General features: G+C 38.5%; 1 long non-coding RNA gene across 1 annotated transcript; it reads right to left on the bottom strand.

Annotated features, from left to right (window-relative positions):
- Positions 1-17,015: 17,015 nt before the first annotated feature.
- Positions 17,016-148,475, bottom strand: LOC140657750 (uncharacterized). Its single transcript, XR_012044474.1, has 4 exons — positions 148,418-148,475; positions 20,812-20,864; positions 20,086-20,143; positions 17,016-17,275 (listed from the first exon to the last, which is right to left on the bottom strand). It is a non-coding gene; the product is annotated as an uncharacterized lncRNA (long non-coding RNA).
- Between the last annotated feature and the right edge of the window lie 112,043 nt (positions 148,476-260,518).

Genomic DNA, 260,518 nt, shown 5'->3' with positions numbered 1-260,518 from the left:
ATTAATAATCTTTGTGCAAGTGTGTGTGTCTGTATTTAGAATCATCTATATTTGCATAAAATGGAAGAGGCCAGTACCCAGAATAAACACAAAAAAGAATTTGAACCTTAGCAGTCTGAGAATTCAGCTATGAAATTGTTAGGCTCATTAAAGAACTTGGACTAATTCATGAGAGGTTTCGTCTATGAAACTTCCTGGCTAGCTGCATTTGCTTATACAAGTCCAGCAAATCAGTTAACAAACCAGAATTCTCCAACAATCTTTCCATTTTTTGATGCAGTTTTCCAAACAATCTGATATATTGAGATGTTCTGCATTAGAATTGAATGCTGTTCTTTATAACTATTATGCTGAGCACATATATATATGTGTAGTGCACTTTAGAAATACAAGGTAGCACTATCTAAGTGCAATGTATTTATCCACTGTTGTAAATATTCATAGTGCTTTTTATGTCAATAGAAAATAACAAATTATATTGTGCTCTTGGTTACGGCGATACGGATCTTCGATTATTCCACTGACTACATAGTGGTGCTCTAGACTTTAATAAGTGTAACTAATACAGGGATATGGCCTATGTAGGAAAGATTGAATTAAAAAACCAGAAAGCATTGAAGTACAAGGCTTTTCAGGCTCTGTGTTCATCTCAGAGATCTGACCTAGAGTTAGATGACAGGCATTTTGTAGTCAGACTTGAAACTTAAGCTTGAAGTGTCTGCCTTGGGAGAAACTGCAGGCATGTAGAAAACCTTTGTGGATGTTGTTAGTAATTTTTAAGTACCTGGCCAAGGCTGTTAAAAAGTAATTGCTGTTTGCTAATTTGAGCTCTAAACTTTCAGATAATTACTGTGCTAATGGATACTGACTGAATTAAAATGGTTAATGTCAATATGAGAAAAGATGGAAGAGGAGAAAGGAGGGAAATGAGCAAACTTTTGTCCAAACTCTCCAGACTGTCCAAACTTAAGTTAGTTAAGGGATACATTGCCTTTGTCATTTGCATAGCTGCAGGTGAGCACATTTGCCCTTTTTCAGTATCCCTTGCATTTAATCTAGAACTCTGCAGAGGCTTCATATTTTAGGTACTGGAGCAGTCATCTGGTACATTAGGAAGTGGCAGATGAATAATGGTGAGTCTGAGTCTCAGTGCAAACGTATATAGCTGGAAAGCAAAGGTTTGCAGTAAAAGCACTCTGTAATAACTGTGACTTAGGGTTTTTGAAATCAAATAACCTGGCTATAGCTTTAACAGTAAAGGGTGCAGATCTCACGATACCCAGGGGTTTAGGTAGAAGCTGGAAGAGCTGAGTCTGGACACACACCACTGACATCTGTTCTGGGGTATCTTTGGAGCAGGGTAAGATGAAGTTACCTCTTGTTGTCCTCCTTTTCTTTGGAGAACAATTTTAAAAAGATGAGATTAACAGAGAAAAAGATTATATATTTTGGTTCCTTCATTTTGAACGCTGAGATGATACTCCACCTACATCTTCAAGAAAATCAAGAAAAATCACTAAATGAGATTTTAGTGCCTAGTTCTTAGATGGATATCCTAACCTTCACCAATGTACATTATTGGTGCTGGCTCTTACTTCTTTGTTATCAAAACTTGTAAAACACTGTAGTTTCTTGATTCTGAAAAAATGAAAAGCTGAAACTTTAAGAAATAGTCTACAAATCATGAGATTTGTAATAACCCTGTAAATGAGCAACACCATTAGGTTCTAATGTAAATTTATGTTACCTGTGCAATGAGTTCACATTAAATTGTGCTCTCATTTCTTCATAGGCTATCTGTTTTTTTTTCTTCTCTGAAACTCAGATGTATTTTTTTTTCTTTTATGAAATAGGATTGATATACTGAAGAGGCAGACCAAGGGTAGAAATTTCACAGATGTTTTACAAGTAGTTTATGGACTAATGAAAAATCAAAGGTAATGCTTCACCTGTTTGTAGCCGTTTATAAGCTGACCTGCTGCAGTAAAAGTAATGTCATAGATCTCTCCACTGAGTGCAGCCTGTGAAGAAATCTAAGGCTATCTATCTCAGACACCTGTTCCTTTCATCTTCAAATCTTATCTTAAATATTAACAATATCATGTTCCAGTTCCTTCATATCAGATCGTAAGAAGAGGCACATGAATTATGGATTTCCTTCTCAAAGGCTTTTTCTTCTGGTCATGAGAAGAGGTCATGGTCATGAGACACACTGGACTGGTCAGTTTCAGAGCAGTGTCCTGTATTTGTTAGGAAGACATATAAAGGCTTCCGTGCTTCACTGCCTGCTGCCTCTCAACTGGTGAAACACCTTCAGGAAGCAAATACATGAGCTGGTCTATGTGTCCTCTTAGGCTTCTTGACCAATGGGGTACCTGTGCATGCTAAACTTGATGGCGGTTTCAGCGATATGGATCCAGAGATCTCAGCATTTCCAACTCCTTATGTCCCCATTTCTTAAAACATAGTCAGAGGCTTAGAAAAATAAAAGATGGGTCTGGTTGTTGGGACCAGTCCCCCAAGTATTCCTCTGCACCTCTTTGGGAAATTAATGATCCCAAGGACAATAAACTGCAGTTTAATTTCACCTTGGTTTAGGCAATTTGAGCTGCCTAAGGGTAATATTGTCTGGTCATAGTTATAGAGTCCAGCATGGGGTGGGTAAGCAGAACTGCCAGGGCCGGAGGGGCTTGTAAAAATAAAGGGAGATCCCCTGCATTCACTGGCTGTTCTGCTCACCACCATATTTCTCCTTCTTCATGGCATTATGTTTATACCGGCTAATTCTGTAAGCAGCATTTTTATCTTGCCCTCAATATCTCGTGGCAGTGAGCCCCAGAGCGTGCTCTGTGGAGCAGTAATTCATCCTCTGCATTTTACATCTGGACAGAATAATTTCTTTGTTCTGGGAGAGTAAATAAGAATGTCAGATTTACCTTCCTCAGGTCATGTCTCTCTATATTGTGATTTTTCTAACTCTGCTCCTCTCTAAACTAAACAATATTAAGCTATTTCAATTTCTTCTATCATTATCCATAATGGACTTTCAGAGCTAAGAGAGGTGAGAATAAATATGAGAAGAGATCATTGGTTTTTTCACAGAAAGCTGATCACATAACTTTTGTTTTACACAGCTCTCAACTGTTTACTTATTTACTGATTTAGCAGAGGAGTAGGAGCAGATAGTACTGATGGAGACAGCTATAGTGAGAGGGTAGCGTAGCTAAATGAGTTTGCAGAAAAGATTGGAAAGGAGGAAGTGAAATCACTGAGCAAACAGCACAAGGAAGACTGCAGAGCCTGATTAGCCTGGGGAAAAAAGCATGACAAAGGTAAAAGAAGGGTATAATGGGGCTGAACTCAACCACCTACAGGTGGTAGCACTAGCTGAAATATTTAATTGACACGTTGCTGGAGAGTTTTTTGCTTCTTGTCATCCAAAGGTAAAAGGAAAATATAGACCATGTCAAAACCATATAACAAATCCTATTAATTATTAATATTAAAAATGCTTAAATATTTTTCCATTGGAATATACATGTTATTTCACTAAAAAAAAGTCATTTTGTCCACTGAAAAATCAGAACACAAAAATTTTTTAAAATAATTGTGAACCGATTACACCATATGTTTTTAATAGCTGAAATGATGCATTAAAATAGTGGAGACACAAATAGTCAGACATGAATATCAGGCACGAAGAGGTGCAGAAGGAAGTGAAACCTAAACATGCAGATTCCCTATGTTTTCCTCTAATGACTTATCACTTCTTTATTAAATCTGTTAGAGTTTTACTTCTTTATTCTTTGTGTCAGTCTGGATTATTTATTTTTACAGTCTACCATGAAGAGTGCTGGGGAATTCTGGAGTTCCCTGTGCTTTGGTAAACTGTATATTTTATAATCACTAGAGAAGAAGCTGATGTTCTGTAATATCAACTTTATAATCTCTATATTGCAGTATTTCTGCATCAAAGCTGTCAGGACAATTTCCCCATAGGAGCCCCTGCAGCAATTCCACAACAAATATGAATGTAGAGAATATCCTATGTAGTTCTTTGTTTTAATGAACTAGTTTAAACAGAAGGGCTTTAGGAACTGCCTGACAATTTTGCTGAGAATGAACAAAGCAGATGAAGACTCAGTTTCTGCTCCTCTATGCTGAACAGTGTTGGTTACATGGAATTAAAAACTGTAGTAAAAGGCAAAAAGCTGTTGCCAGCTCCCTGCCAGCCAGCAGAACAAGTAACATTTTGGCTGGTCAGATAGAAGCAGTGAATGATTTGGGGTTTCAAGCTTAATGGAGTTAATAGGGCACTTGGAAGAAGATGAAACCACAATGAGCCTCCTACTTTACCTTGACGTTACAGTTTTTGAGAGAGGGCTTTTTAGCATCACTTTTGCAACTCTTCTGGAAGAATTGTGCACAAAGGGCTGCTTATTACTGTCATTTAATCTAGATCCTATTAAAATCAAGGGAACATTCAGACATTTAAGTGTATATTTTCAATTTTTACATATGTTACATAATCATAAGAAACAGAGCTGGAAGTAACATACAGCGGAACAAGTGTCAGTCACGTTGGAAGTAAAATTGGAGATAATTTCATGGATTTGAAGGATGGTTTAAAAATCTGGGAGGAAGACCTCTCAAAAATCAGACCTTTTTGTCTAGGCTTAAATGAGTATTTTAGGAGAAATTACAGTATCATCTGAGGTAGACTATGAAACAGGATTTCTGTACCTTATACCTGGTTCTCTTATTCCTCTGCTATACACACTCAGTGACTTTATCTGTCCGTGTTTTCTTCTCCTGTCACCTATCTGTGCAGCTAAGCTCTTTCTTAAGGGATTTATTTGCACAGTGTTGAGCATATGGAGCCTGACTGCAGTAACTGTTGCTGCTATATTATTTTTTAACAACAGTGCTCATGAAGACACAGTGATGTTTTATGATGCAATTGTCTTATGACCCTTGGAAAAAAAAGTCAACAAAAATGTTTTCAAATGTCCCCTCCTTCCCCACTATGATGCCAGGAAAAACTGGAGCATAAACTGGATACGTCACCATAAATTAAAAATTTAAATATCTAGGACAGAGTTTCAGGGGTTTTTTTTAGAAAACATGACAGATCATTTCTCTAGATGTAAGAATGGAGTAATTCCACTTAAAATGTCACAGCCACTGGTTTGCATCTATATGAAGGACAGTGCAGTCCCTCATTCAGATAAGCCAAGATGAGTAGTAAAACCTCAAAACATAAAAAAAAACAATGAGAAGGATCTAAAGAAACTTGCAGTTCAAGCTCTGAATAACATCACTGATATCTATTTGTTTCCATGGAGCATGTCATAACACTCTGAAGAGCTGGAGAGGGAGTGGATACCACGAGTTCCAGCCTCTATACCCATCCCAATCAAAACAATGTTTCAGGTATAGGAATAAACCAAAAAACTAGGTCAGTATCAGATGATAGGATGGCATCCAGCATATTCTGAACCCACTCTGGCAAGGAGCTTTGTGCAATCTATATGCCCTGGAATTATATATCTGAAATTATATATTATATGATCCTATATATCTGGAATTACTGACTCTCACTTAAGAGTTTCTTAGGTGGTGAACACACAAACTACCAGCAGCCCCATCAAAGCATCTTTGTGCTCTGAAGATGGAGAGCTACTGATACTGCTTCCAAAAAATCTCTGCTGAGGCCATTGCTTAATTAAAGGCAGAGGAGCCTCTGAAAGAAGCTGCCACATAGCAAAGCAGATCACGTGTGATATTCCTGCATGACAATATACTAGGGACCAGGCTGCATGTCTGTGATTTTTCTTGTGCTCATCTTGCTGTTTTGGGTCAAAGCCTAAATTAAAAACAGAGATTAGATGGAAGCATGGAGACTGAACTCATCAGCTGCTATTAAACACGGTGGTCTGAATGCAACCTGTTGCTAAAATGTCTTTGAAGTGTTGATTGATGAAGGCTGAAAGGACAAAGGCAAGGAAAGAATAACTTCAGGTTTTCTGTTTCTTTTACTTTTTGTCAAGTATTCACACCTGGAGACAGAAACAGGAGACTGAGCTACCACACTACTTAGCTTAAACAACCATTTGTACAACAGGCCTTTCATATGAATCTGTTATTCCTTTAATTTATGTGAACCAGAAGAGTCTCCTTTGAAGGCAATTGTCCTGAGTCACCTTGCATTTTAAGTTTGAAACTGAGTTGCCTCAGCATGAAATTTGTGTAAAAGAAGACATGGTTAACACCACTGAGCTAAGGCAGTGTGGGAAGGACAAATCTCCATGGACTCAGAAGCTCTCTTCGCATAACCTTTCACACACCTATTAGTTTCAATGGACATATGTGGACTAGGACTTGGAACCTACTACATCTGCATAATCTGGGAAAATACTTTACATGGAAAGGGCTCATTATTTTTGCAAGCAAGCAGAGAGAACAAGTGCCAACCAAATATTGTGTGGCTGTTCTCAAGCAAACAGAAAAGGTCTGTGGCATTTTCCTCTTCACATACCTAGGGAAATTCTGCAGCAGCTTAATCTGTTTGTTTAGGGACTTGTAGGAGAGGTCGTGAATCCATGCAGAACTCTACTGATGATAATAATGTGAACAACTTTCTCAAGAGCAGACAGGCTAAGGCAAGGAAGAACATGGTAATGAACTGACAAAAGAAGACCTGTCAGTAGATTCACACTGCACCACAGTTTTATTAACATTTTGCTACCAGGGCATTTGATGATGGAGGGGAATGCCCAGATCTTTGGATCTGGTGAAGTTCTGATTCTGTTGTCTTCTCCTCAGGTTGCTGTTCTGGCATTGTCACCGTAGTAGATCAATGCTGTCCACTAGCGGAAGGGTGTCAAGCAGGTAATTTTTCACTTGCAGCTTCTGTTCAGGGAATATGATCAGGAATGTTTTTATATAAGGACAACAGGATGCACTGTCTATTGAAAAAGGTACAATTAAAGGAGTCTGAGCAAGAAGAAAAGTAGAGGTGAAGTCCTGTTGGTAACTCCAGGTGCTGCTGACCCCAGAACATGACTTTGAGCAAGTTCCCTAGAACTTCATTGTTTCTTCCACGACTTTTAGTTTCTCATTCCAGTTAGCATGTGAAACCCTGATGAGCTTTTCTGTGTTCCCACATATGCTGTGGGCGATGTCCCATATATTTGCTCTGCCCCCAATACCTATCGCTTAAAGAAATCCTCCCTTCCACAGCAGTGAATGACTAGGAGTTTTCCTGGCTAGGTGCACTCTTAGAGGAAATCTGGTGAAATTGGCTCATCTGGTGCATTAGCTAGATCTTCTTAGAATACCCCCTCCACACTGACAATCTTGTTAAGACACTGCCAGTCTCTCATCTGGTCTCTCACCTCAGTTACAGGCTTCTGAAAATCTGGTGGCTAGCCATCCACTCTTTGTCACAGGCATCATTTTACCAAAGAAAAACTTAATATCGCAAGAACTCTATTAGTCTCACTTAACATTTGCCATCGAAAACAGAGGTGTCCAGGCCAATCTAGCTTTCTAGTCTTCCCCTATACTGAATGCAGAGAAGAAGGAGCAATTCAGAAGGTTTTGCTGTACCTACTTTATAATCAGTGTATGCACCAGTGTCTGGATCGGATCACTGAGTGATTAGTCTGTGCTCTTCATTGGCTACAGAGGGAGCTGAGACAAGATGCTGAAGCATTACAGGGCTGAAGTTAGGATACATCTTCTATCCCATGCGTACTGCATCATTCAAAATCACCACTGAAGGTCTGTCAGGAACAGGAACACAGCAAGCTCCTCTATCCTGCTTCTTTCTTCACTCTTCCCTTTTTTCTTCAGGAATATGAAAGACTAATTATGTGGATCTAAATTCAAAGTGCTTGTTATAACTTTTAGATTTTGAATGGGATAAAACAAGGTTTCCTTCCTCCAAAATAATAATAAAAAAAGAAGATATTACATTTGGACAATCTAAGTGTCTGGCCTGAGCAATCTAAGATTCATTCTTCCTGTGAACAGAGGCAAACTCACCTACTTTCTTCACCACAATAACAATATTTTGATTTATTCTTCTCAGTTTTTCCACAATTACATGAAAGAATAAAACACCTTCCCAGAGCTGTAGTAATCAACTACTCAACTATTTTTTCCCTGCTCTTTAAAAGGCATCAGACAACCTAGTGTTGCAGCTGTTTCCAAAGCTTGTTGATTCAAAGGCAGGTTCACACCTTCAACAGACAGCACTGATATACTGTGGTGACAGCCCATGTATGTCAAGGATTAAGAAATGTAGGAGGCAACAGAGATGCTTCAGCTGGTCTTTGGTATAAATGAAATCTGATTTACTGCAATGAGATTTGGTCAGACTCTTAGTTTATCTACTTTTCTACTGCCTGTTCACTGCAGAACATCATTACTTAATGGGGCTCAGTGCTGCCCTTAATTGAGCTTAGAGAATAATAGATACTGGAAAATTAATGGTGAGGAGGACTGAAGGGATGTTAGGGCCTATACTACCAATGAATCACTGGATTTTTGCCCACTGCCACCAGAATGGACAAAACATCGATGGACTTGTTTGTAGAAGTCGATGGTGATAATCAAGGGATATTTTAGAACTTCCTCCAGTTTAAGAGATGCTCTGGAGCCCTGGAAGCAACATAAGGTTCCTCTCTTCCTGCTGGTCAAACATTCAGATAAATAACCTCCATTTAAAACTGAAACATAGGCTATTTCCTTTTTGTCTGAGAAGTGAATGATTTTGAATCCATTGAAATGCTTTCTTTTCATTTTAGTAAAAGTATTGTCAATTTGCTTTCCCTCCTCAGAGCCTCAAATTCTGTTACGAAGCATCCAGATTTTGGTAAGATTTTGTATGCAGGTTTTGGTGAAGAAAAAGAAAGTCAATAAAAAGGCATTTTTGCATGTGGGAAAATCCAATTTTATTATGGTTGAAAATACTTCATAAAAAACAGCTTTTAAGTGAAAATTATTTTCCAATTAGAATAATACAAACAAAACACTATCATTCATTCTTTCATTCTTTTTTTTTTTTAAAACAAAATTTATTGTAGGACTCCCTGAAAGAAATAATGCAGTCTTTAATCAATGATCAAATCCCATCTCGAAATGTATCAGGCCTTGCTGGCTGAATTATACTGAATTTGGGAATTTTGCTTTGATGTAATGCTGCCTGATGTGTGACTTGCTGTTCACAGAATCACAGAATCACAGAATCACAGAATCGTATAGGTTGGAAAAGACCTTTAAGATCATCAAGTCCAACCGTAAACCTAACACTACCAAGACCACCACGACACCATGTCCCTAAGCACCTCATGCAAAGATCTTTTAAATACCTCCAGAGATGGGAACTCAACCACTTCCCTGGGCAGCCTGTTCCAATGCTGGACAACCCTTTCAGTGAAGTAAAATTTCCTAATATCCAGTCTAAACCTCCCCTGGCACAACTTGAGGCCATTTCCTCTCGACCTATCACTTGTTACTTGGGAGAAGAGACCGACCCCCACCTCTCTACAACCTCCTTTCAGGTAGTTGTAGAGAGCGATAAGGTCTCCCCTCAGCCTCCTTTTCTCCAGGCTAAACAACCCCAGTTCCCTCAGCTGCTCCTCATCAGACTTGTGCTCTAGAGCCTTCCCCAGCTTCGTTGCCCTTCTCTGGACACGCTCCAGCCCCTCCATGTCTCTCTTGTAGTGAGGGGCCCAACACTGAACACAGCATTCGAGGTGTGGCCTCACCAGTGCCGAATACAGGGGCACGATCACTTCCTTAGTCCTGCTGGCCATGCTATTTTTGATGCAAGCCAGGAGGCCATTGGCTTTCTTGGCCACGTGGGCACACTGCTGGCTCATATTCAGACGGCTGTCAACCAACACCCCCAGGTCCTTCTCTGCTGGGCAGCTTCCCAGCCACTCTTCCCCAAGCCTGTAGCGTTGCATGGGGTTGCTGTGGCCCAAGTGCAGGACCCAGCACTTGGCCTTGTTAAACCTCATACAGTTGACCTCGGCCCATCGATCCAGCCTGTCCAGGTCCCTCTGCAGAGCCTTCCTACCCTCAAGCAGATCAACACTCCTGCACAACTTGGTGTCATCTGCAAACTTACTGAGGGTGCACTTGATCCCTTCATCCAATATCATTTATAAAGATATTAAACAGGACTGGCCCCAACACAGAGCCCTGGGGAACACCGCTTGTGACCGGCCGCCAACTGGATTTAACTCCATTCACCACCACTCTTTGGGCCCGGCCATCCAGCCAGTTCTTTACGCAGCGAAGAGTACACCCGTCCAAGCCATGAGCAGCCAGTTTCTCCAGGAAAATGCTGTGGGAAACCGTGTCAAAGGCTTTACTGAAGTCTAGATAGACAACATCCACAGCCTTTCCCTCATGCACTAAGTGGGTCACCTTGTCATAGAAGGAAATCAGGTTGGTCAAGTAGGACCTGCCTTTCCTGAACCCATGCTGGCTGGGCTTGATCCCTTGGTTATCCTCTACATGCCGTGTGATGGCACTCAGGATGATCTGCTCCATCAGCTTCCCTGGTACCGAGGTCAAGCTGACAGGCCTGTAGTTCCCCGGGTCCTCCTCCCGGCCCTTCTTGTAGATGGGTGTCACATTTGCTAATCTCCAGTCAACTGGGACCTCCCCAGTTAGCCAGGACTGCTGGTAAATGATGGAAAGGGGCTTGGTGAGCACTTCTGCCAGTTCCTTCCGTACTCTCGGGTGGATCTCATCAGGCCCCATAGACTTGTGAGTGTCTAAGTGGTGCAGCAGGTCACTAACCATTTCCCCCTGGATCATGGGGGCTCCATTCTGGTCCCCATCCCTATCTTCCAACTCCGGGGGCTGGGTACCCAGAGAACAATTGGCCCTGCTATTAAAGACTGAGGCAAAGAAGGCATTAAGTACCTCAGCCTTTTCCTCATCCTTGGTCACTGTGTTCCCTCCCCCATCTACTGGGGCTGGAGATTCTCCATAGCTCTCCTTTTGCTGCTAATGTATATGGTTGTATGGTTGTATATAATGTATATGCTGCTAATTCAATATGGTTGTTAGAAGGACTTATCTGCAAAGCAATTGCTTCATATCATACCTGTAGGACAAGAGGGTATTTTTTTAAACTTTTCATTTTCAAAGGAAATCTACTTTGTTTTCCTCATTTCAAAAGGCAATGCAAGGTTCTCCAAGTGTATGTAAAACTCTCCTGGCACCTAATGTATGCATAAAGACTAGCTTCAATTTAGCTTGTTGCATCCCTCATTTCAAGCTACTGGAGACCATTAACTCCAAAGTAAAGCTTTCTTATAGAAAGCTAGTTACCTTGCTTTCTCTCCCAGCAGTCTAATCATAATTTATTTAGTACTTGGTGTTACATGGTACTTTGATCCTGTAGGATACAACGCTGTTACTGGATACAGTTTCAACTGACCTTTATATGGTCCAGGAAAGGCTGCATCAAATACAGATGTTTGAACACACAAGCTGACTTTTCAAACTACTGTTTTCATGCTGAACCCATTACTGCTCAGAATCTGACTGGATACCAAGTCACCCCTTCAATGCGCATGAGCTTCATGTGGAAACCAGCTGCAATTGCAGGGGTAGTACAGAAACGGTAAAAGCTTATTCAACAAAATATTGCCCTTGACTTTGGCTCAGTATAGGCCAGTTTGTCTCCTTTATAGTCTGGCCAGGGAAAAGGACAGTGTGCAGTGCTCCTTCCCAAGGACAGGTTATATTATCCTTGGCAAACTGCTGTGCTAATCTCCTTTCTGTCTACTACATTGAGCATTAGCTAAGGCATTTCTATGCTGTGCTTCCTAAGTCGCAACCACCTTCACGTTCAATAGGTGTTTCTCTTGAGCAAGAGAAAAATATTTAATCCTTTTTCACGTACTGCTGTTCTACACATACTTCAGGACGTGTTTGGGTGGAGAAACTCCCACTCCCATTGTACAGCATCAGATGAGCAATCCCCCCTGCACCAGACAGGGGGCTAACAGTTCCTGGCTTCCTAGCATAAGGACCACATCCTATTTGAATGGAAAAACTGAGTCTCTGAAGTGAATGTGTAAAAGCTTAAAAAAATCAATTTTAAGAAGCTGGGGTACTTGTTCATGTGTCACCACGTATTTTGGCTGAAAACATTCTTAGCAAGAAGAAAGGCAATGCTGAGGAGAAATCATTTTCCCTCTGTGAGTGGCAGCATTATTAATCTGTGTGATTAATTCTGTGACTATTAAAGAAACTGCAAGGCACTCTCCATTTAGTTAATATCACTAACAAATACACATCTGTCACTCAAAATGCTGTGTACTCAGCAATGTTGTTCTTACGATATTAAATATTTACTATTTATTATGATTGTTACTTTTGTTATTTATTGGCTTGCAGCAGCCAAAAACATGCCAGGCAGCCTGGGGAGGAACTAGAAAAACATTTTCAAACCAGGCTGCTTTAAAGTGAGGCGCTTAAATACAACATCAGATATTTTGGCCTTGATTCACAGAAGTCCTTCTCACCATATGTCTGAATCCTACAGGGTGGGTGTTAAGCACACGCTGCATTTATTTGCTGGGGAAGGAAGGAATTAAGAGGAGTTTTGCTGGATCAGGGCTGTGGCCCATGGCTAGAAGCATCCTCCTGCCTGAACAATGGCTTTTCCTCTTAGGTAGCGCTGAAAATGGGAGCAAAATTTGATGGAGATTCACAGATTGTTTTCCTATGAGGACATTTCCAGCAGATGGATCCTGATATTTTTTTTACACATATTTACTTCTGTTCTCAGCCTGAGTAGTTAGAAATGCCTGATTGATACAAAACTTCCTCTGTCTGAGCAGCACCAATGGTCTGCAATCCATTCACAGAAGGCTCCACCAATCCATTAATGCATTTTTAAGACTTCACAGCCCTCGTATCTCTTTGGACCTATGATTCCGATAGCAGAAATTTAGTGGTTAAGAAGGAAGCAGCAAACATCTTATAATAATAGTAACTTATAAGAATGCCTCTGATGTAACACATTAATTTCTGTCCAAAATACATGCATTGATTTTGAGGTAGCTTTTATGAAACTGCTATTAAATTGTGGATGAGTACAACTATAGCAAATATTGCTTCTTATCATGTCATTATCTTCCTTTTCTTATGATTCCTAAGGAGCTGAATGAAGCTATGATAATAATTGCAGTGATGTTCAATTTCCATGCCTCAAAAAACAGCTGAGTTTTGACAGGAGAGATATTTCCCTTCATGATGTAAAATCGTTTAATTTTTCAGGTTCTTCACCTTGTCTGTAACTTCTTACTCAGGTGGCATTAAGTATAGATTTTAGAGGAAAAACCAGACTAGATAGACCTAAATGAACATCCATTCAAGTACTTACTATAAGTAAGGAGTTTGCAAATTGTTAATGAAGTTGGGAAAGAAATTTCAAGTGAAGGAAAAACATGTTTTCTATGTATTGTATTCTGTTGTTTTCTGCCTGATGTGACTTTATTTTTCTGTTGTATTTGTATTGCATGTTTTTTTATACCTTGTAAAATGAAGTCAAATTCTGTTCTCAAAGCATTTCTTTCTCAGGTTTTGATAAATGACTATATTTCCATAGACTTCACTGAATTGCCTTTAATTGAGATCATTTGTTATGAGATGATATCGGAGCTCAAGACCAATGGCTGGGTTTTCTCTCCACAATGTTGCTCCCAGCAAACAATCAGATAGGAGACTCTTCAGAAACGTAGAGCCTTTTTAACTATCAGTATAACTCACTAGCAAATATAGAAGGTTATAACATCTTAAAATAATTTATGGTACTGTCAGGCCTGAAGAAGAAAAGACTTCTCTTGGGAAGCAGTTTCAGCAGGAACTTCAAAAATTGTATGTTTGATAAATAGCACCACGACTAACAATGTTCAAAGTGCGAGGATCAAGGGAACTTTAAATTAGGAATTTAGACTCTCAGGTCCACATGAAACTATTATGGAGAAAGACGCTATGACCAAGCAAAAGACAAACATTTAATGTGTCAATGGAATCAACAAGAGAAACATATCTACTGATCTTTTGGGATCTGAGTTTTGACCTGTCTGTATACCAGGTTGCTACTGATAAAAAGTGTGAATTTTTATCCTAAAAGAATAAGATTTTCCACCCATATAAAATTTTTGAGATTCTTAAACATTTTTCTATCTCATATTCAGGCCCAGCATTCAACATGTCAAAAAAAAAAAAAAAAAAAAGTAGTAAACCAATAATAATTATAGCTGAGAAAAATGAAGTATTACTGTTATATGATTTTGCAATGCTTATTATTTTTATCTTTCTGAGCTGCATTTTAGCTGATGTTTTAAAACAATAAGTTGCTTCATATGGAAATGGTTTCACAATGAAATGCTTTAGTTTGAAAATCTTGATTTTTTTCTTTTAAAAAAAATTGCACCAAGAGGTCCACTGAAGCAGAAACTCATGAAAAGTACTGCTTCCTACTAACTGGCATTTTCAATGAAAAACATTTTATTGGCAGATTCCTGACAAGTTCTATCCCTTGTTATAGGCTGTGGCTTTTGGAATAAATGCGTTATTGAGGACCAGGAGTCACTTGCCTTAAAAGAATGGTCTGCTTACCCATAGGTTATCTAAGGATGGATGGATAGATGTGCTTTAAAATTAGTTCCTCTTGACAATACAAAGGTACATAAAATGTTAAGCTTTGTTAAGGCTCCCTTCAGCTCCTGTGAACATAACCACTCAGCATCCTGAATTTAGAGGATATCTGCATTCTGCTACTGTTATCTTGGTTCCTTTGCTAGGACCTTATGCTTTGACAGAGATAAGAAAGAGAGGATTTGCTGGTTGTGAATACTCATTATAACTGTAATGAATAAGATAACACTGATTAACAAAGAAATTAAGAGTTCTGTTCTTTGGGGAACAAGGTACCCCATTCCATCAATCCATTTAAGTACTCAACATTAAACAGGTGAGTCGTTCTACTGATCCAAATTTCTTATAAACACCTGTTTTAGTGTTTTATTAACACACGGACTTTGCAACGATTCCATTTTTAATCAAAAACTTATTTTAAAAATAAAGCTAATCAGAAACAGGAAAAATATGTTTTGACAGATTGAACTATCTGTCCATACCTTGATGTGTCTAAACAGTTGCATAAAATATTTTCTGTATGTCCACATCTCTGTATATTTGTGCAATACCTTCTTTTTCAAGGTAATGCTCCCCTTTGAAACATTTTTTACATTATGGTGTTTAGTCCAAACTTCCTAATTTCCTATTTAAATTACTGTTTGAGTCTTGGTACTGATTTCAGGATATTTCTGATAAGGAATCACTGTCTTTTGACACAGAAGAAAGAATACAGACATAGCATCCTTGAGCTACAGATACCTAGAATACAGAGAAGAGAATAGCAGTATCTTTCATCTCTAAAGAGGTTTCAGGCCTCATTAACATTTCAGGGAGGAGCCCAAACCTGGGCCACAAGAATAGCTTCATACTGGAATAACCTAAAAATCACACAAAAATATAGAATAGAAAATATTGCTCCAAAAAAATACCACTGACCTGCTAATCCAAAGCTTTGGGATTCAACTAGTTCCCTGTGTAAACACGCAGAGACTCACACAAACATACTCCCCTCCATACACCTATGCCTCTCACTTCTTTTTCTGTAGTGAGTCCTACAGAGGTGGAAAGAATTGTCTTGCACCTGACTTGCGTAGTAACCAATCTCATTGGGACTGCTGTACTGATTGTAACACAAAAACCTTTGAATTTGTCTTTCAGCCTCACTCTTGAAAGTGGGCCCAGCAACACATCTGTCTATCTGTCTGTCTCCTGGTATTTCTACTGAATTGATCACTGAAGACAGTTTTCCGAGATGTGCAAAGGCAAATTACAGCGATGGGAAGTCTGTGTGTTGAGAAGGGAGACCACAGAGTGGGAATAAGAGTAGTACTTAGGAGAGAGGTTGCTTAATATGCTCTGCAAAGTTGTTCCTTAGCAGCAACAAATATGTTGCCCATGACCTGACTTTCCAAAGTCTTTTCTTTATCATCACAACTTCCAAGGTGGGGGGAGAGAACCAAAAAGACAAAAACTACAAAAAAAAATACATGTCTTCAGAAATTGATTTAACCAAGAAAAGCTTTCGAGAGGGGCTGGGACAACCGCTTGTCCGACACAGGGCTCTTTTTTTCATTAAGTTGTTACCTTCCCAGTGTCTCTCTTTAACTGTCTTGCTCTCTCAACAGTTGAAAACTGCCACAGGTGTTTAAAATGCATGCCAAGTCCCACTCTATTACATGTGTACAAAGCAGCCATGCAATGCTCAAAAGGCAGCCTGGCCTCTTCGCTGTTGCTGCTTGCCAATTATGGGACAATGGATCTTATTTATACCCTAAGTTGGACTGTCTTTAAATTCCTTTCTCATATTGGCAGTTTTAGGAGAAGTTAACTGCACTGGGTAAGCTGTGATCCAAAGTGCAATGTCAGGGAGCTGTTCCACCAAAACTACAAGAGCAACCTCATTTTAGTATGTTACCCTTATGCGCTCCCTCCGGGAACCAGGCAGGCTTCAGCTGAGAGTCACATTCAGGAGTTTTGCTGATGTGATCCTTTGCCAGCTAGATAATCACCTCTTAAAACCAGGCAGGCAGGCAGGCATCTTTGTCAAACGAGCGCATTTCATGATCGTAAAGTGCCATCTTCAGAGTACTTCCAGACCCCACACTGTGATTGCAGGCTGCCTGCCCCCCCCCCCCCCCTTTAATTAAGAAGCCCTCTCATGCTCATGCTGGGACTGTTGCACACATTGAACCTTGGCATTTCCAGATCCATTTCTCTTCTTTAAAGCCCTATTGCTTCTACACAATCTGTAGAGACTGTTGCATTTTAAATGGATCTTTAATGCATTCATTTGTACATAACTTTGCCCCAGAAAAAGTCACAACAGGAATATCAAGCTGCTGTCAGCTTGATGTACACGAGTATCAGACTTAGTCAGACTCCAAGTAAGTTGCCATCACCTTCAGAGAGATTCAACAAAGAGATGGCAAAAAAGAGAAAACTGTCTGCATATTTATGGTACCCACTTCCCATCTGTGATGTTCACCGTAGGTCCATCAGGCCAGGTATGGGGGAGGCTGTGCCACATTGCACTTAGTGGTATAATATTTCTACAATATTGCAGTCGTTGAACTAGGGATGAGACACAAATCTAAAATGAGATGGAAGAGGAGAAATAGAGTCAATCTCAACAGCAAGCTTAGCCCTATAAGACTCTTCTCCCCCTACTTGCCCCCTCCCATGGCAGGAAGGTCATCCCACCTCCTCTTTTGAAGTGGTTAAATTCACTTCTACTGATAAGAGAACTGAGTGCCTGGAAGATTTTGAATCCAAAGAAAGTCAAAGTCAATCTCAAATAATCTTAATGTAAATTTTCTACTCTTGTGGTAAGATTACCTCATTACTCAGGGATTTCAAGACATGTCTACAGGTCTTTCAAACTGGAACAGCTTGACTTGTCTCAGGCTAGCCTATTCAGCTGTCCATGGCCTTAGAAATCAAGACCATAAATCACATTTTTTTATAAAGATCAAAATAAGCTATGAATGTACATATTTGTGGTCAGATTTTGTCACAGTAGGCATTTTTTTTCTTTATGTCATTCTCCAGCAGTTGAATATGTAAAAGGAAATGATGTATATATCTTTTTTTTTTCTCCTGATGCCATTTAATATAGGGCTAAAGCTCAGCTAAAAAAGGTTTATTTTCTTTGGTTTTTTGGTTTTTTTTTAAACAGTCAAATATCAGCTGTAGTGGCTCCTACAAAACAAGATACAACCTTAATAATTTGTGCAGCCTTTGAGAAAAGAAGGGATTAGTGTGGTGTATCCTGCACCTAGAAATTACTATTGTTCAGAAAGAATAATAATAATGAAAAAAAGATTAAGCGTCCCTATCCAGGCTAGAATTGCTATTGTAAATGAGGCTGTAGACTGAGGAATTGACCTTTTTAGACAGAACAGCTGAATCTTTCTGTGAATTATGGGACACCCCTACAAGTTAGCATCTATCTACAGCTTGCGATGCTTCATACTAGCTAGAGAAATGATGTGCTGTGATGTGGACCTTGCCGCATATGTAATGTAGAGTGTGAAATGAATACTGCTCTTATAAGTAGCTGAAATGTCCCTGACAAACAGTAGCCCCAAGAGAATAATTTTGAAATCCCAGCACTCTGAATCTACACTTTCCTTCATCTTGGGGAATCAGAGAGGAAGCCCCACTGCCACATTCAGCCTATCGCCCTGTCATGGTGGGATGTTTTCTGCTTTGCTTTGACTTTTAATGATGGAAAATCATTGTTCCCAGATTTTCTCTAGGAAGTCTGAGTTTTTGGGAAATCAGGGAATCTGTATGATGCCTGCCTCCAGGAAGCTTTTTGTTATAATGCCAGGCTAAGTCTGCTAGAGTCTGTGCCTGTAATTCTGGCACAGAAACACATATGCAGGGAAATGACATTTCTGTAGAAATATTGTAAGGCACAGTCCTTGCTTGCTTTGGACAAGCCTGCAAAGCAGGAGTGAGGAAACACTTGCTTTTCTATCCGTTATGCAACAGCATTCAGTGAAGTATTCCCAGGTGGCAGGGTGGTGACTTGGGCTGTGGAAGACTCAGGTTCAGCTCCCTGGTTCACTGCAAAGGCAGCAGAAAGGAATAATATGTGCCCACATTTCATCTGCTCTAGTTCGCAGCCACGTATGAGGACAAAGGCACCTTCCTTGCTTAGCCCAGCAGACAAAAGTGGTTAGTTTTAACACAGATCAGTTACCACACCATTGCTTATAGCCTGGCTTGCAAAGTTAGGTGCCCTTTCAGAGGCTTGTGAGTGTTATGACCTAAACAGAAAAGCAAAGGATGAGCAAAATTTATTCCCACTGAGCTTGCTTAGGTGGTGATGTCTGCATTATTAAGCACTGCATAAGTCTCTTCACCCTTTGATTTCTTATTGTGTCTTCAGACCTGTCTGTAAAGCACTGAACACAATTTTAACTCTAGATAAATCATGGGAAAGAATAATAGTTTTTGATCGTTTACACTATATGATTTTTTTTCTAACCTTCCCTTTCTGACAGCTCTCCATAGATTCCAGCCATGGGCTTGCATGCTCTTTTCAAATTTATGCACTTTTGACCGCAGTCTAGCTGTCTCCCACACAGCTAAACAATTATTCGAATATTGGTTCTTTGATGTTAATACCCACTTTTTATTGCTTCATCAATACTGAGCACAGGGTGAAATGGAGCAAGCTGCAACTTTTTAAGGCTTAGAGATCATGGTCATGAAGATGACAGAATCAAATTCACCTTGTCTACAGTTCATGATTTTTGTGCTATTCCTCACAGCACTGACATTTTTCTGGCCACAAAAGTGAAATAGTAAATTAACTAAATGCACCTAAGGAGATATGCTGCGAGTCCTCCTGATGACTAAACATCAAGTGGCCTCAAAGGAGTTACAACGCAATGAAATTAGATGTGTAGATTTCCTATTTTGTGAAGGAAAAAAACCCCTAAGCCTTTCCAGCACACATTCAGTTTAATTTTTCTCCTTAGCAGATTAACTCTCTTCTTTGTATATCAAATTTTGCAATATTTTTTGCCAGATTCTCAGCTGGGAAATTTTCAGCCCCAAGTAAATGAGATGTTGAAATGTTAACAAGGAAAGCAATTTGGTCCAGTGTCAGTAACTGTGCATGTGTTTCCTTATCTGGAGATTTAGTTGTCATCTTTTAAAAACAAACAAACTCTGAAGAATAACTTTGTTCCTTTAGGACTATCTGGGGTTGTAGTTAACTAAAACCTGTTTGTGTGCTTATGTCCTATGTGTTGCTTAAATGAGATATTAATTAATGAGAGCATAAGAGATCATCATTACATGGTAATGCATGAAGCCAAAAATCAAGTACAGCAAAATTCTGTGGTACAAATCATGGTCTAACCTGTTTTAAATGAATATAGTTACCTGGCAATTCTTGGGGTATAGCTGTGTCAGGTCAGCTGAGAACCCAGAAAAAGGAGGCCTAAAAGTGGTGAATAAAAGAAAAAGAGTTTGCAAATTTGCCTAGATCAAGCACTGCTCATTTTTCATCCTGTTACTGCAAAACCATTTACACAGAATAGTTGGGGAAATTGTCTGAACAGACCAAGGCTTTCCCCTCAGAAAAGGTAGAAAAATCACAGAATCGTTTAGGTTGGAAAGGACCTCTTGAAATCCTCAGGTTTGATTGTCTTGGCTGGTTAGACAGGGAGTAGTCACACTCCCACAGTCTTTAATAAAGTCTGTCAGTCAAATGAGAGAATATGGTACAGAGAGCATAAAACAAACAGGGTAGGGTAGATGAGAAAACACTGAAAACTAATTATGATTCCTGGTAAACATTTTCTGTTGAAAATTTTTGATGGATAATGGATTTTGATTAAAACTAATATTTTTGCTGGTAGTATTTGCTTTCTGCATTTCTTTTAGCTTTTTTAAGAGCACCAACCACTCTGAAAGGCTTTCTTTTTACTCTGAAAAATTATATTTCTAAAAGAAATATATAATTAAATTTATATATATATAATTAAAATTTTATAAAATACATACATATATTTATTTATTTATGTTATTTAAATATTTATATATATAAAAAATAGAAAATAATTTCCAAGTAACTCTATAATTAAGGATTGACCTAGACCTACTTACAATTTTCTACGCACGGATTCTTGTTGCTCATGTGTCCCAAATACAGTTGTCTTCTGGAAATACAAAAGTCCTCAGTCACCATAAGAGTTTCAGCAAAACTCAGGGTGTGTGTAACCCAGCAGCATGACGACTCCTTTTTTTGGGGCACTGTGTCAGCAGCACAGCTTCCCATAGTGAAGACATATGGCAAGGGCAAAGGCAGCCAAATCATGCATCCTAATCACTTAGCAATATTGCTGAATATGAGAAAACAGAAACTCCTGAAAATAACAATTTATAATGCTATCATAGCTTGGGAAAGCCTGTAGAGGATTAAATGGTCTTTTCCCACAATAAACAGAGATAGTCAGTTCAAACATACCATTAAAGGCAGTCATGAATGCCATGTCCCCGTCCTTATCTATAAAAGGATTCCTCTCAACAGGTTTTGATGAGCAAAAATGAAGGAGTAGTTTATTTTCTCTCAGACGTTTCTCACTAATATGAGACGTTTCACTGGTCTGTCTCCTGATGAGTGGCTCCAGACACAAACATAACAGAGCGCTGTCTCAGCTGGCCATACTTCCTACCCACACACAGTATCTATCTGCCTTGAAGGACAGCACTGCAGCAAGAGACAGAAGCACTACATGGTTAAGGAAGCAACAGCTGAACCATGGAGAATTAGTTTCAAGGTAGAAGAAACTTAGCAACATAATCATCTGTCTTTTTACAATGTTTACAATGCCAGGGGTTTGTTGATTTGTTCCTGTGCTTATTTTTGTGATAGTAAATTTGATTAGAATGAACCTTCCCTCTGGGTGCATTGGCAAACCATAAAGTAGAGATACACTGAAGCCTATTATAAAGTCAAAATCTATAAATAAATTTAGAGTTACACAAAACAATGCTAGGCATACTGAGCATTTTATTATTCAATATGTCTTTTTGCTAGTGGCATATCTACTTAATTCTGAGAGATCTGTGTTTTACTAAGCCCAGCAAGCATTTAATAACTAGCACTTTACAGCAACTTTTGTATAAACAAATATTCAAAGGTGCTTTTCAAAGATCCTAGCTCTTTCCTCAGTAAACAAATGGAAATGTAAAGCTCTTTGGAATGTTATGGACATTTTCTAGCTCATGATTAAAAAAGAAACTTGGATCGGAACAGTTCAAACTGAAACCTATGACTGCTTCTGGTAGAGCAGAGTGTTTTTATACAGACAGATCTATAAACTTACATGCAGTTTTGATACCTAGATTAGATGTTTGTGCTCCCTACCTGAACAACAGAGCTTTCAGTTTACTATAACTAGGGGTTTTCTCTATTTCTGGTATAAATTAGCTCAGTCCTAATTGAAACCCTTAATTTAGATGCCTAAGGCTGGAGGATGTGAATATCATACATGTCTGAATTGATTTTGTCTAGCATGGCATGTGGGTCCCAGGATTCCCCAAATCAGTGGCATTCAAACCTTGCCATGCAATCTTTGTGTGAAGAGAAGCTGTCCACTGAGACCTATTCTCTAGCTAAATCCACAGATTTGAAGGAGTGTCTGCCTGTGTTTCAAACCCACAGCTATCTGAATGCTGGCAATTTCAGTTCACAACCATTTCCCCAGTTTAAACAATGTCTTCTTGATTCACATCAATACCAAACTACCATAATGAAATGCATCCATTTATACTTTCTGCATACTCAAAGTTAAATAACTAATATTGGAAGGGGTCCAGTGTAATATAAGACTTCCTCTATCACCATAATTTTTGAGCTATTGAAAGGACAGACACTTTAAGTACAAAATTGAAAGGAAGACACTTTATGTGATCTCAGAGTTCAAAGATGTTAAAATCAGTTGCAGAAATAAAATGAGGCATCAAAGGTTTAATTTCAAAGATCATTATTTTCACAACTGAGCATCCTTAGTTAGGGCCTGCTGTTCAACTGGACTGACAACAAACAAATGATCCTGAAACAATGGGGTGGGACAAATGCTCAGTACTTCTGAGCACCTTGGCATTTTCTTTAGATCAGATACAGAGTCCCAAGTGAAACAACCAATAAGTTCTCTCCTCATTGCTCTTATGGGGATGACACTGCCATTTGACTGCAGATCACCAGGAATCAAATGTAATCCTCCATGTGTCTTTAAAACATAACTGAGTTGAGCAGGAAATCTCTGCCCATTTTGTGGGTGGATAACCCAGTTCTTGGTAATTCCATGAGAAAAGGAGACTCCTGTCTCCAGCTGTGGGAAACCCAAGGACCGGTGTCAGGCTGTGTCAGCCGAGGTTCTGCCCTGTGGATTTCCCCCCACATTTTTATAAGTGCTGAGTAGGGGCAGAAATTATCTCAGTCCTTAAGCAGAATTTCATCTGAAGTCAAACAAAATTCACTCCACATCAGTTTGGTAGGAAATTTTTTTAACATTGTAGTTACAGTTAACAGAAGCTATAATAACTGTATGTTAACATACTAATTTCAAAGCCGTACTAAATGCCAGGGGAAAATCAAATAGAAGTCTTTGTTAGGTTTGAAACAAGATGAACAAATGGTTTTCCAGGTAGAAGAGCAGTTGAATGTCTGAATGATGCTTGTGTTAATAGAATTCCCAGTTGAAACTGTCTTGAGCTCAGTAAGTTTCACTTTGTGAGCACTTCTAGACCCAAATGTCTGAGCCCTAAAGCTAAATATATAGTTGATCCATAGGTCATGCTAAACACTAGTCTTGCAATTCTTAATTAACTCATTTTGATAATACAGAGCAAGTAGCATTATCAGCAGACCATCAGCTTCCACAGAGAGTTGTAAATGCCATTGCTCTGCATATTCAACACTTAATAAATTAAAATGTATTTAAATTTCAAAAAATATATTTTATTTTTAATAATTCTGTTGATTGTATTTTCTTTCTCTTTATACTTTTTAAACTGTCTCTCATCTCTTTTGTTGTATCCTGGGTTTCAGAACTTCCAACTTGTAAATAAATTACTACAGCCCTTTTTACTCATTACACTAACTTAGTTTCTTAATAAACACTACTCTCTCTTCTCAGAATGCTACCACATTTCATGAGGATATGGTGCATTCATTGTGTTTTCTGTATTTAGTGATGCATATTAATTTCTAAATCAAATACTCCAAGCCAAATGCCATTAACATACATTCTAGACTCCAGTTCTGTTTCAAAAACTTCACATACCCCATGGTTTTGAAAACATCAGCCCAGAGGTTAGGCATAGTCTGCTGCATGAAGACTGGAAGAGGCTATTAAAACAAACACTGATAACTGCATCTTGATATCTTCTTTTGTCCTGAACTGTTGTAAATCAAAATCCCTTGTGAAAGAAGACAGGAAGGAAAGAGAATTCCCTTATAGCAAAGATGCAATCTATAAAATCAGATAATATCTACCATCCATTGTATTTTTTTGCTACTCTTTGGCTTTCTGGCATCCCAAAAGTCAAAACTGCAACAGCTTTGGTTGCTGCAGTAATTTATATTGATTTACCAAGCTGCAGTTTAATTGTCATTGCCATCATTGTGTCTGGTTTTGCTGAAAGAAATTAAAAAGTCTCAAGAGACAATTAGATTGTACCAGAGAGGTAAGTTGGTAGACTAGAGATTTGAGTTTTCTGCTTCAGTAAGGGTCATTTCATTTTTATGTGTTTAGGAATATCTAAAGGCTAGTTTTGCAGCACAAAGCAGACAGATAGAAGTAGCTATGGTCCTTGCTCCTTACCAAAGTAATTTGAAAAGAGTTTTCCAACCTACAGAAAGGACTGATGAATTAAGAATCTGTCCTTTCCCTGAGAAAATAGCAACATTTAAATGGGCAGTTTCCAATCTGAGATTGTCCTTGTGATAATACTTGAAATCAAATGTACTTGACTGTGCTTGTGCCAGGGCTGAAGTTGCCTCAGTATTTTTTTTTTCCCTGAGCCTTGTGATCAGTAGACCGGATTAACAAAAGGAACTGCCCAGCTATGCTGACAAGTAAAGACAGCTACAAGTTCATGAGAGAAAGAAAAAGAAACTCATATGCTGATCCTAAGAGGATTCCTCCTTGGAGTAGAGTGGGATCCGCACCAAGAAAAGTTTGTACTTTATTTTGTATATTTATGTTTGCTGTAATTTAGGTTTTTTAAAATATAGGAAGAAACTGAGCAATTTTGCCAATACTGTCATTGTCAGTGAGACAAACTTTGCAGCCACATGAACAGGCTGAGCAGCTTATGCAGCCTGTCCCTTCAGAGTGATGCGCTATTGATAATTGACATTCACATTTATTTAAAGACATCTGAATTCTGTTTTCTGTTCCTCAGGCATCAATGAATTAGCAAATTTGCTCTGTTGCAAATCATGAGTGAAAAGTCTCATACACGTTGTGCCTGAAGCCAGCAAACTTGCTGTACAAAGTGTGCGACAACTTGTTCAACGCAAAGGTTATCTAGTGATTCTCCACCTCGGTCAAAAGTCCTAGATCACTTGTTTTTCACCACAAGAGTTATGAAGGACTGGAGCTTCCCCTGACATGTGACAGGCTCCATTGCAAAGGTTCACATGTGCCCATTATTCCTGGAAAGGGAAAATGGTCCCCATCCTGTTCACAATCCCAGTGACTGTTACCTGCATTGCTGCATGGTTAGGCTGAGATCAACTCTCTTTCTCCACCATCTAATGATTTTGCAGTCAATAGTGACAAAGTATTCTCTCAGTATCCAGTGGGAATCTTGCCATGGACTTGCAATGGAGCCAAGGTTTTAAATGAAGTTGTCAGATGGTGAGGAAAGGAGGTATCACTTTGGGGCTCTCTGAAAATGAGGCAGAGCGAATGTGATCCTGCCTTGTGCTGTAACCCCGATATGGCCCTACATGGCATGAAGTGGCTTCAGAGATGCTCATATATGTGCAGGAGAAAAATTGGAAGTCATGGCAAGGAACTGTTTTGTCTGAAGACCAGGTTGTAAGCTCTTAGAGGCTGAGTGCACAGGAGGGCATGGCAGTAAGTGAGAACATTCTGAGGAGGGGCCCTCCCAGGCATCAACCTAACTCCCTGCCCTGTCTGGGGACAGGACAATGTGACTTACACAGACCCTCAGGACTGCCTGAGCTGTACGCAAAGGCTCTCCCACCCAGAGAGCCCGGGCTATGGTCCAGCCTTCCCTCTCCCTCCTCCGGGAGGTCTGCTCTGCACCTCTACAGATGCTATGCAAAGTTACACCCAAAGACAGTAAATGATTTGTGTACACCTGATGGCCTATGTGGTTGACACATTTGCTGTCATGGACTCGGTGATGTAGAATGATGGTCTCAGATGGGGCAGAAGGTCACTGGTTTCTGAGTGTTTATGCTATTTTTCCTGAAGTAGCCAAAATTCATCCTATTACAGCATTTACCCGATCAGAACACAGTGTTCTTTGGCTTATTTAAATGTAAATGACATGATATTTTTATCTCTAGACTTCTGTGTTCTTTACCTAGATTTCCTTTTTGGGGTTTGGGGTTTGTTTTGTTTATTTTTTTTTACTTTTGACTGATGTTTAGTACATTTGATAGTTTGATTTAATTTAATTTCTAATAGAAGTGTGGCTGATAATCTAATGCTTGACAAATAACTCCAAATTGCTATGTATTATTAAAAAAATAAGGATTTAAAGTCATGGCAACATGAAATGGTAATATGAGGAGAAAAATATTCCTGTTTCATGCCTTTGAAGAATCAGGCCTTGTCATCTCAGTATCTGTTTTATCATTCTTCAACATTTTTACTTTGTACATCTCATTTTATTTTTTTTTAAGAATGTAAAAAATGAGGCCTAAAGGAAGTGCATAGTGTCCTATTAAGTCAAATCCTTATATTAAATTCTACAGCTTAGGTTTTGTCCTGGAAAAAAACATTTAATGAGTTTTTGTGTAATGTTAGATATTATTCATACAGGTACAATAGGAGAAATGGTTTCTTACATAGCTTATAAGGAAAGAAGTTCACTTGTAGGCATGTAATTTCTGAGGAAAACACATTTATTATTCACTTAGTGGAAACCTGAAGGAAAATAGAAAGGAAAAAAAAGATAGACTAGAGCTTTTGGGAAATGTTGCTCTCATCCTCTTCTCAGAGGAAAATTAAATTAAATTAGAGCTAGCATATTTTCATACAGCATTTGTGAGCATGTCGATTTTGGGGAAAAATGATGACCTCTTTCAACTAATTATCAAAAAACACTTTTATTTTTACAACTATTTGCAAAATTCAAGGCACCCACAGTCAGAAGTACCTCTGGGTAAGCGCTCTCCCCCAGTCCAATGACTCCACACCATTGCTCTGCATGCCACTGCTTACTGAGGCAACTAATCACTTTTTTTGGACCACGTTAATCTTTGACCAGATCAGCTTCTGGAAAATACTCCAGTGCTAATGCAAGCAGGAAGGGCAGAAAACAGCAGCTTAGATTTAAATTGGCCAAGTCGGCCCCTTACCCAGAGCAAAGCCATAAAGTCCGGTGAGCTGGCCACATGCCTCCTGAGGGCTAGAGGAGCTGGGCAGCCCCTGGAGGCAGGGAAGGCAGTCCACTATTAGTATAAAGACAGGGAAGAGGAGCAGACCGGCACAGTGTAATGGAAGAGCCAAAAATGGAAAAATTATATTGATTTACAGACTGTAGTATATAAAGTTTCCATTTTGGAGAAGAGATTTAAAATATCAAAGGATGCAGAAATGTTGAAACTGAGGCTCTATCCAAACAGTGACCACAACCGGTGGAAGTATGCCCTGATTGCTGCAAGCCTTGGATCCATCACAGAGCCTTAGATTCCACCACAGAATACACATTTCTTTGTTCTCAGTAATCTTTTATTCTTTTTTCCTAAGCTTTAAATCCTATGCCTGAGCTGGTTGGAAGTTTTTCTCACCTTGGTAACTCTCAGTCTTCCTAAAGTCACACCTCTTTAAAGAGGCCAGTGGGCCCCCACTTTAACAGAATTATTGAAAAGAACAAAAATCCCCTGCAACAACTGCAAAAGGGAAAGATATATGCACCGTTGCATTGCACTTCTTTCATTACTTCATTTTATATAAAGATATATAAGCAAGTTGCAGCTAGTTCTCAATAACTACATTCTCCTATTCGCAATACATGAAGTTAGCTCATTTCTCAAGAAGAGGGAATCATGAAGTTTCTATGGAAACTTCATAATTAATAGCTCACAGTGTTAAGCCTTTTTCATTAGCAGATTTCCAAGTATTTTCCAGTGGAACTGCAGGCTCCTGTACAACAAATGCAAGCCTAATGGCCACAGTCTGGCCTTTCCTAGCTACAGACCACTTGGAAATATTACATGGAAAAAACACTGACCCACTTCCCTCATGTCCTTGATTCCAACTCATATAGGCTTTAGTTCAGTAAATGGCTTAGGTCCCATGGAATAAATATGCTATGTCCCATTAAATAAACATACTCAATGACTTTGGTTTCAAATATAACTCCTTATGTTAAATGTCAGCACATACTGATATGTGGCTGTGGATTAGGGCCTCAGCTATTAAATCCTTTAAGGCATAACTGCTGTATTTGTACCACTTTCATACCACAGTCTGCTGACACAACAGAAAAAAGAACAAAAATGGTATTGGGCATTTCTAACTTTTCTATTTATAACTGGAGTATACTTGGATGCATGAACATCTCAGATTTCTACTTCAATAAATTAAGGAGAGAATATTTATACTAAACATCACTGGAAAATTAATTACCTTTAGAGGTCCAATTAATGTCTAAATTATTCCTGCTTGTCTGTGATATCAATGATCTTCATTTTGGTAGTAAGTTTAATTTGTAATATTTAAAACCATTGTGCTAGCATTTTTTTAAATGAAATGGCTAAATGCAGAAAAAATTATAGGTGCCCTGAAAAATATGCTCATTTATAAAACTGAGCTTATTAACCTTGATTAGATCCATTGCTTACATGGTATGTCCATTGTCTCATACTGAGTTCTTACAAGATTTGTGAGAAAAAGTGAGTATGCAGGGGAGAACTTATGAATAGCTCCTGTGAGAAAGATGCCAATCTGTGAGTCTAAACCACATTGGACCCCAAAGAACCCCCGCTTACAGAGGACCATCCTCATGACAGACATCAGTAGGAATGCTTTCTTAGTAGCCCCTTATTCAGGACTACTTATTTTTAATTTCAGAAACATGGACATAACTGCATGAATGATTTATTTGTTTTTATTCTTCTTCTCATGAAGCACCTAATGATAGATATAGGAGAATTCAATCTTATTTTGCAGCGTTTAGTGGAAGGTTTTAGGTTTCTTTGTTTTTCCCTGCATCCAATTAAAAAGTAGATGATAGGACGCTGAATAATTGAGGAAGAGAGAAGCATTATGATGAAAAAGTGTTGGGCACTTCCAACAGTGGAGTACAGAAAATAGCAGATTTTTCTGTCCTTAAATTCTTCTTGCCATGGCAGTTTAAGTAGGGACTACAGTTTCTGTTTAAGAAAATAAACTAAAAAGGTTTCAAATCCTTTGAACCATCATTGAAATGCCAGAAGATGGCCTATAATACAAATGTGAAGACATTTATTCAAGGGATCCCCAATTCACAGCCAGATCACTTCCACAAAGAGCTGTACATGATTTCTTTTTACCTTAGTAGTTGCTTTTATATATAGATTTCAATTATTTTTAACTTTAATGATTCATTACCGTAATGGGAGAGTGTTTAATCAGAAGAATATTCTCCAAGTCAAATGCAGATTGCAAACCCACACTCACCAAAACTGGAGGGGTTTTCAAGGACCTCACATTCTGTCAGGCTCACCCACTTAGTTTAATCATGCAAGTAACTAATGGGGTTAGTGTAAGAGGAAAATTCAGGCTGAGTATCCAGAAGGGAAAAACAATAATCTGGACAGTGGAGATGCACTGAGCCATGAAATTAGCCTCCCTGAGGGATGTGGAAGAAACAAGAAAATTCTAAAATACCAGAAAGCTGCTGTGAGGCAGGGAGCTAGATAGAGGGATCTGAGATCTCAGACAGGCACCCTCTGTCTGACTCCTGGAGTGATTTAACACGTTATTGTGCTTTCTCTCCTGCCCGATAGGATCACCTTCCAGAGCAGAATCAGAAGGCAAATGAGAGGTTTATCAACTTCAATACCCAGCCTTACTTCCTAGGTTGAACAGCTGATAAAATGGGGTTAAGCTCATAGGTCAGGCTGTCAGTCAGTGAATGTGACGTGTAGGCTCCTTCTGGATTATGTCAAGCCTTCCTTATAGTGTGGGGGAGGAGAGACAGGGGCAAGCTTAGGAAAAATAGCATTTTAAACCTCCCTGGAAAGATTTGTCAGAGGACACCTGTCAGACCCCTGACAGTTTTCAGGTTTTTCTTCCATTTTTGACTACCACAATAGCTTAAAACTACAAAAAGAATAACGAGGAAAAAAATAGGCTGACACACATGTCTCCCAAGATAGAGAAATAAAAATAGATTTAAATAAGCCAGGGTAAATAAAATTGTTAAAGGCAAATTCACAGAAATTATCTTCCACCCACTTCTGAGTTGGTCCCCCATATTTAAAGACTTCCTCTACCCCAAGTGCTCTGGTGATGGCTGGAACTATTCTTGGCTCTATTTCCTTCCTTCACACACTTTATTGGGTAAGAAAAGATGCCAAAAAGTGGGAGTTTTATGAAAGCAATCATAAAATGTTATGGGTAATGCTAAACAAATTATGTGTTACTCTACAAAAATGGCCCTTTCTTTGGGTAAAAAACAATAGCTGCCTGAGAGAGATCAGGTTACCTCTCTCAAAGCAATAATAAACCTACTACCAAGGGCTATAGCTGGCAATAGTGGAGGCTGTGGAAAGTCAACATTGTTGAAGCTGCTTTCCTGACAGTAATTTCTGTAAAGCTAATAGTGATTTGATATCTTGATGTCCCACCCTGCCAAATGTCTTTCCACACATAAATGAAGTCCAGTGTCCTACCCTGGGATTCAGGAGACCTCAGTTCATTTCTTCTTTTTGTCCCGTACCTGCAGGGACCTGTACTAACACATTTTCCTCTTGGTCTTTCGAATTTATTACTGCTTTACCAAGCAGGAACTACCCCTGCTCTCCCCTCTGTATACCGTCTAGCATGATGGGACCAATTAATCAGGACCACTACACAGTTACTATGAAAGATGCTTTAAACAATATTTGGGCTGCTGGGCGTTATGGCTTTTTTTCCCCTGTTTTTGTTGTTGTTGTTGTTTTGTTTTGTGTATGTTATTCAGGTATATTGCAGGCAGTTTATAAAGCTATGGAAAGTAGTTCAATAAAATCCAGCTCTGACAGTCAGCATAAGCCCTTTCTATATCCAGCCTACTATTCTCTTAGACCACTATAACACTACTATGGACAGTTCTGTAGTATCATTCCTCTGAACACAATGGAATTTTAAGTGAGACTTCTGCAGTATTTAAAGTACCTGGGTGCACAATCTTAAAAACTTCCATTTAGCTGGCACCAAAATTTGGAGGTAAAGTGCTTTGGTTGTCTCAAGTTCTGTTTCTCCATATGTTAAGCTAAAAAATGCTTCCGGTCTGACTCACACAAGGAGTATCTAGTTCCTCAGCCCTCTGTGGTCCATGCATTAGGCATTTCTCCAAGTATCACATAGAAACACCCAATTCAGCAAATGTGTTTGGTGCTCATCTACCACACAGCAGTATACACAACATGCACCCATCTAAAGTATTCTCCAGTTACACCATGCAGCTGAAAAGGAGGGGACAGGGATTTAACTCTTCTTTTTGAGATGCAAATCCACTCTTCTTGAGAGTGCAATAACTACTTATCAACTGGCTAATGTGAGTTGGCATTTTCAATTTCTCCTGTAAAAACCTATTCCACATTGCACAAAAGACTGGAGGAAATGGGAGAGAGTGCAGCAGAGCCTGACTCCATGTTCTTGTGATAGGCACTCACCTGGAAACAGAGAAATGTGGGTCTCTAACTTCTCTAAAAGTACTGTTTATGCATTTCATTCCATGACTGTTTAATGCAAAAGATATAAAATTAGGAGTCCATGAAGCATTAATTAATTTATAACCATTGTTCACTGGGTTTCCTCCTCTGAGAGTAGAACATTTTGTGCTATGGAATATGAATGACAAGTGCTGCTTCCCTACCCTCTCTCTGTTTCCTCTGCTTCCAGTTTCACCAGGTCACAAGTTCCTTTACCTACACTTAACATTTCTTAGACTTTCACAGTGCTTCAGTGCCAGCTTGTTTCAGGTTACCCTGTAAAAGCCAAGTGTGGAGAGCAAAGAGTGCAATAGCATGGCAGATAAATAAAGGGAGTTTCCAAGGGCAATGCTTCTGGCAAGTGACTTTTTAGAAGCACCATAAAAAATTCACAGTTCATCTTAGCAAATTTAGTATCTACCTGTGAAGCTATTAAGCTGTGTCGTGGTTTAACCCGGCAGGCAGCTAAACACCACACAGCCATTTGCTCACTCCCCCCGCAGTGGGATGGCAGAGAGAATTGGAAAAAAAGTAAAACTCGTGGGTTGAGATAAAGACAATTTAATAGGACAGAAAAGGAAGGGAAAATAATAATGATAAAAGAATACACAAAACAAGTGATGCACAATGCAATTTCTCACCACCCGCTGACCAAGGCCCACCCAGCTCCCGAGCAGCTTCTGTGCCCCCCCCAGCCAACTCCCCCCAGGTTTTTTTGTTCAGCATGACACCATATGGTCTGGAATAGCCCTTTGGCCAGTTGGGGTCAGCTGTTCTGGCTGTGTCCCCTCCCAGCTTCTTGTGCACCTCCAGCCTCCTCGCTGGCAGGGCAGTATGAGAAGCTGAAAGGTCCTTGACTTAGTGTAAGCACTGTTCAGCCACAACTAAAACATCAGTCTGTTATCAACATTATTCTCATCCTAAATCCAAAACACAGCACTATGCCAGCTACTAGGAAGAAAATTAACTCTATCCCAGCTGAAACTGGGACAAGCTGTAACAAGGAACATCTCTGTGGGCATTCCTTCCCTTCAGGGTAATCCCTGCCATTGTTGCAAATTCTAAATTATTTAAATGATAAACATTCACAAATTCTGAAAAGCAGGATTCACCATGAAATTCCAGAGCAACGTTATGCTTTATTGGCATGATGTAAAGTGCAGAAATACACATGGTTGTCAGGATAAAAGAACAGCTCAATTTTCCAAGCCTTTTTGCCTTGCACTGATGCAGCCCCATCTATTCAGTGTAATAGTCTGTCCTCGTTTTCTTGTAATTTGTTCTGGCCTCTTATAAGAAATGAAGATAATTTTATTCTCTTTGCTCACTAGTTTGTGTGTGTTCCTTCATCATTAAGAGGGGGTTAGGAGTGTTACCCTCATGAAAGTCATACTTTAAGACACAGACCATGACCTTAATCCCACTGAGTAACTGTTGAGAGTGAGCTATACTTCTGCCACTAAAAGTAGATGAAGGTGTGGTGCAAGGGCTATGCAAGGGACATGAATCCTTTAGTTTGCAGATATGAATATGATTTTGCTTTTACTGGTATAATCAAACCTTTAGCTTTTGCTGTCCATACAAGGAGTGGAAGAAGCAGTAAATGAATTAAACCATTTGAAGTGTAGGAGCGAGGAAAAGTAAGGAATCATGGTATTTGCTTATAACATTCATATAGCTTCTATTTTACGGAATCACTCCTGTGGTGATTTTTTCTGTTTTCTAACTATGTAGCATAAAGCAGGAGATGCTTTAGGTTCTATCTGTATCTTAACTCTGGAAAAATTTTGAAATGTTTCTTTTCCTAATGTTATAGGGAAGAGATATTTAATTCTTATTATTGCCTGCTTCATTTCTGTTTCAAATTATTTGTTCTAATATGTTAGTAATTCAATGGGAGCCTATTTTGTGATGTTAAACTTGTTGTGAAAAAGGAAGACCTCAGTCCCATGAAAAGTTTGAGTGGTGAGAAAAAAACTTTTGGCAACTGGAGGGAAAAGTTCTTTCCTTAGTTGACATACTGCAGTGCTTGAGCCCTAGTCTCAGCCAAGAAGGAAAACCTCCCTTGGTCTTCATAAAAAGATTGGGATTTATTTTTTTACTGCAAAGATTCATTTTTCACCCTTTCTTTGTGGATAGTATAATTAAAAACACATGTATGCTCACTAATAATTTGCACACACTGGAAGAGCAGCTATATTAGTCAGTGAGCAGTTAGTTACTGGTAGGTATTCAGCTGCACTCATTAGTATGTGCAATGCAATGAATCTGCAGTACCTTATATTGGTACAGACAATTTATATCGCTATTGTTTCTTTCATGGATTAACTAACCTTTACCAAACTTGTGAAGCCATCCTGGGTAAGCAGCTAATTCTTTATCATCAATGACAGACAGAGGAAGAGAAAGTTAAGACAGAAAAATAGCTATAAATTAGCAAGCATGTGAGGTATACTAGGGAACACTGAGGCAGACATCACCTAAACAACACTCTGTTGAAGACAACTGATCTACACTGATTTTGTCAGCTACAGGGTTGTGCTGCTTGACCCTAATGCAAACATACCAAATTTGTCACCTGTTGCAGGAAGCAATTTATTATTTTAAACCACTACATTTCTTCAAAACAAGAGCTGGGATGAGTCATTAAAGATTTCTTGCAATGAGATATAAAACTCAGGTCTGCAAGTCCATTTTTTCTACCCACATAAATCAAGCTTATAAAGTAAAGATCAGAGAGAAGCTTGTATAGACATATTATTCTTGGACAAACTGGACTTAAAACCAGAAGCAATAAATACAGTCCATGGAAATCAGCATTGTCTAGAAGTCTGCATATTTACCTAGGATCCTGGGTACTTTTTACAGCCCAGGCTGAATGCCACACTCTTTCAGCTATGCTGTTATTAATATTGTGCTAACATGTGGAAAACTGTCTCAAATACAACTTAACAAGCAGTCCTACATTCCTCAGAAGCAACATTAGTGAGCAGGGATTTGCGATAGTTTTCTTCTCAGAAATAGTTCTGAAATCTGATTAATACAGCCAGCCAGCCAGTTCTTCCTCCCACATACACATTTTGGGTAGACTGAAGTGCTTTGCTTGATCTGAAGGAAAACTTTCCTGTTCTGAACATCCATTTATTTAAAAACTGCAGTTGCAGGAATTTCTAAATAGGATGTCATTTCAGAGAAACAAAACCATTTGACTTACTTAGAAAACATTACACAAATTTGAAAAAAACTACAAAGTTTTAAAAATGATAAAGAGAAATGTTTGTCCTTCTCCAACTTTTTCAGTTTCTTTTTCATGGGTAGAAATAAGTCAGCCCAATGCCTCAAGGTTAGCAACATTTACATTCACCCACATTCATGCATATAATCCATAATGACAAAGGACTGTAGCTGAAACTGTCTCTGTTAAGAGGAATTTAAAACACCACAACCATATCCACCTAATAATTGTGATTAGTATTTTAGATATTCTAAAGAGACTGTGAACCTGTTACTCATTTACACTGAGTTGGATAAACCCCTCTAGCCAGCTCTGCCAGTGAAATCAGAAGTTGGAAGCCTAAATCCCTTTGAGAGTCCTGGGCAAAGTTTCCTAATGTTGGAGAAAATCAGATTCAGTTTCTTAAAATGTAATGATTTTAATAATTCAATAAATGTCATAATTTATTTTCTTTTAGGATAACAAATATTAAGCAAGAGATATACTGCTCTTCCAGGACTCATACAGTTGTGCTGGTTTTGGCTGGGATAGAGTTAATTTTCTTCACAGTAGCTACTATAGGGCTGTATTTTGGATTTCTGCTAAAACCAGTGTTGATAACACAGGGATGTTTTCGTTACTGCTGAGCAGTGCTTACACAGAGTCAAGGCCTTTTCTGCTCCTCACCCCACCCCACCAGCCAGTAGGCTGGGGGTGCACAAGAAGCTGGGAGGGGACACGGCTGGGACAGCTGACCCCAACTGGCCAAAGCGCTATTCCATACCATATGGCGTCATGCTCAGTATATAAAGCTGGGGAAGAAGAAGGAAGGGGAGGACGTTTGGAGTGATGGCGTTTGTCTTCCCAAGTAACTGTTACACGTGATGGAGCCCTGCTTTCCTGGAGATGGCTGAGCACCTGCCTGCCCATGGGAAGTAGTGAATGAGTTCCTTGTTTTGCTTTGCTTGCATGCACGGCTTTTGCTTTCCCTATTAAACTGTCTTTATCTCAACCCACAAGTTTTCTCACTTTTACTCCTCTGATTCTCTCCCCCATCCCATTGTGGGTGGAGTGAGCGAGTGGCTGTGTGGTGCTTAGTTGCTGGCTGGGGTTAAACCACAACAACAATAATGAGTAAAAGAACTCAGAATGACACTACTCTAACCCATATATCATAAATTCCAAAATAGGAATAAAAAAATTACCCCAAATGCCTAAAAAATACTTCATACACAAACAAAGCCATAATATTGCTAGCAATATGAGACAAGAGGTGCATATAAAGATTTCCTACAGTGAGACTGAAATGATCTGTTAAATATTTTACTCTAATGTCTTTTTTAACATTATTTTTTTCAAGTTTTTGCACATTCGTCAGGGCTGAATTTGTTGCCTTTTAAGAGAGCCTGCAAACAACAGCAACTGTGCTTATTCTCTTTGTTCAGTCTTGGCTCTGGTAAAAAGAAAATCTACTCCCCACTTTCCCCTCTATTAATTTCTCAGCTGCTATGAGCAAACTTTCAATACTTTCACGATGTATAGTTTACTTCCAGAATTAGTCAAACTTTCTGGGTGGGAATGGGAGTATTAATGAAGCTTTGTGGCTGTTTCTGCAGACAGTCATAATTTGGAACAATGCATTATTTTGTTCCTGAATAATGAAGGAAATGGCTCATAATGCAGCACATATATTTCCATACGTGTATGGGTGTGTGTGTTTGTGTGAGCATATAAAACTTGTGGTATTAGAAGCTAATAACTGATAACAGAACCAAATTCCAATCCAGACAGTAATGTTCTGTCTACCTGATATCCCCTGCATTTTGAATTTGAATGCTATTCTCCACTCACTGTCCATACACAATCATGTAATTTGGATATGTTCTTTTAAATGGGTGGTATTTCAGTTGAAGTTAAAAGGTCATGGATATTTATTTTCAAAAAACTTTTGTGTAGATAATCAATCAGTTTATTTCCTTTCCATCATGACTCATAAGACAGGTGTGGTTTAACTTTCTGAGGTCTGAAAACACTTGCATTTCTTAGGAAAAAAATTTCCATTCAGCTCAGTGGAGGTAAGGAAGTTTTAAGGTAAAAGTCTTCTTTGACCATTGAAAAGAAAGTCTGCAAATGGAGAAAATGCTAGTGTAGCCATTCAAAAACCCCACAATGCACTGTACACTGAGAAAGACCACCTAAGCACTTTCCAGAATACTGAATTGTGGGTCCCAACCTCAGAGATTCATTGCAGCCATTTTGTGGACAAAGTTACAAGAACAAATCTTAAGATAATTTAGGGTTCTAACACTCTTGTGTCTTCCACCTCCCTACTTTTTCCAGCATGTTGGAATCAGATGCTTCAGGTGAGATCTCAGCTGAGAATATAATCAAGAGAGACATTCCCAGATTTGATTAACCTATGGCCCAAATGGGATATTGACAGAAGGATTTGGGTCAGTTGTCTCAGTTTATATAGAAAATCAGAGTAAAAGCTGGAAATTAAAGTCAGTTTAAGTCCAAACCAGTTTATAACCATTGGACAGTGCAGCTTCCCACGTGACCTAATTGACAGCAGTGCAAGAGAGGAAATTGTGACGCTCAGTCTTCAAGCTGATACTATGCCAGAGAGTTTAGTATTTGTTCATTTCAACGTGCTGCTTCTTTTATTGCCTTTTCGCCTTGTTACTTGTCACAGAGACGAAGGCATATGGCCATATGTGTGCCTTTTGAGATAGTCCCTTCAGATGACACCAGTTGCACATTAAGACAAAAGCAAACAGCCTGTGGAAACAACTTGCACCACTGTGTTGCTTACAATGATGAGCAAAGACCTTCGATCCCAAATGTACCTGAGCACTGCACTTAGGTGATGCCAGTTCTGAGGATACTGACCATAAATAATGAGGCTGAGGCCAGTTATTTATTCCACTTATCAAGTTTGCATTGATCGGAAGGTAAAGATTTTGAGCTCCTACCTTTCCTTACAGTGGTGTTTTAAGGAATGATCCCTGAGCTAACTATACTGATGTTTCTCAACTGCTGGGTCAAAAACGATGATCAGAGTCATAAGGCATTGGAAATATTATGAATCTATAGCAGAAAGAAAAATTAATTCCCAAAGTATTCATATCCTTCAGGTCCAAGTGCTCTCTGTAACCTCTCATAAATAGCGTTAGCATTGTTACCATGCACACTTTCTATTCTCCCCTTAATAAGAAATAAGTAAATCTGGAAGCAAGTAGAAACAGAATTACATAATGCTCTTTTGCTCTGTTCTTTCTGTTGTGTTTTTTTTTATTCATTGCCAGCATTTCTATGTGAAACATGAAATACTCTCATTCCCACCTTTTCCCATCAAATATAAATGAATGCTAGTTAAAAAGGGGAAGTATATTAACTCAGTGTCAGTAGTTTAGTGAAAGAAAAATCTCTTACCCATGTTGAACAACTCTTCTAAAATCTCTATATGCAACAGGTTAGAAGACCAAAGACCAAAGCAAGAAGAAAAGAATCCTGAGGTTGCAAATTCGTCATCTGTGATGGCAAAAGCCAGGCTAGCCAGGCAAAAAATCATGTTTGCTACATAAAAGCAACTTATTCATTTATAATGAAGAAGAGGAAACAACCACAGGAACAAACAACAACAAAACCAATAAACATGCAAATTCCTAACTCTGCCTTCAAAATATATTCAATTTTAAAACCTGTTTATCCTTCAGACCAGCTGAAGAAACACGAGAGAGAAAGAAAAAAAAAAAGTAATCTCTAGCTTTAAGAAATTGCTTATGGAAAATGCTCAAGCTGATGAGACTATTGAGTGAATAAGATGAGTTCATAATACAATTTGTGCCTGTTTGGTAATGACACTAAAGATGTAGAATAAAAACCAAGAACAATCATTCAGCAATTCAAGCATAGTCAAGGCTTATTTATTTATCTTTTTAATGCTTTTTTGCTGGTGCCAGACTTTCTCCAGAAATTAGGTGGATTGAATGAAGCTGGACAGCGCAGAGTTTTAGTCTAAGAAACATATACCACTTACATCCTCTTCCCGTGGGTGCTCAATTATTATTGAAGTTTGGAGGAAAAATTTTCTGAGGTGTTTTCAAAAGAAAGCAGTGAACCAGGCTACAGACTGCTTTGCACCTAGGAGCTATGAAGGCACCTTGGCTGCTGCATGAAATACTAAGCAGAAGGTGAGAAAGTGAATATGACCTTTAAGTAGGTATTGAAATAACAAAGATAGATCCAAATTGTACTTCTTCTAGGCTACAGAGAAAATCGAGAGTCAAAGCTTTCTTTTGGCTGTTGAATGGGGTGGATCTGCTTTATGATATAGACATCTCCAAAGGGTAGAGAGAGTCAGTTTAAGCACTTTTTGTTGGTTACTTTTTTTTGCAAATTCTGAAGTCTTTTGTGGTATGGCAAATGTTTCAGTAGGAATTCACCCCATCTAAATGCAATTGCTTAATAGGCAGCCACTTTCTGCTGATTGATTAGAGTGAGCTGAGACATGGTTGGAGAGTCTTTTCACTTGATGGTAGACACCTAGTTTAAGATGTCATGGTTCATTTTCTGTAATGCCTTTCTCTCCCCACTGACTACAACAGGAGACTGTTTGACAGGCTCTGACTGGACAGCTTTCAGGCAGACAAGATGAATCCCCCCACTCTTTGGCTCAGGCTGGATGTGATTCATCATGTCCAGCTGTAGCCAGACCTCACTTTGCTTCTCCTTTACTTGTGCCTGCTGACTTGCACCTGCCAGGGAAAGCTTGCTGGGTGAAGATGAAGCCCAGATGAAGAGAGCTGAGGGAAGGATGAGTCCAGGTTTTATCACATTGCAATGGTTTGGTGTTCATGCACTGGCTGTGTAAGTGAAAGCTTCCCTGTGCTACTTGCATCCCTCCTCACCTTCAGTGGCTTCACAGTGATTTTCAGGAGGGAAACTCATACCCTCATGGACGTGGTTGATGACTCCAAGGATTGATGCAGAAGAGTGATTGTTATTGCTACGGTCTCAGGGAAGCCCCAGGAGCACAGATATAGGGTACTTTATATGTCTGTCACACTGAGGCAGAATCACAAAACTTGTCTAGACTTTCTTGGGTCTAGTAGCAGGTGACTTCTGTGTGAAACAAGCCGATACTGGACGTAAATAAAATAACACGCTGGTTATCAATAGAGGCGTTCAAGTGATGCCATTTAGAATCCTGAGTAAGGAAAACTGCAGCTAAGAAAAGTTGTGAGACCAATCCTTAACTATTAAGCACCAATACAGATAATACGGGGGCAGATTATTTCTGATCTTTTTTGGTTATTCCCTGAGGCCAGTGTTCCAAATTAAACTGTTTGCACTCCACAGAATATGTAGACCTGAATCATTTGAAAGGATAGCTAGAGCAACTATCTACTTCAATATTTTATAATAGCTTTTCTATTAAAAGATAAGTAGAGAGGTCTGTGAGAAAGAATACAAAAGTAGAAATCATGCAGTCCTGGTTTTTAGACCTCATTCTTCCACTGACTTTTTTTTTCTTTGGTTTTGGGCAAATCACTTCAATTGCATCTTTTAGTATCCCTAATTATAAACTCTAAAACTCACAAAAATAAGTGTTTTTGCTTATTGAAAACCAGCTTTCCTTGTTTCAAATATCAGTTACTGACTGTACAGTGCATTGAACTTAAAATGTTAACTATTATCTTGTCATAAATACCAGCTCTTAATATTGATTCACTGAAATGGTTACTTTACAGCTGTTATAAAAGTTAGTTTTATTAGCTGACTTTATCTCTCTGCTTTTTGCTTTTGTGTATTCTCTTTCAACACCTGAGGTTCATTCAGTTACATTTAAATTACTTCATTTCTGTGTCTGAAAGCAGTTATTCAAAAGGTAGATTATCTTTGAGTTTACTGAATAAATATGCTTATATATTGCTGACAAGGCTTGACTCTTAAATTCTGTTTTTTAAGTTTTACATCTTACTGCAGAATTGTAGTCCTTGTGACAATCCAGCAAATACAGATTTCTGGGTTTGTTTTGCCAGACAATGTACTTTAAAAGGGGGTTATACTTAAATCTGCTATTCAGACTACAAACAGCTTAATGGATTGTTGACAGAGAATATAGAACTCAAGCAGGATGTGATAATAACAGGTGTTTTCTCACTTTTATAAAGTTTATATAACTTTTATTTTCATTGCATTCCTGACTGTCACTTAGCACAGTGCACAACAATGACCTTCATAGTAAAGACTAGAATTAGCAGAGGAAAAAGGAGAAAGAAATTGTAGAAACAGAACACCCATTGGAGATATCGATGCGCTTCTTGTGGCCAAAGGAGGTTAGATGTCTGTGACCAATTGCAATATGAAGGAAGTTCAGATGATGGCTTATACTCCTTTCAGTCCTCAGGCCTGCAAACAGTCTTTTTTATGCCTACAGTTAAGAATCAACTTTGGTTTAATAACCGCAGTCATTGAGTTCGAAGTTTACCTTGTGAAATTTCAGAAGATGCTCTTTACAGAAGGAACAGTTGTATGGCTGGGCTAGAGAGGGACACTCACAGAGAGGTAGACTGATTTCTTGACATAAGTCTGCCAGAGTTGTCTTGCTTTTTGTTTTGCCCTTTTGGTTTTGTGTCACTATTGCTTCAGTAGATCACTTCGGAGAAAAATTCCTAAGCCTGCAGAGCCATCATTAAACAGGAAAGGTTTATTTTGAGGATGGCTGCATCTGCATATACATCTGCATATTGCATGCCGCCACATTCCAACACATTTGGTTCCTGTTCCCTCCAAAGACCCCCTGCAAAGATATGGTGGCTGAAATGCAAAGCTATCCATCTACTCCTAGATTCATGCAGACTGTCCCCTCAGATGATGCCCGAGGAAAAGGCCTGTAAATTATCTGAAGAAATTCCTCACAATTTTTTTTTTTTTCTCTGAATAAGACAGAAGGCGAGACAAAGGAATAGAGACAATCTGCCTGTCCACCTTTCTATGACATTTGCTCTCAACAATGATTTTTAAACTTTGTGGTCATTTCTCCATGCATTTTCCAGGTTTGTTCATACTAAATCATAATTACTTGAAATTGCCACAAGAGACACTCTAATACCACTAGAAAAATTATCATCTTACCCAGCAAGAGAAAAGTAGAGTACTGCAGCAGTAGTACAGAAACAGTTTTTCTTCGCTTGCTTATTTGATTTCGGGTACAGATGAGGGAGCATTTTTAGGAATTGATTGTTGATAGGCTTTAAAGGTGGGTGAATTTTTATTTTTATATATATATATATATATATATTTAGTGGCCATTTTGTGTTTATTTACCTCAGGTAACAAACACCTGAGAGCATATCTTGTACTCATTTTCTGTGTTTTCTGTTTCTTTGGAAAGCCAAACTAACAGCTTACAGCCTGTGCAATCAAACCAATGCCTGTTAAAAAGGGAACTGCACTATCTATACACTGCCTCTGGCATCAACAAAATGCATCCAATCTCACAGAGAATCAAAGACATCTTTGTCAAAATATTTATCATGACACTGGGAATTAATGTAATAACAAAAGTTATCAGTCACAGAAAGCTGCAAACCCACAGCTGGAAACGAGAGTTTGGTTTAAGAGAAAGAAGTTAGCTAGTTACTAAGAATGGAGCTTCTCAGTCCTGGCCCCTCTTGCTTTATCTTTTTGTTCAAGTGTATTGAGATTCCAGAATGTGGGTTCTACTAAAAACCAAGTCAAGAAGACACCACACGGGGCAGGTTTGCAGCCAGTCCAGTTGCAGAAAGGCCCTATTTATCTATCAGTTACAAAAATGCACTGAAATCCTGAGTCTTTGTGCTAAAATTAGTCCACTGCATCCAAAGTGGTCTTGAATTGACATCCAGGCCCAAATTCACAAATGCCTACAGCCATGAGCAGAGTCCCTAAATTCATCATACCTTAGGGTCACTTTGGTGGATGGGGGTCCTCTAGTGACACCAAGTCAATACAAGGGATAGTGCTGGCTGCACTGTATAGCTTATATTTAGGACTCCTCATTAGCTTGGTCATTCTGATTTCTACATTGGTCTGTTGGGTTCAGTTGCAGCTGGTATGATATTGACCATTTTAACACTAGCTGGCGCTGAGAGGATGTTGAGAATTCAAGCCCACGCACATGGGTTTGTAAGTATCTTTGCAGTCACAGACTGTACTGTGTAGACATCAAGTTTTTTCTATTATCACTTTTCTCACTAAGGTTCAACTAAAGCCAGCTTCTATTAATAGCCCTGCAAGCAAGCAGCACTATCCAGATATATCACTGGTAAATATGGGTGAAGATTTCACACAGTGGGGAGGTAAATTACAGGCAGCTATTTTTTTTTTAAATCCTGCTAGGAGATCTGTGAGAAATTACATTTTCATTCTTGGATCTTTAGGTTATTGCAAAGACACCTGCAAAAAGAGTGGAAAGAGGCATCTATAAATTACCTGGTTTTAGGGCAGAGTCCTTGCAGCCTGGAAGCAAGACGAAGACAAGGAAAGAAGGAATTTCAACCTTGCGGATGATTTGGAAGACAGATCAACTTGCTGACTTCATGTCAGCAGAAAACGATGCAAGACAAATGACAAATCTCTTCTTTGCTGGTAAATTCCTCATTTATTATCACTGTCTTAGCCAGTGGGAACCTCTGTCTGGGAAAGCACTTCAGTGGTGATTACTTGTATCTATATATATGCAGAAATGTACCTTTCCTGTGCTCCATACAGATGTTCTGAAGCAACTTATAGTGAAAGACAATGTTCCCAGAATTTCCAGCTAATATTTATGCTCACTTCTACACCTCAAATGGAGTTAGATAATTGAGATGCAAATGATATTATTCAAACATAGGTGGAATACAATAAAGGTCATGAAATCTCATATTTTGGAGATTTCAGGTACGCAACCTGTGTTGTCAGAAAGCAACTGTCTTCCTAATGTAAAATCAGCCAAAGTGCTTATGACTATATTTTCCTGGATTTCTTGATATGTTATCAAGTGCTGCCGAGTTTCCTTTTGTTTGCCTTCATCCGGGTGCAAGGCTCTCAGAGGCCTCAGGGAGCAGATGTGGTATTTGCAATTTTGTTCTGAACAATCTGGCTGTTTTGAAAATATTCACAGGAAAACACCAGCCACAACACCAGATGTGAATGTAGCAAAGCAGCATCTTGTGTTTACATTTTAATTTCTCCAGCTAGGAAGGCTGGGGTGCTTGTGCACTGGGAACGCAGAATACAGGCTGCATGCTCTAATAATCTATTACATTTATATGGTGCCATTCGCCTCACAGTACTCTGCAAGCTTTCTGTGTAGAGGACCCACCCACTCCAAAACTGTGTCCCCCACAGGTCTGTGATACAGCAGCTGTATATTAATTCTAAATAGTAATAACCTTAGTGTAGGAGTAAAGGGTAAATGAGAGCTGCATCTAACAGCAGCTGCTGGGAGGGCTTTAAGTTGGCAGGTCTCTAGGTGCTTGTGTGTGTGTGTGTGTGATTTTTACAGCTTTTGAACATCTGCAAGATTCGCTGACTTTATAGTGCTGCTGCAAACACCTTTAAATAATCAGGTCCCAGGCATCTAAATTCAAGGCACACAGAGTGGAAATCCCAGCTCATCTTTTGCTCTGGAAGTGGTATTTTTCTGTTCTGTATGTTTGAGGGAGCCAAGTAATACCAAAGCAAGAAACAAACCCATCTGGCATTGTGGCAGCCCATTTAACTCTCTGCAGGCAGTAGCCAGGTACAGGATTTGACTCTGAAATTCATGCAGGTTTGAAGTGTGGCAAAGGCACTGCTCTCTCTGACAGAAGGAAGGGATGACATTGCACAGAGCTCAAATCCCTGTATTTCCTAACAGTGGTTTCAGATAGTGTTTAATGTCTTCAGCATGCACAAATCTAGGAAGTAAAACCAGAAAACTCAAGTTGCTGTTAATGGGGTGTGGTGAAGGCAGAGATATGTGCTAATGGACAAAGGAGCCAGGAAACAAGACTATATGCCCTGCCAGGAGGTCTCAGCAGGTCGCCGCATTTGTCCTTTTATGTTTGTGCAATTAGATGGGAGAGGATTCAGCTTTGGGGCCTTACAATCAGTGTGTGGCTTGTAAAGCCAACGGCACTACAGTCAAAGATACAGAATACCTATTTATTCCTAAAAACCTTCTGGTACCATCAGGCTGGGAGAGGAGTGCAGCCCTCAGCAGAAGAAAGACCTATGGGAAAGAACAGAGATGTAACTGCAAAGGCAATATCCCTGCAAAGCCAATCTCTTAAATGCTGAGTAGGCCACCAACATCCTCGTTTCATCCCGCTTTGCTCCACCTCAGTTTTGAGACCAAATTTTTCCCTTTTAGTGAAGACCTCTAATGACAAGGAGGAGTAAATTGAAAACCCTTCCTCCTGATTAAATCAATGAATTCTCACTGTGGCTGTTAGAATAAATGTTCAAGGAGCCATAGAACACTACGTCATTGAAAATAGGCTGAGTTTACATGGAATTGATTTGAGCCTGGTATTTTATGACTCCCGTATGAACTTGATGTGGCCAAATTGGCTCTCTCTTAGGACACTTTATCAGGGAGTTATATCTTCTGTCTAATTAACGGGACTCAGAACTAAAAGACATGACTGTATAAAGGATTTAACGTGCAGGCTGCAGTGGCAAAGGCACACTTTACAATGTACTGCTACTCGAGTGAGAGGCAGTGGTGGTTTTAAGAAAACCTCTCTGGGAAAAAAAGAAAAAAAATCTTATCCTGTTTTTCCCGATATCATATCTATGTTTGGTAACTTCCTCCCTAAATCTTTAATGAAGGCAGAATGGGGTTTGAAAAACAGCTGGAGGACATTGATCTACACATTCCAATTTGTTTATGTATAAAACATGCATAAAGGATTAAATGCTGCTTAACAGTTTGTCTGCTTTCAGCTGCTTTCATACCTCTGCTTTGCTATAGCACCAATCCATGTCAGAAGATACCCTGGGGGGCTTTTAAATAATAAATAGGTTCCTTTGGAGGATGTCTTTTTTTTAATCTAATATTAATTGGCACACAAAATGGTAATTATACCTACTCTAGCAATACGCTGTGCCACTCATTCTTCCCTGGTCAATGGCATTTGCCCTGTCTCACAGTAGCTGTAGGAGCATGGGAAACAGAGAGTGACATCAGACTACATTAAGTGCTCATGCATTTATGTATCAGCATGAAGCGATGCAAATGCATTTATAAGGTATGAATGATTTATCAGGAAGTCGTTTTGATGCCTTTCTGTTGCATGTGGCTAATATGGTGAACAAGTCAGTTCATTGATTCCAGTTCAGGATCCTGGTTCGTCTGTCATTACGAAGGGCTGTTTCAAAAGCCTGAATTTTAAGTACTTTTCTTTTTATTTTTTTTTTTAGCCCACAGAGGTTGGTTCACCTCTATCAATCTGAATGATTTGTTAAGCAAGAAATATGACTGGCTCTGCTTACAAGCTAAATGGTGAAAATGGTCTCTCCAAAATAATACATTGCATTTCCCACTCACCTAATCCTATTTTACACAGAGGCACACAAAATAGATTGGAGAGACTGGTAATTTTAAAAGATAGGCAGCTGTCCATGCTATGGGAGGTCACAAGCACAAGCTGTGTAGAAAGAACCAAATAAGTCACCCGTCACTCAGCTCAGCAGTGGCAAAATTCTATTTTGTGATGGCCTAAAATCCAAAACTTCAGCTTTTCTGCAGATATGCCACTGATAACTGACAGCTCTGTAGCATAGCATGGGGATAAGTTTGTAGATAAGATCAAAACAGTTCTAGCAGAGATGTGAGCTTCAGTCTTGTGTTGGATATGCAAGATTTCTTATCTCCCAATGATATATCTGTCTCCAGCATTCTTGGTTCACAAAGTGAGCCATGCCAAGTTTCACAATTGCATTCTATAACATAGAAAAGCACCATATGGTCACATTCTTTATTCTTATCCCAACTGTCATCATGACTCCAGGGTCTTTTAGGATCCAGTATCAGGCAGTAAGATCAGCAAAGTTAAAACTGAGCACTCTAATATCTCTAATGGGATATGTCCTGGCAACACAGGTAGTCCGGGCTCTTATCATAATGATCCACCATAACTCACACCAGCACACTCCTAGAGAAAATTCCAAGGAGTCAAGAGCATAAAGAGTTAAAAATCCATTCATTTAGCATTCTCTGTTACCTTTTTATCGAGGACAGACAAATGCTCTTTTAGTTTATGCTGCTGCTAGAAAAAGTCACAGAATACTTTAGGAGAAAGAAACCAGGTCTTCTGGGAGATATTCCCCCAGGTATAAATATAAGAGTGGAAAACCAGTGAAAACCATGGACTGCAAGAAAGAATTGCTAATGAAATCCCCAGAAAATCCCAGCACAGGCCAGACTTCACTTAACTCAAGGCTAAACTAACTCAACTGATCAGATGTGCTGTCAAGCATTCAAGTTACCCACACAATGGAAGCAAATGCTTACCACTGATCAAGTGACTGCGGCTTACAGTACAAATCTTGCCTCTTCAACTCTTTTTCTTATTTCCAGTTTAATGTTATTCCTGACCAGTTTAAGCCAAAATTGTCTTTGTTTTCATTAATTAGCAGAAGAAATGCACATACATCCTGACAAACTCTGTGACCAGAAAGTAGATTTAAGGGACATAAGGGATGAGAAAGGAAATCTAAAACTCCAAAGGGACAAGAATGTTGGGTCATTCACTTGGTAAATATAAATTGGCATATTGACTTCACTAGAATTACAGGGGCATATGCAAGAAAGATGGTTCAATTTATGCATCTTTTAAAAGCCTTATTGTGCCTTTCTCCTACCTCTACCAAATGTCACCTAACAAACTAGGCATAGAGAAGTGAAATTATTTATCCAATGTCAACAGAAAGTTTGCAGAGGGACTTGGGGCTCAGGTCTTCCCAGTCCATCACCTAGTTACATAAAGGCTTTGCCTATCCAGAAAATAGCTCACAGTATTATGTCTGGGTTAGAAAAGCAGCTCAATATTTTGGTTTTCATTTTCTACAAAATGATTAATTAAAAATGAGTGCTAGTTCCTTTCCCATGGAAAGGAGATGACAGGTGTCATTGCTTTCTCATGTATATGATGAGATAATAGCTGCCTTAATCTTAGTCAAGATGCATTCATAACTAAGCTACAAAGAGATATTTTGGTGACCAGGGTGCATGCTTCCTCACCCTTCCAACCCTCTGTACCCAACTCTTTTAAGATACAAGCCGCATGGCCATCCCTGCCTGAGGATCTTTCAACCCCATAGTCTTCTGGCCTCCATCCATTCACATTTCTCGCACCTCACCCGCATAGTGTCTGAATTCAGTGCTGTTGCACACAACCTAATATAGCTATGCCTCGGCTCCAGCCCTCACTACTCCTGGGCATAGTTCCCATAGGTCTTTTGTTGTACCTGCCAACCTTCAGCAGATGCTCAGGTCACCGAGGCTCATATGTTTAGGAACCTGAATCCATCCTAAGAAAGAAATTCTTAAAGGAACTTAGGATTGTTTCATCAATATTATCTTTTGAGGAACACCAGGTGCTTACACAAAAAGAATTGCAAATCTCACCCTGAGGTCTGTCCCAGCCCAAGTTTTCTACTCTGGTAGGCCTTGGATCTTGTCCTAAGTTCATTTGAAAAAGAAAACAAAATCATTATCTTTTTTGTCTTCTTTTCAGTGTACTAAATATAGATGTATAAACAAAATCCTCAGCTAGATAAAGATAGCAGCACACAGATGGTGTAAAAAAACAAAGCACTTAGCAAGCTCTGAGATGGGCTGTACCCATATATACTTTGTATTACAGCTTGTTGCCAGCTAATATATTTCCAAAACAGTTAAAATCTCACTCAACCTTTTAAATTGTCTCACTTTATTAGTGAATAAATATTACAAATAGGTGTCTCTGACTCTTCTATGAAATCTGAGTGGTTTTTTGTCCTAAAATATTTACATTTTGTTTTGTGGGCAAGTGGTTTCCTGCTTTCAAAATACTTCACTGGATGCCTCCCCTTCCTGACGCATGCAATCATCCAGTATGTACACTTGTTAAACCCGAGAATGTGGGGACTAGGGTTGCTGAGGCAGCAGATGTTTTCCAGTCTGACTCTCTCCTGCCAGACAAATATCGTTACCCAGAGTACATTTGGGATTAGATGAGAGAGAGAGCACTCCTTCTAGGCTTTCCAGAGCTGCTGAGCTAAATTCTCCTATTCACCAACTAAACTAGCTATGCTTTTCTTTGTGCAAGGCAGATAAAAATGGTGTTCAGAGAAAGGTCTAGTTCTCTAAGTCTGTATTAAAAAAAAAATCTTGACATTTTAATGCCAATTTTTTAATTAAAAAATTATATTCACATTGTGAATGTTTAATATTTTAACTTTCCAGATTTTAATTAATGGAAGTTAAAATCAGAACCCTCAAGTTCTTTATAATGAAAAATAAACACGTATAAGATCTTTTTTTTTAATATACATGTTACATGTTTTGCTATTTTCTGCTTATTCTCTTCCCAGCCCATTCTCTATTGGGAAGAGAATCCCAATTCTAAATTGGGAAACATTTAAGTAAAAGAGGAAGGAAAAAAGCAGGAAAGGGGCAAGGAGAACTGAAAGCCAAAAAGGGAAGAACTGGAAAACTGGAAATATACTGTGTATTTGATATACAAAAATATTAAGATTTCTTTTTAAAAAGTTACAGAAAAAACTGAGAACATGTGAAACATCTATACTCTTTTAAACATGTCTTCTTTTCTCAGGAAGCTCCAGGAGCTTAGAAAAAGCTGGTAGGATGCCATTATTTAAAAAATGTAAATGGGATTACTTGCATAATTACAGGTCTGCCAGGTTCATATTGATCCTGGGAAAAATACCAGAACAGTGGTATAAGACTCAATAAAGAATTAACAAAAGTTGAAATAATTAATGCCAATGAACAGTTTTATGAAAAATAGATATGATACCCTTCTATGATATTATGAGTTCCATTAATAAATGTAGCAGGTTTGCGTAAGGCATTTTACTTGGTACTGTGCAACCACTTAGTTAAGAACAATGTACAATCAATACAGTATGTGTTCAGTGGATATACAATGCTAATTTATATTTCTGAATGATTATAAGCATTCATCATTAAATGGTGTAAAATAACATAACAAAAGATTGGGAACACTGGGTCAGCCCAGCAGTCCATATAGCCCAGTGTCTTCTTCCCAGCAGTGGTCAGGAGCAAACAGTCCAGCTTCTCCTGGGTCTGCATGACTCTGCAGGACTCATTTTTGGATCAGTACTAATGACATTATTTAAACAGTGACTTGTGAGAAAACATAAATCTATCACTGACACAGTGCAGATAATGCAAAGATTGGGGGACTGGTGAATTATTCAGTGGACACATTTTTAATACATGAAGTTTAGAAAAGGAGTACAACAAATTCTGTGTTTCATACGGCCAGATCTGAAATCACACATCTAGGAACAAAGGTATTCCTGTGCATGGGATTGCAATCTTTGTCTCAGAAAAATAGTTTCTGGGACAGGCTTTGAGTTTTTGGTGGCAATGAAATGAACATGAGGTTATCAATGAAATGCCATGGCCAAAAGGTATAGCAAGACCTGAAGCTAAAGACAAAACATGAGTTGAGAAAGAGTAGGATATCCATACTATGCTTTAACTGGAATCCTATGACAAATTTGGATTTGAAATTCAAGGAGGATATTGAAAAATTGAAGAATGAGTTCACTGGAAGATGAGCCTTATGGTGAAAGATGCAAAGAACTCAGCAGTATATTTAAGAGCAGATTGAGGGCATTTGTAATGGATTCACCATCACTGGTAATTCTAAAGTCCAGACTGGATTTTTTTTCCACTGAAAGTTGCATTCTCCTACGGATAAGAGTTAAATCTGGGTGGCTTGTCAATGCTAAGGCAAGATAAACTCAGTACATCATGAGTATGTTTTATGAAATGGATATCGGCATTTAGAAACCAAGTCTACACTTTTTATATTCTGTTACATTTCTTCACTCTGTTCTGATAATTAGCTGATACCCTGCAGCAGAAAGGACAGGAGTGAAAAAGAAAAGTAATGGAGGTGATGTAAGATGGGAAGTGGCCCAGAAGGGAAGAGAAAGGGAAGAAACTTAGCTTTTTTTCCCCGAATCTTACCTAAACTGTACAATTGTATACTTTTTTTTTTTTGACATGTAAAGGCCATTTACCTTCTCCCCCTTCTTACACAGACCTAACTTCCCCAAACGCAAGCATTCACTGCCTTCTTCAGGACTAAAGTGCTTCTCATTAATCTCTAGCTTTTTTGAGGTTATAATTTTATCTTTTTCTTGCTTATCTTCATTCTGGAACTCAATTATAATGACCACATTGGCATGCCATGAATCACGCAGGCAGAACACAAATCAATGTAACTGGTACACTTAGTTATAGTGGATGTTACAGAGAATATAGCTAGTGAAAATCCATGAACAATTTCCATAAAGGGGGTGGGGAGAAGAGAGAGAGTGTCACATTTTCCTTCTAGAGACCCCTTTCCCAGCACGGGAAATTGCTGTAATAACCTTTTCTCAGGCTTGAGATTAAGCTATAGTCCTTTACAGTGCATTGCCTAGGGAAGGTTTTTGATGCAAAATAGTTAATAATAATAATAATAATAATAATAATAATAATAATAATAAAAAATTATTGGATGGGATTGATTCCAGATGAGATAGGAGGATTCAAGTCCCAAATCAAAAATGTCCTTGAAGTGCTGCTCAAGAGTAAGTACACCTATAGTCCCGCTGGATAGCATTGGTGCTACACAGATTATTTAAGTTACAAAAGCATTTCAGGATCGATTACTACTGGATGAGAGATGAACTCAAAGAGCTACTTAACATTAAGATCAGACTTTGTCCCTTCACTGGAATGGTTCTGAACAGCCTCAGTGAAGTCGATAATATAATCCTCCAGCATAAGACCATGCTTTATTACTTTGCTGAGTGAGTTGCTGACAATATTAGTGGAACACAAGTATGGTTTTCAGAAGGAAAGCTCAATTGATAAAATAGATAAATTATTTTCCTTCTTATTCTCTCACCTGCTGGAACAGTGGGAGAATTTTTGAACTAAAATTGTTGCAATTTTTACTTTTATAAAGTGAATTTTAAATATTTTTATTTGGATGGTAAAAAAAAAATCCCTCTGTGCACTCAGAAATCCAGCCTAACTTTTCCAAGAATCAGTCAGACACTTTTATTACGTTCCTCAAGTCTCCTTTAAAATAATTGATTAGACAATAAACATAAAAAGTACATTAATTATAATGTGAGAAAAATTCTACCTCAACCTCCAACTTGACACATTTTTCTTCCACAAAAGCTGCTAAATTGATATGAAACAATTTGATACTGCTTGTAATAAATTTCTAAACCTAAGCTGTGTAGATATAAAATGACAAATTTAACTGCATTTATATTAAAGCAATTTTCTGCCCATCAGAGAAATGAGAAAATTAATATGTAAACCATTAACTTATAGTCAGAAACACTGTGCACTGCAACTGAAATAAGGTTTTTTTTGATGTTATCACTTACATTTTATTGCTTTCTCAAAAGGAAAATGCTTACCAAAAATTACAATCACTGCATTTAAAGGAGGCTCATTAGGAGAATATATACTTTGAGGAAAATCATCCATGAATTACAGGGCAGTCACTGTTTACAAACCCTTAATCTTTTGTTGTTGTTGTTGTTGTTTCAGTAGCCTGTAAGCAGGTCAGTGCATTTCTAGTGCAGCAGTCAGCAAACACTGGTACACAGGATAGTGTTAATGCTTTGTCGTGACCCTTGCTGTTGACCAAAATAAAGCTGACTTGGAGAAATTATTTTAGAAGCCTGGTGTGTTCATCTTTTCTGCATAAAAAGCAGGTTTGTTCCTTCTCTGTGTCAACCCTCCCTCAGCCTTCCTCCCTTCTCCATGCTATGGCATTCTCGTTGGCGTTAGCTTTCTCTTGTCTCATGCATGCAGCATCACCTTCCTTAGGAGCTTGACATGACTCCTAATGAATCAGAAACCCCTTGCCCTGAGCATCTGCCAGCCTAGCTTAGGTTCCAGGGCTGCAACTGTAGATCATTATGGCTTTCTCACCCCGTTTCAGTCATAAGGAAGGATCCAGCCTTTCCTGGCCTTACTCACTACGCACCTGCCCTCCTTATTCCAGTTTTTGTTGCCACTTCAGCGTGGTGGCGGTGAAGCTGGCACCCATCTGGGAGGTAGGCAGGGTACTCCATTGTTCCCAGGAACCAATTTTAAACTGGTCCCATGTGTATTAAAGCTGCCCCTAGGTTTACTGCAACCTAATCTAATCAGAAGTCTAGAGCCAGAATGACATCCCTGAACTCTGGTTATCTTCTCTGTGAAGATAACATCTCATCCTCATGTCCTCTCACCCTGCTGCCCACTCTGTCAGTGGCAACTCATTTCTCTCCCTTGTGGAAAATCCATCTCACCGTGCTCAACTGCTGTCTTATCTGTCCAAACCAGAAAGGAAAATAATGTTTTAAAATCTTTGGGATCACAGTTACTGCTCTGCTATAAAGTATGTTTGCAGCTAGTCAGCGTTAATCCGTCTTCATTGTCAAGTGTTTTCCTTCTCCACCTCTACTTTGTTTATTCCAGATACTACTCCCTGCCTTTTAACTACAAACCCTCTAAGACAGAAGCAGTCACCAACTACAGAATAGATGGCATCTTACAATACTAAGGGACAGTATGTCACAGAATAGCTTCAAAGGTATGAGAAAAAGTTGCCACCTTTCCTTCTCAGTTCCCCCCAGGAGGATGTTGATTCTTTGTGGAGGAGGTTATTTTTCCTCAATACAGCGCCCAGATGTTCTGCACAGCAGGTGAATCATAGAATAATGGAATGATTTGAGTTGGAAGGGACCTTTAAAGATCAGCTAGTCCAACCCCTCTGCAATAGGCAGGGACATCTTTCACTAGATCAGGTTGCTCAAAGCCCCATCCAACCTGACTTTGAACAATTCCAAGGATGAGGCATCCACAGCTTCTCTGGGCAACCTGTTCCAGTGTCTCACCACCCTCATAAAAAATTTCTTCCTTATATCTAATCTAAATCTACCCTCTTTCAGTTTAAAACCATTTCCCCTTGTCCTGTCACTGCAGACCCTGGTAAAAAGTCTTTCTCCATCTTTCTTATAAGCCCCTTTTATATATCGAAAGGCTGCAATAAGGCCTTCAAGGAGCAGGAGGTCCTCACAGCTAATCTCTCTGTAACTGATGGCCACAGAGAATAGACAGCAAGAAGATATAATCCTCTCCTCTCCTCCCCCATGGCTGAGATTTAAGATCCGTCTGTACAGGTAAACCTGTTCACATGAAACAACAAGACAAGGCTTGAAAAAGGTGGTTAGGTGGAAATCTAGGCACTATCATGGAATAACAACTCATTTGCTTTTAAGTCATTTCTTGTCTCACATCTGGGTATTTTTGCCTTTCTTACAATAATGCATAACTTCTATCTCAGCCTGGGAAATCAGACTAAGGAATAGTATTGTAAAGTAAAGAAAAGTTGTGTACTATTCCTTAATCTTATACCATTTACATAGCGTTTTCTTAGCTAGTAAAATATGCAAAATACACCACTTATTTTAACAGCAAGCCTTAGTTCTAAAACATACAGCCATAGGCTGAGTCTCACCTTCTCGTTGTTTGCAACCTGATTAATGAACTCCAGGTTTTCCATTTACAGATTATAAAGCCACTGCACTGTCCAAGTGTGTGCATTCTTTATTGAAGCGTTTAATGGAAAAAACCCAACATGATATATTTGGATCTTTCACAAAGGCCACTTTGACCTACTCACTTTCTCATGAAAATACCCCTTGGCACAAAGGTAAATTAACAAGCCCAGAAATACTTGTGGGAAATGTTTCTTACACTGATCAGCTGGGGCATTGATCTACCTTGGGGTGAGGGGAATGGGAATTCCAGCAGGATTAAGTGATGCATTACTTTTTTTCTGGAAGGACTGGGCAGAATAAGATGAATAGAAAAGGATTTATAAATGTGCATTGTGCTGTTCCTCAAGACTTTGAAATATGACAGCTGTGTCCAAATCTAAGTAAGTTCTCTTCTGTTGTAACACATGGACACTGAAAAGTACAAACCAGAAAGGTCGTCTTTTTTTCTGGTGCTTGGGGGTACATAGACTAGGACTAGCCCTCAGAAAGATGGAAATCTGCTGGGATGTATATGTTTTTCCTGTCCTTGGGCTATTTTCTTGGATCCATTGTTTTCAGGTACACAACATTACCCATGCCTTTGAGGTTCTCTTGAGTCTCTTTCAACATGCTTAAAGTAAAAGCAATGGGCTTTTCTCTTATATCATTGCTATTGCTGTACCTGAGATGAGTAAAGGGTTGTATTCTCATTGACGAAATTGAATAGACAATCACAGAAGTGTAAAATGAGAAAACACTAACAGAAGTGATTTCATATCAGTCAAACGACATTGCTTGAGTTGGATTACAACTTGCTGATCTGATGACCCTGGCTCTCTTCCCTCAATTGCCAGCTTCAGCCATCCTGGAAGGTGTTTCTCTGACTTTCCCATCAGATTCCACTGTTAACACAGCAGTTCTCTGCAAGTCACAAGTTTTTGGTAATTTCTATATTTTTTTTTAGTTTAAGGCTGTTTTCAACTGAAAAAAATTCACAGCATTTGTTGCAAATGCATTAACTAAAATCATATATCACAAATTACTTTAGTTCTTCATAAAGAAGGCCTGTGTTGTGTCCCAAACATGTTTTGTCAATGCTGAGGTCCTGTCCACAAATGTGCAAATATCCTCTTTTATCTGCTGGGCAGTCTTAACTCCTAGAGCCACTGCTGTCATGGCCTTATCAATGTTACCTCAATATAAGACTTTGTAGTATTGGCAGAGAGCAAGAAATTACAGTAGCTGGTGGAATAAATCGTCACTACAGGGTAAACACACCCCTCCCCCCCCCAATATCACCCTTTCTTACACCGGTTGGATGTGGGATGCCTGAATGGGAGAGAGAAGAAAGGACCAGTCCCTTAGCAGACCCCTGCCAACAGCATGTCCTTTACTCCCTACAAACTTAATCAGGTCCTGTGGCAATACTTTACCTACCTGCAAACATGATCCCCACAAGAGGATATTCAGTGTGTGTGGTAGCTGCAAACTATCCCACTATTTACATCGAATTGCAGAACCGCGAAGCAGAGCAGAGGAGCTTGACACAGGAGATAGATGAGTTATACGAATATGATTTCTCCCCCCCAAAAATGAAGGCAGCAAATTCAGCAGCAATATGCGGCATCAGGATATTTATTGCTTGCAGGTGTTCATGAAAATATATGAGAATCCCATGAGGTTCACAGATTTTAGAAGGAATTATAGTGAACCTGGAAATTTGTCCTGCAAAGTGTGGTATTTGTTTCCTGTTGTTATTTGCTGTCCGTTCTTTTCTAGTCACCATGCATTATTCATGGTTGTACTTGTAGGAGAGCCAAATTCTACACATACTCTTCATCAACAAGAGGGAACAATTCAGACAGAAAATCCTCCTTGGGAAAGGATGACTTGTTTGTTTAAGAGATCCAGTACAGAGTGAATTTACCTTCTTGAGTTTTTCTTTTAAAGCTAAATTTCCGTAACCTACCTCCAGCCAAAAAAAGGAAGGAAAGCAAAGCCAGTAACTTTAATATCTTTGCCATGTGTAACATAAAGCTGCCTTTGTACTAGGGCTATTGTGCTAAGCCAACCCTTTTTATAAAGATTTCAGGAAGCTGTGTACAATTCCCTTTGCTTGGAAGTTTCTGAGAAAAATACAAACTCTTTTATGCAAAGTGTGTGCTTTCCTCTCTCTGCTGAGGAAGTAGAAACAGGGGAGAACATGTCCAGGTGAGCCCTTCCTCACAAATCAAGGATCCCAACAATTCACAAACACCACGCAGGCCAGTTCTGTTAGCATAACACACTGTGGGGTAGGTCACAGGGCTTATAATAAGACATTTAAATGCCAAAAGCTATGGTAAAAAATGTGACACAATATACAGATGGTCCCCCTGACATGACTTTTAGTCAGATGAAAGGATTCACCACAGATCCTCAGTAGTGTGCAAGAGGCGCAACCATTCGTGTAGTCAGAGGGACACCTATCACATGCCTGCATTTTGGCTGAGGGATAAACATATTATTTGGACAATTAATTCAGCGTGCATCAACTCACTTCAGCCTTAGGAAAAGAGGTGACAATGCTCCTGTAGTTGCTTGGCCAGCCAGAATGGAAGCAATTTTGCAAATATTTAAAAATCAAAAATCCTTTCCTAAAAGCAAGACAAATGAAAAAATTATCTGCAAATAGGAGGAAAAAAAAAAATCAGATACTATCCTATACATTGCAGAGCTGGTTGACATCATCAAAATACTGAGACTGACACAATTTTTGTCAAGTTGCATTTTCAGAGAAAAAAGTTTAAACCTCAAAATATTAATAAAACATTTCATGTTTTTCCTTTTTGTTTTTCAATACTATCCTGTACTGAAATATCAGCTTTTAAAATGTAATAAAAAATTGAAAATTGTGTGAAATAATGTGCATTTTCTTAGTGTTTCTGTAAAATGTATTGCTGCTCTCTTCAATCATATCTAATAGTTCATTGTTAATAAATCAGTCAACTGTCTAGAGTCATGGCTAAAATTGGACTATAGAAGACTGAGAAAATACTGTATTTCTAACAAAACATTTCTTTTTTAGCATAATAGTAAAATGATTATAATTACCAAATAATAGAGCTCTTTCACCCTCTTACAGCACAAGAGGAACAAGACAGCTTGACATAATGGAGGCAAATTATTAATGATGGAATATAAAGAACTTTTTGCATGCTGGCCTGTCCTAGTGAACGGCGGGGAGTCAAACACAAAACCAAGTAGCATTGCATCAGAGGAGCCAAGGTCCTCTGTTTAGCTTCTGTGTTCTCATTCAATTTTATATACCATACCATTTTCTTTGAAACACTGTGTTGTTAACTGTGCAAGCTTGATCTGAATAAATCCATAAAGGAGATGATCAGAAACCCTGTCAACTTGTATACAACAATTCTGCAAGGCTCAGCCTGCCCTTCTGTTTCTCTTCCCATCGTTTCCATCTCAGGTGTAAAATCTCCTTCCATTTCCCTTTTGGATTAGAGGGGCTGAGTGTGCAACGGTCTCACCCATCTTCTCCTGGATGGGGGAGAACATTTCCATCCACTGGAATTCAACTCCCATTTTCACACACTAGTTTTTCAAGTCTTATCTCCTCTCCAGTTTCATAACTCATGAGAAAAATAATTGCTCCATGACAATGTTTCTGTCACTAGCACAGCAAAATGGGTTGGAGGCCTGTTCACAGTTTGTTTTTCAGTCTGTTTGGGAGGGAAAGTTAAGACTGCCCCTATCAGAACACGTGGCAAAGTGACAGCTTTAATTTTAAATGCTTTACACCTCTAGCAGAAGTGCCTTAGCAGTTCTCAGAAAATAATTTAGTGGATGTTTCTTTTTAAAATTTATGTTAGAAAACATCCTTTAATACCAGCCCCCAAATTTTCCTCTCGGAATTCCTGCTCCCTGCTAAACAACCATCAGGCACTATAAAAAAATCTCTGCTTCTCTCTGCTGTTATTCTTAGTATTTAGACAGGGTGATAACAGTCTCTCTAGATAGCTTTGCTCTCCTGTCTGGAGAAACAAGGCCAGGCCTCCATACTCTGAAACAAATAATGTTTGGACTGAGGCAGCCTTGAAACACACTAGAGGAATTAGATTAATTAGGAAATCAACAGCCTTTGAAAAGCTTGCAGTATAAACCTTTGCCTCCACCCCCATCCCAAGACAAAACCCATAATACACCTAGAAGCTTTGCTGCATTTGAATGTATAATTATTAGTAGCAATAGAGTATTTCCTTAGCATGCAAATTGAAATTAGGACTCTACTGTGGTAGGCGTAAATATATATGCAACAGAAACAGATTGTGCTGAAGATTTTCTAATTTAAATAGACAAGATAAAGGGTGAAAAATAAACCAGAACTCAGAGGCACAGAGACTCACTTAGAACACAGGTCAGGAACAGAGCTAGAAACAACCTCAGATATTTTGGGTCCCACTCCAGTTATTCTGCTGAATCCTTATTTCTCCTTTAATCTTTTAGACAGATAATGATAATAATAGTTTTCTTACTCATTGGGGAAAAAAAAATGCCACAACCCCACATAATTTTTCATTCTATTTGCTTACATGACTGGCCTGATATTTGCATAGCTAAAAACCTCTCCCTCATAAACACTTTTTATTTCACATGCCTAACTAAGAATTATTTTGTGATAAAATTGTCTAAACTTCCTCATCATTAACTTCTTTAAATTATACTGTCTGAAGATGTTTATGGATTAGCTAAGTAATCTACTGCGGAGCACAAACTGCAAACCAAAGTGAAATTGAGTTCCCAACTGACTGAGAAGGTAATTAATGATTTAACTGCACAACTGTTAGCAGATCTATAATGCAACTTAAAAGCTAATTGAGAACTGTACAGCCAAAGGAAAGAGGAAAGCATAGAGCAGCCACAATATTCCTTTGAGTAGTATTTGGTCAGCCTGCTGTCAGAGAAAGTGGAAAAATAGCTATCCCTACCTCATATAAAAATAAAGACACTATACAAAAATATGTGCTAGCTTTGGGGATTTGGCATTTTATGATCACCTCATTAAGAGGGCAAGTTTCTAGCAGAGCACTGAATTCCACAACTTCCCCTTCTCCCTGGCTGGTAGCATTAACATGCTCCATTTCTCTCCCCACTCACAATGCATCAAAACCCACCCCAGCAAACCAGCTACCCAGAAGAGCCAGGAAATGCTTTCCACTGCCATTTTATAGCCTGGTTATCTTAATTAGTCCCAGCTGACTGAGGAAGCCCAGAAATAAGGCAATAGATTGGGTTGTGCTTTTACCTGGAGGAACTTTTCCAGATTCGTGGCAGCTGTTACAGAATTTTTAAGGACCAACAGCTCTTTTGCCACCTTATGTCTGAGCAAGTGTTAATCTTTTCACAGTACATGTGAGTATTTAGCATCCTACCACAGCCAAGGAAGTGAATAATGATTTAAGCTCTACAAGGATTTGCTCCACTCCAGCAATGTACAATCTCAAAGGAAAGCCAGAGATTAGATTTACCAGAGAAAGTGCATGCCTAAATCTCACTGTGATAGCCCTCAAGCCCTATAACGTACACAGCATCCACAGATCCTGAATTTTTAGAGTAATAATTATTAGTAAAGGTGCCAAGGCTAAACAGTGTAAAACTTGGCAGTACCAAAGCCCTGCGTATTTTTCAGTGTGAGGCTCTCCTTTCAGCAGCAAGTCAGGCTAGTACACGTTTTCCACGCCTATTTAGTAGTTTGGACACCACTACCCAAGGTATTTCAGAAGGTCATGTCAATGTTCCCTTTTGTCATGCAGTTGTGTAGTTAAAGGGTCACCCAGATGTGATAGAGATCTGCGGTCACTCCAGTTCTCTCTCTGAAAGGACTGCATCATGAGGTATTGCCAAGGCAGCTGCCATAACCTGTACCTCACAAGTTGTTCTAAGAGTTAATCTGGGAAAGTGAGAAAAAAAGCATATGAGAGTCTCAGGAGAGACTCTCAGGACATACCCTCCTCAGCATCTCCCCTTGGCTACTTTTGGTGCCTCCCCATGTCCTGTGCTGGCGCTGACAGAAATGTCCCTTAAGAGAGACGGCTCCCACAGGTTTATAGATAACATTGATTAAGGCTCTGTATTCTATTAAGCAACCAAGCTTCTAAGGGTGCGGCCCCTCAGCAATTGTGGATTTACCTGTAGGGGTTTTTTTACTGTTACCAGTATGTTGTTAACCTGACTTGTATGACTTAGCCTGGCTTGAAAATCCCATTATAAACTCCTATGAAAGTCTTACATGTGTCAGCAGAGGGACAGGAGCAGCAGACAGGTAAGATCCAAGGCCAGATCTTCAGTAAATATCCTGCTACCAATTTGTTAGTGTGAAGTACAGAAGAGACCGTCATGTCTTTTAGATATGACAAATATGTAGCTTTCCTCAAATCTATCTTAATTTGACATAAAAATCTTGGCTTAAGTACTTCCAAATGAAAGTCCAGTAGAACGAAATGAGTGTGAAAGAGATTAGATGCTACAGGGAATTAATAGTCTTTTATAACCACAATGTCAGTGAGAACTGGAACTGACTGCACCTTAGGTATTTGTATTACCCCTTAATCTCCTTTAAGGTCCCCCAACATCCTTTAAATATTTTGCTAAACAAATGGCAGGGGTTCTGTATCTGATCTGATCTGCATTTGATCCCAGATCATACACATTCAAGTGCTGCCTCTATATAGTTGTACACAGTGTCCAGTGTATACTTGCTTACTGGGTTCTTCTTCTTGAAATGGATAAGGGACTGAACTGGCTTTCTGCAATTAGGAGCAGTATTTAAATATTTGTCCCTGGCCAGGTGACAACTTCTGTGAAGTTGTAGGAGAGAGAACTGCCTGCCTGACATATTTGGTTGAAATTCATCAATAAGTTCAAAAGGTATTGGGGGCTATGATTCATTTAAAAAAAAAACAACCCACAACAAAACCATATGAATAGAGAACACAGCTTTTGAATATCTAAACTAAAACACTGACTGAAACCCATGCTGGATTGAAATCTTGGCCTTGCTGAAGTCAAAGGTGATTATATTTCGGTCCTGACAGTGTTTCACCTTACATGTTCTACAAGCCAACCTACAGAATTGTATATCGCAAAGACAGCTGTTTGTTTTGGTAATAAAATAAAAAGAAGATGCTAGTAAATCCATCAGTATTCTTCCCCTACCTGATGAATATATTCTCCACAGTCCCTGCCTCTGAAAGGTTAGCTGTCTCCTAAAGGCAGGAGCAATGAAATTGCAGCATTAGGCTTCCTGCCTTTCTATTTCACCTAAAACTGTTTTATTTGGAGGAAAAGGATCCTACATTTCCTAAAATCAGCACTTAGTTGTGTACTTGAGCCCCACAGTTATAAGGTAACCACAACAGGTCTTTGATTAGACCCTAAAGTTTTCAAGCACTGTCTTTTTTGTTGTATGTCAATACAGTGCCTGACACAACGAAGCCAAAGGCTTTCCATGCTCTAACCCTGTGTATAAATAAACAAATAATATTAATAAAATGTCCCAAGCAGAACAATTTGAAGAATCAGAGCAATAGTGGTTTTCTTTTTTCCTTGTTTCAGTCTATTTTGCAAGCCAGAATTACATTGCTGAACAGAATGCAGAGAGAACCAGTGAACAGATTGGCTAAAGGTAAAGGTTGTTAATCCTCTAGAAATGGCCTGTTATCACAGTTAAATCCCTCTCTTCAGGAAAACAGAGAAAGAGAACGAGAGAGCAACTCCTGTGCTTATGTTAGTGTTAATTTATTGTTTAATTGTCATCTTGCAATACAAGTAATGCTTTCTACCCAGGACATTCACAGGAGATAAAAAAGGCTCTTCACCTCCCCCTGGTCCCTTATGATCTCTCTGTGTCCTGACCAGAGCTGCTGAAATGTAACAGGTTTTTAAATAAATCAGTTTTAATTTTAATGCAGCTTGTTCAAAGCTTAGAAATGCTGTTGCTGCTGCACAGGTGGAAGGAGAGCTAAGGAAGATACAATCTAGTCAGAAATATTCCCTTTTGTACTTTCTCTGTTGGTAGTGTGATTTTTAGATAAAAGAAGAAATCTTGCTTGCTCTCTTTGGAGCAAAGCCATTGAAGAGAAGTAGAAATGTTCTGCAGATCCCTGTCAAGAGAATAAGAAACAGTTTCATCATCTGCTGACTTCTGAGTCCCTCTAAACAATAGAGGTGAGGGTTTGCAGTAGCAATATACTATCAAGGCATGCTATAGGTATCTTAGAGCTATTAGCACATATAGATAAATGTAACAATCCCTGTAGAAAATACTGGAGGTACCTATTTAGGATAGTAGTTATGGGAAAGCTACTGATGTGTCAGAACGTTCATTAACTGTGTAGTAAAATGTCTATTCTGAATTTAAGATTTCACTAACTACTTACAACCTTCTCCTTAATGTGAAGTGTGGAGGGATAGTATGCATAAATGGCATCTGTACAGTGACTATGTTTAATAACAGAATTGAGATGATGTTCACAGTGAGTTGGGATCTCGATGTATGAGATACTCAACCTTATGGATGTCTTACACATACTTTAGATCACAGTTCAGCAACCGAAATCATCTTCCCCATCCTGACAAGTCCTGGCTCTTATTATAATCTTTCATGTACCCAAATATCAACACAGTGGTGTTGTATTTACTCTAGGAAAGCTGTGTGTAGCACTTGGTCATGCTGGGTCAGAGAATGTTATTAAACAATCAGAAGCAAAACACTGGCAAAAGAAAATCAACTTTCTGATGTGCTGCTTATGCCTCAGCTCAGAGGAAAACCAGTTAAAATGTCCATTTCCATTAAATCAGGTATGTACATAATTACTTTGCTAAAGGGGAATAAACACACGCACATGCCTTGGCACTTTGCTGAATCCAGGCCTGATATAGCATTTCTCCTTTTAAACAGGCATTGGGAACAATATGTTCTTATGATATTAATATAACCCATCTGCCAGTTGCATAAAGGCTGGCAAATTACCTCATCGTTTTTCATCCTACATTACAAGGAAAATGTGAAAAAGAAACCCACCCCCAGTATTACTGGGATGCTGCAAAGCTGTGGAGGAAAAACTTGATGGTTTCAAAGCAACCCTTGCCATGCTCTGAGCACAGACCTGCACTTCTAATTAAATGTATAAATAATCCCAGAATATCAAAAAGTCAGGCCAAGCAAATCTGTGCAGGCATCAATGGTGACAGTCACAACCGTACTCTTGCTGTGCTGGGCTGTACTCTTGGAAACTAGAGCAGAGATTCCTCTTGGCCCTGACAGTGACCTGCAGTTTACATTGTCCAAGGAGTGAGGTATTCCCACAACTACGATAGCCACAGCAAATCATACCTTCTTCCTAGGCAGATTTTTCTAGATCCCAGTATGAAGGCTACTTTACCCTACTCAGCCCTCCGTAAAGGCACTATTGGTAGAGCTGTGCTGATAAATGGGGATAGGTAAAAAGCAAGCTCAACTTTTGTAATCCTGGGACTAAAAGTGTAAGAATAGTCCATTCAAATACACGTACAGAACAACTATATCACTCAGGGCTAATTAGGTCAGGTGCAGCACTGTACTAGTATGCTGGGTTTAGATTCAAACAGGTAATTTCATATGAACTGACTTAGATGCTCTGCTGTGATAAATCTCTCTAAATCATGCTCCACTTCGACCTTGGTCAGGAAAGCCAGTTTTTTTCCTTTTGATGTCAGGTTTTCTTGGGGAGAACAATCCTATTCATCTTCTGCATTGCTGTGCCCCAGGGACAGAGAACAACTCTGTTGTGCTTGCAGTTGTAAACAAATCTCAAATGGTACCCAAATTTTGTTCTGCTTCAATAAACATGCAATGGCTGAAGCAATGCTTTGAAATTTGATTCTCCAAAACTGAGTGAAGCTAGCAAGGAAAGGACTGTTTCATATTATTCCCCACATGGGTTTACATATTATACTGCTATTGATCTAAATAATCTTGGAAAAGCAATGCTGAAATACAACAGAAAATTCTATTTTAATTATATGCATATATTCCATTGATGACAAAGATTTGATGTAAGAACATTAGCTGGTATCAAACATAAACTCATCAGTTTTCAAGGTGAAAAGATATCATAAATGTTAATCTTGACTGACCGCCTGCAGAGTACAAGCCAAAGGCCCTTACACATTTGCAACTAGACCCATAGTTTTTGACTGAGCTAGATGTTAAGAAAATATATTTGAATAAGATACCTAGTCCTGATGAAAAGATACACAAATAAAAATCTTCCAAATGCAATACTGGGTCATTCCAATGCTTAATTTTCCTGATGTAAAAATAATGACTTAAAAATATTAATTTCAGTAGAGCTATAACAAATAATACCAGGTGTGCTTTTGGCTCTTGACTTAGGTTTGCTTTGTATTTGATAGGACTAGTTCTGTTTATTTGTACCAGTTTCACCGTTGCTTTCATTACAAGGGCACGAATCCAGTGCAACAATTCTAGAGACAGAACCTCAATATAGATGACTACTTGGAAAAACAGATAATAAACTTCTTTCATAAAACGTACACAAACCTGCAATAAAACAAGCCGTAACAATGTTTATGGATATTTTTATTAGCTTTTGTTTTATTTTCTTCCAGGAATTGTTTTAAATTTGAATCACAATCATTTGTACCATGGCTCAAAAAGGAACGATATCATGTTGACTGAGAACTGGCTAAAGGATCATAAACAGGAGGTAAGAATAAATAGTCATGCATTAAGATGAGACGCTATATTCAGCAGGAAGAAAGGGACTGGTGTTAGGCCTACTTTTACTTAACAGCATTATTAATGGTCTTGAAGGAGAAACAAACAGCACATTAATTAAAGTCTGTGGATCCAACTGAATTGAGATGTTTTGCAAACAGCATTGAGAAAGGGAAAATTATACGAAGGGAAAGACAGGTTAGAAAAATGAGCAGGGATCAGCACAGGCTCCACCTTGACCGAATGCAGGTAATGAGATGAGGGAAAGCAAATTTGCACATACATATTCAGTGGATGGAAATTCCCAGAAAGAAAATATCAACATAGACATGATAGATAAAGTGAAATAGAAACAAAAATATATTGCAACAGGACAATAAGAAACAAAACAACAAGACAATCTGAAAAAGGATGTGGCAGTAAGGCCCTGACTCAGGAAAATATCCAACCTTAGCCACAGCTATAGGCAGAGGGAAAAATTCTGGCTTGGATCCACAGTTCTTTGGTTTGCATGAACAAGGGCTTCATGTGACAGACCAAAGTAACACACCTGAGACCGACTCTGGACCGACTACTTTCAGATGCTAGAGATATACTGAGTAAACAACCAGAAGGGTATTTGTTGGAAAATACAAAATGAGTCCCTAGCTGTCATTTTTAAAAGAGGTTAAATCATAGAGCTGTCAGTGCTTATTCTCAATCTCACATCAGTGAGATTAAAGGTACAGCATAGGTACAGCACACTCCTTTAGATATTGTATCAACTTGATTGGCTTATCATTACAGCTAATAGTTCCTACTAGTATCTGATAGACATATAGCCTCCATGCCAATCACACAGAAACTAGACTAATTCCTCACCTCTTACTGCAAAGAGGAAATACCTACAAAACATGGGAAGATTTAGAAACAGAAAAATTCCAAGATCTTGCAACAATTAAAAGGAGTTAATTGCAAAGTACAAAAGACATTAGAGCCCCAAAGCAAGTAGGTAACTATTGTAATTTCGACTTTGCTAGTGAATCCCTGTGAGGTTTTGATTAACCCTTATTGAGCAACTCACTGACTCAGCTCAGAGATCCGTCTCAGAGCTATGGCCCCATGAGGTTAAGCATTAAATATCCAAGAACGAATGTTTGCATATGAGCAGTGCAAAATCTGTGGAACACTGAAAGGCAATTTTTAATGAACCCCTTAGCTGATCTACCACTAAAACCAAACCAGGCCTTTCCTATAGGCCTGCACTCCCTTTTCCATGTTCACTGCAGGCTCGACTTGCTTCTATCCCTAGGATAAATTGGCTGATGTAAATATTCATAGGTCCATTGCTATTTCTTAAGTTACGCCATTTTACACCAAGTGAAAAAGATTGTGTAGACAGTGAGGCACAGCTGGTCTATGGTATGCTCTACAATCTCTGTCATAAAAGGGACAGAGATCCTTGATCCTGCACTGTCAAAACAGGATGAATGAACTTGGATAAGCTGCAGATGTGTTGCACACCTACAGCTGAATTAGTAGATGAGAACCTGCATTTTTATGCACCTTTGGTAAGTCAGAATATGTCTATGAGGTTCAAGAATAATTAATGGTTGGTTACTTGGCACGACTGAAAGCCAGACCACATCCTAGTTAATAAAGTTGAAATTACATTCACTGTGGTGTCCAGGTATCCACATAAAAGTTAGGAATGGAATTAATGGAATTAGGTACAGAAAAGGAGCATTTAAGGTGAGTAAAGAGAAAAGTCATAGGTGGCAAATCCATTAGACTGGAGAGCAGTCTCCATTCTGCAAGGAATAGAAGGAACCTTCATCACATGGGTCATTTAAAACTACTCTCAACAAAGTATAGGGAAATATACATGAAGGAGCAATCAATATTTAGTTGGAGACATTATGGCAGTGCAACAAGTGATCTAACTGGTTTCTTCTTTCTACAGTTTTTAGGATTGACTGATTTCTCTAGATTATTTTAGTACCTGATTTTTAAAATCCTATCAGGTCGGTACATTTGTTAATCACCATACAACACAAAATCAATACATACAGAAGGCAAAAACCCCCAAGAATTAGGAGAATTGCTTAAAAAGGTTAAAAGCACTGAATAAAACCTGAAGGATTTTATTTTCTGCCATTACGTGTGAACACCTTTACTTTCATAAATCATAATCAGCAACTAGTTTAACAGCAAAAAACCTATTGTGACTGACCATAAATGTGCTGGTAAGAGCAACACATGAATATACAGAAAGTAAATATGTATCAGATACCTCTGTTTAGCGGCTAGTAACTCCAAGTGGCATGAAAATCATTGTGGGAGATTGAATCACATTCTTTCTATGCCCTCCTGATGTAAATCTGGAATAACTCCATGCAATTCACTGTGAAACCTCTGTATGTAGTGTGGTACAAGTGTTGAATTTGTAAAACTCTGCTGTGAATGGCTGAAGTTTTCCACTTTCTCAACTGAGCACAGAAAAAAACTGTATTCATTTAACTGCAGGTCATGATAGATTTACAGCTGGAGGAAATGAGAATTAGCTTTGAGAGTAATGCAAAGCAGAAAAAAAATCCAAAGGTAAATTTAAAACAAGAGTACAGCCTTGTTGTGTTTTACTCTCCTTGCCAGGAAACAATGACTTGCCTGAGATCTTGTGATTGATAAAGTGTTCTTGGGTTGGTTTGATGCTTCTGCCCTGAGAAAAAAAGGAAAATTAATATAACACTAGCACTGGGTGCAAAGGAAAGGATGTCACTGGTAGCATTTTGCAGAGGTCTGTTCCGTTAAATACATCCATCAATGATTTGGGAAAGAGAGGGATCCATGAGGTGATAAAAGTTTGCTGATCATTCAGGAATTTTAAGGATAGGAAAGATGAGGGCTGATGGTGAAAAATGGAGAAGGACCTAATGAGACTGGATGATTAAGAAATAAAATGGCAGATGTAATTCAGTGTAGATAAATGTAAAGTGATGCACTTAGGGGCATAAATCTTACCTTTACATATAAAAAGATGTCTCTGAGCTGACCATTACTACTCAGAATTGAGATCCTGGTGTTGTAACAGATATATGAAAATATCACCTCAGTGCTCAGTAGTGATCAAAAAGCAAATATTGGCAAAAGAATAAAGAACAGAACATAGTATCATGATAACATTTTAAAAATCTCAGTTATAACAGGAAGGTTTGGTCTGCCATCTCTGAAAGAATATAGCAGCACTATGAAGACATAGAAAGATGATGCAAGAATGGTCAAAACTGTGGAACAGCCACCAAATAAGGAACAGCTACATCCACCTGTCAGCCTAAAAAAGAGCTAATTAAGGAGAGAACTGATAGAGGGCTACAAAATTACAACTGGAGAGGGCAAATAGAAATACATTTTCAATGTTTCTGCCAGTAAAGAACTAAAGGATGTCAAATGAAGTCGGGGTACTGTGTTCAAAACAAACAAACAAACCCCAGGTGGTTCTTTATTCAGTGCATAGATAAGCTGTGATCCTCCTTACACAGGATATTTTGGATGACAAACATTTTTTACAGGAGTTTAAGAGGTGATTGAACACCTTCATGGATCTGAAATCTATTGAGGGGTATCAAACACAGCTAAGCTGAACATTCTTGGGGAGCAGGAGAATATTCTGAGAAATGTTTGCTCTAGTATTTTGTGTCTTCATAGGTTTCACTTTTACCAGTCACAGATGGATCTTTTGTCTGAGCAAATACTTCTGTTCTTATGCTCTAAGGTCATATAAAAATGGTTTTATCTGTAGAGGAAAGCTGAATGATGAAAATCACTGTCTTTTTTCTGGTGTTGTGGCATGTGGTAATTTTATTTATTTAATGTCTGACAGAGCATTCTGTATCATTGCCCAGCAAAGCATTTAAGCACACACTAATTTAAGCCACAGGAACAGGATCTTCTGAGTTTTTATTCAGAAAAATATGGATGTAACGGAGATTACATACAGGTTAAAATTTTGGACAAGAATGCTTGAAGAACATCTCTTTACAACGGAGTTCAACTACAGCTCTACAGCTCTCAGAAAAAAAGGGAATGGAGGATGGCAGAGGTTCTTTTTCATATGTGAAGGCAACTAAAACCTGTAAGGACCTGATCAACCCCCCTCCCCCCAAGATGTTAGAAAGCACCTTCATTATCTTTAACAGCCACAGGATCAGATAGATTTGGATAATACATTTGTTGATGACTTTTGCTCTGAATAATACCAGGTTAAAGGTCTCCCAGGAGCTCAAGTAGTCTGCTGGGCTATGATGGTAGAAGCAAGCCAATTTCTTTTGTGGGTTGGTCCTACGCAAGAGGTCAGATCACCCCATTAGACTCAATATTAACCACTTCCCTGAGTCAGGGGATCAGATTCTCATTTAAAACATTGCCAGCTGGAGGAAGCTCTCCACATAAGTTCAAGTGGGCTGAAACTCAAATATCTAGGTTTGTAACAAGGTACCTTAATCATTTTGTTACCAACTTTTTGTCTGCCTGGGGCTTTAGAAGAAAAGAATAAATATAACATTTTAAGGAGATCGTAAAATGCACCAAGGTGTGTACCTGTTACAAGATAATTACATACTCTAGGGGTATAATGAGGGCCATGTACCTTGAAGATATAAGAAATGTGGGTACTTCAGCTGAGTATATTCCCTGGAGTATATAATTCTATGCTGAATATGGTATAATGGACTCTTAAGTGTACAAAACCAGAAAGGCTAAGTGGTTTTGAGCTAAGTATTGTCCCATCATCACACAGACTGGGTTCTTAATTAGTCAGTTAAATTACTTTCTCTCTCCTTTTCATTGGCTTCTGTTAGATGTTGTTTCATCTGCAAGCACAATTTTCATTTTGCTAAGGTTGATCATAACCACAGAAGACTACAAGAACTCACAGTAGTCTAATGTAACCCCCTAATTACCTGAGCACATTAACAAAAGGAATAAAATGTTACTTTTGAATCAACATCACTAAAGTAATAAAAGCAACATCACACACACACAAAAAAAAGAGAAACCAAAGATGAAATAGACATTATCTGTAACATCAAAGTCATTTATCCATGGTAATAAAACAAAAACTTCTACAATGATCCCAAATATCAGATACATAATTATTCTCTCTAGGTGGGACATCCTATTTAACAGTTCTTTTAATCCTCTTCATGATTCTACAACAGTCAAATTCTGATCTCACTTGTGCCAGTACAATATACACTATGGCACCCATAGTCTTACACCAGCAGAAAGCAGAAGTAAAACAGAGAATACAACTGCTGTTGCTTCTCCTGCCACCAGCTGTCTCCTATTATCCATTCCCTCATTCTGTAAAGGCTTTTGAAAAAGGCCTCTCAGATCTTCATAGTAGTCTGGAGATTAAGATACTAAATTTACTTGGATGGTTTATTCATCCCTTCAAGCACTCTGGCATCTAGGTTTTTAGTCTCATATTGTTCCTACAGTCTGATTAACTTTGACCAAATATTTGATAAAAAGATTCCTATTGATGGGGGCATATGCTTTTTATTCTACATTTTGTTAACACCGAAATATATGCACAACCCAAATTTACCATGCTGCATCAGATTCCCAAGATGCAGAGCCATGTATTATACAAATTACATGTGCAAAACTCATTGTAAATACTGTTACTAACACCACTAATTTTTATGATGGTGTAAATGCCATGTCCAGGTCAAAACCCAAAACTTTGCGACATCAGATCTCGCATAAAAACAAATGCTCTCTGCTCCTGTGATTTAACAATATATAAATAAGAGAGATCTTCTTGGAGCCTTTGGTGGGACCTATTCACCTAATTTCACATTCCTGCTAGAGCTTTATACCATTTGGTGTGCTCAGCCAATGGATTCAACACATCTAATGCATATCAGTTTGGGGAATATATGTCTGGTTTGTGCCTCTCTATTGAGTGATTGAAGAAGGATCCTAGACAACCAGCTCAACCAAACTAAACGTCTAGTTGGTATGTAACTAGAAGTTAGTGACTTATCTCGTGATCAAATCCATATGTTATTATTTGACAAACACCATCAGCTGCTTGGGCCTTTCCAACCATTAAGCTTCAATGAAAATGCTCAACTCTGCAACTGCATGTATTCTCACATACTTAGAGACCAAACTGAGCTCACAGTGCCAGTGTGCACTCCAAACTGAATGGACAGAGAAAGCAATATTCCCAAATTGTACTAGGTTGTAACTTTTTTTTTTATAATTAGACACAAATCAGTATATTTTCTAACAGGACTCCTGGAACAGTCTTCTAAGCTTGGCCATGTCAATAACATGACCTAAGATGGATGAAGTGCTTAAGTGTAATAACATAAAGAAACCCTTTTTCTTTGTTCAAAGATGTAAAAAGAAGATTTGCTTTTGTATTTTTGTGCCTAGTTCTGTGTTTATTTCTGTACCACGTTACATATAAGATGCACTTTATCAGGAGGGAAAATAAGACCTCTTGATATCTAGACATGATTTCCTATCAGTCTGGAGAAAGAGAGGATAATATCTGATGTGTTCCATTGCCCAGGGGGGAAATATTAATTTGACTCATAAGGAAGTAATAATACATGCTATACATTTTTAATGCATAATTGGCACATTTGGACAAATGAAATGGTGAAATCACGATCCTGTTCCTACTGGAACTATCTATTAAGGAGCACATCTGCACCTTCAGACCCAAAGGAGTTTCCTTAGATCTCAAATTTTAATTTTGTCTCTCTCTTTTCCACAAATTCTCTCCAGCCCACTGAGTCATCAAGTAAACATTCTTGAAGTATACAGATCTGAAGCATTCAGGGAACACTCAAAAGCTTGGCTTGGCTCTCTTTTCATCTCTACTGCTTCATAGGTAGTCCAAACTCTCTTTCTGAAAAGGGAAGATTTGTTCCATTCTCAACAGAATAAATTCATAAATAACAGTGGCTCGCATTGTTTTATTAAATAAGTATAGAAAAATCCCTCATAACAATACAATTATTTTCCTTTTCTCAGAAGAAAAGGTCCATACAACTCTCACAACACAGGAACAGATGTTTAGGTAGCTCCAATGAAGTTGCTCTGATACCTGCTAGGAAAGTGGCCTCCAAACAATTTCTGATTGGTGTTAAGAAAAAAAATTTTGCATTCCAGGAAAAAAAAAAAGCATTTCAATCCAGGATGATTAAAAAATAAGGTATTTCCTATCTAGTGGCTGAATAAACACGACATATTTATACAGTAATAAATTTAATTGTGTCTCTCTCTTTCCTCCTGATCCAAGGAAGTAGAAATTGTAATATCTTATAATATGATTAATATTGTTCTTACTGTTCTAATCACAGAAGGCTTATCTGCTACAATATTGCACTTGTGTCTACAGATAATTGCCTTCCTTCAGAGAGTGGTCTGAATAATAAGCTGGAGTAATTAAAATAAACTGGCATAATTTCAGAGTGTATTGCTACTGTACAAAAGTAACCAGCAGGCACATTTTGGGGAAGTAAACTTCAGTATGACTTATTCACTCACAGATGGCAATGGCATTTTATGGCATCATAGTTTAATTCCTGGCAGTTGAGAATTCTGCAAAAATTTGCCTGGATATGTAGAGTTTAAAGAATGTGAATGAGGAATGTGAGTTGTTAAGTATGTGGCTGCACAGATGCATACAGAAAGTTCCCCCCTCTCCAACACAGAATCATCTGGACATTAACGTGTCAAAAAGCTGTGGAGCCATGTGAAAGGCATCTTTTTCTTTAGCTAACATGCCCAGGCTCTCAGCCAGGGTTACAACTGCATGCAGAATTAATACAGATCCATGATTCCTCAACCAGTTTTGGCATAAATCCAGCATAAATGATAGGCTTTCTCATACTCAAGAGAAGGACTACAGGTGCAATTCCTTCTATTTAATTTTAGCCTTCTAAAACTTAAGCATCTAGTTACCCAGGCTCTCTGTGACACATGGAGCATGGAGTATACAAAGAGCGTGACGCAAGCCTAACCTAAAATGTTGTATCAGATAGATGGATGAGTCACCTTCAAAAGGTGCCAATATCTTCCCATTGTCTATGGGAGAGAACCTAAAGAAATAGCATAAGCCCAGACTTCAGATTTTTACAGGGTTAATATTAAGAAAAGCAAGTTGCTGCATCCAGTCCCAATATCCAAGGTACATTTTTCCTTACACCTTCCAGTTAGCATCCTGTCTCTCTATACATTCATTCCCATTGATGCTGGGCATCCTTTGTAGAAAGCGTGTACTCTGAACCAGATGCTAACTTGAGGTCCACAAAGCTCTTTCATTGTAAGACATTTTCCCTTTTCTCTGTAAAATTTTGTTATTTCCTGCATCTACTCCAGTTTTGTAACAACCTACTAAAAATATGACCAGAAGTAGACAGTTTTAATTTATCAGTCTTTTGGTATGATATATAAACCTAAAAATCACCTCCTTATAGCTACTGCTTCCCAGTTTATAAATCATATTGTACTTGTATTTTTGGCTCAGCATCATGTCAGTAATGGAAGGAGAGTTTTTTGCTTACAGATTTTTTTTCAGTTATCTTTCCACACACTCTATAGAGTGGCTTCCAGTTATGGCAATAAGGTGTGAAACTGAATTTGTGTTTATTAAACTGTATTTTATCTACTCCATCTTTGCCATCACTCGTGATTCTACCACCCTTCATCTCAGCTCCCAGTGTTAGCAGCAGCAATATTACACACAACTTACTGACAAAATCACCGAATAACATCGGGCCTACTGCTACTTCCAGCAGTGAGACAATCAATTAGCCAATTCTTAATCAATTCAACATGTGCCCTTTTAACATTATATAGTGCTAATTTTTTTTCATGCTATTTTGCAGTACTTAATCAAATGTCTCAGAAAAGTTTTAAGAGTAGTTCAAATGTCTCAGAAAAGTTTAAGAGTAGTTCATCTTTTCTATTACTCCTCAAACTTCTAAAGTCATCAGAGAAAGGAAGTTGTTTGAGATTTATTTTCCATAAAATAACTTTGGTATTGATTACATTCCTAGGCCTTAATTGTTTTTTAATTGAATACGGTATCAGTTTTCCATTATTTTACATAGGATTGCTGGTAGACTAACGGTCCACAGCAACTCACATCAGTTACATTCCCTTCCAGGCTTTTGGCTTTTCTCCAGGGATCAAAGTTAATGGCTAGCCAAAGATTTTCTCAACAAAACCTCCTGGGATTCTCGAGTGAATTCATCTGAGCTTGCTCTTTTAAAATATATTTTCCTTGCAGAGAATGTTTGCTTTGTTTTAAAGTTCTTAATTACTAGTGGACTGGGAGTTGTTTTATTATTTTCACCTGCTAAAAGTACATCCTTTTTCCTCCCAGATACTGAACACAAATATTTATTGAACACTTTTCCTTTTAATGTATTAATAATAGCTACTTCATTAGCTGCAGGTGTAATAGTCTTACTCAAGGTTTAATATTTTTCCCCAATATGCTAAATAAATCCTCTCTTTGTGTAGCTAGTTCGACCAGCTCAAAACTATTTTCCTGGTATCTTTATCTTCCCTTATTAATGCCTTTAATTGCTCTGCCAGTTCAAGTAGATCATTTCCTCTTCCTTATCCTCTCTGGTCCAAATTAAAGTGTTCTTTTACATGGTTAGCCAAGACTCCTTTCTGAGGTTATCTGCCACTGAAACCCTTCTCATTCATCTTCCTAATATTTGATTTGGGATACGAAGTTAAAAGGATCTCCCAGATAATATTTCCATTTAAAATTATCACATTTTTACAGTATTTACAGGAGTAAAATCAGCCATGATCCTAACAGGCAGTGAAGAGGGCATTAGAGCCATGTGGACACTGCTGTAGGCCTCAGAACGGAGAACACAGGATACCAGTTGGAACTGATAAGGCTGGCAAATGAGCAAAACTCCCTTAGCTTTGCCAGCTCCTTACTAAAAAAATATGCCTGATTCAACACAGGATGAAAACCTGAACACACTAACTACATTCAGTGGATAATTTTTAATTAGTATCAGGTTTTCCTCCTGAATATGACATATCATGTCAAATTTCCGGGTCATATTCCCTAGCATATTACTGTTATATTTCCAAGCTGTAAACCTCACAGATGGTCTGTAAATTTTCATCAGTTCCTTGCTCAAATGGTTTTTTTCATCTTCCCGTCTTCTCCTCTTGTATCACATTGGGCAAAACCTGTACCTTATAATTCCAAGAAAACTTCAGTTTGCAGAAGTCAAACTTTTTGTTGCTTTAGTTGTTTTTGTCAGATAGTTTTGAACAGTTTCTGTGTATAATCTCACAAATCTCTGTGTAATTTAAATGGGTTTATTTCTCTCTGCCTGGAATGGATTTCTTCTTCAAGATGCTCCTCCAGCTGCTCATAGTTCACCTTCCATGTTTCAAACATTGCTTTTAATCTCTTTTTATGGACTACGAAGGTTCTTCGCATTTGTTTTGAGATGCATCCAAAAAAGCTTTCATATGATCTTTTAATTCCTTTTAGTAGTGGTCTCTAACCTGGCATTCATAGATGACAAATTGCCAGTGAGGATTCTTTGCTATTGCTCTCTCATAAGAATTTTGAAACCTACAACTGAAGCCAACAGAAAGAGCACAATCCAATACCGTCACTGTACGTTACTTGTTCAGCATTGTTGAAAGCTGGGATCACTGCTTATAGAAAGCTTCCAAATACTCTTTTCATTGGTGATGACCAATTCTACCTTCTTCCAGCTACTTAAGCTATATTATCCATCTCTTTTCTCTGGGAATTTTGTCTTTGGCCATAGCAAATAAGGAAGGATTTTATTTTTGCATAGCTCACAAAGTATGCTGTTTTCATTGCTTTTTAAGATAACATATTCTGATCTATTTGCTCTCTGATGTGGGAACCCTAATCTGTTTACTTAAATCTAGAACAAACTCTGTGATTGCAGGTTGTGAATTACCGTTTATATTATGCGTACATCTGTAAAATGCTCATGATGATTCAAATTTGCCTGAATCCATATGCAGACAAAAATGAAAACAACCCAAGGAGCAACAATATATTGTGAGGTCAATCAAGTCCTTTTGGTAAATTATGTTTAAGCTACAATATACAGATACTCTCAAAAGAGAAAGACAAAACAAACCCACTTCTTTCTAATCTTTATGTTAGGTACAGATGAAATAAAATCTTTCGTGAGCTTAGCTAACTCTTGCCTTCAGGTAGCAAACTTGGAAGGAAAAGAAAAGTGATAGAAACACCAGATGTTCCTAAAATAAATTGCATCTTTGGAAAATCTAAACTACTAAACTGCTCATTGTTATTGCAAATGGTCTGACATCCCTTTTCTGTTTCACAAACAATTGACTCTGTCCACTAAAGTCAGTCTTCCTTTAAATCTGGGGGCAGTAGAAACACAGAATTATTTGATAAATATTAATGCTCATTGCATCTGCTAATGAATTAGAAAGAAGGGGAAAGCTTGAGTCTTCATTTTGTTCCTCCAACTTTGCAATGTAGTTGAATGATGTAAGCAATGGTGTAACAATGAATTAATCTCAATAAAGCAAGCCAGAAAGGAAAACACTCAGTTTCTGAGGGTTTTGTTATTCTTATTATAATTACTATTTAACTTAGTTTTGAATAAAGATAAACAAATTTGAAAATACTTATTCAGGAAACAGGCATATATGTACTGCAAGATCTGCAGCTGCTCGGTGGAATTAATGCTTTTCTCAGGATCAGTCTGGTTTGACCCAGGTTTCCAGGGCTTCCTAAATCCTGACTTCATATGCAAGAGCCCATATCTGGCTGCTTGCTCCAAGATGCACTGCATTCTTGGGTTTCAAGCAGATCCACAGGAAACCTGTCTCAGGTTTGGCAAGACACCTGAAAGGCAAGGATGACTGAACGAATTCTCATGTTTTTACTTTTGCTAGAAAACATCTCATTAACTGCTCTGGTGAATGAGATCAATAACTTGCATTTAAGCTTCAAATTAGATTCACTTCAGTCTTAAGGAAAAAATATTTTAAAATACAATTGCTGATAAATGTATATGTAATGTACAAAACACACAGATGAGAATTACACAAAAATAGCATGAATTTTTGTGGGAAATGTCAGCAGGAACAATTTTTTAAACCACTTCTTAATCTTTCTGCAGAACTTTTTCAGTTTCTGCACACCCACACAAAATAAGCAAATTAAATATAATATGAATGCATAGATAATTCATTGAATTAAATCAGGAAATACAAAGCAGAACCAACATTTTCTATGGAGAATTAACTATATAAAAATGCATTTTTAAATTTAAAAAAACCCATTCATTCCAGAACTCATACTAGCTCTAACTCAGGTGATCTTCATCATCTTTTTATTTTTGAAAGTAATACCCACTATGGGATAGGTTCTTAGCAGTGTCAAATTCAGAGAAAAGAAAGATGCCTGTGAGTCACTTCTCCATTCCCATGATCTAGGCTTTAGAAAGTGAAATGTTGCCAGCGTTTCTTGTAGAGGTTCTCAGAGGAACCACCCAGTTGTAGAGGGGACCAGCTGAATTACAGTGTGCACTGACTCCATTTTCAGCAATGAGGAAAAGGAAGCCCCAATGTAGGTACAGTAATTCTGTCTTATTCCTTCGTTATCATTTTTGAAACAGCTTTAAATACTGCTAAGTGATTGGGCAGGACTACAGCAGCACTTCTCCCTCTTTGGCTCACAAATCCATGCATGCTTGTGTTGCCAGGAGATCTATCACTGCAGTGAGTCTTTCAGGGACAGCAAGAGGCAAAGCTAAACTAATTCATGGGCTTTCCTCTGGAAGTCAGGTCTTCTGACCGAAGCCAGTGAAGGTACCAAAGAAGAACTCTTGTAATTCAGCCATTGCAAGCTCCACAGCTTTTACTATGGCTTTTGAAAGCCTCATCTGTAGTTTTCATTTTAGCTGGAGCAAGGGTAGTATTCAAATTCGGAGCATCATCTAGGGCACCTGACAGTCTCCCCTCTGGCCATCCTCTGCCTCCAGAGCATATAAGTACGACCAAAGCTCAGTGGTGAAGTGTCAAATGCTGCCTCCCTGTCAGATGAGTGCAGAACTTGGAACGAGGTGGCCTAAGAGCAGAGGCTTGAAGGTTAATCTTGTGGATCATGGATGAATCCAGTCTTGAAAGTAAGTCCACTTCCAGGCTTACAGAGCATGAAAGAGTCCCGGAGGGGTCTGCACCTCAACACAGCTGGCTGCAGAGAACCAGATGTGATCTCAATGGGACAGACTGGGAAAATCCTGGCATGTTTCAACACTGTGCCTCTGAGTTACTTTAAGAGAAGGACAGGAAATGGGAACTTTTTATACATGATCCCTTGCTCAGGGCTGCGCCTGGGGTTGCAATCTAGCTCTTAGAGCAGCAGCTACAAAATGTAGTGATGACTCCTGCCAGGATAATTACATAGCTCCAGTATCACATCTTTCAACAAGCAAGTAATACAGAGGAACTGGGAACCTTAATGTGCAATATCATGTCATTGCTTCTTTAGGAAGAGGAGGCGGGGGATAAATGGGGGGAGATTCTATTTCAGACATACGGTATGTGCACAAAGGCTACTAGGTCCTGCAGGGAATCCTAAAAACAATTTTATTCTGTCTGAAAAGCTCAGGGGTCTGGTTAGACCTCAATGACATTTTCGTTTTCCTGGTGGGAAAATAAAATGTCCCCAGCAGCGTAAACTCACACTCTTAATACGTAACAGGCTTTTTAAAGCACAATGTTATACGATGACATTTTATGCAGAGATCTAACTCATAAACTCAGACAGTAAAGAAGAATAAAGAAAATGACAAGCTAGATACAGCACACATTAATATATGGCAGTGCAGTAAAAATCACAAAGGATGGATTGGCCCCTTACACACAGGGGTAAACATGGAAAAACTCTGTTTGACCAATATGGGTATGCCAGTTTCGTGCTGGTGGGAAATGAGATCTGAATCAAGCCTTAATAGCTCAAAACTTACTTGTCCATAAACTCTACCATTTAATACAATTGCAAGAAACTATCAATGTCTGAACAGTTGTAAACACATGTTATTCAGCTGCTATGATCAATGCAGTCATTAGCAACTTAAGAAGCTCTTGCTCTCAGTGTAAAATCATTTCTCCTTGCTATATATCTATCAGCTGGAGATCTAAAAGAGAGCTGGGTGAAGGCAGGTAGCAAGCATTAAAAAAAAATTTAAAGGAAAAGTCCCTGTAAACATTTTAAATAAGAAAGCACTAGATTGCAGTCCTCAGCTTAGCTCTATTTCTCTTCAGGCTAATACAGCTATGTGTTATACTCAAAATCAGTATGAATGTGTGTAATGAAGACCTTAGCTGTGTAGTGAATAGCACATTTATGTATCATCCCCTTGTACTGCTTTGAATTGCAAGATTCTGGTTCAATTTGGGGAATGGGTGTTTTCACATAGCTAAAACCCTAATACATATATAGAGAGGTGTGTGTTTATATGTATGATATGTATCACACACATATGTATATTTCAAACAAAATGTATCTCTAAGTAAACTCATTTAACTTCGAATCTAACATTTGAGGTCATCTCAACACACCCCACTTTGATTAAAGCAGGACCAGCTTCGCAGCTTCCTACCAAATTCATTTAGTGGATCTATGATCCATATATAGATATATAAATATATATAATTTCATGTATGTATATTTGTATGTATGTACAATATGTATGTATGTACAATATGTAAATACAATGTACTGCCTTTAAAGGACAGGTCTGGCCTGGATCCAGGAAATGCAGCATTGAGACAGAGGACCAAAATGTGTAACAGGTCTCTGGAAAGACTCTGGAGGAAGAACCACATGTCAGCACAGCAATGGTGGGACACTGCTTCCATCCACTGGTAAGAAGTAAAAGAAAACTATCAATTGCAATATTCCAATATCTCTTTCTTGATGTTTTCACAATTACAATTAAATAGATAACTTGGAGAAGATGCTGATTATTCTTAAACAATGGGATGAATACAGAAATTAGTTCATAAGCTTAGAAGACTAGAAATGGAGAAGGCAAAGCAAGACCTCAAGAAAGGTTTCTTTTGCACCAGAATACCTTCTCTGATCCACAGCTCCTCAGCTTGCTCATATTATTCATCAAATAGGAGTAGCAGAATGGACCACACATATCTCTGTTGGTCAGCATTATGTTTAAACGAACAATATCCATTTAGGTCTGACTGAGAAGTCACTAGCATTTTTAAAGGCATCAACAGCCCTCAGCTTGTGCAATTCACCCTGGAAGTAGCACTCAGGTCTGAAGCTTTGATACTGAAGCAAAATAAAAGTTTGGATTTCCAATATTCATTCCACAGTGCCTATATCCCATGAGCTGGGCAGACACACTCTATCCCCCAACACAGTGTAAATCAGATGGCATTAGTTTCTTTACCTATTCGGTAACTTAGTCCAGGTTTTGGCTTGTCTGTTGAATATTAGTATTTCTTTTGATTCCATGCTAGTTTTGTGGAGTACCAAAAAATAACTGTGTCTTTGAATATTTTGCTGAATCCCAGCTTCAACTGCTGTTGCAATAATGCATTTGCTTGCAGCCTACCATGCAGTTACTGGATATGTGCTAGCGGTACAGGAAATCCAGGACTGGTTACAGTCTTTAATAAAACAGAGGCACAAAGCTGGAGCTTGAGCTGTGTGGAAGTTCAAGTGTTTTGCTGTTTACTTTCCAAGGATTTCTTCTCCTCATTTGGTTTCCTCCTTTCTTTGCATTTTTAGTGACACCTTTTTAAGGGCCTTTGCAGAGGGCTGTATTTTATTTCTTTTTAAGTACAGTCATGATTCCAAGGGCATTTTTCATAAGAGCATTTCACACCCATCCTGTGCCGCCTCCTCTCCAACTTTATGCACATTTATTCTCACTCTTGCACCACCCATTCTTTATGCTGTTATATACATACTATATAGATGTTTCTGGAGGCTGGCAGGGAACCAGTCTAAGAGACTTATCCATGTTAAAAATAATCTTCCCACTTTTTTTGTTTGTTTGTTTCCTTAAGGCTTAGTTTTATCTTGGGTCAATTCCATAATTCACTTCTCTGCCTGGTCCCATACAAAGTTGCTGTGGCACAGCTAAAGAGGAGATGTGGTAATAGGAACACAGGGTAGCTGAGGACAGAAACTATGCCATTAGCACTACTTTCCAGGGACATTTCCATAAACCCATTCCTGGGAGACAGCCCCTTCTTTTCCCTGTTTCTGAAGGTTGGTTCTGATCCAGAACTGAATGATTAGGGGTAGACTTGTAACTGACTGAGATGAGAGGTTCAGTCAGGCCCAAATCTGACTTTTTAAGTTTACAACACATCAGGAATTGAGGATGTGAATGCAGCTGCAATGGAAGTAAATCAATTGAGAGCGTGGTGGAGAGAACCCACTCATCATCCATGGAAGGCAGGTGATCCACTGAGCAGGTAGAGCAGGAATGCTTACCCTGAAGGATTTATGGTGCCTGCTAGACTTTGGTCTGGAGAGGGTCTAACTAGCTCAGGCATCAGAGAAGGGTTTTTTTATACCATTAGTTGTTCTTGTCGCCCAAGGACATCAAAGGAAAGATTGGCAGACAATCAGGAGAAGTTTTTGACACGCAAAAAGACAGATGATGGTTGGAGAGGCCTAATATGGATATTCTTTGCAATAAACTTAAAATAAACCCCAAGAGAAGGATAGTCTAGATAAATTCAGACAGCCTGGAATGGCCACATGTTCTCACCGTATATATATGTCAACTTTTGATTTGCTTCACATATAATTAACAAGCATTTTAAATACTGTGCAGCTTTTTTACAGAGGTAAAATGAAAGATGCTCCCAATTTCCTTATTAAGCCACTGCAAATTCCTCTGCACTAAATGATAATGCATGCAGTGTTTACAATACCAGAAAGCTCAAAGTGCATGCAAGGAAAGAGATGGGAAAATATACACTGAGTGTTTTTCAAAATGACTCATAAATAAATGATTCTGATTGAATCGTTGTGACTTGAATGTTTAATCCTTCAATCTATTTTCATTTGGGAAAAATTCTTGAGCAAGCCGTGGGTGAGAATATCAAGGTTTGAGTCTACGGATGCTAAGCTTTTCTCACCTCACTCAGACTGTTAAAAAGGTAATAATTTGCTGCAGGTTTGGCTGGATTCATTGCATATACCTATTCAAAATTGTCTTTTTTACAACTACAGGAGTCATCCATTTCTTATGCTGGTGTGACAGTGGTGCAAATGCAGTGATTGTAAGGGAGTGATTTCTGGGCTGTGTCACTGTAAGTGAGACCTCACTTCATCTCAGAGCTTGCTCAAGAATTCTTACTTTAAGCTTTTTGCAATTATTTTCTAAAAAAAAAAAGGAATACACTAGAAGTCTAGTGGCTTGTTTTCACCCTTTTAATATCAACAAATGCATTCCCCTGTGTTACCTACAAAACGGCAACATAGCAATCAAACCTTTTTTATTTATATGGAACCATCATAAGCATTCCTTCCATTCTTTTGTTGATGTTGCTGGTGTGATTGTGTATAGTGAACTTACACTCCTCTGGCTGAAAAAGCCCCTGAAGTCCTGTAAGTTATAGATATATAGTATTGCAGCTATCTCATTTAGTTTCAATGCTGGATTAGGTGTATAAACCAAAGGGCCAGGTTTATAGCCCTAGCTAGACTTTATATACATATAACCTGGCATGCAGAGATCTGGCTGACCTGTGCAGAAGATAAAACACCAATAAGCAGTATGCACACGTATGTGTTTATGCATGTTATGTACAAGGAGAGGATAATAGGAATCTTTGTTTGCAGCAAGCTAATCAAATTCATTTAACAGTGAATCCCAACTTTTAAAACTTATTCTATTTCTAAATTGCAGGCAAAATGTTATACTTGGCCCTACAGCCCTCGTTCCACTGAACTTCAATTAGCAGAACCATCACAAAACTGTGCTGAAAAAGCTTCAGAATGAGGACCTTATCTGGTAGCACTTCCTCTACCAAGAACCTCCTTACCCACTAAACAGATCATGGGAAAAATGACTTCTCAGTTCTACCTATTAGTTCTACCACATTTGTCTTCTCTTCATTCTCTTTCTAAAATGGTGATTTCAGCTGACACCAGCATGTATTTCTTAGGAGAACTGCATTCTCTCCTGCTGCACAGACCTCAGAGTCCTTAAATAACAGAACAAATAGCAGTCACTGCTATAAACCACAGACAAGCGTCCTGGGAATACATCACAAGGTGGACATATTAAAGCATTCATACAGTTTATAATGCCAGTATTAGGTGGAGAGAGAAATTAAGAAGTACAAGCAAAGGAGAAAGGATACTTTAAAAATGGGATTAGAAAAATATTGAGATTAAATGAAGTGGAGAAATGTTGCTTGAAGTACCATATTTTGTTTAATCTACTGAACAGAACCTCTTTCTGGAGCTGCTGTGAAAATGCGTGCACATGGATGCTCACACACACTTAAGCGTGTGTGCACAAATACACTTAAGTGTGTGTGCACAAATACACAGCAGTACATACAAATACTTCACAAATATAAATACACATGCACATGGAAAGTGAAAGCAAACTGAAACCCCATCACCAAGCCATAAAATGTCAGAGATATTACATAGAATTAATGATCCATATTCTGATGCCCTCACCCTGCAAAAGGAGTTTTAACAAAATAAGAATATCATGGTTTCATGCCAACTGCATAATACTGATACTTACAAAGTAATCTGAAAATCTTGATAGAAGGGCATGGAGAAGGTTAGAGTGTCTTTTGAAAGCGCTTCTGTTATGTTTATGGATCGGGAAACTGAATACCTCAAAATCTTCAGCATGTTCATCTTCTCAATAGCTTCTGACAAAAAGGGGTGCAGGTTCATCACATACAAATAAAAGAAGCAGCAGAGGCCACAGCCAGGTCTAAATTGATTACCTGAGTCAAGTTGCAGGTCACCTACAAACCACCAAAGCCTGTAAGGAGTATCTCCTGATCAAATCAATTCAGCTGAGCTTCTGGGGATGAAGCTTGCTTTCCCATCACACTCCTTAATTTTTCAAACTTAACATCATGCTTCAAATTTTCAAGTGAAGGAATTCTGCCTGCAGCAATTTTGGGTGAAAAATCCCATAACACCTTTCTGACTTCCAGAGCAAAGGCCTCCTCCTCTAGTTGTCCCTAAGTACAGACAGCCCCAGAAGGACAAACAACACATCTGCAAATAAGTTCATAGAAAGACTTTCCATTTTACACATTCCAACAGAGCCTGGAAACATCCTAATGTGTTCAAGAAATGAGTAACTGAAGATGGGAAGCCTTGGCAGGGACTGATTGATATGATGGCATGGTGAAAGTATAGCAGAAATGAGCACTGCTACTTGATTCATTTTTTATTGTGACCCGGCTGGCTGAAAGCAGTGCACCACTTCTAGCTGTTCCAGATGCTGTATACCATCTTCGTAACTGAGGACAGTGAAGGGACACAATATTCCACCCAGATATCTATTTTGGCCTGAGTAGCCTAAAGCCAGATTACCCTTCTATGCTTCTTACTTACATTTCATATTGAGCAGATATTCTTTCCCCCCCCCATATGACTCGACTTTTTCACTGCTAGCACAGACAGAACAAGCAAGAAAACAAAGGTTTCATTATGACTCTTTCTAAGTCACAACTGGATGTACTGATTCCTGGGACATCCAGTTGGTGCTGCCTCTTCATCAGGGCATCTCATAGTGTTACTGTCTAGCCCAATAAGAGACTCATATTAAAAACTCTAGTTGGTTTAGTGAGCTAGATAAAACATAGCAATCATTTTTACCATATAGCTGTTTGGTGCTCCACAAAAGCTGGCTGTAAAAACCTACACTGCTTAGATAACTGGCTATCAGTTTTGACCTTCAGAGGTGAGGTTATAGAAAACTGTATAAATATTAAAATTAGAGGTGAGGCTGAACTGCAAAGTTCATACTCAGATCTCATATCAAACTCGCCCAACACTTCAGTGCATTGGGAATGACTGATTTGGTTTGGGACCATCTCTAATTAAAAAAATATATGTGTATAATAATCTCACATCATTCCCACTGCTATTTTTGCTATGTACCTTGCCCTAGGTCTCTCTCACTTATTTCAGAAGCCTGAGTCATACATTTGGGCTTTGGAGAATTGAGAGTTACAGTACGGGTAACTCTAGCTCATAATGAATATATAGTATCCTTAGGAGAGTCCATGCACAAGCGAAAAGCAAGAGAGAAGAAAAATACAGCTGCAGTGAGAGTCTACACAAAAGCTGGCAGACAAAAAATACAACTAAAGTGAGCAACTGTCTCTGTAGCTAGGAAGCAGAGAAAATGCAGCCAAGATGTTCTCATGGATAAGCAGTGGAAGAAACAACAATAAGCTGGAAAAGGGCATCAGAGAGGCATGAATGAGGTGACTAATTTATTCAAGAAGACGGGAGAGAGCATTACCTATTTCTACCCATGTGAAGTTACTCTGGGCCCATCACTTTGGATCTGTGTGCTTCTCCCCACCCTTAGAATCAAGAACTACCTCCCTCACCATGGGCCTGCAGCAGGGATCCGATTTCTTGTGGGTCTGCGATGTTATGATAACACTGGGTAAAACAAAGAAACATTCTGGCATACATAATGCAAGTCCATGATCCAAAACGATAGCACAGCGTAACGCCACTTTAGTCAGTGGAAGGACAGTTAGGGAGCTAAACCACCACATAACTAAAACCCCATGAGCATGAAATCAATCGAGTTCATTAGAAACATTGCATCTCACCAGTCTTTGCTGATGATAAATTATCTGCTACCTGTCAATAGCCAGAGACCAAGCTGGGTAAAAGAATCCATGACAGAGTAATTTTTCTTATCACCTGACAGTTCATCTAGATTTGAGGAAACAATTCCAATAATATGTGGAGCTTCACAAACATACTGAAAGCTTCAGTTAAGAGTTTCATCTTTAGCCATCATGGCTAATTCTTTTCTTTTCTACCCTACAGCAATAGTTACATTTATATCACATGAGACAGAATATCAAAATCAGTCTAGCCTAAAATGATAAGATTCACAGGTAGGATTACCACAAGCCAGACCCTTCCCTGATCAAAAAACTCCATTTATTTAACAGAACAGATTCACATCAGGTCAGGATCTTCCCTGGTAATTATTTTTATGTTACCTGAAAAGCTGAAAATATCACTAAAAACATTCTCAATAAGGATGTTTTGGTGTCTTCAGGAAAAGGCAATTTATGTTTGAGGAGAGTGAATTGGACAGAAAATTGATTTATTTTTCCTACAATGTTGAGATTATTTTTTTACATTTCCCATAGCACACTGATTTTTTTGTAAACTACCCCAAAAGGATTTCAGTTTTCTAAGAGAAAACAAAAGCTTCCTAAATGAAGTATGTGCATTCTGAAAACACATCATAATTTTTTTAAAAACTACTTCCCCTTAAAAAATTGATAAGAATTTTTCAAACCAATCCTACTACTATGTAAAGAGAGCCAGTAGTTGGTAGGCAGCTTCTTCGAGTTTTTTCAATACACAGTGCAGTGTGTAAATGACCAAAAAGAATTGTAAGAGGGAGGCAATTCATGATTAGCTTACTGTAACACAAATTGATGATAGACGAAAGGAGGAGAATGTATGGTATAAGTAATAGGGGCCATAAAAAGAGTAAAAAATAATAATAAATAAAGACACTGAATTTCAGCAGAGATAATTTGTGTAGACATGCAAAAAGTGTTCACTGAAATCAATGGAATGAGGCAACGGAGGTAAAGGACACAGAGGAGAAATGGAAAGTGTTCCTAGGTAAATTAATGTATACCCAAAGGGCTGTGAGCTACCTAGCAATAAATATGTTTAGAGTGGGGAAAAAGAAGCAAATGGATGACCTATGTAGTGAAAAGAGTAATCGAATGTAAAGAAGAGGCACATGCAAGGTGTAAAAACATATCCAGAGGAAGGAGAAGATGATTATAAATGTTCAGGACTTCTCAATAGGATTATTAAAAGATGGTGGGAACATGCTGATTGTTACAATGCATAATCGGGTAGGAAAGGGGAAACAGGGAAGAGGAAGAGGAGAAAAGCATAGATCTGAGTAAGAGGAATGGTGTCAGGTGACTGAAAAGTGCCCAATGTTTGCTGCCAGCTTATTATTGCTGCAGTATTTTGCTTTTTAATACTGTTGATGGTGTAAAAGCCAGAATTCAATCCCTACTGAAACTGATCTTGCTTAGAACAGACTTAAAAAGTGGTAAACTGTTATCTTGTCCTGTAAAGTATTAAAGACCCTCAAGAACATACCAGAGACATAGGCGTGCTGTTAGCAACAACTTAAACAGGAGGACACTTCTGCTCATCCCCTTTCTGCTCTCCCATTCCTGCACAGTTTCAGCAATGGCTGTGAGGCAAGGGTGCAAGGGAAATCAATGGGAAAAGTCATGTCCTTTTCAGTGAGGTCTTTTTCACCGTAGGAATCTAATCTTTCTGTGTTAGGAAGAAAAAAAAAAAAGACAGTCTAAGCCCTTTAGGAGAAATTAAAATATTGGAAATAAAAAAAGAAAATAATTTCTGGATGTGTTAAGAGATACAAAAGAATTTAGGACTAAAAAGAATCAGTAGAATTTATTCTACTTCTGTGTTAGAAACTAATACCACATCAAGGCTACATTGTGAAGATCTGGCTAGCTTATTACAGAAAAGAGTACTGGTAGACAAAGAGGAGATGACATTGATAGGAATCAAACTGAAAGGGGATCAAACCTTTTAGTTATTCAACGGAAAGTTAGGCAAATGGTATCTGAATTCTCCTGTCAAGTCACAAGTGTTTGGTAGCTTTTATACAGAAAAAAAACATAGCAGAGAACATAACTTAGATAAATGATAGAAGTTTACTGAGCTGAACACCATTCAGAATTAGAGAGGACACTGCTGAGCTAAACAACAAGTGTGAGATTAAACACCATGCGTGTTCATAACAAATGATGAATTAAACTAAATATGGTCTCTAAGAGCTGGCTGTACAGTGCAGATTTCATGGTATGTCTGACAAGGTCACACAAAATGTCTGGTAGAACAGCAGATGTTCTGCTTCTCTGCATCCTGTTACCCACAAGTCCAACAAGCAGCTTACACAGGTTTTGGGTCAGCCTCTTCCCAGTATCACACACACATCCCAGAGCATTTCAAGCCACAGTATGGGAACTGCTGTCCTATGCACAACTCTCCTGCCCTGACTTCACCAATCTGGCGAGCCTTTTCTTTTTCTCTCATCTGCTCACTCACATTGTTCCTGGTCACTCAGTGCTATGGAGGAGATAGCCATCTCCTCCACAGCTCCTGCCCTCAAAACCAGCTTTTTAATCTCACTTCACATCTCCCACCTCATCTTTTCCGCAATGGCATCTGAAACCACTTCTCCCTCTGACTGGATCCCAGGCTGTTCATCCATCTGTGTTGATTTCATTCTTTTAAAAGTTACAGGCTCTTCAGTGATGATGTTTAGAAGTTGTTTGCAGGTTCACAGACTTTCCTGCTTCCTTGTTTTTAAATCAATGTTTTGGATTCCCTCCCAAGGGGAATTTGACTGCATTGATTATTTATTTATTTCCTCATTTATCTTTTAGGAAAACAATAAATAGCTTTGGCTGTTAAGGGTAGAATAATCCCTTGATTTATGACCTGGATTAAGGGATATATTGTAAGCAATATGTATTGCATAAAGTCAGAAGGGGAAAAAAAGGAAGTGTTAATACTTGCAAATATATATTAACAATGCTTTTCAAAGCCAGTTCTGAATATTTTGATTTTTGCAGGCTCCAGTGTGCAATGCCTCGCAGAAACGATTGAAAAGGCTAATCAAATGAGGGGAAGGAAATAGATCTAACTGTCACTTTGGTAATTTATTTCAATCTTCATTAGAAAACAAAAAGAAACTAAACCAAAAAAAGCAAAATTGTTATGAGGTCAAAAATCTGCAAAGTGTCAAGTAAGGGTAACCACAATCCAGGTTAGTTTGCAGAAAGACTGATACCATGCCTTGAAGAGAAAAAAATTCCCATTCAGTTAAATGGAGGATTCCAGAAATCAGTGATAATATCTACTAATCATTCCTTCATCAAAGCAGGGATGGAAGGAGAAATTGCAGCATATCATTTAAATTAATGTCTTCCTGTGTTTCTCAAAGTTGAGAGTAAGAAGAAGATGCAAAATATGACAAGTTAGAGTACAAGTGACCTGTAAAGCAGGATGTGAAAGCTTGTAACAACACCATAGCTAAAGGAAAAGCAACTTAGGTTTCATACTCCAAAGCAGGATATTTAATTTCCATAAAGTGTTCTGCATCCAGCTTCTGTATCACACAAAAGAGCATCTATTCATAACTTATTGCCCTACTGCAGAAGGACTTGCTATGTAGCTGTCATCGTGCCATAAGCTCTCCTCTTATATGGAAAATTAGTTTTGCCCCCTCTGTTGATACAAAGGGGTATAATGCTTACATTATTTAATTTATGGTTTTGGAGGAATTTAATGTTTTGATGAAGAGTTCCCCAGAACTTCATAATTGTATGAAGAGATCAATCACTCATTCTTTACAAGCTCTGGGTAGGCTTCAGGGGGGGAAAAAGAAAATAAAAGACAAAATCAACATCCACTGATTCAATGGCTGGAAAAAATATTGATCAGTTGGGCCATTCTCCAAGCTCATTTCATTCTCTGTGTGAAAGAAAACAGCAGTCTTCTAGGAATACAAGATACTCTAAAGGCAGCATCTTAATGCATTTCCACAAAGGGGCATGCTTTCAAACCTTAAGGAGCACTTTAAGTCCTCATTTTTTAAGCCATCATTTTAATACAGCTTTTGCATGGGCACATAATTATTGCTTTATACTGCAGTACCAGCTAGACGCAAGAAATAAAGTTTATCTGGGCTAGGTGCTGTGCTAACATTAAGCCATAGCCTGGCTTCCCACTGAGGGGCTGTCAGTCTAAATAGCAAAAAGAGGATAAAAAGAGAGGATATATTTGGGAAGCCATTTCACAGACGTTGAGCAGAACCACTGAGAGGCTGAATGACCTGCCCAGGGTAACACGAGAGACTTGATTCCAGACAAGATACAATGCAGATTTCCCAAGCCAGTGACTAACACAGAAAACATCCTTCCTTTCCATTGCAGCTATGCTCACATTTTCAGTAACACCTCAAAAAAGGCAGAGTTTTAGTGGCAGGCACTTCCATTTCTTAGGAGTCAATGGCAAGTCAGAATTATAAATAGGAGGCTGGGCCATAAAAGTCCCATCTCTCTTTTGTTTCTCAGAAAAAACAGAGACAACTTCAGTCCAACTGTGATGTGTCATTTTGTCAGATGGTGTCACTTGGCACTATGGAGCAGGCAGAGCCTGTGTGACTCAGCACTGAAGCACAGAAGAGCACCTGGCAGTGCATGAAAAGAGGGAGGAATCTGGAGAGAGGGAGACACTTCATTTTAAAAGGATCTTAATATAAGCTTTTGCCTCTGGAAGAACACATCACATCTCTTTCCACAAAAGCCATCTGACTTGCTCCATCCCCACGAAAGAACCCTTCTGCACAGCTGGAGTGCTAATTAGAGTAGTGCTTTTAGGTCCTAACTAACCACACGTGTTGTGGCTCTGCCCCAGGAATAATCAAGAGCTAACTAATGCTTTTGAAATGTTACAGTCTAAATTAACAAGACTAAGCCATGAAGCATAAGCAAGAAGAGTCAGGAATTAACTTTGGGTCATGCAGTTACCTTCAGAGGAAAGGTCTCCTGGCCTTCAGGAAAATCCTGACCTGCTTGGTCATTTTGGCCCGGGAACGCAAAGGCAGGAATGTGATGGTGAGATCTCTCTATTTCCAGTGGTGCCTCACAGAGTTTTTAGTGGCACCATGGTATAATACAAGTGCTGAACTGGAACATGAACTCCGTGGTCATAGTGTGCACCCTTTTAAAGTGGAAAGACAGGAAGCAATATTTGTTAATAGTGTGTGGGAAGAAATTCTTCCTGACAGTAATGGGCTCTCAGCTCTTCCTATTAAAAGCAGAGCAGTGTCTGAAATAAGCTTCAGAGCACCAAGTTCAGGGAAGGATATCCACTTCACAGAAGAGGAGAGGAAACAGAAGGAAGCAGAACAAATGTGAAATCCCCTTTCCCTCTCAAGCTCTTCTCTTGCTGATGTTCCCTGCAGCCATTAGTAGGGACAGGAACTCGAAACCAATCTCTCTTTCACATCCTTCTTAGGCAAGATCACTGCTCCTTGCTTGACTTTGAGAAACCACCTTTTAAAATCACAGCTAGAGACAAAAGCCATGATGTGATCTGTCCATCACACCAAGTCATTCAGGACAAACTGCAGCTTTTCACATTTCAGTCACTGGTTAGATATTCTGACACCTTGTGGCTCACGTTGGTGGGTCAAAAGATTATGTGATAATATGTTTTGGTTGGGTTTCTTGGCTATTCAGTCCATCCACAACCCTAAATCTCCGGTTCTTATTGAAATGGAGGAACACTATGCATTACAGTGGATAGTGTTCTCTATCATAGGCTCTGCCAGGGAGGGAGAGAAGTAGGTGTCTACCTGCGCTGCAGTTCAGCATTGCAATTACAGGAGACATTAGTTTCCATCATCTAGTTTGTGGCAGTAGCTATGACAATACAGAAGCGCAGGCTGTGGTGTGGTAGCAAGCCAAGAAAGTACCCAGAATCCCAGAGCTGACTTTCAGACTCTGTGCAGTTCTTCCTTCATTTTTCTTGCTACCTGCACTTGCTAAATTAGATCTAAAGCAAATATAACTACATGAGCTGCAAACATACCTTGGGAATGTGGAACGAGCATACCCTCAGGCAGGGGAATGTTGGGAATGAGAACAACCTTTGGTAGCAATGTTCGTTTCTAAAAATAAGTGCATCACAGCTGACAATAAGCATTTTTGCAAAGTATTGCTTTCAGATCTTAGATTGGAACAGCTGGATGCTCACTCTTTTCGCTTGTAGATTCAGTCTTTGGATTTCAAGAAACACCTAACCCAAAACTCATCAGCTACTGGAAAACCGACTGTTCAAGTTTTTAATGTTTGGAAGAAATGTTTGCAAATTCATTAATTTCAAAAGAATTTTATCCCTCCAAACAGAGATAGGTACACTTTATTCTGAATGCTTTTGTGAACATCTATTCAGATTAAACCTGTGAAATCTTGCAAATTTGGCACTTTTTGCTTGCTTGTTTCCTTCTGAGATTTCAGTGTTTGCTGCTTTTTTTTCTGAACTACTTGGAAATATAGAAAAAGAGAGAAAATATCAGAAGTTTTTCAGCCATGGATAATAATGCATTTCAGGCCTGGGGTGAAAATTTAGGTCAGTTCTAATTTAATCTGAACCAGTTCATCCACCTCTATCAGCAACCCAGAGCAGGATAAGCTGCAATAGCCAGTATACATAGGAAAGGGAAATGACTATTGTTACAGATAAGGATTGTATCATAGAAACCCTGGATTTATAGCTAAGAGAGTGGCAGTGTTTCTCTGTATATGTGCTTGCACAGTTGCACTTTTGATTGGTAAGAGAATTACATCTATAGTCCTTGTTTGCTTGGTGCTGGATTGTGGATTTCTTATTATTTCTCCAGCTCTGCTTGCACTCATGGACCACAATTCAGATTGCAGTGATGATTAGCAATATCGCCTTACACGAGAGCTAAAGTGCTACAGACAAAACCAAAATCTGTGTTACAAAGTAAAGAAAAACATAATTCTTGTTACTACTGTGTGTTGATTTATCTCCTTCAGTTCCTTTATCTTTTTATTTTGGTGAGAAAAAGAATGTTTAAAAAGTTAAAAACAAGAGCTAAAAATAGTAAAAAGTGTAAAATGAAAACTGAAATTCTGTGCTTATACATAAACATAACCAAAGGCACACATATATTTCTTAAATATGCAAATATCCTTGGCATGCCTACATACGGTATTTTGGAAATACTATCTTTATACATTCAGAAATAAAAGGAAATTAATTTTTGTGGCTAGTCTTTTTTAATCTGTGTTGTTAACGAAGATACTTTACTTACATTTTTCTACAATCTTTTCTTTCTGTGTTCTCACACCAAATCTACACGTAGCAATACTAAGCAGAGATTTTCAACACTGATCTCAGAGCAAAGCCCCACCACAGCTAATGCACTAAGCCCTTGTTTCTGTGCAGAGGCCGATGCTGGGGCGAACCATACAGGCTGAATAATCACCTCCATAGGCAAAGAAGTCCTTCTACTCCTAAGATGGTTGACCTCGTAGGACAGGAAGGATTTCATCAACACAGTCTGTGGGAAGCATGTCCTCTGTTGTGGAATAGGCTTTGATCTGCAAGGCTGACAGCTAAGAGAGTTTGGGTAAACAATATTCTATAATTTAAAATTCTCATTTTTGTGCAGTGATGAAAATGCAATAAACTGTGATAGCCCTCCATGCTAGCACTTTGCCAGACATCAGACACATATTCTGGTACATGTGTAATGTCTACAGAACAAAGAGGTTTCAACCTGAAATCCTACAGTTTGATTTCAAGCAGTGTGCATGTATATACATCAACAATTAGCCTTGTTTGTTATTGTTCTTATTAAGGAGTAATTTTTCTTTGAGCAAAACAAACCAGGACTCAACATCCTTGCAACACATTGCACTTTTGCTCTCCTATCCAAGAGGTTTTCTTTAGCATATTGTGTATCCATCTCAGAAACAAAATTTTCTTTGATTTGAAGAAAGCACAGATTATGCCACAGATGCCTTCACTGATGGGTGAGAAGAATCTGGTCCTTGATTTGTTCAAGCTTGGCTGCAGGCAGGGTGCTACACTACTTTGGATAAGTGTTGTAGTTAGAAAGAAAAACAGTTTTCACATTGCGTATGATCCATGTGCGTGCTGGAAGAGCACTCACAGCCCATTTGCTGTGGAATAGGACGGGACAGGCAGTGTCTGGATCTGTTACTCCAGCCCTTACTGTGGCTGCCAGTTCTACTGCATGGTCATATCAGAACAATTTTCACAGCCCTTAAAAACACGTACAAGCCTCTGTTTTCTCCTAAGCTCCCAGCAGTTACTGAAGGAATTTTGCTTAGCGTCTCCATGTTCTTCATAAGAAAGCACAGTTCTTGCAGCAAAATTACTTTTCTTAGGGTCTAGGGTGCTCTTATTCAACTCTTAGCAAATCAGTGTCAGGGAAATAATACAGGAAATTAATTTTTATGCTTTGATTATTCATGTTTTCTGTAGGATCAGAATGATAAAGCAAGACAATGCCCATTTATTTTGGTAATGGTCTCTTGATCAGTGTCCAAATATTTGTAAAGCATCTGAATTTTCTTAGGTAGAGGTCCCTGACAAAACTTACTCCCATGAGTCAGACCAATGCTGTTATGTCTGTTGTCACTTTTTTGTTGTTTTGAATTACTGTTTTGAATCTTTGAGTCACTGAGAGTCACTGCACAACTATTCAGCTATTTCTGACAAAAATGAGATGTCTACCGCTCCTACACCATCTTAGTTCTCCAGTAAGAGCTGGATGTTCAAATGGTGCAATGGGTGAAACACGTATCCAGTGAGTCCATTCCCACTTTATACATATATTTTATTTGAAATAAAAATATCTGAAAAAGCATACATGGTGTTACTTTGTGGTGCTTTCTTTACATTGTCACAATGTAGGCTAATGCTTTGCTTCAAGGACAGGAAATTGCAGTAACAATGTGCCATCACATGGGTTTTGCATCACATAAATTGGCATCCATTGTATTAATTTAAAACATGCATATATCGCTGTGTAGGATTCACTTATGATACTAAACTTTTGTTGTCCATTTGTTTCAAATTACCATTTTTGACACATAGTATTTTTCTTTTGCAACTTAAAGAAAAGAAATCCCAGGCTAAGGTAGTTGTGAAGGCTGAGGCCTGGAGGTGTGTATTGAAATCTCAATAAAAATAGTAAAAAAATGTTTATTGCCATTCATGGGCTTTGGATCAGTTACAATTTGGGTTTCACAGGATGTTCTTTTGTTCAGAAACATTCTAGTGTAATCCACAGCTAGAGGCAAAAATGTCCATTATGAACCAATGTAAAGTCACCAAATTGATTTCCTGCTGTATTTTTAATGACATCTTTTGCAATTGCAGCCAGTAACCTGAGCCATAGGGACCATTGGTATCCTAGGTATTAAGCAGAGCCATGGAAACAGCATATGTTAAAATACTCAGGCTCCAAATAAACAAGGTAGACATAAAGCCAGGAAGCTTAAAAAGTATCTTCTAGGTTCTTTAACCTCAAGCAACTAATACATAATAGTGACTCAATGATTTCAGACCCTGAAAATACTTACTATGAAAGTGGATGCTTAACTTCTATTAATGTCTTAAATGCTTTTTCAAAGTTTTACTTTAGCAGGTTTGCATAAATTCATACCAGAATTTAGTTCCGGATAGAGGCTGCAGAGACCTGGAGACAATATCCTTGATAGTTTCAAAAAGCTACTGGGCCACTGGCAAAACAAACTATGGGTCTTGTGTCTCAGAGCACAGCCAATAAATTAATTCAGGAAAGGCGCCACTATTTTATACACTGCATATGCGTGTATTTGAGGTCTTTCAGCCTTAACTTGTACCTAACACTAGCACAGAGACCTGTAAAACTTCCTCCTCTCATAAGTAACACTTGAAAGACTTCTTAATTTAAAACAATTTTTAAAAGAACATTATTGCCTTAATAAGGCTGTCTATTTATTTACACTGGTTTTTAAACATCGGATTGTATTTAAGATATAAAAACATTTTTAGAGTGCACCACACAGATAAATATACATATATCTTTATCTCTACCTTGAAATAACAGGCCATTTTGTTTTAGTATAAAGCACCATGAAAGTGCTAAGAGAACACAGTATGAATAAAATTGCTATTTGCATTTCTTCAGCTATCATGATAATTTCTTTCATCAAGTTTTCATGTGAGATATTGATTAGATTATTCCCTGCCCCTTGCTAGGTCAGTAAAATGAAAGATGGTGATATGTAGTCACTGTGAAGATGGATTTCACAACCAAAGTGTGAATTGTTTCCTGGTAGAGTTCTGTCTTAGGCAGCTCTCTTTCTATCAATCATGGTGACTGACTTGACAGTCCAGATTCCTTTTAGGAAAGGGGCTGGTGTGCCATTACTATGACTGACCAATTGTAGTGACGAAAGAAGTTTCCTGGAAAAATGCAGGAACTTTGGAAATCACTATTTTCTTCTCCAAAGGAAAAAGTCAACATACATACAATGTATGACACACAAAGTCAAATATACATACACGCACAGATATATATACACACACAAATATATGTACGTTAAATGTGAAAACTGAGACTAAAATGAAACCTTTCAAATGATGTTTTGAAATGTTGAAAGTATAGCTATTTCAAAATGAAATACTTGTTCTTCATTTCAGCATTTGTGAAGAAATATTACTATGACAATTGCTGATATTTAAACCTTTCTTATCCCATTTTGATAAGAAAACATATGTCAAAATACCAACTTTTCCCATGGGATAGGGATTTTGAACAGCTCTATTCAGTGTCATTTTCAGTAGCTTTTACTCTGATGTTTGTATCTGTCTTCAAAACAACTGCTGTTGGTTTTCTAGTGTTCAGGAAAAAAAAGCATGGAATCAGGAGGTGAGGAAGTGTGCTGGTTTTGGCTGGGATAGAGTTAATTTTCTTTATAGTAGCTAGTATGGGGCTATGTTTGGATTTGTGCTGAAAACAGTATTGATAACACACTGATGTTTTAGTTGTTGCTAAGTAGTGCTTATACTAAATCAAGGACTTTTCAGCTTCCCCTGCTCTGCCAGGTGCACAAGAAGCTGGGAGGGAACACAGCCAGAACAGCTGACCCCAACTGGCCAAAGGGCTATTCCATACCATATGGCGTCATGCTCAGTATATAAAGCTGGGGAAGAAGAAGGAAGGGGAGGATGTTTGGGGTGATGATGTTTGTCTTCCCAAGTAACTGTTACACGTGATGGAGCCCTGCTTTCCTGGAGATGGCTGAACACCTGCCTGCCCATGGGAAGCAGTGAATGAATTCCTTGTTTTGCTTTGCTTGCACACATGGCTTTTGCTTTCCCTATTAAACTGTCTTTATCTCAACCCACGAGTTTTCTCACTTTTACTCTTCTGATTCTCCCCCATCCCACTGTGGGGAGTGAGCGAGCGGCTGTGTGGTGCTTAGTTGCCAGCTGGAGTTAAACCACAACAGGAAGGGACTTCACTAATTAATCTAATATGTTCTCCTCAGTATTATGTAAACCTGATATATGTGTTTTCTTATCAAAAATTACTCTTTGACACAATCTGCTTTTTCCCAGACTGGGAAGAGTCATGGTGTATCATTCTAAACTTTTACTTGCTCTTTCATCACCAAGGAAGGATTCACCTCACCTAATCTGTTGTTATCTGAAAGTTAGGCACCTCGTTGAAACTAATGACCCATTCTCTGTCAATAATCACAGCACAGAAAGAGTTGTCTATCATCTATCTTCCCTCAATATCAATAGGCACTGACAGAGAAAGATTTATCCATTGCAGAGCACACAGAAGTACTCACATTTCCCAATGATAGTTCTCTCCTCTGATTATCATGGGAAAAGTAGATGAGCTTAGATGCTTACCCTGAGGTTAATTCTCACTTATGTCTTCACCTAGACGCGTTCATTTTATGTACTAAAGAATGATATGACTTTTACTGTGGGGTTCAGTATTAGTATCTTTTACCTTTCTGTATCTCCTTTCACCTGAGAACTTAGTGCTTCATAACCCCTAACTGGGAGTAAGATATTACTTTTTTTATAGTTAGTCAGACCAAATATTAAATAGAAATGGCATCACAAAATTTAACATTCAGCCTTTTGCTACTGATGTTATCAGAGTAAGGGACAATTAAGGGAGAAGGAGACAATGGAATGAAAATATCTTGCATCATCTTTTACATAAGAAGTTAATAGCAAGATGTCCATCCACAAGCAAGTCTCCTCAAATAATAGAATTAACACTTTAAAAGAGAATGTTCATGAAAGCTGAAAGGCCGCAAGTGAGCAGGATCAGTCAATATTAAGCAGTGAAACAATAACTGAAGAATGACATAGGATGTGAAAGGGAGAAGTAAGCCTGAATTCATAAAAGAAAGTTAGATCCCTACAGCCTTCTTGATTCTTTGTGAATATCAACATGAAGTAAGTGAACTGTCAACTCATTCTGCTTTTGAACATCCTTTTCTCTACCATCCTGAATCATAGAGGAAAAGATCTATCGCAATGTTGCAAACTACAGCAGCTTTGTACCCTTTGGCTCTGTTCAATGTTAAACATATAAGTAGCTCCAGTGAGATCAAACAACATTTAACAAATCAGGGCTTCAGGACATGTATTGTTTAGTATACTACAGAAGACTCTGGACTGTAGGAAAACCATGAATTAATCAACTTTTTTTTCAGATGAGGCAGAAGAAAGAAAGGAAAAAAAGTGAAGACATTCCAGAGCATTGAACTATATGAGTGGATAGCTTAGTGAAATTCAGTGTTGATGGACCTGCCTGAGAAGGATCAATCCTTGTCTACTATGCAGATTCTAAATTCAAGCTACATTAGTTTAACATATGAGGGAACGTGAAGAACAGAATACTGTCATTTGATAAAAAAAGTGGTGCAGATTGACCTCTGAATCTGGGAATCATCTCGGTTACTCTACCTCACAAGCAAAATATGAATGTCTAGATACTGGCAGTGAAGATTCACAGATGTTTGATTTTTATCAGAGGAAAGATGGACAAAATGACTACTGGAAAGCTAAAGACAAGAGGAAGAGACAGAACAGACTTCTATGTACTAATAGGTGGTATGCCCAGATTTCACTGAGTTGGCTTTTTTGTTTCTTTCTTTTTAGTAACATAAGCGTGAGTGGAAAACCAGCAAATATGAGAAATTGCTTATCTTAAAACTGTTAAAATTGGGTTAATCTTCCGTGCTAAAATTAATTTTCATGCATTTCTGCAATATGAAAATTTCCCTATACATGACTTTTTCGAGATTCAGGTAACATTTGGTCATTTATTTGGTCAATGAAACAGCAACAGAGATGCTGAGACAGAAACAAAGATCCATGCTTCGTGGCCTAAGTCAAACAGTAACCAAGTCTGAAAGGAAAATATAAAAGATATTTTAAAATAGTTTGGAGATGCTTAGATTCCTATAAATGTTGCACATGTATCACCCTATAATATATCAATAAGTATCTTGATGTATGGTGGTGGATGTATAATCTTATTCTCTATCATTCTCTATCTCAGCCTGAAAGTTAAGAGAAAGCATTTAAGAGCACACCCCTTTGATGAATTTCACTCAAGTGCTGTCGATGGAAAGACTTGCACTTTGTTCTTTCTGGGAAGTCAAGAGGCTTTTTGTTTGTTTGTATCTTTTTTAAACCACCAAATTTAATTGTTTGTTTCTCTGACTGTAATGAAATAAGAAGATAATGAGTTTTTCATTGTTCACTAATTGTATACTAAAGATGAGACACAATCAGCCAACTGTAAATTGCTGCTTTACTGTAATGTTTGGATATTTCAGTGCAAATAGTCACAAATACATCTGTTCCTGCATAAAGTGAAACGTCTGTGTTATGAAAACAAGCTGATGTAGAGAGCAATAAAAAAATAACTATGATGACTTCTGTTGATTAGGATTTGGTATATTGTTTGAGTCACTTTTGACATCTCAGAAAAACGCTTGCATTTTTCAGCACCATAAAGACAGGCGATATTTCAGCAACTTCTCTTGCTCTATAGTATTTAGAATTGCAAACCTGGAACTGATATTCACAGATAATATAAATCCTAAGATCTAAGTAACTTTGCAATGCAAAATGACAAAACCTGTTAAGGCTCAACAGGCATCATCTTTTTCTTATCTTGGTTATTTCTAAAAATAAAGGCTCCCAAGGTGAGTTAAGCATCACTTATGTTAACTTTGAATTTCCTGGCATGTGTGTGTTCTCAATTTTTTTCTGCCTGTTTTGGGAATGGGCTAGATTTAACATTCTAATCTGATCCAAAGTTCCCTGAAGGACCCAGATAAAAATTTTAACCCTATTGAGTTTAATGGCTTTGGTATTGATATAAAAGTGAGTAGGATTTCATGTTAAACCTTTCAATCAGATCATCCATAATGTATATGTTTCAGTTCAGAGGCAGAAAAGGACTGTTTAATCAGCAAGCCCATTTCTCTGTGGAACAGGGAAGTGTCAGTAGACAATGCTTCATAATGGACTTGATCCAAAACTCACAGAAGAAAAAGAACAGACACATGTAAGAAAAACAGCAGGCTTTTGTAGACTTTTGGTGACTTTACAATATTCAGTATGACCATTGTTCAGAATTATACCGCTTCTTCCTAACAGCTCAGCTCCCTTTAATAAAATACACAACCTACTTCATTCTACAGAGAAACATATTTAGTAGTTAGCTAGTGATCACAAGATATTGTAGCATGATTTCATAGTAGTAAAAAAAAGGTATCTAATTTTAATTATGATCTTCTCAAGCATTATTTGCTCTGTCCAGCTTTCCCACTGGGAAACAGTAAAAAGGACGGAATTTGAAAATAATAAATTCTGCATATATTGTACCATGGGAAGGCAGTAATTTTGGCTCCAGAGGGGCATACATCTATATACACCAGTTGCATTTGTCCTGCCATTAACCATTCTGCAACACAGCACGGCATGGCTGGTGATGCAGCCGGGCAGCTAGCAGGGCTGGGAGCAGAACTGACATCCAGCTGCCTAATGCATGAGATAAGCCATTCCACACGCTCTCTGCCCTCACCTGTGAGCTTGTGTCTGCTCCCAGCTCATCTGAGACCAGCAGAACGATTACTGGGGAATGCCTTGTGCGGATCATTGGTTAAAAAACATATTGAAAAAACAAATTGGCTTAGGGAAACTGGAAGTATAGTACATTTCACTCAAGTTAGGCTGTGAATGTTTTGGCTTAGCTGATTTTTTTAGATTATTATTATTTAAGTGTATTTTGAGTTCTGGCTATGTAAACTTACACAGACCAATCTTTTTTTTATGGGTCACACAATTTGCACAAAAGTCTGGGTGATTTGGCAATAACTTGCCTGCCATTGTTTATTTATTTTCTGAGCCCTTCCACCTTTTTTCCCCCTCATTAAGGAGAAAAATGAACGTAGAGATAGTTCACAGTTTGGAAACACCTGTGTGATAAGCCCATGCTGGCAGGACCATTGTTATATTTAGTATTATTTTATATTTGTATATTTTACATTTATATTTATAAATATGTATATTTTAGATATATTTATATTTATAGGCCACATCTGTAGTCACTGGCATCTAGTGCATTGCTTTGGTGAAGAAGGGGCTCAGGAAGGTCCAACTGACAAGGAAGGCTAACTAGTTGACTGAGAATTAGAAATCTATGTAAAAAGCAGGTGCCTAAATGTTTCTTAAGAATCAGAACAAACTAGGGGGCCAGGCAATCACTGTTTTATTTATTACTAGCCCCAACTACAAAGATGGTCTTAGGCCCATCTCCGAGTGTGTTGTTGGGAAAAGTGATACTACTTTTCCTAGGATTTATTAGTTCATCAAGGCCTTTCCTTTGAGTCCTTTTGAACTAATGAACATTCAGCTTATGTCAGTCATTTTTGGCTTAAGCCCACAGTTGCAGCTCTTATCCTCAGAGCATTGAAGAAGCAAAGCTTCTCCAGCAGAAGCACCTCCAGCAGAAGAGATCCTGGGTTCAGAACCAAACACCCCTGTTCTCTGGCAGAGGCTGCTGCTGCCTGTGACTGAAGAAAGAATGTACAAAATATTGGATTGGTGCTCATCATTATATCCTTGAAGCAGGCAGAAAAAGAAATTAATAAACTTAACACCATGAAGAAGAAAACAAACATAAGGTCTTAAAAGGCAAGGAACAGAAATCACATTAAATCCAAGTCCACATACACCTGAACTCTTTTCCTTGTGTTTGGGGTGGGGGGCTGAGAGGAAGAACACACATCCATGCACGTTTCTCCCCGAATGAAAGCTTTGCGAAGATCCCGTCAAATAATCCAGGAATCTCCAGGAGATAGAATATATGTTACAGAGGGTAAAGATCAAGCAGCTCTGAGAAAGAGACTATTCAGAATTAAACTGCACAACCATTTTAGATGCTTCCTCATTATTAATAACATTATAATAACAGTGGTGCCTATGCATTGTATTTCTAAATGTGTGTGTGTTTAGTACTTGCAGTGGCCATTCCGGTTGCTCATAGTAAAACAGACCAACATATTTTTTTTCACCAATTTTCATCTAGCTTATGTACATTTCTCGTTAAGATTCTGCAGTGACTAGAACTAGTATTTTCTGAATCCCCGCTACAGAGAACCTATAACACAACCAGTGAGCTAAACTCTTCCAATGACTTTGTCACTTGTCTACTTGAAAAATGTAATGAGAGGAGTACCAGGATAAACATATATGTGCGTAGGAGGGTATTACTATTTGCTTAGTGGTGAATAGTCTATTTGAGTTTATGCTCAGCACTTATTACCAGGCAAACACCACTAGTCATGATAGTGTTTGCTGTCTGGCTCAAAGAGCAAACCCACTAAGGCAAATCCTTGGTATAACTGGTAAAATTCAGCTGTCTTCAGCCTTGTGCTGAAATGGGATTTTTGCCATTGATTTCATAATAGAAAGGACTGCTCCACTACCAAGACTTGGCTGCCTCCAGAGGATCTGGTTGTGTTTGCTGTTAAAGCTGAACCTTTTCTATCTCATCTTGGCTGAGCTGTTTCCAACTCTGTGGAGAGGCTAGTTTTAAGGCTCACCAAAGGAGCATCACAACAACCCTACTACTGGAGGCTGCTGGAGGCATGTTTGAATTAATCTGTCTCTATCAACAGACCACAAGCCCTACCCAACTACTGCCAGTGAAGATCTCAGCAAAATGCCAGGCCACTCTTCCTATTATTGTTTTCTGCTTTGTGTCCCACATCCTGAGTTAAATTTTGCTTAGACTAATGAATTCCTGAAGGTGACTTCTTATAAAATAACAAAAGAAAATAAATACTAAACAAAACAGAAAAACTGTAATTAAATTTCTTCACATAGGGTAAAAGAAAAAATGCATTCTCTTTGAAAAAAAACATATAATGTTGTGTTTTCTAACCCCTTTCTTTCCCTCTAGGACCTTTATTTATTGCATATTTCAGCAGCTACTATCGGGTGATGAGTCTATCAAATGATAATGTAACTGCTGACTTCATTTATTAAACTTCACAAGGGCCAGGCATGAAGTGTAAATAGAAAAATCACTATCTCTGGATGCCAACAATGATAATTGCAGCTACAGTTACTGTGAAGGCAGTGGAGTGCTTTGCAGAGTAAATGAGAGGCAGGTTTTTCCTCAGTAGATAAACATCCTGTTATAGTTCTGAGCGAGTGGAGAGATAACACAAACAACACAACTGTTTAGCAAATGCGCTGCTTATCATTTGGCTAGTTGAAGGGAAAAGGTAGGAATTATAAAGTCAAGTAAAAATATAGGAACGAATATTGAACCCTGATCAAGAGAGAGATATGTGGGCTGACTTACCTCCAGGTCAACACTACAGTGAGAATGAATTTTCAAATTACATCTTTGCATTATTCAAATAATAACTACCTGTTTCTAGCACAGTATTCTTCTGCCTCCCCAGGGGTATCTTCAGAGTGTTCCCATGTGTATCTTCCAGCATTTATGACTCTCATATATCACTCTGCTTTGAAAGGCTAAGCTTAATGCAACACAATATTTAGCAGTGTTTCAGCAGGGAATGAAAGAGGGAAGATGGACAATTCCTTACAAAGAAAGCAGCTTTGGGCACAAGCTGTAGAGGTCTCATTTCCATGCACAAAGACAAGGCTCAGATGTAAGTTTTGAGGGTTTTATTATGAGAGCACTGAATGACTAAAAATGCAAAGCTTGGGGCATTGCCAAAGCAGCAGAAAAGAAGTTGCACCCCCCTGTTTACAGACTCATTCCTGGGTGTCTCTTTTGTTCAGTAAGAGTGAACAGTCCTGTCATGCTATGACCTGGAAAGTCAGGAGGCAGTGGCTCAGTTCATCACTCCACTCAAGGACAATGCTAGGGACAGATAAACAAAATAGCCAGTGGTGGGGTCTCCAGACCTTTCTCAGCATCTCCTCTCTTGCTTTTGCAGGAGAGGCAAAGGAGGTAGTGAGTTCTACCAACAGCAGAGAGAGTGTCAGAAAGGGCAGGGTTCAAAGACTGGCTATGCTTTCTCTCTGATTGACTTCTGCAGCCCCAAAGATTAAGGAGAAAGTTTAATTCTTTCTCCAACATCAATGATAAGCTTGGAAGCAGTCTTCATTTTACCACCATCCTTTTGACTAATGTCAGCTGAATCAGACTCTTCATCTGTGCCTCAATTTCTGAAGCAACAAAATGGCAATACTACTATTTCCCCATTGTGTATCTCAGATAGAAAGCATTTTAGTAGCACAAAGATGCTGTTTTGTTATTATACACCTTATGGTAGAAAGAAAGGCTGGAAGAGTTGTTACATCTGAATTATCTGAAGGCAGAAATTATTATTATTTTTTCCCAGCAATGAAAAAACAAGAGCAGATTTCAGGGCAGGTGGTAAAGAACCAGATGCCATTGGCAAATTAATAAATCTTCAAATAATAACAAGAGTAACTTCTCAAGTGAACTCAGACTGAAGTTTTTTTGGTAGTGGGTCAAGCTAACATATGGTCGGCTTAGACACTGAGATAACAGACAGAATCTGAACAGAAGCAATCAAAACAAAATCTGTTAAGGAACAGACAGCAAAAATATGATCAGTGGAGGCAGGAAAATTAGATTGACAGCTGAGAGAAGTAGATAAATGATAAATAAGCGATTTGGCTTTTTTTTTGTAACAGGAGTTCAAGCAATTTCCCCCCCTGCTATATTATTTCATAGACTGGATATCTTAACAGGCTGATAGTAGGAAAGACATTTAAAAGTAAATAACCTGTTTCCATAGGAAGTGTAACACAAAGCATCACTGATCCTGTTTCCAAAAAGGATATACTTTTGTAGTTGCCTGAACTTAATATCTCATTAGCATCAATACAAAGCAGATCTAGATATATTTCTATGCCCATTTTTGTCAGTTTCTGCCATGTTAGACTGCTGAACAAATGGAGGAACTGAAAGACCCAGACAAATCAGCAACAGGCAACTGCAGCAGGAGGGTCTCAGGTTTGGCTTTCTTGGTTTGCTAATTGCTCCTGCAACACTCTTTGGGAGAAGGTCAGACAAGATATCTGCAGCAACACACGTGTTATCCTTCACCTCTCATCCCCCTGCTGCTGTCCATTGCCACCTCTCAAACCAAAACACACCATGCAGAGCTGAAATAGCAGAACAGATTTTATGAGCATTTTTCATCTGCTTCAGTGCAAACTCAGCCAGCTTAGTTCAAACACCCTTTTGAAGTAAATCATCTGCCCAAGTCCATTATCTAGATCTGGCAATATTCAACATATGTAGCAAAACATGGGTAAAAACTATAGCTCCAATGGAACCAATGGAAAACCTTCTTATGTCAATGGAATTAAAATATGTAGCAAACAGAAAACCTGAAAAATCTACCATTGCCATGGGTAAATTACAACTAATGCATAGTCTTACTTCAGGCTCCTCTAGAATTCTTGAATTCTTATCTAGAACAGTCAGTGTGTAGAAGGAGAAGATTTAGTTGAAGAACCACAGTTAACACCTCAGTTTTGAGGTATCTGTGCTTGCACAGGTGGATATACATATTTATTTGGCATGATGCTGTGAACTCAAAGAATTTTGACAGAGTTCTTATCAATTAGCCAAAATAGCTATGAAAACCCTTCATCGCATTTTGCTTTCTACCTTTTAATTCATAAAAGAGCAATAAACTCTTGTGAGTTATTTTGCTAACTCTCCTGTGACCACTCCACAGTTTCCAGCTACAACATGGTTTTATTATTTGTAATTACAGAACAGCAGAGTTTCTATGAGCTCACGTGCATGCTTTCAGAACTGCAAGAGTAATAATAAAAAATAAAAAAGTTAATCTTTGCTGATTACACTCTAAGTGGTTGCATATTCATGTGTTACAGGAATGGTAATTTTCTTTATGGACAAATATTTATTTCTAATTATATATTATATGTAAAAATTATAATTGACCTTCAGGTGTCTATCAACAAAGCCCAAAACAAATTGGCAATGCGAGAAAGTCAGAGGAGATTTAGATGCTATGTAAATAAATATATATATACCAGAGAGGTGACTAAAATCTGACCATGTCCAAGGGAGTTGAAAACTCAATGTTCAGCAAAAGGACTATGACTTTACAGATTACACTTCAGAACTGCTGATTTCCTGACTGGCAGTAGGTAAGAAGAGGCCAGCCCTGGGTGCTGGCTCTTAAATGGGAAAAGTATGTCTTGTGCTTGGTGTAGTGAGCCAGAACTAGAACCAAATCTCACTCTCTGAAGTGAGCATCCCTCCCACAGCCTCTCCTTTGGCTCAGTAAGGCCTGATTTCCTTCTTTGCACAGTGTCACAGTCTGAACATGAGGACAGAAAATGCATCTCCTTTAGACTGGATTGCACTCAGGTGTTTAGGGTCCTCTCTGTGGATGCAGTTTTTTAAAGGAAGTGTTTAGCTGTGCAGGTCCAGGGGTGTCTTTTGAGCCATATATCCCCACTTGATTTAGGTGCCTAATTCCCACAAAGGGAACAGGATTTAGGACTCTCCATCCTTTCCAGCATTTGTTTGGCTAGTAGAGGTGACTTCCCAGTCAGAAGGAATCAGACCATAATGCTGTAGCCAGACCATGCCATGGGCCCCACCTCTCCCACCCGGACAGAGTTGACACTTCACTCACCAATGGCTGGAGAGTCACCAATGGCTGGATTCCTGGGGATCCATTGGTGAAACACTGGAAATGGAAGAGCCAACAATGGGCAGTGTAACAGGGAAACCCCTTGGTGAACTGAACCCTCTATTGGTAAAAAGGGATATTGCTTCTCTTTTCTTACAAGAGTGCATTCATTCGTTATGACTAAGTGCTCAAGTTAACTAGACTAGTGATGGTTATTCAAAAATTAGTACCAAAATTAGCCCAATACACAATAAGAAGGAGGTGCAGCTAGTGAAAGCTTTTCTCCCTCAGTGAACAAAGACAAACTTGTTTGCCAGATAAAGTCTTATTAAAGATTAAATTAATAAAACCTTTCTCTATTTTGTATTCTGCAGGCAATTTCAAGTTGTATATTTGCATTTCAACTTCATTCCTAATTGTGGCTTTCTACACTTTTACGAATAAGGAATTGGATTCCAGAATGAGCATACCGGACTATTATCCCAAGCATGAAATGTCAGGATGTATATATTTACATTTCCTAAAGAACATATTACCTAGCGGCAAAAAGATAATAGAGAAAATATAATACACATGAAAGATGATAGTATGAAATGCACAGAATTTTTAAGCCCTCTGAAACAACAATAGAAAAGATTTTCTGCCTAGAGATATAAAAAACAATTTGTAAAATAGTAGAACAATGGGATGTGCTTAAGTCTGTATTGAGTCATCTTCAGGTGTCATCAAATGGATGAAAAAAGCCATAAAATCCACACAGATTGCATGAGTTAACTATGTTCAGATTATGATTTGCACTAGAAAGAGGATTATCCCTGCATTGCTATTGTGGATGGTACAATCAAGGCACGAGTTGCTTTTTAACCAGCTGAAATGGAAACAGCTTAGACTGGACAGACTGGTTCATGTAAGGTAGAGGTGAAATTAGAAAAAGGCTGATCTGAAAGATAGAAACTCTAAGGTCTGTGAAAAAGTGTTTTTCAGACTGATGACTGTAATGTTATGTTTCCAGCATGTTACATTGTAATATGATCCAAAATGCATTAGATTTTTTTCCTTTTGTGGAACTACAAGGTTGGGAGACGTTTCTGATTTGGAACATGAAATACACACCTCACTTAAATATGTCGCCCTGATAAGGTTCAAGGCCTTTACTAAATCAAAGCCTTTCCTAGTAAAACACGTACTTTGTGATATACACTTACACAGAATTAAAAGGTTACCATTCCTCAGCTGAGCTGCAATAAGTGTGCATCTATAGGTGAGCTGTCTGCTACAATATAAAATCAAATAGATTAGCTGAAACTTTCTGTTGTTTACATTTTCTTATATCACTTCAATTAGTGCATTTGCAGCTATCAAAACATACACTTAGTCTCTCACCTGAGTTGACAAAACCCCCACACACGTTCGTTTGACTTCTCTGGAGTTACAGTAAATACCGAAAGTCCCAAATCCAGTGATGCAGGGAGAGGTATGAGATTTGTATTAGTCCTCACAGCACACTGGTTAAAAGTCCATTTCTTTCAGTGGCTGCCTTCTTGGGACTGAAGCTGTCTTTCTGCAGAAGTGAGACACTATACAATTCAATTTTTGCCATTTGAGAACTGCAAAGTCCTAGTAAATATTTTACTATCCATTTTATGATTTTTTGTAAATGAAGTGCATAAAGGAGCTAAAGAGATTATAGCATTTTCTGTATTTCTATTCCTTCTTTACGACCCCCCAAACATTAGGTGAAAATCTGTAAGTTTATCCATAATGTGCAATGATACAGCACATAGATTCTAATAGATGGTATTACAGTGCATAGATCTCCCAAAGCAGAGGCTGATGAAAATGGATTTCACTGCATGTGGAGTTGGAAATGTACTTGTCAGCTAAGCATTTCAACAATATTAAATTCATAATAAAAACCAAATAGTCATTATTATTCTTGGTGTAGTTCCATGTGATTGCTAAGGTATCTGGCTGCCACTCTGATATAAAAGGTATATTTTAAAATGACAATTTGTCCAGACCACAAACTGCATAGGAAGAACTGCAGTGCTGCTCTACTGACAATTAATTTTAACCCTATGTTCGTTAACAAGAACATTTGAAAAAGGGATTTTTAACCCCATTGATAAATGCCCATTCAGTGTTGAGTGTATATAAAAAGATACTTTATGGAATTATTTTTTAAATCCTTTTTTTTTCCCATCACTTCTTGTATCTCTTTGCCCTCCCTAACTAGTTAGTCAATACCTGTGGTGTTGAATTGTTTTTGCCAGAGAAAGCAATCAATGATAGGACTAGAATGATACTCAATGATACTCTACAGGTAAGGTGACTGTTATTTTCCGTTCACTCTAGAGACAGCCACAGCCAAATTCAATAATGAAATATGGTGAAGCATTGTTTTCCAATAACTTCAGAAGCAGTAAGGATATCATAGCTCAGAAATGACCACAGAGAATATTTTTGAGCTATTTGATTACATTAAAAAAGGAATTTTCAACAGAATTCAACCATAAAATGTGTGCCACAGAAAAAGCAAGAAAGCAAAATACTTGCCTTGCTGATAAATATTTATGAGCAGCCCTGGCTCTTTAGTTGGAATTAGCAAAGCATGATTAGGCCACCATCAGACAACCTGGCCACCACAGTCCTTCAGAACACCCTAGGATTGTGAGACTTTGAGCTAATGAAATTTCAGACTGTTGGTGGTTTAAGTGAATAATAGGGAAATTGCTTCTTAGGAAATGGAGACACAAGACAGTCTGGACTAAATTTCAGTTTGCCATTTCACTAAGGCTAATTTTGGGGTAAGCATGCTGGCTATATCACTCAGATACTAGTAGTTCTCTAATGACTTCTTATAGATCTGCCTTCAAGCTTGGAGAACCAAGTGAGATGGCCCAAAGTGTAGCAATGAAAAAAATCATAGCAGCTCAAGTAACTGCATTGTTCCTCTCCTCTCTTCAAAGTCCTTGCAAGTAGGAGCCCTACTAGCAAAGCCTGAGTAGCCCAGAGCAGGCTCTGGAGTGGACCTAATCTAGGCCAAAAATATATATTGTATGTCTTATTTTTCTTTAAGTTCCTCTACCCTGGACTGAGAGCATTGCAGTGGTAAAGCCACAGTGGCTGGTGCAGACACAGAGGATCCTACAACCATAGGATAGGACCACAGGATCATGGGATGATCATCTGGGATGAAGGGGACCTCAGGAGGTCTCTAGTCCAACGTTCTGCTCAAAGTGGGATCAGCTATGAGATCAGACCAGGTTGCTCGAGACTTTTATTGAGCTGGTTACAAAGTACCTTGATTACACCCTCAGCAACCATTGCACCTATGCAGGAAGGCACTGAGTTTGCTCTTCAGTGATTTGCTCTCAGCCAGGGCAAAAGATAAGGAAGAGTAGGAAGGCTTACAGAATGAGAGACGAAAAGCAGTTTCACCACACTGATAGTCCATGGTTTTTAATTCACATTAGGCATTAATAGGCCCAAGCTACAGGCAGCTCCCTGTCCGCAACATAAAGTTAAGACTCTTACTAAAGCACCAGCTATGTCTGGACTCTGACTATGCAAAAAATGACTAAGAGTTCAGAAAAAAGTATTTTAGTAAGGCTTGAAATGTAACAGTGTAGGTGGATGGCAAATCTGGTTTTGGCAGTAGGACTGGATGTATGTTTAAGTAACAGTATCCATATTCTTACCCTGCTCTGCTAGTGGATACTTCTTTTCATCTAAGTACATCTGCCACACAAAGATGAAGGCAGAGCCCCTGAAAGAAAGACAGATAACAGAAAAAGGAGAGGTCCCCTGACAGCAGAAAAGGAGAGAGAAATACAGTCTTCAGACTGAGAGAGATGTAAATGGGGTGTTTTGAAGAAAGCAGGAGTGTTACCCCAGCGAAAGTCCGTAGGCAAGGATCTGTTATACACCCCAGCTTGCAAACACAGGCCTGTGATTTATTAGGGAGGCTCAATTTATTGCTGTAAGCCTTGAGCACAATAGCTTTCAAAGTTTTCAGTTTCACAAACACATAGTAGATTATGCTTGTTTTTCTCTGGTCACATCTGTGACCCTGATCCATGGCTCAGTGCCTGAAATGGAAGCAGCATTAGAAAAATACTCACCACTATAAAATCACAGAGAGGTGATAAGAGTCTTTCTACACACAAAGCAGATATGATGAGTACTTTTGAATAAGCTCTCCTGCTGGGGTGATTGTATTGATTGGGAAAAGAGGGATAATCATCCACTGATTTGACTTTTTTTAAATCAAATATGGTGCTGAATTTTCTAAGCAAAAAAATCTAGTGGATAAATTTATTACAACTGTATAAATCTATGCACTGAGGCAGTTGTAGCTAGTATTTTTACCTTTCTTGTCTCAAATTCTTCTACAGTGTGACAACACTTGTTGTGTTCCTTCCTAGAGTGGCTGCATTTCAGGAGTGAGACACCATTTAAGTGATCAATTGATCTTGCCTGCATAGTCTGATACAAATGCATCAGGCTTTATTGCTGTCTTTACTCATTATTGCATTATGTAGTATAGTGGCAGCAGCAATGTTTATGTTTCATACACATGGTAGTACCCAGAGCACCTAGGATTTATCCAGCGTAAGAACCTGTTAAAGGTTCCAGAAGTACAAACTGGTGAATAACAACTGCAAGAAACTGTTCTAAAATGCTTCTGCTTTTGCACAGGACCATCAAAATAATTAATTCATGCTCTTGTCAGTGATTTCCATCTCCTCACCACAAGAGGCATCACTTCAGGATTTGATTCTCTTTTCCAGCATGACTCACTGAATGGCTCAGAATAGTTACAAGAGCTCCAGCAAGAAGAGATGGGAGTGCTAAACATGACAGTGCCCCTGTCAGATCATCTTGCAAGATTGCTGGTCAGACAGGTTGTAAAAGACAGCTTCTTCTTTGACCTTCCTCAGCTGCTCAGAGAAAGAAGACCCCAGGATTTTTCCAGAGCAAGCCTTTAAGCCTGAAGAACTATATATGCAGTTTCAAGGATAGCATCTGGAGATACCTGTGTTTAGAGTATATCCACCCACTCAGAGACTTACAAAGCTCTCATTCTTGCAGTGTATTCATTATTGCTGAACAGAGACCAAACCAGTACCTTGATTTTGGAATTATTTGTTCAGATTCATGTAAGACATTTATCAAAGGTATAATAATTTGCTCAGTCTCTCTGTGAGGTCCCCAAAGCAAAGTCATGCCTGTGAAGCAGAGTCAGATCCATAAAGAGCACTAAAGAATGCAAGTATATCCCATACTTCTCCTTCATATGGAGAAGAACCATGTTTAAAAGAGTTACAGAGGCTGGATTTGTAACAAAATCTGTCAGGGCTGGACGGATGTGTAGTAGATATTGTGGAAATAATCTTGCATACAGAAGACTGCAGTGAAGAAGTGCCAGTTGCTTTGACAGACTTCATGGTCACAGCAAAATATAAAGCAAGACAGGAATATCTGCTCTGCTCCAAGGCACTTCTTGTCAGTCCTTTTTGAGTGCAAGCCTCACATGATATCTAGCAGGGTAAATTTAGATTTTCTCTGTATTAATCTGGTAGAATAAAACTGATATATCAAAAAGTGCAAAACAAACCTCTATTTTGCTGTCCAAAGAGCAAACTATGCAACAGGAACATAGCGTGGCTGATACCTATATGAAAACAGAAGACTACTTGCCGAATAGAGTCACAGCCATGTATTTTAGTCCTCTGTTTAAGCTGGCTAGGCTAACGCTTGATTAAAAGAATCCCTTTTCAAAGCATAAAGCTGTATGGCAGTGCTCATAACAAACATAGTTTTTATTTGTCAACTGAATAACAACAGGGGATTTTCTAGCATTTAAATAATTCTGATGATTGTACCAGGCGCACTTTTTTCCCCTGGTTAATTCTCCAGAGAACAGTATTGTGCCTTAGCGTCACATGCTAGGAAAGCCTCTTGCTGCTGTTAGTACTAGACCTCTTCCTCACAAGCCTCATCCTCTGTTTCCCATCCTGTGTCCTTTACTATTTCAAGATGCTCTTTTCCCACTCTTCCTTCCTCGATACAGCCTGTTTTCTCCCAGTAATTAGAGGGGATTGCTGTAGAAAGAAGTTGGCTAGACTGCCAGAGTGTTTGCTTCATTAGGGGGCTGTCTCATCAAGGAGCTATTTACATGTTCTCTCTGCTGCCACATTACCTGTGGTTTTTTTGAAAGAAGCAGAGCATCTCAAAGAGGTGTCTCAGTCTATATGGCAGACAAGTACACTCCAAAACCCCAACCAGTCGATCTCAGCATTAGACACAGAAATCTCCTGCTTTCTTAAAACTTGTCCCAGTGCTTAACTCTTTCTCTAGCACTGGGAGTCAAGCTGATGCTTTGTGGATGCCTCAACACTCTGCATCCTGTCACACAGATGTAAAAAAATTAGCCAGCACAGATCGGGGCATGGACTTCTGAGCTTGCTTTCTTTAGATGAAGGTCAGGCACTGCAGTTTCGTTTTTCACAGGCAATCAGGATGCATTTCCATCCCAGCTGAATGGAGTGCATGCTCTGCAACAGCAACACAGGCTGATTTATTTTTAAAAGCTAGACAGTCTCAAACCCTGTGTATAAAGTCATTTTTTTTCCTGCTTTTAACCCGCAAGGGAGATGTGCCAGCATATCCATAAGGAAGATGAAGTGGTTACTCTCTTTCCACCACTATGCTGTGGTAAGACTCTGCCAGCCAAAGAGAAGTTTCTGGGCCATCAGTACAGCCATCAACTCTGTGACAAACCAGCTCTATTCACTTTGCTCACAAACTGCAGTATCACCCATGAGAGTTATTTCGGACATATTAGCTTTTCCCATAAGATTCAACATAGCAATAACAAATGTGAAATATGTTTTGCTGATATTTTTTTTCTTCTTAGTTTTCTGCAATTGAAAACCACACCCTTTTCCAGTCTGTTCTGTAGTCAATTAATATTTTAAAAGTGTATGAAGCAGCCACAGCAACAGCCATTTGCAATGAAAATACCCATTTAAATGAAAAGGTCACCTGCCTCCTTCCTTGTCACAGCCTGCTTGGGAGACAGGGCCGTTCCCCTTCCTTCTGCTTTTCAGTCTGGCACCCACTGACAGGCCTCTATCTTTCACTTCAAAGCATGTGATGAGACAACCAGCCTCTATTTTCCTTTTTCTTTTTGGTCCACCTATTTTCCTGTGGACAGCCTTCTTCCTAGAAGTCCTATGGATAACTTCCATTCCTCATAGAGAGGCTGGAAGCTGCAAAAAGCTATATCCCAGAGAGTCTGAGCTCCTTTCCCCTGCAGCCAAGTGGAGGCTTTTGTCCCTGATCCAGCAGTCCATTCAAATGTTGTGGATACATAGCAGAAAGCTGGGATACACCTTAATTTCTTCTTTCCTCATGAGATCTGGGAGGCCACCTCATCACGGTTCGAAAAAGCTTTGCATGAGGTAAAAGAAACAGCAGCAAACAACCCTTGATGCAGCCTTTACTGTTGGTTAATTTGTTCTCTCCAAGATGACTCCTCTCAGGACTGTGTTGATTCAGAAATAAGAGCAGTAATATTGTAAATCAATGTGACTCAAAGCCACACAATTAAAAGGTTTGATGATGTGTTTTAAGCCTATGTTTTACACTTATTTCTTTAGTGACTGTACATGTAATTTAAGCCAAAAGCAGATTTCACTTACAGCAGTTTGGGAAATGTGTCTAACCAAAAAAGTTATAAAAGATTAAGATGCAGAAAAGCTGCATAGACTTCAGACATAAAAATTAAGGAATAAAACCCCTTGTAGTTCTTGCTGAATAAAATTGAATGAGATTGAACAGGCACCAAACCAATGGGATTTCTACGATTTGCACCATGGAAAATAAGAAAATGTTTAAATTTTGTGCAGTTGCAGAAAGTATCCACATTCATTGCTCCTAAAGATAAATTTGCTGGACAGCCACCTGGACAGTTCTGTGGCTCACTGAATTTTGTAATTCACACTGTAGCCATGAAAGAAAAGGGATACTTGTTAGAAACAATACCTTTGCCAGCTTCCAGCTGTGAATTGACATGGTACCCGGGAAACACCAAGTGTTGGTGAGAAGCCCTTTACACTGGTGTCCTCAAAAATGACATGACTGACTCTGCAGCTGTAACAGCAGAGGAAGGCAGAGCAGTTTCCAACTAGTGACATTTCACATCAGCAGAAGTACTTTGTAGCTGAATAGCACTTTTGTTTAAAAAATAAATAAATAAACTGGAGAGACCCAGAATGTGCTGGCAATGACCAAAGAAGGACATGTACCTTTGTGGTTGAGGCAACAGCCTCGGCAGTGATGACACTTTTCCCTCAGACTGAATTAGAGTGAAAGTGGTGTTTTGAATCACTTAAGCTAGGATTTCATTTTTGTTCTCGCAGAACCATGTATTCAATATCACAGTCTCTCTCAAGCCTACCTCAAGTCTTCATCAAGTTAAAAATTCAGTTTTTAATTGGAAAAACCCCAGACATTTGGAAACAATTCCAGATATTTTTTTTTATTTGCTTTGAGCTATTAAACAAATTTTGAAGCTGCAAATGTTGGTTGGAGTGATCAGCTTCCAGCATTTCATTAATAGCTCTAGTAATGAAAAGTGCAGCCTAAGCAATACTCATGTCAATAGATGACCATCTTTGTAAATCCTGAGTAGCCACCAAAGTCTAATGGGGAACAATACAATTGATTGGATTTAAAAAGAAAACAACTCCCCATACATTTATACGTAGCCCCACTTGGGTTACGCCATCCCAGCCTACTGCATTATCTCTCTCCTATGTTGTACCTTTTTAAAAAGTTGTAAAATTCTAGGGTTTTGTCCCTCTTTGGGGAGATACAATTGTGTATTGCACATTTATAGGGTTCCAAACGTGTGATCTGTCTGTGGCAGATTTTCAAAATTGTAAACAAAGCACGCTCTAAGAATCACACCAGCAACATAGGAGGCAGCCAGTTGCAAAGTAAAGATGTGAATGGTATTTACTTTGCATTTTCTACAGCTGACCATCAGCTTTAGGCACCTTAAATTATAAATCCTTTCAAACACAGCCTCTGCCAGAGAAGGAGCTGTGTCAGACCTTGATAATAAAAAGTCAGATAAAGGTCGCTGCCTTTAACACTATCAATCACATTACCTATTCCAGACATCTTGGCTTAAATCACTGCTCTGAATATGAATATCTTTTCAAACTGCCTGAGAGGATGTGGGAAAACCTCCTGGTTTGTTTAGAAGGTAAGTTTACTGACCCACTAACACTTTATACAGATTAAGTTTCAATGCAGGAAACCCTTTTGCTTTTTCATGCTTCAAAACTATATATTACTGGACCTGGCATGACTGTCCACACTCTTTTCAAGAATTTCCCCCAAGAAAGTTCTTGTATGCTGTGACCTGTAGAGTTAAGTAGTACTTTTGCAAGTCTATTATAAACACTTATCTTGGACTTTGCTGTGTCAGAAGACAAATGGACTAATACCACAGAAGGTTTTTTTGAGATAAGCTTTCCTTTTCTCTTCCATGCCTGCCACTTCCACTCCAGAAGCAAAATGTAGTTGAAGCACAAAACTATCAAAATGAGAGTTGAAAAACTGAATTTGGTTTAGATGTTTTAAATTCTTTCATATATGAAAATATATATTTGGACTTTGTACTATATATACCCATGTATCCATTTGTACTACATGGAGAAGAGGAGAAAAACCCCAGGAAAACATCTAAGAACATTTTAGAGGAATAAATGTCAGGGGTTTTTTTATTTCTTTTTAATTATTATTATAATTTTTTAATAACTGACATTTGTCTTATGGCCCTTCAGAATTAAGCATATCACCTTTCTGGGCAACAGAAAAGAAAAACAGGGAACATGTTTTTGTGGCTTTGGAAGTTAAATCTCAGGTTTATTTTTCCTGCAGCATTAATACCCTTAACTGATGACTAAAATATGTTTTAGTTCCTCTAATGAAAGTTCATTTAGTGTTGCAAGTCTATGGATTAGGATAGCTTTCTCAACAGCTGAGTCAAAGCTAGTATCTTTGATCACGAAAAAGGATCTAGGACCAACCAGCAGGTTTGGTGTTAGTGGGTACAGAATAGGTTCTTTTTTCCAACATTCAGGGGACAGCTGCTGTCATCTGCTGCCATCTCTTAGATGCCACCGCAATATATAGAGTTGCTGACAACTTCTTAATTCAGGCCAGTGTTCAAATTGCTCCAGTTCATCCTGGAGACCAAACACAGTCTGAGGAGCTCTATGTTTACCCCTTGTAGCCAGCACTCAGGAGCTGAGTAGCACTGTGACTGACATGCGTGGTTATGGGAAAATTTTCATCTTTATTACAGATTTTTGCGTCATGCACAAGCCTGAAAAACACATTCAACATCACTCTTTAAATTTCCAGAAATAATTACAATTTGCATCATTTGAAAAGTAGCAAAATCATAGAATCATAGAATGGTTTGGGTTGGAAGGGACCTTAAAGATCATCTAGTTCCAACCCCCTGCCATGGGCAGGGACACCTTCCACTAGATCAGCTTGCTCAAAGCCCCATCCAACCTGGCCATGAACACTTCCAGGGATGGGGCATCCACAACTTCTCTGGGCAACTGTTCCAGTGCCCTACCACCCTCAGAGTGAAGAATTTCTTCCTTATATCCAATTTAAATCTACCCTCTTTCAGTTTAAAGCCACTATCTCTTGTCCTATCACTACATGCCCTTGTAAAAAGTCCCTCTCCAGCTTTCTTGCAGGCCCCCTTCAGGTACTGGAAGGCCGCTCTAAGGTCTCCCTGCAGCCTTCTCTTCTCCAGGCTGAACAACCCCAACTCTCTCAGCCTGTCCTCGTAGGAGAGGTGCTCCAGCCTTCTGATCATCTTCGTGGCCCTCCTCTGGACTTGCTCCAACAGGCCCATGTCCTTCTTATGTTGGGGGCCCCAGAGCTGAATGCAGTACTCCAGGTGGGGGTCTCATGAGAGCAGAGTAGAGGGGGAGCATCATCTCCCTCGACCTGCTGGTCATGCTTCTTTTGATGCAGCCCAGGATATGGTTGGCTTTCTGGGCTGCAAGCGCACATTCCTGGGTCATGTTGAGCTTCTCATCAACCAACACGCCCAAGTCTTTCTCCTCAGGGCTGCTCTCAATCCATTCTCCACCCAGCCTGTATTTGTGCTTGGGATTGCCCCGACCCATATTCAGGACCTTGCACTTGGTCTTGTTGAACCTCATGAGGTTCACACAGGCCCACCTCTCAAGGTCCCTCTGGATGGCCTCCCTTCCCTTCAGCATGTCGACTGCACCACACAGTCTGACGTCATTGGCAAACTTGCTGAGGGTGCACTCAATCCCACTGTCCACGTCACTGACAAAGACATTAAACAGCACCGGTCCCAATACCGACCCCTGAGGAATGCCACTCATCACTGGTCTCCACTTGGACATTGAGCCGTTGACTGCAACTCTTTTGAGTGTGACCATCCAGCCAATTCCTTATCCACCGAGTGGTCCATCTGTCAAATCCATGTGTCTACAATTTATAGGCAAGGATGTCGTGTGGCACAGTGTCAAATGCTTTGCACAAGTCCAGATCCCACAAATCTCAAAGCAGTCACTGTGCTATGAAGCAGAACCTTGGCTAAAAATTTTTCTTAGCCAGCACTGGACGCATTTTTTCTTCTGAAAGCTGCAAAATACAAATCTAAGGTCTCTTCCCAGAAGCATGATAGAGAAAAGAAATCTGTCATTCAATAAGAAAATTGGCAAAAACCAGAACAAAACTTCTTTTTTTCTTTTAAATATCATGAGTATTTACTAGTTGTGTTATGCATAGCACTGATCAGCCAGCAATGCAAAGGTAAATGCTGCAGTATTCTAACAAAACTACTTCTAAAGGATACAGGGAAGGGGCACTAACAATGCAGATGCCAACAAAAGAAATCTAAGCAGCTTTTTTTAGCTACTTAAACTGTAGCATCACTATTCTCAGATGTAAAATAGGATTTCAGGGGAGTGTGAAAAAGGTTTATTTCTTGAGTGAGATCCTAGTCAGCTGAGCATAAGGAGTTTCTTTATTCCTTCTCTGAGAGGCACAGCAGGAATCATTTAAAGGCATAGTGTTACCTTGACTACAGTAATCTACGTTACATCCTTTTGTTTCAAGGCCATGGCCTACAGCAGGGTAGAAGAGTGACAGGATAAGCCACTGCTTACATCCTGACAGACATTCTTCCACATTGTTTGGGAGGAGGATTCACAAAGATCATTGTCTGACCAGGGATGAGATGACCCAGAGCAAGCACTTTACACCCAAGTCTTTTGAAGAGTGGGAAGGAGTCATACTCTAGAGATGAGTATATATAAAGGGTGATTCACAGAAAGCATCAATGCACAGTTCACCTGAGAAGGGCAGGAGCTAGCTCTGGTGTTTGGCTATCAGGATACTTATTCTCATTACTTGCTCTAGTTCTCTATCCTGTTAGCTAAATTCAAGTCTCAAATTATTAAAAATAAACCGGGTTTATGAGTATGCACCTGGTGCACTATCCTTGCAGCCGGAAAAGGAATCTGGCCATTGGCATGATTAGCCATTGGAAAAAGTAGGCTTTTAAAAATCTGTCAGTTTGGTCCTTCACCTCCATGGCTCTCATCTACTCTAGTCCCCACCTGCTGGCTGACTCTTGACTTTCGGCTCTGGCTCTTCCTTTCAAGCTGTCTCTATATCCTTGTTCCCATAGATCATACAAGGTTGTCCATGAGCCCTATCCTTACACTCATAAAGCACGATCTTTCTTAAAAAAGGAAATAGCTTTTTGTGGGAGAGAAGAAGGTGGGAAAAACTTAAATCCAGCAAAGCCTATGAGAAAAAAGTTTAGAAGTATCCATATTCCCTCAGCTGGAGGAAATTATAGATACAAATAATGTGTTCATATAGAACATTAACATTTATAAATATGAAGTGTTATTCTGGCAATTTTAACTCAGCCTTCATTAATTTCTAATGTATACATCACTGCAGTATGAGATGCCGTGTAAACAGAAAGATATGTTGAAACTCAGGAAAAAACAAACTTCCCCTCTCCCAGGTAAGCTGTTTTCTGAACAAGCTCTAAACCCGACAGCTGGCTCCCACGAGAGCCATGCTCTCAGTGTGATTTATGCCGTTGAAAACTGGCAAATGGCCCTGTAAATGGGTGCCGTGCTTTAGGAAGTTCATACTCCCAAATAATTCTGGCTGTGGCAATCTCAAATAAATAATTCCACCATGAAAGGACTCAAGGCTTTGTAGTTGGGTACAGCCTGTCTTGAATGCTGATATAACCCAAGTGTGTCCTATACATGAGGTTAGTGGATTTTGCTGGCATTGCTGTAGCTACACTAATGAGACACTAACAGAGAATTCCCATGTGTCAGGGTAATTTGCAGCCGGATCTCTCATAAAAGGAACATTATATGCCATAAGGCAGATGTGTGCCAAGACAAGGCAGATAGGGGAATCTTGCAGCAAAACTGAGCTCTTGGAGATTAGCCAATGTGGGGGAAAAATATCTCCTGAGATGTTATCTGAAAGCCCAGGAGATGAGGGTGAATGGTTACATGGGACTTGTTTCAGTGAGGCTGAAAAAATTCCACAGACTGGATGAAATCCCCTCTCCCTGCCCATTGCTGATGATATGGCTGTTTAAATGCAGAAAATGTGAGGGATGGAAAGCTGTGAACAGACCTAAGTAAAACAGGAGCTTGACAGAAACCAAACCAAAATAACCTAATTTTCTTGGACATGAGAGGAGAGGCTCTAAAGGCAAGTTAGTTTGGAAAACTTAATATTTTTAGAATCATTCAATAGAGAAGATGTAAATTAACATTTACTGAAAAAAAATTATCTCCGCAAAAAAAAAATTTCACTTTAAGTGTCCACTTTCAAAAGCATTATTTAGATCTCCAGCTTCTAACCTCCCCCCCACCCCCACCCCCCCAAAGTGTCTTACATGTTAAAAACCACAGTTCTGGTTCAGCAACTGGTTCCTGTCCAGCATGTATTAGTGCAACTCAGCTAGTAGAACTGTCCTGAAGAGATTAATATTACATGGAGAAAAATAGCTAAAGGTACATAGCTCATCAAAACTGGTGACGCTCCCCTTAGATCAACACTTGGAATATTTCTTCTTTGAGCCATGGGGTTACTCTCACCAGTAAAATACCTCTTGTAGTAAAGTGGTTGTACAAGCTTGTTCTCTAGTCAGTTACTCCAAGGTAATGTAATTTAACCAAGAAGAAAAAGGTGAAAGTACCTGCAGCACTGGAAACTGAGTTTAATAATTTTGAAATTATTCTGTCTGAATGAATCTGAACTCTCACCAAGGAAAGAAGGGGAGGAATAAACCGGTCAACAGATCAGAGTTACAAGGAGTATCTGTAAGTCTGCAGGCTGGCAGAAGCTCGTATTTAAGCTTTTAAAATGTTCACACCAGTCACTTATGAAACAATCAAAAGCAAAATCAGAAATTAAAGTTATTTTGCATTTCATTACCTGAGCTAACATGTTCACAACTTTTGGTAAAAGGGAGACTTTGTCAAAAAAAGCCGTGAAAAAAGGAGAAGCATTTTATGAATTCTTCGAACTTCTGACATTTTGTGCTGTAAGAGGCAAATAAGATGAGAATGTTTACTCGATTTCTTCAAATGTATTGATTTTTTTATAATTGCTTTAAGAAGGCTGCTGATTCCACTTCCCTAAATGGACACCAATTTATTGTTGATATTAACCAGAAAGTATATTGCATATATTTAAGGAACATGATGCTGATTTGATTGATGTTTTCTTTTTCTGAATGATGCGTGTCAGGTTACAATCTGAACAAGAATATCTTTTTTAACTATTATAAAATCTTTAAGTTTTTGAGGTGTATTCTACATAGAATGAATCTATGTATATATCTGCTATCATAATCCTTGTACTTACCACGTAAAACAACAACTTTCCTGCAACTTTAAATAAACAAAATAAGATCATGGCCATCTCGCATTAAAAATTGCACAATCAGCTCCCAGCTTTCCATATCATGAGTACGTTCTCTCCAAAGAATAGCTTTGTTTAGAAATATTTGCTTGTCAAGTATTTTAATCATTATTTACTTGCTGTTTTCTTCCATATGCAAGCACTGTTAAACCAAGACCTATTATATATTGAGTTGCCCCTAAATCTACAAGTGCACTCCTTCCTTTCTCATACAGAGGTGTCAAGCCAAGCCAAACCATCAACTTTATTGATTTTTTCATAATTAACCAGAACAGGAACATTCATGTCTCTTTATGAAAAGATCAGAATTCTTTCGTAGCTTTTTTTTTTTTCCTCAGAGGAAGCTGATTTTCTACAAAGAGGAATCTCTTCCTATGGCCTTTGGATTGATAAATGTGAAATTGTTTTCTTTGTTTGGTAAAGGGTATATATCCCATGGAACTGTCAGAACACCATAGCTATTTTAAAGACTCAAAATTATGTCATGCCTGATCCTGACTGTCTGAGACCGTACATTATCTGCAGCCTAAAAGCTCTCTCATCTCAGAAAAGGACAGCTAACAACTTAGTTTTAGGCTACCTAAGACATCAAAAATACAGCTGATTCCTTCTTGCAAAGTGTTTTGTCACCAACATTTTCATTTATTTTAAAAAAAGTCAAGAAGTTAATATTAACTCAAGATCCCTAAGCTTTGCCAGAAATTGCATGTGCTTTATAATTAACTAGCTCTCTGAGAGGGACCTTAAACCATGCAGTAAAACTCCATGAAAGGAAATTTATCACTCATCAAGGATTAGTCTTCCCTCAAGACATATGAAGAGGGAACAGGGGCAATTAGGGAATGAGAATTACTGTGTTGCTTACCAAACAGCATTATTCTGGGGATTCTTGAATTGGACACCAGGGAGCAGCTGAACTTTACATGCTCTTCTGGACCTCAAGAGAGCCTGTTAAAATTTCACTCTAGTTCAAAAATGGCCAAGAGGGGAAAAAATAAATTTGAGCCGCATGGAATGGAAACCCTATTTTAGTGGTTGTTTAATGATAAACTTCAACTTGGTAAAATTAACAAGTTCTTAAAAAAATATATAACCTCTGTGATCATTATAGGGCACACCTAACAGTATATTACTCATACCAAATGGAAACCTGAAGTTGCATAAAGCCCATTGTGCTTCATGTCAGGTGGTACTCAATTATCAGTATGACTCATGAGACACTGCAATGTAGAAGTCTCACGTGAAATAACGATCACGGAGCTCAGCCTAGTATGCCTTTGAGAAGATAGTCTCATTTTCCAAAGCAGGGTGCACTAGGAAGATCTGACCGACAAGGTGAATCCAAAGCTGTCTGCCAAGCTGCGAAGACTTGTACTGATGTATTTCTTCTTTTAAGCCTAAAGCAACATTTAAAATACAAAGATCCCATAGTGACACTGTCAAACCCAATGCACGTACAACATCTGAACCTAAGGAGACTGTAATTCAGCAGTGCCCAGGGAACACAATAAGTGAAGAATCTGAATGAACTTCAAGCTGAGATGTGCTGGGGTATCACTGACAGACATGTTCATTTATCACTCAGTTAGGACTCATTCATCCCTCATATAATTAGCACTCTGTTTGTAAGGTCCTATTACTCACCAAAGGCCTCTGATTACAGTCAAATTGAATATTCCCAGCAAGTTTGACAGCTTATGGGAAAATCACTCCACTGAAACCAGTAGTAACGCACTTAAATGACTTGAGAAGGTATGGATACCTCCCAAATGATATTGCTATGATACACTTCCACAGTAAAAGGCTGATGGTTGGATCTGTGAATGTACTTCAGTACATTGGAACAGATGCTTCCAACTCCAGAATCACAGCCCTCGATCTCTGATTTCAGCTACCTCTTCTCCCTGTAGTCACCTATGGACTACACAGAGGTCAATTTTAGATCTCTTGGGCATTTAGAGTTCTACTGCTGAGCTTGAACAGGACTGTCTTAATCCTAATAGAGTATGAACTAAATGTCCAGATCTCTTCAGGAACATTAAACACATGGTTCCCCGGCCAAAAGCTGTCCATCTGGTAAATACACCCAGAACACAGGTTGAGCTCTGTACAAAACTTTGTCAGATAAGCTGGTATTGGTACCTTCCCCATTTCATTGGCTTCTCCTAAATTCATCCACTTATTCAGAATAAGAATTTTAAGAAATAAGAGTAAGATCTAATCAATTCCTTCCCTAACAAGGATTGAAATTCACATGTCTTCCCTGCCAGAAGAGCAGGCTAATTACCAAGCAACAGGCAATGCTGGAGCATGATGGTGACATTTCTCCAGCAAGAACGGCCTCACAGAACCCAGAAGTATTCATACATTAATAAATCAGAGGTTGTGGCATTAAATATGCTTCGGAGAGATGCAGTGCCCAGCTCTCAAATGCTAAGAAATCTACATTCTAATGTCTGCTAGTGTTTGGTAACAACACTAGCAGACCTAGTAAGCAGCTAAGATTTATTTTCTTTCCCTCTACTGCAGACCTAAGCTTCTATATTACACCATAAAAGCACGCATGCAAAGTCCAAGGTCAAAAGAGAAGTTTATAGGTCAGGAGTTGCAGTACAGTCTGTGATATCAAAGGCATTTCAAGTAACCCTATTTCTTCCCCAGATTGTTTGAAAGTGTTTCTCTTCACCACTCCCCTTATATGTTGTTAATGTACATACTTTAACAACAGAGTGCCCTCTGTGTAACTCCCCCTCCCAAGGGAGGCAAAGTTGTATCATGTTTTTCATCCCTCATTACTATCTGTTCTCGTTAACTCCATCTTTATTGTACAGTTTATTTCCAAAAACATCAAGAAGCTGATTATCTCAATTTGGAAGCAGAGAAGGCTGGGGTCAGAGCAGACCTGACCATAGCAGAATGGTTTCACCTTCCTCATTCTCTACCAGGGCAGTGCATCCATGTACAAAATCAGAGAAGCCCTGAAGAAAACATCATGCTGTAAGAAGCAATAGCAGTAGGCAGTGCTAAACTTCAAAGAGAGCTCATATACCCATTCAGAAAACTTGGAAGTGCTACCTGCAGCTTATTTCAGACAAGTGGAGAAACTGAGACACAAGTCAACTAAGTGGACATCCCAGCAAAGAAATCCAATAGCAGAGAACAGATCCAAGACAATTTCCTTGGTGTCATAAACTTCCACTTTACTCCCAAGACTATCCGTTCTTTCTCCAAAGCAATATGTGAAGAGTGAATTTGGTTAACTGATCATCAGCTTGAACCACTTTTGTAGTTCCATGAATCTGAGTCCATTCAAACTTTAAAGAGCAATGTGAGTATCATACAAGTACATCATCTCCACTTTAATCGTGACATAGGGAGAGCCAAGAAGTGCTTCTCTCCCTGCTCAGCTAAATCTTCATGGTATTTAATTGATGCACAGAATTCAAGTCTTTTTGATATAATAGTGCCAAATTATTTTTGGCTCATCAAGTTTCATACCTCTTGGCTGGATAACCGCCTTGACAACTGACCTTCTGTCAGTGCTCGAATTTAAAGACTGATCTTATCTTATGTATCCATGGAGCAGATGGAGATGAAAATTTATTTTTAAAGTAAAGATGGTAAAATAATATATAATTTGGGAATTACAGGAAGTTCATTTTGTTTGTGCATCATCTCATTTCACTACTAGCAATTATTATTATTATTATTATTATTATTATTACTACTACTACTATTATTTTATTGTTACTGCAAGTCCCCTATACCACTCAGGCTGTCTGGAAAGCATTTACTCTCTGACATTTCCGCAAAGGCACCTGTGACAAGGAGTCTTACACAGCATAAACCAGCTAGGTTCTGCAAGGCCAATTCCAGGTAGAGAATTTGATTTTAAATAAATGCTGTGTACCAGAAACACACACACACACAGATGCAGCCTATACATGCCACCTGCGCAATATGTCTCAAAACAGAAATCTAGCACCTAGAAGGCAGGCTAATGCTCTGGCAAAATAACACCTCACACAAAATGCACCTTCAGAAGCGCAAGTTCTTCCAGGGTTATGGTGTGCCCAACACTTTGCAGACACACCTAGTCACTCTTCTTTATTGCTTAAGGTCTCATTTGCACATAAACCACCTGAAGGAGTAAATGAACATACCTGGAAGGCACGGGGTAGCATGTTAAGTGCACACACTTTGCTCTCATTTACTTTGACAGCCCAACTCCAGCATTAAGCAGCAAGATCTCAGCTGTGTATTGTGCTGTTCTTCATCTGAATGTATAAAAGGCCTTCACCTTCACCAGTCACAACATTCTTTCATTACTTTCATGCATATTCAAATGTATATTTATCTCTGGATTTTCGGAAGGGGGAGTTACTTGAAAAATACCCACAGTTTGAATAAATATGTCATTTGGGTTAATTTCCTGGGCAAACCTGCCATGACATTTTCAGTGCTGGTTGCACAGACTTGCATAAATGGCACAAGGAAAATGAAGCATTTGTCTGAGCACCAGCTGTTGCTTCCCTTCCCTTCTTCTCTGCTTGTTCTCACATAGAATCCCACTGTAGTCAAATTAGATGAGGGCTAGATGAGCAGATAATCTTCGATTTAACAGATTCACCTGACACTCAGGAAACCTGTATTTTTAATCCAATATGTGTTATTAGCTTTTGCTGCAACTTGATCTATCGCTTCATTTCAGTTTCTCTGGTTACCTTCTGCCTGTCTCATCTGATGAGTCTTTGCTGTTCAATTTGCCTGTGGTAGTGTCACAACAGACAGCCTGGTCCTGTTCCTCCAGAAAAGGTCTGCTTGTGCTGCTGTGACCTTATTTATTTTACACTCAGTCATTTGTGCTCAGTGTTCCTCCTGTGTAAAACTGAGGGAACTTGCACTGGGAATGCCAGAGAGGGCTTTGGGGGAGAAGCAACGACACTGTGACAAACCTGCCTCCATCCTCCCTGCAGAGTTACATAGCTAACATTCATAGTTTGCTGCAGTCATCCATAGATGACTCAAAGCTAAGGCAGGATTAGTAGGCAGAGCTGCACCTCCCAACTAGCAATTTGAGGATTTTGCAGGCTTTTGTAGAAATGATCTCATGGTGACTTTTGAAGAATAATATATTATAAAAACACCAGGAGAAAAATAATAATATAGGCTTGATTGGAGTGGAAGAAACTCCTCTGTATTGTATCTTAACTTCCCAGGTCTTCTTTATTTCATTCACTGCCCTTAGAATTAAATGATACTCATTTAAAATTACTAGGTTCATGAAGCATAATGTAAAATTAAGGGGTATGTCAACTTAAAATACACAGTTCTCCATCACAGCAATTAATTGGTTAAATTAGTCATTGTTTCATAAACTGAAAGCAAGTAAAATATATGTTTTCAATTGATGAAAATGTCACCAATATCCTTTAATTATTTTTCCAACTAAGTCATTAGTATTTTCTTTACTCTCATAAAGACAGGTTTTTCACAGTGTAGTATTAGCTTGCAGATATCACCACCTCTGCTTCCCAGGTTGACTCCTTCCCTTTTTGTGCTGAATAAATAGCACTAAAATGCAGCAATTAAGAATAAAGGCCACCCTCAGGCTGTACATGAGTGGCTCCAGATTTACCACAGCATGAATAAAAGCAGAATTGGGCCTACCTCTCTAACCAGGTTCAGATTGTTTCCTTGTCTTATTTTGCCTGTGATTATCATGGGGCCATAATGAGCCCAGTCCATGCTTTTCAATCCAATGGTAGGAAGGAATCATTATTTTATATTTTCTTAATATTTGTTCAAGATTTAGGATGGTTTCAGTACTTCATTAGTTGCTGATTTCTCCAGATATATATGGATTGAAAAAATACGCTTTAAAGAGAATGCTCTGCCACTGAGAACATCCATGGGCTAAGAACATGCTCTGACTCAATGCTCACAAATTGTCACTCTGAAGTCAATTACCACTGAGCACAGGTCATGTGCATTCAAGCAGCTATAACTCATTCATTGTGCTACCCGTGATCTCGTAATATTGACTGACTGAGACAGAGCTTTTTGACCCTTCTACAGCCATTGTTAATGGAAATGAGATTTGAGCCTGTGAAACTGGAGCTTCAGCTTGTGCTTTCAAAATTAAAACATCCATATTTAATCCTACTGCAAAAAATCCAGCCAGAGATATGATTATAAGCTGTAGCCCACAGAGGAATTGCGCCTGATGAGAGAGACATGCTCAGAAACCTTCAAACAATGCAAATTTTAATTTTAAAAATACTTTAAGCCTGAAATAATTCATTTGAAACAGCTTGGTTTTACCAAATCCTAGAGCAGTGTCCAAGAGAGCCTTGCTGGGGTCTTTAGGAAATGAGGCTAGTGGCACCACATAAACCGAATCTCCATCCATGCTCTTTTACAAAGCAGAGATACCTTTTAAATGTACCTGCTGCTAGGCACTACAAAACCTGTGCATCAATCCTCCAAGGCTGCCTGCAGAGACCTTACCTTTGCACCAGGGTCTGTCTGTATCTGTAAGTGCCATGAACACTCTTTCAGACTGACAAGCCCTCGAGCTTTATGAAAGCTCCCACTTTGCCAGAATCTAGGGAAGAGAGAAAGAGGAAATGGCTTCCATTGAACCTGGGAGAAATTAAAAAATTCAACTCAGAAACACTGTAATCTTTCAGTTAATTAATTCAGCCTGGGAACTACAACAACCTAAAGATGTCTGCATGGATGCCACACTGGAGTAGTAGCTCGTCAGCAAGTCACTCGCAGAACGACCACATGTCCAACTGCCCGAATCCCTGCAGACATGCCTCTAGGAGCTCAAACCTCACTGAGAATCAATAGGTTTCAGGACTCTAAGGCACTGGTATTTTGTCCCCTATAAGCCATACTATTTTTTGGTCTTACTATGAATTGCTTTAAATGAATATACATCAGCTAAGGGAATTCCATTCCTAGACTGCTTGAAGGGTCAGGACTCTTACTTCAAAATTAATTAGTGAAAATTAATTACTCAACAACAGTTATGAAACATTTAAAAGGAAAAGGAATATCCAGAAATACCATTAGTAAATACATTCCTGAGGAAATTATTTAATTAGTGTTTAATTACTATTAAAGAAATTTATTAGTTGCTAAATATTAATTACATAAAGCACCATTTTTAAACTGCTGGTCCTATTCATAATTTAAATAACTAGTTTTATCTATGTATTTATTTTCAAGTGTTAAGTGGGTCATTTCTCATTAAGAGTAGAACATAGCAAATGCTTTATACATGGGATTTATTGCTATTCTGGCTTGACCCCAGCTGCATCTTAGATACCAAGACACAATTCTTAGCCCTTTGGAGTTAAAAAGCAGCTCTCTTACGTGATAGCAGAAAGTAGTTTCTGTCATCTATGCAAACCAATAATGGCCCTTGATTGGAGAAATAGATACTGATTATCCAGGATGTCCTGGATATTCAATAGCTGCTACAACGAAGTGCATCAAAGATCAGATTTGAATCCAGGTCTCTTGCCACTGATTTCTGCCCCCTTCAGAACTGGGATGACTTCACCAATAGCACCAGGAATCCTTTGTCCCCTGTACAACCAGCCCCTGGCCATGACAACTCTCCTTTGACAGAGTGTTACAGTGAATAATAAAATAAATCATAGGACCATTTCCATGAGCAGTTTGGAGACTGAGAAAGTGATTCTTATTTTATTTTGGCACGTTTGCACTTTGTGAGGTGTTCTGATGATTCTTGCAACACCATTTGTGTTCTGCTTAGGAATAGAAAAATAGTAATTTTCCCCAAGTCTTTATATTGGACAAATTACATGGACAAATTGCAAAATAGTTGCATTTAGTGCCAGACTATCCAAACCATTGGGAATAACAGTGGAATACAGTGGTCGCTGAGGAATGACTACAATTCCTCAGTTTTCCAAAGGATATCTGATATCGCCTTAGGTCTCAATCCATCCTTCCATCAGTTTAAAGATGTTGCAGAGCAGCCTGACTCCTACTAGGTTTAATTACATTTCTTATCTCACAGGTCTCTAGTTATGATTTTTTTTCAGAATTCATTGCAATTTCAAGATGATGCAGGAGAGAAAAAACAGTATTCGCTCATGACCCAGATTGCTCAGTTAAAAAAAAAAAAGTAAAGTTCTCCTGCTGTTTTTTAATTGGAACCATCTGTTATTCCATTTCTTTCCTGTAAAGAACAAAAAATTTATATTCTGGTCTAGGTGTCATCTATGTGTAGCATGAAAAGTCACTGCCCTAAGTTTGGGGTGGAAAGGTGTTAGGAGATGTTGCAGCTGATATACTAGGTACCAGCATTGTTATTAGAGACAAGGAAAAACCTACACAAACCTTGTTAAAATTCTAGAATGAAATTTAAACTTTTTTTTCCTGATATCCTTTGCTGAAAATATTTGTGTGGTTTTGATTTCTTTTTTCATCCCTCCTCTAGTCAGGGAAAAACAAAAAACTGCAAAACCGCCTTTCTTTTGGTGTTTGGAAACATTCCAGTTTTTTTTATATATATATTTCTAAGGATGGAGATTCTACAGCTTCTCTGGGTATCCTGACCCAGGGCTGAACCACCCTCATTGTGGGGTTTTTTCCCTCATATCCAACCAGAATTTGCCTTGCTGCAACTTGTGTCCAGCTCCTCTCAAATCCTCGTAATTTGAGAACAGTCTGATTTAATTTCCTAATGGGTGGTTATAGAGAAGATGAGGACAGAAGATGCTGCCCTTGGCCTTCTCCTCTCCGGGCTGAGCGAACACCTCTCCTAGCATATCCAGGCCCTCAACCACCTTGGTGATTCTCCTCTGAAGTCCCTCCAGTTAGTCAACATCTTTTCTGTACTGGGAAGACCCAAACTGGACATAGCACTCCAGATGTGGTCTCACAAGCACTGAATAGAGGGAATCAATCATTCGCCTCTGCCTGCTGGCTGAGCTCTTGCTAACACAACTCAATACGCAGTTAAAATTTCATAGCCGAAAGGAAGACATGGCATACTCTATGCTAATCCCATTAAAAATAGATAAGAAAATTACCTAGGACCAGAGACTGAAAATATTACATTAACATCTTGAGTGTATATGAAATTGGACCACAAAGAGGTGTAAAAACAAGAGAAGCTAAAAATGTATTCATTTTCAGATCAGGAAATATCAATGCAAGTAAATTCCATCCCAAAGTGCAAAGATGTAATCATCTGTGGTGGTTTAAAGCCAGTACCTCATTGCTATTTCTGAAATGGTATTATTGTTCATTTCCTTTTTTCATCTCTATTTCCCCTGGAGATGAACATGCACTAACACTGGGGCCACTGAAGAGGAACAGGGGGACGGATCATCCTGTAGATTAAGTGAATTAAATTATTAATAAGGAAAAAATGGTTCCTGCATCCATCAATGAGAAACTTCTAAAAAAATAACTTCAAGTTTAATTTTGCTTGTATTGGAGAATCATATTGTTACAGATTTGCTATTAGATGATATCTATGATCACCTAGCATTCCTTATCTTAAGATCTTTTCCTTTCTGGTCTCTGGTCTCATCAGCAGGGTATTGCTGAATTTAAAACAATATGCACGGTATATATGAAATTACCATGCAAGTATATTCTGTTTCAAAAGCCCTTTACAGAAACATCTACCCTAGGCCAGCACCGAGCCAGCATAAGTCTGATAGGGTATGTTTTCTAGGGTCCTGCATCACAATAATTTATAATGTGCTTTCATCAGTCAAAAAAAATGCACTACATTGGTTTTGCTTCCTACGTATGCTGCCAAACTTCATATTTTGGGGTGTTGCAAATCTGAAGTATTTTAAAATATTAACTTTCCTGCAGCCAGCCAAGGCATGCTCTGAAGTAAGACAGTGTTCTTATTGACATATCACTGACAGCAGACAGCTGTTGGAATTTTTTTGCCCCAAAATGTTTGATGTCTTTATAATGATACCTGTTTTTTCCACTGACATTGACAATAAAAGTCAGTTACAGTATTTCTTCTTCTTTCCTGACTCTCTTTGAAATGCTGAGTAGAACAAATATTTCTTTGTCAGAAGGCAGAATCGCTGAAAACAGTAAGGCAGAAGAAGCCACAAAATGGAATATTCATAAGGTGTTTGCATTTGACGTGATGTAAATTGCTCCTAGTATTACTGCTTTTCAACACCAAAGTATTTTGGATCAGCCTGTCATTCATTTCCTAATTCCACATTAAAATAATTATATGGATTAAATAGTAATGCTCAGACCTTTTTTTTTTTTTTTCTGCTGCATGGAAAGGAAAAGAACCCATGACATATGATGTCCATCATATCCCCGTCTTTTTAGAAAGTTCATCAGAGACCTGCAGTATATGTACCCTAATGAAAATCTCCTGACAATACTCTGTTCAGGTAGAATCAGCTTCATCTAGCTTTAAACACTAAGTGAGGCAACTAAGTGTGAAGCCTAGATGCCTGAGGCAAGCTGTATAGTTAATGATGAGAGATGGGTACCCCTAGATTGTGATTCAACTCATTTAAAATATCACCTCATTTAAAATATGTGTCAGCTCTGTATGTATATGAAAGGTCAGGAAAGGTTTCAGGGGTAGAAGCAAAAGGGAACAATTGTTGACTATGCTTCCTACTTTATAACCCTGGCAAAATCTCAGGATAAAACATTCCTGCTGACTGTCTCCCATAGTTGGCTCAGATTCAGTTTTAGATGAACATTTTTTCATTAATGTGACTGAAAAGTTTTACTCACCCCTAACAGATAGCACAGGATGTTGGTGAAATAATTTTAGAACTCAGTAGACAGAAATGCATTAGTAGCAACACCAAAAATATTACAGCAAAAGCAAAACAATGAGATGTACTCCAGTCTTGGCGTTTCCAAACACAGATTTATAGTTTCATCTATGGCCTAACTTCCTTCTGAATACCAGTTATATTATTTACAGACCAGCTCTGGGAAAAACAGAAATGTCATATTTGGAAAAACTATACCACCGGGATATTAAGGTCAAGGCCTTCAAAATAGTTAGATACCCTTCTTCCTAGATTTAATTTATTAGATTCAGCTTCCACAATGGAGGCGCCTAAAAAAATTAGAATCTTAAAAATGTGTCTGTGCTGGTTTTGGCTGGGATAGAGTTAATTTTCTTCATAGTAGCTACTATGGGGCTATGTTTTGGATTTGTGCTGAAAACAGTGTTGATAACACAGGGATGTTTTTGTTACTGCTGAGCAGTGCCTACACAGAGTCAAGGCCTTTTCTGCTCCTCACCCCACCCCACCAGCGAGTAGGCTGGGGGTGTACAAGAAGCTGGGAGGGGACACGGCTGGGACAGCTGACCCCAACTGACCAAAGGGCTATTCCATACCATATGGCATCATGCTCAGCATATAAAGCTGGGGAAAAAGAAGGAAGGGGAGGACGTTTGGAGTGATGGCGTTTGTCTTCCCAAGTAACTGTTACACGTGATGGAGCCCTGCTTTCCTGGAGATGGCTGAGCACCTGCCTGCCCATGGGAAGTAGTGAATGAATTCCTTGTTTTGCTTTGCTTGTGCGTGGCTTTTTCTTTACCTATTAAACTGTCTTTATCTCAACCCACAAGTTTTCTCACTTTTACTCTTCTGATTCTCTCCCCCATCCCGCCATGGGGTAATGAGCGAGCAGCTGTGTGGTGCTTAGTTGCCGGATGGGGTTAAACCATGACAGTGTCCTAAGTGGCTTTCCATGGTGATATAGGAAATCTTTCATAACCCCTAACATGGATCCCAAATCTCCTTACTGCTTACCCATGAAGTAATAGTCAAAACATTATAAAAAGTAGAGCAACTGACACTGCTGTATTTACCTATTTAGCTCAATACAGCTATTGGCGTTCTCTATTTGGAAGGCTGTTTCTGAAGAGCTCCTAAAATATTTTGGCTTTTAAGCAGTCATACATCTCCTTTACTCACCTGTCAAAGGGCAATTGTCTACTAACTGTATCATATTCCCAGTTTGTTAAGATCCGCTGCACAACATGCCTCTCTCTTATCTGCTCTTCTACTCAGCCTTTGAGGGCCTGGCATTTGATTTGGTGTTAAGAGTGTGATCTGTGTCAAGGCTTGTTGATAACTTCGCCCAGCCATCCAAATCAGAGTCCCAAAGACCTGACATTACAGTCCTGCATTATTTCCATGACTATGCTTGTTGATCAGCAACAAAGTGAGCCAAAAGGGAAATACTAACTTAAAAGCTGGTAATTGGAACAAGAGTTCATTTTGTTTTCATTTCCCCTTACCTTGTAATAATTTGTAGTGCACAAGTGGGTTTTGTGCTTTGTCTCTGTTTCCCTGGAAGCTACTCTCAGAAAAAACATCAGAAACCAGACTCTGGGCTCAGCCACGCCATTAAGATCTATATGCCAAGACCAATACACATTTTCCTTAATGTGAGGCTGAAGACCAAAGCATAATCTCAGAATAAACATCTACTTTTTTCTGCTGGGGCCCATAGAAATCCCCCTTCCTCTAGTTCTCCAGATTCTGCTCCCTGAAGCCCTGTGGAGTTCCTGGGCCAGTTCTGTGGCAGTTGCTAACAAAAGCACCAATAACTTGTAAAGGACTTCCTGCCTTAATTCCTTGGGGCTTTTAGATGGGAGAGGAATAGGGAAAAAGGGAAATAAGCTCTTAAAACTCCCTTAGCAAGACTGAGAAGGACATATTTTAAAAAGTGTTTAGGTACCTAGAAACAGACACAAGCACCTGTAGGATTCTCATAAACAGTCATGGACCATGCTCCCTGTAAAATCAACTGGGCAACTGAAAAAAAAAAAATCCTTCTGGAGACCTATTCAACCTATGAGACACCTAAATGACTAGGATTTTGGCCTATATGGATGATACCCTTAGTGGAACAAACTTCTTTTAGCTACACTGCTTGAAATCTGGTGTCACTCTGCTGTGGTCACATGCAATTATGGCTTTTCTGAAAGATCTTTTTCCTACAGCTAGTGCCATCAAAATCTGGCTGGAGGCATCAGTATGTATTTCAGTCCTGCTGTCCTTTAGATCTGCCTGGATTTGCATGATCAGGAGATAGTATTTAAACTGGAGGGCCTGTTTCATCAACGTAGGGAAAAGAAGCAAGCACCATGGCCAAGTCCTTTAAAGGCCCGTTGCCTTGGAGCATGATTTACTATTTGAAATGAAGAGACATGAATAACAAAATAAAACTTCACTGACAAACTGCTGGCTGCAATTCCCAGAAACATCTTCCCCCGGATCCCCCCTTTTTCTTTCCTTTTTATAACTCCCAAGACACAAGATATGAAGAAACTCTTTAAATCTTTCCTGGTACTTTACTCAGGATATGCCTATACTGCAATCTGCAGTGTTGTGTGAATACACTTGAGGTTGCTTTAAATGAGCTAGGTTAGATCCTGAGACTCAGTCTCCTTGCAGTAGCATAATGCTCAGTATGAGCTAATTCTCTCCGCTTCTTGAGGTTACAGAGGGATTAATGCTAAGCAACCAAATACAGACACCCTCCTCTGGTGGGGGAATGACAAGGAGGAAGAGAAATTATGCATTTCATCCACATTGTCAAACAAAAATGACAATGGGGGCCAAAGACATTTTTTGAAAAGAACAGGTTTCCATCAGAAAATGATGATTAGACCTACACCACAAGAGTCCTTAGGAAGGCAATGAATTGACTGGCATTTTCAATGACAGCAAAGAAATCAGAACAACTGCAGGTTTTGTTTGGTCTGTATTACGTCCATTTCTCTTCTATTTTATATTTCTGTTTGAATAAGATTGTATCAGTGCTTACAAAACAACCGCTCCTTACGCTGCATTGCTTTGTTTTTAAATAACTACTTCACAGGAAATTTAAAGCCCTTCTAGTTGCATTGCTAGCAGGGATCCACACAATGTACCACAGAGGGGCTGAACAGTACACTCGGTCTTTTCCTTTGGTCTCACCTTAGATACCAGCTTGATTATAACACTTGTGCTCTCCTTTACAAGATTTGACCCACAGACACTTAAATGAAAATTTACTGCATTTATACAGCTCTGTTTTACTAGCACCATAGCTGTGAGTAGTATCTCAGCAGAAGCTGCCATAGTCCTGATACTTCCCAGTAGGAGCTTCATTTGGATATTATATGGCGGGATGGAGGTTTGAATGGGTGTTTGAACATATGCTGAAACCTTCTAAATTAAACAATGAGAAAATAAAATAAAATTAATATCCAACCTCAGCTCTTCCACTTCCATAGTTATTCAAAGGCAAGATACTTTCTCCTTAACCCAATACACATTGCTCTGTCAGACTACTAGCTTTTTAAAAAATAAAGTACTTGAAATACTTTAGGGGTCATTTTCACTTCTCTGCATTACAATATGACAATGACAATACATCTCAGATCACACTGTCAGCTCTCTGTTAAAATAGCCTTTCCTTGTATATGATGAAACTTTTTCTTCATATAGCCATATGAGTATTAATATGAATGATCTTTTCATTGCAAACCATAGTTGGTGTCAAGAATTTATAAACACGGAACAATAACAGAGCCCCTGCCTCAGCTCATTTGGTAAGAACTGAATTTTCACTGATTTGAAGAGATGCAACCAACCACAAAAATTAATGAGATACTGCTCCCAGGGTCACTTCTAAGTGCTACCATGCTATTTTGATTAGTACTGAAACTTGGGACCTCATTGTGGGCACAATCCATAGTCATTATACAAGAGAATATGTACTCCAAGATAAAGGACAAAATCTTGACCACATAGGCATGAGATGAATCACGTAAGAATTCTTACTGGGGAGATAAGACTTCTACTTTGCAGGACTAGAGGTATCAGGACCTTTGCAGGAACTATGAGTGCAAGCTGCTAATGGTATTCTGACAGAAGGAAAGACAATAGTAAAAATAGGAATATGAGCACAAATGTGACTGAGCGGCTTTACTTTATCTGATAATATCTTTTTGTAATTCAGAAAAGGACATAATCATGAATACTGACATAATGAAGGCATCTAGAAATAGGAAGGGGAATTAAAGCCATCTGCAGCTGAGATTGGCAAAGTCAGGAACACCTGTATTTCATTTATTAATTTGGTTAATACTCTATTGTCATTATTTTAGTTGACCCAAAGAGGACTAGGCTACTTGCTAGCTACATGGCATTACATTCTTAGCTAACAATAATCTGAGGATATCCCCAAAGTCCAAAGGGATACATGCAACTGACATGCTGTTAAAAAGTCAATACTTGCCGCTGGAACCTGAAAGTAAAAAGTCCTATAGGTGTTCAGAATATGTACAATATCCCACCAAAGACATTAACTGTTTGACTTTTTAAAGATATAGAAAAGCTTCAGCTGTCAGACATTTCTATCATAAGGAAAAGTGGGTCAGCAAATACACACAGACCTGCAGTACTGAATTTTACTACCATAACTGGTCTCTAATACACCGTAAAAATAAAATGAGAAATAAACACACAGAGCAGACTGAAATTTTACAGTTCTTTCTACATATGCATAGAGAAACATTGTCAGTGAAAACACAAAGTTAAAAGCAGTTTCAGGATCTGTGCTGGTTCCAGAGTCCCCAAGCCAATTTTTGACAAGCACATAATTTCTATTGTATACATTTTTTCATTCCTGTATGACTGCCTAAGATACCCACACTAACAACAGGATGTTGTCTGGATAATTATACAAAAGGATGTGGAAAAATGAATGAACACAAGGTCAAATGGAAAAAGGAAACGTACAGAAAGTACAGAGGAACTACATTTTTTCATGGTATTACTTATACACTTGATTGATGAAACTTGAAGTGGAAGGGTGGTCTCATGTTTCAAATGATGGTCATAGATTCTGACTACTACACTCAGTTCTCTTGATTTCCTGGTTAACCTGAAGTTAATTCACTTTATTTATCTGAACAATACAGACATTGTTCCCTTCCTTTCTGGTTCATCTACTCAAATTGTAAACTCTTCAAGGCAGAGATCTTCTCACATTATAAATGTGTACAACAGCTGACACAGAGAGATCTCTAGCTGCTGGTCTATAAACGTAATGTTATCAGGTAAAACCTCCTCATTCTTGCCTTTATTTCCTCCAGCTGAAATCACAGAAGCTTGGCTAGGTCCCCTTTTCCAGCCTACTGACTTGTGCCTGAGGAGTGAATCCTCCCTTGCCAAACTGAAGCAATGGAAGAGAGCCTCATTCCCTTTATATTTGTGTTCCCAAGGTTAATCCTCAACATTGAGAAAGAGATGCTCAGATTCATAGAATAGGGTTAGAAGGGACCTATGGAAATCATCTGGTCCACCTGCCCTGCTCAAAGCAGGGCCAAGTTCAATGCCAGATCAGGCTGCTCTGGGTTTCAGCCAGTCAGCTTTTCAATTTCTCAATAGCAGCCATAATCCTTGTTTGTGTGTTGATTTTTTTTTTTTTGTGGTGGTAGTCGTTTTGGGTTTTTTGCTGTTTGGTTTTTTGTTTTTTTTTTTTTCTTTACTTTTTGGAAGGGGTTCTTAAACTTTAGCCCTCAGTCAGGTTTGGCTTTTTACCAAATTTTCTGAGGTGATTTTAAAGCCAACTGAAAGCTGACTGTAAGTTGACACAGTCGACTGTATTTTTCTCTCTCTCAGTATTTTTTTTTCCTCTTGTTGTGTAAAGTTAATGAAAATTTCATATAAGAAACTCTTTCCACATCCAGAAAGAGTGACCTCAAGTTTCATCCTTATATTCTTAGTCTTGTTTCTCATTTTTCATGCTTTTTAAATTAATCATGTTAATTTGTATAAAGTCAATTGATATAAAGGTAATGGGGTTTTGAGAAAGCTGTTAACAGTAATTTGCTTAATTAACAAATCATGTAGAAAATCATGCTTGCTATAAACACTGCTGTGGAGCAAATGCAATCCATTAAGATTCATAGGAAGGTACCATGTTCTGCTCTGTCAAAAAGGCTTAACTGCTGATGAGCAGGTTTTGAATCCTGAAAGCTGGAAAAATGCGTAGTCCCCTCTTGTACATTTATTAAACTCTCCCAGACTGTGGGCTACTTGGGTCCTAACCTGTCAGCTGCTCTGATCTGCGCTGAAGTCCTATATAGCTAAAGGGGATGTGTCATATCACATAATGTACTTACCAGGATACCATTTGGAAGTTAGTGGTGAGTGTCCTGCTTGTTGGAGGAGGCTAGAAGCTGTTAGGCATGGTGATAAAATCAAGCAGCAGGATGTTATTAGGATATGTTGAAATGGAAGACAGGGCAGAAGAGAAAAGTACCGCACACCATGACCAGCTCCTCCAGTCACAGAAGAGAAGAGAGAATATCTTCAAATCATTACGGCACATGTAAAGTAGATATTTTATTGTAGCAAACCATCTGTGTATTGATGAACCAGTTTATGAAATCTACCAGTTTCAATTTGTCTTATTAGGGCACTTCTCACTATGCTAGGTAAGCATGACAGATCTGCCAGCAAGTCCGTGAGTTACCAGCCAGGGTAAAGGCTGATCAGAAGCTAGGAACACAGAGATTTTTCCATTCACCAGACTGGATCTACTTCCTTCATAGTAATATTGCTTTAATGAAGAGAATGAAGCTGCTCTGATTTATTCCATGAAATAAATTACTTTTTCTTTCTGCTTCCTTTTGCATTTGATTTAGTGCAACTGTTTGCTGTTGTCCTTTATGATATTAGCTGATCACTAGCTTGCAATGACCACTATAGTAGTTGACAGGTTTCGGATTTTGCTTTGCGAAATTCAGCCCCAGACTTCCAAGGTTTCCATCCTTGAGGTGTCAGAGACTTCATTGTTCATTTATGACCAAAGAAAACAGATGGGATCATCTTTCACAGTGATATGAGAACCATGATGCATTAAGACATGAATAGAGATTAATTAAAACACATTTTCTGGAGGACACTTCATAACAAAGACAAAGGCTGGGAAAATTGTGCATTAATGCAAAATTAGACAGTTCCCACAAATATAGTTCCGAACTAACCATCTAAGACTTCTTAAAGATGTCTGCAAATATATAATAAATTATTTATATGGTCATGACAGCTGTGATGGTAAATATAAAAATTAACTTTTACACTAAAAAAAAAAATTCAGTCTTAAGTTTTTCAGGATTGTTGTCTCATCATAACAAGCACTCCAGGGCAACTCCGTTTAATCTATTTGCACTTCGTTTCCACCAGGCAATGGTTCCTAATCATCTGTATCAGCTGCAGAAGGCACTTACACTAGTTGGGATCAATTGCCAAAACAAACAAAAAAAATTCCCCTGGTCCACAAGGAGGGTGTGCAAACTGCTCTATATTACATGAACTTGCTTTTAGATACAAACAGCTGTGTCCATTTTCCTGTACATTTACAATCATCAGACAGAGCAGGGAATCATGGGGAGGGCTTTTTCCACATCAGCTTTGAGAAACAAAAAACTTTCTGACACTAACTGGACATCATTTATTATAACCTATATAGCATGCATTCAAGGTCATGGGCATGTTCCAGCAAAAGTTGGGTGAGGGTCACCCGGTTCACCAGCTTGGACACTCCTGAATGTTGTTATTGCTTCTGAAACTTTAGATATAACATGGACTATAACAAGGGTGTTTAAAGAGAATCCTGACTCCTCTTGAGATGAGCATGTCAGAGACTGCCCTTTTCTCAATTTGAACTCTTTCTGCATATGCTGTATCAGTCAGCATTAGCCTGTTTTCTGTGTCAGCCCCTCTGGTACAACATACTCGAAGCCAGGAGAGGATAAAGGCAGGGTTCTTGAAATCTGGGACCCTTGCCTAGAAAAGCCATGGATGCAACTGAGCCAAAGTCATAATGTTGGACAAGGATTCACTACACATCTGGTTTCTGTCTGCCAGCCATCTGTTAAGTGGATTGGGTGTTGGCTGGAAAACCCCAGTTATCAAGAGAAAAACAAAGAGCTGTGAATTGGGAAAAGACAAGTGAGAAGTGAAAAGGCAATAAAAAAGGAAAAAGGTGAATGATGGAAAGTTTGTGAAGAGCACACTGACATTTTAACAGACCTTTTGTAGTCAACTCTTATTCTTAAAAAGCCAATTGGGTGCAAAATTCTCCTCTCAGGGAACAGACAGCCTTGAAAAAAAATATTAAAAACACGGGAGATGCTGCTCAGAGAAACAGTAGTGACTGTATAATACAATATGACCAGGAACACTTAACAATACAAATTATCCCTTCAGACATTCTGCTATAGAGTGTATAGCATTACTTTACAAAAGTTTTATAGGACAAAATCTAGTCCAAGGTGAAAAAAAAAAGGATGTGTATGTGTGCCTATGTGTGTGTATATATGTATAAATATATATCTATCATTCTGCAGTTTCACTGAAACTGTATTGAGTTGCACAAGTCAAGGAGCTGGTTGTCTAAGATGAAAGGGATATAAAATATAGCCATATTCCAGAGGAAAATGAATATCAATATACAGCTTCCGTGTGATACTACTATCATTGATTTTTGACAATAGTCTACATATGAATGAGCTATAGTTAATACCATAGGAAGTTATAACACCCCCTCTTGTAAGTACTGCTTATTTGTTACCACACTCTGCTACTGAGTGAAAGGCATCTTCGGTTGCTGGCTGCCATGAAACTCAATCATAGTGCTCTATGTGCCATGTTGCAGTAATTGTTTGGCAAATGATTACAGTGTGTGTGTGTGTGTGTGTGTGTGAAAGCAATGCAAGTCTGCCTAAAATTCAGATAAAATGCTGAAGAAATCCTGTGACTTTTCATTATTCAGTGAATGCTACTCATAGAATCTAAGGGCAGAAGAAATCACTGTGGTCATCTAAGCTTCTTTTCCTGAAAAACCAGTCACAATACTACCCCAAATTAATTAATATTTGAATTAAATTCTGCCATGAATGCTAAGATATCTGAGCTTGATTTTTAGAAACTGCTACTGATGAAGATCATAGAATCACAGAATCATAGAATGCTTTGGATTGGAAGGGACCTTTACAGGTCATCTAGTCCAAACCCCCTGCAAGAGCAGGGACATCTTTAACTAGATCAGGTTGCTCAGAGCCCCATCCAACCTGACCCTGAATGTTTCCAGGGATGGGGCATCTACCACCTCTCTGGTCAACCTGTTCCAGTGCCTCACCACCCTCATAGTAAAAAATTTCTTTCTTAAATCCAGTCTAAATCTGCTCTCCCTTAGTTTAAAAACATTGTTCCTTGTCCTGTCACAACAGGCCTTGCTAAAAAGTCTGTCCCCATCTTTCCTATAGGCCCCCTTTAAGTACTGGAAGGCTGCTATAAGGTGTCCTTGCAGCCTTCTCTTCTCCAGGCGGAACAACCCCAACTCTCTCAGCCTGTCCTCGTAGGAGAGGTGCTCCAGCCCTCGGATCATTTTCGTGGCCCTCCTCTGGACCCGCTCCAACAGCTCCATGTCCTTCTTGTGCTGAGGGCTCCAGAGCTGGACGCAGTACTCCAGGTGAGGTCTCACCAGAGCAGAGTAGAGGGGCAGAATCACCTCCCTCGACCTGCTGGCCATGCTTCTTTTGATGCAGCCCAGGATACGGTTGGCCTTCTGGGCTGTGAGCGCACATTGTTGGCTCATGTCCAGCTTTTTGTCCATCAGTACCCCCAAGTCCTTTTCCACAGGGTTGCTCTCAATCACATCATCCCCCAGCCTGTATTGAAACCGAGGATTGCCCTGACTCAGGTGTAGGACCCTGCACTTGGCCTTGTTGAACCTCATGAGGTTCACACTGGCCCACTTCTCCAGCTTGTACAGGTCCCTCTGGATGATATCCCATCCTTCTGGCATGTCAACAGCACCACTCAGCTTGGTGTCATCTGCAAACTTGCTGAGAGTGCACTCAATCTCACTGTCAATGCCATTGATGAAAATATTGAACAGCCCTGGTCCCAGTACGGACCCCTGAGTGACACCACTCGTCGCTGATCTCCATCTGGACATTGAGCTGTTGACCGCTACCCTCTGGATGGGACCATCCAACCAATTCCTTATCCACTGAACAGTCCACCCATCAAATGTCTCTCCAATTTAGAGAGAAGAATGTTGTGGGGAACCATGTCAAAGGCTTTACAGAAGTCCAGATAGATGACATCCATTGCTTTTCCCTTGTCCACTGATGTTGTAACTCCCTCGTAGAAAGCCACTAGGTTGTTCAGGCAGGACTTGCCCTTGGTGAAGCCATGTTGGCTGTCTCAAATCACTTCCCTGTCCTCCATGTGCTCTAGCATAGCTTCTAGGACGATCTGTTCCATGACCTTCCCAGGCACAGAGGTGAGGCTGACAAGTCGGTAGTTCCCAGGGTCCTCCTTTCTACCCTTTTTAAAGATGGGCACAATGTTTCCCTTCTTCCAGTCCCCAGGGACTTCACCTGACTGCCATGACTTTTCAAATATCATGGAGAGTGGCTTGGCAGCTACATCAGCCAATTCCCTCAGGACTCTGGGATGCATCTCATCAGGCCCCATAGACTTATATATGTTCAGGTTCCTCAGGTGGTCATGAACTTCATCTTCCCTTACAGTGGGAGGGGCTTTAACCCCCTGGTCCCCGACATGTTGTCCATTGACTCAGGATGGGTGAGGAGAGTGGTTGCCAGCGAAGACTGAAGCAAAAAAGTTGTTGAGTACCTCAGCCTTCTCCTCGTCTGTTGATGCTAGGTCACCATTCTTGTTCACCAGTGGAGGTATGCTTTCTTTAACTTCCCTTTTCTGGTTGATATACCTGTAGAAGCCCTTCTTGTTATTCTTTATGTCCCTTGCCAAGTTCAGCTCCAGCTGTGCCTTGGCCTTCCTGATCCCATACCTACACAACCAGGCAGCGTCCCTGTACTCTTCCCAGGTTACCTGCCCCTGCTTCCACTGCTTGTGCAGTTCCCTCTTGCTCTTCAGTTTGACCAGCATGTCTCGACTCAGCCATGCTGCTCTCTTCCCTTCCTTGCCTGATTTCCTACATCTGGGGGCTGAGAACTCTTGCACTTTATGGAAAGCATCCTTAAAGATCTGCCAGCTCTGTTCTGCTCTGCTGTCCCTGAGGACCGTTTCCCAGAGTGTCCTACTGACTAACTCCTTAAAGAGCTGGAAGTTTGCTTTCCTAAAATTTAAGGTCCTGACTATACTCCTCACCTGTCCCATATCCCTCAGGACTGTGAACTCCACCAATGCGTGATCACTGCAGCCTAGGCTGCCTCCAATCTTGATGTCACTGATGAGCTCACTTGCATTGGTGACCATCAGGTCCAGTATCGCATCCCCTTGGGTAGGGGTGTCTATTACCTGGGTTAAGAGGTTATCCTCAATGCACTCCAGGAGTCTCCTGGATTGCCTACAGCTTGCAGTGCTACTTTTACAGCAGATGTTGGGGTGGTTGAAGTCCGCCAGTAGGACAAGAGCTTGCAAGCATGAAGCCTCCTGTAGCTGGAGGAAAAAGGCTTCATCAGTAGACTCCCCTTGGATCAGCCTACTAAAGATCAGCCATTATCCTCAAGTTAATCACTTTCATTCCTTAAAAAGAAGACCACTCAATTTAAATTTTTCTAACTTTTTTTTTCAGTCAACAGATCTTGTATTTATGATAGATGGAAAATGCCATTAATATATATATATGCATGCATTAACACTCATGTACACACAGATATGTCTGGTAGCTCCGGATATTAATCCATATCCTCCTTAGCTGCTTGTTCATATATCAATCACTATTTCTTAAACACTAATTAAACAGGAAATACTGCTAGGAAATATCATTTGCAAATGATATCAAATTTCTCTTTAACAATTATTTAACAAAAAAGAAACAAATACTAATTCATAATCTGACTAAAAATTCAGATTTACTTTAGATTCCTGATTTATGGCAGTGAGTTGCATAACACTGTGGTTTACTTTGGTTTTGTTGAAATTGGTTTCATAACTTCTATGATTCGAGTTGTATCATGCACAGAAAAGTCCACGTCAACATTTTGATAACAGTCTATGGGATTAAGAACAAATGTATAGTAAGAGTTCATACATACATTCTTTTGAGACATTATCTCCATTTTTCTTTCACTGTGCTAATCCCAGTTTAATGTAAACTTGAAGTGGTCTCAAGATATCAGGAAAATGTAAGTGTCTCTATTTAATTTGTTAATAGTACTCAGACATTGATCTTGTATCCCTTTATGAGTCAGTATGCTCAGTCATGTCAGGGTGAGGTGCATGAAAGACTTTTCAAAGAATAGCTTAGATGATACACAAAATAAATAGGTCTGAGGCTAGAACGGCCAAAAGACAGTGAAGTAATTACTTTCATTTTTCTGACATATTTATCCCTGGAGTAAAAATATTAACATATATGAAGAGCTCATCTTTTTAAACATACCCTAGGTGTTTGATTTTTAAAAATTTCTACTCAAGATCCTTCATTATTCTAGACCATATTGTCTTTGAATTTTCCCCAGTGACTTTTAACCATTTCAGGAATGTAACAATGGACCAAACTGTGACACTCAGTCATACTTTAATCTCACTTTCTGTCCTACAAAACAAAGAAGTCATCTCTGCTAGACCATTCCCTGTTTGTTTTTTTTTTTTATTATTTTGTCTTCCAACCAGGAAGCTCTGCTGCCTTTTTACTGAGCTTTGGGCTCCACCAGTGCCTTGACTCCACTCATTCACTCTCCACTCTCCCCAGCATGCAGGGTGCACTGGTCAACCTGCAGCTCCTCACCCATTTCCCTGGGTGTTATTCACCCATGGTATACCAGGCAGACAGGCATGCAGCAAAATTATAACATTTGCTCAGGGTCTGTGTCTCTGTTATACAAACCTCATGCCCCTACTAAGCTTTCACATATATTCTCTGTGGATCCTTCATTAAGGCATATTTAGTGCTTGATTAATTTGTTAACAGGACAGAGTTATCTTATGACTCCATATTAATGTGCCCTAAGCAGGCTAAACATTAATAAACTTGAATCTGACAGTAAAACTTTAAGAGGCACAGTACCAGCTGAATTCCCCCTCCTTCAGATCAGATGCTGCATAATGACTAAACATTACTCTGCTAGTTTTATGTAAATGAAGGAGATGGGAAGCTAAACCTTAAGCAATCTAATATTTTCTTGATTGTATTTAATTTAGGATTAACTAACCCTGATTAAACAAGACCTTACAAGTACATCAACAGCCTGCAATTAACATGCTGTTGGTAAACACTTGGAATCAGAATTTTTTGTCTCTCACACCACAAGAAACATGTATAAGCAATTCTTATACTTCTGCCTGCAATATCTAGTAGTTAAAAATCATGAAACCTGGTGGATTATAAGCACTTCTGATGTGTCCTCAGATATGTATTGAAAAAAAAAAAAAAAGGTAGTATTTCTAAAAGCTTTTAAAAGTGTAAATGTTTGATAGGTTACACTGCAGAGTCCTCAATAAACCACATCACCAAGCAGAACTGTGAAGAAAGCAGAGTTGGTTCACAATTAACTTTCCAGCAGCAGCTTCAGAATGAAGCTTGGAAACAAAAAGACAAAAACAAAAGATGGTCCCACAAGGCGCATGCAAACTGGCTTTGTCCTGTTTACAGAAAAACCCGCCTCACTTTTCTTGGAGACTTGCATGGGATAAGATTACAGGAATGGCCATTCAGGACCACTGGAGCAGGGCTCTTCAATCCCCTTCCCAGCAGAAATCAAAGCCCATTCCCAAACAAGGCTGCACCCAAGTGGATGCTGCTACGCTTGTGCCAGTGCACCCTAGTGCTTTTCTAACAGCAGCTGCCATCAATGATACTTTGAATCCCAAAGTGCTTCACATCCAGCCTTCCAGTTGTCCCCCCTGAGTATTGCAGGTCTGCTCATACATCCTTTCCCACTGCCTTTCTGCCAGCTGAACAAATTACTGACCTCACCTCCCTCCAGCTGTGTGGCACAGCTTTTCGCTGTCCTTACCTCTGCCTGCTGAACCACTCACGTGAATTCTCCTAACTCATCTCAGGCAAAAATAACTGAGGTTAGCAAGGACCTGCTGCTTAAAGTGCTGTGGAAAATTTAGATCTTTTTTACTTAAATGGGTGAAGAAGCAATTCTTACAAGCAACTGAGCTTGCCAGTCACTGAAGACTTTTAGGCTGGGTAGAAGTTTTAAGTAAGTTGTCTTCACACCTAATGAAAATGCCCTAGCACACTTCCCAGTTACAAGAAAAATGGGTAGAAAGCAAGGCACTGTAAGTTTCAGCAGGGGAGCCAAAAGCAACAAGTCTTGACAATATATTGATTTTCCTTTTTAAGCACCTGACTCCTTTCCTCAGAAGCTCTCTGCTTTGCTAAGGACAGGCTGAATTACCAGGAATGACAATACATTTCACCCCGCCGGACTCCTGTTCTCTGAAAAACTAGGTTTATATCCAGAAGCACTCAAATGATGAGCACAGTTTGGGGTGGAGTAAAGACCCAAATCATGACATTTAATTTCACTTACCGGTGTCTTCCCATCCCTGCTGGTAGTCAGTGGCAATTCTTACATGACATCCTCATTTCTTGCTTATAAGTCACATTTTTCTGAAGTTAAAATGATGGTGATATGGACCAATCTGTAAAAGAAGATTGACTATAAATCAGAATCACAAAGATCATTCAGAAAATTGAAAGAGGTGCCTCTGATATCTCCTTTGGGATTAGAGCTAGTTAGAAAATTACTCCTATTTTTGTTTCAGATAGGAATTTATTTATAATTGCTTTTGGTCTTGACTTTACTTTTAATTTACCTTTTCATTTTAAGTAGAAAAATAGCAATTTCTTGATAAGAAATAATTTTCAATAAAAAATCCCCAGTGTTCTGAAAAAATAACTTAGAATTTTACTTAAGGGTGATTTTTGCTTTTCTAATAACTACTTTTAGGAGAAAGAGATATTTTTTTGTTTTTTAATAAAACATTATTTATTTATTTATTATCTTTTTACCAGAATGAAATCTCTTTTCCTTCTTCCTGTTGTTTTTTTTTTTTTTTCCCAATGTTCCCTAAGGGAGCTGATCCCTCAGCATGGTGTTGTTAGACAGCGTGAAGGTTAAATAAGGGCTGCATTGCAGTGTATTTAGTTGCTTGGAAGCATTCAGTCTCACCTTTAAAGTTATTTTAACAAGTTTTTTGCTTTTCATTCCTTTTGAACCTACAGCCTGTGACTATATAAACCATCACACCAATTGCATAAAGTTATGTAGTGGAAAGACCTAAAATGAGTTCCACTCAAAATTTTAAAAGCTCTTATTGCCTCTGCATGCGCTACTTAGCCTTGAGAAAAAAAAAAATCTATCAATATAAAAGTACCATCAAAGGCACAAAGCATTTCTTCTTTCTTTGGCTTGAAACACTGAATTTCCAGACCCAATTCTTATTGCTTTTCCAAGATTATAAATTTGGAGTAACTTCATTTGAAATATTGGGATTACTCTGGTGTAAAACCTGAGTCTGTGAAAGAGGAATCACAGTTCCTAACATCTTACTATAAGGTGAACTTTAAATATAAATCTACTGGGTAAAACAGTGACAGATCTTTATATTTTTTGTTTTAGTATTCCATATGGCAAAATAAATAAATCAAAAGCTTGCATAGTTTCTACTTCAGCTGAAATATTATCTTCAGTCCTTAAAAGAAGGGAGTTTCAGTCATTTGATGTAAATCTGGAGTACAGTAAATAACAACATTGAAATCACTATGTCATGAAATCAGTAGAATCACTCAGGATTTACATTTGTCTAACTGGGATCACTATGTAGTCTAGCCATATGTCTTTGTACACAGAGCAGCTAGAACAGCAAGGCATCAGCATAGCATTACAACCAGTCGGACTCCCAAAGTTGCCTCATTAAAGAACATGAACTCCATACTTAGTAAGATTTAAAAGAGAACGTTTTCCAGTTGCTAGGCCTTACTCTACAGAATTATATTAATTATACCACTCATGGAAGTGAAAGTGGTTAATTAACAGTAATCATGTTCTTCTTGTTCTACAAACTTGAATGCCAACATCTCCCAGGAACATTAGCCGTAGGGAAACTTGTGAAAGGCGTACAACTCATCTTCAGGTCTTTCTACGGGTTGGGGATTTTTAACTAGTCCCCACTGTTTGTGGAGGTACTGATGCTTTTAGCACAATTCTCCTCTCAGCTCAACTGCTTAGAACTACTACTATGCCATCAAGTTAATGGCATAATATTAACCCTTGAATCCTTGTGTTATGAGCAAGGAAAACATGAGGCCTGATATGCTTTGGAAGCAGAGCATCCTATTTTTTATTGACCAAAACCAAAGTCCGCAGATGTCCACTAAAAGGTCCAAAGGTAGCAGGGAGATCTCGCTAACTCTGTGGAAAGCCCATATTAATTTATCAGCTCTTTGTTTAACTTTGTATTCTCAGGACATCCCTTGATACTCATTCAGTCTTTCGAAAATCAAGTAGACATGAAAGATGCGTGTAAACAAAGCTTTGCAGTCCACTAGCTGAATAGATATGATATTGGACAAGCACAGTTTAGTTGGCAATAGTCAAGGATACAATGGTAAAACAGTATTTTTACTGGTACAGTTTGATTCTGTCATAGGGGATAGTTTTCTAACATTGGTACAAAACACAGTTTACTGGTATGGCTGCAGCTGGACAATCTGCCCTTCTGGTCCACAGCTATTTATTCATCCTGAAGTGTTGTGCTGGTTTTGGCTGGGATAGAGTTAATTTTCTTCATAGTAGCTACTATGGGGCTATGTTTTGGATTTGTGCTGAAAACAGCCTTGATTGATAACACAGGGATTTTTTAGTTACTGCTGAGCAGTGCTTACACAGAGTCAAGGCTTTTTCTGCTTCTTACCCCACCCCACCAGCCAGTAGGCTGGGGGTGCACAAGAAGCTGGGAGGGGACACGGCTGGGACAGCTGACCCCAACTGACCAAAGGGCTATTCCATACCATATGGCGTCATGCTGAGCATATAAAGATGGGAAAAGAAGAATGAAAGGGGGGGACGTTCGGAGTGATGGTGTTTGTCTTCCCAAGTAACTGTTACGCGTGATGGAGCCCTGCTTTCCTGGAGATGGCTGAACACCTGCCTGCCCATGGGAAGTACTGAATGAGTTCCTTGCTTTGCTTTGCCTGTGTGCACAGCTTTTGCTTTCCCTATTAAGCTGTCTTTATCTCAACTCACGAGTTTTCTCACTTTTACTCTTCTGATTCTCTCCCTCACCCCACCAGGGGGGAGTGAGCGAGCAGCTGTGTGGTGCTTAGTTGCCAGCTGGAGTTAAACCATGACAAAAGTGTTTAGAGCTGGCAGCCTATATAAATAGTACTCAGCACAGAGGAATTTAATGCACAAGCCTCTGGTTACTGTAAAGCTTTTTTCATAAGTAATACCCTAATGTTATTAAAAATAATAAAAATAATGTATTCAAATTATATTATCTATACCATTTTACAGGCCTTCAGAATAACAGTTTTCCCAAGCATAGTCTGTCTCCAGAATGTATCTTCTTGTCTCTCCTCATGCTAGATGTTCACCATTTTAGTATCTGGGGTTTGCCTGACTTCCCTAGGTCTTTCCCAGTATGTTTTCTTGGCCAAGGGTCTTTGCCACTTGCCTTTTCTTGGATATGGACCATCAAAATCTAAGGCAAGTGAGGAGATCTTCAGACTTTCCACTGCATTAAGGACAGTCCTTCACAAAGTTCCACTGTGGGGAATCAGCCGGGGGGAAGGGAGGAAAAGGCCATGAAGAATTATGTGTTCACAGTTTGCTGTCTCAAGGATGCATGACACTTGAAGATTTTGCTAAGACCTTCAAAGAATATTATCTCTAGATTTTAACCAGTAAAAAAATTCACTGGCTTGGAAAGAATAATTTGAAATTATCCCCACTTCTCCTAAGGATTCTTTGCTTGGTCTTCTAGCAGAAAACTTTCAGGATCTTCATGTTCCCCTTTTCCACATCTTCTCCATAGGATACAGACAAGCTAGTCTCTTAATATTCAATCTCAGACTAAAAACAACCCCCCCAAAAAAAAACAGGGGAAAAAAAAAAAGGGGAGGGGAAAAAAATAAAAGGAGAATCTGCCTCCTGACTTTGGCAACCAACTGAGCTTTACCCAACACTGTTGCATCTAAATGGATGATAAACAGATTTTAACAATTGTCTGTGGTCAGCCTCGTGCCAGATACAAAACTGCCTGGTGCCAGTGCCTATGTACTGTGCCTCACAACAGTCAGCAGAGAAGCTAAGTGAGCTCTGCTTTCACAATGGAGTTTGGCAGTCTGTCAGGTAGAAAGTCTCCAGTACTTACAAGAATTTGTAAGCTGCACATTGTCAGAATCCCCACATCATCACAGGCCTACACCAAATGGAGTCTATTGCTTTCCTTGGTCTAAGATACATTCACAGAAGAGTCATTATTTGGACACCTATTATAGCTAATTCAGAATCTGGATTTCATGAAAAAAGAATAGATTTTTTTCCCTAAACCCCCCATGTTAATCATTAAAAGCAGTAATGAATATTTAATTCCTGAATTTCCTCTCTGAATACATTGTAAGAAAACAAAGAATAGTTCTCACTAAAATCTTAAGAATAAACAGAATACAAAAACCATACATAGTCCCAGCTTTTATCTTTTCCTTTTTGGTGTTTTCTTTTTCTGGTTCTTCACTGAATTTCTCTTTCTCCCTTGGAACACATAAGATGGTAAGAATGCTTGTGCAATATGGCAGATCAAAGAAACCTGTATGTAAAGCTTTTTATTTCCTTATATGAAATGTGTGTAGTGTGTAACAAATAGTAAATTTAGGCTAGATCCAGCATATATCAAGTTAGAGCAATCTTTTCTCTGTTTTCTTCTTTCCCAAAATGACAGTTTGGCACCGAAGGCTCTGGGAGTTTTACCCTTTCTTTTCCACATTTATGCAGGCTGAAAATATGTTACTATCTGCACACTGATAAATAAGACTGATTTTCAGCCTGGTTTGAAAGCAGTATTTTATGCCAAATATTGTATTTTCCAGTTAGCAAAGATTGTAGAATGGCTTTGAAAGGTTAAGCTACTAGATATAACTCTTGCAATTGTGAGCCTATATAACAGATTCTCAAGTATCCAAAATGATTCATGGAAATAGTGAACAAGAAGGGGAAAATCTGACTTTGAAAGTGAAGACAGATTTTAATATAGAAAACACACAAAAAGAAATCTAAAGCATCTTTCCAAGCTAACAGAGCATGGCACATTACAAAGCTGAAGTTGAGGCTCTGACTCAGAGCTTTGCAGTGTATCATCTAATTTAATAACATCTCAGACAGCTTGTGTTGTGATATTAAAAGGGCTTCATTGAGAATACATAAATCAGTGCTCTCCCCCCCCCCCCCCCAATATGGGACCCTAATGAATTTATTTGCTACTAATTTCAAGAGGTTACCAACAATCCAAGTACACAAGCCATGATTGTGGTGTGAAGAGGCCTGCAAGAAAGCTTTTACAAATTCCCTGATGACATCCAGGACAAGCATATATGGAGTGTTCAATCAAATGCTGCTCAAGAGATTACAAACTACTGATACCTACATTTTGACCTTCTGCTACAATTCATCAACGGTTTCACCTACTCATGTACTACCCTGCACAGAGGGGAAGAAGACAGCAGCAGCAGAGCAGGGGAGGGAGATGACTCAAAGTGTGAAACCTTCCAAGCTGTGAAAATGTGGTTTTTTTGTTGAAGCCAAAGGAATGCCACAAATAAGCTTTGCAGAACATTGTGGGTCAGGGAGGAAAGGGACATCAAACTCCAGCAAACTGAAGCAAGTGAAAAAGAGTAAACAAGATGGATATTCTCCTTTCTTAAGTCATCTTTCACAGGCACTCAGGCTTCTGCAGCTGTCTCCCTGTGTTAAACAGTTTGCTCTGTAGAAGATCATGTTCTCTTTTGAGGTCTTTTGCAGTGCCTCAGCCTCCTATGGTGAAGTATCTCTTAACACATCTATCTTGTTGTACAGTGTCTTGGAGATCCTATTGAACTGCCTACGTTTCTTTTCACAGTTACCTCCAGAGACAAGGACCTGCCCCCTCTATGGATCTGCGAGCCCTTTAATAGATTATGAGTAAGTGTCTTCCATGTATGGTGTTACCTTTATTTTAATAAAAGTATTTGTTGCCTTGTAGTGTCTGTATATTGTTGTCCATACTTTAGTAAAAGTGTTCTTTCTTTGTAGTATTCTAGTAGAGTTCCAAGTGTTGTAAAGTATATAAAAAATTACACATATAAGCCAGAGCAACTGAACCCCTATGGATCATTTTAAACTGTCTTTGGTCACAACAGCTCATCCCTGTCCCCCTCAAAAAAAAATACATTTAAAAACTAATCAGACAACCAAGCTACAAGCAAGCAAAAACCCTGAAAATTGTCCATGTCATTTTCCCCCTGTAGGATTACTCACTATGCCTCTCATGGAAAATGAAATCTTAAAGAGAACATGAAGTGCTGAAAGGAACCCTACATCTAGGGAATTGGAAGCTACACACTTAAATGGATGGCCAGAGATTTTAAGAACAGTTTATAAAACAAAAGAACCACTTTCACATAGTAAGTAAAGCAAAAGCAACCCACACCCAGTTTCTGCTGCCAAGAGTAAAAGGCCACAGGAGGTTGTTTCTGAGGTGTTATTTATATTGGATTTTAAAATGGTCTGAGGGGACAGAGGGTTAAGCTATCAATTATGTAATTGTAAACGAAGAACCTTTGGGAAGAGAAGCAGAAAATTGTACACTTAGAGAACGAGCAAGACATTTAGGAGAGGTTCAAGGTTAACTCCTTTCCTCCGCTCCTCTGAATTTTGTTAGAGTTCACATCACGGTACAAAGCCCAGGGAACAATTCTGGAGCAATAGGAAAGCAATTCCTAAAATTGTGATTTGCTCAGCACCTCGAGGGATGCAGCAGGAGCTGTTACAGGAGGAATGAAAGGACAAATACAGTCCCTAGCCCACCGAGACCATGTTGTAGCCACTGCAATTCAAATGCCACACACTTTCTGTAAGGCTATTGTAAGGCATGCTGTTAATGTTCCTCTGCCTACCAGCCACTGCCTTACTGCCAGCACTGTTGGAAATGTGAAAAAAGCACAGAGCTAGTGTGCAAATGGGAAATCTGACAACAAATTAAAACAGAAAATGGTTTATGAGCGTGTCTGTGCAAGTGCAATAGGAAAAAGAGAGAGACACGGTAAATGCTCTTCCCTGACTCACAGGGTAAAGTAGAACTACACAGTTGTTCCTTCTCAAAAGCTGAGACAAATCCACATGAAAAGCTTTTTCTTGGATTAATCTTGTGGCTGCTGAAAATACTTACAGTTTTTCTGGATACACAGGCAGGAAGCAGTGAGATGGATTGTAAATCTTTCTCCTCCCTCTTCCCCACTTTGTTTTCTAATAGCCAGCCTAAAACCTAAGACACACTTTTCCACCCTGAAACCCCATTTATTGGCCTGAGCACCTCAGCCATTTCCTTCAGGTGGTGAAATCCTGCTTCTGTCTTGAAGTCAAGAAGACTTGTCTAGAAGCACTCCTGTTCAGCCAGGGCTTTGCAGCTGGGTGCTGGGGTAGCAGGCAGCTGGCTGAGCGGGGAAACTGTCCCACCTCCTTCCCATCTCCTTCCTTCCTTAGTCAAGCTTCAGGGAAAGAGCAGGGTCCTACTCTGGCATTTCCAGCAGGAAAGTCTGAGACCTTATCAAAGTAGCTTTACCACTCACTGCAGCTCAAAGCTCAGGAAAATCCCCCACAGGCATTGTATCAGACCCTCCACAGAGAGAATAAATTGCCAGAACACTCAGGAGACTTGGGAAGGTGTCTCCATTTCCTGCAGGACAACAGCTTCCCCAGTCAAGGCAGAGAGGCAGGGGCTCTGACACAGAGAGAGAGGAGAAGGTGGGGAGATATTCCCCCTGACGATCTTTTTTGGGGTTGGCAAGTTCAGATGCTAGCAGGTAACAAGGATGATAGTCTGGGGTTCAGACAACAATTTCATAGCCTGCACAAGGTGATTCAGCACGTTAAGATGAGGCGTGTGTTGGATGCATCCTCTTTCAGTTGGAAGGTGCTCTCACTGTGTTTGGTTTTAAACTATAGCACAAGAGGGGCACAAGAGGGGCATAGATCATGGAAAGGATGTGCTTGTCCTCCTGTACATTCTGTAAACCACTTAACATTCTTCTGGCTTATGTCTATGAAATTACCAGGCCTGACATACACACAAAAAGAAAATGATCGCTTCAAGAAATACTCAGGGGCAATTAAAGAGCAAAAATTCAAAACAAATATACATATTTCCCTCTGGTTGATTTATTTTATTTTTTTTCCCTGTTGAAGAATCCGTGGAGTAGAGAAGACACAAATTTTTAATTGAAGTCAATGGTCTAGGATTTCAAGCCACATTGCCTGACCCAGAACTCAGTAAAGTCAATGGCAGTCTTTCCATTCACTCCAGTGGGCTTTGGATGAAATCCATGCAGCTGGAAGTGATGACTTGCACTTTCAGATGCAGTCAATGCATGTGGGTTTTTAAATGTATTACTATTATTTTCTTGCTATGTCTCTTTAAAATGCTGTTTATTCACGATGGTATTGTGTATACGTAGATATATTAATATTAAGAACAGGGCTCTCCATTCTAAAGACTCAAATTATTATGTTTCTCATCTAAGCAATTCTTATGAAATCAAATAATATAATTAATCAAAATGAATGCTGGCTTTATTTTTCATCATTCTATAATGAAGTTTGTTTTCTTGAAAAGTTATGTTTCACTGAGTGTTTAATAATACTTAATTCCAACGGTATCATTATAATTTAATGATGACCTTTGCATAAGGTAGTCTAAGTAGATACACCCTCCAACATATTCAATATCCCAATCCTCTGATCATCTAGACCAGAACATGCCATTGCAGACTAATTGGTTTTCCCTCCCATAGGGATGATGTATTCCTCAAATGTTGGCAAAAGACAGAACTTGGATGCATCAAAGTATTCACCCAGTCCCAGGAGCACTGGGAAGCACTCCTAGGTCCTGTAGCTTAGACAAAGCCATAAAATTTCTTTGTTCTCAGGCTTGGATCAAAGCCTGTGGTGCTATAGAAAAAGACCACACACAACACAAGCTTTTCCCTATGCCAAAGGGCTTACAATCTAAGTAAAAGAGACCAAAACAGACATATACAGCTAGTCTCAAGTGCACTGGCCAGAAAGCAGCAGACCAGCAGCCAAACTACTGTGACTTTGTCGTAAAAGAGAGTTTTAAGCAGGGATTTGAAGGTAGATAATGCAGGGATCCTGTGGGCGTCTCCCTGCCCTGTGTGTCCATCTTGCCACTTTGAGAAACGTCCATTGTGCTTACCAGAAAAGACAAGAATGGTTTATACTAAAATATAGTCTCCTTTTCCCATGTAAAATCATTTAGAATTTGTAATAATTCAGCAAGCTTTTGCACCTCATAATGATTGCTAATTCATTAACAGAGAAGACTAACAACAACTAATTGCAAGGAGTATTAATTAATTAAAGCTAGTAGAAAGAATGCCTTTGTCTGAATGAATGGCATCAGTGAAATGCCAAGTATTTTGTCACTGACATCCAGGGCTGAATTGGTGACCTCTCTAAACCTTCCTTGCAAAAATGGCAGAGCTGCCTTGTGCTCTAACTATCTAGAACAGAATGGCTGCACAAGTGTATCCTTATTCTCCATGGAAAGTACACAATACCAGGGCATTGCCAGGTACAGCAGGTGAACTGGCTAAAATTAAATGCAAACTATAATAACTGTTGTCAAATAGGAAGACAGTAACAGAAATTAGTGGAACCTGGATTTGTTCTATTTGCCATTGAAGTTTCTTCACCAAATGAGCAGGAATTTCAAAACCTCAGACTAAGAACTGATTAAAAAGATGTTTAGGCTTGACTTTTTTTAGTGAGAAACAAACTCAGCTAAAAACACACCACCCTTTTTATTTTGAAACAGTGCCTCACAGTTGTTGTTACAGAAGTGACTAATCTCTAGACCCTGTCTGTAAGGAAAGTTTCCTCATTGCACATATGTTCAAAATATATCCAGGAGTTGTATGCTTTTTTACAGCTGGTGACAAGGACACTCAGATGGGGAATAACTGCATGTAAATCGTTGTTTTGAGTTGCACAGAACAGGGATTTCAATGTAATGTCCTCTAGACTGCAATGAGTCCTCTGACCAGCTGGTGGCATCTTTCTAAAGATTTCTTGAAAGAAGAATTGGATTTACTCATCCAATGACAGGTGAAAGTCTATCGCTGCGCAGTGCTCAGCTTAGTGTGAACACATTGCAACGTCCCACTACCTCAGTGCACCTTTGAACAAGCAGGAACACAAGTCAGATTGCAGGATGCAAAACTATGGCAACTTTAGGATCATCTTTCAAGGCACCGGTGGAATTATTTTTCCTGCAGTACAGCCAGTACATATCACAGGTGCTCCTATCTGAGTTGTTGGGGTTTTTTGTTTTTGTTTATATATTAATGTAATTGCTAAATGTAAATTAGAACTGAATGTTAACAGTCAGGAATCATTAACTTAACTCTAACTCTTTGTTCTATCAAAATCTCCTCTTTAAGCTATTATCATTGGGATTAATCAGGCTAGTGTAGTATTAATCAGAGTAACAAATCCGCCTGTCATAATTATTTTAATTTCTAGTTTAGTTTCTATAGAAATATTTGAAAATAGAGATAAATCAACAGTTGTTCTCAGATTATAAACCCTCTTCCTGCTTTATAAAGCAGTCTTTTATAAAGAACAACAAATTTTACGTGTAAGGAATTAACTCAGGTGCCAAAGACTGAAATCTTGTGAAGACAAAAGCCAAATGAAAATAACTGTTACTTCCTATAAAGGGGCAAAAATATAGCTGGCAATGTAACCCTTTGTAATACCTACTCCTCTCCCTCTAAGACTTGCTAAATTAAGATAGAAAAGGTAGGACTAACAAAAGAGGCATCTTCAGCATAGGAAGACTTATGGATCAGGATCTTGTAAATTCACACTGATATATATATTGTTCATCTTCTTCATCCTACAAGTAGGAAATAATAATGATTTTGCTTATGTGGCAAGAAGGATTTAACTGCCACCAGAAATATTACGTGCATTTACACCAGTCATGAATCTGCCACACAAACTTGTCCTGTTCAGCTGAACGTGTGCACTGAAGGTTGAAAGCTACCTACCTAATGGTGTTTAAAGAAGCATCAGTACTTCCTGTCTTGGCAGTTTTCAGTCTTTTCCTGGACTGCATGAACCTGGACATATTCCAGGAAACACTGACCTGCTTTCAGTCATAATTTTTGGCTCAGAAAGATGGTAGATAGCACACACATTCCCATGAAAACACTGTGCAGTCTCATTGAAGGCTGCCCTTAAAAAATCTGAAAAGAGTTCAGTTCCTTATAATGCCTTGTTTAACGTCTAGCACAAAATATAGGAAAAGCATATTCCCCCTTCTTGGGGGAAAGATGGCAATGCAGTGAAGAACATGACACTTTAAAACTTTGTTTGCAGAGATTTTAACATTAATAAAACCAAAATTTTGCCCATCTCCACAGAAAACAAAAAGCCCAAATGATCTAATGACCCCAATCAAACTATATATTTTTAATTTCCCTATGGAATAGGTGGTGATGTTTTGTTTTGTTTTGTTTTCTCCAGAATATCAACCACAATGAGACAAGAAGATTTTTTTTTTGAGAGAGAGAAGCCTGGAAATTGAACAGTAAACTCAATCAGATAATGTAATATAGAGAAATGACCCATGACTGGATGAATGAAATCAAAACAACATGCTAATTGGAAAGAAAATTTGAAATGGTTCTTTCCCCAAAGGAACAAAAGAAGAAGCACAGACATACCTGTGAAAACACAAGGCAGGAGGACAGGTGGAATTACAAAATTGCCAGAGTCAGAGATGTGGTATTTAATTCCATACAAGCTAAAGGTGCTCTATATTGCATTAAAAATAAGCCCTAATAAATAAGTCAACAACAAACATTGCACCAACAAGGTTAAGGCATGAGAAACATATAGTCACTCTGACCTCACTAAGAAACCTGTCTAGCTAGTAATGTCTGGCCTTGTTTTTGTACCTGCTGTCATCCAGATTAGGTTTCTCTTAAAACTTGGTGTTCGTTTTGCACTTGCAGTCATCCAATTTCACTGCAAGTGTGTGGGAGATACTCAGAGTCCCCCAGGATTTTGCCCTTGTTCACAAGCCAGTTTTTCAGGATGTTTTTGGAGAAATATATAAAATGAGGCTTAGATAAAGCTCTTGGCCTAAGATGTTGCAGTAATATTTTAACAAGCAGTGTGCAAATAAGTTTGGATTCTTACACTGCAATTGCTTGAGTAGGTCCACAGGAACAAATAATTACTGCTAAAATGCTTTAAAATACAATCAATAAAAAAGATCATGACAGGTCTACTTCTAATTAAATTAATTGCTGGGTGAGAAAGATCAAGGCGAGATGCTCAAACTTACTTTCAATAATTTGAAATGCCCAAACTATCATGTCATTGTATTTCTGTGCACCTGCTAATAATAAACTATCACAGGATATTAAGAACTTGATCCTAAAATATGCTTATCCATGTCTCCTTAGGGTCCATATAGAGCTCCTTCCTTAATATCATGCACAAAACAAGAGGTGTGGTATAAAGCAGTAATATATGATACTTTTTAACCAAGGCACAGAAAATCTTATTTCTACACATTTGACCGAACTGTACTGCAAAGCAAATTTTCTTTAAGATCACCAGTTATGCAGCTTACACAGTGGTCATGAGAAGCAGTTCAGGTAAACTTTTTACTTCTGAAAATTAACCATTTTCTGTATTGTTGATTTTAGACAATAACTTTTTTCTTTTTCTGTTTTGTTTTTAAGAGCACCCATTCTCATCAGCTTGCATCACTCTCCTAAATGAAAACAACATTTTCACCCACAAGTGTGGGACAGGGGATAAATTACTGTCTTCTGAACGCTGAATAAAATTAACATCTTGCCAGTGTCAGAGTTCTTTGGAGTTTGCAGAGGAAAAAAAAACCCCACATTTGTTTTCAGAGAAGACACTGGTGCATAAACAATAATGACTGGCACTTGACACAGTGCTGGCCATTTGGATAGGACATGAAGCAGTTTGAATTCTGAAAAGCCAGTTGCAAATATAAGCAACATGCAGTAATTTCCCGTGCGTGATCTAGGAGAACTCAAACAGAAATTTTGTTTTTCCTAAGCATCTCTGGCTATCTGAGGTAAATTCATTGTTTTATATACTTTATTTGCCTTATTTATTTATTTATTTGCCTAGTTGCTTTTTACTAAGGAAGCTCAGTGATGTAGGTGTTTACAGGAAATGTTTGCAGAGAACTGCAAATCAAAATGAAGAAAAACAACCTGCAAGTTCAAACAAACATGCAGGGGCTGTGTTTTTCAGTACACTCTAGGTCACACCACAGGTGATGAATCTTCTTCATTAACAAACATGTCAAGACAAAGGTATTACAGCCCAGCTGGAGGGCGTAAATGCCCTCATGATCCATGAGAAAGAAATCAGGTTTCCACTGTTTGGAAGAGGACAAACAGGCAGTGTGGCCTTATTTTCAATATTTGCACAAGATAAATAAGATTGGTTAAGAAAATTCTGTTTATTCCCTGTCTTCACTAATACTTGACTGAGCATTTTCCCCAGGAAAAAATTGTTTTGGAAGAATTATTTGTTCCCCTGGGGATCAGGAAATCAAGACAATATCAAGCATCTGAGTCATTGATCAGTCACAGCTGGGCATACCAAGTCCCGTGGTATTTTAGCCAAATGAAAGACTGAAATTCCTCACAGACGAACTTGAGATAAGCAAGAGAAAGCCTTTAGGAAAGCATGTGTGAGTGATGTAGAACTACTGCTCCTATAGACTAGAGCAGCACAGTATGGTGAGAATATTATTACCAGCATGAAATGAAGCTAACCATTTTGACATTTCCAAACTCCACTTTTTCATATAACTTTTTATCCCTATGAAAAATTTTGCTCTTTCATTTTTATTTTTTCCTGACTCAGGACCAAGTGTCAAAATATCAATCTCTTGAGAGACAGAAATTCCATTTTATATTAGCTTTCATATCAAGAGTGACATCTCATTTTCTCATTTGAAGCATCTCTATTTTTACCTTCTCCCATTCAGCCTCAGGAGAAAAATAATGTATGTTAGAACACAGAATCATTTGGGGGTCGCTGCTTCTATTTTATATTCTCAGTTCACATGTAGTAGTTCAGATTTAAGAGGTTCAGTCTGTTTCTTTCCATAAATTCTGCTTTAGCTGGCTACATTAGAAGGCACAAGGTATTCACTCCGCTGCTGGGAAGGCTCACTACTGTGTGCAGAGGCTGATAAGTTTAGCCCTGTAAAGACCACTCTCGGGGGTATTCCACCAGGAAAATGTAGTGAAGAACAGCACGCAGATCACAAAATGCTTAAATATCACTGAGAATCTAACAGAGGTCTTTAAGCTGTGTGCTCCGGTGCCTTTCAGAGCACATATTTTGATGAGTTTATATCCTACTGGAACTCGCTGGAGGCATGTTTTAATTTTAACTGTACCATTTTGCACTATCATTTACACTGAGCTGGGGGGCAAACTGCTTCAGTGCAAAAGGAAGATCCACTGCCATCTCAAATTCATATATTTCAAAGGTAAATCTTTCCAGCTGTACAGCAAACGGGAATGGCAAAAGGTATAAATTATAAACTACTCTCCCAAATTTAAAAAGAAAAAAAAAAAAAAAGGATCCTTTAGTCACATAGAAAAATGTCCTCAAATCATTATAATTTTCATTTTGGGAGCACACGGAGAACCTAAATCAGGCAGAGTCAGATTACTCTGTCTACAGAGTTTCTCTCTTTCTAAAGAGACAATATTCTAAACACAGCAAAGTGCAAAGGGGAAACAGAGGTATAAGAAGTCCTTTGCTTATGATCTGTCAGCAGGTTCATGGCCAAGCCAAATTTGATAATTCTCATTTTAATGCCCTATCCAGGGACCTTCCAACTCTTGGATGCAAATTGTTTTTAAAGGAGAAGTGTGACCTGTTAAAGCAGTGTAAGAAAGACTCCAGAAGATCATATGGTTCTTAGAAGAGAGGAAGAACAACAGCTGTGAATAAAAACAGATTTGTGACCAGCAGAATGAAAGAAACTTGCTGTCATATGGATTTATGCCATCAGTTTGAACAATGTGCACTCTCAGATGTCTAATAAGCAATGAGCTCATGCTACAGCCTCTCTCTCATGGGAGGAAATTAAATGGGTCTCTTGTTTTTACCTGCCTTTCTATTTTCACACTGTAGAAAATAATTTCCTTGAGACCTCTGTCCTCCTGTCAAAAATGTGGTTGAAATTGCCCAGTCAGCTCAACATTATGGTGGGGGAGGGACAAAATCAGACATTTAAGCAGTTATACACATATTGTTTCACACACACTCATGCATACAGCATGCTCAAAGAAGCCATATTTCCTTAGGAAAACAGGCTAAAAATAAATGTAACGCTACTTTTCTGACAGCCATTTGGAGCTTTGGCAGGACAAATTGTTTTATTCAATAGCATTTCATACAGAAAAATATAAGCTACAATGTTGCCTCCTATACTCCATGAGGAAAATTAATTTGGCCTCTAGGGCTCTTTGCTATTAATCTCCATCAAGTACCCCTGCCAACACCCCCCCAGAGGCCATGATCCTGCAGAAGCACTTATGCCCCTGAGAAGCCCTATAGATTTCAACTGTCACAGGCTTAAAGTTTAGCATTCCTGAGAGATCACTGTCATGGTAAGTTCAATCTTTAAGAAAATATTGAGAAGGTAGGTCTGGGCAATATGCATCACCGAGATACTGTAACGAAATCGTCCCAACCTGCTCATTCTACTCTGAGGCAATTTCACCCCAGAGGTAGAAGTATTGGGGTCAGTAAAGTTAGGTTAGGATGGATTTACCCCACGTCTGCACCTGCAAAATGTCTTAATAGTGCACTTGGCAAAGCACTTGCCAAGCTAAGATGGGAAATCAAAGCTGAATGACTGATAATTGAGTCCAGCTCTGAGGCCCTGAGTAATGCCACAGATACAATAAAGGAATCAGAAGACATATATAACGAGTTTCTGCTGTACTAGCTAAGAACTGACAATCAGGTGGGTGGGCTTTTTCCCAAGTTAATTACACTTCAGAGTTTATCTAAAACCCATAGATTTATAAAGAAAAAGCTTTGGTGGGATTATTTTCAGAGTGATCAAGGTCTTCTGAAAGCCTAAGTAGTCAAGTATGACACAAGAAAAAATATTATAAGCTGGCTGTTGCAATTATAAATAATGCAAATCAGGTACTTTTGAACTCCTAATTCCTACAATACTAAGCAATAATTTAGCTGTGTGTGGCTATTTAATTGTGTAATTTTTGCAAGAATTTCATCTCTTTTCACAGAACATATAACTAGATGAGTAATCTTAAACTTTTGCTGGCCAACGGAAGAGTACCAAAGAAAAAACAATGCAGAGGATATTGTACTTTGCTTACTCTGCCAACTTGGAGTATATTGGTGCAGCTGTGGATGTAGATAAGTCAGAGGTCTCTAAGACAAAAGGTTGCCAGTGAGCGACAGAATAGAAGCCTTTCAAGTCATACTTCAAGGTCATGAGGAAGGGGGAATAAACCTCTTCCTTTTTCCACTTCTCAAGTGTCTATACGTGCCACCAAAGAGGCTCTTTTTAGCTTTGCTTTCATCAATTAAGCAGGCAATGCCTTCTCTATAACAGATCCTCAAAGAGTTTGGAAATATAATAACAGCACTCATTTATTGATTGCTTTGATCAGATACTAGGCAGGAGGGAAGAAAACCTCAACATACACATCAATAAACAACCTGGAGCCTCTAAAGCCATACTGAGAGAGCCTGAGAACTAACAATGAGGCTGAGATGCTCAGAAAAGAAAACCCGTGACAGCGAATCAATATAAACCCTTGTGGTAAAGATGCTGAAGTAAGAGAAGGAATGTTGGGTTGCTGTGAAAAGAACTCTGTGGCCTGCACTAAAACGCTGAGACAACTAATAAGGGATCCTTCAGGTGCAGGGAGCGGGTGAGACCATCTACCTCTCTCCAAATGACTATAGAGGAAGCTTGGGGTGAGAAGGCCTTGGGCAAGGGTCAGGTTAGACAGGCTGAATCGCAGCACTGATTTCGCTGTATACTTCCGACATCAGGAAGACATGAGGCTTAGTGGCCTCTCCCTTTCTCTGGAGATAAGTGGCTTGTGCTTTATACAGGTGCTAACAGTACCTGAATGCAGTGGGTTTGGATAAGTTCTATAGGGCTATGAGCTATTTATGCTGAAGTTGTTCCTGGAATGCTTATAGTATAGATACACCGGGGAGTCATCCAGAAAAACAAATGGGAAGGAAAAAAATGGCAGGAGATATGCAGCTCTTTATTGAAGGTTATGAAGAGAAAATGATAGGAAAAGGCTTTCAACTGAGATGAAAGGAATGCTTGTTGGAAGAAACTGAAAAAAGTCCCACTACCTCAATAGTGTTGTTTGAAAGAGCCAGGTTCTGACCCAGTCAAAGGGTCTGAAAATTTTAGTATCTGTTACAGTATATTGTGTGTATGGCAAGCTGTAAGGTAGAGCTGCCTATAGACTTTTAAAATCCCATTGATGTGTGTTTCAAAAGCTCTGTTTCTTCTGCAAAAGTAAACACACAAGATGTTTCTAGAAGGCTAGTCATTCCTTTGATACAACTAATTCTAAATTCTCAAAGGGAAAACTATTAAGTATGCAGATACGCAATAACCTCAAGTGATACTCAGCCCTAAAATACAGAAAAGGTACAAGGCCTAATACCAAAGCTAGTGAACTCAGGGGTCTGAAATGGTCATGAAATGAAATGGAGGTTCAGCAAATCCTGGAACTATAACACTGCCACAAGTTTTTTGAGTGTGTTACACAAGAATCTTTAATCTTCACGTTCAGACTTCAAAGAAAGACTTTCAAAGAAAGTCTAATCTGAGCTCTTTGGTGGGATTTGGGAGTAAAACTCATCAGTGTGAGACCATGGGTATACAAACGCTCCCTGAGTGGAAGTATGAACATGAAATATGCACATTTGTTACCTTCTGGTTATTGTCCGTGTGTTCACTTTGTCCCCATTCGTTTTGGATGTTTTATGCCTCAGCGAAGACATGTAAACTCTCTCTCATTTACTCAACGGGTAGAGGTATGCCTGCAGGTTCACATGGAGTAAATAGTGAATAGAATAGCTATTGTGACCACTTGTCCTTTTTGCTAAAGCAGGATAGGAAGGAAACAAGTAGTATGTGAACACTGGAACCACCAAAGATTGATCTGACCCAGGATTTGTGTCTCGTTGAGTATCTTTGGCATAAAAAGCTCTATCAGTATGGCAGGACTGGCTTGCTTGCTTGGTTTCCTGCAATCTTGGTCTCCCACATGCATGTCCTGACCTTTTCCAAAGCTGTGACAATATGGGTTACACACAGCTGCCCACTTCTGGAAGGAAGCTCTTGAGCACTCTCTCGTGGTTTAACCCCAGCCAGCAACTAAGCACAACTAACACAGCTGCTCGCTCACTCCCCCCACAATGGGATGGGGGACGGAATTGGAAGGGTAAAAGGGAGAAAACACGTGGGCTGAGATAAAGACAGTTTAATAGGTAAAGAAAAAGCTGCGCACACAAGCAAAGCAAAACAAGGAACTCATTCACTACTTCCCATGGGCAGGCAGGTGTTCAGTCATCTCCAGGAAAGCAGGGCTCCATCACCCGTAACGATTACTTGGGAAGACAAATGCCATCACTCCAAACATCCCCCCCTTCCTCCTTCTTCCCCAGCTTTATATGCTGAGCATGATGCGATATTGTATGGAATAGCCCTTTGGCCAGTTGGGGTCAGCTGTCCCAGCCGTGTCCCCTCCCAGCTTCTTGTGCACCTGGCAGAGCATGGGAAGCTGAAAAGTCCTTGATTTAGTATAAGCACTGCTTAGCAACAACTAAAACATCTGTGTTATCAACACTGTTTTCAGCACAAATCCAAAACATAGCCCCATACTAGCTACTATAAAGAAAATTAACTCTATCCCAGCCAAAACCAGCACAGACTCCAAAATATCCCCCAAATTAGGCAAGTGCCAGACAAACAACAGAGCTCACAAATGGCCCGCCTTCTCTGTAGTAGGGACTCAGCCTTTGAAGGTCCAGGCTCCAACCAAAGCTTTTTCTGTCGCTCAGGCACAGACAATCCACATTGCATGCGAATGCCCTAGCGTCTAAAACCACTTGAGATCACAGTGCAGTTTCCCACTCACATAGGATACAAATAGGCACGCTTTTTTCCATCCAGCTGATTAAATAGACAGACAGCGAAAGTGTGAGCTTCATTTCCCTAGGAAACAAGGCTAAGAAGAGCCTCCTGTGAACTGTTGAAGATCAAAAGTGCCAAGTTTTACCAGTTGCTGTTGCTAATGAGGAAAACATTCATTACAAGTGTTTTCAAGAGTAACAGTATGTTTGCTCCCACAAATGGGTATCACTGAAAAGCACTATTTGTAGATATTTGGTAAATGCTTAAAACTCTATTTTTTAATGCCATAATAAAACCAATGCAAAAGCTGATGAGTCAGCAGGGCTATGATACTTTTTTGCTAATTATGTGCTAAGGTTTATGAAACTAGTAACTGTTTTTAATAATAGTGAGGAGGAGAAAGCTTACATTTAGAGAATGCATTAAAATTTGCACAGGTAATTGGATTGTATGGGAATTCAAGATAAGAATAACTCAATTAAAATGAAATTTTAAAACAGATGACCCAGGTTGTTTTTTAATCCCTTCACGCCACCTTGAAAAAATAATTTACATCTCAGTGATATCAGTACATAGTCATAACTGGGTGTTATGACTACTAGATGAGAAAAGCTAGGCAGAGGGCGGGTATATAAATAAGGAAAAGGGGATTAGAGATTCCAGAGTTCATCAATTAAAGTTACACCCATAAATGTCCAGACCATTGTGAGAGGCAAACAACCAACTCCTCAACCAGGCAGTCACAATTTCTTATTTCCTTTGTCTCTCCTCCTATCTTTCCCCCCTGTGCTGGCTACTTTCATTTAGACCATCCTCACCAAAGCAAATTGGCTTTGTTCTTGGGAGGATCAGGTCTACATTCCCCTATTCTCACCCAGCTTCAGAGTTGACACCATCTCTCTTCCGACTCCTAATAAATCTTCTGCATTGGCGAGCAAACACTCCAGTGTTTCTGTGCTGTGTTTTCACCACCCAAGTTCCAATCTGGAAAGATCTTTTCTCTTAGTCTCTATGTGTTACATGTACCTCATCATCCAATACCCTTTTCAGATTCATATTTGAAATGTTTCTGAGAGGAACATAGAGTATATTGAGCCTATTTAGGTGTGAGTCTTGATGATTAGAGAGTGCTCAGGATATGAGAGGAGACATCTTACGTGCTGTAGGAAAAGGGAAGGTCTATTAATTCTTGTTCTGGCTTCAGCACCTGTAACCAGAGATCAGAGATCCACTGTGCTTATGCACCCGCACCCTGGCACCTGTCATCCTGAGCTCAGTAACTCGCTAAAAATGAACAAAGGATAAGTGAAAGGAATTATTATCACCAATTAGAGCCAAAATGGAAAGTGCAAGTGACATGCTCAGGGTCCCAAAGCAAAGAATTGAAACCAAACCCTTGGAATCCCTGCCCAGGAGCTTTTACTCTCCTTGACAAGGTGCAAGCGTCCTTCAACCACTACAATTCCTGAATCGCATATCACACAAGGAAATACTTTTTTACTGTGAGGGTGACTGAGCACTAGCACAGGTTTCCCAGGGAGGTTGTGGAATCTCCATCCTTGGCAATACTAAAAAAATGCCTGGACATGGTCCTGGGCAACCAGCTGTAGATAACCCAGCAGCAGGGGGTTGGACATGATGACCTACAGAAGTCCCTTCCCACCTCAAGCATTCTGTGATTTTGTGATCTACACCTTTTCAGAACCCCAGTAAAATCAGTGACTGCTGTTCCCAGATTTGAAAACTGCACTGCCTTCCTGTCTACCTCTGTTGGGAAAGTCTGTCGCTAAAAGGGAGGCCACGCCTGAGGTTACACAGTGTTCACTCCTCTGCCCATCTTCACAGTGCCTTTTACAGGACATAGTCGGAGAAATGTGTTTATTACTCTGTTTTTATTTTATTTAGTGTTTTCCCAGAGAAAACTGCTTTTCTCCAATAGGATAAAAATAGCCTTCCACAATTGTTCTATCCCTTTAGACTTAGTGAATAATTGAAGAATGCTTTCCCAGTAGTTAGTAATGAAAGAGGTTTACTTTGAACCTTTCTCCATTATCCAGTGCCAGCACTTTCCTCTGTTGCTGAGGCTGCAAGAGGAAGCAAGGGGTGACAGGTGCTTGTATATCTCTTCATGAACAAATGAAGCAAATTCTGCTGCCATCTGGCTGGGAGTAAATCTGCAGTAACTCCACTGGATAACTGAGAAGACTTTGGACTTACTCAAGAATAACTGAAAGCAAAATGTTCAATTACATTTTTCATCTGGCATGTTCAAAAGAACATGTGACTAATGAGACTGACATGCCTATAAATGTATGACAAAGTATCAGCCCATATGGCTTGCTTTTTTTACCAGCTATCCTCTCCTACTCTCTCAATTATTCACCTGTGGGTACCAACATTAACCTCAAGGCAGTTTTCCTGCTGTTATATCTTGGTTCTTCTCTACCCATGTTAACCAAACTTAACTGAATTTCTTCTCTGCTAAATAAATACTCCTATTCGTATAAAATAGCTTCCTATGGCAAACCCTGGCAGCTTAGGCTCCCAGCCTACAGAAGGAGGGATCTGTGCAAAAAAAGCTCTGCCTCCATTCCCAGCACTATTTGGCTTCCCTTCTCTTTTACGGCAAACATCTACCTGGTTACAGCCCCAGATCAGGGTCTCCTGCCTCTACATTCCACTGAAAGTTTGGGCCCCTAATTTAATTTTTGCCAGAGATAGGCTTGAACTACCCTACTGTACAGAAGTCAGAAAAAATGCTGCATATTCAACTGCTTTAATTTTCTTCTAATTTCTTTCATGGCCATTACTTATATAAGTAATGGCACTTATATAAGCTCCATCTTAAAAAAGACATTCATGTTAGCATCTGGGGGAAAAAAAGGGGAGGGGAATAGTTTTGTTTAGTTAGGCCTTGGTTTTGTTTTTTTTTTTCTTTTTGGAGCTTTTGTTCTTGCAAGTCAGGAAGAGCAGGGGAGCTTTTTGAAAGTGTAGGGATGCTAGAGGACACATGTAATACATTAAAAATTCAAGGCCCAGGAGTGATGAAGGCTATTTAGGTTTCATTTATCTATGGACTTCTGGCAGGCTGTGTTGTAAAGAAAAAGCAAAGGACAGTCCTGCAGCTTATTTCTCTTCTCAGAAGAGGAAATTAAAGGATCCTAGGTATGGTACTGAGAAATTAGAATGAAGCATTGCCTCATTTTCTGTTACTAGAGCTTTATGGATACTAGAAATCCTAGAAGGAGTGAGGTTTTATGTAACCTGGATGGAGAGCTTAGTCACAGAAAAAATAAGCTACTAGAAGCCCCATGCTGAGAGTTGGCACTGAATTGAACTGAGCCTGTAATGCTTTGTTTGAGGGTGAGGGAATAGGGTACAGAGTAAGGCATCCTTTGCTTTGGTGCAGACCTTAACCTGCTGTCTCTAGGAAACTGAATGTTAAAAGGAATTGCTGTGCTTGTGCATACTGTAAGATTTCAAAAGAAGATCCATTAAAACTTGCCTTAATTAAAAAAAAAAACTGCTAAGGAAAAATCATAGCCCATAATTGTGAGATTGTTCCTTCATTTTTCTCTTCATTTTAAATTTGCTCTGAAATCAAACTCCCTTTGCCTTCTAATGCACAACACTAAACCAACTGACAATACTATCATTCCCTTTTATTTATTTTTTTCCTCTGCTTATAATTTTAAAATTCTCATGTTGATTCCTAAAAAAGGTGCAATAAAAGCAAATTAATAGAAAATTAACTCATGTTGCAGAATGAAAGAGTCATGACTTTAAACAAAGTGCCTTGTAGTAAGCTCCATATGAGATACTGAAGTCTGAATTACCTGACCTTTTGAAGAGGTTAATTGATTACAAACCGTTGCAGTTGGCAGTGTTTCTTGAATGATCCCTGCCATTCAGTGATGAGGTGTCATGGAAGAGAAAGGGCAAGTGAAAGCAGGAGGAAAGGGACCACAGTCTTTGAAAGGCAATGAGGAAGGACTACAGATCTCGAGCCAGAAGCAGTCAACCACTAAGGTATGCAAGAGCAGAATGGGAAATGTTTGAGGTTTTCAGCAGGTTCTCCTTAAGACTCCATAGGACTTCATGGACCAGACTTGTACCACTCCTGAACCTCAGAGCTCACTTCCTCCTACTGCACTATCTTTCCCAGTGAACTACTTTTACTCACTTCCTACCTGTGCTAGTCTTTCTAAGGCTTCAGAATGTTCTATGTCTAGCAATTTAGGTTTTTTTCTTTCTCCTTTCTGTTTTTCTAATAATCTGACCCACAAACCTTTCCCGCTAAAGAGACTCCTTGGATACCTGGACTTTTATTTATGTTTAATGCAAAACCTAAATAATCATTCAGTATTCCCAGTATTCTCCTGTGAGTGCTCATGTGTTGGGACATAACAGTTTCTTCCTTTAGATTCTGTTAAAGTTGATGGTACTAGTTAGAGACGGTAAAAGCTATGCGACTTGTTTGTTAAAATGCTAGCAGGACTTAAGAGGTTAAAGAGGTGAACTTGTTGACCCAATAGGATTCAGATCTTTGCCTAGGATTAACCCTCCCATAATGCACAAGAAATCCAACTGTGCAGGCATATATCTTCATTCACTAATGAAGCTACTTGTTACCACACAACAGGGATAGTTAACACTTCATTAGCTGGATACAGCTATTCCTATATTGCTAACTACAAAGCAGTTGACTAAACAAGATGCAAAGCAGGATCAGAAAAGACTGTGGCCATTGCCATCAAACAAGTCTGTATAGATCTTTAGGAGTAGTACACATAGTAGTATGAAATAGCACACATACTACATGAAGTGGGTTGGGGTGCATGGTGAACAGGGAAGACTAATCTCTTCCAAATATAAAGTGTAATAGAAACAGAGACAAACCAGAGATTAAAGGAGAATGAGATGAAAAGAACAATTAAAAAGCCCCAGTTGGAAGAAACTCACATGTGGGAAAATAAAACAGATGTAAGTGGGGCAAAAATCAGTTGATGGTATGATGGCATCATATTTTCACATGGGATTTATACCATCAGAAACAAAGGGAAAGAAACACTGTTTTTCAACTTCTCAATAGACTCAATCAGTGTTGCAGCAAGATAGGGAGGTTCTTCTATAGAGATACGCCATCAATTTGATTTTCAGTTTCTGTTTCAAAAAAAATAAACAGCAGGTAAAGGGCAAATGTCAGAAAATGACTGGAGAGGGAAAAAGCTCAAGTGAAGGGAAAACACACCTAGCATTTTCTGCAGCCTCTTATTCAGACTGCTTGAGTGTCAGTAGGTGGGGTTTTTTTCTTTATTTTAGGAGTTGGAGTTGCATCTTGCCCATCCTCTCTCCCAGCTTAGTTTGACATCTTGGAACAACTCTTGTCTCTCTGTTAACTGTATACCAGAGTGGTATGTTGTGCATTACTGTGCCTCCTAATTACATTGCAAATATTTTTGAAGCATTTTTTAATTTCTTGATCATCACTACAAGGGAAAAAAAGGCAATAGAGACATTTAAGCATGTGTTAAAATTTTGGTAGATATTATTAATAAAGGAACATTATTTTCTTTTAAGTATAGTTTTTCTGCTTCTAATGCTTTGTGTGAAAATTCTGCTTGCTGAGTTAAGCTCTATTATATGAATTCCTTGTTACATGTTATCTTGTTCCAGTACTGCAAATATTTTTTCATGGCTTTAAACTTTGGTCAAGTAGATTTCAACAGATATGGCAAAAGTTAAGCATGAAGAGAGTTGCTCTCACTACTGAAATCTATTTCTCATTCCTGCAGGGTGCTGTGTGAAGAAAAACCTTCTGAACTTGTTTAATTAGGAGCTAATTTAGGACTACAGTAGTAAAAGAGGGGGGTGAGGGTGAAAAACCAATATTGGGAAAGGGTCTTTTTGTTGAGGCTTTGTTTCATTTATAGGTTGAGAATCTTGCAGAAAAGCCGATTCCTAGTCAGTTCTGCTTTTCCATTTAGCCGTACAATGGAAGTATTTGTATAAAACAAAACAAATTAAAAAACCAAGCCTTTTGTTTGTTTGGGGGTTTTTTTTGTCTTTCTTTTTTTAAGGGGAAAAAAGATAAAAATATACAGGTTGATAATAAAAGTTCATAGGCTATTTTGTGAAATGAAAAATTATTTCAAAACCTTGGGAAACCTAAGGGAAACCTAGCCTGAAACCTACAATAAAATGCAGAGAATATTTTTCTGCATGATTTGCCAAGTTTTAGCTAGTTTTAATAAAAATTATTCTTGCTCTCGTAGAGATTAGGCACCACAGCTTGGTGTTCATAGTGGATGAAGGGAGGAAAAAAACCAGGGAAAATTACTGCCTGTTTTAAAAAGGTTTTTACCTGCTTACGGTATCACCCTATTGACCACGCAGGGGCTTGGAAACATTTATGAGTAAGACTGTCTTCTAGTATATTACATATACATAATCACGGGATTTTATCCTGCCACTGCAGAAGTCAATGAAAAAAACTCATTTTGAATTTAATTAGAGAATAAATCTCTCTTCAGACACAGAAGATGTGTTAATACATGTGAGTAACCCTAAGAATCTCATTTAAGTCTAGCACCAAAAATGACTGGACTCCAACTATCATACTCATCTACTAAATGGGGCAAGGAAAGCTACTCTCATGCTATCTCTTTGTAGGACAGGGTTATAAAAGGAGATGACAAATATTATTTACTTGACAGTCACTCCAGCATGAATTTAAATATTCTGCAGAGCTTAATATATGTGTGTGTATTTGCACTATTATACAGTATTGATTATAAAAAAGGGTAATACCACAATGAACTGTAAGGAAGCTGTGCAGTACTTATTTTGGTAAGATATTCATAATCCCTTATACAAAGGAAAAACTGCTCTATGAAGTGTAATGCTGTGTTATTCCTCAGATAATTTTCCAAAGATTGGGCTGAGTCATACATTATATTGGGGAGGGCAGGAGGGCTACACCCATCAAAATGAAAAATGAAGTGTTGTCAGCAGACATTTTCTGAAACAAGCAATTATAGAGGACAACTATTTGCTAGGCTGCTTGTAATCATGATTAATAATAATTAATTATTTTCTGTTAATGTATTTATTGCTACCTAAAACTCATACTATGCATTTTAATAATAGTAATACCTAGCAATATCTAGCAATATGTATTAGCTGGTACTCAAAGATTCCTTGTTTGCAGAAAGACATATTATTACCCTGTGCTGGAAAAAACAGCTGTGACATGCCACCACCTTATAAGCTTTCAGGAATTCAGTGATGGAAATGAGCATTTATAACCAAGAGCAGTTACATAATGAACCTCTCATGAAGGCTTTTTAGATACATATTAAAGCTGAAATATTCAAAATGAAATTAAATTATAGAAGTCTTGACCTGAGGGTCAGGTTAAAAATGAATAACCAGGAGATATGTGAAAAAGCATCATTCAGACTTGAAAAAAAATCCAAAATACTTTTCTGGTTTGATCTAGCCTGCCATATTATTGCTACTTCCTCAACACCGAGGCCCACAAGCTATTTTAAGGGCCACTAACATTAAGTTCATTTGACAAACACAAATTTTTAAGCAAAAAGTGTTGAAATGCATTGGGAAGAATAAGATTATGGAAAATATCCTCTGTCACAACCTTAGGGAGGAACATTATTTACCTGAAGAAGACACACAGCTCCTTATCAACTAGACAGCATTGCACAATATGTCAGCATGGTCATCTTTGTCACATTCTATCATCGTATATTACAACTACCCCAAGGGAGTGTGAGAAAGGTCTCTTTAAAGGGGGAAAAAAAGAAAGGTTGCCAGCTCCTGCTTTTTATTTTTATAGAGGACACTTCATGGTAATGAGGTTCTTCATGGTTTGGATATTAAGAGAGGTTCTGTCTTCCACCTGCCCCAGGGCAATGAGAAAGGACAGTGGGAATCCTTACTGCTTTTACTGAAGTCTTCAATCCCAGTAGGCATGGTTGTGAATGGATACCTGATTAATTAAGTTTGAAAAATAAAGGCATCTGTATATAACTTTCACTCTTGGACACTGCTGGCGATAGGAACTGTCTTGATGTAAGTGCGCAAGGTTTAAACTTGGCCTTTTTACTGAGGCCACTGTTCCCATTGAAATCCATTCTCTTAATGTTAATGCGATATAAGTGACTCCCTTATGCCAATGACTACTCCTCTGGTAGGCTGTACAACATTTGGCTCCATGCCACAAGACTGATTGCTTTTCTGAATGTTGGAGTGTCTCAAAATTAAAGTTGAGTTACACTATTAATTGATTCAGGATGGCTTTTTTGGAGTAATTATGTTCAAGAAGTGTCTGTCAATACAATTTGCTCTCAGTTGTCACTGTACCATCAAATATAATGGGGTTGGGTGCACATGGGATAGTAAGTTGCATGACTACAGCAGTATTTGCCAAAAAAAAGTCTGCATATAGAAGAAATATAGAGAAGGTGAAGTTTATTTAATGTTTTGCATTGCAGAGGGTGTTATAATAAATGTATTTTTGCTGTTTATTTGGAAGCTCTGTAATGTTCATTTATGTATCAAGGTAATGGTGATATGTTGGTAATGTAGCTGTGTATTTGTACACTTTAGGCTCAAATCATTAAATTGCAGCACTAAGACAGAAGACTGTGCAGACATGCATCACCTGACTAATCCCCCAAACAGCCTTTTGAAATGCATTAAATTGTGTAGATGAGGGAACAGCAGTCCAGAAAGGTTCATCAGGTGCCCAACAACTCAGAATGAAAGTCAAATTTAGAACTTGGGTATGCACAGATTAGGGACACGCTCAAGGTAGTCAATCATCCAGTCTTCTGAATAGGAAAAAATTCCAGTGTGCTCAAACCATCCTAAAACAAGTTCTGCACAGAACCAAGATCACCTTCAATAAACCATCTTACAAAATGGTAACATGCAAACATCTGTCTTCCACTGGCTTCTGTCATTTTCCTAGAGGACTGTTTTAGAAATCTTTAGTTTATTTCATGCTAGCATATAGAGGAGAACTGCACATTGCAGTCTTTTTTTCTGTTTTGTTTGGTTGCAATCATAGATGGGCAGATATACCACAGGAAATTTTTCTTCAACACAGTTAACATTGTATCTCTGCCACTTGTTCCTGCTCATCTCACTGAATTCAAACTGGTTTGTAAACCTTTCCCCATTTTCTTTAGTTACTCAAACTACCTCCCAGGTCCACTGACTTTAATTTTAAGGTGACACCTTTTCTGAAAGTACAACTATTTTCCCTTCTATGGTCTCTAATCAACAGCAAGATAAAAGCCCACTTTATGATTAAACCTTAAAGTCACAAGAACTAAGTGCATTCTACTCTCTAAACTCAAGATAGTCTGTCCAATGTAAGTTAATAATTTTAATGTTTAGAATTTTCTAGAAACCAATTTGACAGTCTTCAGACAAATGTAGATTCCCTTTCACTGCTGTATGAATGAATTTAACTTACTTATGCCTCACTTTTCCAAGCTCCACCTCAGAGCCAATATACCATTTTAATTTCATTCCCTGTTTTGGGGTAAAAAGGATGCAAAGACACCAGGCTAGCTCATACCCCACAGGCTGAAATTCACCTCCAGTAACCCTATTAAAATTAAAAGGATGACCTCTATGAGTTAGTACTGGAGAGGTAAGTAATGGTCACAAGTGTATAATGCAGATCTATTGCATAGATGTATTATAATACGTCCACTCTTGATTGGGTTAACTTCTTTTTCACCACCAAAATTGTGGCTATTCTCCTCTTGTGCAGCAGAAGTGCAGGTTGGCCAGGGATTTAAATCATTACTTCCACTACTTGCTTACAGAACAGGATTCAAATACCTGTTAATTTGCTGAGGCAGGTGTTTCTGTTCATCTTGTCTAATCACCCCTCTATAGTTTGCATTTTTCAGGTTCTGTAGGGGCACTGAGTTAACCAGTACAGTTCATATTTCAGGGGAAATGTAATCAATAAATCACCTATATTAGTCTGATGTCCACACACAGGGATTTTATTATTAAGGATATTTTGAAAGGTTCACTGAATATTACACATTGAAATAAGTGTCTGTTGCCTGGGAGCAATTTCCAAGCTGTCTTCTGGGAACTAGGACACACTTAAAAGGATTTACTGGTGGAAATCTTTCATTTAGAAAATCCATTTCTGCAATTCACATGTTAAAGAAATAGAAAATGTTTCTTTGCCAACCTCAGCTGCAGTAAATGCATGTGAATAGCTCCCTACCCCTGAAACAGAGCTAATTTCTGCAGAAGTTCATCCCAGAGATGTATTTCTGAGCAGGTGTTTTGCTTCACTGTTCACATCTTGAATTGTGTGCATTCCATCATATCTATCATTTTGTCCTTACACAGTCAAGGAATTTGGTCTTTTCAGTTGAGTGAGCTGGGAAAGGAGAGTGCATCACTTCTCATTTTAAAACATTCCATAGCACATGGCTCCTGCGTATGTCTGAAAACAGTAAATGCGTAATGAAATAGCTGGGAAAACAAAGCACAAATTACCACATATATCATGCTCCTGCATACAGTAGCAGAAGGAGTAGCACTTTGGAAGTATTTCCCTCCCCTCTCTCCTTCCTGATCATTGCTGCTATTGTTTTTGTCCTTATTTGCAAAAGTCACAGTCCTTCCATCTGTCAAGCCATCATTTCTCAGAAATGAAGATAATCCAGACAAAGTCAGCTCCAGTTACAGGAGGCAAGTGTCTCTGGGCACTCAGCTGGGAGGTTTCTTCCTCTGGCTTAGTCCTTAGGCAAGGATTTGGGGGACGGGGAAGGAAGACAACATCTATTATTGGGTCTTATTTTAAAAGATAGCTCCTATCTCACACTTGATTTCCAAGACTAGAATCTTCACTGAGGAAGGTCACAAGTATTAAGCAAAAGGGAATTTCCCAACTTGAAATCACCAAATGAAAAGTCCAAATGCCTGATTTGTCTTGCTGTTATCTGATTTTCAGAACTAATTCTACCTTTGTTTCTATGGAAATTAAATGTGATGAAAGAAGAATCAATCAAATTCCCAGGACCAATTCTAGCTGTAGACAAGTTGAGCTTTTCAAATATGCACTGTGTCAAGACACCTCCTGTGTGATTTCAGGCCAATTTGTTACCTTCCCTAAGACTTCTCTATCTGTAAAGGGGGGATTATACTTCCCTGCCCCATGTGCAGATGGTGAGCTAAATCTTCTAAATACTATAGGGCTCTCTGATGTACAGTACAAACTCTGGGTTTTTAGACACAGGACAGAGTATAGTATTTTGCATCTAAAACATTTCCATGTTAAGTTAGTGTCTGAGCAGTTTTCTGATCACTATAATTGAAAGCTTATTTTGGTGAGTTTTCTTGGCCATCATACACATGATGTTTGGATGAGCAACAAGCATTTCCTCAACATCTGAGTGAAAGACTCCGAAAGATGTTTTGGCTGTAAGGCCCAATCAGAGCAATTTTTTTTTACCCCCATCTTGCTACTTTTAACCTAGAAACAATGCCATAAAGCAAGTCTCTATGCATCTTTCTCTGGGTTACTGGAATTTAATCCAAGTCAGGTACTAGATGGAGACCAAAGCTAGCTTCTGACTCAGAGGAAGGCTGCAATTTGTGAGGAAAATATCACTGCAAAGGAGTCTGACAGAGTAAAGATAAAGCTCAATAGCCTTTTAGTTGTCTGGGATTTCTCTCCACTCTCAGAAGTTTCCAATACAAAGCTACTGGAGCTACTTCTAGGAAAGAGCCAAAACTCTGAAGTTTACTTAAGAAACCAGCAAGAAGAGACTGCCTGGGTGAGTCACGTTTGTAGGGCGACAGGATGTTAACATTTCACAAGGAGAGGCGTGTATTTCCCCAGGTACTCCTACAACAGGAGACCAGGAAGCCTTTGCCAGTCGGAAACACTTCTAAATTTTTGACTAAGGGATGAAGAATATATCCTCAAATATTACAGTATCAACCAAGATCTTAATGCTGACCAGGAACCCTTTTACTATATGCTTGTTGTACAGCCTGGAGTAAGCAGACAAAGTGACACATATGCTGGAAAAAGCAACTAGTCTAAAGCTGCCGAATAAGACAGTAGCAAAGGCAGGATTAGACTGCCTGCCTCCTGAGAACTGACCCACTGGGCCAACTTCTTCTCAGAGCAGAGCTGTGCTTAATCAGCCCCAAATGAATAACAAATGCAAACCTCCTCTGGGCTGAGCATTGTGATCCAAATAACTTGCCTCCACCTTTGAATCCATACCCCACCATTTCAAAATAAAAAGTGGAGTTACCCACCACAACAGAGGAAAAGGATACAACCCAGAATTTGTCATTCTGTATTTGCTTTGCGTTGTTTTTGCTATAACATTCTGCACATCAGTTGTTTGATTGGGTCACTTTGCTCAATGAATTTTGTCTTCTTTCCAAACAGATGGTGTGAGCCTAGGAATGGTTTTAATAAAATTCTTTGTGTGCTGGTTATATGGCACTTATTTGGCAAATGTCACTCCACAGACACACTTTAGGTTTAAGATGATACTGTAATGGCTTAAATCTCCCACCAGCTGCCACAAAATTAGGGCCACATTAATATCAACAGAGAAATTAGGAGTTCTGGTAATTCATCTGGGAACTTGAGGGAAAATTTTATAGGCATTTGGAAGATTTGCAGTGGGAAGGGATTGTGAAAGTCTGCCCTAGCATTAGACAGTAACAATATTAAGGCTTGAAAGTCTGAAATACATTTTGTCCTTTACTCTGAGCTGACCAGCCAATGCAGGTGGTCTTAATCTTGACAGGCTGGAAAGAATGCCAGCAAGGTGTATATATCCTAGGTGAATACTATTCAATGAACTATCAGTAAAAAGTTTTTGAAAATAAAGTTTATGGCGTAGAGGGCTCTATACTGTGAAGCATCTCTAAAGTGGGAATTTCCTAACACTTGTAGATAAGGCTTCTATATTGCATGGAGATGCAAGATTGGAGATACAGCCACACTTCACTGACTAGGTCTGCTCTGCTTCCCCACCCCCATTCCAATTAACAGATTGGTCTTTAAAACCAATCACAAGCACCTGGTCAGTCAGAACAAGGTAAATCTTGTCATTACACAGAGAGAAAGTGCAGGCCAGAAAATGAGACACAATACAGAGATCACAGCATAACTGGGGAATGTAGTGAGAGATGTGAAGAACACCATGGGATAGGGACAGCCCAGACTTCTATTAAGAGAGGGAGTACTTGGGCAGGCCAGAGAGTAGGGATGACTCCATGTAAAATCAGAATAATTCAAAGCAAAGACAGAAGAGTGCAAGTTCAGACACTGTTCTGAATGTTACATTCAGACTGACTGCAGAGGCATACAATTGTTTTAATGAGATGTATTAATCTTCCCCCTTCACCTCCCTTGATCTCTAAAATGCCCCAGACACCAGTGCATTTCGCAGGGCTTTGTACTGGAAGTGAATGATGTGGATGATACGCTACAACACTTAAATGCAATCACAACAAACTTCCCCCATGGGTAAGGCAGTGCTATTCAGTTATTTTTACTATTATGGCCAATGGGGAAATTATATTTTCTTTTGGAATATATGCAATTGGCTATGGTCTGAGATGGGATATCACAGTAGATGGACCACTACTGTGCTCTATTATGGCAGCTCCTGTGTTCCAGAGTGTATGCACATTATTCGATAGCTGCAAATGAATATATAAAAGTTAAGAGGCTTTTTGAAAATTATGTTTTTCAGCCTGCAATATTACATTAATTACACCACAGAGGTATGAGAAACTATCATTAGTGTGATCACGCTATAATGATGGATAAAGAAACCATTATAAAGTAGAAGGGACTGAGTAGCCAGGATAATTATGAGTTTTTCTGTTGAAAACAGTAATGGCAAAAAGGCAAAAGGAAAAAAAAATAGTGTTAAATAAAAAAAAGCAACTTTTAATATTATAATAGAGGTCTTTAAAATGGGGCAGCTAATGGGGATATTCACTCAAAGAGTTCATTATTATAAATCTGCATTAGCATTAGTTTTTCAAATCACTGCTGGATATAAAATCACAGTTTACAGACTGTAGAGAACCTAGTTTTTAACTGTCAATCTGTAGAAAAATGGGTCTATGTCAAACCAGATTCAACAGTCAGCAAGTACGCTTGGCTAAATGTCTCCTGATATTCAGAGCTGAACTAATGGCTATCATTCTGACTGTAACAGGCATTCTGTAGTTTTATTAGGTCCTCTTCTGGGACCTGACATTTTGAGATGTGTTTTGGGGGGGTTGTATATATTGTTATTAATTTTTTGGAGAAAAAATATGCTGTAATAAGCAGCTGCTAGCCAGCAAACATTTAAGCAGCCCCAAAGCTAAAGGTGAGGCTAGTCCAGCCAGTCACAATAGCAGTTGGATTTTCTGAGCCTTCTATACATTAAAAACAGAGTTTAACAATTCCACTGAGTTGTGACCCACTACTCACTCTGAAACATACTCCCAGGAGCTAGTTTGTGATGTGTTATCAGAAAAGTCATTATTAAAGCTTTCTAAATTGCAAGTCAAACAAAATGGCATCTTTTTTATTTGAATGAACAAACAAAACCCCAATGAGTTGTGTTTGCCCAATATTTACAACAGCAGTCTTTCTGAGAAAGAAAAGTGAAAAGACTAGCAATATCTTCAGAGATATCTGTCCTGTTGCAAACTTGCATGCACAGATTTGTGGTCCAGCTTGGTATATATCACCACCACATGGTACATGTCTGATTGCTGTGACTGCACAATAGCCAATGAATTGAACGACTGAATTGCTTTACCAGTTTACCTAAGCCTAGTGAGTAAACTTGCAGGCCAGGTAACCAACAATGCAGAGGCATTTGCACATGTAATTGGAGATATTGGTATATGTAGTTTCATATGCAATCAGATACCAAAAAGGAAAGCTAGGAAAACACAGCAGTGGTGTCTAGGTCTGCCTTACATAACTGTTTTCTTCAAAATGTTTCTTGTATTTGGGAATACTTGAAAAAATATCTTGTAATTAAAAAAGTATTGTATAGGGATACACATGTTCACATATATAATGCATATATGTACATCAATATACATACATGCAGAGACATGTATTTGCATATATATATATCTTTATACATACTGTCATGAATGAGTAACTCCTGCCTGGGATCTCAAGGATTTATCTTTATGTGAGCAGCACTATATAACCATTAGCATAGCAGGGAGGGACGTGACTATGTGATTTGTGACTGTGTGGAGATTTCCTTAGCCCTAATTGAGAAAACACTGGTTCACTGGGCTTGACATTGTTCTTGTACTGGTATAAAGCTGAAATAACTCTATCAAGGGCAGATGACCTTTGCTAACATAAACAAGGAGAATTATGTCCTCCATTGAATAAAAAGCATGAAGGAGCACTTCTAAGATGCAAGCAAGGAAATTCATTAGATTTGGGTGTTGTCTTGTCCTCCCTAAAGGTTATCATTGTGACTCCAATAGAAACTTCATCTGGATATAATTTTTAGAGGCTTTCATTTGGGGAGGTTTTATCTTGTTTTTGTCTTATTTATTCTAGCTGCTACATGCCCAGTACTATAGCTGGGCAGTAGCTCAGATATATTCTGTTGAAAATCTTTATTATTCTCACAATGAAACTGCCCTCTGATCTACCTTATATGAATAGACCTTGAAAGACAAAAGAACTTGCTTGGAATGGCAAAGGCATGAAGTAAACTCCCACGTCTTCTATTCTAAGCAAACATCACCAGCCCTAACTATGGAGTTAAAGGATTTGTCTCCCCTCCACTAGTACCAGCTGTTTATATAGAGGCCTCTGTCACAAGATGCAATAGCAGTTTTCAGTGCTGCACTTGGACTTCATGACAGGAGCCAAATAAACCTTCCATTGAAGACCAGCCTCTTACACTGATAAACATAAAACTGATGCTGCCATCTGTTTCCTTGTCTTAAAAGGAGACAATCTGGGGACAGCAGCAGAAGCTGGATTTTTTACTTTAAATGCATTGTATCATTTAATATCTTTTCCAGTAAGTTTTTTGGAGCCATTCTGTGCTTACAACTGCAGAAGACGTCAAATGAATATAATCGTGATGATTAAATGCAAATGTTGCTTTAGGTGTTATTAATGGAACTTGTGGCCCTGCTTTTTTAAACAGATATTCAATTTGCTGTTCAATTTTCTATAGAACATTTTCCCTTCTCCTGACTTTAATTTGTTTCTTGCTGCATAGAGTAGGAAAGAAAAATGCTTGCTGCCTTGACTCCTACCTTACCTCTAAGCTACATGCTCTTCCATAACCAAATAGGGAAGAAAAATGCGCTTTTAAATTGTTCTGGCATACAGTATCTTACATTCCAAGGCACTCCACAAATCATAGTGATCATGTTTCACCCACATCAAATTTACATCCCTGGTTTCACTAGAAGACTAATAAGATATTTGTTAGGTCTGTCAGGTTTCAAATTATCTGTCAGAGAGATTCCAGATCTGATACACTCTCAAAACATTCATGACCAACTGCTCTGAATCTTCTAAAAATAATAGGAAATGATAAAAAATAGATTTTCCATTTGGTATGGAAGCTGTTTTGTAAAAAGATAAAGAGCTTTCAGAGCAATAGTTACATCTCAATGTTATAGGTCCAAAGAACCTTCTTTTATGCTAATATCTCTCATTGCTTACAAAAATTACAGAAATTTTTGTAAAGCAATCTTACATCTTCATGCAACAGACATAGGAAGAAGCAAAGCCGGGTCCTTCCCACCTGAGAGAGTGAACCTATCACTGATTTAGAAAAAAATAAAGAATACAATGCAAAGTTACTCCAGGACCCCCATTTAGAGATGATTCCAATCTGAGCAGTACCTGCTTAAATTGCTACTCCAAACTTCTGAGCCTGAGGCATGCTGGATTAAGGGCTATGGAGAAATTAAGAGTGAAGTACTTAGTCCAATTGATTTAACAGAGAATAGCTACATACAGACAGGAAAAAGAACAGTGGAGGTGATGTCTTAGTTTATAATTTCTTCCTTGCTTCTGACCTTACACTAGTATTTACTATACTTTGGTTTCTTTAAGAGAGAAATCCACTCTTTTGCAAGACTTAATTATAAGGCCTCATGCAGGTTCTTTTCAGAGGTGTACTTTGCTTCTAGAGAATACATTGCTAATGAAATATTCGAGGCTCTAGGGCTTCTAAACCCAATTTTGTGCCATATATTTTTACTAAATTGATCGGTAGCCCTGTTGACCAAGCCTAGGAGGAAACTGACATGGAGAATTAAATTGCTGACAACAGTTGAGTTCAGGAACACAAACAGAAAAATGGACAGAAGGAAAGGAAGTTCTCCATGCCAAAAGCTGCTTACAAAGAACCATTTATGTCACATAAGGATATTCTTCCCATTTATTTAAAGCACGAGAATAGTTTTCTGTCTGGACACCTCAGCATGCATCTCTGTAATACACTGGAAGTAGCTTTTGCAGCCAAGTGTAACTGGAGTTGCACCAGCACAGCTAATAACTGAAGATGTTGTGGTTTAGAGTTCAGACTGCATGAGACAAATCTATTAGGGTCCTTAGCTCCATCTTCAAGTTATTAGCTTACTCCTTGACAGTGTCTGTACTGCTGTTATTACCTGTACTAACTCACATGAATCTGCTTGTTCATACTGTATCAAATCTTGGATTTATGTAAAGGGATTCAGAGAACTTATGCCCAGACGAGAATGAAGATTATGTTCTATAACCCAAGAGATAAACCAAGAGGATTAGTACTCAGCCCTAATAAATCTCACCTCTAACTTCTGCGTGGGTGAACAGAAAAAGTCTGCTTCACATCCAGTAACAGTGATGTCACTTCATGTGAGGAGCCCGATACCAAGGGCACATACTGTTGACACTCTTTTGAATTACTGGGCTCACAGGGACTACAAAACACACGGATTTGTAAGGCCTGTACACCAGCTGGGGGAGTCTGAGATGGAGAACACCCCATGCACAAGAACAACGTATGTTCAACATATGTGTTACCCAACAAAGTAATAGTTACCAAGGAACTGCTAGAGGATTGCAACAATGAGCAAGGAGGCCCAAATATTTTTTAAGCCTTTAGCCTTTTTAGCTTCATCCATATAACTTGTATCCTTCAGGAAGGAGCTGGCAAAGTATTGTCTATTTCATTGTCCTTTAGCTCATGCTATATCCTCAGACTTAGACACCATGAAATATTGATCCCTTGTACTTACAGCATCTAAAAATAGCAAGGGGTAAGCAGTCTCCCCTGGCACCATAATTGCACACTGATCGAGATGTCCAGGTTCTAAAATGTGATGATTTAACATTTTAACACCCAACTAGCACCAATTAAAAAACAAAGCCATATTTTGGTTGATTTTTACTGTTTTGGACTCAGCTCCCAGATTATGCATGTTTGCTCTCCTTATCCCTATTATCAGCCTCCTGCAGTTTCTCAGCTGAATGCTAACCTGACTTTTCTGCTTTCAAACTCCACTGATCTAGCTGTACCTGAGCAAAAATCAAACTCATATTGATAATTTTATGCACAATTACTGTTAATATTTTAGTCTCAGATCTTCAAAAATACTTATTTAGGAGCTTCCCTGATGCAGAGCAGGAATTAAACAAGCATTCTCCCAAAGTCTGGCTAACCTAAAATTGCAATGTAGAAATGTGTCCAGTTCTGCATCCATCCAAACTCATTAACTACCAGCAATGTCTGTTCACACTGCTGTGCTGCCGGGATTCCCAGGAGTTTGAAGGAATCTGTACTTCATATACTGTTTGAATAGAATTCACTGCTCCCTATGTTGAATGGTCTTTTGTGTTCTTAATTTTCCATGCTGATCTTGTCTCTGAAATCTGCATCTTAAGGATATAATATGAAAGTTTCAAGACGTATCATCTCAGCAGCACTCAAAAGCTTTAAACTCAGGCATGCAAAATAATTATAATCTGATTATTAAAAATTGCTAAACACGGTTAACAAACACTAATCATTAACTACAAGCTATCTGTAGGAGGAACATGGGGTTTTCTACTGCTATTAATGAATACAATCACCAATATGATATAACATTCAGTGCCTCCTTCCTCTTCAAGAGGAGCTCTCATAAGAACATCAGCCTGATATTTTTAATTAGTAAGGCCAAACATGCTACCAGAATTTTCTTCACTAGTACCAAGCTGATTACATTGGGAGTTTAATATACCTCCCAAGGTCACTCAAGGGCTTTTGACCACATTGACAACACCTAGATATGAGCAAAAACCTGAACAAGACAGTTGAGCAACTACCTGTTGGTTAATCATAGTAAATAAAGCAAATAAAATACATATTCTTTTGATACATAGTAGCATTGTCTCATTGAGTCACAGGCCTGAAACAGTTGTAACAAACTACAGGTTCCCAGAGGATGCCAGTACACCTGAATTAGCATTACTTTATTGTTATACAAACAGCAAATAGTCATCTCTTTAAAAATACACAATAAAACCATTTCATAATCTAGATTCATACCTTCCTTCCCCATTTAGCTTTCCAGTTAATGACATATTCATATTTTAGAAAAGCAGCTTCAAAAACCTACCTCTTATGTCTTTTCTATTTTGTTTCCTTTTGTCAGGACACCACAAAGGCCAGGAGCTAAAGGGAATCTCAGAGCTAGCAGCCCTGAGCCCAGGGCATCAGGCAACTACAGAGAGTCAGGCCAAGACAAGGAAGTCAGCTTGTGGGCTGGGGTCTGGATGAGACCCAGTGAGGGCAACCAGAGTCAGACACAGCTTTATGATTGCAAGGCAGGGCCCTAACATCAGCCCATGTGCGGGGAAGTCATGATCAGCAAGACCCATAGCTAGGCATAGAGACCAGACTGACAGTCCCAGGCCAGGCTTAAGTAGGGTCAAGCTTAAACAGAGTTCTTGAGCTCATTGTTGTGGCTGGAGGGCCCAGGTGAGGCTGGTCAGAGCCATTAAGGCCTATTAGTGCCCTCGGGGTTCTAACAGCTTCACACATTAATTATTCCAAACGCTCCCTAAACCATATTTGGTTACATAGCTTGCCCATGACTTGGGAGTATTTTATTTCATATTACTTAACCAAAGCCCTTTCAGACTTGCATCTAGCAGTTGTTCTAATATTGAGATGGCAGTATTCTTTATTTACAGCTGAACCCTCCACTTGCTTATCAACTTACTCAAAGGCAGGAGAGTTCCAGCAAACAACCAAACACTTCTGTTAAGCAAGCTAGCATAGTTTTGCTTTTCTACTTCCAGTTAGGTCACAGCCATCATAAGCTGTAGGTGAAATATCGTAGGTAAAACATCTAGGTAAAATAATATCAACACACCCAGTTAAGCCTAGGGTTTAGCTAAACCTTTACTACTGCTATGCTCTTAATCTATCAACCTCTTTACATGCACTGTCAGCAAAGTCCATTGAAGTTAATGAGGCAAATTCCACAGACATAGAAGAACTCTGAATCATGCTGTAAATGATTTACTACTGAATTATTACGGGGCCTGAGTGTGGCTTAGTCTTTACAAGGTAATTTGGAGGAGTAAATAATATTCCTGATTGAGTTAACTTTACTCTGGATCAACACCAGGAGAAATAAACAGCCAGTGCAAGAATCACTCAAGAATCCCAAGGCTTCCTCAAGTCTCTGGAACCCTGATTTACCTGAATAAAATTAGATATCTATGCCTATAATCATGTTTAGTCACAACTCATCATCTGCTCCAAAGCAGACATCTTAGAGGCTAATTTGCACAGTCAGAAGCACTAGGGAAATGCAGAACTTGGTTTTAGGACAGCTGTCAGCACTTTATTGGACCATACACTCAAGCAAGTCAGCAAGTCAGGACCATACACACGCACCTTCCATGTTTTTCCACCCATTCTCACTCTTCATTTTAGTCACCACAAACACTTTTGCAAAGAGACCTTGTTTTCCAGCACAGATGAGACCCTTTATATAATAAAATGCATGGGAAACAAGATGCATATAGAGAAAAGAGTAATCTCTGTCAGACAGCTCTGAAAGTACCAGGGTAATTTTCTGTGTCAAAAAAGAAATCAGCAGAAAGTACACCCAGCAAATAACCTCTTATCTCCAACAACAGACTCAGTGCATGGTAAACACCAGGGGAATCAGGTCAGTCAACCCATACACGTTCCTATAACTGGACAGCACTCTTTCACTACATAGTGCACTACACTCTCACAGTCTCTTGCTGCAGTGTCTACTGCCACTTCCATCTCATGCCGGATGACATGGAATGGCATAGGAGCCAAGGAAAGAAAACAGAGAGAAAGCTGCCGGGGAAGCAAATACACCCAGATTTCCACACTCTCTTAGCTCCATTTTGCATGAACTATAAAGAGTAAGCGTATAGGACTAGGAAATTGCCTGAAGAATTCCTGAAAAAGATTCCCAAACACATCAAGAATGACCTGTTCCACTCTCCATTATGCTGTGATTTATTTACTTCTGTCCGGTGAGAGTTTATCTCCTCATAATTTAGATAACTTTCACAGTTTCCCCTCTCCCTCTTGCTCTTTGGTTCTTTGGCTCTTTTACCTTTCAAAGAATATCTCACTCACTCTTCTCTGAGTGTTGTAGTACATTTAGAACTAGCCACATCCCTTAAGCGCAGAGAACAGGCAAATTACAACTTTGATCTGGTAAATAATCGATACATTCCAAATTATGTGTGAAATATACTTTATAGCTGAATATTTATTAATTAATATAAAGTACATGAAATCATATTTTATCATATTAACTGTCTGCAATCCATCAGGATTAGTAATAATAACAATTATAAAAGCCTTTTATGCAAAAGGTTAAAAGTTTTATGAGGTAGTATCATGTTTTTTCTAGCCACTAAGAAGGGTCTTTTTGAGATTATTTTATTGACTTATCCTAGCAGAAACAGGAGTCACTGTGACTTCTTCTCCTAGGTACTGTATATTCACCTATGAAAAAATAAAACAAATGTGTGATAGGAAGTGGAAGTATTTACACCTCTGTTTTATGAGTGGTGAATGAGATAGATGATGAAATCTCATTTAAGCTGTAGATAAAATTCCACTACAGTTCTGCAGACCCAGAATTTCACCTGTGGATGTATAAGTGTCAGAAGCCACATATTGTATGATGACAGAAAAGAGAGCTAAATTCAGAGCCCCTAAATTTAGACTATTTAATTAATCATAATTCTATCTACAGACTGCTGATATATATGAAATAGTTACTGGTTCATTGTGAGCTAAATAGAACCCATATATTCCTGTAGGGAACTGAAGTATCAATAAATACCATCACTGTTTATTCAGATCTGGCTGGTGCTACGTTCAAAAGAGAAGCCAAAATTTTAATATCTTAATCTTAATGTCAAAAGCTGAGAGAAACCATCTCCTAAATTCTTTCAGAGAGAATGTATTCTTTGTAATTAAACAGATATATGATGCTGTTACATGTACTGAAATTGAGCAATCAATGTTAATGACTTGTGAACTCATATGACAATTTGATGCTTAAAGACAATATTTTATAAAAATCCTTAGGAAAACAATAACATGGGTACTAGTGGTAGAAGATTCGTTGGAATTGTGCTAGTGGGTACAGATTTCAGAGCTTTCTTATTTTTCTTATTAGTTCTGTTTGATGTTTTGAGACCACAGAGTGATTAATTTTCTGGATAATAATTCAAATATTTTATATTTAAGTATCTCTGCCCATATGCAGCCACATCTGTGGAAAAGAAATAGCAGGTGTTTCATTTTTATGGTTTCCTTCTGTTTATTCTTGACAAGTCCATTTGTTATTCTAAAAGAAAATCAGTAATCTCTGAGCCCATTTGATTTGGAATAGAGTGCCCTGTCTGTTTACTATCGTTAGTATTCCCACTGCAATAGTCTGGCCATTACGTAACGAGATACATTTAGCTAGCGAGAATAAAAATGTTCTGCGCACCATTTGACTTGATCCATAAAAGAACAAACCTATTAGACCAATATTGCTCCATTTTATTAGTTTTCATAGAACCAATTTTAAATCAAATGTTGTTCAAACCTGTCACATGCTAACACCTGTGTGCTTACATACTGTAGCTAATAAAACATTGCAGATGCAGGCAACAGATTCTGTTTCTTTTAGATTGTTGTGATGTAATGAGAAGAAGAAGGAAAAACTTCACCTTAAATACCACTGTGATCTTGAATCATCCACAAACAGACATGTATGATTTCATTATGTTAAGTTTATTATGTAGGTAGGAATGGCTATTGTATATAACAGAAAACAATAGCAGAAATAAAGTAAGCAACAGATGGATCTCCTCTGAAGCACCTTCTCTGTTCTGACAAGGAAATAACAGTTGCTTTTGATTAGTACATAAATGAGAGACCTTCCAAGAAAAAACATGATGTTGTAGGAAGCGAAGATCCTGCTTCAGAAAGTGACCAATGTCCCTATGGATCAGTGAATCAATGACTGAGCATTGTCAGGGACTCAATGTCATTTATTCAATGTTAAGAAGCAAAGTTTGGATGAGATATAAATGTTTGGGGAAGAGGCAAAGAGGAAATATCTTACCAGCTTTCTAAGATTTAGATAGAATAGGTTCTCATGTGCCATTATATACAATTTTAGATAATTACCTACAGATAGATGAACTAAAATGCTGGCAGAGGGTCATGCCCACCCATAGAGACATCTGCCTCATCCACAAAGGTTTAGATATTAAAATTCTTCCTGTAGTGTCAAAAGGATCTAGAATTATTTTCTCTCCCTGTTACACTGTGGTCTAGTGAATGCTACTGACCCAGAGACAATTGTTTGCAGAGGTGGGTGAAGTTAATTTTGTATGCAATACCAATCTTGAACATCTGACTGAACATCTAACTCAGAATAAAAGTGATTGTTTAAAATACAAAGCCAAGCACAGAAATCTTAGAGATAAGTTATTAAATGGGAAAGACTTGTTTTCAGACCAAAGAAGGATGTTAGAATCTCAGCAAAGACAGGTAGCAGCTGGATGTTTCTATTCATTCCTTTAATGAAAGGACGAGCTTGTAAACTCCACAGTGCTGTGGACAAAGCTTGAACAACTTCAACGTTCAGCTCCATCAAAGCTCCAGCCAAAGATCTGGTTTTATTGAGGGTGACAGATAACAACAGACCCTAAAATCCAGTCTCTCCTCCACATGAGGGGGTGTGAGTGAGTGGCTGTACAGGTGCTTGGCTGCCAGCCAGAGCTAACCCAAAACGGTGCCAGAGACTGGTGATACAGAGTACACAGATGTTTTCATCCTCTGCCATTTGGAGCCACTTAAACATCCTGCTTTTAGAGGGAGTGCTGGTCACAGAGTTTCTCTATGCCCTTAAGCTTATCTCTGTGGAGGTTGTTGGGTTTAGTTATCATTACTGTGATCTTCTAGTTGGCTCAGTGTCTTTGAAATGGTACCATTTGCATCATCAGGTCTTGAATGGGGAGCTGTCAATATAGCAAATTTGCCATTGGTTTGGACCTTATTAGGAGAAAATTATTGTGTTATTTTTGAAGCTGGAGTTTTAGTTCTTCTTTTTGGTGCCATTTCCTGTGACATCCTTTTAGATCAATCAGGGTTAAAAATAGGATGTGAAATTATGTTTCAAAATAGCTCATGCTCCAATTTTATTAAAGCCCTTTGCTCTATAAATAGTCTTTTAAAACTGAAATATCTCTTAAAGTCTTTAAACTAAGGAAAAAAAAAACAACTTCAAAGAAGCAATTGTCTTTTGTTCTTATCAACCAGTGGTGAAGTAAAGCCTGTCCTTATCATTTTGGTAAGATGTTGCCTAAGCGTTGCCAGATAATTACTAATTTTCCAGCTAATCTCCATATTTTAAAACTTCAAATAGCTTGTTATTTCAGAAAACAATTAAGAATTTTCTATTAACTTGCTACATTTTACCTACAACATCTCAATATTCACAATATCAGGCAATTACTGATAACAAAAGATCCAGCAAATTTTCATATAGAAACTTTCCATAGATAGAGAATGCATTATAAGTAAACATTTTTTGCAAATGATTATACAAGTTACATATTCAAACAGCAACAAGATATTCACCTTCAAAATGGAAATTTTGGTTAGAAGTAATAAATACCTTCTGTGAAACATTTCTCAATGAAATGATGTCCCCAAATTTTAAAGCACTGTTTACACAAGAAATCAGTTTTATTAAGGGTTTGCCTATTGTTCTTTGTTCAGGTTTAAACTACAGGCTTTTCTCTTTACAACAGGGAAAAAGGATCTTCTTTTATGGCATATTTTACAGGTCTGATAAGACATAGCACTATTTTGATTGTTTCAGAACAACCTGATGTTCCTTCATACAAAATCTTAGTCCCTTCCCTTCCTTTCCCTTCTCTTTTTTCCTGATAGAGATAATTTCTTTACCAGATTAGAGTCTTATATAAAGAAGTGAACACATGGTACTGTGCCTGTTTGCTTCTTTCCACAGGAAATATGTGGCACTTCATGATTTTGTGAAGAGGAAGACTGCAATATTGAAAGACAAAATCTTGGCCGGATATTCCTAGGCACTGGTCTTGTATCTATTTTGTGCTGAACCAAGTAAGTCTTACTGTAAGGAAGAGTGGCCCTGAGAGAGACTGGGGCCTGTGGGTGGGACAGGCCCAATTTTAAGATTCAAATTCGCAATAACTGTAGGTAGTGAGCAGCCTGACAAAGTCTCTCTCACCAAGCTTTCTCATCAAATGTTTGTTATTTCACCTGTTGATACATTAAACTTCCAGTTTTATGTTCCAAATCCAAGACCTCATTAATCACTAACCAGAAATGTTGTATGGGAAACAGAAGCAACAGCTGATAAGCAGAGAAGTAAGTAAAGTATGTACTTACCTTAAAGTATGTACAGAACACACATCTAAAACCTGCAGATAGCTTGAATACCCCAGAAATCCAGCAGACCAACAGAGGAGCTCCAAAAAAGAACTTTGTCTCTCTGTCCAAGGAACTGCTGCTACCAAATGTGGGCAAAACCTGTATCTTGTGCGCAGCTGGGTTAGAGGCACTGGGCCTACAAGTTTATTGAGGAACTAAAAGCCACTTATCAATCTGCACTGAAAGAATTCAGAGAACATTGCATGCCAAGAAAGAATGGAACTTCCTGAGAGATACCAGAACTGAAAAAAGCAGAGAAACTTCTGCGACAGCTCTGAGGATTTTCAATTCAAACATACCACTTTGGAAAGCTAGTAGAATACATAGTGAGGAGTCAGATATCCAAAATTAAGGAAGAGTGAGTTATATACTTAACTTTGATGCAGGCAGAAATCAGAATTAACAGCAAAACAGGCTCCAAATTAATTTTCCCAGATTTACTCTCTACTTCTGTAACACCTTTTTACATGTGAAATAATAATGTGATTCATAAGTAATTCACAAAATACCTCTGTAGCATTGCAAATCATATTAAATATTTAATTTTTCTTTAAATATATAGTGAACAACAAAGTACAAAAACTTAAGCCAAATAAAGAGTTTAAAACTGCAGCTCAGACTGAACATGGCTGCAGATAGTAACATTTCCTTTGCCATAAAATCATATTTCTCTTAATTGACCACTGGCCATCCCTCTGACAGAAAGAGAAGATATCCTTGAAATTTCTTCAGTTAGATAATATGTTTTGGACAGAACAACCAGGACAGAAGCATAGAAGCAACATGCACGGAAATACTGTTTGTTTGTTTTCTAAAGTCAGTAAAGACAAAGACAAGCTTGTTAATTACTAAAATAATATATTGTACTGTTTTACCTCAGTACATGGAAATGCATAGTTATGCAAGTAGCTGCCTTCGTACAGTGTTGATGCCTCATTTGTCACACAAGAGACATGATAATGCAACTTATCTACAGTTTTGTTCTTACCTTACTTATACATATACATGCTTATATATAACTTTGATCCTAAAGAAGATAAACACTCTCCATAACCATTCTATCTATGTATGCATAGGGTCTAGTATAAATATCCTGGAGGATCCGAAGAATTTTTGCTAGTGTGAAGTTAGCTTTCAGTTGGGAATGATCACCAGGTATATGTTATTTTACCTTCCTAGAGATGTCAGCCAAGGCCAGTGTACCTGACTGTTATGGGGTCAGAATCACAAAACTTTCTTCTTGGCTAGAAAAACAAGCTGAGAGAAGAAATGAGATAGAGAGAGCAGCAAGAAGGAAAACTGCCCAACCAAGAATGTGACCTCTGAAAAATGACCAGGAGTCTAACTTGACAAACGCTGATGATCTGGGGCCCAGAGGTGTGGCTGTTCAGACAACTGAGTGAAAGAGCTCCATGAAGGGTTGCACCATGAGACTCTTCAGGCAAGCATCTTCAGTTCCTTGCTGCAAGGAGCTAAATTGCATGGTTGGTATGCTGCATAAATACTACAGGACTTGAGGGTTTCAGTCAGAAGCATGTCTCCCAAACCCATGCCCTGATTACTCTGTAAGTAAGCCCAAAGAAAAGCAAGACAGGGTATAATCACCAGTTAATATCTTCCTCTATACAGAGGCTACTGTCTTTGGCACATAAAGTTTTGAGTACAACTGCTAGAAAATAATGCTAATTTTGACAATTTTCTGTTTAAATTTTGAGCATTGATGACAACATTATGGTTTCTTGTTTTGGTTTCGTCTTTTTTTTTGCCAATGCCACTTTAACAAATTATTAGTACTGAGCTGGAAGTATAAAATCTTGAGTTTCTGCAGTGAACACTGAGACAGTAAAGTTTATAATAAAGTATTCGGAAAGAAAAACCCTCAGAAAAACTTAAATGTGATTTTTTTTTTCCATATTAGCTTGTTTTGCAAACAATCTTTTTGTGTGGGGACATATTTTCATGTGGCTGAACACATTTCTTTGATACAGAACACTAGTTCACTGCAACTTTGCTAACAAGCCAATTGCTTTTCCCTTTATCCACAAAAACTCAGTATAAGTTCTACAGATAATACAACTGACCCTTTTTAACAGTCTATCTAGTTAAGATGTTATGATAGCAAGCATATAATGCAATGAAGCAAACGTTGCTAACGTCTACAGAAACGTGTGGTAATGGCACTGAAAATTCTGCCTCAGGCTCTCGCTGTGTTAGGCAGAATACATTGAAAAGGATCAACAATACCCTTTATGAGCCACACAAAAATGAAAGCTTAAAAAAAAAGATAAAGAGTTTTGATCAAGTTTTAACAGCGCTTTCACAATCCCTTGGAAAAACAAGCACACTTGTTGATTTCTACCACCATTCGTATTCTTGTCCAATATTTTGACACAGCATGAACATTTTTTAATAAAATATAGTTGCTCTTCTTAAAAATTTGCTCAGATCCTAGTAATAAGAGACTATGGGCAATGAACTATAATATAAAATACATTTTGACTTACAGCTTTATATTACATAGCTGTACAAAGAAATTATTAAATTAGCTTAAAGTTCACCTTAAGAAGCATGTTTTTAAATATACTTATCTCTTTAATGTGTATGTATACATTTCTGTATTTCCATCACAAATACAGATATTGAAACTTTTAATTTATTTTAAATTCAGTAGCCTTTAAAATGTACCATGGTTTACTTTACATGAATCGACATTTCTGTCTTACAAATGCTGTGGCCTTCCATACATAGACTTATAACTATTACAGGGAATGGCTTGTGAGCTTTGAAAACAAAACTTTTAAAGTAGTTAGAAAGGGGCACAGAGATTAGCTTTTAAGGATTTTAGGGTATGCATGTGACCCCTTGGGTTTTAAGAAAAGCAGATCATAATCCTAAGAACAAAAAGGAATGTTGCTCTGTTGGTTGGATCCTGCAGAAGACGACCAGCTTCAGATCCACTTATTTTAGCTGTTTTATAGTGGTGGATTTGGGATAGATGCAGCTATAGATTCATTCAAGCCATCCAGCAGCTACTTCATTGAATCCTGCAAAATTAGTCAAATGCAGCAAATATTTAGAAGAGTTAAAAGAACTTAAATGTCTCGGGGCTTCTAGAACTTGCCCTAATTTAGCAGGAGGAACTTCATGCAAACTTGCTTAAGTGTATTCATAATGAGACTCCTCAATATTTCCATTCTTCTCTGTAGATATTGTGCTTAAAAGAAATAGGGACTGTGTCCCACATTAACATCCACTGCACACCTGACTTCTTTTCTATGCTCCACTTCACCAGCCTGTTCCTCAGTAGTGCTGGCCTCCAGAAAGTTTCATGCTGACTTGCTGTCTTTCTTCTTCTTGGTTTTGTGATCTGCTGCTCCAAGCTTGTCAGTTACTCCTTCAGCAGCAGCCCAGATCAATGTGAATGGAGACTGGAGAGAAATTTTCAATAATGGTAAGTCAGGCAAAATAGGGAGCTGCAAAAGCAAGCTGGGAGAGGGATTCTTTGAAGTTTTAAAGTTTTGATCTGCTATGACTTTCAACAGGGAAGGTAGAGTCGGGAGCAGTGTAAGGTTTGTTATAATTGCCCAACATAAATGTTCCCTTAAAAGCCTGACACAGTACATTAGGGGTCAAATCCAAGCCCAGTACTGTCAATGAGAACCCTTTAGTTGACCTTCAGTGGTGCTTGGATTATTCTTTTATCAAATAAAACGTTTTCTTGCTTGGTTTGCAGAGACTTAACAATAGTTTGAAAAGTGTCTGGGGACGGTAAGGAAATACATTTTACTGCCCTTCTCATGCTGAAGAGTATTCACTGATGATAGCAGCTTCTGTTCAGTTATGTTTAATGATGCTGATAAGTTGATTTTGAAGTACCGTTACATGTCATTCATCTGCACACAAAGTGTATAAAAGGGTGGGAAGCAGGGACATTTTACTTATCCTATTACATAGCATTGAAGTAACATTGACAGAACTGGCAACTCTCCTTTTTAGTATAGAAGATCGTTAGGGATACAAACCAAATGGTTTAGCAGATGCCTGCAGAATTTGCATTTTTTGCGATCATCTCTTCTTCCATTTTTTCCCTTGGGTTTATTGTCTGCAGGAGGAATGAGTAACCAGAAATAGACAACACCCTTTGAGGCATTTTGTTAATTTAATATTCAAACATAGACCATCAGTCTGGCTCATCATTATTTTGGGATGGAGTTCATTTCACCAATACTTTTCCCAGACTGTCCTGAGCTGTTTCTAAATGACCACACAACACTGCAAAAGAAGCCACTCTTATTAAATGAGAACCACAGAAAACATACAAAAATTGCACAACTGAACATTTTCTAGCAATGTTTCTCACCCACTGCTCGTAGTAATTAGACTGTACTTTTGCCTAAGGGGAGAAGAAAAGATATTTTGAGAAAAAGATACTCAGTTAACCAAGATTTTCTTTACTGCCTTCCCTTTACCAAGGATTAAAAAGATTGCAAGGGTTTGGGGTTTTTTCCTCTAAAAATAGATGACAGCTGACTTCCTATTATGAGAACTCTGTAGTCTTATTAGGTGAGGGTGCCATTGGCAAACAGATAGTAAATCTATGCCATATCGTCATCTTTTTCTGTAATACAACCTTTCTGCTGAAACCACCTGATCATAAATGTCTAGCTGTACTAAAGATCAGATTTAGAAGAAGCAAAAAAAATGCCACTAATGAGGATTGTTGACAGGTGAATGCAGTCGTGACTTTGCTAGGATAACCAGAAAACTATTCAACTCAGAGAAAAGAGTAATAAGGCACCTGTGGGATGCCATCCAACTGAGTTATCGGCAGAGTTGCACAGATGTAAGAGTTCAAAAACTCATTTACTCTTCAGCAGGGTGCTTTGCCTTACAACAGGGTTTTCCACAAAGCGTACCATCTCCAAAGCTTAATAAGACTGAACTGTACAGAAGTATCTGCAAACTATGGCAAAATTAGGCATAAGAAAAGGCAACACTAGTAACACTCACATGGTGTTGTGCAGCGTAAGGGCTCATTGCTGATTCTGGGCCTGATTACTCACTACATTACTGCAGGTTTATATTTGAAATCGTGTTGGTGGAAAACTAAAGCAATGTTGTGGAGAATCAGGCTGGCAGTGTTTATGCAGGCTGGAAAAAGAGAGAAGGACACTGCAAGGCTGATCAAAAATAAAGCAGCTGTCCTACAGTTCTAGAGCTGGAGTTCCCACTGTTTTGCTATGCTGCTTGTCATATCAAGAGCTTAGATGAATTTTGCTTGTTCCAGCTCTCTTGTTTTTCCACTGCATTTAACACAAGCACAATGATTTTCCATTTTGCTGACAAACAACAAGACAGAGCAAATTGACCAGTTTATTCTTTGAGTAGTGGGTGACATTCAATACACTTGACTGACATGACTGGCCAGCCCATCAACAACTGTGCCACAGTTTTCAGCAAGAAAATCATCATCAATAACTATTCTCTTTAAAGCACTAAGCACATTTTTGTATGTTCTCAGAGTGTCTCTACACTTCCTTAGCCATGAGAAAAGTATTAACTGTAACAGAAGTTGTAGGGCTTAAGCCCTGCCCAAGTCAGTGGAAATAGAACTTCTTTTGACCTCTTGAGTGCTACTGGAATTTCAGACTGCTGATAAGGGCAGGAACCTCAGATGGTTTAAAAACAGCAGGGCTCCACCTACCCCAAGAGTGTTTGATTTACGCTGGTTGAAATTCTGGCTCATAAGGTTTTGATATGATCTCTAATCTACTCTCCCTCTGTCCTCATTTTCCAGCTGATCACAAGTCTTTCCCCAGAATAAATAATAAAGATGTTGATATTTTCTATGCTTACATGCCTGCACTACAGGTAGTGTGTAGCCAGTAATGGGCTTAGTCTGGTTTACAAAGTGAAGTTCTTGCTTTATATTAATCCTGAATTGAAAGAAAAGCAATTGGCGTAAGAAAGTTACAATGGTTTCAATTTCATCTAACTAAAGTCCCTTCCTTGAAGACCCAACTTTACTTTTGTGATTTGTGTGAAGTCTATGGAGTAAGTTCTCTCATAATCAAATGCCATTGTTTTCCTCCTAAAGGATAATGTTGTAATCAGCACAAAGTGCAGATACAATTTCCTTCTTGTGTTCTTCCTTTTTTAAATAAAAAAGTCATGTAAACATCTGGCTGTTACAGAAACACGAGGGAAAGACGAACACAACTAAGATGTAGTCCAGCATTACCCCTGTAAATATCAGGTTATTTTCCCAATTAACCTTAAGTGCAAAGCCATTTTTAAGCGCTCTATGCAGTAGTATTGCTTGCAAGTCACTTCTCTGTAGACACTGAATTCTGTAGGCCAGGAGTTCTCAAGTACACATATATAAGCCGATGTCAGGGTATCTTGTAGGGAAAGGATTTTACATTTCTGTGAGAAAACCAATGGTTTTTCTTTTTTAACCATAGAAGCAGCAAATTACCAAAGGCAGAAACATCAGAGTATGTTTTTTAAAGTTATTTTAATTAGGTCAGGGCAGGAAAGGAGTATATTTCTCCTGAAAATTTTAATAAAACTAAAAAATATTTTTCCTTCAAACACAACTATTCTTGCAAGAAGTGTTTCTTTTATGCCTTGTGGCAACTGAATTTTGGATGTTTTGTTCTGACATTCGATGTTTTGGGTAAGTTCTTTTTCTTCCAGCATTCTCTCTTAAGATACATTCTGGTCTTCATTTCCGGTAAATTGCAAAATTAGGACTTTGCAATTGTACACTTCTGTTTTGCTGAATAGTTCAAATGGTCAAGTAGCAATAAGTGAACAAAAGAATAGAGCACAGCAGGGGATAAAAACAAAAAAATTCTTGAGCTGTCACTTTAAATCCTAAGAATGGCCTGTATGTACAGGCTTCAGTCTGGATGAATAGTATCCGTATGATGAATATCTCAGAGAATTTATGTAAGACTACCCACACTGATGTTACTAAATAATACAACCATGGCCAAAACCTCTGATGTCAAAGATCCTGTTGTGAAAATGAAAAATTTAACAGCTGAGGGAGAAGACATAACCATTAGCAGTCTGAGGTGATTCTGAAAATGTCAACAGATAAATAAAAGCTTTTTTTATATTTATTCCGTTATGGAAAGTTGTATTCGCAAGGTGCTAATGAGGGCTAGAAACTCAGAAGTGATGGTTAAAACTTTCATAGAAATCACCTGACTCCAGAAGCTGGAACCTGAATAAAAATAACTGCTCAAGCTTTTATTATAAATCTGATGATAGCTGGCAACAATGAATGCAGTGAGACAAGGAATATGGCAAATTGGAAGCAAGTGGCAGATCTGAGGTTACAAAGGTACTTGCATCATGAGAACTGGTCAGAGCTACTGGTAAGAGTATCGTAGCCAAAATGAGATGGGTGAGTTTGAGAGGGAAATCTCTTGAGTTTTGCTTTCTATCCCCATATGAATACAAAGGTTTCTCTGGATTTTGATAACATACGTAGAAACAGAAATAGCAGTGTTTTGTATACTCTCTGCTAGAGATTGTCAAAAGATTTTTATGATGATATTCTGGTATTCTTGAAAGTATTTTTGGCATATCTTTAGAATTTAAAAGAAAAAGCATATATATACACATTAAAGCACAAATAAAATGCATTTAATTTTTTTGTTTATAGAATCATAGAATCATAGAATTGCTTAGGTTGGAAGAGACCTTTAAGATCATCGAGTCCAACCGTAAACCTAACACTACCAAGACCACCACTACACCATGTCCCTAAGCACCTCATCCAAACGTCTTTTAAATACCTCCAGGGATGGGGACTCAACCACTTCCCTGGGCAGCCTGTTCCAATGCTGGACAACCCTTTCAGTGAAGTAAAATTTCCTAATATCCAGTCTAAACCTCCCCTGGCACAACTTGAGGCCATTTCCTCTCATCCTATCACTTGTCACCTGGGAGAAGAGACCGACCCCCACCTCTCTACAACCTCCTTTCAGGTAGTTGTAGAGAGCAATAAGGTCTCCCCTCAGCCTCCTTTTCTCCAGGCTAAACAACCCCAGTTCCATCAGCCGCTCCCCATCAGCCTTGTGCTCCAGACCCTTCACCAGCTTCGTTGCCCTTCTCTGGACACGCTCCAGCCCCTCAATGTCTCTCTTGTAGTGAGGGGCCCAAAACTGAACACAGTGTTCGAGATGTGGCCTCACCAGTGCCGAGTACAGGGGCATGATCACTTCCCTAGTCCTGCTGGCCACGCTATTTCTGATACGATTTTGTTTCCTTTTAAGCTGGGAAAAATACTTGATTCTGTTTGATGTTTGGATATCTAATAAAATGCCCAATTGGGATTTTATGAAGCTTTCCAAAAAAGGACATCACCTCTGGGTAAAAAAGAAGTGTGAGAAACCTCAGCCCAGAGGGCAATTATTTTACAGTTTTAAGTGCCTGAAAGCAGGGTCTTGTTTCATCAACCATAACAATAGTGATATTGCCACAATGTGTTATGTCTACCAGCAGGAAGAAGGCAATGTCTGTTTGTAATGAAAATGGCTTTTATCATGGAGATGGAGAGTGATTCCTGCATAGCTAAGAATGAAAACTAATTTGATTGGCTCAGCACAGGACTGGATTTATTTTAAAACAAAAAGCAGGATCAATCAAAAAAAAGGATAAAAACGGGGAAATTTTTAATGTGCAATACAGATGACTTGCCATTCTTCTGATCTTCCTGTCCACTTTTCACCCTTTGTCTAATACATATAAAACTCATTTGGTTATTTTGGTGTGTGAGAAAGAGTTCATGTCTCAAACATTGTGGCGAGGCGAGGCGCGGCACGACTTGCATGGCGACGGCAGGTCGGTGAGCAGGGGATGGGGAGAGTGGAGAGCAGGATGTGGGGAGCACGTCAGAGAATGCACAGTTCCAGGTTCTGCCGGACCTTACCACATATGGCCACAGGTCACACAGAGTTGATCTGAGGAAGGGGCTTGCGATCACCCGAGAGACCCCTCGTGACCACCCCCTCCCCCAGTGCCTGTGCAGAAGATTGAGAACTTTCTAGAACAAGAACCATGTAAGTCCTCAAGGGGCGTAACTGGAGACAGGGATTAGCCTATAAAAGACACATCCCCAGGGAACCACATGCACGCCCATCACCGGAGGATGCCATGCCTGTCATCGTCATCGCAGGATCCAAGGGTGGTGATATTTTTCCTTTTTCTATCTTCCTCTCTTCTCCTTTCCTTTTCTCATTTCTCTTTTCCTTTACTCTTCTAATATATATAAGTTTTGGATAAATTGTAACAGGTCACCTGGAAAATAGCTCCATTGCCAAATTGCCTTTGTTCCTTCATTGGGCTTGCCAGTTCGTTAAGTTTGCCCGTTTGTTGAATTCGCCAGTTAATAAAATTGCTAGTCAGACTGTTCCTCTGAGTCATTGTCGTGACTCTGCAGGCCCCACGGCTCTGTCGAGCAGAGATCGGCCTTTGTCGGTACACAAACCATCGGGGAATCAAAAAGATTCACCCTTCTTGCAACCCACCAAGTGGGACGAGACATGGTGTCTCATTAAATGGAATTTAAGCACATCATTTTTGATAGGGCAGATGAACCATCCCATTTTGAGAGGACATGAACCCAAGTGAACAATGGAACAAGAAAATTCTAATAGACCTTCTTCAGTTCAAGGAAACTAAATCTATCACCATTTAAAGCTATTGAGGGTAGCTTTCAAATCTGGTTGGTCGAGTTGATTGTACTATATTGCATTAATAACCTAAGTATCTCACATAAACGAATTAATTTATCCACACCAACATCGACCATATACATCTACAGCAGGTATTGTTATTTCCCTTTGAGCAATGGCAAAGTGATGCAAAGGGATCAGATTGACTCGGCATAGGAAATCCAGGTGTATGGATACCAGTTAACAAATCTTCAGTACAGCTGGTCCTCTGATCAGGAAACTTTTGTGATACACAGGAAATGACCTCAAACTTCTTCACTCTCTTATATATGGAATACAGTCCTATTGCAGGACTATTCTTTCACCTAATTCAATGGACTAAGAATGTCCACGTTAATTATCTTTTAAAGTTTATTAGTGATAGCATGGATATACAGGAAACTCACTAGAAGTATCCTATCGAGGAAATAAGGTAAACGGATTCAGATGGGAGGCATTTTTTATTGTGATTATTATTCAAACTCTTTACAATTCACAATTTTTCCTTTAAAAAAAATATCTGGATTCCAGTTTAACCTAGAGTTCATGGGCAAATGTCTAAAGTACTTCATTTAACTGAAAAGACTGAAAACACTCCAGGTTAAATATAATATATAAAGTAAGACTTATTTGTAACTGAAACGGTACATAACACTTGTATTGATTCTCTGCGCAGGACTGAAGGAAAAATCTGATTGTCTTTATACACCTGTTTTTCTTTCCTCTTTGTCAGCCACCTTCTAAAGTAGTTTTCAGCATCCACAAATATAGCTGGTGGATCCACTGATCAGACAAATATTACTTACAATGCCCTTCTACCCAAGCAACATGCAATATGGTATCACTAACAATGGTTGGATTTCAAACTTGGTAAAAGCACTTTTACCTTGAGTTTCTGGTCTGACTATATTGCCAGTTTTCTTGGGTAAAGCTACAGAATCTCATAAGAATTCAACTTTTTAAATTACTTTAAATTTTAAACTACATGTTTATATGATAACCAATTCTTTTAACAGTACAAGAAGCAAATTATTTTTAGCCCTATATGATCATCAAAACTCCTTTGTTGTAACAACAAATTCTCTATAGATTCCTTAAAGCTAGATTGTTAGTTTTCAATTGAGGTTTTCATTTTTTTAGGAGTTGAACCTGCTTTGGTTTTTTTTTTTTTTTTAATGTGATAGATACTTTAATTTCCTCTCTCTTTTAATTTAAATTTAATTAAAATCTGGCCTCACTGACTTTCACTTTCAGGTTGTGAGTTGTCTCTGTGTTTACCCTCCAAGTGTTTCCAGTACCTTGAGCACATTAGGAATATTAAGCAGTTAATCAAGTGTAAAAAAACATTAATTTGTTATCTAGCATCTTTCATCAATCTTTTTTTTTTTTTTAATCAGAAGAATATCCAACAACTAAGCCTACAGATTCCACAGCAGCATTTCATCAACAGGCACTGGTATTTCGCTGCACCGAGGATTGTGAAATAAATCTCTGCTGACGTTAGTGAATGGTCTTCTGTACAGGAATCATCCCAGACCCAGTGCAATCACTAAGATTCTCCCATACAGGTTTTAAAATAAACTAAATAATCCCAGTCAAACTATATGTGTGTGTGTGTGTGTGTGTAGAACAAGCGGATTTCTTGAAGCTACATTAAATTCTCTACTCTATTCCTAAAAGTCGAATGCAATTCAGCATGCCATAAGTCCTCTCACTCTCTGTGTAATCTTCTCTAGTTTCTGAAGCCTGTGTCAGAAGCGCCACCTGTCCTATTTCTGCCAGTGAACCCAGGCTCGCTCCTCTGTGGGCTAGGTTTCTAGAATTTGCTCAACTAAATGGCAGGTGTGAAACCCATTTTACATGGTGGATCTGATCTAACATCCTGGCACAAACAACAAAGATACTAAAAGAGGCAGAGACCTTTCAAAGACTGAACTGTGCTGATATCTTTATTTTTATTGTAGTCATTGCTGCCACTGGCCTAAAATACACAGCGTCTGGTCCAGAAATGGCACAACTTTGACTTTGGAATATCCATTACTTCTGGAACTGCTTTATGTCAATGTAGGTATACTAATTCCCGGCATAAGGCTAGTTTGCCTTCAGGTATCAGCAATACTAACCAGCTCTGCCTAATGCTAGTTTATGAATCTTTGCATTAGAATTCATTTTGACTTCAGTATAATGCAAATCTTCATTTGGGAAGAAACTCTATTTTATGAGCTGCAGTGGAGCTATGCTTTTTGAAATCCCTAATCTAGGCATATATAACTTAGTTCAAAAGTTACAAAACTAATACAATAACTATTTAGATTATGAGTAAGAAGCTTCAAGTCATTATTCAGTGATTGTTTTCCATACAATGAAAAAAACCTAAGAAATGCCCTTTTACATTTCCCCATATCCTACTGAATCAAATACATGTGTTTTAAGCCCCTCTTTTGATCACACATCTTCAGTCTGGGGCAAGGTGGAAATGCAATTGCCACACAAACTATACAAGCTTCTGGCAAACCATGACCAAGACCTCAGGTCCTGAGCTAACCAGGATACAGGATCCAGTCACTGGAACTAAAAGAAAATGCATCAAACTGTTTGTACTGAAGTCTTTTATCCCTTTGTGAACAAGCATTACAAGCTTTTTCCAGCTCATTGATATATACAAAATACTTCTAGAACTGTTTGGATATGGGTTTTGTTCTTGTTTCTAAATATAAAAAGTTTTTGTCTTTTCTGGGAAAACTTATAAATCTGACTTAGTTTGTATTTTTCTGATGAAAGTATGAAAAACTAGTTATTATTTTTGTTTATTATTTTCCTCCCCTATCTTGGAAACCTGGGACAAAACCCAGGTAGAAAATTCCCATCAGGAAGCTTAAGCTTACTAGTAGATCTCAGGATAGAATTTATTGAGAAATAAAACCTATGTCAAGATAAATACTTGGAAGTAGCACCCCACTATGAAATTCTGATGAGCAGGTGGTTTTGTAAAGATTCATTGGATAGCTATTAACAGGCAAATTCAGAGTGACGACAGTGATAATACAGCTAATTCTTGCTTCTTTGTGTAGTTAATAATGCAGCATCCCATATGAGCAAACACTAACGTATACTCATAGCTTTAAATTTTGCTTCTGAAAGTAGGAAATATTAGCCTTGATCCCCATAGAAAAGTTATGATGTAGTAGATGAGTCTTGCTGTCCACAAAGTGATTCTGCAAGTTTATGGAGTTCACTAATTCAAGGTAAAGTAATCCTACTCCAGCCCCATCTCAAAGACAAGTGAGCAGCATGTGAACCAGTTCATGAATCACGTAACTGCCCAGTCTGTTGGTCTAAGGCATGCTGGTTGGCCTTAAAGAACTGGGCTGTACACTGCAGGAGAGCAGGAATTTCTTCCTGAGCAGCTTACCTGACGGCAGAAGTGGTAGGTCAAACAGTTAAGTGGAACAATCTCATCGTATCTGCCAATATATATTGTCCTTCTTCATGAATCAGAGCCTGAGGTATGTGCATGGAGGAAGATAAGGCAAAACACTAACACACTATAAATTCCTGTCTGCGCATACTGCACAATGACATCTATATGTAGACAAGTCCTTAAGGGTAAGGAAAAAAACAATAACAAAGAAATATAAAAAATCTGAAATATGCCTGTACCTTCATGAAAAACAGAATTTCATCTTGCATTTGTCAATTTACTTAGTATACTTTCTTACGCATACTGCATTTTTTATGTAATGTTATATGCAATATGTTATAATAAGCACACACAGATCAATTCTCTCCAGACTTCCCTGTTTGCAGTCATAGAATAATGTAAGCTAGAAGGGAGCTCTGGAGCTTGTCTGGTCCAATCCCCTGTTCAAAGCAGACTTAACCAAGAAGTAAGATTGGGTTGTGTAGGCTTTTCCAGACAAGTTTCAGAAATCTCCAAGGATGGAAATTCCACACTTCTCAGAGCCATTGTTCCATGCATGACTGTCTTCATGGTGATTTTTTTTCCTGTTAACTAATCAGGATTTCCCTTTCATTGCCTCTTGTACTTCCATTTTACACCTCCAAGGGTCTGGCTCTCTCTTGTCTGTTACTCCCTTTAGGTAGTGAAAAACTGCAAGTAGATTCCTCCCACTCTTAGCTTCCTCTTCTCCAGGTTAACATCCAGCTCCTCCTCCCTGTGTATACTAAGGCCCTTACAGCATTTTAGTGGCCTTATGATCTCACTCCACTCAAAATAATGATTTTTAAAGCTAGTGAGGTCAGACATGTGAAATGTTTCTGAGGTGCTGAGACTGTGCAGTACTCCAAAAGAAGTGCTTTGTCAAGGTGCACAGCTGAAAGTAGAAAACAGATTTAAATTTGCAAAGTTCATAATTCATGCCATCTGTCTAATACTGTTTCTTCACTGGAATACTCTTATTCAGTGTCAACTTTTTAGCTGAAAAATTATACTGTGCTAGGAAACATTCTCACTGCAGTATCTGAAACCCAGAAGAAACATTGAAAGGAACATTTGTATTATTTTGTATTTATGAATAGGAAAACACTGGAAAAGAAAAGTTAAGTGACTTAACTCAGGTCACACACAAAAGAACCTGACATACATAGAAAAGTGGGGTTTTAGCACTATATCTTACTGTTTGGTGTACTATTAAATTTCTGGATTAGATAAATATCCTCTTTGCACTCACTTCTGTTCTCCAACAACATAGTGAAAAACACCTTGCATGTGAGCTATGAAAAAGAACAGTTTATGTTCTATGGCTTTTAAACACAGTGTTGCTGTATTTTTTAAAAAAATCGTATGATCCTTTACCATCAAAACAAATCACATCAGTTCATCTCTGCCTACAGGGATACACAGTCTGAATAAGAGCCTCTAATGGAAGCTAATGTTGCCTTGATTTACTGTGAAAGAAACATTTGTTGTACTCTTTCAAGTGTTAATACTGATGACCAGGAAATGAAAATACTTGTGAAGCTGCCAGGCTAATTTCATGACAGATCAGTCAGGAATAGCACACAAGAACCTGATTTTGGGCATAGCTATTAATGTCTAGCAACTCATTTGGGAAAAAAAATTAGCATTGAAAAGATGTAATCAAAAGATCCTCCAACAGTGAAGACATCAGTGCTAGGTATTTATCACTAGGACTTTAACAAGTTTACTAATCTTAGTAAATTGGAACAAGAGATACATTAATTCTGTTCATTAGGTACCTCCTGCTGTTATGGTTTGATTATTATTCATAATACTTGGACACTTCACTTAGGATTGGGTTATTAAGAGTTCTAAGTACTGCACATAAGCATAATAAAAGTCTGGCCCCAGCTCTGCTTTACAGTCTTACAGAAAAAAGGACTTGATTTGCAGTTTGGGAATGGGTACAGAATGAGGTTATGCAACCTGTGCCCTCACTAAGACTGAATAAAGACATTATTCATCACAGACCTGTACCTTAATGCCCTCGTACCTTATCTTCCCTGTGGGCTTCTCCCACTGCAGTAATATTTTATTTTTCTTTGACTTGTTTATAAACATCCAGCTAATACATGGCAGCAGCAGCAACCATCACACACGGAGATATGTCAACAGAGAATAACACTGACACATTTGCATTGCTGTTTGTACCAAAGGATTTCAAACTACTCCAGAAACCCCCGCTACTCAAAGCAGGTCTCTAATAGACTGTGATAGCTCCAGTGTCACAGTATAGCTCCATTTTTGGTGGCAAAGTTCCAGCTGAAATCCTTAGTATTTACAATGAGGCACAAGAGTGTCATTTTCTTCTTTGAACAAATGTTCAATACTTCCGTGTGTTGGGGTTCCTATTCCTGCAAGAAAGCTACAAAATATTTAATATCTGCAAAAGACCAGGTTTAAATGCCCCAGCTAAAAGGCTGTTGCCCAGAGAACATGCAACAGAGGATTGTATGAAAAATGTTCAGGGCAGACCACCATCTCATGGTTTTGTATCAGCCAGATCTGAATCTGTACATCATGATCTGTCAGAACACACTGTAGACTGAACTCACATATGCAAAATACTGAAGCTGAGAGGCTCATAACTGTATTAATTCTGTTAATATATTATTCCTTCTTATCACCATAAATATGAAATTTATCTGATTTTGGATTAAGCAGGCCTCAATGTAAATTCTGAAAGTCTTCGTGAATTCTTTCTTTCTCATGGTTCTTACTGCTAGAAAAGTGATTCTCTCAGAGGGCAGAAATTAAAAAAACAAACAAAAAACAACAACAAAAAACCCCACACCAGACTACTAAACAGCAGTATAACTGCAAAAAACAAGATAGTGAATAAAAATGCCTTATGAGCCTGCTAAATGGAAATTCAATGACGTGTTAACTAGGCTAGAATTGTGGAGGAGTGCTGGCTAGTTATCCTACTGTGCACTGAGATTTTCCTTATGCTTTTGACACAGAAGGCCTGAGCCAAGGCAACAGTGTCTAGGAGTCTGTCCTGCCCTTGGAACCAGCCCATTGGACTCTCTGTGCCTGTAGGATTTGGTGGTGTAAAACCAAAGCAGCTAATGTGAGACATGAATCATAAGAAGAATTTTTAGGTTGTGAAAAGTATTCCTTCTACTTATAGTCTTTCTTGGACCTTTTTCTTTTTTAAGAAAGATATATCTATCCACTAAAATTCCTCAATACTTTTATCTGAACTGGTTGTCGTGGTTTAAACCCAGTCAGCAACTAAGCACCACACAGCTGCTCGCTCACCCTCTCCCCACCCCACAGTGGGATGGGGGAGAGAATCAGAAAAAAAGTAAAACCTGTGGGTTGAGATAAAGACAGTTCAATAGGACAGCAGAGGAAGAGAAAATAATAATAATGATAATGATAAAAGAATGAACAAAACAAGTGATGCACAGTGCAATTGCTCACCACCCGCTGACCAATGCCCAGCCCATCCCTGAACAGCAATCCCTGCCCCTGGGCCAATTCTCCCCAGTTTCTATACTGAGCATGACGCCATATGGTATGGAATAGCCCTTTGGCCAGCTGGGGTCAGCTGTCCCAGCCGTGTCCCCTCCCAGCTTCTTGTGCACCTGGCAGAGCAGGGGAAGCTGAAAAGTCCTCGAGTAGTGTAAACATTACTGAGCAACAACTAAAACATCAGTGTGTTATCAATATTATTCTCATACTAAAATTCAAAACACAGCAGTATACCAGCTGCTAGGAAGAAAATTAACTCTATCCCAGCCGAAACCAGGACACTGATAAAATCTACCTCATAAGGTTTCAAACACAAGTCTAGAGGTGCAGCAAATTTTCAGGGATCTTCTGATGATATTAAGCAGCCCAAGGAACTGTGACTAGTTACCCTAGCTATGAATCGACTCCAACCAGAGTGGATCATCAGACACAGCTGGCCAGCACAGCAACACTCAGACCCTGTTGTTTATTGTTATAGGAGCATCAGATACAAGAAAGCAAAAAACTTTGTGCTTCTCCCCTCTCTCACTAAAAATCAAACCATTTGCAAAGAAAAGAAAGGGGAGGATGAAAGGGACTATTTAATGAGCATAAACCTAATAAGCATTTCTGCTGGGAAGAGCACACTGATATCTTAGATGCAGTACTCATGGAAGAAGTTAAAAGGCATGTTCTAATTTCATGTAAGCCTTTATATAGGAGGGGGAAAAAAAACTAATACTTCAATTTAGATTAAATTTTACAGCTACTGCTAGTATAGATAAAAATTTATAGTTTCACAGCTGTAAAGGTTTTAGATTTAATTAGAGGAACTTGTTTCCCTTTACGTGGCAACTTTTGCAATGAGGTATGCTCTGACAATTTGCATTAATGTGCTTTATATAATTTTTACTGAGTTTCCTGCTGTGAGTTGCTATGCAGTATCATATTTTAGGATACAAATGAGAAAGGAAGTCTTCATTCTTTCTTGCTTGCATTTGGAATTTGGCTGTTATTGATTTATTTTAAGAATTATGGCCATAGACAAGATTTCCATGAGTAAATCTATTGAGTAGGTTTCAGTATGCTTGCAATAGAAAGTTTGGTATTAACGAAGTTCATGAAAAATTAAGTCAAGAAAGTCTTCCCAAAGGGTTCTTTAGCACATTCACATGATAAAAAGATCTTATTCTGACACACTTTTTGTCCACTTTCTAGTAAATAGAAGATGAGGATTTAAGATTTTCTTGAGGACATATGAGTTTATATACCTTCAAGGCATGCAAGAGTTTTTTAAAGTTATTTTGACAAGACATGCTTTCCGCAAAATCCTGTTGATGGACTCTAGTAACTGATCTACTATTTTGACTACAGTCAATGTTGAGTTCATTTTCCAATGCTTATTTGGGTCTATGTACCTGTCACTTTTAGAAGTGCCATAACAATGGCCTATCAATCACATTCATTTTTCATACATCTTAAAACAAATTTCAGATCTGAACATGCTCTTTTAAGACTCTAGATTTCAAATTATTAGGGACTGTTGATTTTAAATTGAGAATGCTTAACAACTCCCACTGTTAACATCATCTTTGGTAAAAAATAGCCTGGAAAAAATGAAATCACTGTCATATTATATCATGCTGGTTTGTACATATACATATGCTATATAAGTATGGGTAACTATTAAACATACCTGCATACCATACATTGCTAACAAATTTTAAAGCTCCACAAAGAATTTGTTTTATCCCCGATACATTTTTCTGCTTGTTTTCAACTCTGCTAGATACTAATGTTTCTCTGCCACTTTTTAGCTTCCCTTACCAGTTCTGTGCTTTTTAAGTTAAAAATTATATTAATAGATTCTTCCTCTCTTTTATTTTGCTCTCTATTGTGTTTTGTTTATAATTTCTGCCTTCGACATTGAACAGTGATGGGCTTGTAATCAGTTGTCTTCTTCCCAGACTACAGGATCACAGCTTTTTGGATATCAAGACCTCTGTTGTGCCTCCTTTTTTCATTCACTTTCTTCCTCCTAATTCCTCCCAACTCTCTTTCAGAAATCAACCCTTCTGAAACACTAACTGTGTATGTAAATATAATAGTGGTTGGTACTGTCCTTTTTTTTTTACTAAATTTAATGTAATTGTATCATCAACAGCGCTCCCAAAGCAACCATTAACTTCCAATGTGGTGATTAAATAATCTTCATCAAAATAGATTTACTGTTTGATTTTTTATTTTATTAGGTTAAAAAGCATCTATAGTATGTAGAAACTAATGATATTTCATTATTGGCTGCATAAAGCTTCCAAACTGAATCCTATTCATAACATTTTTTCCTATCCACACTCTACTATCACTTAGGAGGTTAAAAAGGAGTCCCTTCACTGGAATTCGGTGGCCCATGACAAACCTCTTCATGGGCACTGCAGCAACTACGTGTACTCAAATGCATTTGTTAAGCCGCAGTTACAAGTTACCAGTAACATGTAAACAGCTGGGCAAGAAAAGGAGGAGCACCAAGAAGGCAGAGAGAGACAAGACATTGCACCTGGTAGTGCCTCCTGGAAAACTCTAGTTTGAAATTAAGCTCATGTCAGGATCACCTTCCTGGCAGCAAGCACTTTTCTGCCTCCTGGGAAAAATTATTTTACTCTTCCCAAACTCACTCATTTATTAGGATTTTTGCTCTTAGAAAAATGGAAGTTGTCAGTTTATCTCTTGCAAAGTTACATCCTTTTCTCCAGAATCTTCAACAATTTCTGTGAAATGTAACTTCTTTCTCTTGACAAGTTCTCCTCAACAGCACTCACATTTATGTAAATGAGGAAAATAAAAATTCAGCTCCAAAGACAGATATAAGAAAGAAAAGCAATGAAACCATACTACTAGCTTAACAGTGGACTGTGAGCATAACTACTGGCAACACAAGAAGGGGCAAGTCTTGTACATGCTCCATACTCTTATGTCCTTGATTTGCCTTTTTTTCTTTTTTAAGTTAGTTTAAAGGGAAAGGTTAATAATTCAGTTTCTTGTATTTTGTAGTGTTTATAACTAGTGATAGGAGGAAAAAATCCTGATATTCTATATTCGTAACTGGAAAAAGCTTTTACACTGCAGATACTGAAGCTGGTTTTGCATTTTTCTTGTTCCCTAAGCAACTAAACAGAACAAAAAGCTATCATCTGTCACTTGAATCATTGTAGGCTGTATTAACAGGCTAGTTCAACAATGGGAAATCGTTCATGCAAATTGTTGTATTCCAGCTGGTCAACTTTTTCCATGGTAAAACTTACATATATTGTTTAATTTCCTAAAAGATAAATTATAAGACTTCGCATTAGAGTAATATTGAAGAACCATCTAGACATTGCTGGAAGAGGCTTTTAGATATGTACTTCAGACACCACATACAGTTGCTGAAGACCATGATCAGGCTGAGTCACTGCTCATTTTTGTGTTTCAGTGGTACCTCTGGCTTATAACATCATAACTGAGAGAAGTATCAAGTACCTTAGGATTTAAACTCTAAATCTGAGGTAAGGTAACTAAAGTCAAGGTCCTTGGTGTTCTGTTCAATCTCCAGTCTGGTTGACATTTTGGCTTCAGCCTTGAGTGACTGATGTTTTAGACAAGGAAACCTGGGCGGAAGGAGAGAAACAAGGAAATGCTAGCTTACACTGAGGCTCCCTTGCAGGGAGTTTGTCTTGAAGTTCATTGACCGGTGGCAGAAAAAACACCTGTGTTCAACCAGAGCCAGTCTAGCAATAGTGCCAGTAGGGCTCCTCTTTGTAAGGCTGTATCATCACATCTCCTCAGCAAACCTTCAGGCTATTGTAGCCTGAACTTACAGTTTCCACATTTTCTTTGTCAGTTCTATTGCAAGCTGCACGTACAATACATTTTATTGTATTTAGCCAAGGGTGATATAGGTAGGGCTGAACAGGTTTTTCATCTCTATAAGGTATATAAGCAGGATTTATGGGAGCAATGCAAATACCTAAAATAAGCGCTATCAGTTATCCTGTCAACATTCCAATTCCCACAGTGGAAAGGTATTGGTGTCTTCTAGGTCCTAGGTGCTATCAATCAACTCCAAGTGAATGTCTCAGAATTTCTAAACTAGATGCCTATTAAACACGTGAATTATTTCCTGTGCGGTGGTAGACAACAGCTTTTTTTATGTGTATGACTAGCATAGTACTGTTTTTGCAGCCAACTGAATATTCATAAAGACATTACAAACAAGCAGGCTTAAAACATCCTGTTGCTTAGAATCAACTCAGAGCTAGCATCAAGCTACAAACTTGCCTCAAATCTTAAGGCCACTATGAGACTCATCAGTTGATTCCCAAACAGTGCATGGCTGCATCTGCTTTGCCTGCTTTGAATTGCAGAAAGCTGCATGCTAATACTTCCCAGAATGCACTGTACAGTCCCATGATACTATACTCTTAGTTCAAAGGTTTTTGTGATTTTACTAAGCATCTCTCTCTTTGTAATATTGTTACTTCTTTTTCTCTTTCTTAAGGTATTATTTGCCTAATTCTGGGCCTCCACCCATCCTTCATGAATTCTCGTAAAGTTTCAGAGATTGCTTCTAATTCCTTAAGTACTTCAAGGTAAATTTTATCAGGCTCCATTGACTTGAACAAATCCAACTATCTATTTGTCTACATCAGCATTAGAATTTACAGATGTTGTTCACCCTTAGTCATAGTAGACCCTGTAAAAGCAGAATTAAGCTGACTCATAGATTCCTCCACTTCTGTGGATGTTTGGATATGCTGAGAGATGGATATCAGTGCAAGGTGGGGGTTTTGTTCAAATTATGTTATTGTGTTATGAAGGTCTAGATAAACTTGTCATATGGGTACTTAAACTCTGTCTCCAGAAGTTTCTCTGGAATATTGTGGTGTTCTTTTAAAGTATAAGTCAATTAAAAAAACAGACTGTGTTTAATGAATTCTAAAGCTCTTAATGATAACCAAGTGATGCCTTCCCAACAGCATTCCAGTAAGAATGAAGTTATGCATCCATTAGACACAAATCCTTGTATTTCATAAAACAATTTCTGGCAGTATCCCAGCCACTTTCACAGAATTACTCTCATCCCTTTTATATCAGTGATCACTCCTTTAAGATCAGCTTCCCGGCATTCTCTCTGTAATCCTTTCTTGTCATATTCTGTTGCTGAAAGTTGAAAGTTTTTTTCCTCTTCTTCTCACCTCACTTGACTACTCCACCTCAATTTATTTAATCATCTAGTTTAAAACCGAACTGATGGGCCAAATTATTCACAATATTGCATAAAAAACCCTAGCTGAGTTATAATTAAATACAGCATGTCTTCTGACAGAGTTTAATCTGGAAGTCTCATAATTACTCCAAGGAAATATAGTCCTTAGTCAATTCTTTCTCAGTCATCAAATTCTGCTTGTATTTTCTTGGGGGCAGGGAGGGATTACAAATCAGTCTCCTTTTGTGCAAAGTCTGGCACAATACGTCCCTTAGGTTCTACTGGAGTGCAAATAATCACCACGTTCTTTGGGTGTTTAAACGTCACAGAGATGTGCTTAATCTAACCAGGTGCACAGTCAGATGAAAGGAAGACTTAATTGGAGAACTCCACCCTCTGAATAACTGATTGGATTTTTCACCTCAATTAAAATTATTTAGTAGCAAGCTCTAATGCACTTCCCACTTTCATCAGAGAATATTTACCGACATACAGGTATACCTACTCTTGTCCAGATAGATTACATAGGACTTCTCTTAACTGCTTAGAAATGGCTAAAGGTTGAATTTACTGAATAACGAGGAGTGGGTTCCTCTGACAGAAATTCCAGGGATCTGCCTAGAGCTCAGAGAGTAATAGGATTCAGCATCCCAATGCAGTGCTTCCAGTCAAGTGAACTACATAATCCACTTCACAGTTCAGGTGACTCCAGCCCAATGAACAAAATAATCCACTCCAGACTTCATGTGATTTCAGACCAATGAACAACAAAATCCCAATTATGATTAGAAACTATGGGCAAAGAGAAAAGGTTTTACGAGTAATCAGCATGTAAATGTGTTCTATATAGCCAGAAAGGGAATTTGTACTACAAAACATTAATAAATTAGTGTTTTAGCACTCAGCCTCTATGGACTTCCATTAATTCCAAAATAAGAATGTAATGGTTTCTTTAACCATAACATATAAATTTGTCTGTTCCATCTGACCATGGGTGATTACCAGCCAGGGATGACTGGTTTGTCACTTCAAAGTACGCTCATTCCACATTTTTCTTATCACCCAAATATTGGATAAAAACTGTCTATTATTTTTTTAAAAAATAACAGATAGATGAAAGATATTTTCAGTTCAGTCTGATTTCTTTGTTACTTTGTCTCTCTACATTTTTATTTTAAATGTTTTCATGCATTCTGTAGTTGTGTTTTGCTTTCTTCTTTAACATTAATTTACCAAAACCACCCAAAAGATGTGGAATTAAGATCGCAAAAGCAATTCTCAGAAACCTCCATTTTTGAGTATCCAGGTTGAGTGCTAAGAAGGTTTACCTATGAAAAACAGAATGCTACAGAGGTCACGTCTGGAGAAAGCAAAAATGAACACTATGAATTTGACAATAAGGATAATCTCTTTCAGAATGGATGAAACTTCTAAAAGGGCACCCACCACAGAAATAATAAATAAATGGAGAATGACAGACATGTCAGTTTTTTAAGGTTTGGCATGAAACTGCAAAAGTCATCATAAGAAGACAACCATTGCTTTAAGAAAACCCTGTATAAAATAGTTGCAGTTTTAATCTCTAAAATTAAGGCGGCTGTTATTGGGCTATGATTACTATCTGTAACTGTTCAGTACCATCTTGCTTTCACCTGTGGCCCTCCTATATGTCTGACTGTCATGTGCTATCTATAGTTTCCATCAGGTCTGTCTGAATGGAGATAAATTAAGACCCCCTGCCAAAAAAGGATTTATATCCTACAGTGTACTGTATCTGTACATGTTAACCTTGAATCCGGTTCATTGCTTAATATCTTTGGTCCTTCCACAACAGTAACCACAAGAAAAGAGCAGGCTGATCCTTGAGCAAGCTGATCTAACTTCTAATTTGGCCCTGCGTTAGCAGGAGATTGGCCTAGATGACTTCCAGAGGTCCCTCACACCTCAGTTAAGCTAAAAGAATAAACATGAGTGAAGTCACTTATGTGAAATTAAGTGAAAGATGTGTTGAATAAATGAAGGAGTTAACATTTGCAAGCAGATTTCTTCTGAAGTCACTGAAGTAAAAAATAAACTCTGAGTGTGGAAGAAGGTCTGTGTTTCTACTATTACTTTTCTGTATCTCATTTTACTGTTTCCAATGCCTGTCTCTTTTTAAGGCTCATTCTTCCATTTCTTCTAAATATTCTCTTGGAATCTCTCTGAGATTTTCCTAATAACCATCAATGTATATGGTGTAAAGTCTTAAATATGCTCATGTTGAAATTAGGATTTTTCAAAACAACATTAAAAATATCAAAATTACATTTCAAAATTAAACAGTTCATTAACAGAAATCTTTTATTATAATATGTTAATTCAAATAAAATGTTTGATCACTAATTGGGACTTCTGGGGGAAAAAAAAGCACACAGTTTTTTCTCCAAACCTCCACTTTAATATTGAAACATTTAATTTAATTTTAGGTGAGGGAGCTCCCAAAACAATGGGAGCCACCATGTGTTTCAGTTTTCTGCTTCTTCCTCAAAATGTCGATAATTAACAATTTTCTATGTTAAAAAAACCCATTACTTTGCATGAAAACATGTATCAAGATACCAGGTATTCCCCTGAGGTGCAAATTATTTTCTGATCAGTTTGAATTGATAGATATTAATTAAAATGTGTTCTTATCCTAAAAGCATGTGTTTGCCTTTATCAAATATATTAATTGTTAGCACACTTGGACTGTGACTTTTTTCATGGTTTGCAGAGCTCCAGCCGTGACAGGGACCATATTAGATGTGGATGTTAGTATAATATGAATAAGAATGTATTCCTGCCTGTTCAAAGTACTAACAGTATACTCTTGGAAATTATCTCTGGTTAACCTATGAATTATTTTAAGATTCTGAAATGAAAAATGCCAAGGAAGTGCAAGATGCTGCCATAGTGTCATTCAGATTATTTTATTTACTTCTAGCTATGTGACTTTCAGTCACTTTAATTGGCACCAAGAAATCTACTCAGTCACCCATGTACTTCACTGTTAGTAAATGGAGAGTGAAAACAGCTATCCAGCATCTTCAAAACAAGGGTGTTCAGTGGACAGATTGTCTGGCCACTGCAGTATGATCCCCATCCAACTCTGAAAATGTTTGCAAGGAATAATGTAACTGCCAAAGGTGTTTAAGAGCAGTCAGCTAGTTTAAAATGCTACAGAATTTAGTTTCCTGGCAAATGCTCTAACAAGCTTTGCTACAAAATGTCAACATTTGGATTCACAGCATCCCAAGATACCTGTTAGTTGCAGCTCTGCTGAAGCTCTGAAGGTTTAACTATCTGAACAATGAAAAATTAGTTAAAGCTGGAAATGTAAGAGCATTGAAGCCTAACTTCTCTTGAACACAATGTGCCAAGAATAGCCAAGATTTCATATGAGCTGAAACAAACATGCTAGAACTAATGTGATTTCTGTGCTTTGGTAGTGTTCTCCCAAAACACATATTATTGGCTGAGATGTAAGATTTTAACTTTATCCAGTGAACTGCTCATCATGTCATGGTGTTCAAATAATAACACCCCAGGTTTCTGCTGTAGTTATGAGAATCCATTGTAGAGGTATGTTAGAAGTGGAGGGACATAGGTGGTCAGTCAGTCCCTTTAAATTTGTTAAATAATAGGTTAGTGATATTTTCCAAAGTGTCTACGTGATGTGGAAGCTTGAAACCCGTTTTCATAAATTACAGAAGAACAGAATTTCCAAAATTTTCTTAATGTCTTTGTAAACTTAGCCTTTGGCCTAAGTCATAGCACTAGACCCCAGTTTTAATAAGCAGTTGTGAAATCTTCCACTTGCAATGACAAAGGTTAAATTACATTCTCAAAAGTATCTTAGGGATTAAGAACTGAAGTCACTTGGGCTATCAGTGGAAATCTTTGAAGACCCTGATCTTCAAAGGTATTTAGGTGTGTCAATATCCTGAGTGTCTTACGTTTAAGGATCTATACTCTCTTTAAAATAGAAAGTTTGCAAAATAGTTATGGGTACTACACTTAGGATAAGCTGAACCAGGCATGTATTCCTACTGTGTTACGCATTGCACAGAGAAAGCATTTAGAGCATTCAGCTACAGGAATATTCTGCCAAAAGATATGTTTATGGACACTACCATAGGAAACTAAAATGGCCTAGCCCATTACTAGCACAGGGCTTTGGGAAATCCAGGTCTTGGGCTTGTCACAGACTGAGCTGCCTGCCTAAACAGCACTGCAGGGTAGCAGATCTTGCCTAAAGATTTTTTATAAAATGAGGGTTTGGAACTGGCTGAATAACATGACAGAACACACAAACACAAACACACACACACTGAACAAGGCTAGCTAAAAAATGTATTTCTTTCTATTTTTTTCTTGCCTTGGCATTCTTTCCCTGCCTCCCCTGTGCCTCGCTGGAAGCCATTTGCTCTCACAGTGCCCGGACATGGAAGCACTGAGCCTCTGTCCGAGCACCGAAATGCAATAACACATTTTAGTATATGATGGCAGCATGCAGACAGGTTGGGAAAATACAGAAGATCTGAATCTCAGGAAACTTTACAGTTTCATGAATTAGATCAGAAGTTTCACCTTCGGTCCTAAAGCATATTTTAAATACACATTGTCAGAAGTTTTGTCTGAGTTTCTCCTTTTTCCTTCTTCTTCTTTTTTTTTTTTTCCTTTGACTATGATTATTAAAGCTTGTCTGGAAATTCTGTGTCATTTGGTGCCTAAACACCTTCCATTCTTGAAAATCTCAATCTGGACATAAATTACTTTTGTGTAAACTCCCCATTTATTCTTATGTTCCTGACTTCAAAGTCATGTCATGTAATTTTTTTAAGAACTGAATATATATTTTAAAATTAAATTTAAAAATGTCTCATTCAAGTTTCTCATTTTGTTATTCTGTCTGACTTCAATATAACTCAACTATGGCAGAAGCCTATTTTCAGTAAGCTTTCACAGTTAAGAAATATTAAAAAAAAAAAAAAGAAAGAAAACAAAAGACAGGAGTAAACAGAATTCCAAGGGTCATAAAAGAAAATAATTTCTTCTACACATTAAATCTGGTAGCTATACATTTTTAAAAAATTAAGCATGCACTGAGTCCCATCAGGGTAATAATAACTTAATAAATAAGAAAGTCTCTGAACGGGACTGACTAAATATCTTATTGTCCTGAACTGCAATGAAAAATACATTTTCAGTAGTTATGCAATAAAAAAGGCATAATCTAAAATCTTAATGTCTTTTGTTCCCAAGGATCATTTTCAAAATTGATGGTGGTACTTAGCCTTCTGCAGTATATGCCAAGTGCCAGAAGTCCATCATCACAATATTCTTGCAAAGGATTTTTAAGGACTTTTAAGCATTTTGATTTTCCATCACAGAGTCAAGACATTGCTGCTGAAGCTGTTTCCTGCAACAGTGTAGATATTTTCTTTCAGTCTTCCATACCCTTGCTAAGGAGTTTAGGCTACTCAGCAAAGAACACCTAGATTCTCTTCTGGAACTATAATACTGTTCATGCCCCATCTTACAAAGCATAATCAGCAACAGGTACTTAATGAGAAAATGTAAGGAACCACACAAGGACACTACAACCTTGTGGTGATATGTATATATATACAAAAAAATATATATTATTAAGCCAGTTGATCCAAGTAGAGAAAAAAGTTAGCTTTCACTGGACAGAATGTTGATGTTTGTATTTTAATTATTTGGATTCCCTGAAACTTGATCAGTCTTTAGTGTATTTTTGGATGTCTTTGGGAAATAAGAGTTTTTATATGATACGTCCTTCATGCAGTATATTTATTTGTGTCCTTTTTGAACATGTCATTAAGGAAGTCATGTAATAGTAAATAAGGTAGGTTTGGCTTGAATTATTAACAGGATAGTATATGAGACTACTCAAGCAACATAAACCCCCCCCCCCCCCATATCCTAAGGGTCCAACATCACATTAGTTTAGAAATAGTATTTTTATCCTAGTCCATAGCTGTAGAATGTTTGATCCTGCCTACAAGCTTAACTGCAAAGCATATGTAATAATAACCTACTTCTAAAAAATAATGAGAATCTGAGACCATTTTCATATAGATAGATCACAGCCTGTATAATTACTTTGTTTGACTGTCATATATCCATGATATTTGAACTACTCAATTCAGAAAGCAGAAAAATGAAACAAAATAATAGTACTTGGACATTTTCTATTGGAGCAGTTTTCCACTGGAAAATGTTAATAAGATAATAGCTTTTTATACAGTGTTTTAATATACATTTGTAGAAAATTTGTAGGGAATTTCTGAACAAAACATTTAAAGTTGTATAGCCAGGGATATAAAGAATAATAGTATGTATTTTGTAATTGTCATAACAAGATACTTTGAAAAGGACAGTACAACTTTTTTCCAGTATTCTCCATTTTTCTAATGAAAAATCAGATTTATTTTTCATTTACTCTCCATTTGTTTTGGTGCTAAGACACAACAAAATTACAATGTTAAGAAACAGGAAATCTCTTGCAGATCAGGAATTCTGATATTTGGCTACGTTAGAAAATATCATGTGCATCAGTTTTTATTATCTGCTTCTAACATAGTCAGCTTAAAGTGTTGTTGACTGACATACTCCAAGCCTGAAAGTATCTGCAATGTGATGTAGCTCAGGATTGAGACTTTATACATTTATCTGCAGAAACAGACTAAGTAAGAAAGTACAGTACTACAAATAAGTTTTTTTGCTTGCTTTCTATTTTGTATGGTAAGGCCAGCTGGCTGGTAAGAGGCAACAGAAAGAAGGAAATTATTTGCTTCAGCTGTTTAAGTAATGACTTCCTCTCTACCTAAAACAATAGGACTATTATTTTGATGCACTCTTGCAGAGTGCCAGCATAAGCCATAAAACTTTTTAAGTTACTGTCACAATCAATCCTCTTATCCAACATTATAATGCCTCTAAAAGGTTAGTATAGAGATATTATTTTTGTTAGGTATAACCACCAAATATTTTGGTGATGAGCAGAGGTTTTGAGAATCTGAAGATGTATAGCTCTGTTTCTAGATGACTCAATTAATTACTCCATAAGTATGTGTGAGGTTACCAACATCGACAGATAAGTCTTAAATGAGGACAAAACCCAGTTCTAATAAAGAAGAGAATTTTCTAAATTGTTTGGCATATTTAGAACAGAAACACCTTTAATTTACATTTTTCTAAATATGGATTTTACTCATAGGAATGACAGACCCAAATCCCATCATTTTATCAAGATGTCATTTATCCACTGCAGTCATTTGTATCTGAAAGCCAGTGCAATCCATATGTGACCTCTTCTGTCACTCTGAAGAGCTTGCTGCTCTTAGCATCTCTAAACTACCACACCAGCTTCTGAACAATGTCAAAAAAGATGACAAGTGGGCCTTGTCAGGATAACAGAGATGATATATGTTAAAGCAGATGATTAAAACTGGAGTCTAGACTGACAAATACACAATGATCCATCTCGTACTGGTCCAACAGCTCACTTATTATTTAAGATCTAGATCTTTACATGTCCAGTATATTTTATGAGAAGGGACATTGCCTGTATAGTCCACAGACTGTACACCATGTGCCAAACAACCAGGGTCTACATCATTGATATCCTCAGAAGTGTGATGATTTGCATCAGTTGAGACCTGGCCACCTATCTCAGCTGAAGTGCATAAGCATCCATTTTCTAGAGTATTTTTGTTGTCATTTCTGCAGTGGGAGCCCACTTAAGCACAAGAGATCCTTATGGCAGCACTGAATTAGGCCTTAGCTTTTTTATAAACTGTCTTGGAAGATGGCTATAGGCATACTGAAAAAGTGGCTCATAAAGAATTAGTTTTGCATAGTGTTTATTTTATGCTGCTCTCTAAACTAATAAACCTGCCTCCTTCTTACAAAAAAAAAATGCTTATCTACATCTTGCATTCTTTTCCTCTGCTCAGCCATTTCCAGAGAACATACCATAATTGGCCTAGCTTTTTGTGTATATTGTTAATTTAATTACAGTTTCCTTATATTATCTGCTGTAATTTTAACAGACTCAGGGTTTACTACACACACCCCAAGAAATCAGACTAGTAGGAAAACAGCCTTGTCTTTCCAACATATTTATTTCATACACACAACAATGGTCTTCAGGGAAAAATACAGAAAGAGGAGTAAGGACACTTGAGATCTACTCCCAGCTGTCCCATACATTTCCCTTCTCACCCCAGGCAAGTCACTAGACCTCTTTGTACAACCCTTACTGGTTTGAAAATGTAAGCAATAATGCTAAGCTGCTGAACTGGACAAACATTGTGAAACAGAGTATTCTATAAACATATCTCAAATAAATGCCACAAATTTATGTTGATTGCATCAAAAATATTTTAAAGCAGTCAAAAATAATCTGTATTAGCAAGTGCTTCACAAATATTTAAAGGACTCGCAGTGGGTTTTTTTCTTTATGACCTTACTTAGAAATGCAGAGTTATATTGCTGACTCACTTGGCAGGCAGAACAAATGGGCCCTATTAGCTCCAACTCAGGAATATAAAATGAATATATAAAAATTATTGTCACAAGAAAAAAAAAAGAATAACAACAGCAGATGTTTCAGGCTTTTGTTTCTGCTGTGCACTGGATTTGAGAGTTAGTAGGGAGGGAAACAGAAAGACAACCAGAAAGCTACCCCAACCCAGTTACACTTAAAATCATTGAAGAAACATCTAATCAAATAAATTTTTGCTGCATATTCTGGTATGTTTTGCCAATAAGTAGTCTTCTATGTTGTAAGGGAAAATAATTAAAATCCACTACATATATATATATATATGACTGTGATAGTTTAGAGATAGATATATATACTGGGGCCTCAAGTAAAAAAAAAAAACAACCTCTACCTCCTCATTCTAGGAAGTTGAGACGATTTGAAGAATGATCATTTATGCTTTTCAAGACCAAACTAGTAAGTTTTAGTATTAGCACATGGCGACGCTCTTTCATACCCAGCAGAGACAGATTTTGCTCAGAGGCTCAGTTAACACTGTTTACCATTCTACAATTATATTCATTCTGTCATTCATAAAAGCACATCTGCAAACCAGCTAACTCTGCTTCCATATTAACTTTGATAACCAGTTATCAAATGAATGTTCACACTGGCTTAATCTGGTAAACCTCAGAATTAATAGGTATGGAAGGTGTGATAAGAAAAAACAAGAGAGAATTCACTGATGGATGTGTTAAGATCTGTCAAGTAAAAATGAAATGCTATTTCAGATGCGTGTCATTTTTCTCTATAGATCTACAAAATAAATATTAACAAGGTGTTTTAAATGAAGCACTTCATTTACATTCCACCTGTTCTATTCCAATTGCTCTATTCTCTTAGTATGATTCAACCATTGTACACATCAGCTTTAGCAAGCCATAAAAAGTAATTTTTGGCTTCAGATTCTGTGATAAATTTATCATCAGAAAATTACACGTCAGTCTAATTTCATGGCTGTATTATCCTTCTGTCTAAAAACTTGACTAACTAATTAAATTCTGAATTAAATGAAATCAGAATAAGCCCCAGACACTAGTTTCTAATCTGGACAAACATCTCTTGACAGAAAATAGAATTAAATGTGTGTCTCATGCTTTCAGAAAAGTTTGCCAAAAGCAGACCCCTTACTGTTTTAGGCACATGGCCTTGTCTCTACCACAGGTGCTATTTGCTATTACAGTGTTTCTCCTTTGAAGATCTTAATGCACCTTCTTAACATATACTAACCTTAATACACCAAAGGGATGTAAATTGTCAGCCTAGAAACACAAGTATACTATCAAGTCAAGAGGATCTAGTGGCTCTTTTTTTTCTTAAATTAACTAATTTGTATAAAACTGAATGCTTCATGTCATAAAATGTTCTGCAGTTCTTTTGCAACTTTTAGGATGCTCGTAGAGTAGAAATGTGGAAGCTGGCGTGACCTTTTTATAATAGCAGTAGCGTGGGGAAGTAAATGAGGAGGATATGCCCAAAGGATGCCTGGATAAGAAAAAACAAGGAGATAAAAGCACAGAATGTGAAGGCACGTATGTATTCCTTTTTGTTTCCCTGTGTAATTTCTAAAGGAAGCATTCCCCACCTGCACACCATCTAAGTGATGCCAACAGCCCAAATGGCAGTATGCAACAGTCTATGCAAAAGCTTAGCCATACAGCTAAAGCAGATCTTACATTACTGCAAAGGACTGTCTGGTAGATCTGTATGTGAACATCAGCTGGGGATGATTTTCACCTCCCAGTCCCCTTAGTCTGCCTTACTTCCCTGTAAATTAACAGCTTTCACTCTTGAGGATTATATATGTCCTGTGGCTCTTGCCAGCAGGACACCTTCTCATTGCTGCCTCCTGGCTACATTTAAATGTTAATGACTAATTCTATAGCTAATACATGCAGTTGATTTTATCTTAATGTCTACCAGTTTTAAATGTCACTGCTTAGACTTGTCTGAAATGAATTTTGCTAAACCATCTCCTGTTAATTATCTTTTACCTTTTATAGTTCTGTCTGATGGCCTGTGTTGTCAAGTGGGCTGCTAACAGCCAGTTCAGCTTTCTGCCTTTGAGATGGGGAGGTGGAACAGCCAAGTCCTCAAAACAAAGCAGAGCCTGGTCTTCTCTGATGTGAAAAAAACTATTTGGAAAGATGCAACAAATAGAAACCAAATAAACTCTAACTTCCAATGCCATGAAGTTTATGTACCTCTTTAGTTGTGAATACTTTGCATAAGGGATTTGTTGTTTGTTCCTAAAGCCCAATAGCAGCCATTTTTTAAAAAAAAAAAATTTCAATTTTTGACCCATAATCATCAGTTTCATGTAAAGAGAGTAAACAGTAAGTCCAACATCAATTCATCTGTCATAATTGCCACATCCACAGTTTTCAGGAAAAATAAAAACGCTTCCATATTTGTATTTTTAGGCTAGTGATTATAGACTTTTTCTGTAAAGATAGTTCCATGCACTGAACTACGAGCAGCTTTGAGAAGAAGAGGGTTGTTAAAAGGAAAAAAGAATTTGGAGAGTATCTGTTTCCATTGCTTTCTTTTTAGCTTTTATTATTGTCTCAATACCCAAAAATATCTTCAATTATCTAGTAGATTAAAAGTCTGGTTCTCACGTGGAAAGGTATTTCAGTGGACAGAGTCCTAGCTTGATGACATAAAAACCTACAGCAGGTTAAAATCTCTGAAACGGATACTTCTTGTGTGACTTGAGTACAATGAGGTGAAGACTGGATGTAGTCATGAAGAAGTCAATAATTAGTTCTTTATATCCAAAATTGTGGTTAAGATGCCATAAGGTAAGGTTAACGTAGACCCCAGCTAACTCAACATGTCCAAATAAGGACTTAAAAGAGCTGATGTCAGGATATTTGGTGGTACACAAAACCATAGTATATACAGTTATCTCCATGTTGGATCATTTAGATGGCTTGAACAAATCCTTTATCCATATTACGTCATTAAAATTCTCTGGGCTTCCAGTTACCTCCAGAACGTGGGCTGAGGTAGCCTCAGAGCACAGACTCTACTACCTTTTATAGTTTGAACAGTGGTCAATCTTGGTCTTAAGAGCAGGTTCAGATTTGCATTTGACAGGGACAGTGTAGAGAAATCTCAGCGTCAGATTTACATATAATCACACTGAAAGTGAAGACAGGTTCCTGGAAAAGCATGTGAGTCAGGAGTGAGTGGGGGCGGGACAAACATTTGAAATAGTTAGACAGAAAATACTGTTTTGGAAAGAGTTGTAATGACACCCTATTGTCCTCACTGAATGTACCAATATCTTTGTAACTAGGATCTTCTGTGCCTTGTTACCATGTCTAAAAATTATAATGATAGCATTTCACCATATTACAGAGGAACTGTACAGTGCTCAGATACCATGGGTGCTATGAGCCATATATGCTTAAGAGATTGTCTGCAGAAAGGTATTCACGCAAATTAAGACATTTTTAGAGTGGAATATTACATTCTGATTAAATTGCTACTCACTAAACAACGTCAACCCTTGCTAGAATCCTTCTACAATTCAGTAAGATTTCTTAAATTTTCTTTGTCTCAATTAATTTTCAAAACTAACCACAAATTAAGTACTCCAGTGAAAATACAAATTTTCTGTGACATGCAGACAAGCCTCAAGATCAACAGCTATATATGCCAGAAAGATTTTCAAGGGCAAAAGAAACTGACTGCCAGGTTTGAAACAAAGGCTTGAGTGTGTGTTCTGAGATAGCTGTACATTTTCACTACAAGGCAGCTGACAACTGGTGGAAAACAACATCTTTTTAAACAATTTTTGTTGATGTTAAAAGCTATGCTACCATCATTGATACCTGGCACAGTTGTTTTAAAATCCAGCAGAAGCCTAGCCTTGAACTAGAATTAATCGACAGTATTACTATCTTTTCTGTGTCACAGTTAATCATAAATTACTATATTATGAAAATCTGATCTTTTCTTGCCAAAGATGAGTTTTTTAGGTTGTGATATGGTATGTCAAGCCATGCTGCCTATTTCTTTTCAGTTTCTAAGACTGTATTAGATAGAAGAAGAGAAATTTAAGCAATTCTTGCAGCAAAAGCTATGTGGATCTCTGGCCCTGAAAGTTTCTTACTTCCGTTTACCTGTGCCATAGATTCCTCCAGTCTATCAAAAAATGATGAGCTATAATTTGTCCTCTCCACAGCACAATTATTCTGAAAAAGCCCAGTAGATATGGCTCTGTGACTATCATGGTAAAGCGGTTAAGAAACTCTATCTCTGGTAAAGCTCCTTCCTCTCAGGACTTAAAGAAAAAAAAAAAAGGCAAAAAAAAAAAAAGCCAAAGAATCTTCACGATTATCTTGCACGTACTATTTTTCATTGGTTCACATGATGAATATTTATCCCACACAGAGACAGAGGGCTGGAATAGGTGAATTTCTGAGGTATTTTCCTTTCCTCCTTAACTACTAGTCATTCCAAATCACAGAATCAGAAAGGACTGTTCGTACAGCTGCATGCTAACTTTCAGCCCTCCAGAACAGGATAGGTTGAGACTGGCTATCTCAGTCTTTTCAGTAATGAAAAAGAGCATCTTTCACCAATAGGTCACCAGCTTAGTTAAAGAAAGGCTAAAAAGCCCACTAAGGCTTATTTAATGGCCCATCTGTGGGATAAGTTTTTAGAGATGTAAAAATTGGCTTTTAAGTCACAAACTTAACAGGATAATTTTCACTAAGTGTCATACTCATAAGCAAAGCCAAGATGGGCTTAAGTTAAAAGAATACAAACACACCTTTACTCCCTATTCCCTCCAGTGATAAAGTCCCTGCTAAAGCCAGAAACCACAAACACAATCTGGAATATCTAGTCATCATGGAATTGTTGGGACTTGGAGTGTGTTTTCCATGTGCACATTGGGAAAAGGTAAAAAATATATAGATACACTTTTTTTTTTTCATGTTTTGATTTCATAATTTATTTTGAACCCTGTGTATCTAGCTAGTATTAACAATTTTTCTGCTTTTCTACCCTTAAAAAGGAAGTACACCAAATGTGGAATAGTGACTCATTAGCAGCATGAATCCAGAACTGCACTTTACCAAACCCTAGAAGGTGTGAAGAAGGACTCATATTACTGACAGCCCAAAAGGAAAAAAAAGAAAAAAGAGCATTCTTCTTCATAGATATTAGAGCACTGATTGCATCAGACAGCACCAGAAGCTTAAGTGTCCAGTGTAATTATCATTAAAGGTATGCCTTTAAGGGATTGCCCTAGATTATATTGTCACAGCAATCTAACAATGGCTGTAATGCATCAGTTGGAGTACAATAACAGTGTGTATATGAAGTGATAGTTCCCCAGGATACCGCTGATACCTTGCAATCATTTTTAATTCAGGAACTTTCAGATTTAATCCAGAAGTGGTCTCTGAATTTAATAAGCTTCTTTCAAGAGATCTTGCAGGGAAAGGACTAAGGCCCAGAGTCCTCCTGAGACTCATCCTCCTGAGCTCCAGGTGAGACAACAGGGTAATTTTCCCAAACTTCCCTTCTTTGTCCAAGGCTGACCTGATACCAGGCCTGCTTCCCTCCTTGGATAACCTTGAACATGGAAGAACATTACTTACCCAAACATGGAAGCCTTGTCCCCTTGGTTTTGATTAAAGATTCTTTTTTTGGTTAAATCGCTGCTTATTACATTAGACCAGGGACTGGCAGGCTTCATAAGTCTGACTAGTAAATTGAAGCAAGGCACATCAATTTTTAAAGAAAGCAAAGCACTTGATGCTTAATGTTTTTCTGAAGGCTTAAATGTGCAACTCATCAAGTCAAACTGCAGAGTCCCTATATTTCAAACAATTCACTTTCTTCTTTCATCGCTTTCTTTCATTGTATGACACCCATGCATCTTCTTACCATGTTCTAACTCTTTTCAAAGCCAGATTCACTGTTGTATCAACATCCTTTGTCTACTTTCATTTCTTTTCCCTACTTCCACACATCCTTATTGTTTAAGGTAGGCATCTCTTATTCTCCAATTTTCCCCTTCTACAAGAACAGAGCAGAAGGATATCTATGGCTATGTCCCACAAAACTTGACACAACAGAGACAAAGTCAGACACTGTGTGAACAACCTGAAACCACAAGGATCTGAGAAGATACAGATGCAGATATTACATGCATTACAAAGTTTTCACAGTTCCATTTAGCAGTAAGCCTGAAAGGTCACTCTCTGTGGAAGAGATAGGCAGATGGAAGATCATGCTGTGCTTCTGATGGCTCCCAATTTTGAAATTACATTGCAGACAGGGCCTAGAATTGATGTATATTTTTTCCTAGAAATTGGGTGGTAACTCTGGGTTGTTTTGGGGTTTTTTTTCAGTTTTATCAAATATAAAAACTCCTTGTTATCAATAGAAAACAGCTATATATTTGTATACAGACACTTCTGCACTTTCTCTGAAGCATCTTGTTTCATGTACTTGTCCTCAGATCCAATTCCTTTAAGTAAAACGCACATCAGTACATGCTAAGTGAAGTGTTGTTAGGAAATTCGCAAGCAGTCTTTCCACTTTGACTGGTCCATAGACATAGCAAACTTTGAGAAAGGCATAGAGATCATTTAAATTCTGTCTTACATTTTGCAACCCAACATTTTCTCTTCATTTGCAAACTTGAATTGAAAACTTAGACACACACACCCCCCAGGTCAATGGGGATGTTTGGTTATTAATAACAATACACATCCAACACGTGAAACCATGATGAGTACACCAAGATGATTCCAAGGCTTTCATACATTTTAATGTGAAATTAGTCCCTATGATTGAAAAACTTAAAGCAGTGCTAGTGATTGTTTGATTCCTGCAAACATTGACATGAAAACTCCAGGATTATAAAACTGCAGTTATTTGCAACTTCAAAGTAGCTAATTGTGTCTTGAAGGTGGTGGTGGTGTTTTGGAAGTGGCAGCTAGTCAATTTTCTCTTTTCAGTACCAGTTGAGCAAATATACAGCACCACCCTATCTAAAAAAAAGACCAAGAATAGTACTGTTTTGCAGTATGAACAAAGACTATAAAATCTCCAAATATTTCTCCTCCAGCTGTAAGTCAATGTTTTTTCAAGGATAATTGATGCTATTTTAATCAAGGACTTGTTATATTTTCTGGTGAACAACATAATCTACATGAGTGGAAAAGGCTTCCATGATGCCAAGTGAGAAGATAATGAGCCATGTTAGCATACTGGCCATAATTTGCTGACTCATGTAAACTGAGAACAAATGTCCTGGTAGGTTGCTCCTGAGGCACAGAAAGAAAGAGGTAAGAACGAACTACCAATACTGTTGATCAGACTTGGTCCCCCATCCAGGATGACAGTTGTCAACTAGGATTTCAATGCTCAACATAATAAAAAGGATGTAATTTACGTCTGATATAGTAGGGAAATTAAGATGTACAGGATACAATGAGCTTCCCTCTGACAGCAACAGAAAATGAATTAAATAAATCTGACCTTATATTTGTTAATGAAAACAATTCTCTTGTTACAGGCATAACAAGTACAACCATAATGTTCAGAGAGGAAGCCAATGAGAAAGCACAGAAATACAAAAGGCTGGCTCTGGAGATCAGGCAACTGACATCTGACCATGACTTTATCTGTTTAGGATTTCCTTATTAAAGAAAAAGGAACATGGTCTGGTAGCAGTTATAATAATAACTGCTGCCTACACTTGGTGTCAGTTGGTTAAAAGATTAAGTTGAAAATCCTTGGTGTATTCAAGGGATGCTATAGACATATTTTCAAGTATGTATAAATATTAAAATAAGTGCACTGACTCTGACTGTGAGGTGTTTCCTGCAACGTGACTCATGTGACATTGTTCACTATAATTTCAGTGTGTACCTGGTTATGAGTAACTTTTGCAACCTGGATTATTTTTTTCAGATCTTCTTGTTGTTCTTTATTTTCCTATTTGCTTGCAAACAAACACAACTCTTTCCTGGTTTTTCATCCTCTTCCTAGGAACTTCATAAAGATTAAGCACATTCATAATGGGCCAATGGATAAAAGTAGCCATGTATGGTTCAATGGCCTTGAGTTATATACATACATAATACTTATTATTATTATTATTATTATTATTATTATTATTATTATTATTATTATATTATCATTAATTATTCAACTCCTAATGAGAATGTGGGCTTAAATCTGAGGGAGAAGGACTTAAATGCCTAATGCCTTGATAGCAGTACAATTTCAGGTTCCAGCCTGCCATCAGGTTGCTCACAGAATTTATACGTCTAGAGCAATTTACACTGAACAAGAGTCATCTTTTCCATTAAAAATTGATTTGGGACAATTTTTGTCTTTGCTGACATGACACTATGCCAGGGATAACTAAAACCTTCCTATCTAATATGCATAGGAGAAACTAGAGATGCACACACTTTTACAAACTGTCTCACATCTTCAATATATCAGCTACAGAGCGTATTGAACACAAGCCAATCAAATTAGGAGTGACTCAGTCACAGAGTCAGTTCAGAGAACGACTCAGAGTGGGAACTTTGTTGTATGCTTTGAACAACCTTCTCTTTTTCTCCAACACCTGTAGAGTGAGCTTGGCCTTCTAAATTTACTCAGCTGACTAAGTCGAGTTCTGTGTGTCAGGTGGAATGAGGAACGTCCAAATGAGTAGCCAGTTACAAAACCTCTCCTTAGACTAAGAAGGTCACAGTGAAAGTAGTACATTCCAGTGGCCAGCAATGCACTGCCTTTCTATCCTATGATGCACCTGGGTTTTGGAGGGAAGAATAAGCCACATTTAATTATTCAGGACAAATTCAGTGCCATTCAACACAGGAAACTGGTTGAGGTGGTTTTGGGGGTTGTTTTGTTTGTTTGTCTTTCCCAGCCAAATACCAAGAAAGCATCAATAACGGAAACATTATGTGAAAGGTGGTTCTTTTCAATAAATGCATGCAAACGCTAACACATGAAAATTTGTTCTGCCAATAAATACGTCCCTTTTTGACATATTTGTATTTAGTATGTAAAATTTATGTGCATGGTCTGTCCACATTCTGTGGATGTGCATACTTACACACATCTATACATATCTTATTTAATTTTGCAGGGATGGGCGTGAGAGGAGGACATATTAATCCTGGGAATCACTCTTTCCTAGCACTTCTTAGAAGGAAGTACAAACTGGAAGCAAACGCACCTAGAAAAACTTCATAAAAGTTTGTGACTGGTAAGGAGGGGAGCCTCAAGGAAGTCAAGTAATTGGACATACCTTGGGGGCCAGAATGACTTGATATGTACCCAGTTATACTTGGTTGGCTTGTCTACAATTGCCTACATATTTTTTACAAACCCCAGTACAATTTGGTGGGTAAGGCACTACATTTCCAAGAGACAGTAGAGGACTTTCCCATTGGCAGAAGTGGGTTCATCCTACTTGCTGGAAATAAATATCTTTTTCATGCAGTCACAAATGGCTGAGACAGGAAGGAGATCTGACACTATTTCTTTTCCTTGGCTAGTGTTGCTGATGAACTGTATTTAATCATTCATAAGCAGGTTCTGGTCCTTATTTATTGGGAACAGATTCCATAACATTTGACAGTTTTCTGACACCCCCAAATTGTTCCAATAACAACAGAGAGAATGACAATATCATTTAGAAATCTCTCACATGCTGTATGTGAATGGAGTTACATATCTGCTGAAAGTAACAGAATAATGGAACAGCAAATTGTTTTGTAGAGGGAGCTGAAATTAGAATGTGCCATGCTGCCAAAAGAGACAAAAAGAGACGGATGAATTCTGGAAAGAGGATAAATTGTTATACCCATGAGAACCGCTCGTTGCTGTTCCCTACCTCAAGGATGTACAAGCTTTTCCCATCTTGGCAAGAGGCAAAAACCCCATATCAATTCATAAAACAGGACAAATTGCATGCGTTCTATAAACAAAGAGGAAGCATGCAGTTCTTTCCACTTACTGACTAAAGGAACTAAACTTGAATTTTCAACCTGTGTATTTGCTGATTAAATCAGCAAATGCCACTGAATGCCACTGAAAATTCAAGCCCTCAGAAGTAGTCCTAGGTACTTCTGCTGAGATGAGTAACCCCTCCTCCCTGTGTATTCCATCAGCCTTCTACCTAAAGGATACAAATGCTTTGTTTCCCAGCAGTGCAAGGAAAGCCTGCAACTTGAGTGGTCTTGCAAAAATATGCAAAGCTATAGGCAATGCCAGATGGGAAACAGGACTCATGGGATAGCTTACTTTACTCAGCGTCCTGTTCCTGACTGCAGCCAAAACCAATTTCATTTAAAAAGACACCCAAAAGGTCAGGTACAGGAATGTATTTCCCAGGTATGAAGGAGAAATTCTGTGGAAAATCAGATGACTTACACAAGTGTAAGAAATAATAACATTGGGTCCATTAATTCTGACGAGCACATGAAGAATACAGAGGTACAAGAGAAATTAATGAAAATCGTCATAAACCACAAGAGAATTCAAGCCAACAAATAATATCCTTGGTGATGCTGGATGTGTTTTGCACACTTATTTGTGGAAAACTGTGCTTTCTATCAGTTTAGCCAATCATGACTGCAGCATTATATACCACTGATCATTATGGCTCATATTGCAGTAGAGTCAGAATAAGAAGTAAGGGGGTGGAAAGCTTCATTTCACTTCAGTTGTTCACTGTTTGGTGTTTACATTACGCTGTATAAAATACAATAATCCCTCTCCTATTAACTTATTTCCAGGCTCCCATACATAAAATAGATCAAAAAAAAATCATGTAATGCAGAACTTTAGGTTCTTGAAACAATTCTGCAAGGCTCTAGTGTAGGATCTGCAAAAACCTCTTTCATATTTGTTGTTAAGTATGCTACTTAGTATATCTTTGTTTATGCTGTTAAAATACATGTATTATAAATTATTCAGGATTGTCTTCTGGTGTAAATCAGAATAGCTCTAGAAAATGTAAAGTAAGTGAATTGCTATTGATTCAATTCAGTACCTTCAGGATTATCAATTAAATGAAAAGGGAAAAGCTAATCTTCTACTACCACAGTGCTATTTTTTCCTCTGTTTCTTTTTTAATTAAAAAGTGAATTTTTCATTACATGTTATTGTGAAAATTAAGGGTGGGAATAAAAATGGGTCAGAATGAGAAAAGCTTTGAGATTTTGAAGAGGTATAATGTATTGTTTAGAGTCAATAACAGGTAGGCAGTAGGGGCTTGGGAACTGGGGACAATACTCCCAGCTCTGACCCGGACATGCTCCTGTAAGCAGGGGTTTGGAAGAGTAGATAGATACATCTTTTGTCTTTTAAGATTAACTTTAAAGAGTATTAAGATGTCATATGAACACATTTTTAAGAAGTAGCACATACTAGGCTTCTACTGCATAGATTTTCTCCATTTGGATAGGATTGCTGTGTTATATTCAGAACAGGAGGAAAACAAACTTACGGATATTTTCATCTGTCACTCTTTATATTGCCAGATTCATATCCCCTAAAAGAAACAAGTGTGTGAACTTCAAAACTGGAGTAGATGACATGAACAGAAACTCAGCTCCAGGGAATGATATCTCAAAGGGATAATCCCAGCAACGCTCATCAAAAGGCGAGGGAAGAATAGATGTACCTTGGAGAGGATAAGCAATGTGCCATATTTTGTCAGATATACATGATTCCTCATTGAATGTGGCACTGGGAACCTAAAACACACATCTAACCCTGTAAAGATAGAAAACATTGTCAATAAGACATTACATAATAGCCTGAATCAAACTATACCAATTCAACTATGGGCCCCAGATCATCTCCATTGATTTAACTAGACATCACCCTGTGTTACTCCTCTGCATGAAGGACGTACAGTCAAGGCCTACTTCTCACACAGTGAAAACTCAACGTCCATTTCAACAGAACTATCCCAATTTATATTAGAGGGAACCAGCCCAATATTTTATACAATAAAATTATTCAAAATGGTTAATGTATGACAAATATCCTGGATTTCATTGCATTATCTTCACTTATGAAAATGTGTTTTGTCTGAGGTATTATCCTTGCAAGGAAGAATTTTCCACATGTGATCATTACATCCTATCCAGCTCATAGTACAGGTCACAGGAGGTCACTGTTCCCGAGCAGTGACTCTCCAAAGCCCAACTTACGAGATAAGGACTGCAGCACAGGAGAAGGGTAATGTAGGACAATTTTGCTGTTATAAAAATATTACCTGTCTCTCCATCATTACTACAGGAGTGAAAATGACTAATGAATGATCTGATACCACAAAAGAAATTAAAACAGAATTCACTGCAGTTGCTGAAACTGGAATTTGGCCAGAATATTATGGTTAATTTTCCTACCTGTGGTGAAAAGCAGAGGATTTTTAATGATCATGACCATAGTTCACCTCTTCTACTTCCTGCCACACTGAGTCCTTACCACATAACAAAGAGATCCCAGCTTCCCAGTACCACTTTCCTACTGTGCCACATGATTTCATTATGCTCTGAAAGATTAATCCTTGGGACATTACACAGTTCTTTTATACACAAACCTTCCAGACTCTATAACTAGATGGATAATGAGTTGTATCAAAGAGACATACCAACCTAGAGAATTGCAACTGTCAGGAGTAAAGCATACACCCCTGCTGGTCTATAGCTGCTTCATCCTATATATCAGACCCAGAAATCTGCTGAGACTCTTCCTGCATGAAAAGCAATACTTTTGTCAAATATTACAAGCTAGACTTGTAATCTTCTTTGGACATGGCCTCAGGGGGCCAGATAATCCAAGCTGTTGTGATTCAGCAAGAAGCTGTCAGAAAGAGTTTCAAGGCTTCATGGAGGCTGTTTTTCTTTTTATGTAGCTTCCTGTGTCTTTCGGATTGTAGGAAGACTGTCAGATATGACTTCTGATGGAGAAGGCAGTCTGCTAATAAGGCAAAGTCTCAAAGAAGGGGACTCAGTAAAAACAAAATCCTTATCCCCACAGAAATACCAATACTTGCATGCTTCTCTGCTTCCCGTACATTCATACATTCTGTACAAGTGTACCTTCTGTACATTCCTACACTCCTCTACCTCTCCTTGGATTGATGAGTTATTGTTCATGTGAGTAACTTACAGAGAACTTGGGTGGAGAAGTGCAAGCTAAAGGAGATATAAAGATCTCAGTGGAGACCTGGGGATTCAGTTAGTGTATATCTATCTGACTGGAATGTCTACACTTTTTCAATTAGTTCTTCAGACAAAATGCAGGGTGGTTCACAAGCATGAACTATTCATGTTATTACAAAGTCTGTGAAAATGGATGTGCAAGCCAGTTAAAAGATGGAATATTCAAGTCTCTCAGAGGATCCTTTAGCATCTTTGAGGTTTTAGAAGGACTTGATCTGCAGGAAATATGGCTGGGGGTCTGTAATTGAGCTAAGGTGGTTAACTGACCTTTACATTGATTTGGGGCTCTAGGTGAAGGGAAGAGAAGGATGATAGATGGAATGATCTTTAGTACAAAAAGGAACAATGCATCTTTTTTTTATTCATCTACTAAGCAAATTTTTTGAAAAACCTCTTTATTTTTATTTTAGCAGAAAAAAACTGTCCACATTTTGGATTTTTTTTTTTAAGATCTACAGCTTTTTCAATATAATTTCTTTGGATCTGGAGTGTCTCTTATCATTTCTTTGCATCTGGAGTGTCTCTTATTTGTATAGCACTTAAGGCAAGGAAGACCTCATTTTAGCTGGAGTCTCAGAGAACTACTGACATACAGACAAACGGCAATAATGTCTCAGGAGAAGCACAATAAAACAGTATGAAAATTTTGGCCAAATAGGTTGTCTTATAAGAGAGAAATGAATAATACCAGAATTTACTTTTAAGTATGACTTCTGAGGTAGTATAAGTATTTATTTATAAAAAGAAAATATTTTTTTTTTCTACTTAAGTTTGATTTAAATACAGATTTTAAGTTATTCCAACGTTGAAACACTGTAACTGATAATTTTGCCATATTTATCTGGAAAAAAAAAGAGACATGGCTACACTTTCTCATATAAACCACTCCTTTTCCATCACTTTTCCCAGCTGTTTAGGTTTTCCAGTTTCTTCGCCTGGGTTTTAAGGAGAGCATGAATTCCTTTATTATCTCTGCAGCCAAAGTTGCTAAAAATCTAATCCAGCTCTCATCCTGGCCTACCTTAATTGCTATAAGCTTTTTGTCTTGTCTTCCCACTGCCCGCTTCATCCTTCTCCATAACTCTGTTGCATGCAAGTCATGAGACAGAATATAGATAAACTCATCTTTGAGCACATTGAAGATGCTTGTTAAAAAGCAGTGTTTTTCTTCTCTTTAGTTTAAAACATGACAAAATCAATTTTTAAAACTTCACATCTTAAAGTGATTTTGAAGCTCTGAACCCTTTAAGTGATGTGCAAATGGCAGAATGATATCACATTGCCAATCAGTTGCTCACTGTTACAAACTCCATTTTCCATGCTGCTTCAAAAGCACGGTATAATCAACAAGTAAGCCTTTAAAATGCAAATTAAACAAAGTGCACCTTTAGATTGAAACAAGAAAAGACTCAATTTTCCACACACCAAGACCAGAAACGTCTATTTCATCATAGTCACTTAGAAAGTAGCACTAAGTGTTTGGGAGATTTCAGAGGTCATTTTACCCAGATGCCCCTGTACTGAAGCCCCTAGCTTTAATTTCTAAGACTTGTGATTATTTAATGTAACTAAAATTTGTGTGTGCCATTGTTGTGTGCCATCAACACAGAACAGATTAGTGTTGCAAGTAGCATGGAACTATTCCCATCTGACACATGCTCCTTGCTTCAGAGAACGTGGAAATCAAAAATCAACACTAACAGCAGAATGCCTTTCTTATTACGAAAAATGTGGGAGGGAAAAACTTTCTTGTCCTCTCTGGAGGAGAAAACAGAAAGGCTAGCCAAAGTCATCTTAAAATGCTCATAATACTGATAATTGTGCTGAGGGAAAAGGAGGCAATTCTGGGCTTCTCCAAGCCGCCCCCCCACCGCACCAGCCATCGCCACGGCCCATCAAGGGGGAAATGAAATGCATTCACAGTTTCTAAGGCCAGAAAGGATTACCATGTCCATACAAGACAGTACTTCTTTTCCTCACCACAAGAATGTGTTCAAATAGGTGACAAAACATTTCCCTCATTACCTGACATGAACAATATACAAAAGAATCTCTTCTTGTTTTAAAGGCATTAATGATTGCAAGTCTGAAACCTTGTCCAATAAACTTTTAATTTACACTTACTCCCAGAAAACTGCTTCTTATTTCAAGGTTGACTTTGCGTAGCTTCAACTTTCCATCACTAGGTCTTGTGATTCCTTGTGATTAAGATTGAATTTCCTTCTTCACGCTCTGCTATCAGATCTCTTCCTATAGTTTGAATACTTACCCCAGGTAATCAAAATTGCCCCTCAACTGTCTCTCTGCCAACCTGAATATATTTTCCAGACTAATTTCCCTTTCCTTCCTTGAATTCTTTTCAGTGATCCTTTCCATGGATCTTCCACATGTGCAAGTATCAGGATTGGATACTGTATTAAGAAAACATTCAGAAATAAAGCTTCTATTTTGGGGATTGGTGTTTTGTAGCATGGAACAAGTAACGCTGTTAGAATGCATCAAAAACAAGGGTTGAAATGATTTTTTGTCAAATTGCATATGAACATTCAGGATATCTTCACATTATATATTAATAGATCACAGTTTAACTTGCCTTTCCACACAAAGCTGGAAGCCTAACGCTGGATTACAGAGTTACAGTGGAAATCTTTCTTGCCAGGCTACCTAACCCTTAAATTCTTCATTTCCAATATCCTCTGGTGGCAGCAGTGCTAGTCTTGTGACTACCACAGCTGAAGGTCAGTGAACTTATTATGGTAAAAGCAAGTGCAAGCACAAGTTTAATGGAGCATACAGACAAATTTAGTTGAATTAGGGTCTAGTATTTTGGCTGGGTGAAAATTAGGATGGAAATATAAATAAGTCTGGATGTTTGGTATTACATATGCTCAACAGTGAATTCACAGAGCTGCGAAGGCAGCAGCCACGAATAATGGCAGTTATGGAAAGTTTACTGTAGCTGCAAAATGCAAATTATTTCAGTGGCCTAAGATGACAGAAAGAGGGAAGCTAGCTGAGCACTGCACAGAACTAAGATGTGCTAAATGCTCAGGAATTTAGCTCTGCTAAAGCAAAGGCGGGAAGTTTGACTTTCCACTACTGCCCCATAAGCTGTAAATTTTGACATTTCCCTGCTTTATAAAGCTGAACCCAAAGACTTGTCACAGTCTTTTACACAGTTGAGATGACAGCTTGTTGCCTTTAAAAATAAGCTACATCCTATTATAACACCAGCCTCGCTTGTCTAAAACCACCTATTTTCTGGAGCACTAAGACAACTGAAAGTCTGCAAAGACAGGACTGCCTGGAAGAGATTATCCTTAGAAAAACAATGGATGCTATTTTTTTACCAAATCACCAGTATACTCATTAGATTGAAGTTTCATTTTCAAAAGAAAGGAAAGAAAAATATGAACAGCAGAGCCTGTCATGAGGCTCTTTCTCCTCACACCTGCTAAATGCTTTCTGCACATCAATGACTACTACCCAGGAGAATGACTGCCAACTCCCAGTCTGTCCCATGCATGACCAACTAGCAAGCAGGGTATTTCTTCACAAAATACCTATATTTGCAGGAAGGAAAATTCCAGTGCTCCTTCAGCAGTAGCAGCCAGTTTATATCCATTCTAGCAGTGGTACTCATAATCCATCAACTGCAAATTGCCATTAGTAAGAACGCATGTTACAGCTCATGGACTAAAACATATACCCAAACTATATCCTTTCTTTGACCCACAAGTTATATGCTCTGGGCATATTAGTAAGTCAAATGGTCAAAGTAATGCGATGGTGAGACAAATCCAGAAGACCCTTGCATAGCAAACACACCTTCCCATTGGATACAGTAGCCTTTGTTACTGCACAGCATTGTCTCTGTCCCTGTATCCACTACAGCAAGCAAAGACAACAACAAAGTCTGACAAAATGGCTTTCAAATCTCCACTTCAGCCTACCCCCTTGAGTTAAATTTCATTCACTGATAGAAAAAGGAAATGGGCCTTCTCTGAATCAGGAGAGGTGATGGGAAGGGGGGAGAACGCTTTCCACAACACATAATAGTTCTAGATTTGTATTGTCCAAAGAAGGGTCTCCTCTTAGATTACTGACCTCAGCCCAGCCCTGTCACCATGGACCTGCCCAGCCATCCTGGGGTTTTGTCTGACCCTGGTCACCCTCATTGGGTCTGATCCTGACCCTGACCTGTGGGCTTACTTCCCAGCCCTGCCTTGACCTAGCCCCACAGAGGAGCCTGATGCCCTGGGCTCAAGACTGTCCCTGGCTGCACCCCCCTCTCCCCCCTCCCCAGCTTACCCTGTTCCTTCATTGGGGGTGGTAGGACCAGGCCCTGGCTGGTGAGGGCTCTTGCCCTGCCAGCCCAAGGATCCCCCTCAGCTCCCAGCCCTCACTGCTCATTGGTAGCATCACCCTTGCCCTCCTCAGAAAACAGCTGGCATTCATTTTCTCAAAGCAAGTTAAGATTTCTGCATGGGTTTTAATTAGCTACCCTCAGGTTATTAAAATACATAAGCTTGATGATGGCCAAAATCCTTTTCCTTTCAACTTTGGAACTCCATTAGCTTTAGACTATGAATGGTTCAGGATTGCAAGTTTTTTAGACCTTGTAATCTGAATACATGTCATTTGTAAAATAATTTTCTTTAAAGTAGATATAATTACAAAACTCTTTGCATGGGTTCCTTTGGGAGCTAAATCACTCCATCTGTTTCAAAACTTTGCACTTCTCTAGCTGTTCTTAGTCACCAAATAGACTGTACATTCTGGAGAGTCCATGCTTGTGGGAAAATGATAAAATTCTTAGGGGAGGTCTGTAGGGTGTTTCTCTTTGCTTCCAGTATAAAATATAAGCTACAAGATATTTAAAGGGGATTTCCTAATCAGTCACTCTCACAGATTTCTTTTACTGAAGTGTCAGCGATGCTGTCCTGGTATGGGAACTGGAAAGCATATTTAGAGACATAAATACATTTAAAGTATGATTCTTTGAGTCTGGTTTCATTGCTTCTTGCTAAGACTGTTTGATGGTTCTACTTATATGTGCTTTTTAAGCATGGGTTATCATTAATCATTGACTGGGCTACTTCAGCCAACACACAAGCTTCACAGTACAATTCCAAAAACAGAAGATCAACTTCTATTGTCTCTCCTATCCTTGCAGCAGAAGCAGGGAATCTACCTCTCCAGCAATCTTCTACCCTTCCTACAGCAGGACCTACAGAGGACCAGCCAGGTCCTCCTCCCTCCTTGGAACAGCTGCTCAAAAACATCTGTCATTAGGTTCACCATGACAGTATTATTTTTACTTCCTCATCTGGAAAAATGATATATGTAGTTTATATACTATCTAGTATGAGTATTAAGAAAATAAGTTGTTCAGTGTAAAATAATTTCCAAAGCCAGAAAGAACAAGTGCATTACACTGTTTGGCCTCTTCCCTAACACACAATTTCATCCTGTAATCCTCACTTTAAGTCTAACAACTTTGATTAAAATGTTTCTTTGAGAAACGTCCATGGGTGAAACAATTTCTGAAGCTTCTGACACTGACGTACTTCTGTTTGCTTCTATGGTGCTGACTTATTTTAGGATTCAAAAACTTTCTTTAAGTGCCTGATCATATAATTAACCTAATACTAATCTGGTCAGGTAAGGGGGAATGAAATAGTCATATATGACCTATGTGTCACAAGAAACCAAACCAAACTGCTTGAATTTTACAGAACAAATATTCAAAACAAGCTTTGTCTGTAGTTTGAAGACCAGAACAAGAATCAGAAAGAGTGGCAGTTCCAGGGGGAATAACCATGACATTCCTTAGTTATATCACTGCTAATAATTTTTTTTTGAGAGACAAATTAAGAGGAACATATATATAGCTAGAGAGATAAAAAGACAAAAAGTGGAAATATATTTTCAAACATCCAACTACAGTTGCAGGGGACTTAGTATTTAGGCAAGGTAGATACTCCTTAAAATGTTGCTTTTTGTTTATGGAATATTAATGGAAATGATCACAATGTTTATCTTTGTGATAGGGGAAATTAGTAAAGTGGCTTACCCAAAGTCCAGGACATGCAAACACTCCACAACTTAATCTCTGTTCAGTGACTACTCAGTAGAGCCTGTCTTCCTACTTACACATCACGAGTATATGGCTATCAAAAAAATATGCTGTATGTTTGTTTGATAAATAAAGCATACAGATAACCGAGCAGGAGCCCGTGGAACCCATAATTTTATCCTCTTGTACAAAAGAGACAATATGTCTCTATTCCGTGAGGAACACTAACATAAGTTGAATGATCATTTCTTCCAGTTAGTTTGCTTGCAGTTCCAACAGCTGAATATGCAAACTAGTTTATCTTACCAATCTAAAGCCTCGCATTTTAACTCGAATGGGAACATCTCAGCACATTATCTTTTGGCTTACAGGATGCTTACCACGATAAACATCTCCTTTGCATTTCTTTTCTTAAAAACTGAAAAAAACCCTATCTACTAGATCCTGCCAAAAATGTCTCATCTCTTTCCATCTAGCACTGCTAATTTAAGAATCCTTCTAAATAGTGCTGAAGTTCAACATGTAATGTCAATTCTTATGTCTAATTAATAGTCATAGTTCATGATATGAAGCTGTTTTGGAAATGCTGGAGAAGCATATAGCCCTGAAGAGGGTTTTAATTGAATTAGCAGAATTAACTCTAAGTGAAAAAAAATTGACATACTCTTTTAATAGACGACTAAGAAACACTTTCAACATCCTAAGAAAATACCATACTTTAGTCTTAAAATAAGCTGGGAAAGGCCTAATATAAACTGGGAAAGCACCTCAGGATTGTAACAGCAGGCTCTCTTCTGACTTCCTTCAGCAATGTGATTGGGCAGGTACAGCTCCTTAGAGAGAACGTGTTTGCAGAAGTACTAAAAGGAGGCTACTAGAGTTAATAAAGTGTCCTACTTGATACTGTTCGCCTATTTGAAGCAATTGCACAGGAGTTAATAGCTCTCTGGAAGCAACAACACTCAGGAGGTGAAAAAGTTGCCATCTTATTTGTAGGCTATTCTTCATCACAGTATCTGAGTGAAAAAGGAACCCAGGGGATTACAGACATGAAGTATAAAAGCATGTGTTTCACTGTTTGATCAATAGATCTAGTGATCCTATTTCTTTATTCTAGACTACACTACACAGACTACAGTGAATAAATAAAACAGTGAAGTGAGTTGAATATTTCAGCTTGCTGGACAAGAGAGTGCGTGCATGTGTGTTTGTGCACACACATCTGGGAATTCTGCAATCTTATACCATCTTTGGTAATGACTGAAAAATGTGCAGAATCAAAACTGTGCATTTTCAGTATTAACCTGAAATCATTCAAAATTCTATGCTTAAAAAATGTGTAGTTATCCTTTCCATGAAGTGTATTAATTTTTTCTGTTCATACTGCTGAACAACCTCTACGTATTCCATACAACAGAAATCAAGTCCTGGCTGTTTAGTGCTGTTAACAATTCCAGAACACCTCTGATACTCCTAAGGTCTTTTTCCTTGGGGGGGGTTTGAAACCCAAAGCCAGACTTTCTGCTTATCCCAGCGTGGTGACTTTCAACAGCTCCTTCATTCTGAAGCTAGTGACAGAATACTTGGGCTTCCACTGTCTAGCAGTTTTAGGTGCAAACTACTTTTGCCTAAGTACTTGGCTGAAGCTTTCCTACAATCTGGATTCTCTAACAGAAAAACAGCTTGAGACATACTGGAGAAGTACCCCAAACAACTCCATATCACTGTGACGTAGCTGATTTTTTTCAAAGTATCTTCAGCCATATTGTGATATGTTAAATACTCAACCTCACTGGAAGGAAAAAAAGAGAAAGAAAGTACACTGTAGAAAAGTCATCATGAAATGGTTAAAAAAAATAGGTTTTATCCTGTCAGATACAAATCTGAACTCTCAGAATTGTGCAAGGAACAGGATGAAGCACCTTAAGAAGAGAGATGCTTGTGACAGTATTTCCGTTTGTAGGAGGTGTGTGGAAAAAAAGTCAGGTGCAAAACATGTGAAAAAGATAACCCCTCATATTTTAATAGCTGGATTATTGGAAAGCATGACTCTCCACACTGTTCCCAAAAGGAGACGCCCACCTCCCTACCCATCACACCTTCTGCTTGGAGAAGTGAAAGCAACAGTAGTAGGCTTCCCACTGCCCTGACAGGCAAACAATAGGAGGGTGACTGTTTTGTTTCCCTAGACATGCTGATATCCTAGACTGCAACCTACACCCCAGAGTCCTGAGGGAATTGGCCGATGTAGCTGCCAAGCCACTCTCCATGATATTTGAAAAGTCATGGCAGTCAGGTGAAGTCCCTGGGGACTGGAAGAAGGGAAACATTGTGCCCATCTTTAAAAAGGGTAGAAAGGAGGACCCTGGGAACTACCGACCTGTCAGCCTCACCTCTGTGCCTGGGAAGGTCATGGAACAGATCCTCCTAGAAGCTATGCTAGAGCACATGGAGGACAGGGAGGTGACTCGACACAGCCAACATGGCTTCACCAAGGGCCAATCTTGCCTGACCAACCTAGTGGCCTTCTATGATGGAGTTACCACATCAGTGGACAAGGGAAGAGCTACAGATGTCATAATCTATCTGAACTTCTGTAAGGCCTTTGACATGTTCCCCCACAACATCCTTCTCTCTAAACTGGATATGGATTTGATGGGTGGACTGTTCAGTGGATGAGGAATTGGTTGGATGGTTGCATCCAGAGAGTAGTGGTCAATGGCTCAATGTCCAGATGGAGATCAGTGATGAGTGGTGTCCCTCAGGGGTCCGTATAGGGACCAGTACTGTTTAATACCTTCGTCAATGACATAGACAGTGGGATCGAGTGCACCCTCAGCAAGTTTGCAGATGACTCCAAGCTGAATGGTGCAATTGACATGCCTGAGGGACGGGATGCCATCCAGAGGGACCTGCACAAGCTCAAGAAGTGGGCCCACATGAACTTCATGAGGTTCAACAAGGCCAAGCACAAGGTCCTGCACCTGGGTCGGGGCAACCCCAGTATCAATACAGGCTGGGGGATGATGTGATTGAGAGCAGCCCTGTGGAGAAGGACTTGGGGTACTGGTGGATGAAAAGCTGGACATGAGCCGACAATGTGCACTCGCAGCCCGGAAAGCCAATCATATCCTGGGCTGCATAAAAAGAAGCAGGGCCAGCAGGTCAAGGGACATGATTCTCCCCCTCTACTCCGCTCTGGTGAGAACTCACCTGGAGTACTGCGTCCAGCTCTGGAGCCCTCAGCACAGGAAAGACATGGGCCTGTTGGAGCAGGTCCAGAGGAGGGCCACAAAAATGATCAGAGGGACGGAACACCTCTCCTGTGAGGAAAGGCTGAGAAAGTTGGGGTTGTTCAGCCTGGAGAAGAGGAGGCTGCGGGGAGACCTTATTGTGGCCTTTCAATACATAAAAGGGGCTTATAAGAAAGATGGCGACAGACTTTTTAGTGGAGCTTGTTGCGATAAGACAAGGCGTAATGTTTTTAAACTAAAAGATGGTAGATTCAGACCAGATGTAAGGAAGAAATTTTTTACAATGAGGGCGGTGAAACACTGGAACAGGTTGCCCAAAGAGGTGGTAGATGCCCCATCCTTGGAAACATTCAAGGTCAGGTTGGACAGGGCTCTGAGCAACCTGATCTAGTTGAAGATGTCCCTGCTGATTGCAGGGAGCTTGGACTAGATGACCTTTAAAGGTCCCTTCCATCCCAAAATATTCTGATTCTATGATTCTATGATTTTGTGTATGCTAGAGATTGGTTCTGTATAACTCTCTCCTGCCAGCCCACCTATCCCCACCCCACCATCACCCTTCTGTTAAAACAAAATCAGAAGCTGGGGCAGAATAAAAGTGACATTACAAGATGCGAGCTGTAACTATCCAGAAATTCCAGAATTTGTTTGGGTGCTTTGTGTTGTGTCCAAAACAGTTTGAGAGAATGCAAACTGAGCTGATCTCCTCAACTGCAGCAACTATGGGGCTTTGATGGACTGCTTCATGCAGAGACATACTCTGTTTCATTTGATGGCAAATTATTCAAGCTGGAATTAAGTGGGAACAGGCACTGTTGACCACCTGCAGAAAGGCCTCCAGATTTGCTGAGGCTCAAGGACAGCATACATTTCTGAATTCTCTGCCTATCAGCTTGCTTCACAAGAAGGCAAAAGATCATAAACAAGTAGTGTTCAGTCTTACAAAGTGCTAGGTGCTCACACATATTCCCAGTAATTCTGGAGGGCAAATGAGAGAGAGAAAATGAGAAGCACTCATACAATGCCTTATTTAAAAGAACAAGAATCCCTGGGCTTTGTGCTTGGAACAAGTCATTGGAATCCGTCAACAAGAGAAAAGGTCTAGTGATCTGCAGACTAGAAACTGTCTTTCTTTTCCTGTACTTGCGGGAGAAAAAGAACAGGTTAAAAAGCTGTACTAACTTTAACACATCACAGAAATATCCATATTCCTTTGTCAACCACAATTGCAAATTATAGTCTTTTGAGGGCTGTACTAATGCTTTGCAGGAGCTCTGGAAAGCAGGAAACAGTTAAAGTACAGTAAAGTTTGATGACAGCCCTGATTCATCCTCAACAGACTCAGACTTATGGCTGAAGTTATCACACAACTTCTCCCACTGGGTAATCCTCTAGCTACAGAGTCCTGCAAGTGCCTCTTTATTGCAATTTACTGAGGGTAAGAAGAGTTACAGACCTCAGGTACAGAACCTTGAGAATATGAGAAGAAACATTAGCAATGACTCCAACTAGTCATCTCTGGAACTGTAGGTATCATAAACTCTCATCATGCAAATACTTCACTGAATAGCTATACCACTTCAAGGATGTACTTGTGCATAGTAAATCCGGATGAGTATCTGCAAACTTGGTCTGGACAAGCTGGGATCACTGCTTGGCTTTGCACTGCACTATGTAGATGGTGATTCTCTAGTTCAGGTATGATAACTGCATATTTAGTTCTCCAAATTCAATTCCCTGAAAGTTGGCCACGAGGGCTTCTGCCACAGGAGCACAGCAGTAATGTGCAATCAATCAACTTACTTTAAAAAACTTTTTTTTTTTTCTGCAGCTGTTTTGAACAGCTTCACTATGATTTCTTATTGATCAATAAAAGATAGATCAATATGCATTGAAAACAGCACAGGTAGAATATTCAACACAGAGCCAGATGGATTATTACTTTCCTCACTTCAAATGTAGTGAGATGCCAAATATTGCCACTGTGTCATCCTCTTATTTGAACAAAAATGTGGAGGAAAAGAAGATATTTCTGAGATCTTACTTTGATGTGGTGATAAAAACATGGTTGAGACAAAGCAGAAATGGTACAGAAGCGTTTGAAGAGGAGGAAAAATGAGAGTTTGTGAAAGGGACTTCTCAGCTCCTTATCTCTGCAGTTAGGGAGAAAAAGGATAACCAAAAGAGGGTAGGAAACGCCCCAGGTTAAATCTGATTCCCTTTCAGGGTAAAGTTTCCATTTTTTGACACATTCATAGGGAAAACTGGCTACAGATGCTAGCACAAGATTTACAGCTAAGGAGAAGCATTTGGGTCATAGTGAGCACAGGCTTGGAAAAGCAGCTATTTTTTCATTCAAAAGGCATAATTATCAACTCCAAATAGAATAAAACTTCACTCAGTTTCACTAACTGACCTTTCTAACAACTTGGAGATTGTATAGGCCAACAAATACAGTAGGATTATGGAGGGAAACAGAAGCTCTAAACATGTGTATCAATAGAAATGCTTGTGATGTTTCAATTTACATCTCATATGGCATAGCTATTGAATTCTTGAGGCTAGTCTGTGACTTTGAGGTTTGGGACCTCTGTCACATGAACTGATGTCCCTCACCTTATTCATGGACATATTCCTGTATTGCACAGACTTCAGACAGCTTTCTGCATCACAGTTTCCCTGAAGCCAGAGGGCTCCAGGCAGAAGAGTCCATGCAATTCTATCAAATGGATTTAGCAACTTCCCAGAACTACAGAATAAGGCCATATATTTTAAAGTGTTCAGAGACTAGTGATGTAGTTTTCTTTATGTGAGCACCATACATAGCACAGTAATTTTCTTATTAGATCTCTAGGTAATACTGAAATACTCGTATTTATATTACACCTGATAATGTTTCATATTACGCTATGAATACTTAGCATGCATAATGAACTTCTAAAGGACTTGATTTAATCTTAACATCTTCCTATAAACCAAAGCAAAACAAAAAAATACACACAAGAACAAATTTTGACCAACTGTGTGCTCCAGCCAGGAAAACACTTTAGCATCTGCTTTATACCTTCTCTGGGGAGTCTTTTTATGTTTAAAATTAAGCAGTTTCTTAAATGCTTTGCTGGATTAGCTCCCTAGAGCAAAAACACAAGATTCTACAGTTTGTCACAATATTTCTGATTTAATGAGTCCCTGTGCTTTTGTCAATTGGCATCTGAACGTTAATGTTTTCCAAGTATAGTTGTTCGTTGAGTGAATATGGGTAATAAAAATATGTAGTGCTGTACAAAAATACTTGATTCTGTCTTTTCATTTGCCATAAAGATATATTTTCTGAACCCAATTAATAGTGCAAGTTAATTGTAAAGTAGCAGCTGCTGTAGTATTCTTGAAGGGTTTCTGAACACAGTGTTAGAAGGAATTATAATTCCAAGGTCTTGAAATACTATGCATATCTTTACATTCTCTCTCTCTCCTGTCTTCTGTGGTCATTATTTTAATGAACAGGTTTAGCTAACACCTCTCTGGAAAGGTAGCTATTAACAGACTCAATTACTGTAATATCCGTAACTAATCAAGAGCTATGAAGTGGCTCAGCAGGGAGTCTAACTCATAGCCTAGGAATGATCTATACGGAATTTGTATGTGGGAACGAAACAATCTAATTCCTACCAAATACAGCTTAAGACATTGTGAGCACTTGGAGCATATGCCATGCTTTCCCTACTGTCTCCCCATCTGCTAATCCTCTAAATTAAGACCTTGGCCCTACGTGGGACAAAAAAATCCCAAACAACAAAACACTGAGCCTATGGATACCGATCCCAAAAAAGGGAAGGTCTTTTTCTTCCTCGTCGTTTGTACTACTTCAGTTACTACAAGCTCCAGTAATGGCAGCATTATATGGTTACTATATTGCTATGTTCCTCTCTAAACAGCAACTGGTAATTGTTATAAACAGGTTACAGGGTTAGGAAAACTTTTGGTATGGATATTTTTACGTTCTTACTCTGGTAGGTGCTGTATAAAAAATAAGTAATCTAGAAATTTTGCAATGTGAGCCAGAATAAAGAGATGGGACAAAAAGGTTATTTTAAGTATATACTCTTAATTAATTAACTAAATTTAATTCATTTAAACCAAGTCCCAGTGAGCTTAGTATTTGCTTAAAGAAAGATTTGGCTAAGAACCTCAGAATTTGAATTTGACATTCTTTCTTTTTTTTTTTTTTTTCTTCAGTGTGCCAACGCCACCATCTCAGCTTATTGATATGAGGGGAAAAAAAAGAATTTGTCACATCTAAATCATGTAAATATAGTAAAGATCACAGGCAAAAAAATGTGTTTCATTTTCATTTTACATCTGAACTACAAGTTTAGGATAAAAATTGAAAACATTAGCTGCAGGAAAAGCTTTCTGAACAGCTAAAGAGATGAGATAATATCACAGGACACCTAATTTTAAGAATAAAAAAAGGATTTTTTTCAAGGTTGAGTTTTCCCTTAAGCTAAAGGCAGCACGTTTGTTTTGAGGACTGCAATGCAGACTGTGTCATGTTCCTTAAGAAGTGAGAAGAAAGAAAAACAGTTTCCCGTGTTCTTAGCAGAAAACAAGAAATCAAAATAATGATGGGCCAAATCCATATTTGGGGTAAATCAATGTTGGTTTGGATGAAACTGCCATTTTATACAAACTAAGAGTCCACACCATTGCATTTAATTCAAGATACAAAGTAAAAAATCCTTCTGTCAACTCCAACTTGGGCGGCAAATTCAGCAGGAAGACATTCTAGCACAAATACCACACCATGCTCAAGATTATGGTACTTAGGGCACAATGAAGTACTACTCTTCCCCAGCAAAGAGCATCTTTGCCATTTACAGGCATAGGTATATCCCCTCCCATTGACAGCAGAGAGGACCTCTCTGAGGTGCTATACAATGTATCAGGTATAAAACAGACAGCTTAAAGTTGCAGTAGTTAAATATAAAAAGAGCCTTTCTGCTTTTCCTTTCTGCTCTTGACATTTAAACTAAGATACAGTATATGTTTTGGATGGGATAGAGTTAATTTTCTTTATAGTAGCTTGTGTGGTGCTATGTTTTGGATTTGTGATGAAAACAGTATTGATAACCCACCAATGTTTTAGTTGTGGCTGAGCAGTGCTTACACAGAGTCAAGGCCTTTTCTGTTTCTCAAACTGCCCTGCCAGTGAGGATGCTGGGGGTGCAGAAGAAGTTGGGAGGCAACACAGCTGAGACAGCTGACCCCAACTGACCAAAGGGATATTCCATACCATACGGCATCATGCTCAGCAATAAAAGCCATGGGCAAGAAGGAGGAAGGGAGGACATTCACAGTTATAGCATTTGTCTTCCCAAGTAACCGTTATGTGTGATGAAGCCCTGCTTTCCTGGAGATGGCTGAACACCTGCCTGCCCATGGGAAGTAGTGAATGAATGCCTTGTTTTGCTTTGCTTGCATGGGTGGCTTTTGCTTTACCTATCGAACTGTCTTTATCTCGACCCACGAGTTCTCTCACTTTACCTTTCCAATTCTCTTTCCCATCCCACTGTGGGGGAGTGAATGAGTGGCTGTGTGAGGCCGATCTGCCTACCGGGGTTAAACCATGCCAGACACCAACCCATGGGCTATCAGCAGTACAGAGATGGATTGGGAGTTCAGATTTGATATAAAATGGGAGATTTTTTATATCATCTCTGTGTATAATCAGCAAGAACAGACACATGCTTATGTAAGGGGTAATTCAGAGCAGTGACATAAGAACTTGGCATCCCCAAGCTAGGTGCAAGTGCCTACCTTTGGATGAGTGAACTGAGAAAAGGAAATAAAGAAGACACAACTGCTGATTTCAGGAATGTGTTCATGCCTATTCTTGCTGTTAAATAAAGGAAACTCCATGAGCAAAACCTCAAAAGGGCCAGCAGAGCTGAAGCTGTGTACAAAACATCGCTAAACTATGCCTGTGTTTGAAAGAATATTTTAATTTTTCACTTTTCTTAATATAAAAGCATTTAACATATTACCAAAGGCCAACAGCTGCAACTTCAGCCTAATGAATACCCATTATCATAAACTTCATAAACTTGATTGCCTTCTTAAAGTGCTACGATTGTTTTACTAATAAAGAATTTCAAAATCAGGCCTACTGCCCTAAGCTGTTTGGCTAGAAGTAACAGCTACATTTGTGCATTTGTAGGCCAAGCTTCTTGAAAGTAACAAAGCAGTTCTCAAAGCTTTAATTGTTAGTTGTCTACTTTGACACATCAAGAAAATATGTAAATCTACACTGATTTTTTTACTATACTGAGTCCAGGTACACAGGCCTCTATGAAGACCTATTTATTCCACAAAAGATCTTTCAGAGGTAATGAAAGCACAAAGGGGTATCATTAAGATGCTGGTCTTTTCATTTTAATAGGAAAAAATGGAAATATTAGAAATTAAAACAGCAATTCTTAAAGCAGCTTGGAAAGTAGCCAAATTGTTTCATCTCAGTTCCAGTTACCACAGTACTTATTTCCTAGGGCATAAATAACCCTCTATTTAGGAATTGTACCTTACAAAAAAAAGCATATTAGTACAGGAATTGCATATATTATTGCTGGATTTTGAATGAATATTTTGCAGCACAACTTTGTGTATATATGTATTTTTAAGCGAAGGAAGCTGATGGTTATTTTGTGTCTTATGGGCACATCACTGAAGAATTAAGTCACAGGAAATCATTACTAAACAAATAAATCTTTTCCTTCCGTAGGTCAAAATACCTTTGACATCCTATACATTCATGGTTTTCATAGAACTTGTCCATCCAGTTCTGCATTCTGTCTTCTATAATAATTTCAGAGGGTGGTGCGTGATACTCAATAATAGGGAAGCAGGAAGAAACTTCCTCCAAGCCAATAGGTTTCCTACTTCCTTCTAAAGCCATAAACACATCAAAAACAACCCCTTCCTACTGATCAGCTTTATTTGTTTAGTAATACTGCATAAATTTTAGGCCTAGCCTCTTCCACCAGTTTGAATACTTCTGAGCATACAACAGTTTTCAATGACTCATCTTTCTTTCTTAAGAAAACTAAGCACATCATCCAGCAATGTAGAATGAAAACAGATCTATATAAGTGCTTAATTTAAACTTTTCTTTTTAATTGTGTTTAACTGCTTCTTATTAAAGCAAATCATCCAGTCTCTCTATTATCTTCTAGAACTGCATAAAACGCAATACAGTCAATGAGTTAATCACACAGGTCATCACAGTGCAGACTGAAATGACCAGGTCTCTCTGTCCTCTCATGAACATCTCTTCTTATCCTCCCAGGAGGACCATGTATCAGGCTTTTTGTCACCAGTCAGGTGGTACCATCATAAAGCACATGGCTAAGTCAACATCTAGAATAATATAATCCAGCATCAGTTCACAAAAATACATCACACTATAAATTCATCTCATAGTCAGCTACCAGATCTCAGTGGAGTTTGAACCAGCATGTTTGAAACTGTGGAACTGTCAAGTAAATGTGTGAATATATATACATAGATATAGGTGTATAATATATATACTAAAAAAAAAGATCAGGTTGTGGAGGGGTTGTTTGCTTTTCCAATATAGTATTGAAAACAGCAAGTACAGATGCACAAGAAATAAACAACAATAGATATGCAAGGAAGTTAAAATAGGTTTATTTCTAATGACTTATTTATTATTAGAGTTAATCAAATGCGATCAACTGTTAAGTTTTTCTTCAACTGACAGGATTTATTTATTCATTTTTATTAAAACTGCCTCTTTTCAGGATTCTCAGCCACTTTTCTCAGCCACTTTTAAGGATTACTATCTCTTTCTGCAATAATCTGACAAGATGTCATGAAAGATGATAGAAAATGTTATCCTGTCTTCAAAGGTCTTAAACATAAACAAGGAATAAAAGAGGGCAGGAAACGATTTATGCATATGAATACAAGTACAGTTACTTATCAGGTCTGTCTGCACTTCTATAAATATTTCATTAATGCAATTTCTACTGAAGTCTGTCAAATTCCACTGAGTTTACAGTGTCATTCAGTAGAAAGCCCAGGTTTTAGCATTTTTGTTTATCAGTCGTGTGTGTCATTGGTTAGATTTTATCTGCTATCTGGGAATTTTTTAAAGAACCAGAGAATTAAAAAAAAAAAAAATATTATTTTTAAAAGCACAAATAATTGATAGTTAATATCCACTGAGTGTCAAAAGGGGATTCAGAGTCCAGATTCTTAACAGGGCATGGGCTCTGAACTCCTGAATTCCTTTGGAAAATTCTACCACATGTGTCAGAAGAAAAACAGAAAAGCTCTTCTTGTGTTTTGAGTTCTGTCTGATTCCATTACTGATAAAATATACATGGTTACTCTTGATAACATGAAAGAGATAAAGTATTGCTGAAAAGAGTGGATTACCTTCTGGTATGCACACAAGCAGCAAAATGTTCTGAAACTATATTGGGAACTGAAGAATACGTTACACAGTCTGATGCTAAGATATACATGTCTTGACTGCAGGTTTATCAGGTGGCTAAAGAAAAGGAGAAATTCTTGAAGGAAATGAGCAGTTATAAGCTGCAAACCATTGATTTCTGTTGGGATAAAACACTAACAGCAACCATTCAGGCTGGACATGGACAGAAATCATTAACGATAAGCAGAATTTTGTCACAGGAGTTTCAGCATAATTTTAGTATTAATGGCAAAATATTAAATATGTTTATGAAGAGTTAATAGGTAATTAATAGATTGTAATTATCATAACCTATATTCCCAATAGCTTTCATATGATGACACTATCTTTGAAGAAAATGCATTTAATTGTCCATATTTTCAACACAAGCAGATTTTTAAACTGTATGAAGTCTAACAACTGATGAAACATATGCCAAGGCTGGGCTGCTGCTATTTTTAAAACCACAACTTTTTGATAGAAAATGCAATTTTAGCCTTAAAAAAATTCTCACAAACACATTTCAGACGGTTGAATTTTTCCCATTGGTAACAGAGGAAAAAAAAAAGATGATAAAGGAAGTTAGAACCACTTTTTATACCACTTCTTTTTCTTTGTTCCTAGTGATGAAAAGTATGATGAGAAAAAGTTCTATTTTTATATAAAATACAGTGATATTCATGCTGTTTCACACAGAAGGAAATTTTACTGGGATGTTCAAAGACATTAAAAAATCTTTCAAAATTATTGAAATCTCCTTGATTTTTTCTTTCACAACTCCCTTTTTTCTCCCAGCCAATCAACTAACCTTCTAATAAAACATGGAGAAACACACCCTAACTATAAAAAAGTGAGACCAGGTGGTGTTTCAAGTGAAACTGGAGATCAATTTGCAAATTCCTCTAATTGCACATTAGTGCTTATAAAACTTCACAGCAGGCAACTAAGTACAAACCTCACAGAAAAACTAATTTTTTCCCCTCAGAAAACCCTACTGTGCTATGCCCTGTGGGGGACACAGTCACCCTATTTAATTCAGTTTCTTGTAATGTTCCATGTAAGAAAAACCTCCAGAAGTCTGCTCTTGTTTTAAGGTAAGACTAACTGGGCTTAAATATACTTAAGTAAATCCTAGGAAGTTGTGTTTTCCTTGAACTACATCTTCAACACTTCCTAGAAATTAACCCAAAAAACCTCAGACCTATGCCTGACTTTTCAGGGCATAGTCCCAACCATAACATGTTTGGAGGTATTCATCTAGAGGAAGTCAAAACAAATAAAAGCCCCACTGTACACCAGTGACCACGGAAGCCTCAAGGGGACATTTGTTATTAATATGGTTTCAAATAAGGTCATGTTTGAACGGGTATGGCTGGAAGCAGTCTGTTTAGAGTCTCAGTGTAAATGAGGTGTTGCTGGAAAGCCAGCTCATGGACACATCTGACTGATTGAATTTTTCCCTCATAGTCTGGGGGATGGTCATTTAGAGATTGGGAGTCTTTTCTGACTGAAATTAAAAATATTTTAAATATATTTGAAGCTGACAGATAAGAAGCAGCAGGGACTACGCACATTCCATGGACATAACTTTCTCTCTATATAAAGGATAAAGTAATAAGAGACACTTAGAAGAATACACAAACAATCCAGCAGCTGTGGGAGAAAGAATAATACTTCTCAAGGTTAGATAGAGCAACAGTTTGACAAAGAAAACCTTTGTCACCAAAATGAGGGGAAAGTCTGCTTGTTGCCAGCCTGTGGCTGGTATTTTAAAGGGTAAAGTAATCAACTACACAAAGTGACGGGATTGGAGGACCATGAAGTTACATTTATGTGTTTGGGTTTATTAGCCTTGAAGACTCAACAGCAAGGTAATTTTGCTTCAGCGTTCTTGTAATGAGGAACACCAGTCTGGCTTGCTTCTCAAAATTTCCCCAGAGAAAATGCATGTACATACACTGTTTAGTGAGCATACACCAACTCTAAAATTTGGGATAAAACTAGGTGCAAGAATATGTCATGCAGACAGTCACCTCTACTTCCCAGAAATATCAGCCTTCATTTGATAGACATAATTTTTCTGCTGTGTGCTCCTAACAAGACACTTTTACATCTTTCCTTCTGTCATGACTGGCCTAGCTCTGCTGGCTGGTGTAGGTAAGACTGAAGCCAAAACTCCAGCTGCACTCTGTCAATCTGATCACTGAATGACTACCAGTCATACAAGGGCCATATACTCCTGTATGCCCAATAAAAAAATCTGAAAAGCCACACAAAATCATTAGGAAAGGCAGGTCTTAGTGGGCTTTTGTGCCCAAGAACAGCTACAAAGTCCACGAGATCTCCGAACCTCATTGTACAAGGACTCACAAAAGCTTTAGATACCTAAAAGCTGTAAGCCACACTTGGGAAACAAGTTTAGCTGCTACTCCACATGAATTATTTTGCCTTGGAAGTACACAGAGTCACATATGTTGGTGTGAATGCATGTTGTAAGCATCATATGAAAAAGACTAATAGTAATAATTTGAACAGTAAAAGTGACCAATAATGCAGATATTTCCTTTTTTCTACCGCTCTTTCCTGGCAAAAATATACAGAACCGGCTAAGTGCCTTTTCTTTGTCAGGTAGCAGCTGGGTGTCCTAAGCTATTTTTATGTTGTGCACTGTGACACCTTGCCTTTCATTCCGTTAGTGGTAGGGTGACCCTGATCTTAAATGGCTACTCAACCATTAATGTTGTTTAAGAAATACAGAGGCTTATACACATCTTATTAGTTTTATAACCAAGAAAATTACCATTTGAGTAGGAGAGACAAAAAAACTTTTTACTGTCCTCTGAACCTGATAACTGCCTTGAGGAGTACTTTATAGTGTACAGCTGTAGACTTAGGAAAGTACAGTGGCCACCTTTTCCATTAAAAGTCAAAAGGATTTTGTACCTTATGCCCTTAATATACCTTTCAAAATTTCTGCAAAACTCCAACCTTCTGGCTGTCAGCCACTAACACCCACATATTGCTTTACCTCTGTCCACTGTATTCTGCTAATCATAACTAAAAGCTTTGATGTGACATCAGTCCTCTTCCCCTCTATGAGCCTGATAAATATGAAACATAACTTGGACCAGACATTTCCTGGTTTGTTCCACCAAAAGGTAGGTGAGGGGCACAGAAGAGCTGTTTGCCAGCCAAAGATTACTCCTTCCTTATCATCATCCATACTGAACGTTTTGCCAGTGGCCTAATTTTCCTGAATGCATGCCAATGCCAAGTAGCACCACTGCAAGTTTAAAATGGTTTAAAGTTACAAATGGTTTATATCAAAAGCACAAAAACCAAACAAGTGATACAACACAGCCAGGTGTATTGCAGCCTCCTTATTCTCCACTGTTTCCCACAGGATGGCATGACATGCTGCAGAGAAGGTAATAGCAGGTCCTCCCCAGAGACTGCCTCTAAGACAGCCCTTGACATCCAAAAATTCTGTATTCGTTAAAGGCATATTGCATATAATTTTCCTATCCTTCTGGCTGATATCGGTATCCCTGTCTTAACATCTCTTCACCACTGGTACTCTAGTCATAGATGTAAACTAAACACTTAAGTTATTATCCCTGGAAGCAGTTTCATCAATGTCCACAGAATACTTTGAACAAGTTCTCCACCCTATCTGATACGATGCTTTCTATGGAAGATGACTTGCCTGGACCCGCTGCAGAATATTAGGGAGGCCTACAGACAGGACAAAGGCTGCCCAGCATGAACATGAGCAGAAACTGAAGTAGTGCAGCAGATTTGTACAGTTCAATGCAAGCAGCATGTTGTCTCAGGAAGCTCTAAGAGGCTGCATGCTTGCCTCAGACATGATTGCCCTTTCTGCAAAGTTTTCTAGCATGGTGAGGTATTACAGCCAGGCAGAATAGTTTTGAGTATGGGAATTGCTTTTTTAGGAGATGGGAGGAGGAAGAGAAGAAAATTGATCTGATGATGCAAATTGGTCTTCAGGGATGCAGGCCTTACATTCCAGTTGGCTCCAAGAGGCCAGTAATCAGCCCCCAGAAGGAATTAATTTAATAATGTAGATATACCCCTAATTAAGCTCAAGTTCATGAGGCTATCTCAGAGCCCGTAGCAGTTCTCTGGAACTCACAGAGAAGGAGTGAGGTCCAGAAGACTAGAGAACATGATACACATCTATGAGAGTGGATAAAGGCTGAGAAAGAGAATTAGCTCAGTAGTACTAGAAAAATGAGCAAGAGCTGATATGGGCCTGCTGAGAACAAGAAAAGAAAAACCCCAAAGAAAACCTAGACCCCGTCTTGGCAAACAATAGGGTTTATGCATGTGAGCAGCAAGACATGTTTCCTTCAGTAAAATGTTAGCCAGTTTCACAAGATTCTTCCATCAGCAATCCAGAAAAAGGGTATGAATCCATTAGATGGTGGGCGGAAACATATATTGTGGCTATTCTGGAAATAAAGAATAAAATCACTGTTGCAGGTTTTCTCCTACAAATATGTATCGTATTTACTCATCCTCAGGATCTGACTTTACTTTTCAGGTTCAAGGTCACTAGATGTACCTACAACTGAACTGTAAAAGGTCACGACAAGTTTTACTCTATAGAAATTCTAACTTTTCAAGGCTGTTACCAAAAATTTTAACCCAAGACTGGAAGTATGGATGTCCTAAGTTTCACATGATCTCACACTATCTCTGAAGATTTATAGTCCTAAATCTAGAAATCGGAAACAATATTTTTCTAAGCTTAGTTATATCTGTAACTAGCAAACATCCAACTGAACTCAGTAATGATGCTGCAATGTCAGAACAGTGAGATAACGATGAGGTTTTTATCCTTGGTGTGTCTGACTTCACTGAAGCATAAATCTTTACAAGGCACTTCATGCTGTTTTTAAAGTGCTGCACAGATATCTACTCTCCTAAGCAATGGCAAAATCAAATGTAAGAGGTTGTAAGCTCAAAACATAGGCATTACACTTATTTAAGGTACAGGAAATTGTCTAGTCCTAGGAGAATTTCACCACTTGTCCTGTGATTAGCAGAAGCCATTACTCGGGCTATTTGTTTTCCCACTTCAGTGAAACTACCCGTAATGTCACATATTTCTAATATAAGAATTTTAGATGGAGATCCATTGGACTAGTATGCCCTATATATATAAACTCTCTCAAAAGATCTTATAAACTTTTGAACTGCAAACAACAGAAAGATCAAACGACAGTGAAACAATAATTTCTGATAGCCTCCCATTTTGTAGATAGGCTTACCTGGAGAACAAACAGGTCCACAGGAATTTGTCCTGCACTGCATTACAGTGATATGATTACATTAAGGTTGAGAAAAGAGAAAAAAACAGACCTTTGATTAGTAAAAACATGGCTTTTTAACACTTCTCTTAAATCTGTAAAAGATAACGAGAGCTCTAAGAGGGATATTTCTGAGTGAAGGTTGTTTGCTGAGGAAG

Source organism: Ciconia boyciana, chromosome 10 (genome assembly GCF_034638445.1).
Source record: "Ciconia boyciana chromosome 10, ASM3463844v1, whole genome shotgun sequence".
Lineage (NCBI taxonomy): Eukaryota > Metazoa > Chordata > Aves > Ciconiiformes > Ciconiidae > Ciconia > Ciconia boyciana.
The sequence above is the reverse complement of the archived record's forward strand: the minus strand, read 5'-3'. Positions and strand labels throughout refer to the sequence as shown.